This window comes from Leuresthes tenuis, unplaced genomic scaffold, assembly GCF_036924035.1.
Source record: "Leuresthes tenuis unplaced genomic scaffold, fLeuTen1.0.hap1 SCAF_2, whole genome shotgun sequence".
Taxonomy (NCBI): Eukaryota; Metazoa; Chordata; class Actinopteri; order Atheriniformes; family Atherinopsidae; genus Leuresthes; species Leuresthes tenuis.
Window position 1 is genome coordinate 24063145 of NW_027325356.1, and position 256532 is coordinate 24319676.

A 256532-nucleotide genomic window follows, 5' to 3' on the forward strand; every position below is an offset into this window, starting at 1 on the left:
TCAGATGTGCCATCTCTAAGAGATATGTTTATGAGCTGATGCCTCCATGCGCATTGCCAGATCCACACACTTTGTTTTATTCTGAATAAACATGATCAGCAGAAAGATCCAAAGTCTTTAAGATATCTGTGTTGAAAGTGAAGTGTCAATTGTGAATGGATCTTCACAACTTAAGAAAAAGTTGTCTTAACCTATCTGAACTGTTACTTTTTGCTTCTGTTTATTGTAGCAAACATTAGCTACTTAAAAATAATTAAACTAAAGACAAAAAGGGGAGGCCAGTCACCAAGGTCAACATAAGGCCTGGTGAAATGTGTTAGAATAAGAATACCTGGAGCCTGTACCGTGAGGTGAGTCCACAGCTTTATAGTGTTACAAAGAAGGATGATTTGAAACTGAAAAGCGTCACCATGGTAACATGCTTCAAACTTAACCTGCACCAAAGCAGATTATGTTCCAGATAAAAGATATACTTAAAAAAAAAACACCACCTACAGATCAATCAATTCTCTTGCAAAATAAAAAGTATAACCCTCTGAGTAGAGGACTCTTCACTCTACCACATCACCCTTTGGGTGCATCTATATGAGAGCTGTCTCAGCAGAAAGAAATAACGGCACTCTAATCTTGCTGATCATATGTGATTGGGAGCTAGGTTGAGATCTTTTGAAATTCTGTGCCAAACAACATTAACTGTGTGTTTTGAGTGTGTTATATGACAGAAAAACAGCGGTATGTAACACTAAACAACATGTGATGTTTAAAGAACATCTCCAAGTTTATAAAAATCATGGTTCATAAAAATTGTGAAAAATGAACAGTAATGTCTGCTCTGAGAACCTGGCACAGTGTGTTCGCTGATTGAAAGCTCTTAATCCAGCCCAACTGAAGAGTAGTAACTGGCCAAACTAAACTAATGAAATAATACAGCTAAAATCTGAAAACTGAAACATACTGACTTAAAGTCATACTAAAAAGAAAGAAATACATCATCTTTCAATTTTAAGATTTTAGGTATCAGGACGTAATGAAAATGAGATAAATACAATAACAGATAAAGAGGAACTTCTTTAAACTTCTTTAAATACACTATATATATATACACAGTGTATTTACTTATTTATCAAAAAAGTAAGCTAAAATGCAGAAGCAGCATGTGGAAAAATAATAACACCCAATGATTCAATAGCTTGAAGAACCCTCTTTAGCTGTAATAATTTGAAGTAACTGTTTCTATATGGGGGCTGCACGGTGGTGTGGTGGTTAGCACCGGCACCTCACAGCAAGAGGGTTCCAGGTTCAATCTTTCTGTGTGGAGTTTGCATGTTCTCCCCGTGTATGCATGGGTTCTCTTCAGGTACTCTGGCTTCCTCCCACCATCCAAAAACATGCATGTTAGGTTAATTGGTGACTCCAAATTGTCCGTAGGAGTGAGCGTGCATGGTTGTTTGTCTCGTTTGTCTCTATGTGGCCCTGTGATGGACTGGCGACCTGTTCAGGGTGTGCCCCGCCTTTCGCCCAATGACTGCTGGGATAGGCTCCAGCCCACCCGCTACCCGATTAACAGACTGTCGGTATAGAAAATGGATGGATGTTTCTATATGATGTTGTCAGTCTCTCATATCATTACTGAGGAACTTTGGCCCACTCTTCTTTACAACATTGCTTCAGTTTTGAAGTTTGCGGCTTTCATTTAGCTCTCCTAATGTCCCACCATAGCGTTTCAGTCAGGTTGAGGTCTGGAGTTCAGAAATTGACTAGGATACTTGAATTTATATGTAATGTTAGGGTGCTGTGATAAAATTAGAATCATTTATATGTTTGACATTTCCCTATTTCCAAGCAAAACATGTAGTTTCTTGACATATATTATTTGAAACAGTATGACAAGACTTGATCTGGACAGCACTAGGTCTGCTGTTGAAATGACTAGATTACATATTTATGTGTGATTTCATGCCGGAGATTTGGCTGAAGACTTAATAAGCCTGTCAAAGATTTTCTGATTTTAAAACATGTCTTCAGAACGTTCATCATGAATCATTTCAGTGTACCTTGAAAGTGATTTTAAGCTGCATGGTGACAGAGGTCCAGAAAAATGTTCTGGCAAACTGACGTTCTGGATTTATGTGACAACATTTAAATGTCAGATTATTTGAGGAAAGACTAAAATGAAAGACACCCAAAATTTTGTCTCATTCTATAGGTCCTGCTTTGGGAGGGTGCTGAGAGGATGAGCTATTATATAGTTCTGGGCTTAACTCCAGAGCTGTGCTTCAAAAATCAAATCCATTTAACCTGTTACGACCTTACTTCAAAAAGCCTTCGAAACCCTTAGCATTGCCCTGAAAACTGTAAAATGTCCACCAAAGTCTTTTGTTTTCTAGCCTCTAAAGAGACTTATAATATGGAATAAAAAGTTTTAAAAAAAAACTTTTAAGTGTAAATGTTCAGCTTTAATGGTAAACATTTACAGGCTGAAAGAGAAAACCTTCGGTATGTTGCAAAGGTTCTGGGTTAAAAAAAATGTCAGAAAAAACATCAAATTTAAATAGATGCTAATAAATGCATCCCTTTTAACCTCTTTGAGCTATTTTTTTATCAAGACTAATTTATTCACGATATATATTAGATATATTATGATATATTTTTCCTGAGTGTGATTTTGTGTTAAATTGTAAACTAATTCCTGATATATTTTCGACCTAAAGAGGAACTGTGTGAATAAGACTGTACATTTTGTTATATGATAGAAATCATATGATGCACCATCAATGTAGTTTTTCTTACTGGTATGGTGATGCAGTGGTTAGCTCTATTACCTTTCAGCAAGAAACTTCTGGCTTGGACCTCAGTTAAAACCTCTTTATGTGGAGTTTGAATGTTCTTCTTGTTCCTGTAGGATTTTCTCTTGGCGCTCCAGTTTCCTCACACAGTCCTGAAGCATCTATTTTTGGCTGATTGCTCATTCTAAATTGACTGTAGGTATTGTATGAGTGTAAAGATGTATGGTTGTTTGATGTCCTGTCAAGGGTGTACGCTATCACAGACAGTGGATTCAACAAACTGAATGAAACAAATCCTCAGTCCCCCCAAGATGCCCTAACACCACCAAAACATTAAGTGAAAGAAGAGGAGAAACAGGCTCTGTCAAACACAGTTGAGATTAATGTATCAACTTCTGATCATAACCTGCATGTCATTAGATTTGGCTCTGTGTCATGTTTTGTCAGGGGAGGCAAACAAAAAAGGAAACCGCATATTCAGTTCATTTTAGATGTCCCTAAAAACATTAATTTATTCATTTTCACATGTCAGTATCAACGAGGACAGCACGAAACAACCTCACATCTGAACCCAAATTATTTATCAAAATCTCACTTTCCCTCTGTACAATTATTTATGTGCTTCAATTATGGATAAAACCATGCGAAAGGGCCAAACTCCAGACGAAATACGAAAATTTCTAGTTTTCAAAGACAGAGCTGAATTTCTTGTGCAATCCACTTGTTTTCAGATTGCTCTTTTCAAAAACCCTATGACTGCAAAAATAAATAATTGTACATCACAATACTGCTGGAGAAATTTAGAATTAGAATATATATACATATATAAGAAGTAAATGGACATTTTCTTCTATTATTGAAACATTTTGTTCTTTTCTCTTTCTGTGCATTTGGACTATTTAAATAACTCACACAACTGGACAATTTTGGTTTTCATTCATTCTTTTTTAGTTAATATTATTTTTTTGTTGCTTCAACTAAATGGTACTAAATGTGTATGCAAATTTTGTTTTAATGGCAAACAGACATAGTTTGGTCAGTGGTGGCCAATTCTTTTGGACTTAAAGTACCATCAGGTAATTAATTATTTGAAGATACAATATGCTGTTTCATTGGCATTGTGTTGACATGATGTTTTTGTCACTTAAATTACGGACTAAATGACTATTATACTTGGAAGTATTCCTAAATGTTGACATTAATGTTCATTATGTTAAGTGCCTTCTGCTGGAGAAGCCCAGTTAGTACTTTGAAACCATATAAAACATCCATCCATTTTCTATAACCGCTTAATCCAATTCAGGGTCGCTCTGAGTGGGTCATCCAGTCACAGGGCCACGTGGAGACAAATGAGACAAACAACCACCCACGCTCACACTCACTCCTCGGGTCAATTTAAAGTCACCAATTAAAGTAAAATCTGTATTTTTTGACAGTGGAAGGAAGTCAGAGAACCCATAGAGAACCTATGCTTGTAAGGGGAGAATATACAAACTCCACACAGGGATTCGAACCAAGAATCCTCCTGCTGTGACATGACAATACTAACCACCATGCAGTCCCCAGAAATATATAATATCATTGGAATGAACTGTTAAACATCTTCTGCTGTTTTCTGTTTGCTTTAGTAAATGAAGCTATTAAAACTTTCTATCTGCATGATAAAAATGCTAAAGAAAAACCTGCTACTTCTCAAAAAAGAAAACATAACCTCACTGAAGTTCATTGAACTGGAAAAGGAGTAGCTAACAGTTTTAACAGAAGAAAAAGAAGACAGCATTACATGGCTGAAAGGGCTCGGTGGTACATTTACACACATGGCTGTTCTAGATAGAGATTTTATCCAGTAGTTTATAATAAGTATAAATAATTTTCAAAATGAATATCATATTTTCTCAACCTTTCCAGATAGGTATCTAAGAATCTTGATATTTAATTCAGTTTTAATCTTAACACCTATTTTGAGCTGCTGATTAATTCACTTTTACTCACTAGATGTTTAAGCAACTAAACATGACCAAATAGCTACCAAATAGCTTGTTTTTCCCCACATGTTGGCAGTGTTGGACAGCTTACTTTAAAAAAGTTATTATCATTAGTTACAGTTACAAACTACTTCTCCCAAAATGTAATTAAGTTGGTAACTCAGTTACCTCATTGTAAGAGTAACTAGTAAGAGTAACAGTTACTAGTTAAAGTAACTGACGTTATTTTTAATTTTCTATACGCTATTATGTTCTATAACATCTTTAACGTAAAATATGTTTATAGTATCTGATTGAAGAGTAAAACATTCTTTACAGTATTTTAGAACATTTTTCGTTTATTTGAACTCAATAGATTGCAGCCTTCCACTTAGCAGCAGCAGCTGCAACAAGTGTCATGCATGTGTTGATGTGAGGCGCTTCATAAGATTCGAGTAGCTTGAGGCAGACACGGATAAAGTCTTTTTTTCCTGGGCATAGCGTGCATGTTACGTAAACATTATTGCCTTTAATTAAAATGAGCAAGAAGTAGTGCCTGTACATCCAGTTTGAGGACGCTACCTTTGAGTTTCCCTGGCTCGTCGCCATTGTCGCTGTCTTGTTGTGTTTGGCAGTCAGAGGGTGCAGTGAGACAGCGTGAGCAGGGCATGATCTGCCCACCCAGTCATCATTGCATTTGCAATGGTGTCATCATCCCCACCCCTGTTCTCTCCAGGCAGCTGATGTGTGGCCAACACCTGACACTTTGTGCTTCTTTCAGCCAAATTGTAGTAACGCGTCACTTGACATTCTCAGTAACGCCAACAGCGTTGCAACGATGGGAAAAGTAATTAATTAGCTTACTCGTTACTGAAAAGAATAATGCCGTTAGTAACACTGTTACACTCTAACACCATTATTACCAACACTGCATGCTGGTCTATGTTCTTTGTCTTGCTCTAAAAAAACAGTGGTACTTAAATCAACAATTGCTGCAATTCATTTTCAAAATCCACACACTTCCCTTAGTGACAACACAGTCAGATCCTGCAGTTATTCTTAGATGTTTTTTCTTATGTGATATATTGAACTACACAAAGCTTCATGACAAGAGAAAGATTTCATAAAACATTTTTACATATAATATTGCCAAACTAAAATAGCTTTGATGATAAAAGAAAAAAAAATCGCTATGCTTTTACTTCTTTTACAATACAAAGTATCCTGTACTGGTGGGTCAGAGTGACTAGTGGTAGAATCAACTAACTTCCTCTTAACTACTCGGTTTGAGGAGCATGGAAAATTACTTATACAAACACATTGACCATAATTGAGTTTATATATACCTCCTTAAGAATAAAAACTGACAATATGTTTTTTCCTCTAATTTTGAAAGATCATTAATTGCACAACCACACGAATATTGTAGTAAAACATGTAATTCAACAAACAAACAAAAAATAATGCTTTTTCTTAATGTAAGATAAAGACACACAGCAGGAAAACTTACATTGTTTTATGTAATATAATATAACAGTGACAAAAACTTTCACAAATTAACAATTGCTTCAGATAGACTGCCTAACAACAGATCTGACAAGGAGACCAACGCCTTCTAATTGTCCTTCATATCTCATGAAGCTCACTGATGCCTCAGAAAGTAGGGTGGTGACTGTAAATATTAAGGTCTGAGGACATTGTTAATGGATTCTCTGATGACACATTTCATCTTGGCACGGATTGTAATTGCTTTTTACATGACAAGTAATAGTGTGAGGGCTTTAGAGACTGTTAAAAAAAAAATCCCTTGAAAATAGAAACCTATGAAATTAAACCTTGGTTTTCAATTTTCTTCTCCCACAAGGGTTAAGCAATTAAATTGATTTAACCCAGTACTGTATAATAAGACATAAATAATTTTCAAAATGAATATCATATTTTCTCAACCTTTTCAGATAGATAGATAGATAGATAGATAGATAGATAGATAGATAGATAGATAGATAGATAGATAGATAGATAGATAGATAGATAGATAGATAGATAGATAGATAGATAGATAGATAGATAGATAGATAGATAGATAGATAGATAGATAGATAGATAGATAGATAGATAGATTTACTGTCTTTTAAAAGATGAGGTTATGCCTTTAGTTCAGTCAAACTTCAGACTGTTGTAAAACCTTTTTTGTAGCTAATTGTAAATGTGACAAAAAATCGTTGACAGAAGGTATCTCCATCTAAATTCATATTATTTTAGAGGTTTCCTATTCTCTGCCTTTATCTGTGTCTCTCTGCCATCTTCCTCCCTCGGAATTTAGGATAAAGACTGGATTATACAGCAAAACAATCCTTGATAGCAAAGACAGAGATTACCCTCCCTGATCTTTTTACAGACAAGAAGTACTTCAGTGCAAACCCTCCCTGAGGGCTTTGCCACCCCCATACTGACAGCTTGTGCATTAGCATGCATCAGAGAAGTGGAAGAAAACGGTTTTATCCTCTTTGACCTATCACTTTACTCAAGAAACAGAGCAATCAAGAGAGCCAGTGCAGTGGATGTTAGGGTTGTCACTATGCAGGTTGATCTGTACTCTGAACAAAAGACAATACTCTGAAAAGAGAAAAGTTCCTGAATACTGTGAACAGTGCCATGCCAGAGGTATATGGCTACAGCGCCAACATTTTACAGCTTTTCCCCTTGCTTCAAATGGAAACAGAAAATCACAAGGGGGCTGCACAGTGGCAAGGTGGTTAGTGCTGTGCTTTTGATATTTTAACACATTTTGCTGTTTGTACTTTTTGTTGCAGCTTTTTTCCTGAAATAAGGAGTGTTTTCATATGAATATATTGCCAGTTTTACTTGTGGAAATATCCACAAAGCTTTCCACCACTACTCTTTTAGTTTTGAACTTTCAGTTGATCAGAGCAAAGTATTGTGAGGAATCAGTTACCATGGGCTCACAGAAACTGTAGTAAACATTTATTTCTTTTTTTTTAAGTACTAAATGATCCATCAGTGGATTCTGTTGCAGCTCTAACTAGAGTACACAAGAAAAAAAGCTAAGCTATTAGCTTAGTTAGTTTTGGCTCTTTGTCCCCTACAATTTAGCATTTTTTTATATGAGATTCAGTCTGTTTTATGAACACCCTGTGCTCATTTGTACCATTCCAAAAATTATCCGACTTGATTGGTGCCATAAATATCTCCTCTCCAACCACTGTCACAGCGCCATTTCTTATCATATTTGCTCTTGTATGCAGCAGCAAACTTGTGTTGAAAGTGCCACCCAAGACTAAATGTCACAAATGTGTAAGCCGCTGCTTCAATATCTAATTAAGAGGCATGAATTATACATTGGCTTATATCATAAATGGCTGCACATCTGCCCTGGATGCAGACAGAGGATATGTCAGACCTCAGTTGGGAGCTCACGTCAAGCAGGACACCCACCTTGCACAATTTAACTGGGGAAAATGGGGAATGGGGAAATCGCTGGGAATTGCTGGGTGTTGGGGGGTGGTGGTATTAGGTGATGTGCACAGCAAGGTAAAAACCTGGGTGAGAAGATATAAGCATGACTTATGTGATCTAAAATTTGAAATTTTGAAGGTTGGATTCTTCAGCAAATGGGTCAGTACCCATGGGGAGAGGTGGGGAAGGTTTTCGTTGTGACAGCCATGTTTATGTGAGCTGTGATATGTAGGTCAGTAAATAAAATAGAACTTGTCTACTAAAACATTATTGAACGTGATGGCAGCTATACCAAATGTTCTGCATGAATTTGAGAAAAAGCAAGTCCTGTATTGCTATCTGTGTTTTAATTGTGCAGTGCAAATTGGGATAACAAGAATTTAATATTTTCCTCACTCTCAAACCAGACAGCATTTACTGCAAAAGTAATTTCCATTTTTGAAGGATTATCTACAATATGCTCTCACTTCAAATTAGTGCTTAATTGTGTGCTGCATCCTTTGTAATTCTGCATTATTTTGCCAGACACCAACTGACCTTCCAAAATGAGACTTGTGGATAGCATGATGAAGATAAACTGATGTGTAAGGGGGACAGTACCCCTCACACATCAGTAAGGAAAATCTATTTCTAATGGTGTTATGTCACAATTCTGAATATTGATACAAGGGTATAAATAAAGATTTTTTTGTATCTGATCATAAATAACCATAGTCACGTGTTTCTGCATTGGTCACCTTTTCAAATCTTCTGCTGTTTCGCTTTAGTGAGCCTTTGACCGCATTAGTTTTCCTCTTTCTTTTTAACTTTCTTTTTTAGGTTGCTTGACACCTCAGCAGTACATCAAATGTCATTTACAAAAGTGTCAAACACCTGCATACCTATTTAAAGCTTATTTACGGTCACTTATCCTCACACCTGAACCTAGATCTCAGATAGCAGATAATACATCCATCACTCAAGTGAGTAGAATTCTGATTACAGGTTAAGCAAGCATGTACAGGGTGACTTGTTGCTGTTCATGTTACATTGAGATTAATTTAACTGATATACAATGCCTTGTATTATTAGCCTTTTATGTAGCAGCCTCACATTCATATCATAGTATTTATGTTATAATTTCCAAACTCACATAACTGTGAAAATAAGAGACTGAGAAAAATTGTTAAAATGGTAAAATGTGCTACAGTAAAGGTCTACACATGATGATGTGGGGATTAGCACAGCCGCCTCACAACAACAGGGTGAGGATGGATCACTGTTGGTTTCTCTCGTCTCTGTGTGGCCCTGTGATAGACTGGCGTCTTGTCCAGGGTGTTCCCTGCCACTCACCTAATTACAGCTGGGTTAGGCTCCAGATTAAGGGAGAGCTTCCAAATAATGAAGAGGAGAGAAGCAACAGAAGGGATGAGAGGATTTATTGTGGAACCTGTGCTCAAGTCCTCTCTGGTAATTTGAATGCATTGATAGGGAAGACAGTAGAAAACCTTTAATCAATGAGATGTTTACACCATTGTCAAAGGAAACAAGAAAGTGTGAAGTCACATGCTGTTGTCCCCAGGTGGTGGAAGTGATGTGTAGCTGTGTTTTAGCAAGCTTTAATCTCCCATGGATACCTAAAAACATGCATATGTAGAGTTTCAATGAGGGAGCAAGGTGACAAAAAATTATTTTTCTTAAGCAAAGTCATAAATGTATGCATGTTCCAACCCTTACTGTTGGGTCTGAGCAGTGGATGTTCACTAAAATAAATATGTCATCATCCATAACGTTTTTGTATTTTCACACGACCCATGTCCCACTGATATCAGCACCATGTTTCATGTTTCTTTATAACAGTAATTCTTTTTTATGTGCTCCCTTGCACACTGTAGAAAATGTGGAAGAAAATGTAGTCTTTCAAGTAGAAGTTGACACACATCTTCCTCGCAAAAACGTACAAAGAGCTTATGAGATGGTAATAGGTTTTAGATGTTATGCAATAGAACTATAGGTCTACAGCCTGGTATACGGCTTTGTGAGACTATAATTACTACTCAATAGTTTCAGAGCAACGAGGAAGCTATGGAAGCTATAGTATTCACATGGTAATGTTTAGCATGCTTCTTATTTTAGTGAGTTTACTTTAGTATTCAAACAGTTTATAGGCACCAAATGCAAAGTACAACCAATGAAAAAAGCTACTGCGAACTGTTGCCTTTTTTAAAATTGAGCAAGCAAACATTCCAATCTCCAGACAGAATAATATATATATATATATATATATATACATATACATATAAGTCAACACTGTTAGTGGCCACACATATTTAGAAGGTGTTAGTCTGTCAGCTTGAATGCTAAAGAACCCAGTATGAAACCCCTCTCACGTTTTCAACTGTCCGTTCACTTTTATACTCAGCTCCCACTATTTTTTTAGGAGGTAAGAACATGTGGTTAGAGTTACAAGTGATACACTTTACAGGTTTAGATAAACGTAAGTGCTACTTAAGGTTTGGAACCTTATTTAATATGAGTGGATACCCTGTGCTGGACACAGTGTATGAATTTTTTACTGGAAGCTTCAAGCAGAAAAGCACAGCATGTCGCAAAGCTAATATTATCACAGAAATGCTTCTTTTTTTTTTCATTTAATTGGACACTGCACTCATATGGCCTCAATCAACAGAAGACATTATGAGGATGCTGTTCACAATCTGCTGCATCTGTGGAATGATATCATGTCAATTATGAAACTAAATCTCTGAGGGATGATGACGGCACCATGTTGAATCGATGTCATGAGGAATTAAGGCATAGATCAAATAGAAATAATAAAACAAAAATGGGTTGAAATTTCCATTTAGACATTGTAAAAAAATGAATAAATAAATTACCAGGGCCATTTAAGATGTTCAATCCAACAATAATTCTTTTGTTGAAAAAACCCTCTAAAATTTTGCAATAATTCATCTCCTTCACTCATTCAAAGGCATGTCCTTTTTTGAAATTATTTTTAGAGTTAAGCTTCTAGAAACACCATCTTTATGGTAAAAAAAAAAAAAGCTTGGAGAATGAAACAGAGTGTTGTCTGCATCTGCACAGTGATGATTAAAGCCCCTGTCTAAGATGAGGCTAAACGTTAGCCATTGTCAAGGTCACAGTAATCATTTTTAGTGAAACAGAAACCTCAACGGGAATATGAAATTAATCTCTGTATACATTTAAGCAGTGCTCAGCATTATTCTTCTTAGAAGGTCTCAAGAGTCCTTCTTCTCTATGCATAGATAAAAGACTCCAAAGACAGCTCTTCAAAAGTATGAAGATAAAATTCTGAGGAAGTTTGAAGACACAAAAGTGTGTTAATAATTAGTCTCACTGTAGCTCACTGGAACTATTTCCGTAAAAGTAGCTAAAAAATATCTGTTTTCACCGCAGCTGAAATTCTGAATTTTGATCACCATTTATTTCTAAGTTTCTTTGTGGTAGGTGAACTGTCAATGGTTTTTTCAACACCCAATTACCAGTAATGAGAAATGCCAAAGGCATTGCTCCAAATAACACCTTCACTTTGAGGCCCTGTCACAGAATTAAGCATTAAATTACTTTGACTTTACTAATGCAGTAATTAATTAAACATATTTCATCACCATCCAAATATTATTCAGTGCTTTGAATAACCTTAAATTACGGTGGGCCGAATACTTACTTGAAATCACACAAATATGTGTTATTATAGAATAATAACATTATGTTGCTTTTGATTTTGAAAAAAAAATTAACAAGTTTGAACTGTGTTATTTATAAAGAATAAAGAAGGAAGCAACAATTATATAGTCATAGCCGACATGTTATTTGCATGTATTATGAAATGAACTCTTGTGTTGTTTTGATCTAACCCACTATTTGCAGAGCTCATCTCGATAAAACCTGATTTTACAACTCATCCAGCAAATTCAAGCCAACATATTATGATTTCTACATAATCTAAGTTGACTTTCATGGATCTTAGTAGCCCTAAATGTCACCTGAGATTGGTACAGTTTAACTTGTTCAAAAAGACAACTCAAACGTACCTCTTTTCTTGAAAAACTTAAAAGTTAACACAAAAACTATTTACTTTCTAGCCTCTAAAGACACAACAAACTTCACATATTAACCAAACAGGATAAACCTTTAGCTTTTATTGTTAAAGACTGACATGATATCTATTGGTATTTCTCTTATGAAAATAGTTGTTCATGTGTCACATCAGGAATGAAAGCTAAAAACATGCAAATGTTGCATTATGTGTGAATAAAAGAGAGCAGATCGTCACGTAGAGAGGTACATCAGGCATATGTTAGAAAAAGGATATATCTAGACATCTGCTTAAAGGTTGCATCCCATTTGAATCCAGCTAAGTGAGGAGCAATGGGGGCATGGATGAGCAGAGGGAAAATGTCCCAACTTGTACATTTTCAATCCCTCTTCTCATAACTTACTCCTCTCACTTGCGATATTGGTGCAGGACATAAAAAGATGCACAAGGAAAGATGAGTCAAGGTAAGATACATTAAAACAAAACAAAAAAAAGCATGAATTTATATATAGAGAGAGATAGTCGTGTACACAGTCACAACCGCATGATTTGTACATTATATCACAGTCCATCATTGTATTCTATGAAATTTTTCAGATAAGCATAGAAGGTGTTTCATGATTTATTTCAATTTACAAAGTCAGATTAATGTGCCATGCCCCCTATATACATCATGGATGTTGCAAACGTGTGCATCCTCATTCATTTCTCCTCCAGGTGCATTTTAGTAACTGAGACATCCCTCACAGTGTTTTGCTGAGACTAACTTTCTAGTCACAGACAGAAGGGTGTAGGAGAAAGGAGACAAGAAGCCTCAAAATAGAGAAATGAGACATGCCTCAATTTAATCAAAATTACATATAGTTTTAACAATATTCCCCTTTATTTCACAAAAGATTAGTATGAATCCTTTATCAGTTTCTTCACATCTCTTTTGAGGACTGTTAGAAATTGCAGGGTGAGTTCATAAGAGATTGTTTTTAACTTCAAAGAGAGGGCAAGCCAGAAAAGGTACTACTGGTCTACATTTAAGGACTTCAGGCATACCGCTGTCTTATTCACCAGTGACTGCACAACTTGTGGACATTGGCTGTAAATGGACTGCAAGGTCAGAGCTGAGCTGTTAATCAAGGAACACAATTTTCTCCTCAATCCTTGTTCCAACTCTTGCCTGTGGTCGTGACTGCTCACCAAAGCGTGAGATAACAGATTCAAGTGTCAACATGAGGCCAGAGCACTTGGAAAGGGAAGAACCATCAGATGATGTCGTTCAACCCCCACAACAATGGAAATAAAATCTTAAAAATTAATACAAGAGATGCTTTATGGGTCACCTTAAAAATGTAGAATAAATATGACGAGGAGCTGTTCCGTGACTGCAAAAGTATTAACATGTGATCTAACATCTATGGAATAATACATGAGGACAGAAATGTTAATCATTTACTGATTAATCATTCAAAGTTTTGTGTTATAGAGTCAAATATCCTACCTGAGCATTTGCACCATACTTCCCTACACCCTCTAGTGGACTTTCTCTTTCTGTACTTCCCTCTATGCCTGCACTCTATCTCTTCACTGTCACCCCCGTGACTTCTATGTAGCCAATTGTTAGCTTTGATGTTAGCTGTAATGTTACATCCTCATTTGTAAGTGAGGATAAGTACAACTGCTAAATGCATTAACATAAGCATAAGCAAATATGAGTAACAATAAAAGCTAAGGGACTCCAAGAAAAAGCAACAATTCTTCCCTCAGGAGACAAAAATCATGTCATGGCTACTAGTAAATGTGCCATCCTGGATTCATGTCCTAGCACAATTGGGGATGTTTGTGACTCTGACAGAAAAAGTCATGTGATGCTGTTGTACAGACAACAGCTTCAAGCTTTGGGGGAAAAAAACTACTCATATACTCATCAAAACAAAATTTGAGATGAGGGAATTAGAATCAGTTTCAAAGGAACAACAAAAGGAAAAAAAAGACACATGTTGAGCCTAAACAAGCTTAATTTTATTCAGAGCTTGAACCTAAAATTGTTCTCAATAACGGCAGAAAGTAATTAACACTGTGCACAGCTATAGTACTGTATGTAGAACAGGTCAAAGTTGAACCAGAAAGTTTGCTAGTAATGTGACTGACATCAGCTACGATCAGCTTAGTTTGACATGCAGGTTCCTGTTTGCCTTCACTTTCTCTCTCAAACAAGAGTTACTAACCTGGAGGTTTGTTAACAACTTGTCTGATTGTTTAACTAATGTGTTTCTGGCAGCGCAGTTGCTGCATACCGAGATCTCAGTAATCACCTCAGTGAGTGCATCACAGATTCAGCTGTAAAGCTGAGCCATAAAAATGAAAGGTAAATTGTTTTTAAAAAGAAGTTTTCCATTAAAAGACAAATGAGGGGAAAAAAAGAGCCAAATGTACCATAAAAAATACACAATTACTCTCCAAAGAGCATTTCAGAAAGCAAACATGTTTATGAAGAGGTTCTGGGACATTGAAGAGCTTGCCTCCCGGATGCAATATCACCAGGATCTGACCCATTTCTCTCTCTTCTGATAAAATTCCTACCATGTAGCAAAAGCAACTGCATAGGAAATCAGAATGAACTTATTCCCTTAAATACAGCAGAAGCATTGTACCCTGGGATCTAGATTTAGCCTCAGGGTATGTTTGTCACAGTGTCTGCTTTGTGTCATCTGAGAATTAACACTATTCTTAAGTGGAGAAGTTAACACTGTTGTTCAAAAAACAATAACTGTGATGGTGACAAAATCCGATCTGGTTTTCGGAAGAAATTGTCACTTGTCACTTGCTTGTTTAAGGTTTTTAACAAGTAAATATTGTCAGCTGATGATCTCACCTAAAAAAGGGAAATACACAAATTTAGTGTGGAAGCATGTACACTCAATCATATTCATTAACCTTGAGACTGTAGCTGAAAGTGCACCAGGGACCTCAAACAATCCTGACTGCAAATCATAGTAAGACCTGCTACACTAAAGGTGAAAATGACTGATGACAACAATTACAGTGCATGCTTTAAGTATGAGTGCGGATTAAGGCTTTTAAAAGATGATCAAAGAAAGTACCTTAAAAATTTTGTATCTTTAACTGAAGCATAAAAACAAGTTGTTGCTGAAAAATGAGATTTAGACTGAAGCTAAAGATGAAATTGTGCTTTGACCACATTAATATTAGCAGAATAATTAATGGTTGTACAAAATATTTACAATGTATCATTATAAATTAAGGTTGCATCTTCTTAGCTTTAATATTTACATTGTTACAGTTTATTACAGTTAAGATATAATGTGATATATATTTTTCTGTACAGTTGAACCCTCTATAGAAAACTACAAAGGAATGTTTCAGCTATAGCTGCACATTTAATATTTTACTTGTTTAGCTCTGTTGCATGTGATGCTTACACTACATTTGCTTATAAAGGTTTTGCAATTGAAGCACATCAAACAATAATTCATTGGTTCTACAAAGACAGATTCAAGTTATTCCAACTTTTTTCCCAACATTTTTCACTGATGCAGCCTTATGCTAAACTCATTTTGATTAATTGTCGCCTTCATTAATCTATATTTAATACAGCATACTGACAAAGCTGCAAAATTGTTTTAGAAATTTGAAAATCTATTAAAAAAAAGGAAAACTGAAATGTCACAATTACATAATTACATATTGATAACACATTATTCAGATTCATTATTCAGACTCTTTAATCAAAAGTTTGTTGAGGGCCCAGTGGCAGTGGTTACAGGCCTGAGTTGCACACCTAAATTAAGGGAATTTCTGTGGATCTCCTCAAGCTGCATCAGGCTGAATGGATACCACTGGTGGACATCCATTACGAGGTTTATCCTAAGCTTGATTGGGTTAAAGTCCTGTCTGGTCTGCTGAGGACATTCTTAGAGTTTTCTTTAACCCATTCAGATCTAATGCAACAAATAAAACCTTTTATTTCTCGAGTCTGATGCAACATGAGTGATGCATCATCTTCTCTAAGGCACATCAGTAATTATTTAATATTGCTGTAAAACATAAAGTCAAATAATTTATGATAAAAGGCCAAGTTTAACCTCTAAAAGGTCTTTTCTTTCACGTTTCTACACATTTTGACAAAGGCTAACAATTTAAAGTTTTCCAAAATCAAAGTCCTCAGTCTCAATAAGTTAATCAACTTTAATATTCCTCAGGCTGTTCGTAAAGGGTCATTGTCCTGTTAGAAGATTAATCTTTAGCCCAGTCTAAGAAGCTGTTTTTTTTTTCCAGCTCTGTTTAGCATTTTCTCAATTCTGACCAGTGTTCCCTGAGGCCAGAAAACACCCCACAGCATGATGATTCTACCACAAAACTTCAATATTAGGATGGTATTGGGCAGATGGAAGGTAGAGCGCAGTTGCAAGCTAACATGATGTTTACAATTGAGGCCAAACAATTAAATCACATCATTTATCTGAGAGAATCTTGTTTCCCACAGATTGAGAGTCCCTTTTGTGCTTTTTGGATCATTCGAAGCAGAACCTAAAGAGTCACAGAGGAGAGGCTTCCATCTGGCCACACTGCCTCGAAGCCCAGATGGGTAGAAAGCTGGAGTGATAGTTGTCCCTTTGAAAGTTCTCCCAATCTCCTCTCTGCCATAGACCTTTCTTGAAAATTTCTCCTTTTGGCCTAGGAGCCAAATCTAGGAAAAATCCTGGTTATTCCAAATGTCCTTCACTTCCATAACAAAGGCCAAAGTGCTGGTGGCTACCTTCATCGTATCAGCAATACTTTATGTCCCTACTTACTTAGATCTGTGCCTTGGCACAATTAAATTTTTTGAGCTGTGCAGAAAGTTCTTTTGACCTCATGGCCTATTGTTTTTACCCCCATTTAGCTGTAAGAACTAATCCTAATAACTTACTGTTAACTGATAAAAGCACCTTTTTTGGTTTAAATAGTTTTGTATTAGTTACTTAAGAGACTTTGTCTTTCTAATAGCCAGGTGTCGCAGGTGTGTGCCACCTCAAATACTGTCTAATAATCTGAGCAAATAAAGACTTCTGTCCATCTTATTTTTTTTTCTTGTCAACAGTGGGTTTTCACATAAACATTGAGGGGTCCTGAATATAGACTGATGAGAGAATTGGAACAACTTTTTATTACAGCATATATGAATCGTGAAAAATTGAAGGGGTTTAATTCACTCTATTTCCCTAGCATTTGAGACCAAAAAAACAATTTCAGTATAACTGAGTGCTTTGCTCACTCAGCCACTGACCGGACATACATGGTATATGTGAAACAAGTCATTTCACATTTATCTGCACAGAAACGTGTAAGCGACACACTAGCATTATGCAGTCTGGTAGCGGGTAGAAGCAATTGGATTCTTCCAGTGGCTCCTGGAGCTATAAGCCCCCATCCAGCCCTATGAAGGCGGAGAAAGACTGAGTTTGAAAGATGATAATAGACTCCTGAGGAAACTAATCTATTTCTAAAGAAAGGTATGAATTCTCTCACTTGACCCAAAACCCCAGTGTCCATCCCTCTCCTTTCAGCACTTCTTTCTAGAGTAGCATTACAGGTCGATTTTACCATTGAAATATAACATTTAAATAGATCTAAGACAGCAATACATCTCTTTCAAATGAAAATTTGCCCATTATCAGCTAAATGTATAACATCCAGTACATATCTATGTTTTTTTTTTTCAATGTACAGTCTCAATCACTTTTTTATAAATAAATGTCTGTGTCGGTTTATTCACAGAACAGATTCCTAGCAAACAATTGGCAAACAGCAGGCCTTTTTGGCAACTGCAAGAGTTGCTGCAGCCATTTTGAAGGATCACTATCTGTAGTGTAGTGTAGTGTGCTACATTGTTATTTACATATCAACAGATTATTCACTGAATGGGCAGAAATACAGTTGATTTAAAACCAAACTTTACACCATACAACCATAGATATTTTTGACATCACCTATTATAAATAAGGTCATTGTTAGTCTAAATAAAAGCCAGGTAACTGATTTAAAAAAAAAAGATGTTTGAAAAGCCAACATATGCCTTCTCACAAAATCCACAGTCATGCCCTTTTTAGACGATCGGGATCTCTTCTGTGTCCTTGCAATGTGTGGAAGAGGAAGTCCTCAATACTTTTGTAGTTTGTATCATCCACTGGCTCTTTCGTTTCTGGATAAATAATCTTGAAATCAAGTCTTAGAGTTTAATGCTGCAAAAAGGCAGCTGTTACAGGGCCAGGAGCATATGTAAACAAGGCAATACCAGGACCCAGATGTCTCCAATCAGTCTGAAGCTGCTCGAGCTGCCATCCATTTCTGAATCCTTGGCAGGTGGGTGATGATAATGATGATGCTTGTAATCACTGGTCACATCTGGACTCACTGTGAAGAGAGCAGAAACAAAGATGCTCCTTATCAGAATGACATCATTGGAGACTGTAGGAGAAGTATTGACATTTGATGTGTGAAAAGGACAAGAATAATTTATTTTACAGCTCATAGCTGTTACATGCGGTGTAACATTTTATGTAGTTTTAAGTAAATGGCATAATTATATGTAAAGAAAAAAAAGACTTGTGATTGAGTGCGTGAGCACAGGAAATAAAATAACTTCCTCAGTAACATATTTACTTCTTGGATGTTATCAAGTTTGAGTCTTGCGAAAGAAGAAACCATTAGAAGTGTAAGGGCATTTTCACACCTCAAAGTCTGAGGATCAAACCAAGGTTCATGCTTTTGTTACATTTGATCCATTTTATCCATTTAGGGTTGGCTTCACACTGCACTCTATGCAAGCCAGCAAACAGTTGACATGGCATACCTAAATCCTGTTGTTATCACCCCTGGGAAATGATTCCCCTTACACTTGACATCTATCGGTTTAGAGACAACCTGTGTTGTCATGCTGGCAGTAGCCTACTGCTGTTTAAATGAGTGGATAAAAATGAATGAACAGGTTTGTTCCGGGGCCACTGTAAAAACATCCTTCCAAACCAACTTCAAGCAAAGTACATGTGGGTAATTCAAATTAGCCAAATTCACTAAATGCAACAAGAAAATCTGTACAGTTGACAACAGACTTGTAGGTGAAGAGTGCAAGCAAGCAGGGCAACTTCTATTGTCTATTTGAATTTAGTCCATTTTTTCATTAATTTATTTTAGACCAATGTACAGTTGTTTGGTCCTGGGGATGTTTCACACCAGCAATCTTAGTATGGATAAAACAGAAAAGTCTGAAAGTCAGAATATGAGTTCAGTTCAAAAGAGCTAGATATCAAAGATACAAACTAAGTGACATTTACCATAAGTTATTTCTCAGTTCCCACATTTCATAAACATTTCTAACACACGCAAAATGTTTTTTCTATTCCTCCTACATACAACAAAAGCCATAATGCCTCATAAGTCTTTCACAGCAGCAAACATTTGTGCCCCTGCTAAACCATTAGGGGAGTCTGTTAATTTGCTACTATCCTATTAATAGTAAGCTGATGCAACCACAGGGCACCTTCACCCTCCATTTCATCCCCTGAGGTGCAGCAGAAAGCATCTTGGGTGCATCTTTGTGTCAACAGCCATCAGAGTGTTTATGCCAAGGTGTTAGAGCTGAGCCCATACAGAAGCATTACAGACTACTGCACAATAGCGCAGACAGATCAGATAGGAACATTTTTTTACTTTTCATTTCTGCATGGATTCCAGTTTGAAAATTCAGTGAGTTGACACCTGTTCTTTGTAAATCACATTCAGGAAACTGTGGCATTGAACAGTAAATATGTTTATCTCTGTAAAGTTATTCTAATAACTGAAATGACATGTCATAGGCTCTGCTCAGTCTTGCGGTGGTACTACAAGATACCACACAAACTCTTTATTTAACTCTTTATTTTCATTGTACAGGGGGATATTAAGAGAAAGCAAATTGATAACAATTTACTGACTTCTGGGTCTTAACCTCCTTCTCTTTCGGTGCTCCACATCACACCATTTGTGAATACATAACACAGACCCTTCCATGTAGATGATATTGTGCTTGATTTCCCTGTTACACCAACTTATTCTAACTAGTTTTGATAGTTCAGTTACTTTAGATTTAACTATAAAAGCAAAAAGAAGTCAAATGCCAGAAATAATCAATAATCACAAATATCACTTTATGTAATAGTATATTCTTCGTATATATTTGTTGTTATCGTCTTCCACTTGATGTATATCGTCAATGTCACTGCCATCATTACGACCACTCAGCTACTGGGATAGTTTTCCTACTGGAAGTGGACATGTGCTGCAAAAAATAAATGCGCTGTTCTTAAATAATGACTCTTTGATAACAATTGATCAATTATTTAAATGACAAACTGTTTGCTGCTTGAGCAGGACCTCTGGTTCTTCTTAAATGAGTTCATATTTTGCATAAAATAGTTCAAATCTCTTACTCTCAACATTTGATTTGTCTTCGATGTTGTACTCTAAATGAAAACAATGCAATATATGATATAAAAACCATTACATTTTGGTTTAAATGCATTTTACGAATTGCTCAACTTTAAAAAAAAAATAGGGTTGTACATAGAAAAGCTTAGCTTAAAAACAGCTTCCTCATCCAGCTTTTCCCCCTCTTACTTTCACAATGTATACGCCAAATCGCCTGGACACTAACTCAAACACCCCCATGTGTCTCCACCTTTAAAATGACACCTTAACAGATATCAGCACAGACAACTGCACCACACCAGGAGTCAACATCCATCTTGTTGTTTCCATGTCTTTGGAGGCCTGTAGTGTTGTGGGGGAGAAATTCTATGTCCCATGCCAAGTGAAATAGAGCATCCTTTTTAACCCTGCTGATGGAGCCTCAGACTCCATCCTGGTTCATCCCCACAGGGAAGGGCTGAGGTTGAACCCAAATAGATGACCAGCTGCTCCAGGACTTTTGAGTTTCTCACTTAGGCCCAAGGGTCATAAGTCTGTCACAGGAAGGATTAGTCTCACCTTCACCCTTTCAAAGTCTACAAAGGCTCTGCTATCAAAGTTTATCTTACTAGCAGAAAAATAAGACCAGCTGCAGAGGCCATTTGTGCTCTGTGGATTCAATTCCACTTTTTATGGTCCAGCAAAAATAGGCTATAATTCCTTTCCTCAGAGGAGGACCAAAACAATTGCTTGATTCTGTAAAGCCAATCTATAATTTCATAGCTCTAATTAAATGATCATTTAATAATAAAACATATGTTAACATAAGTTGTCTCTGCTGAAATTTTTATTTGTCATCATTTGAAAATACAGATTTCACTAGATTTCCATGTAGCATCTTTACATGTGTAATTGCTGATGACGCTTGTTCGACATAAAGAGACACATTTGTAAGCTATGGTAAAGCATATGATCATGCTGTACAGTTAACAGCTTATTGATTCCCTGCCACAGAGACCCCAGGCAAGCCATTTAAAGGTATACAACTCACAGACAGTCTTTGTACCCAGGAGCACTAGACTTCAGCACCTCAATCAATTCCTCTTACTGAAGCGTCAAGGTTTCTAATGCAGCAACAAGGTGGAGACAGAATGACAGAATGTCCCTGTGATGAATAAACGGTGCAACATACAAAGAGCACTCCTTTTTTTTAAACTGTGAAATACACTGTACAACTCATGTAAACATCGAGCAAAGTCACAGACTTGAGCTCTGACCGTAAGCAACATTCATAAAGTCATCAAAGTTCTCTATTAAACTATTCATTTTTTCAATAATTAAAGTGGTGCAGGGACAAAAAAATAAATAAATGTAAGCCAAATTCTTTTTTATTTGAAAAGGTACATTAGACTATAACCAACATATTCAATTTGTATAGCTGCTGAATGCAATTACCACAGATGCAAGTAAGTAAGCAAATAAATGCATTACAGAGTAGATCATTAAATAATACTAAAAGAAAGCTAAATTACAAATATTTTAAAAGAAGTTCCTTGGTTAATTCCAAAGTGATGGTAAAATACTCCAAATACTCAAATAATGTTTGAAACTTTGAGGTTTACTCTACATTTGAGTGGTTAAATTTCTCATAATTTCAGGAATGAGCTTGTATTATGCAACCTGTAAACATACCGGTAATCACAATCTGACAGCAGAATGCAGACAACCTCCCAAGAAAAAGAAGTTTCTCTTAATCACCATTACATAACTGCATGGGTATTGCTCACACTACAATGACAAGGACCTCTAATCATACCAAAGCAGTCATTCTAAGTGTTTTGTAAGGAACGCACAAATAATGTCATTCTGACAGTAGTGGCTCAGACCAGCTTTTCTTCAGCAATGAAGTCCACCTTAAAAAAGTCTAAAATAAAATAAAGTCCACTTGTGACAAGTAATTTATTACAAGTCACCCCAATTATATCCATGAGAGGGGTAAAACACAAACAAGTCTGGTACAATGCAACCACATCAGCAGGAATCATATAACTGAATTACCAAAAACAGTGTTGACAAAACCGAAGAATGTAAAGTTGATCAATATAAGACAATAACAATGCAAAGATCTTATTTTACAACATAAGACATGATAAGAGTTCAAGTGTGTCCAATAAGGCAATGGAGGGTTAAGATGGAAGAGTTAAAAATATCCCATGTGCTCTACATTCAATAATGAATTAAAAAACTATGTAAAAATAATTCGGCAATGTAGCAACCCAGCTGTGCATTAAAAATAATCTTCAAAACTTGAACTAAATCCTCAAAATAACATGTGAGTAATGGAAGCCTCCTCATTTGGCAGGCACATGCTTGATTACAAACAAATACATGTTATTTGATAGTTCACATACACATACTATATTGACTTTGACTGCACTGCAGCTATTAATACTCACAATCATCGCTGTTGAGACTTCTGGGAATAAGTGGGTTGTTTTGAAGAATAGTAATGAAGGTCCAGATGAAGGAGTATATTACCCCTCTAAAAGCACAATCCTCCTTATAACAACTTAACAGAGGATGCATATTTTCTGTGCCACTAAGGTGATTCAGACCATAGCTGTCTCCAACAGCTGAAGAAAGCCATTCCTTTTTGGGGGATTCAAGCACAGGTGATTTGGGATGTTTCCTTGGGCACTGCAGCTGTAATGGCCCGTTTTAGTAAACCCTCAGCAGAGGGGATATTAGAAGGTACTTGGGCTGAAAAAAGACGCAGGTCAGAAAGAGAGGCTTAAGACTGAAGTGAAATCAATACAAGTTGATTCCTGAGGACTCGGACCAACCATGATCAATAGCACACTAACTGGCCCAGGAAAAAAATATAGCTACATACTGTTGTGATGGAGAATGGTTTTTGCTTGATTATAAGAGCACGAGCATTCAGAATTTAATGTCCACATCCTCAGCTGGTCCGCTTAAGTAACAGGGTTATTACAAAGGTTTCAGTTTTGCCAAACTTCATTACAGCCTCCCTTCCTTTAGACTAGTAGCTTCATTACCAAGAGGAGTTATCCTACATGCAGGCTGTCAGCTCATAATTTATCACCAACTCCTCTATCACTTTCACTGACTGCAGCTTGGTGCTGAAAACAGTCTATTAAATCATAAGACTGATGACAAATCAAACTGCACAGGTGTTGACATGATTGTGAAAGTGTCATGTTTGGTGAGGGTATGAACTGCTGTTGCTTGAAATTTTAGAATCAAATTGAAAAACTACAGGTTTACTTTTAATTACAGTAATTAGAGGTTTTAGTGGTATTATATATCTATGCACTTTAAGCATCAAGCAAAAGCAGTCACTGCAAATCTTTAAATTACTTAAATATGTGGGCTATTTACTGTACTTGTGAACAATACTGCCATATAAAGTCCCAGTGGCTCTTCAAAGCAGACATTTGGAGCAGACAGGAGGAGGGGTGAACGTTTACAGGAGGGGCCCCGTGCTCTTTTCTGACGGCCTTTGTGTTTCCACTGTGATGCTGGATCTAGCAGAAATAAAAAAGTGATGTAATAATCTGAGAAAGCTTTGACCGGTGCATCAAAGGGTGTTGTGCCCAAATAACCAAAGTTATGAATGTAACTATATCTGTAAGACCAAAACAATAGAAACAATGGGGTTAACAGACAGCTGCTGTATTGCTTTTTGTGTTGTCAGAATATATGACAAATGTTGCACTGTAGATAACTTTTCTGCAGATAAAGTGGGCAACAGTCTTCTATTCTTCATCTTGCTTTTGAACTAAAAAATACATCACCCAACAACTAATGCAGTGTAAAGGCTTCCTCTTTCAAATGTAACCAGTTGGCATCATTTTTTTTTATCATCCCTTCAGACACATCACTTCAGACACATCACATTTTTTTTAAAGACAAAAATCTTGAGAAAGTTTCTACAGAGGCAATACCTGCAGTTGGAGCATGCACCACGGTGTGGGTCTCAGTAAAACTGTGGAAAACAGCCTAATAACACTAATTTGACAGATTTGTAATATAACTCGGCAAGATACTCATTTCAGAAAATTGATGATTTGTTATAAATTAGTATAAAGTATATCTATAGCTATAGATATAGCTATATCAGATGTGGCAGGAAAAATTGTTTTAGCAGGAATAATGTTTTTTACGAGCAGCAACAAAGATTTTCCAAAGAAAAAGGACCCCCTTAAATCCTTGTGGTATAGTAAAAGTAAAAGAGTAAAGGATTAGTATTACATATTAGGAATTCAGAATTACTTCCATTTCAGGAAGATATTACTATGAACTTTGTCGTTGCACAGAAATAGTAAAAAACTAACCTTACATGAATGATTTACAGGTTACTAGTAGCTAGTAAAATTGATATATTTCATGAGATACCAACAATACCAGCTTCTTGCTATTGAACAGACACGTCTGCTACTTCTGACATTAAGGATCTTACTCATCATTCATCTTCATAACAGAATTGAAATGATTGATTTTTGATACACGCTTTTGACAGACCGTGCAAATTTGTTTGGACAGGCTTCAACATGGGGAATTGCGGTTCTCAAAGCTAACCATTTCTTTTGTAAAAGAGGGAAGAACTTTCACCTTCACCGACACCAATTAGCCATTTCCAATTCACAAGAATCCAAGATACACACTACAGGGCATGACAGCTTTTGTTTGAAGCAGAAGTTCTGTTATAAATGGTGTAAAATAAGTCTAGAAAGCTAATCACATAGTTTCACAGTGTGTAACTGTATGGGTGTGTGATTTCAAATCCATGAGTTAGTGTGTGTTTTTAAAGGTAGAGTGAACTGTTTCTCTAATGCCTCTTTACAATTTCTCTTTAGCCTCTTAAGAATCATTTCCAAAGAAAATGTGCATTGTGAAGCATTTTGCAATTTTTTTTGCAGATGAGTCTCATTGTCAATGTGAAATTAGACAAAGGTGTAAATGCTACAGTTGTGTAATCTATCACCATCTGGAAATGGAGAGACTAAAGACAACCAGGTGAAAACAAGTGCAGATGTTTGATTTTTAGGCAACTGCTTAGGGTAATGACACAATGCTAATGGTGTTAACAGAACTGATGTAGCTTGAGTTTATACATATTGTGTCTAAATGCTTTAGATACGCTAAAAGAAGGCTCTTTGTTGTGAATAACAGTTGTGTATCTATAGTGCATATCAAAGCTGTCTTTGTTGATTATTGTCTGCATGGTCTGGAAAATGCCTGCACATAGAAACATAGAAAAGGATGAAGCTGTTTAAATTTGAACCAGAGCTCCTAACATTCAGCAGCCCATCAAGTAACTTTACTTTAGCAACGTACATTCAAAAGGTCCCCTGAATACTGGATAAAAACAGTGAGATTCCCAGTTGGAGGCACCAATTAGGTCAGTTTTTCACTATTTTTGTTGCTAGTGTATGTGGCCAAAGGGTGAGCTACAACTTGTGCCCACTGGAAGCATCTGAAGTACATAGCGTGTTATTCAGGAAGCACATTTCTCATGTAGTTGTTTGTACATTTGTACATTTGAACATTTGTTCAAGTTGTTTTTTAACCTTCATGTTAGGTTGGAAAAACCTTTACACCAGCAGTGGGTGGTGATTTCAAAAGACCATAACTGATGAGTTGTCTATTGCTTTCTCGTGCACAGCAACAATATCTTAATTAACTAGCAGCATGATCTGCCTGTTCAGAAATGATCACAAGTTGAATCCCAGCCTCCATGAAACAGATCTAACAAAGACTAAACAGTATTTCTAAACATTATTACCAGTTATTAGCATAATTTAGATGTATTGCATAGCAGGTAATGTCATAATAGGTATGTCGGGACGTTCAAACATACGTACATTGTTAAAACATAGTTGAAAAAGGAGGGACCTAATAAAATCCTGCTTTTTTTCTATATAAGTTTTGACAGAGGTCTGTACCTCTGACCTGAAAAGCATTAGTGTTTATTCTTGTCTGGCCTGATGTTCCGTTTATAACATCATGTAAATGAGGACCTCTGACAAACACTGTATTTAAAAACTTAAATAAGGTATGATGTTTGTTTCAAGACTGATTAGATGAAAGATGGCTTGTTTGGTATTAATGTTTTTCTTAATGTATTATGGTGGCTCCATTTCTGTCTATACAACTTCGTGCAACTGTATTTTTCACATGACATGCCTCATTTCTGTCCATCATGTTTGCTTTTAAACTGTCATGTCATGGCTCTTAGACTTACATAGACATTTAACGAGGATGTGATGCATGACATATCGCGTTTTCTTAAACTTACAGATGTCTTTTTGTAAAGAATTTACCTCCCACAACTCCACTCTGTTTCCTCCCTGTCTGATAACTCCATTAATCTTGTCAGTCCAGGCTCCTAAAAAGAGGAACCTATTTATGGAATCTGTCTCCGTTATTTGACACAGTGAAAAATGTATGTGTCAAACATTTTGTTTCTATCCACAATCCTGTCTATCATACCAGACAACATGATATGAATGTATGCCGCCATCATATTGCCATTGAAAATGTTCATATGTTGCTTTTCTGCTGGTTTTGGCACATTTCTACAAACCAAGAGCTACAAACCCCTCACTTTAGTCCCTGTGCGTGCTTAGAGAAGAGCTTAGTGTCACACTGTCAAATCCACATACAGACATACTCTTGCTTATGCATGGAGTGCATATGCATGCTTGTGATATGTGCAGTTAAGCTACTTAAAATCAATATCTAAGATCAGTGAAAAACTGAATACAAGCAGTATACGTAAACATGCACATTTCCCTGATGTTTTTCCTCAGAGTTGTTTGGTTTACATAAGAATAAGATGAACAGAGAGAAGCTAAATGAAGAGAAACCACCTGAGACCTCTTGGAGAGAAGGCTCAGTGCTTCCATGCTCAAACAGAACAATTCAATATAGCTCTGCGCCGGAGACAGCATCCCCTTTCAAATTAGATTCAGACACCAACAAAAAAACTGAATCTATTTAGTCTCGATCCACAAAAATAGCATGACTTTGCAAAATTCTATTAATTCATATTGTTTTTACAATTACAGTGTTGAATGAATAGCCAGTTTATGATAATTGATCCCCCACGACTGCTTCTCGCTTCCTTCTCTCATTCTCTTTCTGAATGCCGACACAGTAAAGATGTGTCACATCTAAATTTGTCAGTTGCCATATGTCTCATTGTATAAGCAGTATCACATTAGTGCACAGCACCTAAATTGGTGCCAGTAGGTTCATTAAACAGAATAAAATTCAAACCAGGGATCACATACATAAAAAAACCTTATTATTATTATAGCACCTACAAAATAGAATATTCAGTGCATTGATTTCCAGTCAAGGCTATGTACTAAAAACAATCACAGTCACGTAAAATGACCATCTATTTAACATAAGTTTACATTATATAGGTATGAGGATTCATTTTCTAAGAATGATGCCTTGATTTTTTTCTTACAATACCCTCTCTGTGACTCTATCAGTAAGTTTCTCACTTTAGTCCATGTTGAAATAATTTTACAACTATTTAGTTCATCGTTATGAAACTTTGGACAGACATTAATGCAGTATTTGGATGCTAAAGCTTTTTCAACTAGAATAGTCAAAATATTAGCATTTAGCTTTAAGCACTGCTGTGCAGTAAAGCCTCTAGACTGTATAAAAGCTGTATGTGTAGCATATATGATGCCAACCTTGTGGATTACCATTTTGAAGTGAAGACAAACTGATAGACCGATTCTGCAAATTCTGATTTAATTTGATTTCGAGGTCAGGAGTTTGCCATTGACTGGTTACCAAGTTGTTAGCTTGTTACAAACAAGGCGGCTGACAAGGTGATGAGATTCAAAAGTACAACTGTCAAAAACACATGTAATCTGAGTATTATACATTCTTGATGCTTTATAAATAAAACCCCCCACATTTAACAGGAAATTGTACATTTAATTTCACTACACACATGAAATGTATGTTATATAAAATGTACAAGAATTCTTCAGACAAATAAAAATAAGTTTTCAGTAGGGAGATTTAAGTCCCAAGTTACAGATTTTTGATTGTTTAGGCAACACATGTAGGTTTAGAGAGCATTAAACAAGCAATTTAGCCAAGTCCACATCTGATGCTTTTAGCTGTTGTGTGACCTCCACAAATATCAAGATCATCATCAGTCCCTCAACAACTAAATTACCATTTACGACAAAGTAGTGTTCACTCAGGTGGATCGAATCTCAAACATTTTGGTCTTGGGGCCAGAGGAGATGAGCAAATGGTGGTACTGACTGAGAATCTGTGAGCAAATTGCATGTGCACTGTAGTTTTTCTGTGTAACAAGCATACATTATGATCACAAACATACAGACAAACCAAGAAGTACAAGTATCACTTTAATCATCAGTACTACAAACACACTCAATTTCCAAAACAAATTAAATTTCTTTACCTGTGAACATATTCTTTAATAACCCTCTCTCAGATAGAACCCAGTCTGTTCACACAGTTTTTAGAGCATGAAACATCAAAGCCTCTGATTGACAGCTTTGGAAATTACAAAGTCTGTGAGGAGAAAAGAGATCACTGTCTCTTATGGCAAAAAACACAATTAACCACTTGTCCAGATGACCGACCACCTCAAGAAAAGGGAAAAATTGGCATCTGGACAATAAGGAAGCAGTCTTTGTCAAGGCACTTAATCAGTCAGGAGAAGTTGGTTGATGTTAACATGGCGCCAAACAAACTGAAGCGGTAGGTCTACTTTAAATAAAAAAGAATCTCCAAAGTGAGAAAAACATATTTTTCTAAAGAGCCGTATAACTTAACCAGGGGCAGCCAGACTGTTTGTTTTGTGAGAATGATGAATCGATGCAGGCAAGTCGCCTGCTGGCTGAGCTTATTGCTAAGCAGATGAAACTTCACACAACAGTGGAGAGCCTCATCCTCCCTGCTATACAGGAGTAATGCTAAGTTTGAATGTCATAAATGCACAAACAAAGGTGCTTTTATCTGACAATGTGATAGAAAAATAAAATAAAATCATCAACATGCCAGATGGCTTTGAAACAGTGCTGGATGGACATGTATCACAGGCTGCTACTTCGAATATAAAAACAGAGGTTTCAGATATATTTTTCGTGAGTGGCTGATATCGAGGACTATGACTGGATTTAAGATCCATTCAATCAGGAATTCTCAACAGAAAAGCTCACCTCAAGAGCAGAAATAGGAGTATACAAAGCTCCATGTTGGTAAGCAACTGTCTCAGGCCAGGAAAAACTGCCTCTTATCCCCTTTTGTTGACATGCTTTACTCTGATTTACATAAAGACCGATAGATTATACCTCTGTGTTGATTGGGAGTGGCTCTCTCTTCACTACAAACAGGGATTTAAAAGGTAAATGAATAACATGCACATGTCTCATTTGCATTGATTTTGACAAAGAGAAACAAAAAATATCAAATGCAGGCCGGCATATGAAACACATAAAAATCCTCAACTAACTATGACACGACTAGTTCAGGTTTGATGTGATTGTGCAATGTTTTCAATGAATTATTCTATTTTTATTATATTTAATATTTAATTAATTATAGTGGTTTGCAATATCTATACATCTAACATTAGTAAAAATGGCCACTGGAAGAAGTGCTGGTTAAGAAATCTTTGCTATTGGCTTGATTTTTTTTTAGTTAGAGGGCTAAATTGACCTTTCATACACAGCTTTACAAGGCTGCCTGTTTGTTGTCTTGTTTTTATTAACAAATACCTCCACTGTATCATGTAAATCTTTCAAAATGTCTATAAAAAAAAGCATGTAACACAAAAGATATTTATGATCGCCTGTAAAAGACGAATAATACACAGTTTTTATGTTTGTGTTAAGAAGAAACACGACCAATGGTAACAATGTCGATCTTTCACGTGTTTTAATGTTTTTGCACAACAAGGGAGCTCTAGAGCCCATAGGAAGAAATTACCAGAGGAATTTGCAACACAGGAAATAGCCTGCTTGTTGATAGGATCAATTCGTTCTCACTTTTGTTGGAAAGAGTGGAAACGCCAACAACCTTATCTTTTTAGTCTGTCACATGCTACTGTATGTTTATAAAAATATCTTATCAAGAAACTAACACAACAATGTTGTTCATGTCTGTTTCTATAGGGAAAGCTGGATTTTTTTAATAGTAAATTCATTGCATTTCTTTTAGCCTTAGAGAAACACAATCAGGGATTGGCCAAGTTGACAAATCAAACATACTGTGTTTACCAACCATGCGTCACATGGCTGTTTGGCTGTTTGGATTATAAATGCCTACTCATGCCCTCTGTGTCTGTCACCATAGCACAGTTACACATGCAATTCTGAAATACCCTGAAGTAATTTAATGTAAACATATCATTTGAATAATATTTGCATGTTAGTGTTCTCAATAACTTCAACAGAGACACAGGTTTGCTCCATAGATTTTAAAACAACCTCTTAATTGCTAAATCACCTTGAAACTAGTCCACATGGCATCAACCTGATTTAATTTACCCGCTGTACTTAAAGCTAAAGTATTTCAAATGCCTGGTTTGACCCCTAATAAAACCAACATCCATCCTGTTTGTGCAGTTATAGAGAAAAGCAGGATCAATGAGATCTAATTTAAAGCAGAAGCATTATTCTAAAACTCATGCATCACTGCATGGAGCCAACAAAATGATTAAGTGCCTTAGTTATATCCTGTATGGCTCTGCTGCACATGCCACAGAGAGAGTGTTCATGTCCAGGATCCCATCACCCCAGCCTCTATTACATCCTCAGAGCAGTCAATACTGGGTTCTGACCGCCAGTCAGTCACTCTCCCGTTGCACACAGGCAGAATACAAATCAGCTCAGAAAACTCAAAGCTCTGCATTCGTTCTGTGGCCGCACTTTTACTTGCTCACATGTTTTTTGACCCATCTTCTCACCACTTTTACTTAACAGACTGCTTTTTGGCAGGGCATGTTTCCACCACTTGTGTATCAGAAAGCAGCATCCAAAAAGAACCCAATCAGGGAAATGGCAGAAAATCATTGTACACATGCTGTAAGTATCATAAATGTGACAAATGTTGGGTTATACTTGACATTGACAAGTTCTTGTCACAATTTACTAAACTTCATTGTATTGCTGGAAAACAGCAATACCTGGCAACATAAAGTTTGATCGTAGTTTACATCTGATGAAATAGTTTAACTGGTAAAGGGACGAACAAACAGAAAAGAATCAAATAAAAAATATAATCCATGGCAACCCTGTTAATATTGTATCGGATGAAGTCAGAAAGTGTTAACAAGAGGAGGGAATGTGTTAAATTTTTCATGCACAGTTCCTTTTTTCCACAGAGGAAAACAAAACATACAGGCCTGATCAAACTGACATGCTGGTAAAGGTCTCTGCAAACTCGCCTCGCTCAATCTTCCCCCCTCTTTTTCTTTGCAAACATCAGCTCACATCCTCAGTTAATCCTCACCAAAGTCAGCTCCATGCAACATCAAACTAACCTTCTGTGCAGCCTATAAACAGCACAAGGTCATTCAGCTATTTTATCTCTTCTCAGAAATGTATCCAAATGAATGGGGACATTAAAGGCTCGGAAGAATTTTCTCGGTCACCGTCCTCACAGTGATGGGAGTTCCATCTAAATCCAAAACTTTTTTTAAACTATTCTGGCTTGGTAAAAAAACATTAATGATATAGATTAGCTAAAATGTTAATTGTTAAGACTGACACGTGGTTCAGAATCTTAAAAATACATTTGTGTGCCTCCATTTTCAGTTGTCTGGAGTTGTCATTTTACATTTCTGGAATTCAAAATTTCTACGTTACATGAGGTCTTTAACATTTTTTTCAAGCATGTGCACAGTACACACATACCTTATATGTACTTTTACTACAGTATAATTCCTTTCTTATTTTTTGAGATACACACACGAACAAATCTGAAGCCACCACAGACTAGCACACACTTGCACAACTAACAAACAGGACTATAAGAAGGTTGGTTGGGGTGGTGGATGGGTATAAAAGCACTTCTCACTGCTGATCTTTCACATCTTCAGATATTCTTTCGTTTAACTTATGCACCACAGCCACCAAGTTATGGTAATGACATAAAATACTGGGCAAATACCAGCCCAATTGCCAGGAAATTAGCCTCATTTATAAAACATAAAACATCTACATACAGTCTGTACACATTGCATGAAGTTGCAAGAAGTTTTCCAAAAGTGTAATATGGCAATATATTCTTCTGGAGACTGGAGCTGTATCTGCAATCATTCACTATCTACTATATTGTGGATTACATTGCGAGCTTGCTATTTTCTTATAAAAATCTAAATGTATCGTGATATGCCCCATGTAATGAACTCAAAGTATCCCATATTGCACTGTGGAAAACTGTGTAGAAGCAATGGTCACTAACTGAGTCAACGTATACTTTAATGAGGTGCACCAAACGGAAAAAGGCAGGCCCTTAAGTAGACCCTTAACAGCACAGATATCTGACATTCAACCATTTTCTATACCTGCTAAATCCAATTTAGGGTCATGGGGGAGCTGGAGCTTATCCAAGCTGTCATTGGGCGAGAGGTGGGGTACATCCTGGACAGGTCGCAAGTCCATCACAGGACCACACAGAGACAAATGACACACATGACCATGCATGCTCACACTCACTCCTAGAGACAATTTAGAGTCATGAAATCAACCTAAGATGCATGTTTTTTGACGGTAGGGAGGAAGCCGGAGCGCCCAAAGAGAGCCCTAGTATACACAGGGAGAACATGCAAACTCCACACAGAAAGGCCCCAGCTGGTGCAAGGTGACGGTGCTAACCACCACCCCACCGTGAAGCCCAACATCTGACACAATTGATACAAATCAATGTAAATTTCTGTTTATATTTTGAATATGTTTGAAGTTTTATTTTCCCAGATTCTTAGCAACATGAATCCTAAATTATTATTTCTTATATATTTATTATAGGAATCTGGTAGTAATTATTATAGCAGTTTGCTTCGCCTTTTAACTGGAGGCATTAGACAAATGCATACATATAAATAATGTGTAAAATCTAATATGATTAATATGAATGGAGCAGACAATCCCAGAACAAATGTTTTCTAAAGTATTCATTTAGCTGTGGAAAAAAGGTGACAAACACTTGGTAGGCTTTCATCTTGTGAATGTATGCCGGTATCAACTTAGTGCTTTAAGCTGAACAGCAGCAGTCATGCCATTTACAGTTCAGAGAAAGTTACCTATTAAGTGTCCAAAAACAGTCTTTCATTATGATTCCAACATATAGTTGTCAATATGGATTAGTGAGAGAGTGTATGGTTTTGGATCCAGCACTGACTGTATATAACATAATATATAAGAGTTTTCAGTGGAAGCTTGAATAAACTCAAGCATAATGTATTAAGAAAAAAAAAGTATTTTAAAAGTATCAATCAGATATCATGGGACTCATTTAATGAATATGGGAAAATTCTTTGCTATTGCATCTTCTCCCATGTGGCTCTATTTGTTGGGACTATTTGTTGACTACAAATGAGAATCACAGGGATGCACTGCACTCTGTTCCAGTCTCACCAGCATTATGTTCAGGTTAGATGCTGAGCTCAGCATGGTGTTAACCGCATCTGCAACCAATTGGAACACACTGACCTCAGTTTAGATGGTGTACATAATAAGACTAGTGCACTGAGTCAGAGTTTATCTAAAGAAAATACAGCAGAAGCCGGTGGCTCATTGTCAGCTGAATACATTTTAATGAAATACCTTAATCAAGATCTATTTTGCAATGTAACTATTTACACTACAACTGTACCTCAGAGGTGGCTCAGTTTAAACCAGAGTTGGGACAATGTGCTGATTAGCATACCCACAATACAAGCTCATATTTCTCTTTTTAGAAAACACAGTTTGCATAATAATGTTTTTGAATTTGCAATGCTCCCTCTCTTGTTAACCTTCCATTAACCTGTAGATAAACACAGACAGCTCTGAGCATTATTCCCAAGGATAACACCCCTAAAGCCTTGGCCGAAATTCATCAGACCAGCTGTGGACTTGCTCATGGGTGATTAAGCCACTGATAGCTGCTTGCCTCAGTGAAGATAGGTATGTAACAGAAACCGCTCAGAAGTGATGACAAGATGGAACAACTGGAGCTTTGTTTGAGTCTACAAGCCTTCTTCACACATGCAATTTGAGGTCATCATGATTGGCGGCAACTTTGAACTTTTCACCCTGCGTTGATGTGATAATATGTGAAGCCTCGGCCGCCTCGCTTGTGGGGCAAGACGGCAGGTATATTTGACAATTTGGTCTTATCCTTGTTTGTTAGTATACCGTTTAAGATGTAAAATCAAAAATACTTGCAAAGAAAGAAGTGACAGCTTTATCACCCTCCAACATGAGATGAGATCATTGTCTAACCTGCAGACTGAACTGTGACTAGGACATGCCTGTTATACTAAACAGTGGTCTCTTGTCACCAGCTCACATGTTTTTTGACCTGTCTATTCACCTAATTCTAAAACCTTAACTCCACGGTTGTAGCTAGTGGATCAGCTGGAAGGATGTTTGAATGACGAAGTTTTTAGGCGATTATAGAAATCCTTGTTATTATTATTATTTAGGATACCCGAGAGGAGCGAGTTGAAAAGACAAGCTCATTAGCCAAGTCTGCAACTGACCCAGTTTCGTGACATTTTTTTAATGCAGAGAGCATCATAATTTACCTGACAGCAGAACAACCACTGAAATAATAAAATTGGCTTTTTTTGACTGGTTATTGATTGATTGTTGAAGAAACAAAGAATCACGGCAGAATAGGGCGATTCAATCTAGCACCAACCGAGTTCCATTTGGGATTATTCATTAATCTGATATTAACTGTGTCGACTTCAGTAATGAACATTCTGGCCACCTCCACAGAAGTTGCAACAGGAATGTTGTAGGTCGGACTTAGTGACAATTACCTCTCACCTTCACCAGGCATCAGACTGAACTCCTTCAAGCAAACATAAACTGAAAGGCAGACAAATTATGAGTGGGTGTAATTTTGCATATTATCCACTTTTCAGAGGAATCTGACGGATCATGTCAAACAGCCAACAGCGCTGTAAAAACTGACATGCTACACTAAAATGATTTTTACAGCTCCTGAGCCAAATGAAATAGAAAAACAGCTTAATGTTACAAACCCAATTTCCAGTGTCTCCCATCACAGACAAGTGAAAGCAAAGTAGCAGCAGTGGTGAAACCAGTGAACCGAGGTCAAGTGAAAGCTAAGGTTTCTACATCTGGTGCATTTTGGCAGTTTTGAAAAAAGCATCTCTATGTTTCTAAAGGCACACCATCCAAAGCGTGCTTTTTAATGCTCACAGGGTGGATGTGACAAAGTGCTGCAGTGCTGACAACATCACGCTGACAGACAAGACACTGAAGAGTGTCTACAAATGCTGTAATTTTTCCTGTGTGAACGGTGCAAATGAGAAAATCTGAGAAAACAAGCAGAAAAGGGAAAAGAACAACTCCAAGTTGTTTGGTTCCAAAGCACACAAAACAATAAGTGAGAAGATAAATTAATGACTAAATTAATACAGACGGCAAAAAGACAGTATGCTGCAATCCCTGTCTGATGAAACATATGCACATTATTTTAAGTTATTAATATGCCAATTAAATGCAAATGATAAAGGTTTGAAAACAAACTGGCATTTACTTGCATTTTCTCATTTTAGAAAATTAGCACACGTAATTGACGAGACCACCACCATCAAACGCCTTCAGGTACTGGAGCCCCGAATTCAGAGACAATTTGCCTGCAGCACCTAACAACCCCCCACCCCAGGTTATCAATATAACTGTGTGGGTGCAGAGAGCATCGCTAACAATCTGTAGCTAATTAATACTCTGAAGTCGAACAATGTTGCAACAACGCGCTTGTATGCTTTTTATTCTAACTCATTTAATTCTTGCTTCCTTTTTTTATTTTTGTAATTTTGGGGTATGAGAAACATTAATATTAATATCATATTATCATTGAGATGGTGCCGTCTTCTGTGAAGTTGCATCTCGGAATACAGTAATGTGCCAGTTTATAAGGTATTCACCAGAATCTGATTAATTCTGTCTAAATCAGCGAAACCATCATAAAAATTGCTTTTAAGAGCGTCTGGAGGATGTAGCTCTGACAAGTATTTCTGATACATGGCACATATTACATCAGTTTTCCTGTTGTGTGTGTACCGTATGAACTAAAATAGTGTTTGCTCCTGTGGGTTTAAGAAAAGTGGTGTGTGTGCCTGGGCATGTGTGTGTGAGTGCATGTCCCAGAGGACTCCAGTCTAATGGTTCAACCTATTCCTCCAGTTCAGTCAGACTCTCCTGGCGGTTGATTAACTTTCTGATCTATTAAGTGACTTCATCCCCTCAGCAGGGGGAAAGTGCCCTCAACCCTCCCCTCAAAGGATTAGGGGAATCCCTAAGACATCATCAAAGGAGCTCCAAGGTGAAAAGTGCTGCAGACTTTCTATGAAATGTCTGTGAAGAGGGCAGCAACTTCGCTGAGTATACTTAAATCCAAGGCTATGTAATCTATAAGAAAAGCCACAATATATCGGTCACAGGGTATACTGTGATATTGATTTTCTTAACTGTGATATTGGAAAATAATACAAAGGATCTGACTTATGTGTGCACGTCATGCTCATCAATTCGTGCCACATTTCTATTAAAAATTACATTGTGTTTTGAATTTGAATTTTCGTTTTGCTTAGAATTTTTCACTCTTCCCAGAGTCTTTGTAACTGGTATTGCTGTATAATATCATAAACCAGGACAGTTTCTGAAGTTGCAGCCCTATACTCATCTTTAGTTTTAAAAGTGTAGCTAGCAAAACCACATGCAGTAAAAGGCCTAGGTAATTACAAAACAAATTTGAGAAGACAGAAATGTTCCAGTGTGGTACTCATGTGGAAGTTTAAATGATGCGTGATCAATTTCCAAAATTCCTTTTATAGGTTACTTCAAATAAAAATGAGAATCAATTAAGAGCCGGGACTCTTATAATGGCCAGGGTGGAGTTGACACGAACAAATTGAGGCTGGCCTTTAATACATGATTCACACAGAGGCAATGCTTTAATGGTTGACATTGCACAGGCTTGATGCCTGAAACTATATTAGCAATCAGACATGAGATCAGACACATGGTTAGTAGGGTGATTTGATTGGCTGGCTGCTGGTGATGGTTGAAAAAGTGCCCAAGATCATGCAGGGAGGGAGAGAGGAAAGAAAAACAGCTGCTTTAGACATATTTTACAGGATTACACATTTGCTAAAGTCACGTCTGTATTTTTTCATTTTCAACCACTTTGGATCAGTCTGGTAAGTTGTTGCATACTATATGGATGTTTGGATTAGATACAATCTATACAATTAAATTAAAAATATTTCTATTTGACATGGTGCAGGAAGTGTGCAGTCACAGTTTGCTATGGCAGTAATTCATTAGCCTGTTTGGTAGCTTGTTTAACCACCTCAAAATGACTTTGACATGGTGTTTTTGTTACGAATAACACTATAATGGTGTCTAATAAGCCAATAACTAGCTACAAAAAAGTATTACATGATCAGTTACAGTAGTGCCCTGGAACAGTCAAATGGTGTGTGATAGATGCCTTTCACTTTCAGTGTTAAGTATTCCTGAATGAGGAAAAAGGAGATTCTATTTTTTTTTTAATTCTAAAAAAAAAAGATCATTTCAAATATTTCAGTTCTTTAGGACAAAATCTAATTTATACATGCAACTCAGCTGTTCTGTAATGACTACACAGAAACAGATAGATGGTAACCGTGGAGGTCTCATCAACAATAATGTGAGGTTAGCACAGAGGAAAAAAAACAAAACACTGATTCCATGTGATGATGAGGACACTGCAATTAACTGCAGTTGTGTAAATATGTGCTTCATAATCTAGTTTTCTTTGTGATCAAGTTCATAATCGATGCACAGAGACTGTAGTGTTTTCACAGGAGACACTTCTCAGCATTAAATAAAATTTCACATCTTATATCAGACATTTTAAACTGCATCTTTTCTGCATCGTTTCTTTAACATAATGTTTCTCTCAAGTCTTTTACGTCATACTGTATATAATGCTTAGTGTCTCATTTTTACAGAATGAAGCTCTAAACAAGCAGTTAGCTGCAATAATTTCTTAAATAGTTTTTCTTGTTTTTGAGACTACAACATGCAAATCGAGCAAGGCTGTGAATTGTGTGAAGCTGCAAAGCCACAAATTTCATTTCAACTTTTCCTCAACAAGCCCAGACAAGGTGTGAATGTGGCATGAAATGAGGTACAGAAGGAGGGCCAATTGATATTTAATTAATGTAAGGCCTTACTGGAGGGCCCAGGCTCATCTGCTGCATGTCTCATCCAATATGCATGATTTACAAGCGGGCTTCTCGCCACAGCAAACTTTCCACACAATAATGAGCATCAATGTGAGGTGGTGCACACAAGCAGCATACAGAGGAAGCAAGTATTCTGTAGAAACACTCCCTAAATCTTGACAAATGGCAGTTGGAGTATACCACCAAGCAAGATATTTAAATTTAGACATAGGTGCATCTGAGAGCACATCATTCAAATTAATCTCAAGGGAACACAGAATCTTTTTGTGTGTGTACAATCATATCACGATGTAGATTACTGGAATAAGAAATTTGGAAAAATAATTTGAAATATTTATAAGCATTAACAGGGTGCACACCTTTGCTGTTTGGGGAAGCACCAAGTTGCAGAGGACAACCTTTTCTTTTTTTAACGCTCCTGATTTATTGATGAAAACCCTTCATGAAGAGGCATCTGGTGTTGTCTGAATTAAAATGAGATGTTACAAATTCCATGATTAAACTATCATAATTTCTATTATGAGGGGGGGGGCAGACTTTTTTTTCTGAACATTTCAGGACAGTATGGACCCGAGATATTTTAAATCTAATATAGTCAACGTAAGTCCATTGGATAAGATACGTCCATTCCTGCTGCATTTTAAGGCTGCAACACATTGCAAAAGTTGGGACAATTTAGGACAATAAACAAGGTTTTAAAAAAACATTAACAATGTTAATGCTATCTGGTGATGTCAAAAAAGATTGTCGTTATGATTGTCGTCATGCACCAAATATTCAAGGAACAAAGATGGGCAGGGGATCTCCAGTTAATCAAAAAGTTAAAAATTAAAATAATGTTTATCAAAGAAATGCTAGAAGAGGGATTCCCCTAATCATCCTGCACAGATCATAACCGGGGAAACCTGAAGGCATTTAAGTGCAAAAGGACAATGGGACAAGCCTAAGCCGGACACCGGTGATCTCCCCTCTTCTATTCTATCTGCATAATTCATCAATAGCTGACATGACCACAAGGAATATGGACAATGAACTACTGTAAAAAAAAAAAAAAAACTTTGTCAAGTACTGCAATACAGAGTTACATTTACAAATACCTCTGAAAACTTAACTGATGGCAAAATAGTTGAGATTTTAGAGCAGCAGACGATGCCTTCAAGACTACATCTTTTCCAGCAATGTCCATGTAAGTTCAACAAGACAATGCAAAATCCCATTTCACACCCATCACAAAGGCATGGATAAGGAAGGTGAGTGTATGGGTACTGGCTTGCCGTGACGTGTCCCCTAAAAAAAGAGTGGAGTGGAGAAGTTTGAAAGAAGAAAATATAATCACAGTGCTGCGCTGTTGCACATCTTCCACTGTGTTTGCAGGAGGAATGACACAAGATAAAAGATAAAATCGCTCTGTATCATTTACATCAGAATTTCTTTCAGGAATGGCAACATTACACTGTGGTAAACGCTTTATCACTTTTTCAACTTTTTTTTTTTTAATATGGCGCAGGTCATATATCAAAATGTTAATAAAAAAACTTTTAATATCTGAGGTTTATACTACCTGCAATAAAATAAAAGTCAGAGTAAATTTAAGAATGACTGTTTTTTCTTTTTTCTTTATACAGCCTTATTCAAGATTGTAACACAGCACTACAGACCGCGTCACTCTGGAAGCTGGACAGTTTTTTGACAATAATAAAAATTATCACGTCTTCAGTGTTCTTTGAAACAAAGCCAATCTATTTCCCGATTAGATTATCTGGACCATTAGTAGAGAGCAGAAAAATATCCGTAACTGTTCTTTTTCCCTGTGAGACTGTTTTTCAGTTGTGTCTCTGTATTAGAGTGTTCTCGTGTTTGTGTGCTGAATTCAACATGAAAAAAAATGACTTTATCTTATGGCAGAAACCCAGGATGAATCACCTGATGATCAATGTGCCGTATGGTGATGGTGTTTTTTTCTCTTTGTAGGAAGATGCATAATGCTATGAATCTGTTCAGCAGGTCTATGCTTTCCATACAAGTCTGCACATTTTCTTGGATTTTCTTGCCTGAAAGACAACTTGTTTTCTTGAAAACAACGAAGTTATTAAGATATCTTTCATAGAAAATATCACGAGTTCAGGCGAGCTGAGTTTAAAAGTGGTAATGCAGCACATTCACAAGTTATTAATAACCCTGACACACCATGTGTTCATTTGGCGGTGATTATTAGTCCACCCACCTCCATCTCTTCAGTCTCTCTCTCTCTCCACTTTCTAAACACACACACACTCACCAGGATGGCTGCAGGTCTCTCTCTCTAGGCAGCTGTCAGTAATTAGTACTATCAAACTACTGAGCAGCAAACTGAGATAGCTTTTAAAAGGATAATAAGATGGTGTGGTAGATCTACAAAATGTTGCAGTTATGTTAAAGGTACACCGCAACAAGTGTTGGGTTGGGTTAAATTGGTATTAATTAATGTTTTTATGGGTCAGGTGGTCAGATTGCCTCTCGTGATGGGGTGGGTGTGGATATTAAAAAAACCCTGATACAGAACATTAAAACGTGTTATGATTTAGAAATGGTAGGAAAAACCTTTTATTAATTTATTTCTTCCTACACAATATCTGTTACTGCCAACTAAGACACATCAATATTATATGATTACTTTTTTTTTTCATTACAACACATCATGAAACTTGTTGTTTGTTCACTTGATTTGTCACTCTTCATCAGACAGAGTGGTTGTAGTAACTCTATTCCATGCTGCAAATCTGCATGTCTCAAGTCCATCTGAAAAAGGTTGTTAGTGAAGCAAATTCTGGAGGAGGTAGAATATTAAGACAGTTGATTGAGATCATCTGAGGTTCAACACATGAGGACTTTGATTTAGTATTCTACCAGTATTAATGGAGGCTTCATTAATTCCTAATGCAATAATGTTTATCATATTTCCAAAAATACTCACCAAGTAATACAAAATTTACATTTACATTTTAATCTCTACAGAATGTCAAAGGCAGCACAGTCTTTCCCAGGCTGCTATCCAATGAATTATAATTTTTCCAGCCTGGGCCATCTGTCAGCCCACTAGCATTGCCCATGTTACATTAAATAAATGTCTGCCTTTTCTCAGGAGCCCACAGCAGCGTTATTAAACTGCCTACCTGTGTTACAATGATAGATCTCCTCCAAACTTTGGACCATAAGCAAGCCAGGTTACCCATAAATGCAGAACATAAAGAGATTGCATGTGCAGACAACCGGTAAAAGCAATGAAATAGGGCTGCACACAGCTGACTGGCTTTGTACTTTGACAGAGGGCAACTGGACGGATGTAAAGATAAGCAGACAGCAGTTCAAGGACTCTTAGTAAAATATTGGGAAAGGGATACAGTTTAACATAACGGCCAAGAACAATAATTCCACAACAATATGCAGTATGTAAATATATGTGACCTGAAGTTAAAAAATAGTAAAATAATTACTGTCCCCAAGAGTCAAATTAGAGCATGAGGGAGCAAATCTGTGAGTTTTACTCATATCCATGATAATCAAATTAGTTTAAAAGGGAGAATCAGCCACTGTAAGTGAATTACTAGGCAGAAATAATGGTCAAATGCCCTGAAGCCCCAGAACCCAAGGGCTCCCAAAAGCTGCATTTTAAATGCATGTTAAATGAAGCTGCAGAGTTGTAGTCCTGACGATTCTCATGAAATTTAACATCAGTAATGGATGCTTTTTTTTCTCTCTCTCAATAGCCATTCCATGTATTTCACAAACACACACACACCTACGCACACACACCCACACCCACATACACACTGGAAACAAGGGGAAATAACACAACATGCCAGTCACTGACTTTAAAACTTATATAGTTTTAAAGTTCACCATTCCGCAGCTGTAATTTGGCTAATAAACATGTCCTGTTGCCTCTGGTTCCCTAAAAGCACCCAACTGGTAAAGCAAATGCCAGTTTTCATTGTGAAGCAGTTATATAAATCAAAGTCTCTTTTGTGACATGCATTAACCATTTCAGGGCTTCAGGGTACAAATAGAACACATCTATTCAGCCTTCTGTTTGGTATAATGGACAAAGTCGGATAATTGACTATAGGCTCTAAAAGCAATGTGAGTTTGTTAAGTTGCACTGCACATGAATGAACGAGATGCTCTTCTGTTACATTCTGACATAATGTAGGATTTGGTTAAAAAAGGTTTGTGCCACAGAATTTTTATAGTATATTTTTCAACCAGTGACAAAGCAAGAGCTCTGAAATCTTTGTAAGGTTTACAAGTTTAGTTAAACTTCCAGTAATATGCATATAGGTAGTGTGATTCCAGTTCCAGCATGCAGGTCTTTGTGTAAGTAAAAAGCCCTTAAATATGGAGTGGGTGAGAGTTAATTGGGGCCCACCAAAAAGAATTGCCTGGAGGCCCCCCTCAGATATTAATCAACCCATGGCCAAAGAAGCCTAACCTCAGCTTGAAACATGTAAAAATGTGTGATATAGTTACACGTCAGTTCTCTTGCTATTTTGCAAAGTCATAAATTAAGAAGGAAAAAAATCCACAAGAGTGAAACATTACACTAGACTCAATCGAAATCCTCGAGTTTAATGCTATTATGAAATTCACATATTCTAAGCGACACAAAGCAAGAAAAGTTAACTTAGACACAAAACAACATTAGTATTAATTCTAAACTCCAGCAGTCTCATGCAGTATAAACTATAGCCAATTAATTATGCTATAGCCTGCTGACAGACACCATAGAGCCTAAATCTGCTTTTGCCTCACAGTCACAATCGTGTCTGCTTTCCAATTTCCCACCAGGCCTTAGTGACAGCCCTGTGGATGTCAAGCGTGATAATGGATGGTTCTAATGGTCAAGCCTGGACCGCACATTAGGAATCAGGTCGATTCTCAGTATTGCACACAGGGAGTCCTGCCAGCAATCAATGCTAGGCTAATGTGTGAAAAGGAGTATGTTGAATGTCAGTGTTACCAATCAATAACTATTCATTTTCAGTAACCGCATTTCCACAAATAGGACACTTAATATTGTGTGATTGGATAATTACCATGCCCAATTAAGGATGTGTGACACTAAGCAATAGATGGTAGATGGAAAACATCTGCCACAAGGTCCTAATGGAGACACCCGCCAGATTCAGATCGACAGTTGGGAGATGGATCTTGATGTCTGCAAACGGTGGGACGCCAGCTAAACCGGCAGGAGTCAGATAATCCTCTCTCTACCTCCACAGCACCAGAGATAATGGATGTCCATCCTCTCAGATTCTGCTCTAACAGGAATGTGCTGCTCCAAAGGGAAAAGGGCACTTCACAACCACTGCTGCCAGACATTTAAGATATTTTACCATTTTCTCTTATTGTTGGCTTTTTAAAAGATAAACAGTGAGAATCATCCACAAAAAAAGAGAGAAAAATGTCAAAGCCATTATATTTTTCATGACAGTAACAGATACCATTTTATCATTTCTCCTTATTTCAGCACCAGTTTTTTGGCAATAGAGTCACGGCTGACACAAACAAATATCACAATGCTGAAGTGACAGGAGGTCAGTACAGATTATCTCGTATAGGAGAACAGTCTGACATCTCAATCTCACTTCTTCCTATCCAGCTGAATCCATAAAGCATATTTGAAAGTTCACAGTAGTGCTAGGCTATCGTGGCAATCACGCCAGCCTAGTCAAGCCCTGAGAAAGATCTCAGTCGAGGACTGCATGTAATTAAGTCTTTTCTTTATGCTCTAATCCACATAAAACTGACTTGGATTCATTAAAAGGCAAAGATTTGTACTATCTTCAAAACTACTTTTGAAATACAAAACCAACTTGATCAGCAACCTTTCCGGGCTGAAAGAGTGCAAAATTTAATATGTGGGTTGGCAATGTTTTTTTAAAGCACAAATATGAACTGAGGTCTAACCCTTTCAAAGCAGTGCCATATTTACTTTAATCATTTCATCTCGCAATGTAATTTAAAACAATGTACAGATACAGAGGTAACAACAGGAAATTTGGCACACAGAGGAACCTGAGCCTGAGGAGGCCCATTACACATTTAAGATAAGAATAATTGCCATTATGATGTAATTTTAGCGATCTCTTCCTTTGTGTAGCCTAACTCCTGCTTGTTTACTCTAAACTTAGCTATCATAATTGGATTACATGATTGTGAGTGGTTTTGTGACTGTGAGACAGGAAGGTCTTGCCATCACAGCCTCAATTCCATTTGTTATTCACTTGTCATAGAATGAGAGTTAATTACAGTTCAGCTTGTAACAGATTTGTTAACTCTCTGACTGATAAAAATAAATAAATAAAGAATTCACAGAAATTAACAAAAATAGTTTGCCTGTATTTCCAGTGTTCAGCAGCTCGTCTAAAACTCTAAAAAGTAGCGCACTTGTCTTCATCACCAACTCTGGCTTTCTGAATCTATGTTATAGAGGCTTTTGATTGGACACTGCTGTCCGAAGAAGGAATAGCTCAGCCATGGTGTAGTTTCACTGATATGTCTTATAGCATATTAGAAACACCATATAAGCCTAGTTGCCTTTGCTGTTTTCTAAAATGTGCATTTAAAAGATAGAAATAAGAAAAGGTGAATGTAAGAAAGGCTAAATCTAAAAACTTCCACTAATTCCATAAAAATACTTTAAAATACTTAAAAAGACTTTTTAAAAAAAAAAAAAAAAATCAAGGTAAAGACATCTATATGTCTATAAAGACAGCTCTACCAAAGAAAATAAAAACTATTGTTTAAAGATGACGTCTTTATTGTTAGTTCACGCTCTCTTTTAAAATAGTTTTATAACTTAAATCAAGTATTGCAGAATACAAAGACATCCATCTAATAATTTGTAATCCAAAGGAATGAAATTAAACTTCAAATTAAATTATATACATTTATATACAGTGTATATACATACACACACATATATATATATATATATATATATATATACATATATATATATAAAGTATATTTCATTTGGTTAAACAATTAGCAGCGGGTAAGTGGTTAGCATTCCTTGGCAGCAAACAGGCTGAGGCAATTAAAACATTAGCAAAAGCTGAACTTCTTAGAGGTCAGGTTTTTTTTTAAACAATACTAAGAGACTTGGCTTCATTATTGTATATTTTCCCTCTTTTGATGTCGGTAGATTTATACACAGGCAAGCTAATGGATAAGGTGCCTCAAATGGAAACAGGAATTATAGCCCGAAATGGAAAATGTGTTCTTCCGCTCAGGAGAAAACATAAAAGCCACTTAGACTGTTTGCGATGATCAGGCTGCTACACTGCAGGGCTGCCCAGCTCCGGGCCCGTTTCCTCAGTGTGTTTTTATTATGGTGCAGGGGTCAATATGTTGTTCTATTAAAGCTGAAACCTACAATTTTCTTTCAATTATCTGTCATCAAAACTACCAACACACACACAACTCTGTCAGATTTTGTTTACTTGTTGCTTTCCATCAGGACATGACTCTACTTTTGATTTAATATGTCCATGTCCACTGGTAGTCAAATATTTGCCTCAATATCAACAATATTTAATAGCACAGTAACTTACAATGCTTTACAAAAATATACTGAAATTTCTGTTGACAAATTTCCGCTATTTCATCAGGTGGTAATTCTAACAGAGATTAGTTCCTCTTTGGCAAAAAGTGCCTTTTATTATTGTAATTTCTACAACCTCCATTAGAACACACGTGCATAATGTTTGCACACGTTAATTTCCTCAGAAATCTAATCAGAATGGAATAAAAGAGAATAACTGTAATAAATCAGGGTATCATTCGTTCTTTCCATTTTCAATTGCCAGAATCAAAAATCAATTAATGAAAAATTGACTGGTTATTTTGTTTTTTATTATAACAACAAAAACAAAAAAAATGCTTGTTTTTTCATATTTCACCCACACCCACATACACGGGCACCAGGACAGAATTTGATTTTAATGGTCAGCTTTATGTGACCCGGAAGTTTGGTATGGCTGCTTAGCCTGGGAGTGTAGGTTAAAAAATTATAATAGACACCTTGGAAAGACATTCTGGTCAAACTGTCTGAGGACAGATCTAAATTATCGGGCTGGCTCAAACGCTAGTTGGTAACCATGGCAACAGAGACTCAACGTTTATTTATCACAACGGCAAGACCGACAGAATCATGAGTGATATCATTTCTTTTAACTTATTTGGTGAATTTGATAACTTTGAAGTCTGGAAGTCTTCGTGGCGTCGGACGGTTTACACCTCCACGTCGTCCATTAATTTCTGATAATGGACACCTCGTCGGGCATGATCCCTTACATATAAAAATACATACATATACATATATACATATATAAAAGCATGCTCCGGGAGCAAAGATGAAAAGTATGATGAAAAGTATGAAAAGAAAAATGTGCACGCTCTTCTTGAGGATCTGAGGGAGGAAAAAAATCATAAATGAAGAGCCGAAAGACAGGCTTGAATGCTACTTGGGTAAAATGGAAATACTAATTTGAATATTTTATATAAGTTCTTTAAATAAAGATCTTTTCGTTTTATCTTTGTCTGTCTATCTGTCTGTCTATCTGTCTGACGTTTGACAAACAAACCCGTGAAAGTAGCTTTACAACCGAGTGATTTATGATCACTTTTATTGTGTAGAAACACCATTCCTCCATTGATGTAATGTAGGAGTGAGTGGCACTGTACCAAGATGATCGTCCTGTAGGCTCTAGTGAGCGGTAGCAGTCAATGCGGCGTCTACGTATATATGTCCAGAGTGGTATAAAAAGAGAGTGGCGACACTCCCATAGACTTCTATAGAAAGAAAGAAATGCAGAATAATAATAATCAGCTTGTAAGGCACTAATCTCTGCAGTCAGCCTTGAAGGCAGCTGACTGAATAATGACATGCAATATGAAATCATCATTATCCCAATAATTAGCCTGCAAGGCAGTAATTTCTCCAGTCACTCTTTAAAGTAGCTAAGAGAATACTAAAAAAATATGCCTTTTGTATCAACAAACTAGCTAAGCTAACATTAGCAGTAACTTGCAATTCAAATTTTCAAGCAGCTCAACTAACCAGTTTATTTACAAAAACACTGTCATACTAGTCATCGCGCTCGATGGGTGCCGGTGAGCTGATTGATTGTGCCGTAGCTCGCGATCTGATTGGTTGTTGGGTGCTTGTGCAGCCTCCCAGGCTAAGCAGCCTTATCAAACTTCCGAGTCACGTAAAGCTGACCAATTAAACATTAAAATCAAATTCTGTCCTGGTGATCATTTTTCCATTTCGTATTTTTGATCTGAGCCTAAAAGTGAAATATGAAAAAACAGGCATTTTTTTTAATTTTGGTGTTATAATGACAAACAAAAAAGAAAATAACCAGTCAATTTTTCATTATTTGATTTTTGATTGGCAATTGAAAATGGAAAGAACAAATGATACCCTGATTGTAATACATATAACTATACTTGTTTTTTTCTTTTCTTTTACTTTTAAACATTCATGTGCTGTATTTAAGAGTCAATTTTCTTCTTAACACAAGACACATCTAAGCTATTAGGCCACTAGAATTTCATGAAATCCACTAGCAGCTATTTTTTTTCAACCCAATTCCACCAGATGCAGTTTCACTGAAATAATACTGTCAAACCATTTGTCATGCTTGGCTGTGGTGTTGTTTTGGTTTCTGGGTCTTAGGCAAGGTTGAGCAGGTTTCCCAGGAAGCCGGGGGCGGAGTCTGGTTCAGCTCCTGCGCTCTCACCTGTTTCTCATCTGTGCTGTTTCTCATCGCCTTCTTAAGGATCTGCAGGACAATCTTCGCCAGATTGTCTCACTACTACAGTGGTAATTCCGCTGACTTCTGTGCAGCATTTTAAGAAGATCCTACGTGTATTTACTTTGTCCTCCAGTGTTCCCAGTGTCTGTTCCTCCATTGCTCGCCTCGCTCTGGATTTCCAAGCAAAAGGATTTAGCATTCTCCTGTGGATTCTGAGTCACCTGCCGCTCACTACCTACCTGCTCGCCCCACCGTTGACTCAGTTCCTTCTGCACCACAGCCAGCATCCTCCCCTCCACTCTGGAATTCTATCTGGACTCAGTAAGGAAAAACCCACACCCTTACCTGGATAAATTACTCTCTCCGATTCACACTAACCCTCTCCTCTCAGAGTCACCCGTTCCTCTGGATCCGCTCACCAGCTCATCGCAACACCTATCTTAATAAAAAAACTTGTCTTTCACTCAAATCTCCCAGTGTCAGCATTTGCTCTTGGGTCCTATTTGTGAGTCAGTCAGGCTTTAGCCGTAACAGTGTGTAGGCTAAAATTAATTCTGCCTTTCGTAGATGCAAATTTCCTCAATAAAGGTTTTCCACAATATTATCAAGAGTGAAAGAGAAAAGAGCAGGTAAAGGTCAACGAGATGTTTACTTCCAGTTTGAATGCTTCTTTTGCTGTATAAACATATGATTTATAGTGCATGGTTGTTTTTAGTTACAGCACACTGGATGTATGAAATTCACATAATTTTGCTGAGCATCAGCAGTGCTTTCACCAGCATCTTCAGCAAATACTTGAGCCCTATGATGTAATCTGGGTCAAATAAAAGTGGCATGATTTACCATAGTCTGTGTGCTGGAGATTAACGTCCTTTATGCAGTGATGGTTTCTGTGGTACGATATCACTCAGTTTATCTTGTAGCTTACAGTAGAAGAATAAACCACTTCCCATTTTGATTCTCTCAACATTCCGTTTTCAGAGCAATAACTGGAACAAGACACAGCTGTAATCTAGCTTTGCAAAGTATGACGAGAGTGAAAGTGAAGCCTTCATAAATCATTCATCCCTGGAGTTGAAAATAACATAAAATGATAGACGTGATAAGGTGTATCATCCGCAATATAAAGTATATTACTGCTGTTGTCGATCGTTCAAAGGAACCACGAGTTTGGATCAGATAGTCTTGATAAATCTTACACAACAAGTAAATATTGCAAATCTACTTAGAAATATCATTATAAATATTAAATTGTAAAAAACAAGTAGAGTATGGATCAAGCTTACATGATGTATGCGAACACAACTGACAGATATGCATTTGTTGGATTTAATTTTTTTTGCATATGAACACTAGATGTAAAACTTTTTCATAACTCTTGTTGGTGTTCTTAATATTTTTAGAATCCCCATTTTCTGTTTCTGCTTTGTCAAACTTTGTCAACAGGTGCAACAAAATGCTAAAACAGTTGTTTTTTCATATGACATGATATTCCTTCAGTTTTTTTTTTTCCATTTGAATCTGAAGAATGCAAACAAAAGTAACAAACATGTTCGTGAACTCCGAGGCAAAAATAACAAACCCGACACTAAAAGAATCTCACATATGGAAAACACCATCCATCCAACCCAGATGTGTCACAGCACCAAACATCACAGACACAAAACAGAGTGATTCATTGAGTCTTGTGCTGTGCCAATGTAAACACTGCGTATGTTCCTTAAATTCACACAGATGAGGTGTTTTGTTTGCTATTTCGAGCCTGTTATTATGGAGATTTTCCATCTCATAGCTACAAAAAAAACTTGTCTTAGTTTGTGTTTTTTTTGTTTGTATGTTTGTTTGTTTTCTTGTCAGCAACACAGACAGAAAGTCTGGGCTGATTATTGCCAATTATTTATTTGTGGGACTGAGTTGAGGTACTTAATGATCAAACTGTTCCATCAACCAAACCACATTATTTTCAACTATTGTTAAAAAATTAATTAGCATTACTAACCATATAGTCAACATTAGTAGCCACCTGCCCCTAAACTCGCTCTCACTTGTGACTGTGTCCCAGGAGTCATGATGTTGTGCATGAGCTGCTTTCATAGACTCAATAAAAAGATGTGTATATCCTCCATGTTCAAATATGAAGTCATGCGTCAAAATGGAACTCCACCTAATTTTTCAGCAATGGTTGAATATTGTGGCTGCTAAAAGTTGATTCTTTGTACAGAGGTCTAGGAAAGATTAATGTACTTTTCACTTGATTTGTGACCTCAGAAAACCTTCCGATAATAAGTTTTATATTAAGTTAATGGTGCATTACATAAAGCAAGTGTTCATTATGGAAAATACAGCCAAATTTAAATTACAAGAGACATTCAAATCGCTTGTGTCAGGGCGGGGCTGCATTATGAGTGAACAATTTTCATCAGATCTTCCAATCACTTGTAACATCTGGATTCAAAAGGCCAAGTCCACGTGTCACTAGGTGATGTCAGGATGGCTATATTATACAGTTTATGGCTGTACTAATCACGCTGAGATTCAAGTACACACCTGACTTTACTGAGAAATAAACAAACAAGCGTATGTGTTTGGATTGCATCTTCCGTGTCCCTTGTCACATCCAACACTGTGTGTGTGTGTTCTACTGTATGTGTTGCCAATTAACTGACTGTGATTTGAGAGAAGTGAGACTGTTCAGCCTCAGAGAGCTGCGCTCACTGTTGTGACATTCAATCACTCTGATGTGCAAAATGAGTAATTGTGGGTCTTGAGGAGACGAAGCCTTGAAAAAAATGCGGCTCCCGCAGGGGGATCACAGCTCACTGACACATATCTGCTCTCTGATATCTGACTGATAGAAGGGTTGTGCGGTTGCAATGCTGTTGACACTGGTACACTTTCTGTTCCAGATAGTTATTACTGGCCAGGCCTGATCTCAGCATTTGCAGCTTAAGAAACAGCATTTCGTTGTATGATAATAATATTTGGTTTATTTCACAGGCTTAAACTTTTTACTAATATAGGGGCAAAATGTGTTATTGCACACATAAACGGGGCCAAGAGGTCAGAAAACTGGAACAAGATGTGGTGTTAGTAGCTCATGTCTCTCACTAGACGTTTGCTCTCCAAAGTATCTACAGTTGAAATTAAGTTAAATTATTAAAGGTTATAGAAAGTCAGTGGCAATTTGTCGGCTGAAAATATCTGAAAACAGTGAGGTCAAAGGAAATTGGCATGCTTTGTTCAGGCAAACAGTAAAGTTGTGAGTTAATGAATAAAAGTGCTGTACATCAGGAAGGCACAGACACGCAGTCAGTGACACATCCTGTTGAACCTTGAAAATGTGCGAGTCGCAGCGCTAAGGACCTTACAAGGTTCCACCTCTGTCTGTTATTAGCAGGGGAAAAAGGCCACAAAGGACATATGTTCACCAAGTCAAGATGATGAGAAAACATTTGAGTGTTGCAAAATGTTGCTGTAGAATGAAAATCTGCTGTAAATAGCATCCATCCAGTTGGATGTCAACAGCAGGAAACATGAAATGGCGAGAAAAAACTCATTCTGTAACTCGTGCCTTTTGGCACACATTCGGCCACGTTGTGCCAACTGAGCTTCATTTAAATGCTACACCATCTTCAGCTGCTGACCAGGAGCGTCCCTTCAGACTGCAGTCTACCCTTTTTCAAAAGGATACTAATGACAGTGGCTTGAGTATACTCCAATGGGCTCGAGTTAGTGCGTGTGACACGTCTGACACGATCAACTGAAGAATAACTCCCTCAAAAATAATTTAAAAAATAACAATAACGAAGGCAGAAATAATCCGTCAATATGACTCATGATGCTGTGACATACAGTTTACTTAATTCTTTCTGTTCATATACTGTCAAAAGAAAGATTTATAGTGTCTACAGAACTGTGTAATTACTGTAGAAACATTCTCATTTGGGTGACGGGTATTATTGGAGCACTTAATTGTAATTGTGCATTAATTCTGAGCCATATCTTACAAGTGGCTGTAGCTCAGGAGGAAGAGCAGTCGCCCACCAATCAGAAGGTCGGTGGTTTGACTCTGGCTTCCCCAGAATACATGTCGAAGCGTCCTTGGGCAAGACACTGAACCCCACGTTGCCCCCCCAGTGTATCATTGGGGGTATGAATGTGTGTATGAATGATTAGAAAAGCACGTAGTTATGAATCTTAAGACGTGCTGTATGAGTGTGTGTGAGTGGGGTGAATGCGGCATGTAGTGAAGCGCTTTGAGTGGTCAGTTAGACTAGAAAAGCGCTATACAAGTACAAGTCCATTTACCATTTACCATCAGAGCACCCTCAGTTTGGAAAATTACTTTAAGTGGTTGAAAAAGTACAAGGACAAAGTAAAAAAAGTAAAAAACTATACAAATCCCCACTTGAAAAACAATAGAAAAATTAAAAAATAAAAATTACATGTATAATCTTTTAAATAAGTGTCAGAATGATGTCTCCTTACCGCTTATTTTGTTACAGCATAAAATATTAATTTAGTCGTAACATCTGAAAAATTAAAATCTGCCTCTAAAGTTGAACTGTACAGATCCTCTCCACAGCAGGCAAGGTTTTGAATTCAAACATTGGCAGTTTACTGCACGACTTTCATTCTCTCACTCCACACCGCAAACCTTTTTTTTTCAAAAAGATGCAGATTTGTCCTTCTAACCCAGGAAAGGTTTTTTAAATGATGACCACATAGCTCACGACAAAGCAATATCCATAAAAAAATAAAAGTTAATGGCCCTTGAATGCTGAGCTGTAATGTAATCTAGTCGCGTCTTTGGGATGCTCAGAATTTTAGAGAGAAACACATTTGCGTTAATTTGGCCAAATGCAGTTCATTGTTATAATGAACCAATTTTTTTTAGAAAAGTATGAAGTCACAACTAACCGTTCCTTTTTTATTCATGACTGTCTAACATCAACCTGCTGCTGCAATGTTTCCTCTCTTCATATCAGCCTTTTCCATTATTTCTAATCCATTATCACTGAAGGTCAACACAGAACAACAGTATGAGAAGATTCAGACACCTTGTTCATGTCGTGCGACTTAGATTTTCACCGGTTCACCTGACATGTTCCTGTGCACGACTGTGTATGTCAGAGCGTGTGTGGGAGTGTGTGTATGTGTCATTTTGTGCTGGTGTATAGTAATGGTTGTGAGTGTGCATACTGTTGAAAGAGAGGGTGAGCTGAGGGCTCTTGCAGCAGACAGAGTTGGCTTTTTTTCTGCCTGGCAGGGCAGTCAGACAGAGAGGAGGGATGATGGGAGAGTAGCGCGTGGGTCTGTCAGGGCTGCTGATGCCCAACTGAGGATGACCTTGGAGGTCCAAAGATGAAGGCTGAGTGAAATTTTAAGAGGACATGAAAAGGAAGGACACCCCCCCCCCTGTCATATGTCCCTGTGGAATGAGTCATGCGAGTCAATTCACATGTTCCTATAAGAGGCTATACACTGTTCTGAATGTGTGTATTTGAGGTGGGGGTGGGGGTGGTTACAGTGGTATCAAACTCCATATGCTTCTACACAAACATGTACTTTATATAAGAATTTTTTGGAACAATGAAATAAAAACTGATTCATTTTAATTTTGGTGAAGTGGGCAAGAAAACAGAATAATTTTCTCAAATATGAGCTGGTGCTGCATGGTAGTGGAATTTTGTCTTTCTCTGAGCTATATCCATAATCTACATTAAATAGATGGTTGTAGTTGATGTCGTGTCATCTTCTTGGTTGTGGACTCATGCTTCGATGGCTTGAGTTCAGCAACTTGGCCATCGGTATCTTGATCATTTGAAACAAGAAGTTACAAGTCAGCAATGAATCTGACTCAGAAGAACCAGAAACTGTGCTCTTATGTTTATGTTTATGCGTTTAGCAGACGCTTTTATCCAAGGCGACTTACACTGGTAGGGTAAGGGGGTAAGGGACCCTACAGGAGGTAGTACCTTTGAACCCAGGTCACCCACATGAAAGGTGGCAATCTTACCTCTACACTATCCAGTCCCAATAAGGTGCTCTTATTGTATAGTAAGTACAATGATTCATTAAAAAAAGCCAGATACTCAACTAAATAGTATTCAAAGTCAGTGATGAATGGATTGATTATTCATTGATTTGGAATTTCCCCCACTGGGGGATGAATAAAGTATTTTTCAATTCTATTAAGACCATGAAGTCTGAAATTTGGAAGTGAAGTAATTTCTCGATAGACTGCTGTGCAAACAGTCTTCATTTTGCAGCCACAGGTGTTGTCCTCTGCTATTCATCAAAGGAAATCAAAGTTTAAAAGGCCACTTCTGTACTGGCTCTATTTTTTTTCCATTTTTATTTCTTCATACAGTCTCTCCCTACATCAGAAGTTGTTTTGGGGGCCAGTTTAAATGTGACTCAGAAACTTTTATCTGACAAGTCAATACAGTTGTTTGGTTCAATAGATGGTAAAATAAATACAAAAACACTAGAATAACAACCCCGGCAGATGCATCCTGCTAACTTTGTTGATTCCTTGACATCTCCTTGAATGCCATCCTTTACATCTACACGTCTCGTCAAACAGACAGGCTCAAAACTTTAAGGAATTCATTGAATTTCAGAAGAGGCTAACAACTTTCCTTCACCTCAAGCCAAGCAAACATGCCCTAAACTTGTCTGCTCCCTTGGGGCATTACTACTCACTATGGGGAGTTATTGTCTCCACCTCCCTAAACCAATCTACTGATTGTAATTCATTTGGCAAAAGAAAGACAACAATAAACAAGACTGTCCTCCACTCCATGATAATACCTAAAATCACCTACTACAAAAATGTTTCAGCAATTGTTGTCAAGACATCAATCGAGTGTTTGTTGATATCGATCTTACATCATATAAAAGCCTGCAGTTGACAGCACAGTGCTAAATGTACCTATCTTTCCCAAACCAAAGAGAATTATGTCTGCTCTAATGTGCAAACACTCATATGAGTCCTATTTCCCCTCAACAACATGTAGGAGCGGTACTATAAAGGACACCATTATGAGTTGTATTGAGGGGTATGAATACATAACTTATATGATCGTTTCCGTTGGAAGACTTGTTGCAATAAATATAGTTAAAGATTAATTTGACTTTCTATTCATTTTGTGATTATATCATTATTTTGGATTCTTTTGACCATGACAATCATCTGGTAATCTGATGTTGTGACAGCCCTTCATCCATGTGCTATAGCGCTCTGTGCTGCAAGTAAAGACTTCTGGGGACAATGAGAAACAAACTACAAACTGGATTGAAGAAAAGCATATTTCCCTGCCGACATGTGATGTGTTTTCAATAAAAATGTTTTGAAAATAATATCCTAACGGTGGGTAGCATTTTGGAATTTATCACTGTTAGCGATGACTCTGACAACCCATAATTTCAAACATATAGTTATCTATGCCTGTGTTTGCTAATGCAGATGCAGCTGTTGAAAGAAAAGAGCTGGTCCTGCTCTTGATCTGTGGGAGATCTCTCTCTAAAATTAAGGTATGTTTAGTCAGTATTAATAAATAGGAAATATTCCATCAGTCTTCTTCAGTACAAGAGATAAAACCAATTACATCTGTGCTTAACAATTTTGTGTTTGTTGTTGTTGTGGGTTTTTAAATGGAAATATACGGAAATTTATATTGACATATACCACATCACAAATTTTGCCTGAGAGCCCACCAGGTTTCATTGCCTTTCCCTAGCAACGAGTAAACTGTACTGATACTCACAGTGAACTAAATGTTGTCATTATGGTCAGTCTAACAGTGCTTACACACTCAGACGAGCACCTATAAGTAGGGAAAAACACAGTCTGAGCCATAAGGTTGCATTTATCTTTAAACAGCGATGTGTCTAAATGGCGTTTTATCTTTCACTAAAAAGCTGTTGACTCTGACTGTCTTGTTTTTACATTAAAGGTTAAATCTCTTCTCAGCATGTTGAAAGGACAGCCTAATAAGAGATGAACTGATGAGATAAGAGGAGATGAGAAACTAAATGAAAACATGGAACGAAGCCCACCATGTAAAAAAAACAGCACAGTCAGCGATGATAGAAGTAAAATGAAAAAATGCAGCCATTTCAACAGTCAACATCAGAGAAAAGTTCACAGAGATATGGGATGATAGATCTATATTTCTATTTGATATCTTATCACTTTATGCTGTTAGCAAAAGCTTTTGAACAATTTTAAGGTCACATTTAAGCTTGCGACAAAGATATTGTGGCCTGACCATAAAGGCTTGAAAATACAGTATATACGGTACCTGGACAGCAAAGCAGAGCAAAAGAGACGAAGAGGAGAGACACACAAATAAAACGATCCGTGCTCATTGCTGAGCTATCACAGACCACATTGGCTAAATGAAACATTCAGCATCTTTGCTTATTGACAGAGCAGACTTTTGGTAGATGGTCTGTGCATCTGACACCAAGCTGATTATTAAACAGTTCACACAATGGTGTGTGCTTGCCCTTTTCATGGTTCATTAACACAATGAGATGTCCTTCCACATTCAAGCTGCAGCTCATTAAGCCAGCCATTAAATCATGCAAAGTATGAGAAAATGATTGAAAAACAGGAATGTGCCATTGTAGATAATGACAACTTACTGTGGTTAAAAAGCTGTGCTTCAAAAGACACAAACACCTGGAAGGGAAATGATAAAGGAAATGCAAGGTTTCTATTATCTTACAATAAAAATGTCATTATGTTTACTGTGGCAAATCAAAAAGCAATTGCACTTCATTTTCATCCAGCCATGTATGAGTGAGAGAAGGCACTGACGTCAAAAGCAAGCACGCTTTGAGTATATTTCATAGGAAATAGAACTCAATCTGAGCTGTGGCCATATGTTAATACATAGCAGATATTAATCTGAATGCTTTCATCTGCCTGCTTTGGAGCTTACTGGCGTGAAGCTTTTCTATTCTTTAACAAGCAGCAAAAACACATTTTTTTCCCAGTGTATTTGAAGAAGAACAAAAAACAAAGAAAAAGTAATGAAATAATTAGAAAGTTGAAGGTTCTCGGATTACACAGCTTGTGTGTGATTCACAATCTACATTAAGAGAGGAATAGATAACAAGTACATCTATAGATCTACACAGCTTAGAGCCCTAATGGCCTTTCTCTGATTTAGAAGATGTCTGCATTGTGGTGATACTTCAATATCACGGCACAATATGATTGCAGCACCCTACAATTTCATAAAACTGTGAAAAATAAAGTCTTATGTGTTTGAAAGGATCCACGCATAACTTCACAATCAGTGTTTCTTGCCTGTAACAACTACTTTGATAGCACACGTCTGTCATTTCCACCAGCTGAAAGCAGACCAAGTTGAAGAAAGGTGCACAATTATCCACATGAGTAAGATAAGCCCACAGAAAATGGAGGAGGCATTCACGATGAGTCACATGAGACACATTACATAAACTAATCCTGTGGTGAAGCTAAAACCTTGAACAATCTGTAGATGAGTAGGAGGCAGTGGGGTTAATATTTTGTTTGAGACAGTTTAGTTATCTAGGGCAGGTCAAAGCAACCTACATTTATCAGAAAAAGCAACATTAACACAAAACATGTGATAAGATGTTCAATGAGCTATAAGTCAACCAAGAAACTGACACCACAAAGACACGTAGCTCTGAAGAAAATACTAAGCTTTTTAACCTTCTGCTCACACAGACATCTGGCTCCACTTTTTTGGCGTACAATTGTTCATATACTTGCCAATGTACCATGCCTTTTACTTAATAACTCAACTTAAAAGCATTCCAGCAAATGAAACTGTACAGAACTTCAGGACGTGGAGCAAAAACTATGCTCGTATTAGGCTGGTGTCAAGATAACGGTTGAAAGAATAACAGTTACGGTATTACAGATGATATCTAAGAGCTTTTTAAACAAGGACGTTTCATATCTGGTCACATTTGCCCTGACAGTGCCCCTACCAGTCACCTCTTTATTGTATTTTGCATAAGCATAGTGCTACTTTCAGACAACATACACAATCGACGCTCCAAACAAACACAGGACACAGGATCATCAAAGTCTCAAAAAAAAAAAATAATGTAAAATAATCTGAAATAATAATGTATAAAATCAACTATGAATTAAGTGATAATGTTGCCAAATTGAGAGCATAAAATCTAATTGTTATTATTTCATGTTTCCGTATATATTGGACAGCTATAAGGGAACAAGGTATGTTTGTCGGGATGTGCTATTACAGAAGCTGCAGTTCAGTTTAGATTGGACTTCGGCTTAGACGGTTTAGACTTCACGACCACTAGTGGTGCTTTGAGAAATGGTGTGTTGGTCTGCCAAAAACTGCTGATCTTTGGGGTCTAGAATTCAATATTTTTTCCTCTAGTCTTTTAGCTTAAAGAAAAGTCCATTGGCTATTTATGACTACTATCAGAGTTTTGCAAACTCAGACAAACTAGCTGTGATGTAAGATTAAAACTGATTGCTGAAATTTAATTATTTAGTACCAGATTCCAAATCCTCCTTGTGGAGCAAGCTCACCTTCGGGCAAACAAGGACAAGGAAGGTATTTGAAAATGTCAGCTCGGCTTCCTACAGAAAATCAGTGTTGTTTCACAAAATACATGTACATGGTAACATTTGGTTCAGAAACACTGTATATACAGTAGGTTGTCTATTTAAGCCTAACAGGATTTTTCCAATACTGTAAGTTACAGGAATCAAGAATCATGTAGGACATTTCTAGTGTGCCCCTAAAGTTGGAAAAAGGTGGGTTTTGTTCCCCATCTAGTTTTAAGGTCAATTAAGGTATCCATATATACTCGCCTGTTTTGTAGAAAGCAGAGGGGGCTGAAGCCTTTCACAGCTGTCACTGGCAAAGATGCAGTGTACACCTTGGAGAGGAAGGTTGTCCATTACAGGGCTAATACAGAGAGAACCATGCATGGTCACACTCACAATCCGACCAATTACCCATTAAGCTAACATGCATGTCTTTGGACTGTGGGATGAAACCCACTCAGGCACAGGAGGAACATGCTCTAAACAGGATTGGTTGTAGCCAACCAGCAGGTTTATATCAAGAACCCTCTGGCTGTAATGAAATGGTGCTTATCAACTACACTTTCATGCAATAATAAACTCAATGACCAACATAATTAACTGACGGTTTGCCAATGGAAAAACATCAGTCACCTTTTTACCTGCACTTGTAAAAATATAATTGAAATAGTGTGTATGAGATAAGTCAACTTTTCAAAAGTGCTGAATTGAGAAAATATACTCCTGATCATATCATTTGCTGAATAAGCCTCCTGGATGGCAGATGGAGTCTTTCTCGAGCAATCACACAGCCACCTCATCCGTCTGCTGATGACAGGAGCCATTTTACTAATACACTCATGAGTACTTTGTGTGTCATACAGTGTCCTTGATGCTCACCTTAACTGTCTCCAGCTGCAGTAGAGTGTGATGAACACTGAGTGAAATTATCCATATAGTGTGAAGATTTTCTGTTTGTTAACATTTTATAAATATATATACACTGTATACATACAATACCAGCTGGATATGTCACAACATATGTTGTATAAGATTGACTCTGAAAGAACTCTCAGATTCTTGCAGCAGTCTCATCTCCACTCTGCCTTGTTACCTTTTCTTGTTATTCGCCTACCCTGTGCCATTTCTACAGATACTCTTGTCATTCTTGTTGATGACTTGCATCTGTAAAGTGACTGATGGGAGCGTGCTATCCTGGGAACCTGCATCTGCTCCTCATGGTGATTGAAGTGAATGGGATAAAGCTTCTGCAGAGCAGCATTTTGATATGGCACATTAGGCTGGCATGAGGCAGAAAATGCTGGTTACATACATGATCAACTGCATGAGCAGCTGGTTTTCTCTGCACTTTCCAAATAAGTCTCTTATTGCACTGTTGACCTTGGAAACAACAAGAGACTCCAAAGATTCACAAGACTGCTCTACACTGTGGCTGTTCATTCAGAGTGAAGGTGAGCACTATAATTGAAAGCAACATCACAACAAAAAGAACCCATTTGGAGGATTTGGGGTTTTTTTCTCACTGCTGTTGAAATAAAATATCATACAAAGATGTTCAAACAAATGAAAACGCAGCCAGTATATTAGTAATACAGCTGGACAACACTGCAAACTGTTCCAACTAATTGTTGAAACATCTTCTAAATCATCACACATCTACAGTGCCATGCTAAGATTTGGGCACAAAATTTTTATTAGAATATTTTTCCAAATGGTTACTTCGTACAAATGCTTTAGAGTTTTGTGTTCTTGAGCTATTTTGCAGGCACAGCTCTTTGGAGGCTGAGAAGAGACGGGTACCATGACACCAAGTGATGGCAAAATCTCCAGTTTGCACCACTTGATATGATCCATCGTATGATTTGAGGCATGTTTACAATGATTATCCTGGTGTAGATACTTCTTTTCATCTTCCAGCTTTCTTTGAATATTTTATTTCATATATTGCTCATATTCAGCTGAATTCTTTTCTACCCAGCAAAATATTCCCTGTGCCTCTGATATAACACACGCTCAAAGCATAATCAATCCATCTCTGTGCTGAACACCTGAAGAATAGTCCTTCTTGTAGGAATCTGAACACTTTGTTCTTCAAACATATTGTTGCTTATTGCAGCTTATTCATTTATCTATTTGATGCGCACAAAACCTAAGGAATCAGAATTTTGGTAAAACTTGGTATGAACTTGCATCACTTGGCCTTCTGTAATGCTGTATGTCCTAAGATACTATTTAAGGTCCAAGACCTGCTAAAATAGTACTCTAAAATTTCTAAATAAAAATGATAAACATGTTGTTTAAAATGTCAAAAGGCATGTTTTATTTTTAACCTTATCTATTCAAATTACAGGGTTTTTTTGTTCAAGAGTATTTTCACAGTGCAGTGTTGTAGGTTCTCAGTACTTAATCCAAAACGATCTAATCCAGCCTGAGTTCAGGTTCATCTGTTCCAGTGACAGCTCTGTCCCCAGCAGCTGGTGCCTTGGGCCTCTGGTGTTGTTTCCAATCCCCTGCTGAGCTTTGCTCATGTATTGACACACATGTCTCTTCAGTTTCAAGACTCTAATGTCTGACGGGAATTTCCATGCTGGACAGCAGTTGAATGGTGCGATTCCCTTGTCAAAATCTTTCATGATCTATTTCTATTGGCCTCCCTCGTGTTTGACAGTCTGGGTGGGAGTTGGATGTTACTCAACGGTTCATTTGTGCTGCATAGCTTTATTGCTGCTTTGCTCAGATCATACACCCAGAAGGTGTGGATCACTTAGGCATTCATTTGTTGTTGTAACAGCGACTGGTTTGCCACTCTGAAGGACTGGGATTGTCTTGCTATGATCCTCCAGATGGTCAATAAGCCTCATGGTTTTGGGGTAGCTTGATTTGAAGTTTTTCCAAATATTTATTCTAATATCTATGTAGGTCCAACTCCTAATTCTAAATTGTCTAACAACTCTTCAATATCAGTCACATTCACACAACCCGACAAACAATCTACTCATTTATACCCAAGACAACTGAGAGTGTGGTTCCATTAACTCTTAGCACAACGTGGGTAATACAGTGCAAAGCAATACTGCTTATACTTTACCGCTAAGTACACATTAGAAATTTCAGGTGGCCATAACACTATATTTGGACATATTATTAATTAGAACTGCTTTATTATTAATTAGTTCAGTACGCTAAGATAATCTAGTGATAAAAGTCAACTTAGTCAACTGAGAATGTGCAGGAAATGATTTTGATCCCATTATTACTTGTGCAAAAGAGGGCAGGAGTCACAACAGGTGACCCAATTTGATCTCACACTGTAATGAAGATAAAGATCTTTCTAATGGGCACAGCCAAGTGCTGTAGGGCACAGTAGGAAAGCTATTAACAGCTCCTAGTGACAGTCCTATTACTGTATACGTTCAACAAAATGACCATAATGGTAACACAAATCTCTCAGATCTTCCATTTTTAACTAGAACATATAAATTATTGTAAAATATTAGGAAAAACTGCATTCACTTAAAGTGTGTCCCTCCCTCATGGAAGGCTGTTATGGCTATAATGCCATTTAATTAGAGAGGACATTCATATGCAACAGCTGCATTCACTAATCATTTACTACTGGCCAGCACGGTAGAAGCTCAGCTAACATTTAAAAGTCTCCTGGTGAGACCTTATTAGTTAATAAGAGGCATGATAGAGGAGCCTCTCCCCTTGCTCTCATTGTGCTTACTTGCTAGAAATCGATTTGTTTCTCTTCTGCTGCCACTGTGTCTGACAGATGTCTTTTTGCCGTGCAGTACTCAGGGTGCAAGCAGTCACAGTGTCTGCAGCAAAACGATGCCAGGCCAGATAAGAGGCCTCAAGCTGCCTGTTAGCTTTGGAGCATGAAAAACCTCTAAGATGGTTTCAACTACAGCGGCTGTTGACAGGTCACACAAACCAAAGGTTAGAATTTGATAAGAAGCAGAGGAAAATCTTGATTCTTTTCCTCTTCTAGGCTGAACATGTTGAGATCACGCAACAAAAGACTGTTAAAAAAAAGTGCAAAATGCATAGTGACTGTGTCAGATAGCAGAGTTAGTAAGATGGTTCAACACTCTCGCTGAGACAAACTATTTATCTAAAATCTCTTTTCTACCATAGCTTCCCAGCTTTTGCTGTGCAAAAGAAGAAAGAAAGAAATATGAAAAAATAATTACATTGACTTTACACTGAAAATCAATTCATATCCAATATCTAAATGAAAGACCATAAAATCAACACATCAAATACATCATGCCTTTTGTTATGTCTCATACATATTTGTGAGCTGCAAAAAACAATTAATTAAGTTTTGGAGGCAAAATGTTTTTGGATTCTTTCTTGACGTTAGAATACAAATGTGAAAGAGTCAGAGGACATACTTTTTATTTCATATGGTTACAAATGTTTTCTGTAGATTACAGGTCAGGAGTATATGCAGGCCTATGAACTGAAAAACTTCCAAGGATTCACTTAATCTTTCCATTATGCTTCAATAGATCATGAAATCTGCATAATTCTTGCAATTCTTAGTTGAAACAATATCATTAAATGTTGAAGGGTTGGTTGAACTACTAGTTCAAATAATGATTTAACTCTTTGTCAACACTGTCTTCTATAGAGTGATGATCCAAATGCTCTCATTCTTTACTTCTGAGATGCCCTCTTTAAACCAAATTGTGTTGCAGACCTCCTGACAATTAACCTAATTATTAAGTTATTTTTTTCCTTTTAAAAAAAAATCTTATTACAACCCCTCCAGTTTTTTGTTGCCCCTGATCCATTTTTAAACATGTTGCTGGCATCAAACTCAAAATGAGTAAATATCTTTTTTAAAAAAGAAGAAAGAAATTCTCAGTTTCATAACATCATTTACTGCGTTTGTGCGACTTGACAATCAGATATGCTGTTAAAATTGTTTGCAAATCGCTGCTTTTTAAAAAGAGTACTTGCACCGCAAAGGTTAGTAAGTTTGTCATTATCCAGTGAAATCACTAAACATGTAGGGGTCTCCTTCTCCATTAAATTTTTTTACTTATCTATCTATGTGTTTTTGTTAGACAAAACATGCCACAGTGAGGGTCCATTTTTTTTAACTCCACTAATGTTGTGTAGGACCTTCCTCAGAGCAGGATGATATGAACAGAAAAGCCAAATAAGACCAAAACAGCAGCAGCGATGTTTAAAGTGGCACTGATCCTTATTCAAATGTCTCACTTGAAACCCTTCCAATGGCTAGATGTAAAAGCAGGTAATGACTGTGGTGGCTGAGCCATTATCCAGAGATATTTACCACAAGACCAAAACTCAGTGTGATGAGCCAGTGGTCGCCCAGCTGGCAGTTTTTCTTCAGTCAGTCCTGTGGAGATGAAAACTACATAAAATAATGTCCAGTTAAAATCTCACAATATTGCTGGAGCCTGACAGAGACAGAACACCTATGAACATTTGCCTAACAGTCCTGAAATTGTCTGCTTCACTTGAGTCTGCAAAAACAGCTTTTTTTCTGGGGTGACTGCCAACACAGTGGTGTGTGGACAAAGAACATGTTAGCAATAACCAAAAACTTGCTGTCTGTGTCCTCTTTGTTGTAAAAATGTACTCACTCACACACCCGAGATCAAAGAATGGGGGGAAATGGAGGGGTTAAATGTATTTCCAAAGGACACGTCAGTGCCTGGAGGGACATAGTATTGAATCATGAAACTGCTCTAAGCGCTAACCCACTGCTGCCCCAACAAACAGAATAAGCTGAGTGGCTCTTACCGACATTAATTATGTCAAATAATCTCTCAAAAGTCAAAGTCTTGGTGATTTGTAAGAATCTTGGTAATCCCATTAAATTTAGCACCAACATTTGCTTTGAATATGTTGTAAATATTTTGGTGATTCCTTTTTCTTCCACCCCCATCACAACATTAATACTTTGGAACAACACTTGGGCTCATAGCTAACTATTGATAAAAATTAGTGATATTTTCATCAGCCTTATTTTGAGTTTAATAAATAGCAAATGTAAACGAAGGTGACAACGAGAAGAATGTTTCCCACTAAACAGTACAGCTACACATAACTCCAAGTGTGGCTGTTTTATGCAGTGAGTTATAACTAAAAGGCCAAAATGCCAAAACTGGATCTATGAATTCAAAGCTGGTCTTGGCTGAGTTTTTATGTTATCTAACCAAGTGTATAACTATCTCATCAGCCTCAATTACTAAGAATGGGTGTAACAATGAATTGTCTCATCCCATTTACTTGAGACTGTTCACCTTATTCCAGGTTCAGGGATACACGACTGCAGAATGCAGCCAGCAGTAACCATATAATCAACAGACAAACAATAAGAAATATCAAATATCAATTAGAGAAGTCAAGTTCTCAATATTGAAGAAAAAAACGACTCCTCTTATTGTTATTCAGGGTTGTAAAGCTGTCGAAACACTGCAGTCTGAACTTAACACATGAGGAGAATTTTATAGCTGTTCAAAGCCACAGACCACACAGCTGCACGGAAACTGCTTATATTATAGATTTTGTGAATGAGAATTCCAATTATGTGTATCATAATTAGTAATTAAGATGCTAGTTATGATGTTTTACATGCTCTATAACTGGATGCAATACACACCACTGTCATTTCGTAATTGTTTCGACATTGAGGAACTCATCAGGGTGAAATGTTTTTTTCATTTAATTAAAGAGGAAAAGTCAGAGGAGTGCGTTTGTTGAGCCAACTGGCAGGTGTGTACCAACTGTAAAAGTAGGGATAGATGTGAGAAGAAAATGTATGAATAACCCTGGATCCTCTATCTTTTATGTCCTGGAATCATGAGTTTTCTGAGTCATTGCTTCCTATGTGTTGAGCCTGGTGATGTACATCAACCTTGTTTTCTTGCGTTTATGCAAAACAATATAATGCCGTCTAATTGCTGTTAACCACAAAAAGCCATCTGGAGTTTGGTGCAGTGCAAAGTCAAACAGTAAAAAAGAAATCGAAAAAATCCTTGACATTTCGAAAGCAAGCATGGCTCACATTGCTTCGTCTTGTCACATGCATAACATTTTCACACAGTAATTCAGCATAATAAGGATAATCCTTCAAATCAAGCTTCTATTGTCTGCATTGAGCTCATCCCGTTTGATTTCTTTATCATGCTGATCTAGCGTCAGCATGTTCTGCAGATAAATATCAAAGATACAAAGGAGAAGGATTATGAATAATTGCAGAGAAAGAAATCCAATTAAATTATACATGGTCTTTAGGCGCTTTATCTGATTAAGAGATTGTAAAATCACTGCAGTCAATCTACTTTGATTGACTGGCATGTTTGTATTATACACTCTTAAATCTTTTATAAAACTCTTAACTGTACTGTATGAGCATTGTTTAAAAAATAGAAAACAAACCACCTTATTAGATATTTTTCTCAATCTGTTTTGGGCACATTTCTCTCATTGTCCTTGACATTTAATTTACTTATGGATAATTACAATATGTTCTTTTTTTCGTGTGTGTGTGTGTTTGGTGGGATATTAATAACACACTGGTTTCGATCTCAACCGCATGCATTATTGTAACTGTTTGTACAGCTACACTATCTGGTTCGGGTATTTTAATATTGTATTTTTTTCCTCTTGTTTTGAAGTTTTTCCACAATGACTGAAAAAACTAACAGCGTTCATCAAAAATGCATTTACACCACAGTAGTTTAACCTCACGGTAGCCAGTTTATAAACTCTGTTGCGAAAGGATGCTGTGGGAACTTCACAGAAATCAAAACTGTGTTATAGGCAGCAAACTAAATTAAACATATCAGTGTATAAAATTAACGTGTGAAAAATTCAAACAATGATAAAAGGGGTCATTCTTACTGATGAATCTACTGAGAATTATCACCAGAATCTGCAGCTCTTTTCAATTCTGTTATTGTCACCTCTTATTTTACTTCTGTTTGTTGATTTATTTTTTTTTGTTCACGCCAACCAAGTTTACACTAACAGCTCAGCACCAAACAGCACAAACAGCATATGGACACAGTTAGAGAATAGGAGGCTGAAAAAGCCTCTCTTGCACTGCATAATATGGTTTGATTAAACTTAACTGAATTCTGATAGTTTTGTTTGCTTGTTTGTTCTTTCCCAGTAACATGTGTCTGGTCCTTTTTTTAAGTATCACCTCTCACAAGGTTTCAACAAGCAGAACTGATACTGAGACTGATCAAGAGTCTGAATAAGGGCAACTGGATTTACAAGCTAAGACATCTAGACAAAACAACACAAACAGGGAGGAAAAGAAAGGAAGAACAGGAGCAAATATATTGTCATTTCATATGTGGCAGGAGAGGCTGAAAAACTTATGAGGATCTTTTAAAAAAAACAACATTCTTGTGCATTTCAAACCAAACACCCTAGTTCACAGACTCAGAATCTCATTCGGCTGGACGGAGCATCCAGACACAAACCGACTGGTGTTGTGTGTGCAGGGAGTGCGCAGACCTCTGTGTAGAAGAAACTAAACGACCTCTAAACAAGCGCATGGCAGAACACAGGACCTTTTTGAGGACAGTAAAGTTCCCATTTTGGACGGAGAGGACAGACGCTTTGAGAGAGGAACCAAGGATGCAATCTATGTTAAACTGAGAAAGAAAAAAAAAACTTCTTTGAACAAAGGAGGTGGTCACAGATATCACCCTATCCAGCACCGACAATGCAACACTGGAACTCCTCCCCAATCAGTTTCACAACCATTAACACTTTGGATCCTATGACCAAAACATGTTTGGTCAGGCACGTAAACAACTCACAGCTGACAGGGATTTAAACGACCCGCACAGTGGTCAGGCGAGTCTGTGACATATGTGACCTTAGCCACACTCCCAGTGTGAACAGTCTTTAAATCACTGATGAGTCAAAACTGGTTAGTAATTAGAAATAAAGAAGCCTTTCAGAGCCTCCTTCAAAAATCAAGTAAAAGAAGTCCAGTTGTCGTTATTCAAGCTCTTAGCATTAGGATCAAAGTTACTCATGCTGCACCATCAACACCATCTAAGTAGGAGTGAAAACCCCCTGCGCAGAGATGCATTTCCTTGGCGTCTGAAAAAGGAAGTTGTTTGCAAAGTCTGCATGGATTGAAGATGAAATTTCTAAACAGAGTACAGGTTTCATACAGGGCTTTTTTCTCATCTGACCTTGTTGCTGTTGCCCACAGCTATGTTTAATGTGAAAAGATGTCCAACACTCGTAAACCTCCAAACTGCAAAGGCCCGTTCATACACACACACACAAACATCCACACACAGATGTTCTGTGCCTTGGTTCTCTATGAAGAGACAGGAAAATGAGAAATGGCCATCGTCTGACTCTCCCTACATTTAGCATTCTGTCAAGAATTTATCTTGTCAAGCCTTGTAATCCAATGACAGGGTGGCTTTAGTGGAGCATTTAGAAGCTTAAAAAAAAAACACAGGCAACAGAACTAAAAGAGAAAAATATTCTAGAAGACATTTGCCAGGAGGCCAGAAATTCAGTTTCAAATAATTATTAATTGTATATCTGCTACACGCATAAAGGAAACTTGGTTACATATACTCAAATAGTGACCATATTGTGTATTATAGTCACCTTTGTTCAATGAAAATAAAGACTAAAGTATGTCTTCTTATAGTGAAATTAAGAAAAAGCATACAACATTAACTTACATATTCTATTGATCTGATGTCTGAGCGCGTGTAAAAGGATTGCATACAGCATCATCTGAGTTACCTTTGCGTCCATGTTTGGGCAGTGGTTTGCAAGTATCTTCAAGTGTAAATACAGGTTGTGACATTAAGAATAGAATTACCCAGTCTCAGAAAACACATTTAAGTATATTACACTCTTAATTTTATCACTTGCAATTACCAACTTTTGCCACCACCAAAACTGAAAGACAATAATTCCTTGAACGCTTTCCTTATTCATCTTTAACCTTTATTCACTCCCACAAGTTAAAGAGATGCTTTGATTAAATCTTCTTTGATAAAGAAAACATCTGCCACACTTTTTACTCAAGAATGACCATTAAATTGATAATGGTTTATTTCTATAAAGGTGTGCAAAACTATTAGCAAAATATAACTGCCCGATTATGTTTTCTGTCATGTAATTTTTGTATTTTCATAGACTCTACTTGATACTGCAGAACCATACAACTGAAATGAAAAATACCTGAAACAAATATCTAACAAACTTTTGCAGCTATAACTTGCTGAATCCTGTGGGGACTGACCAGAGGTCCATCCCTGAAGGGAATCCTCAGTGTTTGTGTGAGGGTCAGGCACCAGGAGACAGATGTTTAAAAGAGGTCACAACAGACAGCAGGTCATAAATACCACAGACAGGCTGATCTGGCCTATGACAAGGAAAGGGCGGCTCAGCTGTAATGGCTGATAAATGTCAGAGCATCCCGACAGCCTGAGATGAGCGATTGTTAAGCAGCTGCTGAGCTGCTGAAGGCTCAAGTAAGACTGACAAGCAGCAGAGGAAACATTTTCGCAGATAGAATGGCGTGTTTGGATGACCCCGCTTCCTTGCAGTCGCCATAGGCAAAATGAGAGAGGTGATTAATCAGGTTGTTAGCATGTTTGATGGAGTAGAGAGAAGAGAGGAGGAATCCAAGTGCTAAGAGTGGGAAAGGTAACAAAGTAAAAAGGAGAGCTCTGCTGCTATGATTCATGGAGGGTTACTGAACCACGGAGGAGCAATAATTTTTCAAGTTACAGGCCTTGATTGCAATAATGTCCCCATAGCAACTATTATCTTTAATGACTATTATTATTGCTGTCATAAAACGTCTTATTAAGATATAGTCTTACGCAACTGCTATGTTGGTTGACTTCACTGATCAAAAACTAGATTTCCTTTTGAAATCATGCAACTTTAAATAGGTAAATGGATAAAAAGCAGAATTTTATATATATACACACACACATACATACATATGTATATATATATATATATATATATATATATATATATATATATATGAACAAATCATTTGTCTTGATAGGCCATGCAATACATGACTCTTTTGATCTGATATGCTTGGTAAATAATAATTCTATAATCTAATATATGTCTGTGTGTTGTGTTTGGAAACCTGTTAACATCACATTTATTCGTCTGGAACCATGTAAACCAATTAGCTGACAGATTAATACAATTAGAAATAATTCAGACTTACATTTAGAGACTCTGGGGTCTTTCCTTTTAACCTCGCCACCACCTGAACTTGTACAACCGTCCTCATCATCACATTCGCCGCTGTAACGCCCCTCTGCATCTCCACTTCCTGTTTCAATCTGATCCAGTGACCCCAGTTTAGGGATGGATTTTCCCTGTAACAGCTGGTTGTGGATAGAGAAAAACACATTTTAGGGGATGATTTCACATATTTTAGTTTAAGTAAATTGGTTTAAATTTATTTGTTTTGTGTTTATGTGCCCAAGATGGTAGGCTTATTATATATGAAATATATGCATCTCAGATTTGCTCAATATTCACAGCAGAACAGTGAAAAAGCATCTTTCATGACAGGGACAAGATAAAATATGTTTTCAAAACATAAAGAGAAAAAAAAGACAGGAAGACGCAAGAGAGCTGCTCATTATGTTGCCAATCAGCCGCTGTCGTCTTGTAATAAGTAATGAATCTGCACAATGACTGCCCTGGAACTGGCATTATTAAAAGAACATTTCAGCCCTGAAGTCTGCTGCATCTTTATTTAATTGGGGTTTCTAAAAGAGATTCTAAAAGCATACAAACAAATAGTTCAAATTGCTTTTTTATAATGAATAAGAAGAAGAAGAAAACATCCACTTATGAACCAACATCTGTATACCTTCACCTATAAGTGAATCCAGAGCATGGGTTACACAACGTACCTCCTTCACGGCCGCTGTGGCCTACAAGGCAGCTCAACTTTCTGCTGTACTGCTGTGCTGCAGAATCTCAATCAAAGACTCTGTGAACTCGACACCGGGGGAAATGCACGTGCTAATTGGCTCATTTAAATTCATGATACGCCATTGGAAACAAGAGAGAATGCTCTGTGTTGATCAGAAAGGTAGTGTCCATGGTAATTAGTAACTGCTGTGGCTCAGGGCATGAAGAGGAGAGACAGTGTCAGGGTTTGCTAGGACGTATCTGAGCCTACATACAGTCTCTGCTGCTGAAAGCTGACAGGTTAGATGATGGAGAGTTTGGGCACTTTCAGCTTTGCCTCTTTGTTTGTAATTAGCATGATTTTCCTTCCAATTATGGCAGAAATGTGAGCAAATGTTCCACGCATTATCGAGAATAATGGGTGACTGCTGTGCCCAAGTGTAGTCTGGTTCGGGGGTTTGACTGAATGTCTGTGTTGAGCATGTCTTGAGCGGTGCTCAAGAGCTCAGTATGTAGAGTTCAAAGGCTGTCAACTCTGAAGCCATCTTTAAAGGAAATAACATCTGGAAATAATTAGCTTGCACGTGGGAAACACTTTGAGCTGGTAGATTCAACTCTTTACCATTTGCATGAAGTTAAACAGTTGAGATGTACTGTACTTGTGTGTGAATAAGTGAGAGAAAAAAATTCTGTCGCATCATCACAGATTAACTCAATCATGGGCCTTTCAGTCAAATCTCAAGTCACAACTTTATTCTTGTGACGCACTAATGGGATATGAGTCATACTTGAGAGTTTACCCCAGTTCTGCTCATGTATAACATTTAATCAAAGACAATTTCCACATACTGACCAGACCGAATGCAGATTTTCTGTAAGCAGTTCACTCCTACAGATTGGTTTGTTGTGCAATCACTTAGGATCAGAAGCCTGACAATACACTGTGTTCACAACTATAAAGCTGAAACAGCAATCACAACATCCCAAATACTTTTGAAGAAGATGCTCTTCCCTTACTGTGCAGTACACCCCACGTTTTAGGAAGGTCCACAAGGTCTAAACAGCCACAGGATCATTACTCAGTCATCCTTTTGCTGGTTTCCAGGCAGTGAAATGGAGCATTGTCCTGCATATATCAGAGCCCTCTTGTATGCTGCATACTTCTTCATGTACCTCTGGTTTAAAGCAAGTATCTTACAAAAACTGGCTGCACATTCTGAAGTGAATTTTAAGTCTTTAAACTGAAACGTCCAACTAGCTCATTATTGATGACAGCAACTTAGACAGTCCCTCTCTTCTTCACTCTGCTTGTGCTTGACTTAAAGTGGTGCTCTGTGTCCATTAGTGATCCAGCAGAGGTCCATCCATCTGCTCCATTAAGAATCACCATCATTCCACATGCCACAAAACCTTTGAAAATCTATCTTCAGGTATTTCTTGCCCTAGTCTTGATGCTTTAAACTTGTGAATCTTCTTCAGAGGTGATAATGTTTTAGCCTTCTTTAACTAGATCATCTCTCTGAGCACATGCCATCTTTCACTTCAAACACTTGAGGAAGGTTGAATGTCAAAGAAAAAGGGTTCATGACACTGTGCTGTAACTTCTTTATTAATTTAGTCTTTTGCAGTTAATTTGCACCTTTTACTGTTTTTCACAACCTGCTCAAATGTTTGCCTGGTGGTCACACTTAAGCAACTTAGTGTTAGAAGAGTGTTGTATTTCTCAGAAAGGGCTTGTGGCAGTTTTTATCCATTTTAGTGGAAGTTACCTGTGAATCACTCAATGATCACACAAATACTTATCACCAAAATTTATTAATAACCAAAAGACATTCCAGCTTAGGTGGCATGCTGCAGCAGGAATAAATCACAATAAATGCACAACTGAAAACTGTGAGCAAAAAATGCCCCTTTTTTAACTTTCTTTTGAACAAAAGTCAATATTTATGACCTACGATTCTCTAGCTCTGAGAGCCACATGACGGGGAGAAAATCTGAAAGTACTGAGGGACAGAGCACCACAATGATTGTTCTGTTTTTTGTTTTTTTGTTTTTTTTATGGGCTCTGTTGACAATAAGAAAAACTGTATAACAACAGCCTTTATTTTTGTTAGACAAAGATTACCTAGAGAAGATGAAGAAATGATTTACTTGAATTAGTTCAAACTAACAGCATAAGAGAGGTATAATAAAAATAAAAAAAACATGAATTAATTTTGCTGTCAAACATATTTGCAAAGTTCAGCTGCAAATGATAAAGTACAAATGTCCAAAACCACAGAAAGGTGTGACCTTCACCTTTCTGTAGTTTTGCTTTGTGGTAATTAGCAGAAGACTTGATTTGCATCAAATAGAAGCAATTAATTAACCTAGTCTCATAAACTATAATTACATTTCACAGCCAACTCATTTGTTCTGAAGCTGTGGAACAATTCGTCATGTTTGACCGAACCTGTCACTCAGCAGGCTACTCCATTCTTCTGCTTGTCTGGGCCAGTGGAGTAGCTGCTCAGTGTTTGATTGTATTGAACAGTCACACTGCTCTTACTGACACACAATGAAGCATGCCTCAATTGCCTAACTGTGTTATTAGCCTCTCCTCTGTGAATGACATGGGGTTTTGTCTAGCACTGGCTAGAAGACTGGTGCTTTGATTTGTTCAGCCCCCCACCCACGTACAAGCCTTTGGCTGTTATTGTTGTTTGTGGAGAGTACATGATGACCAAATATTACCAATTACTCTTTTAACAAAGAAAACTGCAAATTTCACAATTTGTATGTATTTGACTTTCTTTCCTTTGTAAATTACAGCCCCAATTGAGAGCCAACTCTTTTAAAAATAACTATGAACATCCTTTTCTGCAATTATATTCACTGGTACATTGTCATAAACTGAAATAATTGACTGAAATGCTGACTGAAATAAAAAAATGGCGACCTTTGCAAAAGTTGCATCATTTTGCAAAAAGGCGTCTGAGTACTTATAACTATCTCATCTGGAAGATAGAACAGCTACAGTTATTTTTAAAAATAAATGCATATTCCTTCTCTTTATTAATAGAGACATAATGAAAAAAAAGTCTGGTCACGACGAAATAATAAAAATAAAAAAAACAGCTCTAGCGCTTTTAGGGGGAGCCAACTAGGTGTGAAAATATCTCATCATTCAGTGAGACGTTCAAAGTTGCAGTGGATTTCCACGTTATTGTCAACTCAGAGAACAAATATCCAGCTTGCTCATCTCTATCTCCTCCCAACTTCAAGTTCAACTAATGCTGCATTCACATTATCAGTGAAGTGGGTTAAAACTATTTTGTTACTGGTTTTTGCATTGTTATTAACAGCAAAGTCTTATCAGCAGTTATATATACACCATCAGCCATAACATTATGATTAACTGCCTAATATAGAGTGTGCTCTCCTCTTCCTACCAAAAAAAAGCTCTGACCAGTCAAGATGTGGTCACAGAACATCATGAAGGTGTCCTGGAGTGTATTGTACTGGGACCTAAGCAAAGGATGTGTATTGGGCTTGCTTCCCACGGATACTATCAGATCGCGTCAGATTGGTATCTGGAAAATCTAGAGGTCTGGGGAATACCTCAGGCTATATGACATGCTTTTCAGCTGGCTGTTTTTTGCTAGGCTCAATGCTGTCCCTCTGCGGAAAGCTGTTTGTTAGGAAAGTGGTTTTGCAATACTACAGTTCCAGGATGCAGGTTTTCCCAGCAGAACATTACATTTGATAAAGATGAGAAGTGTTGCTCACTTTAACTGTCAGTGGTCATAATGCTATGGCTGATCGGTGTAGTTATGTAAGATGTATAGGAAAGTTATGTAGGATATAAATAAGAGTTAAATAAAGAGAGAAAAAAAAGCTTAAAATGGTTCACCAATATTTTGTTTAATTATTTAATACCAGACTAGGAAATATTTTGTTTTAATTTTTGTTTTCATTTCTGTTTTAAAGCTCTCCCAGTTGGACATTGGAAATTCCAATTTCCAGTTTGAGATGGAGTGCACTCCTCTCCTCTCTGTTTCGAAAAACATACTAAACATACTAAAAAGGACCTGATATAAACGACCAAAATGCAAACAGAACACAAATGAAAGGAGTGAAAGTAAAGCAAAGATTTTATGGAGTCAATAAAAAATGGAGTAATTAAGATGGGATTTTTGACTGGAGTATCAACCTGCCAGCTTGCCAGCAGATTTCCCCTGACTTCCGCTCTGTGGTGCTGCACGTTTCCAAACTCGGCCAGTTCAATGCACGACTCACAACCAGATGGTGCCTAAAAGTGGGATCAGTACCTGTAGTCTTTGTAAGTATTGGAAATTTCAGTTTTAGAGAATAAACTTTTCAATTTGGTGTGTCAGCTCTCAGGCTTGGTATTGTATTATCTCTTGTATAGTAATAACATGCTTCATGATTTTCTGAGTTTAATTTTAACATGAAGAAAGAAGAATGTTAAGTTTAATTTATTCTACAGATTAAAAAAGATTGAGATCTTAAGATCACACCCTGAAGAAGAATCGGGGGCAGTAGAGTCGAGTGGGTCGCTACACGCTCCAAAAGTTGCTATCAAAAGAGCTGTTAATTCACGGCTTAAGTGATGTACTGCATTTCTGTGGTAATTTTGACCAAAGACCTCATGAAACTGAGTCAATTCATATATATATATATATATATATATATATATATATATATATATATATATATATATAGAGAGAGAGAGAGAGAGAGAGAGAGAGAGAGAGATACACTCACTGACTGACCATTTTGTTAGTTACATCTTGCTAGTAAAAGGTTGGACTTCAGAACTGCCTTAATTCTTCATGGCATACTTTCAACAAGGTGTTGGAAACATTCCTCAGAGATTTTTCTCCATACTGACATAATAGCATCACGCAGTTGCTGCAGGTTTGTCGGCTGCACATCTATGATGCAAATGTCCCTTTCCATCAAATCCCAAAGGTGCTCTATTAGATTGAGATGTGGTGACTGTGTAGGCCATTGCAGTACAGAGGATATGAGCTTTGTGACATGGTGTATTATCCTGTTGGAAGTAGCCATCAGAAGATGGGTACACTATAGTCATAAAGGGACGGACATGGTCAGCAACAATACTAGGCTGTGACATTTAAACAATGCTAAAATTGGTACTAAGGGGCCCAAAGTGTGCCAAGAAAATATCCCCCACACCATTACACCACCACCAGCAACCTGCACCGTTGACACAAGGCAGGATGGATCCATGCTTTCATGCTGTTTACGTCAAATTCTGACCCTACCATCTAAATGTCGTAGCTGAAATCGAAACTCATCCAACCAGGCAATATTTTTACAATCTTCTATTGTCCAGTTTTGGTGAGCCTGTGTGAATTGTAGCCTCAGTTTCCTGTTGTTAGCTGACAGGAGTAGCACCCGGTGTGGTCCTCTGCTGCTGTAGCCCATCTTCTTCAAGACTGGACGTGTTGTGCGTTCAGAGATGGTATTCTGCATTCCTTGGTAGTAACAAGTGCTTATTTGAGTTACTGTTGCCTTCCTATCATCTCGAACCAGTCTGCCCATTCTCCTCTGACCTCTCACATCAACAAGGCATTTTCGTCCACACAACTGCAGCTCACTGGATATTTTCTCTTTTTCGGACCATTCTCTGTAAACCCGAGAGATGGTTGCGCGTGAATATCCCAGTAGATCAGCAGTTTCTGAAATCGTCAGACCAGCCCATCTGTCACCAACAACCATGCCATGTTCAAGTCACTTAAATCCCCTTCCTACCCCATTCTGATGCTCGGTTTGAACTTCAACAAGTTGTCTTGACCACCTCTACACGCCTAAATGCATTGAGTTGCGGCCATGCGATTGGCTGATTAGCTATTTCTGTTAACAAGCAATTGAACAAGTGTACCTAATAAAGTGGCCGGTGTGTATATATACATATATATAAAATACACTTTTTAAACATGTTTATTAAATGTTAATTTGGAGTCCGACATTGACTGATTTACTGACCCATTAATTTTGATATCTAATTATGTGGATAAAGGTAAATAAATAATATGAAAAATGTTTTTTTTGTGAGATCATCAACCACAACTTTTCAAGCAATCTAGTAATGGTTTTCCAGGTTCATTATTAACAATGTATCTAGAACTGTATTATATTAGCTGTTTTTCCAAAAACACATAATCATGTCAACCATGTATTTTGGACACTATTCCCCTAGAATGAATAAAGAAGGCTGTTCATATATACATGTATATATATATACATACTGTATATACACAGACTAAAGCGCACACAAGACTGATCCCAGTGGGATTCCCAAACATGAAGTTGTATTTTAAAGCTTGTTATACAGATTAAAACATCTCTGTAAAATATTCCCCTTAAAAGTAACTTATAATTCAAGTTTTGAAATAAATGTGATTGTAGAGAGTACTGATCTACTGATTGTAAAACATTTGGTCAAAAACTCATTCTGTTTAGAGTAATAACTCTTTTTTTCCCCTTTAATGCAAGGGAAACACTGTGATATGCTTTTTTTTTTTTACATACTTAAAGTATTTCAGCCCTATCATGCAATTCTTCAATGAGCACAAATTATTTCATAGAAATGTATCAATGTATACCTTTGCATAAAAGAAAAATAACTTTTTCTAAAGACTTTGTAGTCTGTTTAACTATTAAAAAAATCAATGACTTTTCAGTACTTTAAATGGCTTAACAAAATATTTTTTGCAGCCAGCAAAATTTAATATAAATAAATAAAAAAATCAATACAAAACAACAGAAAACACCAGATAAATATAGGGCATTGCCTTCGGTTAATGTTATCCTGTTCACTAATACAACGATGGCAGTCAAAAAGCTGAATATCCATTGATACCAATGTTCAGCCAATATAATTGTGCTTCATTAGAAAGCGTAGTATTTTCTCTGAAACTCTGTACTGTTGTAGACTGAAGGATTGCAGAAGAATAAAATGGAGATGCTTAAGTAAAGTACAAGTACATAAAAATGTATTTAACTGCAGTCCTTGACTGAACATACTCAGTTATGCTAATATTAACATATTAAAGTTTTTTTTAGTCTTAAAGTAATATTGTGCTTAAGCGCATCCTCAGAGTTGTATGGGTGAATGTATACTCTGGAGGGCAAATAATGACCAACAGCTTCCCTGGGGCTTTTTTTAAAAGAAAGGAAAAGATTATTTCAGCTCTTGGTATTTTGCTTTTCCACTGAGGTCTATGGTCCAGAGCAGATTAGGCAAATTAAGTCAGCTGAAGTGTGCCGCTCCTCTTCGACACTTCAGGCTAAATTTTTGGAGCAGCCATGCTGGTCACACAGCAGTCAAACTAGGAACTGCGCTTCAGCTGTATTAGCATAAATATCAGCTAAAATTACACTTTGCAACATGTTGTGAATGTTTCTGTTTGTGCCTCAGATTGTAACCGCTGTGAAACAATCAGATATTATTGTCTTTCTTGTCATAATCGTAAATCTCTGTCAGTCATTGTGGACCTCACAGTGAAGCTTGCAGACTTCACTGTGTCTCCTCATCAGATTCAATCAGGCATGAATTGTCTGAGTCTGAATGTGTGTTTGCAAATAGTAATGACTATTGATGCGGCACAACTAAAAGTTGTTCAAATAAACCTGAGATGACTCAGACAGACAGGCAAGCCCCACCCCAAAGGTTCCAGGTAATTTCGAAAGTACCACCTTCCTAACATGTTTTTTTTTCGCTGACCTCCCAGGAAAATGTTCATGTGGCTGAACTCCAGCTTAAGTGATGTTTATACTCTATATTTGTGCCTTTCCTGTCTTTGGTAAGCTCCAGTCCAAACAGGCCTGGCCACATTCATTAACTTCTATAGTCACTGCTGTTCATATCAAACACTTCCACATAATACCAGCTGCTTCCACCACCAGTTTAGACATTCAGAACAAAGACTGCAGTTTGTTAGGCATCTCAAAAGCTTTGGCATGAGAACTGGAGCTTGGCTAAACATTCATCAGCTCAACATAAAGACTATACTCATCGCAGTATACAGATTCTGAATGCACAGAACTGGGAACAGCAGCAAAACACAGTAAAGCCTCCATCAAAAAATATACTGACCTACTGTGGCTGCATGATAACTTCATTATCTGCTGCATAAGGAAAGCCCAAAGCATAATCAAGGACACCAGTCATCTAGCCCACACACTTTTCTCATTCCTGCCATCTGGAAAACGCTACCGAAGCATTAAATCATGCACCACCCATTCCAGAGACAGCTTCTCCCCACAGGTAGCCCGAATAATGAATATTACCAGTAAATATACAGATCTATGCAGACGCACACACAAACATTAAAACAGTGCCTCTAAAGAAAACAGTTGTTGGTTTATTGTGTATTTTCTGAAGTATCCACTAATAATACAGTCTGTTGTCCTGTTGTTCTTTCAGACTCACAGTTGAGAGTGCCACAGTGCAACACTAAAACACATTAAAACAGCTTCAGCTGCTGGAGTTATAACAAATTGAAACAAGTACAACTAACTCAACGAGAGTACAGCAAATTAACTCCAACATTTACTTTTTGTCTGAAGATGCTTTTGTTTAACCACAACAGTCACTGAAAATACTACAACCTAATTCTGGCTCTCCATTTAGGATGTAAAAAAATAAAAACACAGAATGAAAAAAAAAAGAAGAAGAAAATTGAAAATGTCACTGTGCTGTCACCTAATACTTTAAAGGAACACTACTTATGATATATCCCAAAATTTAATAAATTTCATACTAACATAATACCAGCATTGATAGTCTAGTATTCATCTACGAAATATTGCATGTGCTTAAACAAAGGATATTAATATCTTGTCCTGTGTATTGGAAACTTTAAAACTTGAAAAGATTATCTGGATTTGTTTAGCTGACAACAAGGGAAAGTCCTTGTGATGGCATGGAGAGGCAGCTGGTAGGACAGAATAGACCCCAAGGGGAGATTCCTGGGTTAGCTTCCCATGACTGCAGTTCCTCATGCTTGCAGCATGCTCGAGATACCCAAGATAGCTATGAGAACATGACAAAAGAGAATACCCTTAGAGTCAGTGAGAGCAAGGGCGGAAGAAGACTCAACGACTGATAACATGGTAACAACTGGAACGGAAATGACTACGTGTAACGACAGCACAGTGCAAGAAAACACCACAGCATTTATTACAGATACCGCTGTAACAACAAGCCACAAACTGCAGGCATGTGCTTGTGGTTGGAGTAGAGTAACATCTTAACGTGGGTTGAGGATTCACCAGTGAAAGAAAAGGTGTTTGAGTGAGGAGAGACAGAGGTCTTGTATGGATTATCTTTTTCAAATAGAATCAAAACAGTCGAGTGAAGCACAGAAGCTGGATGCAAACCATAGCTTGCAGTGCTTCAGCACCTCTGTAACTGAGGAAGCAAGCTCAAGCACAGAAACAACAACTGGAGAAAATACATAATTTGTGGAACCCATTCAACCTCCTAGATCTGCAGTCGAAAGGAGACTTCCCGGGCACAAACCACAGGTGAGGTGGCCCGGTGCTACCGATAAAAAGCTGTGGTAAACAGTGAATACTGACCTGACCCTGGCCCTTGGCCAACTTCGAGGGACAGTTGAAAAAAAGATGGAAAGAATGGGAGATATAATTTACCAGTATGATTCGGAATGTTTTTGAATTCAAGATGGGAAGAATGCCAAAAAGGCTTCAATCCCACCTGTTTCCAGGAGGCAAAAGGAGATCAAGCTCCTTATTCAGGAGAGGAGGAAGCTTAGGAAGGGATGGAAGAAATCCTCTGGAGTGGAAAAGGAGGACATAAATGTCCTTCAAACTGATATAAAGACACGTCTGGCATCAACAGAAAATCTACAGAAACGCAGAAAGAAGAAAAAACAAACAAGAACAAGGTTCTCCAAAGAGCCCTTCAAGTTCCTGAAAACCCTGCTCACCAATGGAAAATCTGTTTTTCTAAACACAACAAGGAAAGACCATGAGGACCACTTGAAAGCAACACGTTCCGAACAAAGGCGACTTGAACATCTGGCCAAACCAGCAGACATCCCACCAATCAAGCCCCCAGAACATCAAATTGAGATTTGTGCTCCAACCTGGAAAGAGGTGGAGGAAACACCGTCAGAAAAGAACAGCATCAGCTCCAGGGCCAAATGGAGTCCCATATAAGGTCTATAAGAATGCACCAGATGTCCTGAGGTTTCTCTGGCATGGGAGAACAGCATGGGAGAGGAGGACCATACCCAAATCTTGGCGTAGGGCAGTTGGGGTCCTGATTCCAAAGATGCAGAAAACCTTTGGCTCAGAGCCCCATGGTCTCCTTTAGGCTACCCTCAGCTTTTTTCACATTCCAAACAAGATCACAACCATGGTCAAAGCCTACTTTCAAGACTTGCAGTTCTGCTTCTCTACCCCTGAGTTTACCACCTCTTGGCAGTGCTTGGAAGTAGGCATTATGGTGGGACGCACCATTTCTCCCCTGGTGTTCAGTATGACAATGGAGGTCATTATTCGAGCCCCAAAATGGCTCGTGGGCAGACAGCGGGTTGGCTCTTCACTGTGACTCTCCCCTCTGAGAGCATACATGGATGATATTACAACTCTGACCACCACCGTACTATGCACCAGGAGACTGCTCAGAAAACTAGAGGAGAACATCAGTTGGGCCCGCATGAAAATTAAACCATCTAAGTCACGCAGTATCTCAGTGGTGAAGGTAGTGCTCAACGATCTGAGATTCTACATCGGAGAAGATCCAATTCCCGCAGTATCTGAGGAGTCTGTCAAAAGTCTTGGAAGGTGGTATAATGCAAGTCTCAAGGATAAAGACCTCCATCTCAATAGTGAAGAAGCTGGAAAGAGGTGTCCAGAAGTGGCTTGGGGTGCCACAATGTCTCACCAACATAGCCCTCTATGGAAATAGCATCCTCAAGCTAACCCTCACAAGTCTCATGGAGGAGTTCAAGTGTGCAAAAACACGACTCCAGATGTCACTGTCAGAATCCAAAGACGTAGGCAACCGGGTGCAAATAGAAACCAGCCACAGCAGCGGAGGAGGCAACATTGTCTCTGAGACATGCTGACATTGTTGGGCATGTTTGGTAAGGAAGAGGGGGCCTGGGACTTTACCTAGACGCCCTGCTTAGAGTAAGGCCGCGGCTCCAGAACATAGGAAGATGGTGGTGGAGGCAGTGTACCATCAGGAGGAAGCTGCGAGGTGGGCAACTGCTTTTGTCCATGAAAGGGGCCAAAGTAACAAGGACTAGCGCCACACCATTGGAGAGAGGACAGCTCTGTCTGGCACGCGACTGGAAATTGCTGGTAGACATTGGCCGACAGCATGTGTTTCTGCCAGAGATCGCCACAACCTCCTTGAGACCTGACATGGTGCTCTGGTCCTCTTCTCTAAAGAAGGTTTACATCATGGAGGAGACATATGAGCAAAAAAAAAACTGCTATATGCTGAGCTATCTGCTGAAGTTTCTGGAGCACAGAAGTCTGCCTATTGGAGATTAGTTACAGAGGGTTTATGGCAACATCTACCACCAAACTGCTGAGAGACCTGGGAATCAGGGGCAAGAGCCAGCACTTGGCCATCAAAGCTACATCAGAGGCAGCAGAGAAAAGCAGCCAGTAGCTCTGGAGCGGGAGGTATGCGTTCAACTAGGGTTGACTCAGGGAATAGGATGCCCCTGCCATGCATAGTTCCTTGGGACATCTGTCACTTAACAACAAGACGGCTCTCGTGATTAATTGCGCATGGGATGCAAGCTCGGGGCTGATCACCCTGAAGCTGGCCTCATTTGGTGAGGGTGTATAGTGTGAATAGCTGAAACACCCCAGGAACCAAAGGAACACTAATGATGATGTATCCCAAAATTTAATGGATTTCATACTAAGCAAAACTCCAGCATTCATAGTCTAGTATTCATCTATGAACTCTTACATGTGCTTGCATAAGGATATTAACATATTTTCCTGTGTATTGGAAACAAAATAAGTTCTCTACAGTAGTAGAACAAGGTAACTGCCATGTTAGTGTGTCTTGTAAATGCAAGGGCAGTATCACTACATTTACCATTTGTTCAACAAACAAAGTAGATCTGGTCACAAAAGCACTGAAAATAATTCAAAGATTCAGACAAACTATCAGTGACAAGTTAATTTATATACACATTGCTGCTTATGAACAGGGGACAGTTCCTAAAGAGGTGCTGGGTATTGTGGCAAAATGAATCACACCTTCAGAGATCCAAGAGATGAATCATGCTCTGACTGGATTTTTTATGCTCATTAGTATTCTCTTTGAACACGTTCTGCTATCTCTAAATAGAGGGTGGAGGAGAGATTGTGCGATGATCATGTTTGCCACTCAGAAGAAGAAAAAGTGTCAAGATATGTGTCGGCTCCCAAGACATGCACTGTCACTTCCCATCTCCCAGCAGGAGCCCTGATAGTGTGTTTTCCAGACCAAGTGCAGAGGCAGCAGGTCAGTAAGTGAGAGGCACAAGTACAAATTAGAATTACATAATGATGTCAATTTTAGAGGAATGAGATCAACATTTGTAAAATTATATAAAGATAAATAAATGAATTCCACAGGCATCTTATCCAAAAGCAAAAAAGAACAAACCAAAAAACTGAAAAACTGGATCATCCCACTGGTTCAACAAGGCTGATGTATTGTAGTTTATAACTACAAACACACACCCTGAAGCACAACTTTGTACTTGGGTGTTCTTCATTACAGCAAACTTACATTGTCATCATGCTGTACAAATATTGGTTGAAAACAGGCCACAAAACATACTTAACTTATAAAATACTAAACTTTAAAAGACATCAATTTATTAAAATGATGGCAGTCAGTAAGTTAGACTATGATCATCTTTCTTTTATGTTTTTCACACTTCTTTTAGATGTGGCTATGAAAGTGAAGAAGAGTCTCAGTTTCCTTGCAACATTTTGTTGTAATTCCATAAAAATTCATATTTGTGAAACAAGCGGTTGTGTAAAACATAGCAGTGGTGAATGGAAACAGTTGAAAACATCAGTTTTCTACATACAGTATCTACGTTTATGGAACAGCCAGTGCTATACTCGTGATGATTTACTTGTTGTACAACATCAGCATAGTTCTTATCAATATGAGAAAATCGTGATCTTTTCCTTAACTTAAGGACACTCTCTTCCTCGACACTACGGTATGAGAAGCTGAACCAACTGACGAATCTCTTATAGTCGACACACAAACAAAGTTTTGCGATAACAACTTCTTGTTTTGCCATTAAAATTCACATCAAGCTAATGATGCAGTCTTGTGTTAAATGAAAAAAGGGTGGATGAAGGTATCTGGAAATATTGAAATACAGTCAGACAGAGAACAAACCCTTAGCTACAGCATCAACGCTTTTTGGGCAAAACGCTAAAAAAATGCTAACAAAAAGGTTCTGTTGCTCTCTGTGGCTCAGCTAATTATCATTGGTAAAATAATGAAGAGACGAGTTTGAATAGCATTGTTATTCATTCACTTAATCATAACAGATTATTAACAGATTACTGGAGGCTAAAATAACCAACCTCAACTCTGTGTGCCTTTCTGTTAATAAGACTGCAGAAGGTTCAACCTAGTCATTTTTTTTCAAAAATGAAAAAAAGGAAAAGCATCAAGGCAGTATCTCATACATGACAGGGACATGTCCACTTGCCATGGACATGTTCACTTGCCACCAGAATAATGGAAATCAGTGTATGTGTGAAAGGAGCTTACAGACAATCATTACCCCTTCAACATGAACCTGGCAACATTAGGGAAGGCAAACTTATTTTAAAGAGGACAAACTCTCCGTTTGAATACTGAGTGAACCAACAGTCGCTCAGCACCCTGGCTGACGAAAAACAAAAGAAACAGAGTGCTAAGGTATCTATGCTACAGAAAGTACTTTTAAAGTGGATACATTTTCCCACTTTGAAGGGTCATGGTGGTTCTGACCTGTATCAATTCAAGCTGATGAATTTAGCGGCAGTGATGCCTGAAGCTGGAGTTCTCTGGGCCAAAGCAGTGCTGGTGCAAAAGAAAATGGAGGCACTCCTCCAGTGGTAACATAATCAGTCAGTAGTGAAAGGATGCGGTCAAATGGTTCTAGTGAAGAACCACAAGTCTGGAGGATGGCATTACAACTGAAATACTCAGCAGTTAACAGAAATGGCAACAAAAAAAAAATTTGTTGAATGAATCTCTTGTGCACTTTGAAATGAGGGTGACAATTTTATTTTTTCATTACACAAATTTAAAGACATAAAAGTCCCCTAAGACCTGTTTTAATGTCAACATTGGTCTTACAATTTTTAGGTTTTAAAAGATTATAAGGTGTGTATTTCCAAAGCATGGAATACATTTTGTTATAAATTTGTTAAAATACCATGAGTAGCACCAACACTAATATGAGTCATGGCAGATCAGGATTACCATTTAGTATAAAGTATGCTGTAATACAAAAATACTAAACACTGAGCATTGTGCACACATTAAATGAGCAATTTTACCAGATACTTGCATGACTTTGCTTCTTTCAGGCAAAATAAAAAAGTTGTTGCAGCACGATAGAACTGGAATGCAGTAGTTTTTAGCCAATTACGCAAAGAGCTGATGATGCTGCTGGAAGCATTTGCAAACACTTCACATACAGTTATCTACAGGTATGCAGCTTAGCTGGATTTCACTGTCATTATTTTTATTTACTACCCATATCTCGTAGGTGTAATGACAGCTACTATTAGCAGAGGTTAAAAAAATTGCATTATATTGTGGTATTTAAATGCAGCCTTGGTGTGGTAGGTTTTTGGATTTGTCTCCCTTTCCAAGTCCAAACATTTTTCTCATTACAAACAGGAATCAATCTACTGAACTGCATTTGCAAATCACAATCAATTGTTTTCATCTCGAGACCTAGATGATGTTTGTTTTTGTTTTCCTTCTGGCCTTTTTAAAACTATTTTCAAATGTTACATTGAGGTATGCAAATGTATGAAATAAAATGTGAATACATTCTCAGTGTTAATCCATTGGACTAAAAGGAGAGGGGGATATGAATAATTCACAAGCAAAACTGCTGGTCAACCACCACATCAATGAGTGGTAAATAATTCAGCCGGCAGACTGGGTGAGGAGCTGCTTGCCCCTGATTTTGATTGAGAGACGCAGGGACAGGGTCTACTTATAGATTCTTGATGGGTTTTACCACATCAAGAGGAAAGGACAGCCAAAAAGAAGAGAAGCCAACAAATAATTCATAGGAAAGAGCTGCTGATGAGCAAGATGATGAAATCCCTAGTTTGTTCACTCAGATTGCATGATGGATTTGTCAATAGCTGCATTGCTGTTTTGTGTTTTCTTGCAGTCTCGCCAGTGGAATAGTAATGATGCATTTCCATTTGGTCCTGTGGAAACTGGGAGCAGTTTCAGTACTTAGTCAAGGTCAGGGGTAAACAAAAAGAAGCAGAAAAGGGCATTTCCGATAGGCAGATGACAAACATTAAAAATCAATATTTGCATGGACACATCATTCTTATCCTGATAAAAATGCTAATCAGGGGCATCTTTACAGAATCTCACCTTATGCCTTCATTCATATTTCAGAGTATGTTGACAAGTTTCTCTCAAGCCACTCACACAAGCAACTTGGCACATTTACATGCATTTCCAGGCACGTTTTATATCATTAATAAGTTGCACCAATGTTATAGTGACTTACCAGAGTTAATATACTGTGTAATGTACAAGATGTGCATACAGTCACTCATGTGTACAATGGAATCAGTGTGTGCACTGGTACATGTAATTGATGTTTATGCTGGTCATAAACGGAATTGCCATTAACCCATTTTCACACACAGACACAAAGCATCTCTTGCATTCAGTTTTTAATCTAAAATAGATAAATTCAGAAGACTTGAGATTTTAAACAGTCACTTCAGCACTGGCTGCATTTGAAATCATGGCGATGTCCTTCTCAGGCCTCACTGTCTACCTTGAACAGCCACATTGTCAACGAATTAGATGATCATCACTTCCAGCGACACACTGTGTTGTAAAAACATGGAATTTGCCGCATAAAATATACAATCAACAGCTTTTAAACAAGAGAGGAAGCAGCATAGAGTTGATGATGAATGACAATTCAGGTCAGACACGCAGGCTGACACTTGTGCTGCACTTCAGCAGGTAATGAGATGCCAATCAGAACTATTTGCAAATCAAATCCCAGTGAGATGATAATGTAATCTAGACTCAAGGACTGTGAACACACAAGCTGCCAGATGAATTGTGCCTAATGTATAATACAAAAGGTCTGCAAACCTTCGACACAACATAATTTGTAAGATTTTACCTTCCGCTATTGAAAACATGAGCAATTTTTAGACTTTTTCTGACTCTAAGGTAAAACCACAGACATTTTACTGCCATGTTTACAAATAAGCACTCTTACTACTTCAAAAAGGTCCTGGCTCCACAGTTGAAATGTAATACAGCAGAAACAGCAGGCTTTCTTCAACAGACCCCCAAACGGGCTGTCTTAGTGGAAACTGAAATATAGATGACTGTCCAAATTACAATAACTTTTCCCACAAAAAAAAAAAGAAAAAAAGGCTGCCATATATGATTAAATGCTGGTCACATAACTAATGCAAGTAAATGCAAATTAAGTATCAAGAGCGCTTTACTATCTTGATTTGTTATTACTGCCACTATTACTTTTCTAAACAACATTTCTGCACCCACACATGTCGAATACATGCACGAGCAGTCAATATTTGCATGGCATGGAAAAAAACATCAATTTGCTAAAGATGTGGATAAACTAAATAATATACACCAGTTATAAAATGCAGAGTGTATATTAAGCAGCTCAATCATATTTTTGACTGGCAGAAAAATGTGGCAATTTGGTGATTGCTGCTACTTGAATCTGTTCTGAAGGACAAATTCAGTTTTCTCAGATAAATGTTTCATTTCTCTACAAGGTCATGTTGTAGCTGTTTTGCCTTTAATGTTACTTTGCTGTTCTGCTCCACCAAATGATTTCCTCTCAAATAGATTTTACAGGGGAGCTTTTAACACAGCACCACTGACTGATTCTGCTTCATGTGATAAAATAATTGTCTTCTTTTAGTTCAGATCAGATGACACCGGTTGGCTAAATTTACATGACCATGTACACACTTTCTGTTAGCAACTGGATATCCTACTGCACTGACAATGCCTCTAATGGCTAAAGACAGAGTGCTTATTTTGCTGTATATTTCATACATTAGAACACTGACATGCTTGTATGCTCATAAAAAGTAAAAAAAACAAAAAAACAATTACACCTCTTCTTCAACGTCTAACAATTTGTTTTAGTCCTCTAAAAAGCTACTGACTGCTCTGAAAAAGGTTCAATTCCCATTGGTAATCTAAGTTTTGCAATGTTTTTGAAGGGTTTACTTCTCAGTGTCATGCAACGCATACAGCTTTTTGATTTTCTTCAAATAAGCTATGGCTGTTTGGAGCTTCTGCTGACAAACTGGCAAACAGCTCATGTAGACGGTAGCAGCATCAAACTGTGCGAACACTAACATTCTTCAAAGCAATACAGGACGTACACATGCTACCTTTTTGCCTAAAAATAGAACACCTAATATTCAGGACTCATTTTAAAATCTTTTTTGTAAATTTTAGAGATGTGATCAAGACATATTAAAGCTATAAACTCTTTCAATGTTGTTTATTACCAATCTGGGGCAGTAATATGAGGAAAACATACTCAGTGATGAATTATTTTGTAAGTCAGTGCATTATTAACTGATTCGAGGCGTACAGCTGGCACAGCAGAGCTCTTCCCTTTGAGAATGGGTTTGAACCAGCAATAGTGTGTAATTTGGCTTGAGTTTTGTGGAGATCGTAGTGCAATTAGTTTATTATGCAACTTGAATTTGTTTAAATAAAATCCAAACAAAATCTTGGAATAGCTTTCAGCAAGGAACAGCTCATTGAACACTGATATGTGAGGTTACCATCATGACTACATATTAAACAGGCAAGGGTCACTATTTACCCTACAGTATATTTATTCTTTTTTCGTCTGCATGCGCTGGAGGCAGTGTTGGCACATACCATAAAGATTTGGCAAACAGCAATTGTGCACAAGGGCAAATGTACTGTAGTTCAACAAGAGTAGGTTTTTACTACAAAAATAACACTTCTGAGGGGTCTCCGTTCCACAGAAAACTCTTTTTTTTAAAGGCTATTACATTCAACCATCCCATCTGGACACGTCTGCAAACTGATCAATTCTACAACCAACCTACAAGCAAAGTGAATGAGAGATACAGCAACAGGAGTGCAACATCCATTTACTGTGTTATCATAAGAGATTTCCATAAAAGAATCAGTTTATCAGTTATATCAAATATCAATCACTGGACAATACAAAGTTACAAACATTTTCTTTTTTCGTTTTCTAGTTTGTATTTTTTTCACTTCATGTATCCCATGTAACTTTATTCTTTATCCAAGTGATGGAGGCAGCAACTTTAAAAGCAATGAGAGCAATCATTGTTTCAAAGTCTTTTTTTTTTTTAAATTTTATCCTTAATTAGTTAGTTATTTTCACACTCAACACGTGCAGTTTTAGAAAGATTCCCACACATATAAAACTGTGTTTTATTCTTTTCAATTAACAGAAACAATGGTAACCTCTGACATTTTATTTGGACATTATTTGTATTCCCCGGGACTAATGAGCTCTTGGTTTGTTTTTCTGGTATTTTGTGGGGGATGTTTGTATTTCTTGCTTACAGCTGATATACTTGCATTACCTTTGTTGTGAGTGTCACAGTTGCTTAAGGGAGCTTAATTTGTTTTGTTAAGCTCTCAGACACGTCATAATGGTAAGAAAAATTCAGTACTTTTTCAAATTTTTTAATTGCTGCCTTATTCATTTACTAATTTACATTGCTAATTATGTTATTTTGAGCCTGAGTATAAACAAGTTGTCACTGTGTCCGCACAGCATCCGCACAGCACCATATATATATATATATATATATATATACACATATACATATACATATATTATACATATATAATAGAATATATAATTCGCGATCTATATTATATATATATATCATATAATAATATATATGTATATATACATGTATATATATATATCAGTGGTTTTCCTCTCCGATGAGAGACTAAACTGATAATGAGCTAAATGTTTAATGTTGCGCCCAAATGACACTTCAACACCATTTGCAATGCCACAAACAAGTTTTGAACTGATTGTCAGTTTTTTCAACTTGCAAGTGTGAAAGGGAAAGATTCTAATTAAACTTTGTATAAATATAAAAATAAGGAGAAAAAAAGCTTGAAAGGAACCAAGATTAGAGATGTTTGACCCAGTAAATTTAGCTAGAGTGAGAGTCAGAGCTAGAGTTTTTTATTTAGCAGGAAAAATGTGCCTATAAACAGTTTTGAGAAAGTGAAAAGTGAAATTGAAATTAGAAAGTGAGTAAGTAAGTAAGTAAAGGTTGGCAGACCTGAGAGACCTGCTAGGGACATGAGGGCAAAGAAGTTCAGACATGTAATCTGGTGCCTGACCACGAAGCGCTCTAAAAGTTCAAGTCAAGACTTTAAAATGAATCCTAAAACTAACCGGAAGCCAGTGCAGCGAGGCCAGGACAGGCGTTATATGGCAACTCCGCCGAGATTTAGTCCGCAGCCTGTCCGCAGCGTTCTGCACAACTGCAAATGGTTAATAGCTGCCTTGCTGAGATATGTGAATATGGAGTTGCAGTAGTCCAGCCGAGATGACACAAACGCATGAATTATCAATTCTAGCTCGGCCTGCGACACCATGGTTCTCAGTTTGGCAATGTTTCTGAGTTGGAAGAAACAAATGCGAGACAAAGAATAAATGTGTTTGTCAAAGCTCATATGCTGGTCAAAGATAATGCTCAAATTTCTCAGGGAGGAACATACATTGGTGCATATAGACCCAACGTAGTCCTTCACAGCAGAAATACAACTGTCTGGCCCAATAATGAGAACCTCAGTTTTTCTGGTATTTAACTGAAGGAAATTGTTGGACAGCCAGACCTTAATAGCTGACAAACAATCATGCAGCACATCAATTATCATCATCATCAAAGTATCAATTATGTTGTAACGCAACTGAAAAACCTGACAGCTGAACTTACATGAGCAAGGCTTGCACTCTATGTTTACCTTAATATTATCAATATTCCAGAATTATTTACAGAGTAGAGTATGTATACTAATAAGGCACTTGTATCTTGAGATGGATCCATGTGTAACTGTCACATAAAATTTACTCCTTCGGGAGTTGGGAGTTGGAAAAAAAGAGCCAAACTCCTCCTCTAGGCATTGATTAAAACACAACAAACAAATTTCTGTCCACTGATATACATTTAAAGTTTTTTTTTCTTCTTTGAAAAAAGTCCTTTTATGTCCTAAAAAGGTTCGGATGTGACCCTAAACCTTCGCCTCATTTATGCGCATGAATATGCAAACTGCCACTATCTCAAACACACCTTTAACTCTGCTCCAACACTGTAAAAGTACTCGGTGCTACACAATGGTGAGTTATAGCAGAAAAGGAACAAGAAGAAGAACAGATGGCACAAGGTTTCCAACAACATGATGTATCAGAATGACAATGCATTTCATGCATCTCTCTCCACATTTCAGAAACATAACAGTATTAGATTACATGACTGTGTTATCAAACAGCCAATGTATTGCTAATATTGGATAAACCTTCTGCTCGTCACCTGCTTTGACTCACCCACCGTGTGTGATACCTGCACATCTGATTCAGTACTCTTGAGACTGTCACTGAAAAAGCTCACTGTGGTGTTAATTGCTTATTTCAATTTGATATGTCTTCTATTGAAAATCTAATGAAAAAAAAAAGAAAAATGACAATCAAGGTTGTGTTTTGCTCTTTTGATTGATAACTTGCTTGTGATCCTGCATACTGCTCAGAGATCACCACCTGCAAATTATCTATTTTCATTGTTTGTCAGCTGACAAACAATGAAACTAACAATTTTAGGGAAACAAACTCCAGTCTAAAATAACTATTCATATCCTTGTGTATACTTTACGTCTCAATTTGTCAATAGTAGAAGAAGTATTCTGTGACTTGTTTTTCTAGGTAGGCACAAGTGCTGCCATCAGAGGGTTACACTTAAGTAAATGTGCGCAGGAGAGCATTCTTTTGAAGTACTACTTGAGGATGTAAACTATACCATTAAATTATGAATACAGTATTATAAAAGAGGTTACATTAGCTAATGTGACTGAGTGGGCCCAGCGATTACATATCAGACTGCAATTCATAATTTTCAATAGGCTTAATCAGCAGACGTTTTCCTTTCAATAATTTGATTTACTGTTTGATATTCTGAGAGCTCAAAGTGACAGTGGTGGTTTTGTCCAACCAACATCCCACCACATTATCAAAAGGATTGTAAGGAAAGACAGTAAATGAATTTGAAGCAAAAGGGTTCATTTATAGTATGAAATAAATAAAAAAATTAAATCTATAGTTCCATAATACATCCACAGTTTTGGACTTTAGTGCAATGTCTGAATACATCACTGCATCAAAAGAGAAAGTAATGACACATTTTTTACAAGGCATTCTGCGAGTGCATACCATCACCAAAGTTGGATAAAAAGAAATGCCATTTAAGCTACTACCACAACTTTTTGAGTAATTCAGCTAACAAGCAGGCCAAATCCAGAACATGTAGGAGGTTATAAACATATTTTTCACTGGGGTTGCATGCCCTCCAGCCATTTGAGCTTATCTCCAGCCACTTCTCATGGACATGGACGTGTTAACAAGGTTAAATGGTTAAAATGAGGGGGGGTTTGCTCTCAGGGGGATAGCTGTGTAAATAACAAAAACTTAAAAAGTGATAATATATCAGTACTGTTTTCATACCAAGCAACAAAAAAAAACATCTATTAAAGGTTCATGGAACTTAAACCTGCAATATGGGTAAAGTTAAATGTTCAAATATTTAATTGTTCAACACAGTTGTTCATCTCCATGTCAAGAAGCTGATGATGGTAGAGAAGTTTATTGTAACTGATAGAGCTCTTATATGATTCAGGGGTCAATGACTCACACTAAAATAAGAACAAGCAAGGGCACACGTATTTGAAATGAAAGCCATAAACTAAATAAACAGAAACACAGGTCTAAAGTAAGGTGAATGGGGGCAAAAGATATGGAGCGAAAAGAAAAACGCTGCATATAAACTTACATTTGCTAAAGTATTTGCCCTTAGCAGATTGTGGATGACTACATAATCTGGGCTGAGCTCATAATCATGATCTGTTTCATAGTACTTACAGTAAATCACATGCAGCAGATAAACAATTTCTGAGTATTCAAGATTATAAAACAATCTTTTTTCCAGTAACTAAAAATTCACAGAGCCAGAAGGGCAAATAAGGAAACACGTTTAAGACGCACACAGTAAAAAGACGCACACCAACAGGTACTATACGCAGTGAATGTCAACGTGGCAGATCAGAGGCTCTCAGACGGTTATGATATAGATTTATGTGCTCTGACATCCCACAGATGGTGAGAATTAGTGAAGAAGAGGGTGCCAGCTTGAGGTCAAGAGAGTTGACCTGGCCTTCAGCCTGCCACTCGGGAAACCAAATCAACAGACTTGTGAAGCTGCTGCTGCAGTGCAACAACCCAAAGGCTGCCGCAGCAGCTGTTGTCGAGGCTACAGAAAAGAAAGTGCACCCGTAAACTACCCTAATCTCATCATCCTGAAAGATAAACAGCACTGAGAGGGAACCACGGCAGCACAATCATGCATTAGAGCAGACTGGGAGATAGAAAAGCTACATTGATTTTGACAAAGAGCAGAAAAACACAAAGACAAAAAACAGATCAAATTGGTTTCTAAATGTGTAATGATAATAATAATTTTTTCATTATTATTCATTGCCTAGAAATTATTCTACATTTGAGATTATTTTCTAAAAGCTGATACTTACCGGTAAAATGAAACGTTATACAAATTAATATTTTGTTGAGAGTTAAAGGTCTTAGCTTTTTTAAGCAGCCTACAAGAGACATTACATGTTCTGTGCACTAACAAGGAAGCACAGGGAATTGGCAGATTACCTGAGGCAATATTTTCCGCATGTTTTGCAGAGTGAGAGGTGGAGATCAGAGTGAGATTGTAAAATGTGCACAGGATCAGAGGGTCTCACCTGATTGATGTGTTTCAGTTTGTCAATGATCTGGTTTATTACAGGGTCTGCTTCCTTTACTTTGACTTCAGGGTTGGCACTTTGGGCTCTGATTCCATTACCAACCACACGGAGTGTGTAGCTGTAAAGAAAGTACATAGAAGACAAAGGAATTGTTATGTTTATGCACATGTCCATCATTCCTGTTAAAGAGTAAAGTCATAAATACCAGTGGAAACTAAGTGCATTACCGGTGAATACTAATCATAATTTCAATGCCCATTTATAGTTTACAACTAATTTCTATGCAGCGTGAATGTTTGAGGATGGTTTCTGAAATGAGAACTTGGCAAATCTGAGAAAAGTAGGAACCGCTTGGGCACAATGAAAGGTCCTCTGTCTGCCCACTTTCCTATCTCTCTTCCACTGCTGAACTGCTAAATAACACTCAAACTGATTGAAATCAAATCTATGATCTGCTTTTCGCTTGGGGGAGCACTACAAAAAGATGATAAATATTCTGACCACATATAAAGGTGATAGATTGGTGCGCTTGATTGTGTGCATCTGCTGCAGTGCTCAGACTGCTATCTCATGTATGGTTCATGAAAGCTATACATCAGACTTGTATCATACCTCTCAGAAATGAAACTAATAAATGTTGAAGCGAGCACAGCATACGCTACACAACTGTTCATCGTTGTTATAGCTTGGTAATAGGCTTCAGTTGAGCTCAAGGACTCCTCACTCTTTAGCTCCTGTACCGTCTGTTAGAGGTAATGCCTGTGACCATGGAAGCAGGTGACTGAACACAACTCACTCACATCTCAATCTTCACCGTATAATTTAATCAAACGAGTGGATCAAGGTGAAGTCACTCATTGCTGGAATATCGGAGCTCTTTTTGCACAAACTGTGCATGTGTGTTCGCACCAGATCTAAGAAAGCACAGATGGAGAAAACCAACAAGGTGTTGGCCTTTCAACTTGAATGTCTGAATTTGAAAATTAAAAATAGAACACAGTCTGCAACGAAACATAAATGGTTAGTGGCTTCTAGTACAAATTGGCTGTGATTATCAAGCTGTACAAAGTCCGAAAGGAAAAATAAGCTTGAATAAATAAAATGTGTAAAGCAGGGTCACCTAATTTATTCAAAAGAAAAGGTGCCTGTCAGAATTCAAATGTGTTTGGGTTCTCTGAGTCCTTGAGATGTAATTTTGATGTTAATTTCCTGCAAACCAGAGCCCCAAAATGTGATTGGTTTTAGAAAATTACAGCTGTCATCAAGTGTCCTCTTTCATTCTTTAATCACAGGTTAGTCTGTTATCACCACTGCTTTTCTTAATATAGACTTTCTTTCTCTTTTGTTGCCGCTGTCCTCTCTGTCACTGCAGCGGTATAGGATGAAATTAAAAATTAAGAGCCCGAATTGCCAATATGTCGTCCGAGGTAGAAGTACTTTGGTAATTTAGATCCAGCTGGCCAATGTTACATTTACAAAAATGTGTTTTTGGCAGATTTTAATAAAAGACTCTACCAAAGTGAATTAAATACAAGTAAAAAAAAAAAAAAGCATTTCCTTTTTGTTTAGTGTTGGTTTAATTTGGTTTCAAATCTGGGTTTCAAATCACTGCAATGGTCATATTAACTGATGCAAAGTTGCACTGCAACGATCCTACATCAATGGAGAGATAAAGAAATGATATGCCTCTATAACAGGATAACTTGCTCCAAGTCACGTTACGTTTGCAGTGACTTAATTTCACGAAATCTAACTGCATCGAATGTCTTCCAACTCCTTTATTAATAAGGGGAAACAAATATAAGCATAAAGTACTCCCTTTCACACTGTAAAATAAGTTGATTTCATACACCATTTCAACGTGAAAAGCTCACACACAATGTAGTAAATACTACATGTTGTTCAGTACTGTACATACTACATACTACATACTGCATACGTTGTTTGTCAGTAGTAGAATTCAGTGAGCAGTTTCAAAAACAAGCTTATGCATAAGTAAGCTGTCAAGTAAACAGCTAAGTCTAATCAGAGGGCAAAAGGTGTTTTACATGAACGAGGCAGCAAACATTTATTGCATTTGATGAAAGGTGATTATTTTCAAATTGTCCCTACAGTGTGTTGGCAATTCTTATTTAAACAGGTCTGTTAATTTTTGCAACAAATGCTTCATATAATTTTCTGTAAAAATGATGGACATACTCTTGATTAAATTTGACTTTTCTGATGGTCCTGCAGTTTCCACTTTGTATGGGAAGTAAATTTGTCTACATCATCATATTCTCAAAAGGTTTATTTCCTATCATTTTGCAACAGAGTTATCTACAAGTAATGTGTTTTCATTTACCACTTTAGTATCACCTGCTTGTATTTCTGCAAGTGTCCCAATTAGTCAACAAGTTTTGCTCAGACTGTTTTTTTCTCTTTTTATGTTTTTGCACCCGGTCTGTAGGTTTTAAAGTCATTCCACTTTGACATTCCATCGTGTTATATTCTGTATCAAATGTTATTGTAATTGAGGCTGTGCAAAGTAATTTTGTCAAGCAATTGCATGAAAATTTTACAAAACCTTAAAAAATAATCTCTGCTTCTTTTTATTTTTCGCCCAAACCACAGTACTGAGACGGTGCTAATTAAGGTGGTAAATGACATTCGCCTAAACTCTGACACTGGTAATATTTCAGTTTTGGTTTTACTGGATCTAAGTGCTGCATTTGATACCGTCGACCATTCTATTCTATTAGAAAAACTAGAAAAATGAGTTGGACTGTCTGATATGGTCCTTTGATGGTTTAGATCATACCTACAAGACAGAGTTCTATTTTGTTTCCATTGGCAACTTTGTCTCTCAGAAGGTTGACATGAGGTGTGGAGCTCCTCAAGGATCAATCCTTGGCCCTCTCTTATTTAACCTTTACATGCTTCCCTTTGTAAAACTTTTGCGAGACAACAATGTCAACTACCATACCTATGCGGATTGTGACGGCCCCGCCCTCTATGTCAGGGTGTTTCCAGCTGGTTGTTGGCTGGTCTCTGCTGTGTCTTCCAGGTTCAGCGGAGGCAGGACTGTCATAAATGAATGTGCTACACCTGGGCCCGGTGGAGCGTATTTATTCTCAAGCTAGTTGACCACTGGTGGCTCCATGCACGCCACCTTAGGGGATGCCGCGCCGCGGCTTTGCTCTTTTTGTTTTGCACACTCACACACACACACAGGCGCATCCATACACTCCCACACTACTGACTACTGATACTGATCTTTTGCCTTTTTATTAATGAATTTGTTACTTTTGTTGCAACCTCGTCTCCCACCTCCTGTTCTTGGTTACAGTCCTTGATCCGGGCTGTAACAGGATGATACGCAAATTGACATTGCCCTCTCTCCTGATGACTATAGCCCAATTGTTTCCCTTTATCACTGTATCTCACTGATAAATGACTGGATGTCCCACAATTTCCTGCAGCTAAACAAGAACAAAACAGACGTTATTGTTTTTGGTCCTAACAAAAATGAGAGAATTAAGGTCAGTGCTTATCTGAAAACCCTATCACTACAGACTACAAACCATGCCATAAACTTGGATGTTATATTAGATGCTGACTAACACTTTGAAAACCAGATTAATTTACTAACCAAGTCGGCATTTTACCACCTAAAAAATATAGCAAGGTTTAGAGGCCTTCTATCTAAACCAGATCTGGAAAAACTTGTCCATGCTTTTATCTCGAGTAGACTAGACTACTGCAATGGGCTTTATACCGGCGTTCCAAAGAAAACCATCCAAAAACTGCAGCATGTTCAAAATGCAGCTGCACGGGTACTCAGAAAAAACAAAAAATACGACCACATCACTTCACGTCTTCCTCTGTGTGAGAGTTGAATTTAAAATGAATTTGCTGGTCTACAAATTCCTAAATGGTTTGAGCCCAAAATACCTGCTAAATCTTCTTATTCCCTATCAACCATAAAGAACCCTTAGGTCATCTGGAAAGGGACTGCTAACGGTTTATAGTCCTAAGACAAAACATGGTAAAGCATAATTGCTGCTTATGTGCCCAAATGTTGTTACTTTTAAATCAAGGCTCAAAACTTTCTTGTTTTGTCAGGCCTATGAAATGTGATGATGGGTGCCAGTTGTTAGAGTTACAGATACTCTTGAGTGTTTATTATCTCCTTTTTACTTGTCTTATCCTTTTTTTACCAAAGCATTTTATCAACTCTATCTTTCACTACTTCCGGTTCCGGCTGAGTAGATTTTACAGAAGGTTTTATTTTTTTGTTTTGTTTTATGTGTCTTTTCACATGTTTTTATCTTTTTATCCTTTCATCCTTTTATTCTGTTATTTATTTTCCTGCTATGTAAAGCACATTGAGTTGCACTTGTGTATGAAATGCGCTATACAAATAAAATTGCCTTGCCTTATCATTAATATTCTACAGGGTTGATCTCCCTTAAATAAAATATAGTAAAAACATTTCCCTTAAATTAAAGAAAAGCTCTGAGTTAAAGACAAAAGAGAGAAAGGCATCTTGTGAATTCATCAGCTGTGGGTTGGCCTTGAAGGGGATTATTTCAGTGCTTGACAACAAGTTTTCGGATTTTCCAACAAAACTTTTTTTTTTGCTTGTTTTTGGAATAACCTGGCATCCTGTGTGCACCTAACCTACAGATCGACTGAAAAATAAGTGTCAAAGTCAAGGTCTGGTTTGCTCGATGCCGCAGGCGCCTGTGGTTGGAGCTTGATGTGTTGGGACTAAGCTGCACCTGAACCGTGCATGCTGCAGCCATGATCCACCTGCCTCCAGCTTTGTTTAATCCCTGAACGCATCCACAGAGATTGAGATTGCGTGTGTGTGTAAGGACTGGAATAAAAGCCACAAGGTCTGGCACAGCAATAAATTGTCAAGGGTTCACCCAACGTAAAAAAGAAAATATGTCAATCAATACTAAAGAAAAAGGTCCATGTGCACTTGTAGTCTTTCATAATCTCATCAAATGCACCTCTTTACTGGGGTCTTTTAATTTTTTCAGTACAGCTTGAAAGACAGCGTACTGAAGAGATTACAGCAGAGACAGCTGTGCCAAGTTACACCAAATGAAAACATATATGACCACACATCTGTATAAAAAAACATGTACACTTTCAAACTGATTTACTTTGTAAAAACGAAGGCATATATTTTCAAGAATATTTAAAATACAATGTGCGCACATACACACACACGGACAACCTATCCTGCATTCAGTAATGACGCTTGGATCCATATCCTGAAACTCATACAATCTCCTGTAATATACTGCAGGCCAGCAATGCACCACAAAGACACTCAGCTGGTTACAGCACCAGAACATGAGGATGTGCTCTTTAAATGGTGTCAAAGATGAAAAACACTGATCACAGTCATCATATATTCTTCAAGGTGAGCAAAAAGCACATAGTGGCATCTAGCACCACCTACAAAGGGATATAAAGCAGTTGAGTGATTGCCTGGGTCTCTGTAGACCAGCAACAGGATCATATAATCCATACTATTCTCCCCAAAGGGATGCTTGGTTTGCATCTCATCCCCACTGTTCAGCCAGAGATTGAAAATTTCAATCATTATATCCTCGGGTCTTATCCCTATCTCACTCAGCCATACTATACTGTAAGTGCAAAACATTAATGGCTGGAACAAGAAATCTGAAGCCTTTTTGCCTTCTTCCTTGACATCAGGAAAGAGTAAAATTAGTAATGTAATTTACTCTGATTGCAGCACACGAGCATGACTTGTCTCCACACATCACCAGAACAGTGTGATATAATACTACGTCATGCTTAAAGCACAGACATAAGCTCCTGCAATTGATTTAATGTTTGCCATTGCTTAGTCTACGTCTAATATTTTGGTCTCATGTATCACTTTCATGTGGACGATAATGACGACGTTATGAGAATTTGGTTCATCTTTAATCTTTGTATTTTGAAGAAAATAGTGCATGGCTCTGCAAATAACATAAATCAAATTAAAAAATAAAACAACACCACCAACGTCACAACGCGTCCGCAGCGTAGCAAAACTTACTACTAGTTCGGAAAACTAAATTAAATGCTACAGAAGTTTCTCAGCATACTTAAGTAGTTAAATATAATTTGCAGAATTCAAAATAGCAAATGATACATTATATAGTCATTCATTTTAAGTTCTGCTTAATCTAAAACAAACAGCAGTGACAATGTGATCAATCTGCTTGGTGAAATTTCTGAAAGCAGTTTTATATTCGCTGACAAACACTTACAACATAATTGAAGCAGCAGGTCACAGAATGGCCACAAGCAGTACAGTTACATGCACAGTTGAGTTGAGCTACGATTAGAGTTCGACCTGGTCATTTAACTGGACTACTTTCCTGTGTCTCAGTATGCCTACAAAGGGGTGAAATCAAGTTAGTGACTTAGCTTAGCCTGACACCTCGACGCTGTGGACTGTAAAATCTGAATTTTATTAGAGCAGAGCGACAATCTGGAAATGCTTTAAGTGGCTGAAAGTTGACACATAATCTTAACAGGGTGATTTTCAGTCACAATATCTGACATGTTTAGCAATCTGACATCAGAGCAGCTTTAATGGGAATTTGGCTATCAGAAACAGAAAAAAGGAAACCATTTGTGCCTATACGAGCATGTACATATTAGAGGATTTTGTCCAGTTTTCTAACCATCCATGAATCCAGTTCTGGTCCAAGGGGGGGCTGTCAACATGAATTTTAAAAGTCCGGTTTAAGAGAAACTAACACAGCGGTTTGATATTTTTCCTCTGTTTTATAATCTCACCATCTGCCTTTGCACTGTGAGTTGCGCATGTATACGTGTGATAAAAAAAAAGATGACAAATGAGATGGTATCATCTTAAGCAGAATAAGCAAGTTTTTATTTTCAACCTTTTATACAAGGACGACAACTTAAAAACTGTTAAAAGTTTGGGTAAAACAACAAGCAACATTAAGCTTTTTGCCTCTATTCGAAAGGAACAGAACAGTAAAGCATATGAATTCCATGAAGGAAAGATCAGGCTGATCATAGATCAAACTGGGGTTGTTGATGGCATCAGCATCATGTTAAATGCTCCCCAACCAACTGATCATCAAGTCACACGAGCATCGAAATTTTAATGTTTAAATTTCAGTATGGAATAAGTTTTAGTATTACCCAGCTGATTTGAGCCTTTTTCACAATTTCAAGAACTAAAAAGGCGAAGCTGGCTGTCTAAAAAGTATTTCTTCTAAGAGCACTTTCATCAAAATGTTCTCGAGAGAAGAGTTCAGCAACTTGGGAGATGAAGGAGGTAGAGCATACACACTGGTCACGGATGGCTGAGTGAGAAACAAAGCAGGCCTGTGGTTTGGAGGCTAGAAGGAAATACTTGCCTTATAGTTGTCAGAAAGGAAACAAAGTTCCTTCTGGCTCACTCCAGAGCACAGAAAGGAGAATAGCAGAGCCAGACAACTCCAGGGAGCCTGTTCAATTAAGCTCAGAAGGACAGAAAATACCTCAGGCAAGACAATGAAACCTATGCAATTAATTCATGAAATCAATAGGAGAACCACACTTCAATAAAACCTCTGTTTGGTACAATAAACAGGAGTTCATATGCTGAAAAGATAGCAATACTCAATGTGTGGACATAAGAGTCTAATTAAAAAATATATCAATATCCCCACAGTTAGTAAAAAAAAAAAAAAAAACAGTTTATATTGGTTTATATGCCACCATATGTTTATTAATGACATATGACACAAAACTTTCACAGGCAGGTTCTAATAAAGTATTTTCATAAAGGATTATTATAATCAGGCTTACAAGGTTTGCTGGTATGTGCATCGAGAGCTGTGTGCCTACACTGAGAGCTGTGACAAAGAGGATAATATGACAGCAGTCAACTGTGCCTCTGGCAAATATTTTTGCTCCAAACATCACTACTGCCATGTTTGTTCCAATTACTTGCAGGCCCTGAGCCTTAAAGTTGTATTGATTTGTGCCAGTGAGACACATGAAATTACTCAGACAGAGCTGTTTGAGCAATGTGGCAGCTATAATTAATGTGGTGTGGCAGTGGGTTGGTGGGCAATGGACTCAGTATTAACCCTGGTGCTAAGATTTTGGAAACCGGCTCGTATGAAAAGACATATTAATAATAGATTCAGTCCACTCTAACGGCAGAAAAGCAAAAATCCTTGAGGTGGTAACATCAAAAACAAAGGTAATGTCTGTGGAAATATTTATTTTATCTTCTTGAGATTTTCTTCAGAGCTTTTTTTCTGTGAAATCTAATATTTAGAATACTTCTCTACGCTGGTTTAGACACTGTGCCGCTGAAATGTTCTCTGCGGGTAATTCTGGCACTTTTTAATTTCTGTTAAGATGTGTAAGCATGGCAACAGAAAGGTTTTAAGCAGTGCCTTGGGAGCAGCTGATTGAACTTTCCAAAACCCAAATAATGAAATAAGACCCCAAATCCAGACCAGTTGAAGAGGAAACATCTGGGATGCAGAGCAGGAGCAAAATGGAGAGAAAGAAGAAGGAATTTTCCAGAACTATTTGTTCTTTTGATCATCATGGCAAATAAAATCATTGAGCTTGAAGCCCTGACAAGGTGGGAGCAAGAATATTGACATTGTACCGACAGACAGAGACTGCAGACTGAGCAGTAACACTGAAGGAAGAGGTATTGCAGTGCTTGTTAGCAATAGATGGTGTAATCTTGGACATGTCATTGGTAGGAAGTGTCTCTGCACTCCAGATGTTGAACTGTTGAATGTGAGTTTCTGTCCATGTTGTCAACTGAAAGAGTTCACCTGTGATATATGCTGACACTGCATGTGACATCATCAGCTAAGTTGTTGCTAAGCAACAAAAAAACACCTAAATCCCTTCATGGTGATCTCTCAAGATTTCAATCACAACTCTTTCTGCTACATTTCAACTTACCAAAACTGTTTGGTTTTTTTTGTTTCAATTCTGTATGCAGCAACAATATAATTTCTATTTAAGGATACATAAACTGTAATTGAACTGATTTGAATCCAAATGAACTGAACTGAGTTAAGCTGAGAAGAATGTATTTTCTTTTCTTTTCTTCTTGGCCACAGAAATCTTTTAGTAGCTTAAACTTACCAACACAAGGAATGCTTGACCTCTCCAACATTAAAACTGTGCTGTTCATGAACCTCAGCCCAAGACTTCCCTGTGGTACAGAAAAATAAAGCTTATCTGTTTTCTAATGTCGTCTTTCTGGTACCCAGTTAGTACTCCACGTGCATGTCCACGGCCTTTCCCAGCTAGAACCTCAGAGATAAATGGCATTCAGCATTTATGCTGTTTGTTATACTAATTGTGAATAAAAAACACACAGAATCCAAAGTAAAGTTCCACATGAATATAAGTATGAACATGTTATGAAACTCCCTGCAGAAGGAAAAACACTGGTAGTGAGTATAATTCAGGTAGCAATACGCCCCATTCAAAATTCTAATAATTCAATATTCTAATATTTTGACTTTATTGCACCTACACATTGTGTAGGTGAATCAAATACCAGTTGAGTGGTTCATTTGATTACACTTCTACACCTTTAGGTACCCATTTGGTCTCTTAGGGAAGTTTAAAAGGGACACTAGGTGCATGCAAATGTCTTCATTTATGATTTTAATACACTCAGTGTTTGGGGAAATTGAGACACAAGCTCTTTGAATGGCAGAAAGACCCAAGATCCCTGCAAGAGAGGCGCACAGACAGCATGCCACAACTGCAGGGGTCAAGTCAATACCTGAATTTATTCCTTTATCAATTTTCTTACTAGAACCACCCCACCATGAGTCTACCTTGATGTTAATATACAGCAAAATCAAAGTCAATGAGGAAGGAAACTGCATTTTGAAAAGGTGGAAAAACAAAGCTGAAGGAGCGCCGATGGCGACATGTTTTACAGCACAACCTTATTGCTCACACTACGGTCGCTTAACACACGTCTCACCTACGTCATCGAATGGAAACTGCCTATAATCTAAAGCATACTATATTCAAACAGCATTCCTCTAGCAATTTAATTATATTTCTAGAAATAAGTGCCAGCATACGATGTGGCAAAATGACATCAATTTCATATTCAGAGAAATCCTTATTGCAGTTGTAAATAATGTGTTATATGGCACCAATAATATCCCTGTAAAGCAAAGTGGCTCTGAAATTACAAGAGCAACTGCATTATACACTCTGTTAATGCCAAATAGATTTAAAAAATCCTCAAATAGCAATGGAACTTTTATAACACCTCTTAAATATTTGATTTTTATAGAAGGTAATAAGGACAAATGGAAAACTTGGCTATCTGGGAGGCACAACAGCCTCATAAAAGCAGATGGTCACCAAAAGAGGGAAATTTTAAGGATGTTAATGCCCCATAAGGGCAGTAATATTCAGGATTTAACAGATGTCGTAAGAGCAGGGCAGACAATAAAAGACTCATCAGAGCTTTTATGACGTTAGCAATCAACATGCCTGCCCCCAGTATGATGCTCCGTGTATGACTTTTACAGTACATGAATACAGTATCTTTTCCATCAGTCTGAAAGTTTTGCTCTAGTGCAAAACACAAATATTCTACTGAACTTAATGTACTGATATTTTGATCTCAATCCAGTGGAGATTATCCAAATCACTACCCTGATGAAAAGATTTTTTGCTCTCTGGCACAAATTTTAAGAGGCTTAGTAATCTTTGCCATCTTCATCCACTGACCAAGCTTGTCCAGATTTCAACACCTGCCTCACAGAGATGCAGCAGAAAACAATAACAGGATGATTATGAATTTATGAAGAGGTTGGTAAACATGCAAAAACAAATCAACAAGCCTTGAGAAACACCCTTATTCCCAGGCTATCAAACAAACGAGACAGCGAGAATGTCAGGTTTAAAGTAAACACTCGAGCAGTGATTGGCGTTCCTCTCACTCAGGCACTATTTCATAATCCAGCTGAGTACTGGTGACTCTTGTGTCAAGATATTTAAGCAGGATATTAACATGTAATGTTTGATTGCTATGCACAGCAGTGATACAAGACTCGCCCTCTAGAAATGATCAGTCCTTTACTAAGGGCAGCAGCAAGCACACGCAATAGTTTCTGCAGCTACCTGAAATATTTAAATATAATTATTCTTTCATTTTCTTAGTTTCAAGATGTTCGTTTGTTTTGTAACCTTTTACTTGTCAACTCTTTAGGTATATACATATATACATACATACCTACACACACTATATTGTCAAAAGTATTCACTCACCCATCCAAATAGTTCAATTCAAGAGTTCTAATCACTTCCATGGCTACAGTTGTATAAATTCAAGCACCTAGGCATGCAGACTGCATCTACAAACATTTGTGAAGTAATGGGTCGTTGTTGTTTGTTTCTCTTTACGTTCCACCACAGCACGTCAATCAGGTGGAGGTCAGCCTTCGACTGGGTCATTGTAACGTCTTCATTCTTTTCTTTTTCAACTGTTTTGTTGAGGTTTGCTGCTGTATTTGGGATCATTGCTCCAACTGTCTGTCAGACAGAAGACCTTACATTTGACATGAGAATACTTTGGTATGTAAAGGAGTTTGTGGTCCACTCAATGACTGCAAGGTGTCCAGGTCCTGTGGCTGCAAAACAAGCCCAAATCCACCACTGTGGTTGACAGCTGGTATGAGGTGTTAGTGCTTAAGTGCTGTGATTGGTGTTAGCCAAGCATGGTGTTGTACGTTTTGACCAAACATCTCCACTTTGATCATATCTGTCCAAAGGACATTGTTACAGAAGTTTTGTGGTATGTCCAGATTCATCTTTGCAACCAAAGCTGTGCGGCTTTCTCCTTTAACCAAAACTTCTGCTTTCATAGAGGACCTCATACTTTCCGATGATCATTTAATCAAGTGCTTTTGATAAGCAGCACCTGGCTGATACCTGCCTCTATAATTACAATGGAAGTAGTAAGAGTTGACTTTACACATTGCTTCTGCATTTTGGCTTAGTTTGAGTCAAATACATGATGACACATCAAAATATATTATGTGTTATTGTTGTTCATCTGAGGTTGACTTTACCAAATTTCAAGACCTGGTTAGGACAAGATGAGTTTTTATTATGACTTGATATGTAAGCTCTGATAATTGCTTTTTAACATTATTAACATACTATGATGGTTTTGTGCGTATATAACACAACACTTCGCGCACGTTTTGCATGTCATTTCCATGGAATTACATGAACGCTGACACGGTTGGGGTTAGTGTAAGTGTTCAGAGCATATTGCTATTCCTTACAGGTAAAATTATAATATTGTTATGGCACTAATTAACCTCCTACAAGTATTTTCAGTATGTTACCTGATGCCTGTTCTGAAGATTTTACGACAATACACCATACCTGATATGCTAATCACTCTATCAACAACAGTTTCTATCAACAATCTTAATGTGCAAAGCAATTACTAACTGTTTAAAAGGAAGCAGAGTAAAAAGTACAGGATATTAAATTGATCAAATAAACTGTAAATAATCCGATGAACTGAAAATACTAACCATTATTAAACGGAGTGTTTCAAATGATGAACTGGGACTTTTTAGGTATGCATCAGAGCTACTGAGGCTACAAAGGCAGCGGGTGATTGGTCAATTTGATTACTGCTTGAGTTTTCTTCTTCAAGCTGCCAGTGATGGTAGATTTCTTGTTGTTAAGTATTAAACAGCAGCAGTTGAAGAAAACCTCAGAGGTCTTCTCCCCTTAAGTAACATACATCTCACTAAGCCATCACGCTTGGCAAACCTCTGCTCACTGTAACTAAAAACAAAAAAAACACACCCAGAGACTGACAAGGGGCAATGATTGCTCTGTCTACATTCCCTTACATCAAACTCTAAACCAGCTAGTCACGTAATCTTTAAACCGATTAGGAAACCTGTTAGCAAAAAAAAAAAAAAGCTAAAAAAAGTATAATCAGGCCTCAACAATAATTGCTGCCTCATTGCCAATGGCAACAAAACTCTCTGTTGCACAAGTGGAATATCACATGTAGGTGATTAGGCAAAGGAAAACAAATATGATAAATTTATCTATTTGTCCGTATTTAAAAAGATGTTGTTGTTAGCAGTCCTCTAGCTGTCCCTGGTGCTAAGTGTCGAGTGTTACCAATCACAGACTTTGTTCATGACTTCATGACCATATTTTCAACAAAACAGAAACAAACAAAATAGCAACACATCATAACAACAAAGTGAAATGACAAAAGACATTCTTAGTAAATTAACTAATTAGTGAGGAAAGCCGACATGCAAGTTTGAATGAATATCATTAACAGCTGATTTCAGCTGTTTATCTTTTAAACGATGATTCAAAGTTAACTTTATGATACCTGTAACCTTTGGCGATCCCAGACTTCAGTATAGCAAGTAAAATGATCAGCACTAACAAATTAGTTAATTAAAATTAATGTCACACAAAAAAAAATTCAAAGAAACAGGGGCGTCCATCATGCATTATTAACATTATTAGCATCGTGTTGATCTGTTATTTGTGTGGTAGCATCAACATCAGGTTACTCAAGCTGTTTTTATTATTGAATCTAAATAGCATAACTACAGTCTCTTTAATCTGTACATTTTCACCTGCTTTTGAACAATCAAAGTGGCTGATAGATGAAAGTAGAAAAAGACAAAAAACGCCTAAAAGAATTAGCCTTAATGTTTTTTTAAATTTAATCATACCATCATGCAATGCATTTGGTCACAAATATTTCTTCCTGTCATGAAGGGATTCATTACTATGACTACATGAAGAGAAAGGGGACAATATCTGAAATCCATGATGAATCAGAAATTACTTTCAAAGCTCATAAAAATTGCATTCGAAGCTTCAGCTTTTCTTAATGTAGCCGTAATTTATAGCAATATAACAAATGTGAAATTACCAACCAATTCCGCGGAAAATTTAAGTACTTTAACTCATCGCTCAGCGTGTTTGTGATGCACAATTCAAAGTTCGGCCCAATTTAAAACACCAGATTAAACTGCGTTTCTGGGCTTCTGTCCTCATATCTGATTGTTTTACCCACAGCTGGCAGGAACAAGTAGCTACATCTGCTGTCTCTCTGGTTCCAGACAGTGGGATTCCATAGTGTCACTACACCACTGAGAAAACACTGCACATCTGCAGCAGTAAAACAACACTCTGGCAAAAGGGACCAAAATACCAACAATTTAATCAACCCGGTGAAGCTATAAGTGGATATTTGCTCTCAGCCCCATTCCTTTTTTCCACTGGATGTAACAGTGGCTGAAAGGGCTGAAGGAAAAAGTGCTGCTGATGGTAAAACAGCTCCTAAGCCTTAAACAGCCTTAGGGAGCTCCAAGGAGAAAGACGGCTGCAAAATGCCATTCAGAATTATTTGAGTTGTGTTCAGGACTTCTTCAGATTAAATAGCGTGTATGTCAACAAATTTAAAAGAATGACAGTCATCCTTGGAAGGCAAAGACGTGCAGCTGCAGCAGACAAGATGGAAAGTGCAAGTGCAAAGAAATGCTTGATGTCATAAACAGGTAAATGTATGTAATGGCTGATAAGCTACCTCTTAAATTCTAATGCTGCATTCTTGTAGCTCTCAATGAATATTAATGGACATACTGTGTTGTACATCACTCCACTTAACATCTGTTAGTGCATTAAGACCTGGCATCACATCACAATTTAATTTGTAAATTCTCTGACTGCTCATTCTGTTCTCCTCTAGCAAAAATAGCAACAATAAATCTCCATGCCAACACCAAGACAGTTCTTTTCACATTTTAAGAGGATGCTTAAGTTGTGTGGCATCTGGCAATAATGACACATCTACAAAAAATAATCACATAAAAGGTGTCCGAGCTGCATCAAGATGCTTTGAATATTGTCCAAGACATAATCCTTACTGTAAAAAGAGAAGAAAAGATCAGAATGCACTAAATCTAAACTTGCTATTGGAAAAGGTTTCTAGTTTTAATACTCTGCTGCTTTTCCCACTAACAAGTCGGGGGCCAAATATTAGAACCAGTTTCACTTGAGTTCCACATCCAATTTTGACCAAAGCTTTGGAAATGTACATCCCTGTGCGTACCAATGTCAGCAGGTGCTGGCAATGCATACTGACTGCAAATCAACAGTGTCATACACATGCGTCTGCAGCTGCATATCCACCACAGGAACCTTTTCAGGAATCCCCCTTGTTTTCATTGTAGGAAGCAGGGGCCAAAATAAGTTCTGAGAAAAAAAAATTCAACCCCAAAAACGGCACTAGTGTGCAACTTTAACATCTAAAAGGTAGTTAAATCAGAGCAAAAAAACACTGATATCTGACTATTTCATAGCAGTAAGTGTGTAATATGGACAGATTTTGATTTAACACTCCGCAGCAGTAGTTGTGATAACAAAGTTTAGATTGAGAGCAAGAAAAAACTGCTCTCTAATTTCTTCTTAGCAGACATGCTCTAAAACACAAATAAAGACACTCAAACTTCCGTAAAAGTGTGTAACATGGACTGATGTTGTGTTAATGCAGCTAAAGCAAATTTTCGGGTTTTACTCTAAACTCAGCATGGCAGTGCGACACATTTCAGCTGCATTCATTTGTCTAATTTACCCTGAACCTTAGAGGTAAGCTCCAGGCCATTACGCTCCAGTTAATATTGGTCTAAATGCTCTCATGGACTTGCTTAAAAAAAAATGAGTCACTGCAGAGAGGAAGACGGAGTTCAAAATTAGCCACCGTTTACAAAGAAAAGCAATAGCAGCGCTAGTTCTAAAGTCTGCAAAATGATCATTTTACCAGTAATAAAAGACTTTAAAAATTCTTACCACTCAACATGAGATTCACCTCCAGGTGTGCTATCTTTGACGCTCTATGTATGCATAGCTCAAGTGCTACTGCTACTGTTTAATAATGGAAAAGATCATCTGTAATTGACTGTTAAGATCCTGTGTTTCAATAACATCAGCACCAAGCTCAGCAGTTTTCTTTGACAAAGAAATCAAAAGCAATATTTTCTCAATTTATCGACAGTCTTTTGCTACATCTAACATAAGCTCACAGGCAACTGACAGCTCAGGTTCACACTAGCTGCACAGGCAGTGAAAGTGATGATTGAGGAGAGGGTGAATATGTTGTGAAAGGATTGTACCCTTTTTTCAACAGCAGAAAATCCACATTTCCAAAAGATTAGGTGTTCTGCAGTGTTATAAAAAATGAAATGTTGATGGGGTGCTAAAATGTTTTACAATTGCAAAGTTGCATGTTGATTACTTATTTTAATCAGTTTAGAGTGTTATTCACTTTATCTGTAGGGAGTTGACAAAGAGACTAAAACCAAAGTTTGCTGTTTTGGTTTTCAGATGGTGAGTAGTTATGTTGATGCTGATAAAAATTTGCATAGTGCACCGTTTTCTCATAGAGAATTGGGTCAAGAATCAATAAGGGAATAGATGAGTAACCAGATCGATAAGTAACATTTATGATGTCAATAAAATCTCATCAGTTCCCATCCCTAATAATGAGGCTGCTGTGGACTCTTATTGGTTTTGTTAACTTTGCACTGTCCACCAGGTCACACATCACGCAAAATGCCTTGCAGCCAGGACACAATATCATAAATATTCGATCCTCTGAAAAGCATTGATTACAGATATGGATGATATACTTGAACAACACAGCACAAATATACACACACAACTATAAAGGACATGTGGATTGTTCAATCTATTCTTCAACAAAACAATACCAGCAGATGTAACTTTCTGTTGTGGAAAACAGCATTAACCCCTGAACACAGAATGCGAGGTTCCCTACTTTCCACGGTCAGAAAAGTTAATCAGATCTTGGTCTTACATGAAAGTAGTAATAAAAAGTAGAAATGCTCCCAAACATATTCATATCGAAATGCACTTTGAATACTAAAAGCAAAGGCACTCATGGTGTAGAATGGCATACTTAGGGAATAATTTCAATCATCTTAATGGATGACAATCCCTGACCCATTATTATGTTCATCACTTCAATGTTGATTTAACAACATCATACAGAGTTTTATTAAGTGTATGACTTGGCGGCTTGTTCATTTCTCCCAATAAGGTTTTGTTGTTCTAAAACATCATACGATCATTTCTTTGCTGACATTATTTCATACAGTTAGACTGAAACTACTAAATAACTTTTGACAAAACAAATGTGGGACAAAATTTGTAAAATTCCTCAATTAACTATCAATGTCATTTTTAGCCTCTGAGTTGTAGTTGAGGAATGAAGGCGCAGAAAATAGTAAAAACTAAAGTGCAAATGTCTCAAAATAATGCTTCGGTTTGGCACTTGATTTACTTGGTACTTTTTACTGCTTCCTCAGCAAAAATCTGTCTTGTGTTGCATAACTGACATCAGTTTGGTGAAATTTCCAACTCTTTTCCATGTAAAGTCTTTTCAGCACTAAGGCGTTTGGGAGTTTTCTTGCCAGTACGGCCCATTTCATGTCCCCTCAACACTTTTCAATGGGATTCAAATCTAGGCTGTTCCCTGGTAAACTGTAGCTTTGCCCTAATGTTCTCTGTAGACAACAAAGGCCTTTTTCTGTCACAAGCAGCAAACAGGCATTTAAAGTCTGCAACACAACAGTGTAACAATGTATTTCAAATCAACTGGAAATCTTTTTACCTTGCCAGGCACAAAAGCACCCACCAACTTCTTGTGTAGGCCTCATAGCAACATCGGTTAACAGTGCAAAAGATTGCAGATTTATAATTAAGACTAAAAAAAAGGGAAAGAATTTTGTTTTCCTTTACTCATTTCCTCTCTAAAGACGGACAGCCTCCGTGTTACTGTGTAACTATGTCACTGAATAATAACACACATTTAACTTTCTTGATTTCCTTGATCGTAAGAAGGAGGAGGGTTGGAGGATGGAATTTGTCCACTGAGTTACATGCAGGAGCCCACAAGATTGACACAAATCCAATGGTTCTTTCAGCCACCCATAATTAAAGTTGGCAGTTAGAGAGACATGGTTAGGGTCAAAGTTAAGATACAAGGTTACATTTTGATGTCCCAAATTACTTTACATGGTCTTAATTTTCAAGCATTGCGTGATCCCATGTGGACACTCGCCTATCTCTCATCTCTAATGAGAATCCATGATGAATCAGAACAGATGATTACATGTCAGAGGTTTCAATAGGAAAGGTGTCAGTTTATTTCAGTATTATCACCTACATCTAAATGCATCAATTGTTCGTTTGTCTAAACATTTAAAAAAAAAAAATCCAGTTTCCAAACATTTTAACATTAACTATATGTCAAATTCTTCAGTTGAGTGAAGACCGAAGACATCGTTTACACATCAGTCGAGTTTACTGCTACTACCCAAACAAAGAAATGTAATAGAGATTGCTTTTCAGATTCAGGCAGGAAGGTCCATTTCCATCAATCATGCTCCCTTTGGCTAAAATGTGTGGTGTGAGGCATAGCTTACCGAGTCTTTTCTTTACCACAACAGCCCTGATTTATAACCTTAATTAAAAAGGATTTATTGTTTCACACTGCATTAGGTGAGGTTGCATGTAACTAACAAACTGAAACTGATAGATCTGGTGTTTACCTGGCTATCAAGAAACAGTACAGAGCTGAGAATGAAATGAGATAACACATGGTTGCCTTTTGCTTTCATGTCACACAAGAAATCTCTGTTGGTTACAGCTGACTGAAAAATATACTATTCATCCTATATGGGGTTTATCAGTGTTTTTTCTATGCAGGTTCTCCTGACACTTGACTCTGTGTGTCCAATCACAGATGAATAATAAAGCTTCTACTACATCTTCCATCTAGTTAAGGTCTTAAAAGTAGCCCTTGGGTCCGTCACAATTACAACTATCTCATAGCCACGCTATGTTCGATGCTAAATCGGTCATTACGTTTCCACCTCAGGTAGGACTCAGAGCTTAGCTTGCTTTCTTAATTAAGAAAATGCTCAAGAAAACAGCTCACGGTGCTCACAGCTAAAGTGCTTTCATTGTTTAGAGAAACAGCTTAGTTTGTTGAGTTTAAAAGGAATGAGAAGTGATGAGCATGAACACAAAACAAGTGTAATTGCAGACAAATGCTCGTGAATGGGCCTTTGTAGTTGATTCAACTAAACATTTAAGCAGTTCGAGTAGTTCTGGATGAAGTGTTCACATAATTTTAGTCATCTAGTAGGTAAGATTAAAGTTGTACATTTATCTAATTGGAAAACACAAATTGAGCTGATCCCTATTAGCATAAGCAATGATATGTGTCTTTGTTGACTGTGATAAGCTGCCTTGAATTAATAGGCTACTGCGAACTCCCTGAGGACCATAATTTATCCCTCACCACAACTTTTCAGTTGAAACACAAGATACACTTAACAAGACTTCCTGTTTATGAACTAAAGACCTGCACTTCATGCCCTCTGCATGGACGGTTTGTTTGGTGGGTCAAATGATTTGATGTAAATTTTGTGATTATCCATCATGTTACCATGCTGGAACACTGCCGGGCACAGCAATTACACTCCAGACCTTTCTCAAAGACTAATTCATGGCTCTATTCAGCAAGGTTCTTTGGGCATTACTGCATACTGAGGGCGGTTTACATACCAAAACAAGGCCTTTACTAGGCTTTTAATTACTAGGCAATTCATTCTCATTTTACACAAGCCACACCCTGAGCATACATTTAATTTTTACCATTAGTTTAAGTAGTCGGTTAAAGTAAAGTAGAGAACCCACCTCACTCACCTCTCTTATATTAGATTAGATGACATTCAATTTCAAGAGAAGAAACTTGTTTGGCAACCTCTGGTCAATGCTAAATAAGATAGGAAATACCAATCATGAAGGTAAGAGAAGAAACATGAAAAACATAATGCCACAAAAGCACAAAACATGTTCAATAAGGACATTAAAGTCTCTCAGGAAGTCACCAGCAGCTTATCTAAAAATACATAAAACAGTCAGTAGTAAGTGAAAACTTAAAAAATGAGAGCGGAGATGCAAATGGAGCCGACTACAGAAACCATAAAACCTGAACTGAAAAATTAAACAACGGCTGCACAGCGCTCAAAAAAAAAAAAGAGAGAACTTAAAAGACTTAATTATTTCTATTACATGTCATCTTTTATCCAATGCTTTGACTTTTGACCACTTCTTCCTTGACTAACATAATATACTGGAACCTCTCGAGTCCTTTATTGTGAGAATTCAAACATAATTCATGTTCTTACAAGTTGTAAAGTGACATTTGAAGGTTTACAGTCTTTACGGTTGATGTTGTTCGATTTTTCAGACATAAATCCAAAGGGAATAGATACATGAAGTTTAGTGGAGTTCCATACCACAAATAATACTGTATAATTTAAAGTTCCTGGGGCAGAGAGATGTTACTATTGGTCTGGTCATGTCTGTAACAGATCGTAACCGGACAATGAAAATACTCATCTATACGTCGCATTTTGATTTATTGCTTCATAGAATAGCCACACTAAAATGCATTACTTTGTTATATAATAGCAGAACAAATGTATATTTTATGTATAAGTTTGAATTGACGTAGTTAAATCTAATGTGGTTTAATTCATTCAAACTGAGTGAGACAGAAAATCTGCATTAAATAGGATTATTTACAGATAAAATATTTCATAGACTTAGATGGAAAATCAGAAACCTGAAATGTTTAATTGAACCTTTTAGTCATTATTCCTTTTTGTTGTAAACATTTGTTGGCTCTATTAACAGGAACCCTGAAAATACAATCAGTCTTACAGTAAATATGACACTTTTGCCTCGACCGAGAGTAAATATCAGTCTCCAAACAAGAAGTCAGTGATGCTGGTGTTACTGAAAACATTTAACTGCATATCTGAATTTTGTCATTACAGAAATAATGTTAAACAAATGCTGCAGAATTTTTTGTCAAAGTAGTGCCATGGTCAGAAAATTGCAGTTAGCAGTGCCTTCATGACAAATGCAGCCAGAGCCAATACAAGCGAGTGCAAATAGGTCACAATTTCACTTTTGATTGCTGATTATTTTGTCTTTTAATTCATTTAACCTTTCTGAAAAGTAATCTAATCAAATTATTTTTGGGGGGATTCTTTTAATCACCACCAATAAAAAACCAGAAATACATTATATTATGGTCACTATCAAATATGACAAAGTTAGAAGTCTCCTTTGGTTCAGTAATCAGCTGGGTTAACTTAAAAAACTACCCATATCTCACGAAACTTTCTGAAACATTCAGAAGTTCTACAGCTGTCGTGTCAGAGGGCTTTCTACATCATTCTGCAGAAAATTTTCTGCATCTCATTCAACAAAATGAAAAAGCCTTCAGCAGAGGAAATAAAATCCTCAAGAGGAAAGCAGCAAACAATTCACATGGCTTGAGTTCAGGTGTTATGGATGTGTTGTAATGTTTTATAACACGCGCAAAAATGTTCCCCCCATGCGATTCTGTAAAAATGTCAAGAGTGACGAATGGAGCATGCAGCTTTTGGGTTTGCTCATTTCTGACTGAAGCAGGTTTCCAGGCTATGCAGCGAGAGCCAGCGCTAATCTTCACAACCTCTTCACACTTCTTCAGCTTGTGTCAACAGCACTGTGAGTCGGTTAGCCATTCATATGCTGCTACAGATGGTCCCATCCCTCTTCTTCAGCTCTGTGGCTGACATGATTCATGGGGCTCTGTGTCTTGATTTAGGGTCTCTTTCATATTTCTACTCGCCCTCAGCAGAGGAGCATTTCTCTAAGACACCCCTGAGGCAATGACCCTGGTCTGCCTGGCCTGTCTGCCTGAGAGAAAGGGAAGAAAAAAAGAGCTCAGTGGGGCAAAATTGGGCTTGATACAATGTTCTCCCACTCAAAAAATGCACACGGCTATATTGGAAATGCACATGTTAACTGGAGTCGACTTGCTTGGACAAAGACAAATAAGTATTTTTGTCTTTCTCCAGAAATGTGCTTTAAAGCCACCAACAAATATATAAGTTAGAGTTAAAAAGAAAACCAGGATTGTGCAAAGAAGCACTCAATTGTTTTAACAACCTTTGGCAACTCATTAACAAACCAGAAAATATACTGTTCTACCCTTTTCCTGCAGCAGCTATCGCTCTGTTATTTCCACTTCCAAAAACTACATTAATACGCACATCCCTAAAAAAATTAAAGCAGTAGTCACAGTCAAAGAATTTCTACAACAACAATAACCACGCATGTTTAAACTTCTATCTGCAACAAAGATTTTCCTCCAATTTAGTCTCTATGGAATTCAGATTGCCCTGTCAGAAATAACTATATTGAAAGACTGTGCAACACTTCCTTATCGCTGCCAGTAAATTACCTCAGGATCGGATACAGGCTGCCAACTCGTAGAAACTCCACTCAGCAGACACAGAAAAAAAAAGAAAGAATGAGACAGAAGAAAAGGAGAGACCGAGAACATGTCAAGACATGACAAGAGCAGCAGAGTGGCCCCACAGACACTGATTTCAGCTACTCTCAAAGACCATCTGATGTTATCTAAAGATCATCTACAGTCACGAACATTCGCCTTTTTTACACTCTGCTCAACAGCTGGAGTCAAGCACCTGTCAATCAAAACTTTCATAACCTGCAGGCACAACAAAGAGGCCTTCTCTTCCCCATGTAATCAATCTGAAAAACAATACTCACTCCAAAAAAAAAAAAGGACTGAGCTGAAGAATAAGGCGGGGGGGGGGGCTATCCGGAAGCCTATCCCAGCTGTCATCGGGCTGTCATAGAGGCAGGGTACACCCTGGACAGGTCGCCAGTCCATCACAGGGCGAATAGGGCAACTTAGCTAAAGACAAACAACCTAATAATAAAGAGTCCAAAACAACTAGTTATCACAACTGTCTTCCATAAAGAGCTGGGATGCTTTTGTATATAGTTGGAGAATATTTCAACAAGCAAAGGCAAACCTTTTAAATATCATAAACTGACTTAACTATTTATTACTAACATCATGTATTATGACAAAATATATAGAGGTTATATAATTTACATAAGTCTTAAAGAGGAAATACAAAACCAAACCTGGCTGATTAGCTGTTTTGTTGTTTGAATCAAGCATGTCTAATAACGGTAAATACTGCAGACACAATATTTCCCTGTTTCCATCTGCAATGACTCGTTAAGCAGTAAAATTAACAACTGCTCTCTGAAGATTTGCTCCTTTCAGGGTTTCATATCATCGTACCTTAAATGTGTTTTGATTTTGGACTCTGGGGTCTGTTTTACTTGTACATTTCTAAGACTTTACACCAGTACTGTTTAAAAAAAAAGAAGAAAGAAAATCATTTTCAAATGCAGCCTTACTGCATACTGAGGTACCCTTTATTTGAAAACTGTTTTTCTTCCTTGAAACAGACTCATATTTCATCAACATCTTACCATATAAATAATTGAAGTGTTTGGACTGCTGTTACTGCAACAACTTATTCCCCTGTGTGGATGAATCTAAACACATAAATACTTAAAAGCATCTTATGTATTTGACCAGAATCTGAAGATTAGTTTGTGGGGGACCATAAGTGTTTCCCTCTCTCTCATAACAAGGATTCCAAAATCCAAAGTCTGCTTCTACAATTAAAAAAGAAACAAAAAAGAAACTATTGAAAAAGACAATGTGCAAATACGACCAGCGAGGATTGTCGATGCGCCTCTTTTTAAATCAACATCAGCACATGTCAAGTAGTTAATGTTGATGACTGCTTAAAAGTCACAAACTGATTTTTTTATTTTTTTTAGACAAAATCCTATCGGTCAACCTGTCTTGATTGTACAGGTGATATAAAAAAAAAAAAAACCTCAGAGACTTGTCACTTGAGTGGCTTTGGGGTGTGAAGGTATGATTAAACTCACAGCGAGTCATCTGGATGCAGGCGGCGGTCTTTCACACGCGTCATGGGACACTCGCACCGTGCCACAGACGTGCCTTTACTCCTCTCTGCAGCATTGTGTGGAGCAACTCCAGCGTGGTGGAACCGAGCAGATGGCGAACGTATGCGGCACTCATGCATGTCATCATCACCTTCATTAGCTGAAGGTGACATATGACATCATCTAGCCCGTGTACATTATGGGGGCTGGAAAGAGTTGTTTGCGTCTTTTGCTTCTTTTTATTGCAGGTTCAAGGTTGTTTATGAGATACATTGTGAGTAATCACGCTACCTTTGTCCTCCCACGCACCCACACACCCTCCACCGGCTACTCCACCTCAAGCCTCTCCCAATCTCACCTCCTCCCAACATTAAGGTAAATAAGGGCTTCCTGCAGAGAGCCAATGAGCACGGGCCACTGAGCAGAGATGCATGTTTGTGTTGCCTTCCTCCCAGGACTTGGCTCGTTTATCTTGGCTGTCAGGTAAAGGGCAGACTCTGAGAAGGTGAAACTTTTTTTTTTCTTTTACTTTTTTTTTTCTAATAAGGCTGGCTTGGTTTCCATAGAAACTGCAGGACAACATTACAGGGACAATGATAAGAGAGCAAAGTGTGGTCTCAGGGCATCCCGCAGTGTGCCACAATGTTGTTGGAAACATTTGTGTCTACCTCAGAGAAATGAAAGAGCTATTTAGATTAATTTTCAGCGAGCCACCAGTCTCAGACCTTTTACTGTTGGAGGTGAGATTAATGAAAGCATAGTCACACCCAGTTTTCAGCTTAGGTCAGGAGCTAAAAGGGAGGTTTCACTTATAAAGAGGTGCTGAGTCTTCTGTGGGTACTCCCTGATAAAGGCAGACAGGACTGCCTCCAATAACTACCTCCAGTCATTGAACTGCCTCCAATGACTGCCTTGCTGTTTTTTTTCTTGATAAGGAAATCATACTGCCAAATACACTGTTGGAAGAAAGAATAAAAAGATAAAGAAAAGATTTAGTGGCTGCAACTTTTTTTGTAAAGGAATAAAATTAAATATTAAAGAGGAGAAAAGCAGCCTGCTCAAACTGTCAATATTCCAAATGAGAGCTACCTACGCATTCAGAAAATTCTCCAGGCTAAAAGTGCAGAAAGAGGCACAGAAAAAAATTGCACAGGTAATTAATACTTAATGACTACTACATTTTTCACTTTGTGGCAGTAAATGGGAAACATGTTTAGTTAACAAATGAGATGGGGGGGGGGGGGGAAGAAAAAAAATCAAATGAACACAAGGTACCACACTCGCTGTCAGAAGCCTGCAGCCGTGAGATAAACCAAGACAATGATACACAGATATGAGAGTCTTTGTTTCCAACCACAATCCTGCAAGAGAGAAATTAAGTCTCTTCTGGAGCAAAACTCAACATGGACACGAGCGACATGTAGTCATAAAGTCAATGTCAAAATTAAAGCACTATTGATAAGATAGCATATAGGTCTGATTCCTGTAGACATGATAATAGCTACTGTGGGTAAGAGCTGAATGCAACATTTGGATATTATTCTGCATTCAGCCAATCATTATGACTGCCTCAGTAACAGAGAAAACTGTGTAGCAAGGCCACTCTCTGCACACACACAAACAAAAAAAAGAAACAAGAAAAGAAATATCAGGCTCTGGACTGTAGAGGTCCATTGCTTAAACTGCTCTATTTGTCTACTGTTTACTGGGTTTTAGTGCTGACATTATTCTTGCAAAGAAATGTGAGAAACAGCTTTTTTGTCTTTGCAAAGAAATCCCAAGCCTGTACTTTTTTGTCCACTTCTTTTTTACTCTTTTCTGGTGAAACAAATAGATCTGTCTCATACGGAGGGTTCACTTACCGGAGGCGTGATACCTAATCTCCCTTTATGAGCCTTGCCTTCACATTTTTTTTTCCAACTCTTTGCTCCCCATTTTTCAGTGGCCTCTGATTTATGTCCGAGCTAAAGAGGAGGAGTGCTCGGAGGAGACCGAGCACGTGTGCTCAGGCTGGCATCACGCTCGTGGGTGAGGGTGTGTGCTCTGACAGCTCATCAGTGGACAATAAGGCCTTGGCTGTTAATGTCCTGCTACCTGGCAGTGTCACAATCTGCTCCAGATGCTGGAGGCAGACGTCCAACTCGAGGTGGGAGAGAGGGGGGAAATCAGTGCTCAAGAAGCAAAAGGGAGTGGACTCACTGAAAAATGAATGGGAGTAGACAGACGCACACACACACACATATAAATGCACCACCTGCCACCAGCTAGCTCTGAATTCACTGCCTCTTCCGCAGAGCGGTCTCACTGGCTGTTACTGTAGCAACATCAGGGATAATATCTGTGCACAAATAAATGAAATCTCTCTTTTGCAGTGAGCGAGATTGAAAATTTATCTGTTCAGAGCAATCATGCAAAATTTGAGAACGGGGGGTCTAAAGTAGATAGATGCACACACGCGTGCACACACTCACACATCCATACGCTGATACAAGAGGGACTTATGAACTCAATTTAGTCAGCCAGACAGAGTTCTTGATTCTGTCACTTGGGATAATCGTCAGGATGTGGCACTCTGACCAAACCCCTGCGTCTAAACCCAGGCAGGATATAAGGTCATGTTGGAGTGGAACTCTAGCCATGCAGCATCCAGACCTCAAGTGCTCCAGTGGTTTTGTGGTTATCTGCAGTAGCCAGCTGTCGCAATACTGAGCTTTTCAAGAACGTCCGCTCTCCTCTTCCTCAGCTTCTCATCTTTCTCCTTTCTCCCTCAATCAGAACTGTTCAATTAGCCCACCCATCTTTGTCCTTCTGTGTTTAGTCTACTTTCAGGATGGGTAAATCTGTGAAGTAACGCTTTGTATTTTGTATTCTATTGTTTGTAAAACACCTTCATTAACTGCAGTAGAGTTTCTATAACGGTTAATGTCATTATTTCTTTTAATTCGATAGGATTTTTCATGGGTTCTCTTACTTTCTTGTGTGTGACTGACTAAGACGACAGTAATGCATAATATATCTGACAGCGCATGTTTAAAGGGTTATTTCTTCTGTTCAAAATTGGGTCAGTTCATCACCACAAAGGAACAGGGGAAAGGGCTGTAAGATTTGATGTTCTGCAGTGTGTCTGTTTATCATTTAAATGTTGTTTTCTGTACGTCACTGTCAGGAACAACATGGATAAGAACCTCCACTGCACGGCATACATCATCAAAAGTGATGCAGAGGAGCAGCAGAGTAATCAGCAATCTGGCATGTTTTGACTCTGTGTGTGAGTGTGTGTGTGTATAACCAAAGTGCAGAGCTCCACCTACTGGTTAAACAGAGTTAAAACAACAAATAAGAAGGCCTATGACCCAAGCATTTGGATTTATCACTGTAATGACCACAGTTATTTAATTGAATGTGACACCACAGCTTCACCAGCAGGTTTATTAATGGATGAAGAGTGGGCATCATGTGTGCACTAAAACAAACATCACCAGCTGTGATGTTATGTTTATTTGAGGCTGTACATCTGGAGAGTTCTCTGCATGGACATCCATTCACTCATCCATCCATTTTCTATACCCGCTTAATCCAATTCAGGGTCCCGGGGGGCTGCCATTAGGTAAGAGGCGGGGTACACCCTGGATGTGTTCTGCATAGACATGTAGTACAATTTTAACATGAAGGAACTTTTTCAACTTTTGTTGAAATATTCCACAGAGCTGCAATATGTAGCAACCCTTTCCTTTTCTACAACATGAACTTACTGGATGAAGGAGGCAAATGCAGAAATTACATCAGAGAGGTCTAACTCTGCTCGACCTCTTTATCAATAAACTGTTCCAAAACTCCAACATAGGAAATAAAAAGAAAACGTGTTAGAAACTTGGTCGCGTAGCACATTTGATACTTTTTTACTTGGGGTCTCGGATACAAGTACGCGTGTCATTTTTTAGATGTTTTGTGATTGTTGTTTCCCAACAGACACACATGCCAGCTTCATGTAAGTGTGGTCAGATTCTCAATAAAGTACAGCAGTCTTTTTCCTAAAAGCTTATGAATTTCTATCCATCTATTTTCTATACTCGCTTTATTCATTTCAGGGTCATGAGGGGCTGGAGCCTCTCCCAGCTGCCGCTGGGGGAGACCAAAGGTACACCCTGGACAGTTTGTCAATCCATAACAGGGACAAACAAACAACTACCTGAATTAATTTCTTCTGCTTTATTGACTCAAAGTGGGAGCATCATTCCCAGAACAAACATCACACTGTTTTGAAGAACTTTTTGAAACTATTTGAGACCACAAAACGTTTACTGGGAGAAGTAGGCACTTTCAAAAAAGACTTTGAAGCAATCAAACCTCTTTAAGCGACCACGGGGATCACCCCCTGGTGGGAGTTTAATGAAGTGCAAGTTTAAGGCATGTCTGCACCAGCCACATTTATCAGACCCACATTCTATGTCCGTCTTTTACACACAGTCCACAGTAACAAACTGAAAGTTGGACAGTGGTTTTCTTATTTAAACATTCAATACATGCCCTTTGATGGAAATACCATCTTAATTTTTCAGTGAGCCTCGAACAATTATAAAATGAGAAAGTATGTGCCATGCACAGGTTAGGCCAACCTAAGCTCTTGATGCTTCTTCAGTGGATTCCTATTAACAGACCTTAAATACTGTCATTTCAGTTAAGTCGGAGCAAATCACCCGAGTTTTTCATCTGGAGGGGAAGATGTGAAAATGAGCCAAATGGCAGAATTTGGACAAATGGAAATAGAAACGGAACGAACGGAGCAGCACACTCGTCCATCTTCAGAATCAATTGGTTCCTCTGCTAAGTGACCGCACACTGTGAGGAGGCCTGCTCTACAACTCCAGGGCTCTGATTACCATGTGATTAACCTCCTTAAGATTAACCCGAGCAGCAAAGACAGAGGAGAGGTCGAAGGTCAGCACTCAGACAGCTCCTACAGCATAAAGGGTGGCCTATTAAACAAAAGGCCACGCTCAAATCTGCGCACCTGTCCTCAAGCATCTATTTGAAACGTATTGTGGGCATCCATCTCACAGAATTCATCATTATGTGCTAAATTCCAACAAAATACTAGGTCAGCTCCTTTTTAATCATGAAAATACAAAAAAATGTTGTACTCAATTAAAAAACAGCACTTTTAAAACATAAACATGCTGCAAACGCATAGTGTGTGTTTGCATGTGTGGAAGAATTAAAGTGAGACTCCTCCAGTGAGGGCAAACCATCACACTTTGGTTCTTGTTGAGGCTCTGGCTTTTTAATCACTGATTTTATAACACATGCCTGTTTACACCCACTGGTGGAAAGAATGTGAATAGAAGACGTTTTACAATAAAATACTTTCTACCTTGTTAAAGTTCACAAAATAAGTTTTAAAATGTGGTATTTGCCATTGTAAGTCAGCTTTAGACTAGTCTGATTATTTTCCCAAGGCTTAAATACCACTACAACTTCTGTGTGCATATCAGTGTTTGTGTGATTTTAATGGCGGGTAGCTCATGGCAACCTGCCATACTTTCGTGTCCATGACAAATGGAGGAAGTATGTGGGAATGCGTTAACCTTTCTGCCCCATTGACAGCGCCTCCAACCTAAGTGAGGGACGATCAACAGTTTTATTTATTAATTTCTTTTATCTCATGCTGTCCAGTTGCATAAATCAAAGAAAAAATTCCATATTTATACCACCTGTAGCTTTCTTACTGGAGATTAATACAAATATCCTATTTCTGCCACTGCACACTTCCAGAAGCTTTGAAAAAATGAAAAATCTGTTTTTACACATTATTGTTTTTCTTATTTATGGAAGCAATATTAGCATTTTTATATCAATAATAGATCACATCACTAATTCTGTGTAAATGAGGTCGCTCATGCTGATAACCCCACAGACATACCTATTGCTATTACATATTGCCACATTTTACTCTCAGTTCACTGACTTTTTATCAGCTCACTGTTAATTGGTTTCATGGCTTAGAGCTGTTTTGAGGACAAAAAGCTTTACATTTTCACCACACACCACCTGCCAAGCACTGAACAGCAGACCAGATGGATTTGGCAACAAGCTGATAAACATGGTGGAGTATCTATAGAGCCAGATTATTCCTTCAGGAGTTGGTAGGGCTCCAAAGGGGCCAGAGTTAACAGAGAAAGATGACTGGAGCTAAAACATAACCCCCAGTTTATGATAAATGTGTTCCACATATATCTGCACATTATCTGCAGGAGGGCTAAATAGACAACTTGTTTTTAGCATAAAGTTCCAGTGTAACAAATAACATTCTGCCTTACAGAGATGAAACCATGTGCAAATAAATACTGTTTTCACGATTGGAAAAGGAGGGTAATATGGGGCATATTCAGTCTGTTGCATCTTGCAGTTTTGCCACAAGATGTCACTAAATCCTACGAAATGGACCTTTAAAAGGTGATAAGTGATAATCTGTTTGTTTACATGCACAGTTAAGCTGAGCTCCAGACACAGCTCCACTTAACAGCTTCAGTGTTTGATGCTGAAAGGATGTGGACTGACTGAGAAAACATTCAAGACATTTTGTTGCTGTGGGACTTTCTCTGTGGGACATCATCATACTTTTAACTATAGCCAAATCACAGCACAGATGTTGTCTTTAAGTTACATGAATGGAGTTTTGACGTTGCAGTTATTAAATCAGGATTTTATTACAACCTGTAACCAACTTGTAACCAGCTTCCTCTTTTTCAGACTAAAGCATGAGTAGAACGCCAAGGCCAGTTTGAGTTTAGTTGAGCGTGTACATGCAAGATTAATTTGACTTTCAAGTGTATTATAAGGCTTTGAGAAGTTTGATTTTGCACAATTTTGGTCAGGCTAATATGGTTAAATGCACAATAATTCATTTCTTTTCTTGTGTCATGTAAATGCACTGAGTTGTTTGCATTTACCCCAAAGTTTTACAAATGTCAAAGTTCTCAAATCAATATTGTCTCGATGCAAGTAATGTACAAGAACTCTAAGGTATAAAAACGGAGTAAAATAGGTCAAATTCTGTTTAACCTGTGAATAATGAATGATGAGCAATGAATAACTAATTGTAAACAACACAACAAATCTCACCGGGGCATTCAGTAAACAGACCAATTGCTTGAAAATATTTTATATCCTAAAGCAAAGCAGACAAAATGCCTGAGACTGGCTCTGCATGAATTGCCATTATGTACTTATTGAGTTTTTTAGCATAATGTTGCATTTGCACTGTGATTACAGTAACACCTCTTCAACCTGCACATCGCCTCAGAGACTTAGATTAGAATGATTTCAGGGAAAGTTAATCCATGATGCGAATTACAATATTGCTTATTTGCTCCTGGTACAAGTGTGAAAGCAAGGGACAAACCAGGAGACGAAGGAAGAGCGCATTTACCGATTCTGCCCCAAAGCAAAACCCCATCTTCCACATTCACAGACACTGAGATGAAAGCCACCCGTGTTCTTCCTCTATGATCTTATCTGATTGTTCTTTATCTTTTTGTTTACCGGGGACCCAGATGAGGACATGCATTAAATCTCCCTTAAATCTGAGGCTCTTGTCATGTTTTTTTGTGCTTGCCCTTTTTTTTATTAAAAAAGACAAAGCTCTGCTGTTTCTCATTGCTTCTTTAAAACCATAAAACAATCTGTGCCAGCACACACAAAGCGCTGTTATAAAAGACGTAAGTGCACACTTCCATGTACAGTTTCTCACACACACACAACCACACATCAACTGAACCAATCGTTTAAGGTCTCCGAGGGCTCAGTAAGCTTCTGTAAATCAGCCACCATCCAACAGAGAGTTATATTCCCTCCCCTCTCAGTGGATGCTGGGTTATGACCCATAGGCAGGAGGTTATTTATTGCTTTTGTCTCAGCCTATGTTGCCTCCCAGCCACTTATCTATGGTTCTAGGCTAATCGAAAGCAGCACAGGGTTGCATATCTCCAGGATGCATGCTACGCTGCCGGCACATGGCTTGATAATTCCCTCTGAGTTTCTTAATGTCTCTTAATTTCTCTGAGCTCATCTTCTACTTTTTCTGTAATGATTGAATTGAAATAAAACTAAATGGATCTGAGGTGAAAAAGTCCTTACCAGTAAGTGTAAGTGTGTGTGTGGAAAAGAAAGAGGAGGCCGAAACAGCTGATAGATGCCCACAGACCATAAATATTTCCCAGAGGGAGCTGCCAGAGATGATAGACAGCCTGCAGCCTATTGGCGTGCCTCTTTCTCCAGCACCATAACAAACATCTCTGTTCTAAAAGATGGATGTTTCCTTTGTCATAAAAATGTAGACCTTGTAGAGGAAAATATCAACAGATAGTCTGTATCCATTTTTGATGAGCAAAACCATCCACATGTTCTTAAGAAATCTGAGAACCTTTTTTGATTGCTAAAAAGATGGTGAAAAACCTTCCTTTTGCTTTCCCTGCTCATCTTTCCAACCTTCACACACAGCTGTGAAACAACCTGATCATGGCTGTCATCCATTACCACAGGCCTTCTAACCCGAGCTGGCAACTCCAACCTCAACGGCCCACCTTCTGTTTCTGCTGTGCAGACAGCAGCTGACAGTTAAGAGGAACAACCGCAGATTGAGGATTTATGAGGGAGTCCTTGAGTGATGACAGCAGGTGTGAGATCGAGAGCTGTGATGTAATGGAGACAAGGCCGCTGACTGATACCATGAAAACGGCCGGAGTGTGTCTGCTCCAGTTCACAACCATCCATATCCAAGATCTATGTCTGTGGGCACTAACAGCTCATAGATGAACTCTGCATCAATGTCATCTTGTTTGGGGGGGGGGTCTGTATGTGTGTTAGTGGGTGCATTTATCAGGGTCAAATGGGACATAAGCAGTCAACCTGTGTCAGGGGGCACAGTGAGAAATTTCTGAAGAAAAAGCTAGGCCAGTGTACACATATAACATCACCTCTGCCATGATATTACCCTTGTTAGTGAAAGTAACTAGTTAACTGGGGAGGTTTTGAATTACGAGACAGATCAGTTAAGTCTGGACCCAAAAAAAAAACTTTTGATTCAACTGTAAACCAGAAATCAGATGCCTGACACAATAATCTTTTTATAGCAAGTGACAATAGGTTACTTCTTTGTTAGCTGCATATTTTGCATGTGAATCTATCAAATGAACTGCTGAAACAAAACAACGTTCATGGTCATTCTTCAACTTATATTAAACTACACTAAGAGTGAAGGTCTGTGTGCATCTGGATTTTGTAAGAAATAATGCTCTTCAATTAGTGTAGATCTCTGACAACATGCCCGTCTGTAAGGAGAATTATAGGAAATACTCGAAAGCAATAAAATCTGGATTTTTCCATACAAGACATGGGGGCTATATTTCAAAAGTTGGCTCAGGATCCCTCCTACTTAGTTTTAGAAAAAAAGCTTTGAAAAGAAGCTGTTGTGGCAGTGGCACCATGATGTTCTTTGTATTTGATTTGTAGTCCATCTTTGTCATTAATCCATTCTAACCTCTTAAACAATCGGGTTTAGATAATCAGAAGTTTATTATTGGCTTTCGAAATTTACTTCATACTGTCCTGAATAGCTCTCCATTTATTTTGGGTATGCCATGGACAGGTATTTTAAGATAATTTTACCAGACTGAAAGGGGATTTTAAACAAACCTTATTACGATGTTCGTTCCATTCCAGCAGAATGGATCATCACCTGCTGCAAGTTCACTCACACACAGCTGATCCGCCAGGCCACCATAGAATGTGCGGTGGAGGCGCAGACTATTCAGAAATTCCCTGAAGAAGAGACAGTCATATGCAGACACACATTTTTTGGGGATTTTGGATATTAATCGTAAACTAAAAACAAACCAAAAAAAGTTCTCTCTGCTTGACAATTCTCTCTGTGTGCACACATGTTTCTCTCTTACTAACCTTCTCCTGCTTGCCAGTGAGTCTCCTGACACTCTGATGGGAGCTTTAAGTGGGATGGATTCTCTGTTGCTGCTGTGCTGAATGCTGACAGACTGTGCAGGCTTACTGCTTGGCTGGCCACACACTTTGTGAACCTAAGATCCAATGAGACAGACACAAATTGAAGTCTAAACACTGAGGGAGGAACATGCATTTAAATATTTGCAAATCTCGTTCAGCTTTACTGGTGCCTGACAAATAGTCCTTGTTTTAGAAGGCTGAGTGACAGATGTTTATACTAAAGCCAACCAAGCCGTTCATTTCCAATTTCTGACTGTACTGCATGTGAAGTCTATCAAAAGGCAGCACTTCATTCGTCCACTAGATGGAGCTGTAGTGTTTCAATTAGTACAGCAAAGTTTTTGTAGCTGAGGAACAAACACCCTGAAGCATTCATATGTGAGAAAATCATTGTATGATTCCACCTTTATGCATGTGATGATAATTGGTCAACACCTATAAAAGATGAATAAGTTGAGTAGTAGTAGTTTGGTCTCTATAAAGTTCTGTGAGTAGGTTTAAAGATTTTTTGAATTCCTTGCAGCTGCTCACGTTGATGTATTTCAAGGCAATTTAGGCCCTGTCTGGGCTGACTAATCTATTTTGTGTAACATATGTACAATTTGAAGGAGTGCATCTTTAGTTCTAACACTACATGCCTCTCTGACATGGAGCAAACAGCTGTAATGACAGCATACTACAAAATAAAAAGATATGCTTTATCAGATTTTGCAGGTGACCCTGCTTTCATCTCCTACAGAGCCCCAGGATCATTTCTTTAAAATTTGCCATCTGAAGCAACATGTTAAATCTTTCCTGATAGTCTAAACCTGTGCTGTGAGGCGAGGTCCATTTTTTTTAGCATGTCCGACAGCATCATGAAGCAGCATGTGAACTCCCAGCAGCACTTGCTCCAAATCCTGAGCACCATGCATCCTTGCCGAAAGACCCTCCAGCGAGTGAACAAACTCTCTCCAGTGGGGGTCAATCTCTGCCATGCTCGCAAAACATCCCCGCATCACGTTGAGGCAGTAACCCATGCAGGGCATGGACTTGGTTAATCCCTGTGGAGAAAATTACCGTGGGATCAGTGCTGCCAGTAAAAATGTTTAATTAATTCAGATCAATACACTCACTCCGGAGAATGCATCCTTACCTGGCAATGAGGACAGTAGTGCATCTTGAGCAGGGCCCGTCTGCACTCACGGCTCAGCTGTAAGTGGTCTGTGGTATTGATGACCTCAATGCCGAGATGCAGTGCCTGAAGCAGAAGCTTCCCATAGACCCCAGAGCGAGCAATCTGATCAGCAAGTAGGCCCGGCGCCACACCAAATGGCCTGACATCACGGCTTAATGACCTCACACACTCAGCATAGCCTGATGATATGTCGCTGAGGTCTGGGTTTATAAAATGATTGTAGACCAGAGGGAAGAGAGAGTCAAAGAATCGCTGCACAAACTCATCAACGTTGAGTTCAGAGCCCAGCAGGAAGAGACCAATGTCAGTGAAGAGTTCCCCCACTGGGCCCACAGCCTGATCAGCCAAGTTCTGGTAAGACATCTGGAGGACAGCATTAGTGTGATTCTCCGCCTGTCTCATCAGAGCCTCAAAGGTCTCTATAGGATGCAAAACAGAAGAAAAATCAAGACATAGAGACAAAAGATTAGAGAGAGGCTGGAAGCAATTTAGACATATTATCATCTTCAGCATCAGGTTGGCTTAGCAGCCTGTTGAGAATCTGAGAAAAAGAAGAGAGCCTCCCTGCATCTTTCCAGGAAGAAGACAGACTACATGAGGAGAAGCAGTTGTTTTTTTAATCAAAAGTTGTGGTGACAAAGAAAATAACAATGAGGAGGCTACAATACATTAGAGTAGGGACAGCTGTGATAACATATGAACAGAACTATAGCGTGTGCAATGTGACTAAACCATTTAAATCACAGCTGAGCAATGGCAGTTGACTCAAAAGGCAGCGATTAAAAATATCAAATGATGGAGAATAAACAATAAAGAAGATGATGGCAATAAATAAAAGGATATATGAAAAAGTAATTTCTGTGAATAAATTAGAATAATGTTCAATTATTTGCATACAGAACAAATACTTGGACTTGGACTTGCTATCACTCAGGATGGGCGAGTTGGACCCTTTTAAGATGGGCTGTAGTGGTACAGGAAGAAATATCCAGCATTCAGAAAGATCGTTATGGATAAAAGTCAGTTGTTTTATTTTCTTGTGTTAGTCGCTTGTCACTCTGAAAAAGGTGAACATTTCAGTGTTTTTGACAATTGAGCATCACACAACACATCGGAACTCAGTTTCTGTCAACATGAGATGAGAAAACAAGTTTAGCCAGCTGGACTTGCTTTGTCAAACAGGGAGTAAAAATCTTAGCCTAATAAAAAATGTTTCACTGGCACAACAATGTCTCCCTCTATTCCTTAGTCTCTTTTTTCAGCTAATACCTGAGCCATGGCCATTCTCACATCATGTGCTTGTCATGAGTTGTGAGGAAACAGTCGGGGTGAACATTTGGAGCTGCCCAGGGGGGCTGAGAGTCTGAGAAGGGGCAGCCAATGTGATGAGGGCTTAGATAGTCCAATGCTGTATAATATGCACCCATGTGGAAAGATTGACCAAAAGCCCCCTAGTGAGGGTGACTGTGAGGGGGAACAGAGAGGGGTCTGGTATGCCTGCAGGCAGAATGTCTCAAGTGGGAGCATTAAACCCGGAGGTGCCAGGAACTGAATCTTATCTCAGGTCCTCTGTGATCTTGCGTGGATGTGTTAAGTCTAACAAGATCTTAGACTAAAAGAAGCATGTTTATGTGTGACTGAAGAACGAAAACTGCACCTCCCACTCAACAAGCTCTCTGGTCAGAAGGAGGAGTAAAGAGTGGCACAAACAAGAACAGCAGCTGTGGAAGTGCAGTGTGTCTGCTTGTGTGTCTCCATGAAAAAGAAATTCAAACACGCAGAGAATCAGAGGTAGAGATATGTGCTCATGGAGTACAGTTTAAGATTTTTACAACCCCCAGTTTAATGAAGCAGAACAGACAGAGTTAGAATGGGTCCCACAGGGATTATAGCACATGTTTCAGGGAAGGGACTTTTACCACAATAGATTGTGGATTTAATGAATCCCACCTATCAAACCTCCTATCTGTGCAGTAAACAAACCTCTCTCTGTTTAATCTCACACCACTTTCTTAATATGCTTCCAAAATCAACATCAATCTGAACATTAACTAACTTATTAACTGAGCAGGTAAATAAATAACCTAATTTCCAGAAAAGTACAGCATTCTAGCTGCTCAACAAACCTGGGTTCTCTTTGTTGTATTTTGCACTTCATGACGCAGTTGGACTGCAGGCAGCTCACTCCAGCACCTGGACTCTTCTACTATGAAGCCATGCTGTTGTAATAGATTCTGTATATGGTTTAGGATTTACTTGCTGAAATACGCAAAGCCTCTCCTGAAAAGGTCTGGAGGATGTGGTGTTTGTGATGTGCAACAAGAATCTGAAATCCATTCATCCATGTTACCATACACCATTTGAAATTAGCTTTGGCAAATAGATGTGGGCAGCGCTTCACGTTCAGATATGGCTTCTTCTTTGTCTGGTAAAGCTTTAACCTGCATTTGTGGATGGCACGGTGATCTGTGGGGGCCAGAAGATCTTTTTTTTTTCTTTAAAGTTTTTTTTGGGGCACTAATGACCTTTATACGAAAGTAGTTAGACAAGAAAGGGGGCAGAGAGAGTGTGGGTAGACATGCAGTAAAGGACTCCAGCTGCATCGAGGAACTACAGCCTCTGTGCATGGGGCACCAACTTAACCAGTTGTCCCAAATGATGGGGATCTAACATTGATTTCTAGTCATGCTTCTTGCATAAAGAGATGTCTCCTGATTCTCTGAATCTTTTGATAGTGTTTTGTATTGTAGATTATGCAATATTCAAAGCCTTTGGAAATCCATATTGAGGATAATTGTTCTGAAATTGCTGAAACCTCTGCCCATCTTTACTTCTGAGCCTCTCTAAGGTGCTCTTTTGATAGCCAATCATGTAACTGATCTGTTGCAAATTAACCTAATTAGTTTCAACATGTTTCTCCAGCTGTTTTCTAGCAGGGTCGCACCACTTACTTTTCCAGCCTTTTGTCTGCGCCATAACAACTTTTACAACATTTTGTGGCCACTGAATTCAAGTTAAGTCTCACTTTTACCATTTGATATATTTTCTATGTTCTACTGTAAACAAAATAGTTAATATACTTCGAAAAACATTTGTGATTCAGATCAATGCATCATTAGCAGGCTTGTGCAGAACGTAACAATGTTTTGAAGAGATCCATTTCACCTGAATCAGGTGGATTGAAGCAGGCAAACATTGAAAACCTGCAGGATAGCGGCCCTCAAGGACCGACTTTGGACATCCCTGATTGAGATGGTAAGTAATTTAGTGAATTAATTATGGTTAGTGTCTCCACACAAAAGTTGCTAATCATTCAAACATTAATTATCTTATTTTTCAGCAGAGTCAGTGGGAGGCAGAGTCTCATACTTGAAGACCTGCCCAGGGGCAAGGTTTCTGGTTAAGCCTGAGGACAGAATTACAATACGGAGAGAAAAAAAATATGGAAAAAAGATAATGAAGCAGATTTCGACTGTCACAGCTGTCCTTTTATTCAGGGAATAGTATATGGGCTCCTAGCTGAAAAACTAAAAAAAACCACAATCAAATGGTAGCTACACAATAACATTTCTAATTGTATATTCATTTGCATGGAACAACTCCGACATTTCTAAAAGCATCTGGACGTTAAAAGCCTGTTAAAAGCAGAGCTGATGAGGGTACGCAATAATGTGAGCCTGTTTAGCTTGTGTGAGTTTCGAGTGTCAATGACCCAGCAGATAAGAGCAGCAGCAGGCATGTTTGCATTTCTGGTGAGGGGAGGAACAGGGCGATTAGGCTGAGCCAGCGTGATCAAGCACTCTTTGAGCTGCTTCTTACTCTTCACTAAACAACTCAGTAAGGGGCCCATTTCATGCTCGTTTACAGGTAGAGGAAATTTATTTTGGGGTCAGGAAGGTTTGCTAGATGGGATGTTCACAATACATTTTTATGCAAGGTGCTTTTTTGGAAAAAAAACCCAGTAAACTCAATTAAAAGTTTATTTTTAGAAACATGTCGCTTAATATTAATGGTGTCACCCGTTTATTGATAAAAAGTGCTTATACACAGAAGTGAAGGGTTAAAAATATAATCAAACACCATGAGATGGAAGATTAGACACATCAACACAAAGGAAATTTTTGTTTATACTGAGGAAAATCACATCTTCTCATCATGGAGATTACACCCACCAAGCTCTTCCCTGACTCCACCCTAACTAGCTTTGTTTGAAGACTGCCAGACTAGCAGCTAGGAAGGAATTAAACAAAAAAAAAAAAACATGTTACGTGGTGATGTAAATAAGTCAAAAAAGAAAAACCTAGACAACAGAAGAGTGATTTCAAGCAGGTCAGAGGCTGTTGTGGGAGAGTGTAATTTCCTTTGGAATAACCACATCTTTACTGGATTTAAGGTAAAAATTAAAAAAACGTATGAAAATTGATGGGCAAAAATATCCGGTGTTATCAGGATATCGGGTGATGCAAGGTGAAGAGTACATGGCGTTATATGCATTGGTGTGTATGCATGTGTCGTTTCATGGAGACTTGGTGAGGTTTTCTAACTATGTAAAGAGTAAAATGGATGTGCTTAAAGGATTTGTGGATTTGAGATTTGGAATTGAAGCAAGCCATTAACAATGAACAGAGAAAAAAAAAACACAAAGTGACACAACTTCAGAGCAGAAAAAACAGCAGGGCAAAGGCAGCCAACACAATGAGGATAGAAGAGCCATAACACAGCACAAAGACAAGATACAGAGGGGGGAAAAGTAATAAGAAGAGTACTTATGTTGTACAGTTTTCAGATTTAATGTATTTCAGCATATTTCATTATAATCCTATTAGCAATTTTCTGGTTTGATCCGAGGCCTTTTCTGCTTAAAGCTGAAGACATTGTGGGACGAGAGTAACTTTAATTCCATCCTGTGTACCATAAGAAGCCATTACAGCATTCCACCCAACACACAGCATGCATTTCTCTCTTGTCTACTAGCATGCTAAATATATGAACATTTTATTGCTTGAAAGCTCAAGTATCCCAGGCTATCACCCAGATATATTGGCTATTATATACCAGTCATAAAGCCCCATCAGTCAAATTCCTTCATAGATGAACTTGTCTCCATGTCTAAAAGGCTTTTAAATTTGATCCTATTTTCTTCCTTTCTCCTATAATTGCAGCACTCCTCATTTTCTTTAATGTAGGATGATCTGGTTAACTGTGACAGGAGTAGTTAACTGAGTGATGAGTTACACTTAAAGTCAGGGTATCTGGCAGTTGGTAGAAAACTAGAAAAAAAAATCCTTTTATGTCTGAATCTGATTGGGGAAACAACTGGGATATATCAATACAAATTAAGAGGATGACCAATAAGAGGCAGATTTAAGATATTTCACCATCACGTATTACATGTAATGAAATAGAAGAATTAATGTTTGTTGAGCCAGTTTTAAGAGGGTGCTGTGTACTGCTTTTACCACAAGAGGGCAACACATGCTGGATAAGCAGAGTCGGTGAAACTGACTCTGACGATCTGAAGCAGAGTTAAAGATTTGAACAGATCCTATGCACTGGCATCACCTGTTCAGGTTGAAATGCTGAAGAGGACCACTCTCCCTCTTAGTGACCCTGATTTGTTGTGGATGTCACCTACAAATCCCAAAATGTGACCACAATCCATTCAAACAAATACAGTACTATTTTTACATCAAGGTCCAGACAGAGAGCTGTTTCTGTGCTGGCAGTGAGAATGATCTGTCCTGTGACTTTCTGTGTTTTCCAGGTCACGCTGGTTGTGCTGTAACTGCAGAACTTATAAGTGGTGCTACAAAAGGCTTAACAGGCATTTGTGCTGGCACTGCGTGTGAACATTTTTGTATTCATAGACTATCACTGAGGAAAAGAATCAGTCAGCAGGATGAGAAATAAGACGAGTTGTTGTAGCTGAAGATACTTCAAAAACAGACAAAAGGCCTCAAGCTTCTGCTCTCTCTCACTCACTTGCACTCAGGCAGGAATGACACAGTAAAAGAACTCCACTGAGATGCATCCCAAAAGGTGGACTATAATGCTTGAAAGGAACACATCAACATGAGCTACTTTGTTTGAAGCTTGCCAATGTTTTCAGGTTTGAAGCTCTCAAATGCCACCAGCTGACCTCAGCTGAGCTGCGGAGCAACGCAAAGATGGCTTTTATTAATGTGATTCATCCTCAATTCAATGGCTGTGACCACAACAGAGGAGCCCGGTGACATCTGATAGGCTGCAGAAAAGGCCATTCTCCATCTAGAGAGGATGAGTCAGTGGTGCTCTGGGTTCAGCTCATCCCAAAGCAAAGAACACACACAGCAAGTCAAAGACTTCCAGGGTGGCACAGTCAGTACAGTAAACAGAAAACTATGTGTTCTTTGTTGATTGTCAGAGGATGAAAACAAAGCACCCGCACTCTTTGTCATTCCAGGATGGAGTCTGGTGGCAAAGTTTCAGCAGAAATGTTTGTGGTGGCTGAAAAACAGTCAAGGTCAAACGCTGACTGTCGAGAGACTAAAAAATATCTAAATAGTTGGTTTTTTTTAACATCTATATCAATGCATCATACTGCGAATGAATTTAAAAGACAGGATATTTGGGAAGATAAAATTCATCAGAAAGAATAGCTCCAGTTAACCAGATTTCAAGTTAAAATATTATCTATCTACACACTAGACTACACTGTCAGCCACAACATTAAAACCACTGACAGGGGAAATGGGTAACATTGATTATCTCGTCACAATAGAAGCTGTGGATTGTGTTAGTAGCTAGTGAACTGTCATGGAGCAAGTAACGAGCAACATGGGAGAGTAGAAGGATCTGAGTGACTGAAAGTGGCTAAAATGGTATTCAGTGATTACTATCCAACAAGGATAACAGGATGAAGGACACTCAAGCGCACCGATGTGCGTGTGGAGGGCAAGCCGGCAGCGTCCGACCCAACCAACTGAGGAGCCACTGCTGCCCAAAATGCTGAAATCCTTTATACTAACTATAAGAAAAGATGGCAGAACACAAGGTATATTCCAGATATCTGTATTTTTGGATGCTTACCCACAGATCAGTAGGAGTACTCAATGCACATGTGAGCATCTAAACTGAACCATAACCATTTAAATCATGCTTTTAAATTAACCTTCTGTGGATGGGTGAGTGCGTGTGAATCATATATCTAGATAAGATGCACTTTATAAGAAGAGGGCAAGCCAGAAGATGCGGTTTGGTGATCTGGGTAATGTTCTGCTGGGAAACCTTGCGTTCTGACATTTGTGTGCATGTTAACTTTGACACACCCACCTCTCTAAACATTGTTACAGACCACAACCGCCACTTCATGGCAATGGTATTTGTGAACGTGGTGACTCTTCGGCAGGCACACTATAAAAACATGAAAAAAGAATTGTGTGCCGATCATAAATAACAATTCAAAGCGATGATCTTGCCTACAGAATATCCGCATTTCAAGCTCATTGAGCATCTGTGGGCTGTGAAAGTCCAAACCTCACAGTTTAAAGCACTTAAAGAATCAGCTGTGAATCAACATCTCAGCTGCCCAATACCACAGGACACCTCCAGAAGTCTGAGGAAGTCCAGGCCTCAACAGGTCAGAGCTGTTTGGGTGACTCAAAGGGGCCTTGAATAATATTAGGCAGCTGGTTTCTATGTTGTGGCTAAAGCATGCATTTTATTTGTGCATTAACCTCAAATTAAACAATACTGTTAGCCTGAAAATTAACCTTATGGACATTTTTAAAGTCTGAATATAGTCTGAGTTGGTATCACATGAGACTGCTCATTCTACGAAAAAAATAAAAAATCCTATTCTCTTAAAACAACAAAAAACAAAAGTGTTGCCAGATGTGCTTCTACCAGAGTATGTGTGACTTCCGTTTCTTTTCATGTTATCTGGCATGAATCAAGGATTTACTTTGCTTTTATATGACTCGCCATTTCCAAAAACATATGCAAACTTGCTTTAGGTTAAACTATTAACAAATTAGGTTGTTTTTACTGCATGAGCTGCCTTCCTCTCAGACTGTAGACTGGTTCATTCTGACTGGGTTACCGTTAAAAAAAAAAAAAATGAAAAGACTGCGTGTAATCTCTGCAAGAAGGATTTGCCAAAATGCAGGACAATCAGCGTTTTGTGAATTGTTTTCAATTTTGCTTTTCTGGCACAGTCATGACACATTTTCACACAGGCATGCTGGTCTGGGGTGAGTGGGAGGAATACAATTTAACATAGAGTTGTACAGGTTTGAGATGAGTGTTATGCCACATGTAGCAGAAAGCAAACAAATGTGTAACAGAAAGAGGAAGGATAAGAAAACAGATAAAGCAAATGATTCACACTCTGCATAACAAAAACACGTGCGTTGCCTAGAAGACAGCCCTGATTTTGCTGGAGACTCAGGTGAAGTACAAAGTGTTCTTCAGAGCTTGTGATATCTCAGCATACCTGCCTGCTCTGACTTATAAACAGACCACAGAGAAACAGCGGGCCTTTCATGCGACGCGTGTGTTTGCATGTGTTCGGACGTGCAAAAGCATGCATACGGAGGGGGGAAAGAGTTAGAGATGTCCAAATCTGATAACTCCCATCCAAATGTTTCTTTACAAAAGATTCAACGTTCTGAACACCAGCCCTGCCACTTTCTCAACTAGGCAACAGACAAACCACTTTTACCGATAAATGACAGAGAAAAATTTAAAAAGAATTAAAGTGTTTTCTTTTTCTTTCTGTCTTCAGTTTAAATAAAGGAGGCACTGTACAGCCGCCCGGTCAGAGGTGTTACAGAGGTTTGCTCTGGCTCAGGGCTTCTCAAATGAGAATTTTTTGGTGGTGGTGATGGGGGGGGGTTCCTGGGATTTATTTGCTTATAACTATGTATTAGAGGCAAGAGAAGGAAAAGGAAAGGAATTAATCCATTTCACTTGCATGAAGTCAGCTCACCATCAGGCCGTATCTCTCCATACTTCCTCTTCATATCAATAAACATGCCCCATGCCTTATATATTAGCATTTGACAAACACATGTTTAGCCAAAGCAAACTTGGCCTTCATTTCATGAATCTGACAACGCCTACCTGAGCTACAACAACAAAGATTTCTCTCTGTCTCTGTATGAGCCCTGTTCCTGCCAGTCTCCCTCTGCTCTCTCTTTCTCTACTCGCTCTTTCCTCCAGAAGGCTTAAAAGTCAATATTTGAGGATCTGTTGCAGCTTTTGAACACTTCAAAGAGCACGGAGCTTCGCTGTGAACATAGCCTTTAATATGCCGTTCAGGAAAAGAAGCAGAGAGGGTCAATAAAGTGGGGCACAAGTGCGTCTTGTAGGGAAGTGAGAGTGTATATGAATGCTCTTCTTACTCATTTTTTGAGGCCATGATCTGTTTACACAGTCACGTTGTGGGGACCTGGCATTCAGGTATGTCTCCTGAAAATGAATGTAAGACACTGTAATGTAATGGAAACAAGACTGTGTGTCTGTGTGTGCGGTATGTTGAGGTCAAACATGACTTCACACATGAAGGACATGTAGAAACATACGTCAGGTTTAGCACACATTGACTTGTAAAGATTTTGTTCAGAGTGCGCACACAGAAATCCATTCAAAAAGCAAGAGAAGGCGAGCTGCCATGGTTTAAAAAGCCAGTGAAAGAATAATATCATAATAAAGCTTTCATTAGCTTTCAAAGGTGGCTCTGTGTGAGGCTGTTGAGGGTTTCCTGTGGCTGGCCTCGGGGAGCTGTCAGATGCTCGTGAAGGAGCCAACAGGGCTGCCATAAGCCTGAAAAGAGTGCCTGCTGCACACAGCATGCCAGTAATTACTCTATTGAACTGAATAATTACATTAGATATATAAAGAAATGATCATTTTACCCCGTTGACTGGCCTACAAAAAAAGCCAGTTATGTCATTATGTCACTGATAAACTTCTCTTCAAACAGGCATGGCCTTACTGAAATTAGTAGTTAGCTAGTTTTCAGCAGTGACTGCTCTTAAAAATGTTCTTCAGCTAACATGATGTGGTTTACCTACACAGCGGTTAACCCCTTCTCATTCTGAAAAAATTTGCCTAACATGCCAAACCATGGCATGTTCAAGTAAATTGAGAGTTGTTCCAGAACAAAATAGAGTACAGGCTTGATTTTGGTCTCTTTTGGGACGTAACGCACATTTTTCTTTTTCCCTGAAACATGCATAATCTGTATTACAGAGACAGAGAGAAATATCTCCTCTGGCCTAAGAAATATGTTTTTTGTGAACAGATGCCTATACATGACTGCACTTGTGGCCTGTTAAAAACAAAAACAAAAACAATCATTTGTCATTCGTGTCAGGATACTAATGATAAGCAGTACAATTATGCCATTATATCTGCTATGTAGCAGAAGACAGGACGAGAGAAGGAGGGTGGGGGCAGACAGTAGGCTTGGTGTATTTCTGTGTTCAGCATTTCATTCCCCCGATGACTGCAGCCTAATCCCTTGAGGCTCCTTCCTTACTTAGGAAATACTTCCTTCCACCTGAATGACAGAAGTGATTTGTCTTCTCCAAGCAACTATGGTGAAACAGAGAAGAACAACACAAAGAGGACCATCCTAGAGAGCTGCAGATCAATAAAAACATCACAAACAAATGTGATATCATTAAAACTGCACTATTTTTGTATTGCAGTTTTAGTTTCTTGTCACCATCGGTGGTAGAAAGTATTCATTTTCCTAATTCGTGCCTGGTTTAGCCTTAAACTGGACATCTGAGTTACTGAAAGAATCCTGGTTTAACTGGAGGGCTACTTCCAGAAAAAGAATCAATTACTGCCAAAAACATTCACTTGACTTACCACTAAATTTAGGTACCATGGTTTGGGTGGAGAGTCTTTTTCTGCACACTGCCAACTTAAAGCATTTCTTAAGCTGTACAGTCAGCTCTCCTGCATAAACATCAAATCACCCTGCAAGTCTTTCCACTGTTCAACACTATGTAAAATCTATAAAAGGAAAAAAACATGGTTTAAATCTGTCATAAAGGCTTCCTGTTGAGCAGAGCACAGAATCATCTAATCTCGAAAATGGCCTTAGGACAACAGCCAGTAGCCATAAATCTCCATTTCAAACAGGCACACAGGAGACAATGTAAAGTGCTGACAAGAGGGTGTATTTTTAGGGCACATCTCTATGCAGCGAGTGGCTGCAGTGCAGTCTACAGTGAACATGTGTATGTTTAAATGGACAGAGACTAATTGTGAGGTAGAGAAAGACAAGCATGCACAACTACCGATGTCCACTTAAAGGACGTATCAAGGATTAGAAAAGGTGTGACAACTGAAAAGGATATCCTGAACAGATGTATGCTAAACACATACACACACATGCCAACAGTGAAGCAGAATCAGCAGTTCGTTTCAAACAAGCAGTTTAAAAAAAAAAAGCTATTTATGGAAAAAGACAGCAGTGAATGTACATACTTTTGGTTTTGTGATTCTAAATCAATGACACAAAGCAAAAGAGAAAAGAAGTTGACCACTGTTTCAATTCTGAAGTTTCATTTATCAGGACATAATAAAAAAAATCTGGTTTTTATCAGGTCTTAGAATGAGGTGGTACAGACAGATGAACAGCAACGCTGATATATTACACAGTCTTATTATTTATTTAATAAAAACTAAGTTTTGGCAGTTTGCCTGTCTGGAGCATTCATATGTGTGTTAACACAATATATTTGGTGAAAACCAAACACAGCGTATAAGAACAAACACCTCATAACAACTTTTAGACACTGTGGTGGAGGGTTGATGGTTTGGGCTTGTTTTGCAGCCACAGGACCTGGACATCTTACAGTCACTGAGTTGACCATGAATCCTCAGTTCGAGAGTCATATGTGAAGCCATCTGCCTTACGGCTAAAGCTCGGCTGAAATTGGGTCATGCAGTAGAACAATGATTCCACACACAGCAGCAAATCTACTATAGAATGGCTGAAAAAAAGAAAATTTCAATTAACTGAAGTAACTTTGTGAAGAGAAGAGCACAAAAATTTGCCCACATAATGTGAGAGACCGACAGCGTCATACAGCAAACGATTACGATTACTACTGCTAAAGATGGTTCTGCAACCTGTTGAATCGTGTGGGGCACTTAGTTTTTACACTCACTGCTTCTGCTTTGGTTTTTGTTAAATAATTTAATTAAACAATTAAATAATTGAAAGAGGATATACTTTTTTTTCACGAGTCTATATTTCATGGCAAATAATAACTTATTTAGAAGATTGAGACTGAGAATTGAAGTGAAGAAAGTTTACTGAAAAAATTAGCATTTAGCAGTCAAATTTTAGATATATAAAATACATGTATACAATGTATATTCATACTTTCAGAACATAAATAAACCCTGTTATGTTTCTATAGTAAAGCTAATCTTAGTTCAACAAAGCACCATCCTCTGGCTTTTGAAGTGTAACTGGGACACAGGGCGTGTTTGTATCAGAATGGTAATGTATTCACTTTCTTTTGCTTTAAACAATGTTAGAAATCCAAGGGCCAACTCTCAGCTCAAAAAACGCCTTCTCCATTTAGCTTATGCTGACCTCTCCTCATACCATTTCATTGTTTCCTCACAGCACAATTAACACTAAAGCTCCACCCAGCGAGAAATCAAGAGTGGTTTCTACAATATCGTATGTGGACCATACAGGGTGTTTAACCTTGCCTTTAGGAGAATGTAGGTGGTGCTCTGCAGATTCAACACAGAGGCAGCTGAATTAAAGCCAGAGAAGCACATTTCTAAGTTGTTTTTTTTAAATGAAAATCAATTGAAAAAGAACAGTTTACAGGTTACATGAACAGCCGAGTCATGCTACAGTTCCATCTGTCCTGTTAACTGGACCACCGTACAGACACAGGAGGGAGATCAATTCATTGACCAAAGTATGTCCAACACCACATGGTTGTATCAGAAAATGTTTAAGAGATTCTGTTGTTGCTAACATAAACATTGTTGCTAACATCATAAATTTAAGTATGGCCGATTTGACAGCATAGACGTCTTTATGTTACAAAGCTAATTTTTACTTTAAGTTAATTATTTCGATGCTGCAGTGATAAAATCAACAACAATCTGGAAATGCTTGAGGCAACTCCAAGTTGACGGGAAGATTTTCAGTCACAGTTTCTGACACTTTTAGCTATCTTACAAAAGATAGAAAAATTGCTTTAGCAAAGGAAAGGAGAGGAATGGAAATTTAGTTTTCACAGAGGTCATATTTCATGCATTTTTTTTTTGGCTTTGAACAGCCATCCCAGTCACCAGAAAGTGAAATATTCACACTAGTGAACGGATTAAACAAAGAACATGTTCATTATTGAGCATTACAGATTCTGATAGTCAGAATTAGTTCCCCTCCACAGACCCAGAGTTTTTCCAGGCCTTTGGACTCATCTGCATGTCGCTCCATATGTAACCGTCGGATATGAAAGTGGTTTCATTTTATCATTGTCTTTTCAGTTATCTCTTTTCCCTCATCAGGCTCTGTCAGAAGGTACACACGTGCATTCTCTGAAGTGTCCATCAATTTCTGGACATTAAAAGAAAGGTAACAGGATTAGAAAAGTGCCTCGTATGTCTGACACAGGAGCCGCTATAGATGACAGAGGGAAAAAACAGCCACAGCTAGTCTGACATTGTGTCTCTGCCGTGGCCCAACGCCTTGACTGTTGAAGGGTATTGACTCCGAATAATCCTGCTTTCCTCCAAATCCTCATCCTCTGACTTCAAACACTGCGCAAAGACTTTCAATAGAACCTGGCATCCTCCCAACTTTCTCTCCTTCGGTCGGTCATTATTCTTCTTCTGTGCATTCTTTTTCCCCCTCTGTCCTCCCCTGGATCAACTGTCCAGCCTGGAACCACAAAGCCGAGCTCAGATTCTGTGGGAAGAGAGAGGCCCTTGCAATGGCTAACATGCATACACACTCACATGTATACACACACGCACTAACACTCCTCTGGTAGGACTGACAGCAAAAAGGGGATGGCTGTAGACCTTGAGGACAAAGAGGCTGTTAAATGAAAGGAGCAGAGAGCAGGTTGGAATAGATTTAAAGGCCAGTTGTGAGGATTTGCAAAATAAATCTTTTTTTTTTTTTTTTTTAAGTTTTTAAGTTTTTAAAAATCCAACTCTGCAAGGTGAGTCACAACTGGAACCTGTTTTAGATACATTCATCGCTTTTTAATGTTTGACAAAAGGAACTAATGGTTTGCTACTGGACAAAGTACAGCTGATGCTTATAGTAAGCCATAAACCAGAGTAATGGGTGCATTGAAATTTCAACCTGAAAAGGAAAAAGCTAAAGAATAATGAAGGCTTTTTCATTTCATTCTGAGAGGAGCAAGAATTTGGGCACCACATCTCACAGCAGCTCATCTATTTGTCTGCAGAGACACTTCACTCATCACCACAAATGTAAACTTTGTGGGAGCACTAAATGAAACATAAGTACATTAAAAGAGTCGTGTCTGATCCAAGAGCCAAAAACATCTAAACAACTGGCCGCCAATTCATCAAGAAGGTATTGAAATATATTTTACAGGATAAGTTATAACTCAGCAGTCAGGTCATTAGGAGTAATTCAGAGGGAAATATGAACGCATGTACAACATTTCAGGGCAATTCATCTAATACGTTTTCCACCACTTGCCACCAGATTAAAATATCTCCACAAAAAGCTAACTGATGGGGAGACTTTGCCATCCTTCCAAAAATGTTGACACAACAAAAAGAAAAAAAGAAAGCTACAAAAAGATGCTGTGGTGGTATTTTGTGCACCAACCCCCTTTCATTGTGTAAAATCGGTATCTTTTTCATCATTACTGTAGCATTAAGTTTTCTTTCATAACACTTTTTATATGATACACCAAAAAGCCAGCCTGCTGTTTTATGAGAGTAACATGAGGGAAGCTCATTTCCAAGACAAAGGATCCTAAAATGCAGAGTCCTATAAAAAGCTGCATTTTTTCCCTGACTGAGGCGAGCAGCCAATTGGTGACAAACATAGAAATTTTACTGGAAGCTAACACTGTACTGCTGAAGCCAGTGATTCAGAGCTGCCCAGGGCTGGTAACAGCACAACATATGGCGAGAATGACTGTTTTGAACCTGTGATTCTTGGAGAAATGTGGACTGCAAAGGGATAGTAAGTTAAATAGAATATATTTGACACTGCTTTTATAATACTTTGTTGCACAATATTCCTTAAAGAGTGTCCTGGTAATCACACAAAATTAATAAAGTAAACAGGCCAGAACTTTCATTATGCGCATTTAACATAGAACCCTTTCAATGACAAAACAATACAACAGTTTGGGCTCATGGGTCCACAGCAAAATACTCAAAAAACACAGTGTAATGGATAGATATATCTTATTTACTTACTCACATTAGGAATGTAGTCTTAAATGGTTACTGGACAAAATGGTTAAATAAATGTGTAAAACAAGGATATAAAGAGTCACTACAATGAATTTCAGCCTTAAATGGCCCTCTAATAATAAAGATAAGTTTTTTTTAATAAACTCTCTGTTGAGGACAAAGAAAGAAAGCAGGACCTGTCTTCAGGCCCAAACAAACTCAATTAATATTGGGCTTGGAAGCCCTAGAAAGTTCCCCAGTTGGTAATCCAACAATGTCTCAAGGGACTATCCAGAAAGCTAGTAGACCTATTCTGCAAGAGAATTGTTCATACTCTAAATAGATCTGACAGTGATGTACATTTTCAGTGAAGATAAAAGAGGATGGAAAAGGAAGGTAGCATAATGTTTGAAGCAGATCCTCCTTGTTATAGTGACCTTATACTTGATAGAACTTAGTTAAAATAACAAGAGGCTTTCTGAATAAACATAAAAGCCACAGGATTGACAACACCCAGTCTGAGACGCAGACCTGTCTACAAGACTGTCTGCAGACATGTCAAGGAGGTTTGCCCATAAGATAATGACACAGCACATTTAGTGGTGCTTGTTAGTATGTGAATCCCATCAAACGTTCTGCATTTCTGCATGAACTGACCTAAAACATTAGCTTTGTGACAAAGCCATCCCAGTCATTCACTTCCCCATCAATATTGTAGCCAATTGGTGGACTTCAATGTAATAAGAAAGCATCGACTCTTATATCTCTTCATATTTTCTTCAAACATATGACACTTTTTAGCACAGTTACATTGCAGTTAAACACTTCACAAAACCAAATTGTCACAGCTTTTTCATAGTCTAAAAATGATTTCATCTCTATGTTGTAACAGCACTGGATGTACTTAGAAGCTAGCATAATGGAAGGACTAAGTTAAGTTGAACTCCCTGGCTGACAATATTCAATTTTGTCTGCTTCTTCAACCACATTATAAATACTTTTTCCATGGGGTTTAAACCCAGGATGTTGTGGTTTACAGGGGCGTGAGCCAACTGTGTTCTGACTTCACTTGACTTAAACAGAATTTCTCCACTGAAACACAAACTCTGCCACAGAAAATCATTTAAAAAATGTACATTATATGACTCATCAGCAGCAGTCAAAAAGACTTTGTACCCCCCTTGCTGTGCGCTAAACTGACAATTGACTGTGTTCCCCTCTCGCTCAAGCTGTGGGGCCACCCACATTATGTTCTTTTCTCAATTCGGTGAAAGATGGGCAGTGGATCCTTTAAATGCCGGTAAACAGAAGCACAATTAGCATTTATGGGGGTAAATCACAAATCCTGAAAAACAACAGGCTAGCTTTCCACTTGAGAGATTCCAGTAGTGAGCGCTGCCCGTTTAATCCTGCATTCAACTGCACCACTTGAGCTCCTGAAAAAGCAGAAGCTCGCAATTAGAAGCAATACCAATAAAAAAGGAAATGCTGACTGCCTCTGTCTGTTGGATTCCTGTGTTTCCCGATGACTTCAACTTTGTTTTTTCTTGCCAGACCCAAAACCTAAATGACACACTGACTGGAAGGAAGACCACAAGCCACAGAGTGTTAATGGTAGCAGCAGTTCATGCCACAGACGTTCAAGAAACAGGAGAAGGAGCATTAAACTTATAACAGCAAGTCTCAACTTGTTCATCAAGTGGTTGAGTCGAACCGGTGGAGACTTCGAGCTGAAAAATGGGAAACTGAGCCATGTCCATTTTTACATTTCAGCTTTGCACACAATTCTGACTTTGTTCTTGTTGAATACTTACTACTGCAACTGTACAATCGTGCAAAACGTGTTTTAAAAAAAACACTTTTGCTTTCATTCAAATATTAGTTATTTTTCCAGTTTTTAAAGAGACATCACTTGGACATGATATAGTTATGCAACTGCTCTGTGTGCATCACAAATCCTTGCTGGTCCTTTAGCTTTGCTCTGCAGTAGAAAAGACTGAAATCACAGTGTAAAAACGTCTGCTTTGTAATAGAATAGAAATAAGTGTTGAAATAAAACAATGAAGAATGTCCAGTGCAACTTCGGCTCAGGCTTCTTCGTCTTTATTATATTTTATCATTTTCGGTGCTTTGCCCTCTTTGTCATAAAAATCAAATTTTATCCCTTCACCCTCAAGATTAATTTCCAACAATTGGCATTCAACCTCTCCGAGCACCGTTGGACAGCATGCACGTCCATCAACATTGGTTAAATACCCCAAATCCTTCACTCTGCTTGGGGTAAGATCGATGCAGACTGATACCCATGTACTGCTATGAATGAGGTCTTAGATGTGGTCAAAACTACTCTAGTGTTTGTGCATGCATGGAGCCAGATCATCATCTCAGCTAAACTGACTCAAATCCACTTAAAAGGCACCAATTATCTCATATTATCTCAAGTGATAAATCCTTGGACATACAAATGCAAAAACCCTCAAGAGTTAGGCAGTCTCTGCTGAGATTTCAGGAAGACTCCAGGAAATAACAGCAGACATAAATACAGGCCCAGTGCATAGTTTCCCATTTGAGTATGGATTAATAAACAAGATTTGTGTGCTAATTAGTGTGCTTTACATCCATTTGAAGGAGGTTTTGAGCTTGAATAACAAAACTTTATATTGACATTGCAAGTAAATTTGTTTTATCCCTTCTGGATGTTTGTTTGTACTGAATCCTGCCACTGCAACAGCTATTACACATTCTTGATTATTTCATCTACAAACATTCAAGAATCCTCCCTACAGTAGGTGCCTTGCAAGACTCTCCCCGGAAAACAGTTCTTCAGATCGTCGCTTCTCCCAGTGGACGGCATTCCTTTGATCTCGTGTTCTCAGACAGTTGTGCTGCGATTTCAACAGCCGTCCTCAGACATTCTCTCAGGCATCTCAACAGCTGATTCATCGTGTGCTCTGTTTGACTTTTATACGACTTGTGTCCGACGGGGCGCTGGGATCGCACAGATTGGTTGCCATGGATGTGGGACAAACCTGCACAGTATTTTTTTAAAAACCTCCCCTGAAGCCCTGCTCAGCAGGCTGCATATTTGTGCGTTGTGTGGACAAAGTGCAGAAACCTCACGGACTCTAAATGAAAACATGCAGTCCTGAGAGGTTTACTGACACCTAGACCTGCAGGGAAAAAAGTGAAGTGCTGAAGAGCTCAAAGACCGTCTGCTGACGATAAGAGAGCATCTTCGTCTTTATTCTTTCTATTTTTTCCATCCCAGTTACTCTGTTATCTATTGGCCGTGAAATGACCTAAGAGACGGCAGTCAGGTTCATTTAAGGATGAGATATTGATGTACATTTCTCTGAAGGAAAGAGAAAAATGGAATTAACCTTTGCTGTGAGATGAGCTGCACTTTGAAGCGCTACTCAACAGTGCTTGCTTTCACAATCTGAGGTGCTCATTTTGTTAAAGTATTGAGCGTTTATCGTAAATAAAAGACCCCCTTGAAGATGTTAACGGGGGCCCCTTACAAGCACATAACCCTGAGCGTGCAAGTCTCCCAGGAAATAACATTTAAATAGCATTTTATGGGATTGTTTTATTTCTCACTGTCTCCTGAGAGTTTCAGACTGTTATGCAGCTACATTCCACTAATTTCTTCATCCCCTTCTCCCCTCAGCTGCATCATATAAAGAGGCCTAATTGAAGGCTTTGCACAAGACAAATGACCACATTAGCCGATACCCTTTTAACTCATCCTTCTTCCTGTCTGTGACTGCAACACATGATACACTCTTCTTGTTTTCTGTTGCATTCTTATATATGCAGTATATATAACATATTACAGTGTAGGCTGCCAATCATTACAAAACCTTCTATTGTACTTATACAATACACCCCATCCTTCCTGTAAAGAATGAACCTCGATTTTACTCCTGTACACCAGAAAAGTCTTGTGAACAGTCACGTGGAGCAATAATATTTCAAGTGTTTAGGATGCAAAATTGTTGTTTGTTTTTTTTGTTTTGTTTTTTTCCTATCTGTAAATTTCATAACCCTTTTTCTCTTCTATAAAAATCTCAAAACACTTCAAATAAAACCAGCATTGGCGCAAGATGAATAAGAAAACATTCCCTAATCAATTCTGCATCACTGAACACTCCCTAGATATGAACAATGGATTAAATGCTCAACTTGTGATTCTTTTGTCTGCACATGACCGACAAAAAAAAGGTTTCTTTTTCCACTCTATTGAGATCTAAGAACTTGCCAGACATTTCTGTCCCTCCGTGCTTCCCATACCTATTGTGCCACAGTGAGTCTTCTCCACGTGACAAAGAATCTTAAAGCATCTACTGCCAAACAGAACAATGCCACGTGGGTGGCATTGAGGGTGTGGGTGTGCATATGTGTGTGTCTGTGTGTGTGTGTGTGTGTGTGTGTGTGTGTGTGTGTGAGAGAAAGATGCAGATATTCGTTGCTGCGAGCCAAACAGTCTGAATCAACAAGTATCACCTTTTATCAGCACAAATTCATCCCATAGCAAGACAGTGTTCATCAGCTGGAGAGGAAACGTCTGGTTTGTGCAATTTGAATTAATTATTGTGTAAATATCTTTTCATATATGGTTAATACATTTCTATGCTTGATGCAGCCAGTCAAATCAAAGAGAGGCAATGTTGTCATGCAGCTGAAAGTATAACTTATTTAAAAGTCTTCTACAAAGTTTGAGACCTTGTAGAGTCGTGGTGAAATGCTTTTAGTGGGTCTCCATTTTGTTTGCATCACACGAGCAAACAAACGTGCAGGGATGGAGGGGGTGGAGGGCCACAGAGTGGGGAGGGATGTTGGAGCTTAGAAATCAAGACAAACAAACACACCAACAGGTGTGAGAAAATTGAAAATTGTCATCAAATTGATAAATAATGCAGATATTTGTTTATTGCAGTCCCAGTTTGGTCTAGAATTTGACAAATGAAATCAGCTAAGCAACAATGAATGGAATAGTCAGAGCTGTGATGCTGCAGCTGTAAATAACTAAAGGTCTAATGCCGCTTGTATCGCGCAGGACATATGTTGGAAATGGCAGCTGTGTTTGTTGACTGATGCTAGCTGATGTTAACAGGGAACTCTGTTTGGTTTGGCAAGAGAGAGCACTGGCTCCTATTCCACGGACGAAACCACGTGAGTGCCACTCATTCAGTGTGTATTTTCAAACAGTTACCAGCTCCCGCAGCCTTGCTTGACTTACTGCCATGTTTGATTAAAAACCTCAGCACCTCAACTGTTACAAGACCTGCAATAGGCAGAAAGAAAACACAACTTCAGGAATATAAATAGGAGTCTAAACTTGTGATATTCTACAGCTCTGTGCAAAAGTCTTGAGCTTCCAAGGAGCCAGACTTTCTTGTAATCTTTTAAAGTGGTCTTTAGCAACACTTCTCCGGCCTTTCTGAAGCGGTCTTCCCATTTTTTTCTTTGGACATTGGCTGCTTTTTCCCTCATCTGCAGTCCAGTCCTTGTACTTGACCATTTTCAGAGTAATGGGCTTCTTTTGTTTATTAAGCCACTTAACACTAGCCTATGAAACATTAAGGAATAATAAAAAAATAAAAAAATCAAGGGATGAATCAGTGGTGTATCTAGCAAAGAACCAAATTCAAAAATGTATCTTTAGGTACTTAGTTACAAGCAGTCTGATTAAAGACACATCATTTGTTCCATTCTTTTAAGTTTACGAAAAATGCCAAAAATAACTATAGTTTGCCAGACATAGAACGGTATTTTTGCTGCAACAAGGTGATCCCCAAAGAGCCATTAGCTGACAACAGGACATATCTCAGCGTAGTTGGCAGTGTGCTGTTTAAGAAAAGGAAAACTGAACAAGTGGAGGATAAAAGAAAAAGTGCCAGGCCTGAAATAAAATTCCTCAGCAGATTGGAAAGAATCTGATAAAGCCCTGAAGCAGGACCTGAGAGATGAATCTGGACCTTCAGCTGATCCATCTACTTCTCACTGAAGCCTCATCCGAAATGGTCTTTGCAGAAGGTTGGCTGTCAAGAAGCCATTTTTAAGGAAGGGAAACAAGGAGAAAAAGCTGAGGATTTACCAAATGACTCAAGAACTGAACTAAAAATCAGTGGAGACAGGTTTTATTGACTCATCCCCAGAGCTCAACATTACTGAAGCAGTGTGGCATCATCTTGACAGAGAACAGAACAAAAGGCAGCCAATGTCCAAAGAAGAGCTTTGGGATGTCCTTCAAGAAGCCTGGAGAACTATTCCTGAAGGCTGCTTAAATAAATTACAAGAAATCTTGTTTATGAGGGTTCAGGCTGTGTCTGTTTTTGCCATACATATTGTATTTCATTTTCAATAAATCACTGCACCCATTTCCCATTGTCCTGGAAATACACAAAGAAAAAAAAATTAAGGGTGGCTTCAGACATATATGTCAGTGAAATCAGACATATAAATATCAATATAAAGCAGCTTATTCCACCAGTTTGTTTTTAAATCCATTTCAGAGTCACCTTCTTGCTACTTAGATCACATAATGTGAATGAATCTATCAGAACAGTCCACAACAAAGGCAATTTAACTAATCTCTGAGTAGTAATTGCAGAAAATAAAGATACTGAGTTTAGTCAAATTAGATATTGTTGTGTTAAAAGATTTACATTTTGTGTATCAGCTGGTTTGGGGATAAGTGCTATAGGCTGGGTCAACCAGTTGACTTTTATGATGAAAGAAATGTTTTTAACTTAGTTTTAACAGCATTTTAGATGTGCCATGCATCATAAACTTAAAAAATGAAGCGACAGTAAGCATTTCATTACAAGTTCAAAGCACAAACAAGCAGATGAAGCGTCTGAAGACAAAAACAAGGCAATGCCCCTGCTCACCGCAGCTGAAACACTGTGATCATGCAAGACTCTCCTATAAATCATTCGACTTTCAGGGGAGGATAACAGCCTGCCCTTTAAACTGAGAGGCATCGTTAAAGTGAATTGGCTTAATGATACGTCTGAGGTCGTATGTTGAACTCATAAGTTCTGTATTTGTTGCCCACCCATTTCAGCCATCATACGACGGCTATCAGCTTGAGTGAGAGAAACAACCCACACTGGGCAGGTAGAGCACACAGACAGAGGCAAGTCGCAACCTGCAAGTCAATGCTGAGTGAAAGAATGGCGAGAAATGGTACATAACACAGGCATGGATGTCCACTTCAGCCCATCTAAAGAAGGGTCAATAATGGAGGAACTGTGATCTAGTTCCCTGAATACAAGAGTTGTATACATTCTAAGCTGCAGTGTAACAGGACACCTTCCCCAGGAAGAGAAGCTATTAGTAAAAAAAACATTTAATATCCCTGACAGACATTTATCCTACAGACACCCCCCCCCCCCCCCCCCCGCAAGCCTCTAACAGGAACAGTCAGCATATCTAATCTGAAGATCAGATGGTAGTGGGAGATCTAGAGGGAGGACAGACTATGTTTGCTCTGAAGTGGAGCCTCACACAAACACACACCCCGACTCATCCACCGTCTCAACAACACCCACACAAGCTCCAGCTCCTCGAAGTACACTCCATTACACACAAACATCTGCACATACACAATACATCTACAGGATAAGCATGTGCACGTTTTGTTTGTACACCTACAGAAGGGAAGAAAAGCAATTACCTTGGAAAGCAGCCACGTTGCGCGATATGAGAAACTTTAGGGGGGAGCTGTACATCTGCAGTAGGTTCTGGATGTCTCTCCGGGCCGCCACCTGGTACTTCTCCTCCATCTTTTTGGTGCAGCACGTCAGGTTCTTGGACGTGCACACCTGCAGATCGGAACCTGAAAATGGTAGATGAAATGATGGGATCTTAAGACATAAGCAGCTGCTAGCAAGAATAAAATCAGACTAAACTAAGTAGGAGGGTGACTAACTTTCAATATTTAGCTTTTTTTGTGTAGGTTCTACCAACCACATTTTGTCTCTTCTTTAACATTGTTGTCAGACACAGATAAGTAAAGAAAATACGCAGTGGTAGAAAACTACACAAATTGTATTTGCTTCTGGATTAAATCCATTTTGCTCTTACTTTTGTACCTGTACACCCAAAACAGGTAGATTTCCTCAACAAACACTTTCATCTAATGCCAAAACATGAAAGACAAAATCTTGGCATGAAAGGCATGTTGTCTTTGAGGTAAACACACCTGCTTTACACCTTTACAAGACAACCAAATCTGGTAGATTTGCCACCCTAAACTCACAGTTAAGTAAGGCTGAATATGAGGCTAAATAATACTGCTAAATTTGAAAGATTTTGGACAAATAAATCAGCTGATCCCATTAGCTGAAAGGTGATTACAGTTAATACTGTGAGGAACATGAACGTCTGAAACACACTGTGGCCCGATCAGTCTAATATTTGCTGAGGCATTCAAGTCATTAAGATCAACCTGCTGGTGAGCCAAGAAGAAAAGTCACTTAAATCAAGGGACTTTATTCTCTGGAAGCCATGGCGACAAATACTTCAAGTGATGTCGCCGTCTGGACCTTAAAGATGGGATAATCTACAGTTTATTGCCACATAGAGGCACAAAGAGAAGCAGGGGACAGCCACAACATAAAGAAATAACATGTAACTAACCAAAATTATCAAGAAATTGACAGTAATTCTGTTATTTCAAAGCCATGTTTCAGTGTGAACTTCATCAAACATCATGTAAAAGAATAAACAGTACTTGTATGTTTGTCTAAGGTCATTCTAAAAGAACATCTGAGCCAAGGAGTTATCGCCTGAATCAGGTGATGTCTTGAAATGTCCCCTACGAACAAATGTAAGCAATCTGCACACATATGGGCAATCAAAGCATCTTAAAGCGGACCTAAAACTCTGCAGAAGCCACTCAGACATGCCCAGGCAGAGTGAACAGTCTGCTTCTGGAGACGCTATCAACTCCCTGAAGGTTCAAGAGTGAGCAGAGAGCAGAGCAGGCGATGGCACACGTGATGGAATTCAAAGTCTTCCAGATAAGACAACATGAAAGCGCCCCGGGTCTTACATTTTTTAAACCTAAATTCATCCCAGACCTATTTCCATTTCCCACACTGCTGACGGGAGCACCTCTGGTTGAGGTGATACGTCCCTGTCTTGCTGCGTTTTGACCCCAACCGAAGGCTGTTGGCCACGTTTTAATCACACCATCTGCATCAAGTATGGAAACATCTCTCTCCGACACCTGGACTTTCTACAATTGAAAAACCTAGACTCAATCATAGATAACAGCTGGGATCACACTCAAGCTTCAACTATGCCTCTCATTACACATCTGATGAAGCAGATTAATCTGAATCTATCGAGGAAATGATAAATATTTTTCAACATCTAATGCATTTGGATGTGATAAACCTTTTGGCGGTTGGAGCTGCCAGAAAGATCATTAGTGGTGTAGTTTTAGAGAGAAGCAAGTTTATTTTTTAACTACCCGAGCCCCATTCTGCATGCAGTTTATGTCAGAGAATTTTTAGTTTGCAGTTATGAAACAGCTTTGAGCCTTAAATCAACACAGCCACACAGGCTCAATTAAATTGCAGGGGGAGCGATGGTGTTATAAGGGTCATTTAGAGGTTTAGGAGGTATTTGAGGGTTTTCTGTCAATGAAATCGGTTTCCCCACAGCAGCAGGGAAACAGGGTGACAAAGTTTATAGGCTGCAGTTTGTGGCAGGATGGCAGTCAACACCATTAAGCTTTACTTTTCCCAACAGGAGACGCAACAGCGAGCCACTCAGTCACTGACAGCCCCTATGAAATGTCCACACCCATAAGTCCCCACAAGATCTTACACAGAATTACCATGTGTGGTGCTTAGAAAGTTAAGTGAGGCCGAGTTTGCAGAACTTTACACAAAATAAGTCCTGTTTATCCCTGCAAGCCACTTATCTGCTGTAAACACCCAAAAGAGGGAGGAGAGTTTCTTTTTCTTCTCAACCAACAAGTAATCCCAGAAACTGTAATTCCATGTGTCATGGGGTTAAAAAGGCATGACTTGCACTAACTCAGGCACTGCAGCTAAATCAATTAAACAGACTGCTCAGCAAAAACAAACAAACACACACACATAAGTTTTTAGTGCTCAATATTTACTGTGCACCCAAACAAAAAGTTATTTCCCCCATTCCCTCAAAATGTCCTTTTTAGTTGCCTTGCCCCAGTCTTTATCATAGTTATTATAGCTACACACACCCCTGCAGTGTGTTTAAAAGGCGGGTTTTATAACTAGTACTTAAAGAGGCTGGAAAATGACAGTTTCAACGCTAAAAGCAGTTAATGAGCCATCCTGGAGGATTTTTGTTGAAGTTCTCCAAATCCATAGTTGCTGTTTAGATTATAGACTATGACAATTTTAACATGGAAAGGACAGCATAAATATCTGTATGCTTCTGTGCAAATTTGACTGTTCTACCTACCTTGTCTGGGACTTAAAGGCAATAAGTGATTTGATCCGATTTGCCGGAGTTGAAAAACTTTGCGCACTTCGTCGCATTTGTTTGGGCTGCTGAGTCCTGATCCGCAGCAACACGCGAGGAGGAAAACGCAGCACGTCCACGGCACGCACATTTTTAAATACAATCCTAGGTTAGTAATCCCAGGAAAATTAAACCTGTATCGAAGTTAGAATTCCTCCTTGACTTAAACTCCAGCAGGTATCAGGTGAGTCCACATTTCAGGTTTCAGAAACCGGCGTCGATCGCGTAGAGTTTGTGTTTCCCTCCGGAAAAACCTTTAAATCCTGAGACCGACACGAAGTTTGCAGACACAAAACTGTGCGACTTATCAGTTTGAAAGCTGCATGTTGTCTCGAATTTGCTGGACAAGCGGCAGAGGCGGTACCGTGATGTTACCTGCAGTCCACTGCTGCATCCTCTGCGGGAGCGCAGCCGGGTAGCGCCACCCAGCGGCCAGGCCACCACTTTATGATCCGTGTATGTCGTGTTGGCCACAATTACTCCACAACGGAAGATGTTCAACAAAACTGGACTAGTATGTATCGTCTTGTTTCTTACTTTTGTGAAAAGTTTCAAATGTAATTTTTCCAGAAATGTACTGATTTGATCATTAAATGTGACCAGTTTAAGTTTCTGTTTTCAGACGCTTTAATTTATTAGTATTGAAGAGGATGAACCCATCACTTTATTTCTGTCATTTTACTGCAGTTTCGATTTGTACAGATCTAAATAGGCTTTCATAGGTCAGTTATAAATATAATATAGATATAAAATAGTTTGCCCACCCCCCTCCATTAATTCATCTCATTTACACTTTGGGGCACCAGATTTCCTGTCCAGATATATTTCAACCAAACACTTAAAACTTCTGGCCCATCTTTTCAGATGTTTTGAAGAATTGGCAGGAAAATTTTGTTCTGCAAAATATCCCGTTCCCTCCCCTCTACAGCCTGCCACACAGAATAATTTCCCACTATACAACCTGAGGTAGTCGTGTAAACCATACATAAAGAGATCCAGATTTACATTGTTAATTTCACATGATGGCAAAAGATAAATGTGATATTGCTCAATATTTAACTGAACCACACAAATTGTATGTCTTGTTTGTTACTTTTAAATAACCAAAGTGAGATACATCAATTAATTTATTTCTAAAGTCATAATCAAAGTTCATGTGAAACCTCTATTCCATTGATTGAGAATACCTCAAGAAATCACAATGAAAGAGCATTAAATATATATATTTTTTAATATAGTTCAAGCAATCTTACAATCAAGCCAAAAAAATGCACAAAATAAGAAATGCCATCTCACACATGTCAAAGACACAATTGAGCGCAGCAGTTTCCTTGCAGCTACGAAGATGAGGGCTGCGGTCAGCTTCATCTCCCGCTCCTTTACAGGCCGGGACAAGTGCAATACCCCCAGGTATACAGCATTGCTACTAATCCCCACCTGCACAGGACAGGACATCTCCAAACACCCGCCACATGGTCAAAAAGCAGTTGGTCCAACGCAACTCATCAGCCGAGTCAGTTTTGCATGGATTTGCACAGCGAACACCTGTTAAAGCTGAATGCAAACCAGCAAAACTGACCAGGCGACGATTAACAGATTTGTTCTTGGTTAAGCATGTCGGGCTCCCGAAAAATTACAGTTAGAAGTACTTCAAGTGCTTACATTGCAGTAGATATGGTAAAACACTACCTGCACTATAAGCACTTTAGTACTGCTGTAACTGAGGTCACTTGATGAGAACTGGCCAACACTCCTGGTTTGTAAAAAGCAGTTTTTGTGGTGCATTACGCAATCAGGTTGTGTTTGATGTGACACCCCCAAAACCTAAACAGTTGGAGAGCAAGCAGGCCACCATCAGTTTTGCATAGATTTGCACAACTCATCTATTCTTGTAGTGCAACTATGCAAAACTAGCAGAGAACTGCGAGATGTTTGAGCCCAATTAGAAAGTAAGACTGGTCTGGTGGTGCATATCACAGCCCCTTATGCCAGAAGGAGCACTTAGGGCAGTAGGTGCTAGTCTATTTCACTATCTGCACTAGATGCACCTTAGCACAAAGACAGTACTTCAAACGACATGTTACATCAAAGCATCTGCAAATCAGTGTCAGGGTATTGCTGTAAGTGCCTCCACTGCAGTAGGTATTATATAGTACTACCTGCACTGTAAGCACTTTGGCAATACACAGACATCCCTGCCCTCCAGGGAATATGGTCACACTGCTCCATGATCTGGTCTTGTTTCCAGTGTTGTGGTCCCGCATCACGTGGTGGATCTAACAGAAAAAAAAGAAGAAAAAAAACAGCTCATTAATACAGTAAAAACACTTTCTGGCAACGCAACAAGTTATCCATGCAGGCTGGTGCGCGCACGTGTTACATATTTCTTTAAATTGTGTCTGAAACGTAGAATTAGCGTGTTTCCCCACCATCACAACTCCATTGCCGTCGCTGGCTGATCAACAATTAACCGAGCGTGTATCTGTTGCACGAGGTCATTGAAAACATGAATGAGCAGTACAACCTGCGGCCCGCGTTCGCTGCAACACGGCAGCGCCTGCGCACGAAAGACTGTTGTTCACCCCTCCCCCATCTCTTTTAACATGGCGCCCTAAGTGCGCCAACCTTTAGCATAAACGGCTTTAAACCAATCAAGTCAAACTCGAATGAAGTGAAACAAAGTAAAATATAAAGCTGAGTGTTGTTTGAGTACAGGGAGAACTCCAGGTCGCGGTTTCGGACGTCCTATAAATTATGGCTTACCACCCGTGTGGGAGCAGCAGAGGCTAGCAGCAAACGGCAGCCGTGCACTGCTGGTCGAGCAGGTAGCCTAGCTGCTGCTAGCTGATTTGATGAAAACATGGTAAACCATGTTACTACAGTTGCTAAATGCACTGTTGAAAATGATGTAGAGTGTTGACACATCGGTGAAAACAAATGGCTAATTCTAGCGTGTGCTTGTCAAACCAATAAAACAAATTGAGTTCGACACTGATTAGCTTTTAGCCAACAACTAGCTAGCATACGTTTAAAAATAAAACCAGAGCACATGTGTCCCACTGGATTGGGTGCTCTTTCATTTTCTATACACACCAACTCCGCATTTATAACGTAATGTTTGGGTTTATGCCTCCAACTACTCTAAAGTTTGTGCGGCTAAGCTAGCTAAGCTAAAGCGCGCGGCCTACAGCTGCCCCATGTGCTGCTGCTTTGTTCTGGGGGGCACTTTAACTCACACACCACTGCACTCAACACTGAACATCAAATTAGCCAGATTTACAGACTAACTTTGCAGATACCATAGTATCATGTTTAAACACACTCGGTGGCGATCAGGGGGGCAAATATTGCTGAACTACTTGCTGGAGCGTAGCGGAGAAAGCTCCATACAGCTTTTCAAATCTCCCTCATTCCCTCAATGGTGGAGCTGAGGGGACTGCCATGCGCCTCACGTTACACTGTTTTCATCGCCAACATATCATTTAAGTGTTGCTGTTTAGAGATCGCCACCAGCGTAAGACGCATAAAACCAGATGTAAGACGCACCACAAGACATTTCATTCACCGAAACGGAGATTAAAACAAAAGCCCAAACCCCGACTTCCTTGCCGATAAACATGCGCTCGGTAGACACTCACCAGCCGAAATCCACCATCTTCGCTCACTTGCTTGGGCTGCCGTGTAGTCTCACAGCGACAAAAAAAGACATAAATACGCAACTATCCCGAAAACTTTTGTACTGGCGAACAACAAACTAAGCATAAAGTGACATCCGAGCCGGCGGTGAGCCAATTTCCAGCCCAGAGAGGCTTCTTAAAAATGATTGCGGGGTTAAGAAAGTGGCGCGAAGGCGACCAGTTGGTAACCATGTGGGTGAATGAAGGGCGGCTCCCACTGAACGTAAATATCTAGCTACAACCCCCAACTCCCCTATTAGCATACATAAACTACGGTACTTCCAACCAAACAGCCTCCACCTCTCTGGAGGAGGGAGAGGAGCCAAACAGGGGACTGTCGTTTATAACGGCTTTTATTAGAAAATTACATGCTCACGCGACAGAAAGCAGACTGCACGTACACTTTCATGTCAGTCCAAATTGTATCGGAAAACTAAAAGATGAACAATCTGATTCCCCGAGACGAAGTTACACTGAATTAATCAAATGGTGAAACTAATAGGAGCGCATTTTATGCTTCATGTGCGAGTAAAAAAAAACAACTAAACAGCTAATTAACCTGTTGCACAACTAATTATGATGAGCCTACTTACTGACCTGTAGCTTTTAAATTAATTAAATTGACGTTTTATGTCCTTTTATCTTCTCATTCTGAAACCAAACGTGTTTTACGAGAATAAACATTTCTGTCCAGTTCACAGAAGAATCGATTAAAATTCTCTATTATAACCATTTTGTGTGATTTTTTATTTTTATTTTATTCAGTTTGCTCCAGAGTTAATGCCTGCAGTAAATAAACTGATTAAATAACACCTTAAAATCCAGACATTTATGCACTCAAACTGCAAAATAAAAGTAATATATATATGTTTTTACAGGCTTCGCAATAAAACAATTAATAAACTATTTAGATTGCACTTTACTTTTGGCAATAAGCTGTTCATTGTTAAACTCTTTATACCAACATTTTTTGTCACAAACAACCAGAGGCAGGTTTGCATCTAAACAGAAGCATTTCAGCAAAACTTCCACAAAAAAAAAATGCTTAAACAGTTTTATTTTTACAAAGAAAGCAACTTCAGCAGCTGGTTTAAATCAGCTGATATGAACAATCCATGTGATGGTAAATCAAGCAGAGTATAAATGAAGAATAGTTTTAAAAAAGGTACAGATAAGAAATATTGAAAACTTATAAAACAGTTTTTAACTCACTCAAGCAGCCATTAATACTGGCCTGTACAATTCTATATTTTATGGATCAAAGGATGTATCACCACATGAAAACTAAATACTTGCTTTGAGAGAGTACAGTATATTCATTCTTCGGTCTTTCTTTGTTCTCATATGTACGACAAACCGGCTGGACGTTTTAGAGAATGACCAACCAAACCACAACTCCTCAGCTTTTCTTCATCAGCAACAGGAAACATTTTAAACATTTTAATTTAACAGTAGAAATGGAAGAATTGTTTCAAATAATTCCTGCTTCTCTGCGTTTCAGAAATTGAAAGTCACTGTGACATTTACGTGAAATGTGTTGTCTATGAGCTTCTAAACCTTATTGGTTTTTTCTGTTTTCTCATATATTTATAATAGTGATGACACAAGGTTTAATTTAGCTCCTTCGGCAGATTAAGCCATTTTACCTGTTAAAGTAAATTCCAATTCATCTGAGATCAGCACAATGGGTAACTCAAGTATTACGCCTCACTTACATTTTTAAACATTTTGACCTTGAAACAATATAAAGCCACAAATGGCACAGAAAACGATGTAAAAGGATTCAAATAATGTACTTGCAAACTGGAGATATTTTCAGTATATACATTATTTTTGCTTGTTCTTGATCTGTGTTACAGAGGAGATTATTATGATGTTTTTGCTCTATAACTTCAACTGTAGTAGTTGGTAGTCACATTTCATGAATTAAAACGCATTAACTTTCTAAAACAAAATGCGTAATAATGACATTTCAGCAGTTCCACCAAAGGGATAGTTCCCCTTTAAACCTTCTAATATGGCTTCATTTAAACAATCATTTTTCCCATTACTTTTTTCTTTCTCTGTTCCACAATCACTTCGACAGAGTAGACCTAAAGAGAGGCCCTTCTTCTAAAACCAAACGCTTTCGGTGGGACTCATGTGTAGCTTTAAGAAAGAGAGAGAAAAAACTCTCTCCAATGATGTCTTTGTTCACAACAAAGATATGTAAAGACAGCTGGATAAATGACAATAGAATTGTTCTTCATGGACACCAAGCACACTGTAGTTTCATAACAAAGAAACTAGGGCTAATGCCTTCAACCTGCATCCAATTTCATTCAACGTTCCCCCTCATTAAACTGAATGACATGGTAGATAAGAATATAAGTGAGGTCTGGTGAACAACTCCATGTTGTTGCCGAAACGCAAAGTAAGTACAACAGCGCGTTGTTAATTTGTATCTCACTCAGATTTTGAATTGCTTTGGTGCAGAAATGCTGATGGTAGCACATCTATAGCGGAACACACCATCTGCAGCTCCAGGTTTTCTCTGGTGAAACATGTTGAATTATTCAAATTGTTCCAAACACATCTGAACATAACACAGTATATGAGCTGGCCAGCAGAGGGAACTATTAAACTAAATAATATAAAGGCATGATGGTTTTCAACTGTAATAGGAAACACTTACTTCCCTATCACTTGAGTTTCTGATGTTTGAAACTGGCTTGTGTTGCAAACCACAAAGCTTCAGAAGAAAAGAAGAGGTCGTGCCCAGCAGCCAACAGTGGGTTTAACACTTCAACTTATGTGGTATATGCTGATGTTTTGTACACTAAACTTGGTCAGACAGAAATATTCCACCCACTTTATCAAGCGGCGCTTGTTTTATCTCAGCTTTCATCCTCCTTCTTCTGACTAACCAATAACTGGACAACACTAGAATAGCCGCTCTTCTCTACTCCTCTGGGCACACTGTGGGAGTGGGAGCGCTCAGTCATGACCCCCAACCCCCCACACAAAGCCAGTAGTTCCTCTGCATATGGAAGTGAGGTGGGGGGTGGGTGGACACAGAGAGGTTGTGGACTTCACAACGTCCCATGGGGTCAGATAAAAGCTTACAGCTCTCCTTCTTTGACCTCCCCCTCTGCTTCAAGCTCCATGCTCTCTGCACAAGCAATGTAAAAGATTCAATCAGCAGAGCAGGTATCAAATGCAAGAGCATTATGGACACTATCCACACTTTATATCAGTCTGGAAACAGAGCCAAGGAAATAGTCACATATACAGGCGGTAACACATTTAGGCTTGAGACTGTTTTGATATTTCAGCACTACAACGCAACACTGAGACTTCCCTGATTAAAGGGAAAAGCACAACCACCACACAGGCAGTACTTGTCCTATTCAGACCTGTACTTGATATCCAGAACACCTCCGCAACACTACTTCTGCCCCTTTTTTCTAAAATGGCCCACCACATCTAAGCCCCTCCCACATCAGGGGCCATGAGCCTGGGGGTCTCTGTTTTGTTCTTCCTATAGAAGCATGGCTACCATTGTCTCAGCATGACCCCCAGGTCAACTGAACTCACCTCGCCAGGCCATGGCCCATTCAGATGTGAAGCTTCACATAGGACAAAAACATCTCACAGGAGCTCGGTTCACTTCCAGCGAGGGGGTGGGAAGACACACTCACATAAACACAGACAACGAACACACTCTGAAGGGTTTTAGAATCGGAAGTTAATTTGTGTTTTGATGTTGCTGAGCGGAAAGAAACCAAAAGAAGGAGTCCTTCAAAGCATGAGATCAAATATTTTTGATTGTATAGTCATAATAGAATAGAGTAATCCCCACTGAAAATAGTGTGCAGTTCAGACTGGTGGCAAATAGACAGGTCTAATAAAGAAGTCAATTACAGAAAGTAGTAATGAAGTCATATTTGATACATTTTCAATTATTTTTAATACATCTATCGCCAGAGGGGGAATTACATTTTGCTGCAGGATAAGAACGAGGCCGTCCACGCATCTCAGCTGCAGCTCTTTATTACAGCACATGTATCAGACCAAAAAGAAAAGAAGGGCAATGTGGAGAGTAAGACATGATCCACGTTCCAAGTTTTGTCAGAAAAAAAAACTCAAGACACTTCATTTTAAAAAAGTCAGTCAACCTTTGTTTTTGCACAGGGGCTGTTAGATCTTAGCTGAGTTCAGCGCACAGAGCACATGTCCTGAAGATCCTCTCATCTGGCATCTTGCTGTCAGAAGCAACAGTGTCCCTGGTGGAGAGGAAGCTCATGGAAGTTGACAGGTTGAAAATGTGCGGCATGATGTGGCTGAAAGAGCATGAAACACGTTCACCCATGAGTGCCTCGCAAGGCGCCACCGGAGAGACTGAGAGACAATTAAATGCTTAGTTTTCTCATCTTTTTTTTTGTTTTCATAACCAGGTTCTTCTTCACTTTTGCTGATCGTCGGAGAGCTTGTAGGTGGAACCGCCCAAATTTGTCGACCTGCAAGGAAAGCAGGCGACTCAACACAGCTCGAGGAAAATTTAGAGACTCGATTTCATGTTTTGCTCTTTTGCATAATAACATTTACATTTGTTTGATATTGTGCTCTTAACAGTGTGAATCATAACTGTAGAATTTGGAGACATAAAAAGATATACCACGCAACTCCTCACTTTTTTAAATAAACTAAATTAAACAGAGTTTAAAGCATCGACATCGTGGTGTGACAACAGCTATCCTTATAGCACTATTAGAAGTGCATTCTGCCCCCTCCCACCCCCCCCAAAAAAACATTCAGAGAACTTGTTCAGCTAACACATGCACCAAATATAACCATCTGAAAGCCCTTTTAAATATAAAGAAGTGGCTGTGACGACTGAGCAGGACCAATGTGGTCTTACAATAGATAAATACGTTGTGCTGCTACAATCTATCATTGCTTGAATTCATCATGGACTGGGCTGCTTAGTAATTTTGTAACCACGAGGAGCACTGAGGGAGCATCCTTTTATCTCTATTCTGATTCAAAGTTTAATTTCCAATTATCTTCAGTTCATTTTCTGTGTCTTTCACTTTTCTCCCTGTTACACATCTTAGTTTTGGAATGCAGACAGAGAACTGACCTGGATGTACACAGCCGCAGCAAATCAAAATAGTCGAAACACTGTTATACATATATCTTTAAAGTTGGAGCTTAATGGATCAGAAAGGCTGATTGTGGATCATGTGATACTGTTTCAGTTTAATAAAAACCACAGGTTCATGATTTTCATTTCACGTCACAGCGTTTTGGACAAAATTTATACCGTTTAGAGGTGAAAAATCTGTAATTGTAGTGCACTGGAGGGCAACATTAATCTTTTCTCACCTCATTTATAAATGAATTAAACAAATTGCTGTACATTTAAAGCTGTCACATGTGGCGACAGCAAGAAAACGGTGATTTTCCTATAAATAAATTTGTTGCACCCGCCCAAGCATGTCTCACAAAACAAACTGAGCACATCTACTGAGTGATTTGTTATGACACCAGATTCCGCTCAGATTGTCTCTTCACTCAAGAAACCAAAAGGCTTCAGGATTTTGTTCACTTGCTGCAGTGTGACTACACAATAATACAGGCATCTGTCTGTTAAAAGTATGAGGACAGGACAACACAGTTCTCACACAGGCTTCTCACATTTCTTCACACTTTACCTGAAATGTATGATTACCACTGCTGAGTATAGGACTGTCATTAAAGCAGCAAGCATTAGACTTTGTAGTAGATGTTGGTAGGGCTCTGGGGCATTATTTCCTGAACTATGTACACGGGGGGCCCATAGTCGCCGCTCACGCGCTCATAGTGACGGCAGATCATGCTGTCGGAGGCCCGCAGAGGGAAGACAACGTCGCTGCGGTCTGAGCCGTTGTTGTCGCTGCTGATGCTGTCCCGCTTTGGCACAGCCAAAGTGTTGAGGGACACAGAGGCAGACTGCTGCTGCCTGTCAGGGATGCAGCGACGCTGATGGTACCTCCACAGTACTACCAGCAGAATTATGATGACCAGGAGGAGGATCACACAGCCAGAGATGACCCACACAAAGATTCCTGGCGCAGAGCCGCTGCTGCTCGGGTTTGTTTGTCCAGTGTCCGAGGCCGAAACTGTAACGAGACGCGCAAGAAACGAGGGAGATAAACATGTAAACTGGGACACGTCAGACAGATTTAACAAATAGTTTGGCTTGTTATGACACAGTCAATATGTGCCACAGCAAGTTTCGTCATCACAAACACTTTCTTCAAGTGTTTGGGATGTTTTTCAATTTCTTCTTCATTCTTTTAATTCTGTTTGCAGATTCTTAAAATGTCAAAGAATGGGAGTCAGGTCCATAGACTTCCCAAAGTGAAGCCAAACGTTCACACACTTGAGCTGAAACTCAGATTTTTTTTCCTACTTAAAGGAATACGTTAGTCTATATAATACAGTATATTTTACTATACTTCTTAGCTTTGGCATATAATGTTTACAGCACCTTGAAATATATTTCAGTGTATCATTCTTTCTCTCCAGTGTAAGAAAACAGATGACAGAACAATCTCAACATGCGCCTACAGAATGGTTTGTCATCTATGCTCTTTTATGGTCTGAGATATGGAAACATTCTCAGTAAAGGAGACCTCTTGTGTCAAATACAAACATATTTTTTGTTTAAATGTGCACATTTGCAAATGAGTTTGACTATTTCATCGAGGGATAGTTTTTAAGATTTAAAGATAATAATGATCGAATGTAACATTTGTAATTTTCAGAAATGTTCAAGATTTCTCAGCTTGGTATTTTTTCAAACCTTGAAATATTAAAGGCTTTGCTCCTATTTAGCCCAAATTTAGTCATAAATGTGGCGGTCAACATAAACCAGTTCAGTTTTTGTTCAACAGAAAACCGCTCATTACTTTAAAGAAATAAGATTAACTACAGGGCTTTCTACGCTGATGACTGTATGTATGCAAGTAAACAGGCAACTGCTTAATTACTGTTTGCTTCACTTCTCCATACAATACATTTGTTTTGTCTTCGTGCCAGCTTTACTTTTTTTATCTTTTTCCGTCGTGGAGGCGTCCTTGGCCTTGGACTTTGGTGGTGTGGGTGGGAATCTGGTCGGAGACTCCTGAAGTGTTGAAAGTGGTTCTGAAGCATCTGGAATATAAAATACGACTTGTGGTTATTAGTAAAGGCACACCATTCCACAGCTTCACTGCAGAAGTAGAGGAGTGTAGGTGGGCTTATGTCATGTAATGAGTCAATAAACATCATTGAAACTATAATGAAGTTTATTGAGTCATCACTGTTTCACTCCAGCCACTCAGAATCAAATCAAAAGAAGCCTCCTTTTCCTTTTTTTTTTTCATCAATTTTTCACCAACAGTCATTCTGGTAAAAAATGCTTCAGAAAACATTTTCTAGCCTTATCAGGCCACAATTAGTTCTGTTTTCAGTCACAAGTGTGACTTTCAATTTTCTTGACTGGAAAAATGATCAGTAACATGTTCATTTTTTCCACCTTCTGCAGTTGCACATAACATTTGACTGCATGCAGCCTTTTGTGTTTTTTTCCCCCGGGGTATCTCCAAATGGAATTGCAGGACGAGCACAGCACCATTTCTTTTTTCTGTTGTAGCTCTGCGGGAGTGTCACCAACTCTAACAAAATGATAACAAATGAGAGCATTTAGTGTGTGATTCTTTGATTCTGAGCGGGACAGTGGAGGAAAGTAAGCAATGCTGGATCATAAAAAAGTACACTGAGGTACTTCTATGTTATACTACTAAATGATATATCGTAGGACATATAGTGAAATACAGTATTATGCAAAAGTCTTGTGCCATCATCTTTTCAAATTTTTTAAATGGTCTTAAGCAATGGTTATTCGGACTTTCTAAAAGTATTTCAAAGATTTTCTTTTTGACATTTTACTTCTTTCAGTCCAGTCGTTGTACCTGACCATTTTCAGAGGAATGTGTTTTTTTGTTGTTGTTTTTTTTGTTAAGCCACTCAACACTGACCTAGCAAACATTCAAGCTTAAAAAGCCCCCTAAAGAAAAGGATGGACCAGTGTTGTGTGTACATATTACGGACAATTAAGCAAGTAATCTAATTGGAATGACCCAGCAGCCTGTGACAAATACGCATAGTTTGTTCCCATTTTTAAGTTCCAAAAAGTGCAAAAGATAACACAGGTTGGCCGACATAAAACGGTATTTCTACACCAACAAGGTGATTCTCAAAGAGTTGTTAGCTGAGAAATCGGTATGTCTCAGAATGGCATGCAGTGTGTCCTGAGAAAATGTGAGGAAACTGGACAAGGAGAGGACAAAAGAGGATGCGTCAGGAGTAAAAAAAATAATCCACAGCAGACAAACAGCATCAGAAAGTGATGACCTTGAAGAAGAAATAAGAAATAATCCACAAATACCGGACACAGGACCTGAAAGGTGGATTTGGACACTTAGTTGATGCATCTATTGTGTACTGAATCCTCATCAGAAATGCTCTGCATGGAAGGGTGACTGTCAAGAAGCCTTTTTTAAGGGGGGGAAACAGGGTGAAAAGGCAGGTATGCCAAATGACTGCTACAGGAAAATACAAGAGAGCTTGTATAAGAGGGTTCAGACCATGTTGAAGAAAACAAAGGTGGTCATACGAAATCTATTTTTTACAGCTCATTGGAATTGCAAACTCTTTTTTTTTGCTGTATATATTGTATTTAAAACGCTGCACCTATTTTCTGTTTTCATGGAAATATTTAAAGAAATGAGCGGTGGCTCAAGAAATACTGTATAGTCACTTTATACTGTTGTTTTGCTCAAACTCCAAAAAGGGTGTATAGCAATGTGTTGTTTTCTTCTTCAGAAGACCGTATGTGGAACTGATTTCTGGTTAAACACTTTACAACTGCCTGAAAAAGCCAGACATTATCAAGTGTTAGTGGGCTTTTTGAACAGAGTGAAAAGGGCTTTAGGTTCTTGCGCAAACATGGATGAATACTCCTAACTTGTTCTGGTACTATAACAAAACTAGATTTGATAGTTTAATTAGATTTGTTTCAAATGCTTCCATTGAACGCATCATATCAGGGTTTAACTTGTGTTTCTTATTTATAGTATGTATACAACTGCTTATTTGTATTTTCAGCTTCAAAATAATGCTTTTTAAAGAGGAGCAAAAAGGATCGTTAGAGACAATTTGCAAGCTTCCATAAAAGACAACAAAAATCACAGCATAACATCACGCATAAAAATAGTGTGTACATCTGTCTGACCAGCTAAAAGCAAAAATCTATATCATGACCTTTGAATAAGGAGAAAATAAACTAAAATGAAATGCTCTCCTTTAATCTAATTTATAGATTTGTAAGGACAGCACACATTAATCATCATTTCTGCATGCCCCACTGTAAGCCATGCAACTAGCTCACTTAAAGCTGGAGTCTTTTAAGTTCGCTTCAGAACATGATCATTAATTCACCACTGGCCTTCATCTAAATTTCCTCAGCTCACATTTTGTATGAATGTACTGAATAACCACTGGACATGAGCACGTTTGCGTTTTAAACGCACAACCAGTTCATCCAAATCTGATGCAACAACAGCGACTTCCAAACTGATTGACATGATTTTCAATATATGTAGAGATTCAAACAAGATTACAACCAAATCTGAGTTATCCAAATGTTCTTTTCCTGTAGGAGGCTTGTTTATGCCTGAAATGTTTGTAAACACGGCAGGAAAACAGCTCTATGCTTTCAGTTATGATCAGCATGAGAAACATACAAAATGCGGATTTTTCATCTCTAATGCTGAATAAATTAATAATTTATATTAATAACATTTCAAAGTTCTGAGGTAAAAATATATATAGACTCTAGAAAAAAAATGCTTTGGTCCTTAGATAGAAAAACATACAGAAATGGTAAATAAATTCTGACATCTGATTACGTGTTGTTAATTGCACACTAATAAAACCACTTGAATAAAGGTGTTCTTCGTCACATATACGTTTCCTTATCTGGCAAATCTGGTTTGTGAATAATTCCTTCCACAGTGATTCATCCTCAAGACATTTACAGTAAAGAAGGAAATAATATGTATGCAAGTTTCATCAAAATTTAATATATGTATTAAGAGGATTAAATGATAAAACTGGACTTTTGGCTATTCTGATGATAGTATATGGATGTGTGTGCAGGTGGGGGGGGTATTGACTGCCATTTCAGATGATCGCTTGCAGGATAATACTGATGGCTTTAAGCTGCTGGTGGTTTGTATAAAGGGATTTCAGATACAGTTATTTATAACGGCAATCTCTCTTCAAGAGAATGACCGGATGATCAGATTATCTGACCACTTAATTCAAAAAGAGAAGATATTATTGCATTACGCGAATGACATTTTGAGCGAGACAACAGTTGTTTTTGCTCCTTCAGCAGCGTTTGTCACAAAGCTGTGTCCATGTGAGTCTCTTCATCCACCAGCTTTACAGGCAAATACAAACACACTGTGCTTACTCTGGCCGACTCTCAGCACCAGCCGCATGGATTTGGTCCTACATGCCCCTCCACTGGTATTATCCAGACCTTTCAGAGAGCCTGTGGACGTGGCTGATAGCCAGACAGAGGGGACAAATTAATTTATGTGCAATCAGCATTATACATGATTATTAGGCAACGTGTTGTATCATTAGGATTTCTTTGCAGTTTTTGTAGCGTTAAAAAGCATGAAGATAATCGCACATTTGAACAAATCTCAATGCTACAGGGCTGCCCTAAATAATTCTTCATTTGTGTTCCATCAAAATGTCCCAAATAAATCTCTAAAACAGTGTTAGCAAAAAGAAGATTTATTGCAAAGCTGTAGTGTTGGACTGCATTACTTTCAGCAAGGTGCACCTCATAAACTGGAAGCTCAGTGTAATCTTCTCATTGAATCGACTAACCAATGAACTGACTAATGATTTCAGCTCTACATGCAGCCTTGGCATAAAAAATTAAATGAATAAAAGATATTTCACATTTCAGCCTGTTTCTAAGACACAACTCTCATTGCAGAAACTAAACTTCCATTCAAAAACTCAGTTGCAAACACACACCCCAAGAACTCTGATTCACCCCTGTCACTCACACAAATATAGACTTGTTAGCAGCATTTAGGTCAGATAACATTTCACAGGCTACAAGCCACGTTGCAGTGAAAGCTCCCATCAAATCTGCCTGATGCTGTAAAAGCCTTGTGTGATTTGGGGCATGTAAGCCCTTGGAATCACACTGGCCTGCCAGAGCGAAGTGCGCTGTCAGACCGTGGAGAAGTGGGCGAGGCTACATGGTCAGACTTGCTCTCTATCTCATGCATCACTTGCCACTAAGATGCTGGTTTAACCGACAGCGGTCCAATAATGAGGACACGTCCTTTGATTCTCATGCAAACTGACAAACTGAGAGGGAGTTGAAGATGATGGCCTCCTCTCTACCCAGAGGAACGATAAAAGGAAACAGTTGCTCGCACTGATTCAAATGCCATTCCACCTGTAGGAATCAGCAGCTCGTGATTTTAGTGTCACATCGACTCATGTGCAAGGCATGCAGATGCTTTTGTGCAGGTAGGTCTTGCACAGACTAACTCACTGGTGATATAATAGTCCCTCCCCTTGAGGAACTCCAGACCCCAGAGGTTGGGGCTGAACTCCTGAAACTTGAATGTGAACTTTACATCCTGGTAAGGCTTGTCACAGTTCAGCAGGGGTGTGTCCGTTTTGTCCACAGCACAGCTCTCCATCTGACTCCGGGAGACCAGGTAGACTTTGTAGAACTCCTCCCTTCCTCCGGTGGAAGCGTCAGCCCGGGGACACACAATGTCCATTTTGTCCCCTATCTGAGGATAGAGCACCAAACCCTGACCAGGAGTAAATCTGTGTGTAGGAGGGTGAGAGAAGAGAGAACAAATTTGAGGAAAATTTACCTTTAAAATGCAGACTGAAGCATCAATATACAATTCTTTGCTTAAACTAATAAATGGTAGTGCATTTAACTTTTAACATCGACAGGAGAAGACCTTCTTGTTTAAAATTTCCATTTTTTTCCCCAAGAGTCAAGTCAGAAAATGAGGCAAAATGCCCTTCCCAAGATTAAAAAAGCAGAGAGGGTGATGTGTCAAATTGTGTGTTTATCTGACCAGCAGCCCAGAAATCAAAGAGTTTCAGCTTTAAGCAGAATTACTCTGCAACAAGTTTGGAGTGAGCTGAGCTTCATGTTAATTTAAGCAAAAATCTTGCTGCTCTAACAATGGAATCGCAGTATCAAATTGCCAGTTTATCGATGCCTCTGGGCCTCTTCATCACTTTATGATGACTGTTTTCCAACATTATATACATCATAATAATTTATTGATTAACTGAAAGTATAATAAGAAAGCTGTCAAGTTTTTCATAAAACGAAAAAGGCAGGAAATCCATACACTCGAGATACTGGAGCAAGAAAATGTGATATTGATGAAACCTTAATCCAAGTTGTCATTCATTAACATTTAGGGCTTTTGCTACAGCGGTGATATGAAGTACCTTTATGAAAACTTCAGCCCTTGTCTTGCAACATATCTTTATGAGTTAGGTGACAGTGCAGAGACAAAGCAGCAGAACAGTAAAAAAATGAGTTCCTATTATCACAAATTTTGCCTATCTACCTACTTTGCATTGAAGCTGCTCCAGTGGATGGACTCTAGTGTGGCAGCACGACACGAGCAAACGACGGCCAGCAGGAAGACGGCACCGCACCTCCGTGCGCTTATTTCCATCACAGGATTAAAATCGCAGGTACACTGCAGCTGCGTATCATAAAAGGGAGTGAAAACTGTGTGGAATCTGTTGCCTCTGCATGTCTCCGGTGGCTCCAGGTGTGCGCGGAGGATACATCCCGGAGTCAAATCCCACCAACTTGCGAGTCTCCTTCCTGCAGTTGGATGAAATTTTCCACATTGCGCGTAATTGGCAAGAAAATCATCCGTGTGACGAAATCCGCGCACCGAGGACAGAGACTGTGTGGAGTGTTTTAGTCATCAGCTGACTGACCGGTCCGCCTATATACAGGCTAGTGCGTGGGAGAGTGGGTGGGCACATGCATTCGGTCAATTTCTTGACATTAACATTCTCAGATCAAGTTTTTTTAAAAGCTTCATTGATCTATCTTGTCGAAAATGTGAGATTGGTTTTATTTTCTTAAAGACTACAACTTTCTTTTATCACATTTTACTAAAGGCTCAAAGTTTGAACAAAAAACTGCTTGTATAACGTGCACAAGTCGGTCGCTTTACCCATATGTTGTTTTTTAAAATAACAAATTAAAGGTCTAAAAATAAACAAACTGAAAATTTCACTGAAAGAAAATGGCTTTGATAGACAAAGTCATATTAATCTTTTGCATGTTGATTAAGTTGTTTTTGAAAGCTTTGAAAACTAATCTTCTATTCTATTAATGATTATTTCACATTATTATTCATTAGTACTGCAGTTCATTTTAATTATTCCTTTCTACTCTGCCTCTATATTTTGATATAAAGTCGGTCATCTATACAAAGAAATAGATCTTAAGTCAGTTATATCAGCTTCATTTTTTATTTTTTATTTTTTTACAGCGAGGTAAGCAAATTCAGAGCAAGAGAGGAGAGGAGAAATGATTGGTGCATTTAGTAGTTTAAGAAATAAATAAGCAAAGAAACACTTATTTAACCTACATATCAGAAAATGTATCCAACGAATCAAAAGGTAAATTATGCATAATTATTAGAGCTTCCAAGTGGGTTGTAGGTGGAGAGAGACATCAGGATGGCATGTCCTTACACCAATTAGGGCCTACATGGATGAAATAAAGTTGGTGACTACAACAGTGCCATGTATGAAGAGTATACTTAAGAGACTTGATAAAAATCTAAAGTGGGCTGGTATCAAACCTAGTAAGTCTATAAGTATCTTAATAAGTAGAGGGAAATTAAGTGATAGAAAGTTTGTAATAGATGAAGAAAAATTCCAATAATTAGGGAAAAGGCAGTAAAGAGTTTAAGTAGGTGGTATCAAGCAGACTTGAGTAACGGAGAGCAGGCAGTGCAGTTAATAGATAGATAAATAGATAGATAAATCAGGGCTTCCAGGAAAGTTGAAGCTGTGATGTTTGCAGTTTGGATTGTTTCCACAGTTGATGTGGCCACTGTGGTGTGTGTATGAGATTCCATTATCTGTTGCAGAAAAAATGGAAAGATTAGTTAGCTTTTACATTAGGAAGTGGCTAGGTGACGAGTGTGTAGAAAGCCCTCTATAAGCCCCCAAAAGCCGCCAATAACAACAGCATCGCATCTATGAACTAACAGAGCTATAGTACGCGTTCATTCATTCATTCGTCTTAAAGTATTGGTGAAATAAAGACAGATAATGCCTTATTTAGAGGCTGCATCGTCTATGCCCCGTTCGCTCCGTTATATGGATCTCGAGGAATCTAAATATCTTCCGAAGGACGCCGACTTTCACCAAACTGCTCTTGGTGAGTAGATGAACATATTTCAAGCCAGAAATAAGGTCAAGGTTTAAAAATACCAGAGTTCCCCTTTAAGTAGAGGTTGTGGCCCATGTGAGCCTTTTGAAACAAGGCGGCCATTTTAGGTGAGTTAGCCTGTATGGCCTTGTTTTTGCTGGCATTTTTAGTGATTGTAGGACTGTTCAGGTGAGTTTATCTGCTGAATCTGCTAGTGTGTCTTGTTGTGCCTCCACCTCTGGCACCCTCTATACTTTCATTACGCCCTACATGAACCAGGGTTTGTATCACCACCCCACTGGTGACTGGTGTGCAGTTGGTGAGAGGCTGGGGTAGCTTGTGGTTGTGGTGTGAGGAGCAGTGATGGCTGGCATTAGGGAGTGACTCTGGGACGCCAGTGATCACTGTATAGCCTTCTGGAGATGTCGCTGGCCCAACTAGACGAAACACTGATGAAAGGAGGTTCCCACCTGATGACCCCAATGATATGGTGGTCAGCACTGCTCACTGGTCTATATAAGGATTATAGGGAATTATTCACTTAGTCTGGTCCATTTTCTTTTGTAACACAAGTTTCTTGTGTTTACTCTGAATGCATTAACCAGGAAAAAGTCTCCCTATCAGTGTTTTGCAGTTAATTTGTGTCTTTTGATTAGAAATACCACTGACATAATGTTCGTTGCATTTTAGACTTTTAGGGTTGGGCTCATTTTAACTACTTTAAACTCCGTTGGGTAGATAAATCCACAGTTATGCATCATGTTCTCCAAGATCTTCACATTTGCTGTGTTGCTTTCAGCAAGAATCACCATCTGTCTACAAGTTCATAAGTTGTTTTTTTTTCACAATATACCTCGACAAGTAAGTTGAAGAATGTAAAAATACTACTTCATCTTTCATTTTATCAGAATCAAAATAAATAAAGATGAAGGTGCATGGTTATTACTAACCAAGATAAATAACCAACAACAGAAGCTGTCAAACAGGGTACAAGGCATGGTATTTTTCTCTGAGAGGCAGAGGAGTATAGGTTTAAAGCTAGATATATTGATAAAGTTCAAATAAAGTATAAGCATTTTGGCAATACCTAAGTAAAAGTACTTCTGTTACCCCCCACCACCAGTTATCATTGTGAATGCACCTACAGTAGTCCACTAAGAATTCACACACTTTCAGATCAGCTCATAAAATGACCACCCGCTCTTAAAAGACCTGCTCCTCTAAAGCTGACTGAGAAAAACTGAGCTTGAGGGTTTATTATTACTTCAATATGATCAATGCATGAAAGGTCTTTTATTGTATGAAAAGGTTGGAGCTGGTGGATTTTATTTAAAGTCCCATTTAGTCTCCATGTAAGTCGGCAAGGCTGTAATCCTCTCATTTTCTGAGTCTGAACTAATGACACAGTGGTTTATAAGATTACACAGGACTTCTGTCAGAAGACTAAAGCAGCACACATGGCAGCTGAACAGCACAGAAATGTCTGCGTTTCTGTCGTGGACGACTGGGTTTTCATGTGTTCAAAGTGGTAGCACTGTCACTCATATCTATAATTCATATAAACCTCGACATGCACGACACAGAAGACGCAGATGCAGAAATGTTTTCTGATGACTGGTTATTCTAAAACAAACTTCAGATACATACTGTAAGCTCCAGATGGGTTTGTCCTCATCATGCATTCTGTTGCCTTCAGATCCCAAACACAGCACATGTTCAGGTGCCACAGCAGTAAAACACTCTGAGTCCATCTTTTTTAAGCATTTCAAAGCTATTCATTTTAATAAAAGTTCAAATATACGTAAATATACAAAAAATAGATGAATAGAAAAACAAAACAAATCTCCTTACCTATGTTTTTGTTTGTTCCATGACAAACTGGTAAAATATAACGGGTAAGTAAGTAGTTTTCTTTAGTCTTTTTTGTGTCTAATTGCTTCTGTTAGTGACACAATTATCTCTACTTTAGCCAGTTTATACAATTCCCATCTGGCAAGTAGGAACAAACCTTTAATGTCGAGCTCTTCTTACATCTTCAGTTCACTGTAATGCATTGCTTGAAGAAGACGTGTTATAAAGATGCAGGGTCTGTCATTTGAAAAGTAGAAAATGGTGAAGCCGAATCAAACATCAACTTGATGGACTGGAATACATGTTATGTATCCGAGTGGCTTATGAGATTTTGTAAGGGTTGTGGGGATGTGGAAGATGGGGAACACTTGGAACGGCCATGCATGTCAAGAACAAGGAAGAATGTTTCAAAAAAGAAAAAAAAGAAAGAAAAAAAAAAAGATTAAACCAACATACTGTTTGAAATGAATGTTGACTCGACTTTGGGATGATAGTACAAACGGTCTCCATCCATCAAAAGATTGCTGAGCAAATCTTGTTCTGACTCTCATCAAAAAGAAAACCATTGGCCAATTCATGACGACATTTTGGAATGAAAAAACCAACCCAGATGGTTTGGGAAGTGAGATCACACTTGACAAAATTTGGATCTTCCAGTGCAAACCAGAAACAACCCCTTTGTTTCCAAGAAACAATAAATCTGGACAAACCAAGTCCAATTTTAAAGCCATGTTGGCTTTTTTCTTTTCTTTTTTGGGGGTGGGGCAACAAGGATGTAATTATGGAGAAGGATAGAATTGAACCAATACTGTTACAAACGGTCTCTACAAAAGGTCAGATGAAAGAGGCCACAGCTGCGGGAAAATGGTCTCATGCCCTCATCAAAACGACAAACTGTTCCAGAAGTGACAAAGAAATGGACTGGAGTCCTGAGAGAAATACCGAATCAAGACCATTTAAACTGTTTTTAAAGAGAGAAATATCAGAAAATAGTGGGGCGCAGATGAAAAATGGGAAATCAGCTGAACAGTGGGTTTCCCGTTTTAGAATTTGATTATAGCATTTGGCTCAGTATTTAACAGCCACACATCATATTCCTTAGCTGCACGATGTGTCCTGCTTGCCTGTGACTGTACTGCCAGTGCTCTTGGTCTCCAGTTCATCCTTATGTGAGGTCTCCCAAGGTAAAGCTAATGCTAACATGTTAGGTGTCAGATAATATACAACCCCTATCACGATTAGCATTAACCTCAACTTGAGAGTGGACTTGCAGGCTGTTCCAGCCTCATCACTGATGGTGTTAAGGGTGTCCTGCAGGGGGCGACAAATACACTCCTCAGTGGTTGGCTTGGAGAATATACATGTGTTTGAACTGTATCCATTCATTCATTTCAGAAGCAACAGAGCTGCACGCTGTTGAGACCTGGTGGAAATGAAGGTTTTAGCTAAGACAACAAAGATTTAAGAGAGTGGATAACAGGAGAAACAGTCCCTCATTTTCTCAAAAATTCATCACATTTTAAGTTTGGTAAGAAGTTAAATTTGTTCAATATTCATTTAGCAGGGAAGAGGCACGATACATATATTGCTTAAGATATACATTTTGGTTTAATCAAAATTGACACAAAAAACTTGGAAGGGGGAAAAATCTGTGCCGACAGTTCCGTCATTTCTCTTAGAGAAAACTGTGTGGAATCTGTTAGAAAACAAATTAAAAACAAATACGCATTTAGCAATTTCATTATGAAAATGATCTCACTCACATTTTCCTTTAAGAGCAGGTTGAAGATATCTTTTTTATGCCTACTTTTCAATATGACATTCTTTGTTATTCTGTTTGGTATATGTAGGCATCCTTTTCTGATGGTTTTAATTTCTGTCACCCTCAAAATTGTAACGAGATTGAGAATATAGTTAAATCAGTAACCTGGACAAGACTAAAAAGACTGAAAGAGACACGGTCTGGGCGAGCTGCAGCTTTTGTATCCCCCAGAGACATATTTAGCAACAACAGGATGTAACACGTGCTGTCATGTTGACTCTTGTTTATAGATTAAATATACTTATCCGATGGTTTAGGAAGGAAATCTGTGTGCGAGTATGTTTGTAGTAATGGTAGTTATGCAGCTACTCACCTGTTTCCACATCGATAACACTTCCTCTTTCAGGTGCTCACTTTGCTCGGCGCTTCGCTTTCTTCTGCCTTCTCTCCACCCTCTGCACTTCTCTGGCTTCCTCTCTCACTGAGCAGTAATCTAGCAAGTGGGCATTCATGTCTTTTATATAGTTGTATGAGTCATGTAAAATCCCCTTTTGAATGGAGTGACAGAAAATCACGCAATGAAATTTCATTGAGATGCCATTTATATTTTATGTAAATGCTGCCTACAGAAGAAAATACTTCACATGAGTTACTTACAGTTACTTCTGTTGCAATGACATCAATGATAGCAATAAATATGACATTTACATTTCTTTACATGTAACACTTCAAAAATCAGGGAAAAGTGATTAAAACCATGACTGATTTTATGTCCTTACTGAAAATTTTCAAATGAGGCTTGAGATCATTTCGGCGCAATGAATATGAACCACAAAGGAAAACATTGTAGTAACAAATATTTTAGACAGTGCTGATGGAAAGTATTCACTCCCCTTCAAGTCTTTATGCCATGTGTCAGATTCTATTTTCCTCATAAATATATAGAGCTCCACAAAAGCAAAGAAAAAATCATTTATGAGAAATAAAGGACTTAAAAAAGAAACTAAATTAATATTCTGATTTTACATGTTACAAAGTCTCTTTGTCAGCAATGACAGACACAAGTCTTCTTGGGAATGGCCCTCCAAGATAGAAAAAAAACCCTTGGAAGTTTTAAATTCTTCTGGGCAGAAACACTGAAGCTAAAGCAGGTAGGACAGAGAGCATCAGTGCATGACAATTTTTGGGTTTCTGTTGGTCCTTCACCCCAGCCTCTGACTACTCAGGAAAAGGTTTTTACTCAGGATTGCACCTCATTTTTCCTTTATGCAGCTATCATAACTGGTTTCCCAGCCCCATTTTCAGAAAAAGCATTGATGATTAGAAAACAGAATGATGTCGTCATCTCCGTGTTTGACTATAGGGCTTGGTTAGATGATGCCCAGTGCCTGGTTTTCTTCTACACACCGGTGGGGACTGTGGCTGGCTATAGAGTTTCATCTGACGAGGTCCCAGATGGTATGAAATAATCTGAGCAGGTAAAATCTAAAAAAGCAAATAAGTAAATAAATAAAGAAGACCTTGACCTCTGAGTATCTTATGATCTTGGGTTTGATGCGAATAAAACATGTATTGCTACAAAATGAGAACCATTTAAATCTAGATTTCCTCTTGATATAATCAACAGTTATACATTGAGAGCTATTGGTCAGTACAAACCCCCAAACAGCTATTCACATCAAACAGAAATAAGCTACGGTACCTGAATCTCAACAAGAAACTGAAATTGTGAGGGAATGTTAGCTGTTTTCTATGGTGCTGTTATCAGCGACCCAATGCTAGATATTCTACCCATTATTCTTTATGTAACATAAAAGAACACTGTGGTAGAGCACAGATAATGTCTTGGTTTGGTAATCTTGAGAAGTCTGCATCTGGATCAGAGTGCTTTGAAACACGTAAAACAAGTAAAACTGATGACTTGATCCTGGGTGAAACTAAAAAACCAAAATGAAAACAAAACCTGGGATTTCCATTTTCTAACTCTGCTCTATATGAGACTTTTTGAACTCAGAAGATGTTGCTTCTCATGAAAGACCTTGTGATCAGCTATCTTTTAGCAAATTCCCAGCAGGTCACCATGTTCCTTTTAGTCAAGGATGGCTTCCTTCAGGCCTGAGTGGTATAGAACTGCACTCGTGTTTGGCTCTTCTGCAAGATTCCCGCGTCTGCAAAAGAGCAGGATCTTAATCATAGTGATCACTGGCTTATTTGTAATTTATCAGATTATTCTGACAATTTCCCAACTTCAATCAAAAGTAAAAAGCAAAGAAAAGGGCACATTTTAGCCCTAACCATGAAGATTTTGTAACCTTACCCAAGTAGTTTTGATTTGAAAAAATTTTTCACCCCCAAAAACCGACCGGAAAGTGACTAAGTTTCATCATAGAACGTTGTGTTTACGTGTAACCGTGGCAACCAGACACTTTGTCATGACAGTAAAAAGGTGCCTGAGTAGTTAAATAAATTGGATTTTTCTGTCTTCTGTTAATTTTATACATACTTTAGTAAAACACTGTAAACATGCAGTTTTCCTTCCTCATGGAGAACTTCTGAGGGTCTGAAAACATTCCAAAAAAACACACAAAAAATACACTTTATATGACCGTTCATCAGTAGAACCCAACTATGTTTGCTTGAACTGAAAGCTTGTCAGCTGTTTCCATAAACCTAAACAGAGCAACAGTGTGATGACTCCTTTCTTTCCCTTCAGAAATATCACTGAAATTGAATATCCTACTACACACTAATTCTATACACACTGGTCGTAATCCCGTTTCAGAAGATGTCATAAAAAATTAAACTCTGCCTACTTCAATTACTTCAAAGTCCACCGAACAGCAACTTTGGACTGCTCAAATTCACATCTACAAATTATTTATTTTTTTCTCTCCAAATCTTTCTGTAACTGCTTTATCACCACCAGCGTTATCGTTTTTTCAGCAGTGAGCAGCTCATGTTTCCTTTATGCACTGCAATAAGAGAGACTCAAAACCAACCATTTAGTCTATGTAATTTGCTTAAACTATGTTCAGTCACTTCAGTTAAATCATACTGATTTATTGACAGCAAAATAAGATGGTGTAGTCAAGACAAGCTTTTTTGGTTTTGGTTTGGTTAGTTAATGTGTCAAAATTCATCATCCAAAGTCATTGGGAGATCTGGGACAAATTTTCCACCAAATTCAACTGTGGGAATAAAAACTGTTGGCAGCTTTTGGATTCATAATCTATGATTATGATTTATGTCACAAAAACAGAAAAAGAAACACTACCCTTATAGTGGTGCTACAGGGTAATGCTTGTTGTTGCCTGTATTAGATTTTGTTGAGGATTTGAAAAAAAAATGTGTAACATTTTAACAGATTTCTTCTGTGATCTTATCATAGAAGTTATATTTCATATTCATATTTAGAACTTTACTAAAACAGATATAAAGAATCAGTTTCTTGTCAAGCCACCTGAACCCTGAATGTTATGACTGTGCAGGGTCATGAAATGAACTGGATTTCTGTTTAACAGTTACGGGAGTGTCACCTGTGGGGATTTTGTAAGAGACTCTTTTCCACTAAATGACTAGAGAATACAAGCAATCCTCATAACAGCTCTTATTGCCACACATAAACTGGCTCAGAAATCTATCTGGCACACAGTGTTTGATCAACCAAGTCATAATGCTCTACTTCTGAGAAGCCGGGTGCCTCCCCGTCTTTTTTCACTATCTCCCACCCCACCAGTTAGTCTCAAACACTAACAGCGGCACTGTGAGTCTTGCACATTTCAGCTTCACGCAAAGCTGATTTCTTACATGTCTCATCTGGACTTCAAATTCATCAAATTCCTGTGAGTGTGTCAAAGAGGAAACACAATGATGTAAAAGTCGAAAGGGAAAAGGCTGAAAGTACATGAAGAGGTGGGGGAAGAAGCACAGCTGCGGCAAGGGACCCCCCCTTCACAGACTGGAAATTCACAGCGTTTCAAGCGCACTTATTGCTTCTCCTGTCTGTCTGTCTCCTCTTTGACATCAGAAATTTATGAAGGAAGCCTCTTTATAAGTTTCCCTTTTCATCTTAAAAAAAGGTTTTAAAAATATTGTCTGAGAATATATGTTTTTAGAGACAGAAAGTGAGCTTGTCACATCAAAGAGAAATCAACATCCTTTTAGGTGTTGCGGGGAAGGCAGATTCTTATCTTTTCTTGAGCTCCAGCAAAAGGGATAAAACAAGGAATTTTGTGAAGGTATTTATCACCTTCACTTATAACCTCACCTACTTTCAACACTTTTAGAAGCTACTCCCGAGGAAACCAGAAATGAAAGCTTGTCTGTATTTCTGTTTGTCAGAGCAAAAGAAATAAAAACTACTTTCTCTCTATTTCTGCTGTGCAGAGTTCTGTTTCCGCGTGGGCAACATGACGACCTGACTTCACTCTGCTTTCCTGTCATATGTGGGATATGCATGAGAGGCCCGACAGACGTACAGCTGATACGATCAGATAACATTTCCAGCTCTCGATGGCGTCATCCTGTCTTGATGTTTGTGTTCATAAAGTGAAGCACATGTTTCTTGGGAACAGTTAAGAGAAACCACACGGATTTAAGTTTTACACTGCTCAAAGCGCACGCATTTGACTGTCGTGTCATCATCGACATCAGCTTTAGACCAAAAGCAGTTATCATTTGGCAACAAAATTACACAAAATTCAACAAACGGCAACAGAGCACTGAGATCACTCTTTCTCTTTCTCAGCAACATAAATGGTTTGCCCCAATCAAAAGTCCTGGGTCTAAAATTAGCAGGGTTAAAGGAAGCGTGGGTGCATCTTTAGAGATGAAGAACTGAATCAATTCCACAAACTATTTTTGAACATGCACACTTTTTAACTCTCTATTCGATGGAACCACATCTGATTCCCTTAAAGTCATAATGTTACATCTAAAGCTGTCTGCCTCTAAAAAACATAGCTACACATTTATAGTTTTGTGAAGGGCTTATAGTGATTTCTCAAGGTACTTTTACATTTGGATGTTTAAAAACCATGTGATCAACTCACAGAATGACGAGAGAGATTATGGTGCCATAGTTCGCACTCTTGCCTGACGGCAAAGAGTTTTTCAGGCCATTCTGTGGGGAATTTGCATGTTCTCCCTGAGGCTACGTGTGTTTCTCTGAGTGCTAATGTTTTCATAATAGCTGGAATATGTTCCAGCCCGTCTGCAACCCTGAACAAGATTAAGCTGGTTCAAGAGATTAATAGAAATTTGGACCTTCAAAAAATCAGTGACATGAATAATAAAGTCAAATAAAATGAAAAATCATTCTGAATTGTTTCTTTTTTTTCTTTTTTGTTTGAAAATGGAGGTCCATAACAGCCAATGTTATCTGTATACTTTGACTAAATTTGTTTCTGGCACATCCGCTCTTCAGCTCATTCTTTTGGGTGCTAAAATAAATGTCTCAAAAATCATGTAGATCTCACTTTTCATTAGGCAAGTGATTTGTTACTCTGCTTTGACCTTTCTTTCGAGTCAATCTCAAGGCGACTAAATGGATCTCTGATTTGGAGTTAAGACTACTGTCTGCTTCTTTTGCTCACGTTTTTGTTTGTAGGATGAGTTCCTAACCAGTGAGTAAACAGCTCATAACTCCACCCCTTACTCCACCTCTCTCTTCACTTAAGAGTGATGGTTTCTTCTTACCAAGGCAACTGCTGAATGAAGCTGGGGAGAAAGAAATTTTGCCTAACAGAACACAGCTATCTCTGACAGAACCATGCAACTATATTAGTTTGAACCGGAGTCAGACTCTGAATGTGGAAGAGCTCCTGAAGAAGTTCAACCCTCAAGGGTTCAACAAAATATCAGTGAACAGTTAGTTTTTGTATGTTTGGCACACACTGTCATGCAGGCTGTTGTGTCCAACCCACAGCAAGTGACTCGAGTTGATATCATACAGCATGTTTTCATACGTTACCTGTAATCAAAGTCTAGGCCTCTGGTGTTCAGCTTAATTCAATAAACACAAACATAATGAAGCTATTCCTCCAACCACAACAATAACACTCGAGCTGTCTTGATATCTATATATAGATAAGGTTACTTTATCAATCCCATGAGGCAAACTGTTTAGCACCCTTGGGCGTATGTTATGGCCAGGACACATGCACAGCGTAACTTGTTGTAAAGCTTGTGAACCATTTATACGGTATATCAAAATCATCAACAATAAAGTACACATGCAACGATAACACACCTACAGCAGTACATGATGTTCAACGCAGCGGACGAACGTTGTGCAGTGCTGTTGCAATGACGAGATCCTTGTCACACACCTTATCCACACAGCTGCAGGTTGTCAGAATTACAGTCAAGGTAAACACAAAACTTGTGCTAAAAAAAGAAAAATGGACCAGACTAAGTGAATAATTCCCTATAATCCCAATACAGACCAGTGAGCAGTACTGACCAACATGTCATTGGGATCATCAGGTGGGGACCTTCTTTCATCAATGTTTCATCTAGTTGAGCCCACAACATCTCCAGAAGGCCAGACAGTGATCACTGGCGTCCCAGAGTCACTCCCCTAATGCCATAGTGCCATGATGTCAGAATGTAACTGTTTTAATAAAAAGTGCTAAATTAACAAAGTAACAGTAATCTTTCAAATGGGAACAGTAATAACTCCCTTTGTACGTGAACGTCATTATCTTAGCTGTCAGCATTTGGTGGTGAATATTTCTATCATCATTATTATACTTACATTTCCCTTGTTTGAGGTTTGGTCAAGCAGAGGTGCAAGTGATCATTCTTTAAGACACAGACTTGTCATGTCTCCAGCGTCGAACCGGCCCAAATTGGTAAAACAGTCAAGTTTGCTGCTCAAAATGTTGTTTTCTGGAACATGAACATGCCACTCTCAGGGCAGCCGACAGCAAAACCTTCCTGTGCCAAACTGGCTTCATCGTTCTAGAGAGCTTTGATGAGAGCAAGAAAACGAGGAAGTGTCTTAGAGGTAGAGGCCAAACCAAGGTCGGGTGAACAAGCGACGTAACTTTTAATCTGAACAGTTCACAGAATATTATATTTTTTTTAAAACCTGGGAATACTAAAAAAAAAGCCAGGTTTGTGTTTTTCTAGTGTCTCTAAGTTGTTAGTGACCCCCGGCACTGATACCTGTGCTTTGGAGAACAGAAAAAGTCTCCTTTAAAGCCCCTGAAAATCACATTCTTAACTTTATATCTATATTCACTTTTTCCAATAGTTACAAGACAAACGATGAGAAAAATCAACCGTCATTTCCGCTTTGAACGTACGGAGCACGACCTACTGTCTCAAAAACATGAGGTCAGAGGCTACTTAGTGTGTTTTGCACTTGTTATGAACTTAGCTGGCCTGGTATCTGTGTTTCAGAAGTGTTTCATGATGACATTGCAGTGTCCCATCGAAAAAAACATGACTATGAATGACTTAATTGATTTGCCATTTTTTAACAGATTTGACCCAAGAACAGCTTTTTTTTCCTTTCTTTTAACCACTGGTGGTTCACAGCCCCCTTCAGCCAAGAAACAGTACTTTTCTAAAAAATAGTTGAAGGTGACTGCAAATGAATACATGATGTTTTTTTTTTGTGGGAATAACAGCCGCAGTAGGACTTTAACCAATTTCTGAAGCACTAAAATTGTCCTATTTCTCTTTATGTGTTCTTAAATTTTTTTTTTTTGGGGGGGGGGGGGGGGGGTTACATTAATTCACATTTGTCCAACTGGAGCGAAGTGCTGCTTTTACATACATTTCAGAAGCATCCATAAACTTCCAATATTTTTGCCGTGCCCTGGGGAGCCGCAGATACCCTTCGACATGTGGATGCAGACAGTGGCGTGCACAGACTTTTTGAAGGGCAGGGGCAGAAAGAAAAAAAAAGAGCACACATAGCACATCCTCACCACTGTAGTGGGCACTTTAGCACGCGTTTTGGCTCAAAAGAAGGCACTTTAGCATGCAAAGAAATTATCTGCTGGTAATTAATGCAACGGGAAACACTTGGCCTGAATTTCGCAGGAGGGCTCCATTACACCATTGTCAACGGACTTTCTACTTGTTATCAGATACGGGCGACTCCTTTGACCTCTGCCATCGCTGCTCTAGAGAACCACTACACACTCAAAGTAATTGTTGTTGTGGAACGACATGCCTTCAGACAAGCACATACTGTTGAGATAGTGGGAAAAAAAACAGAAGAGATTCAAGATGGTGACTACTGAAGTGTAGGCTACAATACGATCTGCTGAACTAATGTTTTGTTGTACTGCTAGTCTGTTAAGTCAACAGTATTTTTGCTCTACACCTTGGCCTTGTTATTCGTGTGCCAACACAACAAAGTGCAACATTTTCTTTGTGCTCTTGTGATATTCTTATAGTCAGCAGAAGGAAAAAACTGAAGCAGTTCTAATGCTTTGATACTGAAGAATAAGTTAACATGGCAATATCTTAAATTTCCTTGTGTGTTTGTCCAAAACAAATAAAATCAGTTCAATTTGTGTGTTTTGGTTCAAAAATGTTTTGGTTCGGGACAATTGTGTCGTTCATTGTATGCAACAGAAACATTTTCTTTATTGTTGTGGAGGGCGGAGGTTGCCCATTAAGGTGTTCATACTGGATACATAAGCTTTGTTTTCTCTTTTGTTTTTTTTCTCATTTCAAGTGAGAAAAATAAATAAACTACAAAAACAAAGCTGAAGACAATGCAGCAACATTCCCTTCCTGTGAAATTCTGAGCGGTGGGACATAACAGCAGAATTCTGTTCAGGATTGTTTCTGTAACTGTGTTGTAAGCAGGTTAATTGTAGCTGTCTGACTCTGCTGTATTTTTCTAAGTTTTAAATTCTGTAAGGAGATCTCACATCTTAGTGGGACGCACCTGGATAAATGAACGATGACTCAGTATTATCAAAACATCCCGAAAATTCCTATCATTGACTTGAACTTGTTTGGTGTAGTACCCACAAAAAGAAAATTAACTCAATAATGAATTGTCAAAGCAATCCATTCTAAAATGTATTTCTACACTCATTACAAAAAAATACACTTTTAGGTGAGGAACGCAGTGGGGAGGATGTGAGTGTTCGATACCTTGCCTAAGGGTACTTGGACATGTAGACTGGTAAAGTTGAGGATCAAACTCGCTGAAATTTATTCCCAGACAAGCACTTTGCCTCCTGAGCTACAGCTGCCCAACTTGTTTGAAAAATTTTTTTTTCATAACATCTTTTAGAACTTCTTCTTTCAAGAAGTTGTTGTTGTTCATGTTAACAAAATAACTGTGATGTTTTTTTGTGTTAAATGGTTTCTTATTGAGGGTATACTGAGAGGTGTGTTGACCTGAATTACAGTACAACAGCTTACAATCATTTGGCTAGCCTGTTTCAATGCATGAGTACAAAATGAGGGAAACAAAGGGAAGAGAAAAATAAACCAACAACCAGAGGATGAAAGAGGAGAAAGTCCTTTGTGTTCTTCCTCTCTGGTGAACAAGTTCATCTTGTTAAAGGCAGGCGATGCTTCACTGTCAACAGGATGCCAGGTGGCAAAAGAACATCAGCATCCAGCACGAACCCCACAACAGAAAAAACAGCTACCATAGTGGTACAACTGATGGATTTACTCGTGACTGAGTTACGGGATTTTTATGTGAATAAGTGATGGCCTATAAGTCCTATTGCTTTTCCACAATGAAACTAATCCTTCCAAATCATGCACAATATTGTTGAAAGAGGTGGAGGTCAGTGGAAATCACCCCGGTTATCTGAACTTCTGAACTTGGTATGTCTTATTGTCCTAACAGAAATATGCATGTGATACAACTCAAGAGTCTGAGGTGTTGATATGCAGACTTTGTCTACCTTTAGTCACCCTGTTTGAATCTCAGCCAGGACCTTTCTGTGTGGAGTTTGCATGTGTATGCGTGGGTTCTCTCCAGGTATCCCAGCTTCCTCCCACTGTCCAAAAACATACATGTTAGGTTAATTGGTTTCTCTAAATTGACTCTAGGACTGAGTGGGAGCCTGCATGATTGTTTGTCTTATTTGTCTCTGTGTGGTCCTGTTCTCTCACCCAATGACAGCTGGGATATACCCCCCCCCCCCCCCCCCCCCCCCCCCCCCCCCCCCCCCCCACCTCTGACCCCGACCCTGAATTGGATTAAGCGGATACAGAAAATGGATGGGTGGAGTGGGGTGGAAAAAACTCATTAGAGTTCCCCTTTGTTTACTAATTGAACAGTGCTGCCATCTAGTGATAAAAGTCAACTATTGCTTCATTTTCTTTCAATGGAAGGCTTTGTACAGCAACAGCACAATTCTGACACAAAACCTTGTAGCTTATTATCACCTCACTGTTAAAGAGTTCCCCCATTGTCAACTAATCCCTTTTTTTCTACTAAGGAAACATGTAGGTCCCTTTAAGGTGAATTTAAGGCTTGTTTGAGGCTTGTTCAAGTAAATCAACCACCAGCTATAGTTCAGCAGCTTTAAATATGGCTATGTCTGGAGTTTCCAGCAGAACTGAACAAAATTACCACAGTGATATTGCAATTCTAAGCAAAAGATGGGCTTTCTCAGCATCAAATTGCATCTGGTCTAAAGATTTCTAAGGGAGCAGCACATGGTGTGATAAAAAAAAAAACTGGATCAAGCAGACTGAAAGTGAGCACAACATCAGAGGATGAATACATTAAACTTTGATCTCTGAGAAACAGAAAAATCATCTTCATCACAGACATGGAATGTAGATGCAAAAATAAAGAATGCAAGACTCCAATCAGCAAAAGTACTGTCAAAAGAAGGCTCTCATGTAGTCCCAGAGGGCAAGTAGCATCTCAGGAATGGAAATGAGAACAAATGCTTGGGGTGAGTGAGTGACTGGAAGAAAAGTCCTGCTAATGATGACCTGCAAAAAGAGGAGGGTGTCTGTTAGGAGACAAATAGTTGAGTATGATGGCGAGAATGTTAAAGTCTGGGGGTGTTTTGCTGGCTTTGGAGCTGGACACCTGGATAGCATCGACTCTACTCTGATCAATGGAAGCAGCACACTGTTTGAAAGTGTGCAGAGATGGAGTCATACTGCAGCAGGCTGATGACCCCTAACTCACTTCAAAGGGTTAGAAAAACTGCCTGAAGACTGATTTTCCTCCACAGTAACCTGATATCAACCCCACAGAACATTTAAGGGAGCACTTGAAAACCTAGAAAGCCAAGCACTCATCCAAACCTTGGGCTTGACTTGGATTAAAAAAGATCAGTGTGAAGAAAATTACATGATTTTTTCACACAACAACAAATATTGTTCTGGGATTTATACAACATTGCAGAAAGTTGTTTTGAATGTATCACACTCTGTTAACAGAACAGTGTTTTGGTGCTATGATAATCTGACTTAATCCACATGAAAGTTGGCTCAAGTTTTAGAATTAAAACCAGGGCCATTTACACTTAAATCAACAAAAAAAGCTGAGCTTCACATCTTCCTAATGAGTAAAAAGTCAAGTTTTATGATAGCTGACTGTTAAGAGAGATTTCATAAACTTGCTAGCAGCAGTTACTTTGTAGTTTCAGTGGTAGCGAATTATTTCAATAGGAATCTCCTTCATTGTCTGTACCATTAGTTTAAGATACAAGAAGCTTTGATGCTTACACCCTAGAATAGGAAACAAAAAAAAAATTTCCGGTGTTAGAAACCACATGATATTATCATCATGCACTTGCCCAACAAATGGTGCAAAACAATGACTTAACAATGAGATGATAATAGAGATATAAGAAGAAGATCTTTCCATAGTTTTTATGATTTAAAGTTGGAATTTAGCAAATGCAGTGTTTCTAGGAAAGCCAAAGCTAAAAGGATTTTTCATTCTTGTAATATACATTCACATTTCAGCTGCTCAACTCTTCACACCTTTTTAGATTTTTATTTTCATTCTGTGGAAAAGGCGTCACTTCACCCACCTCTTGCTACAGAGCCACGCTGTGTTCAGAATGCTGTTTTGGACTCATCTTTCTGTAATGAGCAAGGCCTCACTTGAAAAACACATCATCTGGATAACAACAGATGTTGTTCCAGTATTTGTCATTCAGAATTAAGGGTGCTTTAACATCTGTGCAACTCACCCAAACCACAAATGATTCCACTTACCAATGCAAACCGATTTCACCAGCTGGGTCACAGCTGCAGTGGTTGCAATTTGAAAAAATAAATAAAATCTGATCTATATAGACCTTAAAATCCTCACAAATAATTGCACCCTGGTTCACACTCCATGAAGCAACACCAGCAGTTTTTAAAACAGGGCAGTAGATGAAGCAGAAGTAGAAAATAAGAGAAAATCTACACACTGATGCTAACACAAAAACGAGGTCTACTGCTGCAGAAGAAATTATATGAAATTATAGAAATCTGAAGATGAAAAAAAAAGAATTTATAATTCTTGTAGTTTGGAGGTGGAAGAAGCTGAATGTATATATTTGTTCACTTTGCAATTTTATGACCCCAAGTGAGAAGTTTACTGAAAAAGCAGCTAAAGAGGGTGCTTGAACTCAGACCAAGCTGTTTTCTGATCAACATTAATAGGGATGTTTAAATGGGTGTTTGTGAAATCTGTGACCAGAATCAGTAGGACTGTGTGTTGCAATCACACACAAGGAAGGAAGAGAGAGAGAGAGAGAGATTAATGTTAAAACAGCAAGCAGGCACTACCCTTTCACTTGAGGTGCGGCTCAATTTCTTCCACACACAAGGCAGCTAAAGGAGGTAAGAAGCAAGCCTCGTGATTTCCATCTAAATAATCTGAAGATACTTTTAAACATGGACTGTAAGATGAGGGTTTTAATGATGTTTTCTTGACTTTTGCTGACCGTAGGTTGTGAAAAAAAACTTTGAACTTTGAAGCACAACTATCCTCGGTAACTTTAGCATATGCAGTATTTGCACTCTGTGAGGACCAAATGAGATGTGTTCACTAACGGGAATCTAAACATGCTGCTACACACAAGCAGGTCCGGGACAGATTCAGACAGGACGCTGAAGCTGCCTGAGAGCACGACCATCAGATTCCTTTCACGTTAATCATTACCGTTGATACTGGTACTGTGTGTTTGTGCATGCATGTATTAAAGGCTCATTAAAGGGACGAAAGCACCATGGTAATGTTGTTTAGAGGCAAAAGGCAGATCTTTGCATGGTCTACCAGTCAGTTTTTAAAGGATGAAATCTTATGCGTGTGCATGTAGGTTTTGGATTCACATGTTATACATGTATTATGGTTACAGTTACAGAGAGTCTGCAGCTAATTCATCTAAGATTAAACGTTTCTTGATGAAGAAGATGACAGTGCTAAAAGAAGTGAGGAAATACAAGACAGGAAGTCTTTGGTGTCATGTTAATTTGTGGTGTGGCTATCTGCTCTCCATATTAGGAAACTGACACATGTGCAACCCAAATGTAACCATAAATGTTTTTTACTTCTTTGTCTAGGACAACATTTTACCTGAGGAAAAAAAGAAATCACAGCTTCTGTTTATATATGACATGTCTGTTTCAGCTCATCTCCAGTGTGACATCCCCTCAGTGGCCGACATGAATGGTACACATACAGCAAACCTAAGTAGCTCCAGCAGCTTCTTGGCGAGTGAAGTCTCAAGGGGAATCCAAATTGCAGTCACCCTGATCATATTCCTGGTGAGAAATACAGTGCATGAAATACTGCACAGTTCAAGAGCATACAGGAGATACGGGTTGTATCATGGTATATGCTGTACTTCTTTAACGTCTGGGCTGTTATGTCTGTATTAGGTTTTATGGGCCAAATATATTTCTAAATGATATTCCAACGGGTCAGAAAATACGAAAAAAATTTTGATGAGGGTTTAGATGATTGATACCATGTAAAACAGATAGTTGTAACCAACAGCTGGTCAGTTTAGCTTAATTACTAAAACCACAGAGAAACCACCAAAGCATCTCTAATCAATATATCTTTATTTGACCCCTGCATCTACAGCTGTTTATATGTGAACATTTTTTTTTTGTTGTTGAAAGCACTGATTTTCTGTAGAGTAGAAAGAAAATTTGATAAAGCATGTTAGGCTTCACAGATTGATGCCATTATCTAAGTGATGAGTTTGGGTTATCAATGGTAACAGAGTGGTAAAAATTCTCTTCTCGAGCAAGAAGCTGGAACTCATCTGAGCTCTAAATTCTGTCACCTTGAATTGAAATGCTGGCTGCTTCTCTTCCAGGTGGGAGTGCCTCTGAACGGGCTGGTGGTCTGGTCCCTTGGAATGCGACGTAATCGTCACCTGGTACGCAGAGGCAGTAGTGGGGAGACGCGCTCTGCCAGTAGTTTCCGGATCTACGTGCTGAACTTGGCTCTGGCTGATCTGATCCTCCTCCTTCGGACACCTCTCATGTTGGGCTACATAATTCACGACTTCAGCTGGCCATTTGGCCTTGTCGTCTGCCGTTTGATAATGTTCCTCCGAGGCCTTGGGTTGTACGCCTCCGCTTTCCTTCTCTGTGCTGTGGCTCTGGAGCGCTGCTTGTGCCTGCTGAGGCCTGTGTGGGCTCAATTGCATCGGCCCTCCTGGGCTGTTCCTCTGGTCTGTGGCCTCTTGTGGCTGGTAGCCACCATTGTGTCTATCCCCTATCTCCACTTTGCTGTCCTTAGAGAATGGAAAAATAAATTCCACTGCAGGGAGAGTGGAACGTTAATCATGGGCTTGTTTGTTACAGAAACAATAGCAGGCTTCATTTTGCCCCTGTTGGTGTTCCTGGGAAGTAACCTGGCTGTTTTGTTCACCATTAAACATGTAGTGCCTCCAACACCCTCCTCGTCCAGCCCTTCCATGGCTCGCAAAATGTGCAGGATGTACCATGTGCTCTTTTTCACCATGCTCCTCTTCCTCACCTGCTGGGTGCCCTACTTTGTATGTCGGTTCCTGGAGGCCCTGGCACAAGAAAATACTGATCTGAATAAATCAGCAAATATTGGCAAATACATCTCTCTGTACCTGGTGTACATCAAAAGTGCTCTTAATCCTGTGCTGTATGTGTTTGCTGCCAGAGGCTTGGGCCATGCTATCAAAGCTTCACTTGTCTCCACCATAGGACGACTTTTCAATGATGAGTCCTTTGAATCCATAAGAAGGAAGTCAAGAAGTCAAACTCAAGAGCCCACGGGTGTATCAGAGAGATCACCAGTTTTTTAACATCACAGACTGTTCAAGTTTCCCATTTGTGCAAAGTGTTGTCATCCCACCCTCCACCTAACATTTTTTTTTTTTTGCATTTCCCCCACTGGGGGAGTATTTTTCTATTCTATTTCTATTCTATTCTAACAAGAACAATGGAAATGGGCTCAGTAACTGTAAAGCACTTTATGCCAATGTATTCTAAATGTGTGAGAAGTCAGAGAAATGTATAATTTTTTTAACATGTAGAAAATCTAATATCAGAAATGTGATCTCAAAGCATAAGATTGAATAAATAGAATTCAAACAAAACCTTTCTTTGTAATTCCTTGATTTCAAGAACAGGAAAAATAAGAAGAGAAATTAGGGAAGTAGTCATCAGGAACACTGCAATACATTTCCTCTCATCTCATATGTAATCTACTTTGCCCAGTTCCCAACAAGTATGTCTTTCATGTGTTCTTAAATTAAAGATAAGTCTCTCTATTACAAAGACATAAACCAAATGAATTCAACCATCAACACTGGGGTGTTTCTCTATTTCAGTCATTTCTTTGTTATGGACTTTATATTTGACTACATGTTACCAGTAGTATTGTGAAATTATTCTTACTTTTGTCTTCCTCAACTCAAGTTCCTCCAAATCAGTGACAGCTCAGTGGATGTTCAGTCTTTCAGTGTTTTGCATAGCTCATTAGGTGTAAATCAGGGGTAATAAGCAAACCAGTTTAAGAAGTGTTTCTGAACTTTGTTCCATCACTGAACATTTTTTAAACATTATCTCAAGCCAGGTGATTTCTCAGTTTGTCCAACCTGCATCACATCCACTATATGTACTCCTGAGATTTCATCCCAGCGGCTAATTTCACCATCACATACAATGGTCTTAACAGGATCTTAATTTCACTCTGTCCAACTTGCTCTCTGTTAATGGGCCAACCCTGGAACAAAGGTTTTATTCAATGCAATTTGTCAGGAGAACACACAATTCATTAAACAGCTCATCGGGCTGAGTTATTAGCTAAGAGCAAGAAGCGGCCTTTGTTTGGGCATGATGCAGGCAGGGTAATGGTCACAAATATTAATTCATGATGCGTCTTGTCTGTAGGCAGGACATACTAGGAAAGTATGAAGCGAACCATCATTTTGATGACAGTTGTCTGGCCCAAGGGTAATGTACTGTATGTGCTATGGAATCCAGCATGACAATGCATCATAGCCCGTATTGAAAACCGATTTATGTAGGCGTGTCCAACTACACCTGGGAACTATTCTCTGGAAAACCCAGTCAGACCACAGCACACACGAAAAAAAGAATATCGTCATGCTTTTTATTAAGTATTCAGTCATTAGAAACAGACAGAAACTTAGAAACTTCGCATTTCTACAAAATTTCAGCATGAATGCTATAGGCAACTCTAAATTGAATTTTCATCTCTTTCATTCATTTCACCTGCTGCCTGAAGCCGACATGCGACAGAGAGGGAGGACACTCGATCAAATTGTGCGGTCAGACAGTTGTCACAACAGTTTCTTTATGACTTGTATTTTTTGCCCCAACATTTAAACTCTGAAAGTCAATGCTCCGACAACATTAATTTATTTTGGAATCTTTAGTTTTAGTTGGCTCTGAGAACGACTTTACCTGCAATTATCAGCCAGGGTTTGCCATCTTACCAGGGACAGGGGATCTGGATCTTAAACTGGAGCTTTTAGAGCCAGAATCTGACATGCGTGTTAGAGTGTGGACATAAAGATTATCAATACCTCTGCTCAGCTGAAGTTACTGGTGGCTGGTGTTTGTTCCAGGCTAAAACAGGCTCATGGGTGCACGTTATGACAAGCTGAATCTACTTGACGCCAGTTGATTTCAAAGAATGATGAGCAGGAATTAAACAAGTCGCAGGATGTTCATCTCATAGTGAATAATCCTCCATGACAACAGTTTCTTCATTGCAAAGACAAAAATCTATCATCCGTTCAATAAAAACCTGTTTACTTCATGCTTTTAGATGATACATGTATGAGAGTTTACCCTTGTGCACAGGGTCAACTACCCATTGATCTTTATTTGCAAGAACAGTAGCGGTTTATTGAAATACGTTACTTTGGTGATAAGGCTGAAATGACAAAGAAAAAAAAAACTATTAAAGCTCACTAAAGCACAAACAGATCCAGTGGAATAGTTGATTCATATAAAAACTAAAACTGCTAAATATGCAACAGCACATGTGTGAATTCTAGTTAACTGCACAGTAGGCAAAAATTTACCACAAATAATACCAAGAAATACTGCCTCATCAATCTCTAAAGGATGTGAAAAACCCAGCAAATTGATAACATCTGTCATTTTGACAAATGAAACCCATTTCAGCCCAAGAGCAGATTTGACTTTACTCCCTCTGAACTCGATGCACCGGTTGGTTGAAGAGCTGATCAGCTAGTCTGTGTGCCTGCACAAGCAGCACCTGGGCACCCCGGATGGCCTGCGGTTGCTGCAGGATTTCTCCCAGTTTCCGGGCAGTGGACTCACAGTCGCTGTCCGGTATGATCCTTCTTAAACGAGACTGAAGAAAATAAATGAGCCATGAACATGGAATATTATAACATCCATCCATTTTCTATATCCATTTAATAAAGTTTAGCATCACAGGAGCTGGAGCCTATTCCAGCTGCTTTTGGGCAGGAGGCGGGGTACCAACAACTCACACCTAGGAACAATAAGAAATCCTCGCCAAGCCTCACATGCAGCTTTTATAGGGTTTTCTAAAAGTGTTCTTGTCATGGTGCATTTTGGAAAATAGGTTTCATGGATTTTTATAATTTTACAAAAGAAGATGCACAGAAGAGGAAAAAGTTGAAACTTTCTGTTGAAACTGGAGAGGAAGTGCACATTGAGACAGTTTCACATCTTATTCATAAAAAAGCAAAAAGAAGCTATGGTGCAATATGCTTTAGTTCAAGTGGATGTTAGATATTGTGAAACGGTGTCCTACTCAGCACTTACGCTCACCTGCAATGTTGGTTCAGCTTTCTGTGGAGGGAGAGAGGGAAGCTTGAGCTCAGCTTGATCGATCATTTGTAAAATCTGTACAAACACAGGAAATAAACGTTTGTGTTATTGTCAGATATTATCACACTTTCATATCTGACTTCTAGATTTCTGCTACGAATTGCATCACCTATTCACCAAAGTGACATTTCCTGTCGCTGCTGTTGAGACTCGTTTTTCGCAAGAACCCACGTTATCAAACCCTTCCTGAAAGCCACATTTCCGCATCCTAAGTCTGCAAGAAATGTCTAGACTAACTCATGTGAAACATCCCACTGGTGTGGGATTTGTGTGACAAATTGCGCCTCCGTTGACCACTTCTGTTTCTACGGTGATGAAATGCACAATTCATAGAAGTATAAAGTCAAAAAAAAAAAAAAGAAGCACCTTCAGATGAAACTTTATAGCAAGACAACTCGAGCAGTGTTTCCTTTTCTATGACAACAACCGTCTCTCCACCAAACTCATTGAAAAATGATGTCACAGCAGGTTTACTATGATATAAGCGTGTGAATGCGTAGCACCTGTTTTGCTTTCTCCTCCTCCTCCTCCAACTCGTCTCTCAGCATATTGCACGAGTGCTGTAAAGACGCAGTCTTCTCCTCAATCTGCTCCAGCGCGCTGACAACAGCCTTCAAGTCTTCCTGAGCCCCCAAAGCATAAAAACAAGCAACTCAAACACAGACACTGAATAGGTCACCTGGCTGTTTATTGCAGCAAGGCTGCAGCGAGTGATTAGTTTCATATCATCCACAAATCAATTCATGATTTTCATTATAACTAATTAACCATTTGTTTCTATAAAGACGTCACATTATGATAAATGCCCGGGGAAGAATGACATATTGCTGACAAATATATTATCGGCAGATAAAATTACTGCTCCAGTAACGGACGCTCTGCAGATAATTGCGTTCAATAATGCGGCGAGAGCAAGAAGGCGAGTGAGCTCATCAGCGCAGCCAAGGCATCCCACATCCCCGAGGCTGAAAGCGTAGCGGGTTCGGCCCATCACGAATATTTTTGAAAAAAGATGCGTCGACGTCGGGAAAACAACTCCCACGTTTATATTCCGAGTAAAAAAAAGATGCACACACGGTATTATCTGCTGTCGACATTGTTGTAGCTCCCAACTCTGTGGTCCAGTTTGCACACAATACGCATCTTTTCACTGCACAATGTTTGATTCAGGGCCCTGCATGTAGCTAGTTGGTGTTATTTATGAAGTAAAAGTGCCAGTTTTAATTCAAAATGCGTTCATCTGAGGTCTGTACAGTGCTGTAAGAAGTGCTCTTCCAGGAATTCTTTAATTCCACATCACAATCGGCATAGGGTCTATAACAGGGTCTCTGCAGGTTTCAACAAGTCAAATCTAAGACTTTTTAAGCCTTTTTTAAGACCCATTTCACAACCATACTGACAAAAAAGTACAAAAGGCATGAAGGAAAGTCGGAGGCCTGGAATTAGGATTTTTTTTTTTACTTTTTTACAGCTCTTCCACATTGGAATACAAAATGCTTAACCTAACTAAAAACACCAGAAGCCTCCCTATTGTGAACTAATATTGGTTCTACTTTGAACTTTGGAGATTGTGAATAGTCATATTAACGGAGACATGAAAATACAGTAATTACAGTGACATGATTTTACATGGTGTTCTAACATCATCACGTTAGGGTTTCTCATCAATTTCATGCGTGTGTCAGTGCACGGAACGTTAGACTGCTGTTTCCTGAGCGGAATCCAGAGGAAAATACACCTTTAACGGGACGTCGCTTATATGCAACAGCAGCTTGTCGCTATGACAGAGAATATATGTGGTCAGATCTGAGTTTACGTGTCGGTAACGGCGCACACGGACGAGAGACACCTGCCTGGGTGTGACCACATGCTGGGTGTGCCGTGCTGCCGGTGACCCCTCCGCTTCATCAAAACACCGCCAACACACGCACAACACACTAACCAGCTGTGCTCGATAAGTTCTGACCAGGCTGCACACGTACTTTAGTTCCGTTTTCTTCTTATGTTGTAGCGTCCTCACAAAATCGAATTAATTAAAAGCAAGACTGAAGTTTATGCATTTGTTTTAAATAAAAGTAACGTGAATACATTTTAAGACCTTTCAAAAACGTATTTAAGACATTTTATGAAATTTTAAGATCATTTTAGACATTTTAAGGCCTTAAATTCAAATTGTTGGATTTTAGACATATTAAGACTTTTGAATACCCTGCGGATACCCTGTGTAACAGCGGTGTGTGAAACAGTTCATCCTAACGCAGACTTTTGATTATTCAGTATCTGTGTTATAATAGAATTCTGACAACATCTGCTCAGTAAGAAAACTCAAATTCCTTATCTGTAACCTACAGCGTTCAGAACCAGAGATAAGGAAGAAGACTAAAGGAGGAAAATCCTCACGTTTGGGAATGTTAGGCATTTCGTTAACGTCTATCCAGCTACCCTTCTGAGACCGAAGAGTTTCTCACCTCCAGAGAGCTCAGAGTCTTCTTCCCAGCAGCTGACTTCTTGGTCTCCTCCTGGTGCCGCTGAGATGAAAGCACCACGTTCTTGTTCTGCACTGGAACTTTGAGCTGTGCACAGGCAGCTAAAAACCTGGGGAAAAAAACATCAGATTTCAACTTTGACATTTATTTAAACTCAATATCTTCTCTACTGACATTTACAATAGAGATGACTAAATCTTAGGAAGAAAGAAGAGTCAAAAAAGAATGAGCCCTGTGCAATAATATCACGTGTGATCGTCCGCATTCACGATCATTCATCACCGTAGTACATGAATAAATCCCACCATCTCAAAAACTGCAAGTATCGATACACCCAGCCATGCGCCCGTCTCCTGCACCACTGACCGGCGAGTTTTTGAAATGTGGTTCATTTCACAAAGTGTTGTTCCAACTTTGGCGAAATGCTCACCTCATTTTCATTACGTTCAGATGTTCCTGGCTCTCTTTCCTCTCCGTCTGCCTCAAAGCAAGAGTAGCTCTGTTAACACAGGGGGAAAAAAAAGGTTTCCAATCATGATCATTCAGAATATAATTAGCTCACCGTAAGATTAGCGTTTTATAGTTGTGTCAGCAGGAAACCTGTGCTTCATAGATCACGGCGCGATTAAAAAACAGGCGACGTTGTGGTCAGATTGAGTGTAAAGCAACACAAAAGCTGCAGCAAAAGCAAGGAGAGAAGATCATAAAAACAGAAAAAGAATACAGTGAAAGTGTAAAATCATTTGATCAACATCTCTGCTGCATTGTCAATGTAGATCTGATGATTTATGGCGGTGTATTCTATTCAATTAATGCGGTGAAAGTGTATTCTTGACGCATGTGAGAAAATTTCAGTCCAGTTGTGTCAGATGCAACAAATACTGTTATTGTTTGCCTTTGTACCGAATAAAGAACAAACAGAAAGGCAATATAAAAGCTAATTTCCTATCATCCAGGCTCTGAACCGATATAACAAAAAGGGGTTTGACTATCCACTGATTTAACGGGCATCTTTGGATGCCATTTTGGTAAGACTGACACGATGCGCGCCCACTTCAGTAGAAAACAGCAAGTAAATCATGAGTTTAATTCATAAAATCATGTTAGTTCCAAATCTTCAGAAGTCTAAATGTTTAAGAGTAATCCCTTTCTGTTTTAGGTCAAATATCCTCTTCTACTGACATGTTTCTCATGAAAAAGTTGAAGTGAGAGACAAAACAGAGTAGTGGCCCTTGGGTTCTTTCAGACAGATACTCTCCCACTGCCTTCTCAATTCTTTTTTTTTTCTCATTTTCATTTCAAAGAGAATTTACTGGTCGGAAAATTGAGCTTTACAAGTGTTGATCTCTTATTTTGGAACCTAACATACATCAGAGCAGGTTAGGTCCCCAGCATGAGTTACTGAAGTGAGACAATGTGGTAAGAAGTGAACCTGCTTCACGATACCAAAAATCTGGATCTGATTTTGAAGTCACCTCACCGAGCCACTAACTGATAGTACAGGTCCCAGGGGCAGAGACTCTCTGAGACTGAAAAAACACGATTGACTAAATCAACCCTGATTTTCAAAGTAATTACAGGTGCTTCAATGGGAATAGAAACAGTAAAGTTGAAAATGATCACTGTGGAACTCACAGTATTGATAAGTCCAGTATATTCTCCAGAGAAATGATGGAGGACCTCGGCATCTGAGTGCAGTTTTCTTGAACTTTCATCTTCTTGGAGAGTGGGGGTTTGCCTCCATCAGCTATCAGGAACAAGAGCAACACGAAGACAAAAAGACCAGTAAGGATAAATCGTGCAGTCTGTGGCGCATTAAACCATGTCAGCTCAAAAATAAAAAGCAGTCCTTGCCTTTCCTTCGCTGTGCGGTTTTTGGGTGGGTGACCTTGTCATGGCTGTTGTCATCATGTTCCTGGTCCTGATATAAGATTTGGAGACAGTTCAGGAGAAAGACCGAGCAATCTATTCAACGTCTTATGTATTTACCTCACTTTACCCATGTTTGTGTTTGTCCCAGTGGCTTGTCTTTCTTCTTTTTGCTGTTCAAGTTGGGTGCTTTTGATGGGGCTCGATTAGAGCCTCGTGCAGGCCTCATAACGGCTAAAAACACATCGAATGTATTCAAGCTAACGTCTGGCTAAGCTAACGCGAATAAGCCCAAACAAGAAAGCAACAGTAGAAGTTCTATGGACTTAATACACCAAAATAGAACACAGAAAGGTTGAAAAAACTTAAACTAATCACGAAGCTGGGATTTATCAACCTGCATTTTCGCGCTGTTGTTTTCGAACATTTCAAGAAGCGCATGCGCGAAAACGTCCATATGTGCCCTGATTGTAGTTTGTCAGGCTGCTGATTCTCAGCAACAATAACTGTAACAGACACAATAATAACTTTAGATGCATATATTGATTCTTTAAAGAAAACAAAAACACACATATCTGCTATGATACAAAATCAAAAGTCTAGCGTGATAATAATCTTAGGCAATAAGTAACCTATAAAAGGCTACCCAGGGAAAATCAACCAGGTCAATAAGGAAGCCATTTTAGCAAAAATCTTAGTTTCTTATGCAGTTTTAATTTGCCAGGACTAGTATTTTCAGGGTGAATATGCAAAAAAAGAATAAAATATATGGGAAAAAGTTAACAGAAAAAATGTAACACTGGATTTAGTCAGGTTCATAAAACCTTGATTCATAAATTACTATTCCAAAGCTGTTCAGAAGATGGTTTACATGGCAGTTTACTGTCCAAGGTATCAAATACATTTTCAGCCAATAAAGATTTGAACTGTAAATTTCCAACAATCTGTTGGACACAACCTTAAACAGGTATAAATCTTGATCAATAGTCGCTACTGTGAAACATCAACAAAGAATTTCTAAAGGTAATGCAATTTCTAAAATTATTCTAACTATCGCTCCAATCTATTTAAAGACTCAGTTGCGACATCATTCATATCCACAGATTTGAAAAAATGTCCAACAGAAAACCCAGATTTGTACTTGGATGCTCTGTGTAAAGACATCTGGGTTTCTCTGTTAAAGCTGCTGCCCCCGCGACCCGACTCTCGGATAAAAAGCAGATGATGGATGGATGCTCTGTGTAAAGATATGTTGTGGAAGAAAAAGAAAAGACCTAAATTTATACAAGTGCATAAAAAGAAAGTTTGTGCTTGTAGTTGTAGCTTGTCTTGCCGTAACAGAAGCCACTTAGAGTAGTTATGTATATGCCTGCCTTCCTGAAGTAACAAAGCGTGGTTCTGCATTTTCTGTAGTCGACACATCTGTCGTGGTTGGTGGAAGTTGGAACACACTTCATCATACCAATGTCATAATGGTTCGGTAATTGCTTCTGAAAAGTGCTCTAAAAACTGTGTTGATTATGACTGAAACAAAACATCGAGCACAGTGCGAGTGAATCACTATTTGGCTGCAGAAATGATTTATTCAAATATTTGTTCATTATATGTCCAAATAAAAAAAATTTAAAAAAAAAAAAAAAAAACATAATTGGAGTTTTGTTCTTTGTAGTTTTCTGTTCTTCTGTCTGTCAGCATGATATGACATTGACTAAATTCACCCGGATGTTAACAATCTGACAAATCAGCAGATAGACTTATATTAGTTAGGTTTAGTCTCACCAGAATTGTTCAAGTTTTCACTTACTACACATTTTATTTGCTGCTAATGAGACAAAAATAACGATGGCAATTCAACGCTTACTCAATAATAAAAGACAGTTTGGTTTATTAGGTTTTATGTGCAGAAAAATTAATAGAATATGACTTCAACGAGACATCTCTCCTAAAGAAATAAATGAGAAATGATACCAGACATAACAAGAAGTCAGATCGTTGTAAAATTCTGGTTGTGTCTTCAGTTCTGTTCTCTGAACGGTGTCACAGCACCGTATTAACAACTGTCTCTTGGAGCTGTCACACCCTCCCTGGGAAGTGATATTTGCCTGTAAAACGTCCGTGGTTGTGCAGGTCGAAGGGACTAATCACCTTCCTGATACCCATCATGTTTCCCTGTGCTATCCGCTTGAAGGTCCAGGGATTCTGGTTGTTCTGCTCCATCTCAGCCTGCATTTTGTGCAAGGCTTCCAGGCTGTCTCTGCTCACTACCTGAAACGCATGAATTGAACAGGTTTTTATTTATTTATTGTTCTGTATAAAAGCAGCAACTGGCGCAGAGCGCACCGTTTCTGTGACCTCACCTTGGCACGGAAAGGCAGCTTCTTGGCCACTTCAGTCAGGACATGCTCAACCTCTTCCAGCTCCACCTTTCCTCCCAGCTCCACGATCAGACGCCCGTAACGGACCGGTGTCACATAGTGGTCGATGGCTCCTTTGCCCCCACCCATGCGCTGACCCAGTCCTTTACGTGTGATGGGTTTATATGGGGCATTGATGCGCCAGCGGGCAAATGTTGTCCGGGGATCCATCTTGCGGTTAATAGTCAGACGCATCATTTCCAAATGACCCCAGTGGATGTAGCCTCCGCCCATGGCCTGTGCATCAATGAGGACAATCACTCTTAAATGTCACGCTGTCATTAATCACTTTGACTTTTTCACAGGGCAGTACAGAGTTAGAATATGTGCCTGAAGAACAAAGTGAGGCGGGAAGATAATTTTAATCGAACCAAGACCCATTATTCAATAATGTCCTTGTTATGTAGTATTTGAATGACAGATGTCAAAAAGAGTAAATAATCTTTTACTCTGCATATTGAAAGCATCTCCATGTAACAGGACATTTCTCAGCATTTTGAAATCATGTCCTGTGAAATATGTAACAGATGGCTTTACTGGCTCTGTTCTGCAATATTGAAAGAGGAAGCTTGCTATGAAAGAGAACTGACAAAAAATGTACACAATGTACAGAAATGTATTGGTCGTCAATGCTTCATACAGCTGTTAAGGTTATCCTTAAACAGCAGCGTCTGCAGATACAAATGCTCTCACCACAATAGCGTACTGTCCACTAGTAAAGGTATTTGCCCCCCTGGTAGGGCCTTGGATGTCCCGCAGCTTCTTTCTCTCTTTCTTAGCCTTTTTCATGTTAGGCACCTTGTTCAGAAACTTCAGTTTGGGTTTCTCTGGCAGCACCACACCTTCAGGGACGAAAACACGCATAATGAAATGAACAACATTAACGTACAGTAGCCAGCTGAGACACTGAACATGAGATGAAATTAATCCAAAAAGTAGAACAAACACAAAGTCAAACTAAGCTCTTTACGGGGTGTTTTTCTCCTTCTCTCCGTCTGCCTACAGTTGGTCTGAGGTGCAAAACACTGTGACAACACAGTTTTTCTAAAAGTGTTTTCTAAAATGATGTTTTCGGTTTTATTTTTGTCTTTTCTAACATCTATTTGTGTTTTCTAAACCTTTCGTATTATTTTTTTTTTGGGGGGGGGGTTGTCATTTATAACATTCAACAGTTATGTCATTATATTTAATTTTATCTAACATTGGGAATACTGTTTCCATGTTCAGTTTTCTTGTCTCGTGAAATGTTTTTATTACAATATTTGTGTTTGTTTTGTGTGTGTTTCAGAACTTTGAAGTGAAACACCCCCGCTTAACATATGCATGCATATCAAAATGTTATGTCTTAAAGATAAAGTGAAACGGTAACGAGATGATGATTAATTACCACTGTAGTCTGGGGGGATTTGATACGTCTTCAACCCTGCAGTGAGGATTTTCAGGTGGCTGTGCAAAGGACCTGAGGAGAAAACAGCAGGTGACCCGTCAAAGAAAATCCTAACCTTAGACTGAACTATCATGCATCAACTAAAACACAAAGCAAGGCCTCCTAGCTGCTTTTGGGTGCATTTTTTTCACACACATGACGATAGTCCTTAGAATTTAAGCTCGGGTTTGCTTGTCCCTGCCTGAAACTGATGTCCTTATATCCTCACAGCAGAATTTGATTACAGGTGTCCAGCTTCCTCTTCAATAAAAGTCAAGTTGATCTTGCTGCCAACTTGTTAAAACCCGTGTGTCTCTATGAACCCGGTTTCACAGCTGTGGCACAATTATTCCCATTTCCTCCATGTTGCTTGCTCTATGTTTTGGTTTCCATCCATTTAACTATAACAGTGAATTTATATGAGGGTTTGTTTAGTTCACCGGCCCACAGCTGTACAATGTAACTCATAGAGTTACTCTAATTCATCATGCTTTTTAGCGTAGCAACGTAACTCTGGTCCTAGGCTCAGAAGTTAGAATATGCTTGTGGTTAAACTCTCCTTCTCTCGTGTCAATGAACATTTAGCACGATATTACCTTGCTGCTGACTGTGAGCTCGACAGATTCCAGTCAGTCCGCCGACCGCAGCCTTAAAGAGGGAGAGCATCATGTGAGCACTACAAACACCTAACTCTGTGTATGTACTCTATATTTCCCACATTCGAGCGTTTCCAAAAGGCTAACAGGGTATTAATTCTTATGAACACCATGCTCTGAACAAGGTCGCAGCCATCGTTGTATAAATTTCCGCCCGAAGACGAAGCACTTCCGGTCGAAACGTTTTTTCACACTAAGAGCCTGTCCGAACTGTATTTCTACTGCTGGTTTATTTTATTTTTTTGAAGCAAATACTTTTTGTTTGTTTTCCTTCTTTTCGTTGTTCCACATTCATTCTGTAAATCTCACCGGGGCTTAAAACGAATCTGTCTTTTAGGTCATCGTTATAGCTGACATCATTATAAGTCATTAAAAGATGAGTATAAGTACCTGGGCGTCCACATCAATACACTGGTCTGGATAATAAACACAGATGCCATATTCAAGAACGGACAGAGTCGCCTGTATTTTCTCAGGAGACTCAGAAATCAATCATTGTTTCTTTGCAAACTACTCATTAGGTACTTATTTTTATACTTAATTTATTTGATGCTCTATTCTTGTTATCTGTATATTGTTACTGTAATGTGGGTAATTGGGGCTAACTAGCACAGTAATTTCCTTCGGTATTAATAAAGTTTTATCTTATTTTAGCTACAATAAGAGCGTAAACTACGAGTTTCGAGAGTCTGGGTGTTTGGGTGTCATAATCAAAATGGCATAAACGATAAGTTTACCCATCCCAACTGAGCAAAATGTAACTAACTCTCTAAAGTGTAGGTGTTTTCATATGTGGTTGCAACTTGCAACTCATTTAAAGTCAAAACTAACCATGTTTACAGTGCGCACAAGTCTATAATACTGATAATAATGGCTGTAACTGGTGGTGTTAAATACATCAATGCTCTGTTGCTATGTAATCAAGTCAAATTTCTATAATATTCTAGATATCAAGTGTGACTTCTGCACTCTGTATTAAAAGTTAAATAAAAGTTAGATTATTTTTTATACGAAACTCGCTCTTTATGTTTCCATTATAAAGTTGTTTTTTCAGAAACAAAGAGCAGTAACAGGAAGCAGAACTTCAATATGTCCATGGAGACAGTCTAACTCAGGCAGCTCACACTTGATATTAGTGAGTGTGTAGTGAAATTATTTTTCATACTAGATGATCTGGGTTTCTGACTGATCAGTTCTGTTGAGATCACTCTAAAAGCAATCCCTTCTCTTTTTTTCAAAGCCAGGACACAGTGCCGTTCAGCCCACAGAACACTATGCTCTGATATGTAAATGGATGTATGCCAGAATGGATGTAATGGCAGAATAAACAGAGTCTGCATAGAGAAGATGGAAAAAAGCTTTATGGTGAAAGTTTATTATAACAGCATCGCACATACATTTGATAAATAAGTTGAGTCTCTGCAGATCTGCAGCTGTTTTCCATGGGAAACATCAAAGAAAGTCTCTAAATGTAAGAAAGTCAAAGGTATTTTCTGTAAGTTCATCACAGTTCATGCCACTCCAAAGTCATTCCAGTTGCAAGTCCACAAAGTTGAAGGTGCTGATTCTAAATCCCATGGTAGAGGAGATCATATTTGGGAATATTCTGAGGGTCTATGGGACTCTGGACAATCATTTTCCCCCGCATGGCTCCTCTGTAAATCACCTCAATCAGATCCATGAAGTCTTGCTTGGTTTTGAAGCTGCCGACAAACTTTGTATGATCTGGGGAGCTGAAAGATTAACAAAACAACACTTATCAATTATCAGCAATATATGGTAACTTAGCAGTGCCTACACCACGCCTAAGACAATCCAAACTCTTTTCATGTGTCGTCCCACGATGGTGGAATGACCTACCGAGCCCTACCAGAACAGGGGCGTCCCTCTCGATCTTCAAGAAACTCTTGAAAACACAGCTCTTCAGAGAGCATCTCCTATCCTAGCACTTACCTACCCCCTCTATCTTTGCACTTTATCTTTCTCCACTTCCTTCTATGCCAGCACCCTATCTCTAGTCTGTCACCTCTGACAGAGTCAGACTAGTGGGTTCCTTCCATGTAGTTTATTGTTAGCTTTTTATATAGCTTATTATATCTTCATTTGTAAGTCACTTTGGATAAAAGCGTCTGCTAAATACATAAACATAACTTTGATTCTTTAGTGTGTCAATCTGCCTTATTTATAGACTGTGGTCTGTGAACAGTGGTCTGCTCACTTAAAGTGTGACATCAGCAAATATGCTGAAACCAGCAATAATAGATTTGCTGAGAAGCTTTGTGGTATGAACAGCTGCATGGGCTCTGGAGGACAGAGATGGACGCTCCATGGTGTTCTGTCATCTTATGAATGTTTTCATTAATCAGTAAATACAGAGGTGAAACATACTTGTCATTTTACAATGTCTTGAGTTTTCTTCTCAGTTTTTCTGTTTCACTAATTTCACTGTTCAACCACAATCTTATTAAATAATTGATGAAGAAAATCCTCACTTTTATCCATGTCTTTAAGCATTTTGACTGAGCAACCTTCCTCTCTCCACTTACCCATAATCCACTTTCATGTGCTGTCCGTTGAAAAAGAAAACAGTTGAGGGTATGTAACTGATGTCAAAGTATCTCGTGTAAATGGGAGCCTTGTCCACATCAACGATGTAGATGGACGCCATGTTACTCAAGTCGTGGGCAGTTTTTGACAACTGTAAGAAGACAAAGAGGAAAAGTTACCAAAATCAAGAGTACCAACACTCATCAAATTTCTGCTTATTTTCACGTTAACGTCCCACTCACAATCTCATCCAGCTGGAGACAAACTGAGTCTTCATCTCGCCCGAACCTTAGAACTACAACTTTTTCTGCTACAACTTTTATGACCTCATCTATATCTTTTTTGCACGCTAATTTGGGCAAAAACAAACTCATTTTCGAGGCTAACCAGTTAGCTTGTGTTGATCTGAGGAGGAAGTTACGTCACCTATTGCTGTGCAACACCGAAAAGTTCCCACACAAAAGTCACATAAAATGTAGATACATAATTATTATTTTAGCCTCCCAGAGGAGGGAAATTAAACCTAATATTTAATATTAATACCACCTGTCCTTAATATAAATTTGCTTTTCAATTTAGCTGTTTTCAATACGACATATTATGGTGTGACACTATATAACAACGTGACCTTCCCTCAATATTTGACAAGCGGGTACGTCGACACATGTGGACACAACTTGGCTAATATGTGGGACAAATAACAAGATGCCGATGTTACGTGTGATAATTTGATTTTAAAAAGAGAACCTGGACTATCACCTTTGTGGCAAGATTTGTTCCGTTTCCGTTGTGTTTTCCAGACATAGTCATTGTCTGTTTCATGGTTGTATCTTTAAGAGAGCAGCGATTTAAAGTAATTTATTTACTATGTTACGACTCGCTGCTACGAAATGTTTAAACGCATTATGGAAGAGCAATCACTTTGTGACAGCCAAGAGGCAAGTGAACCCTTTCTTACCGGCTAACAGTACCAGACTTCACCAAGCAATCCTGCCAGCTCGCCACTTCGGTACGGGGAGCTCTTTGAGGAAAGATACCCTGCAAATTAAAGAGGATAAATCCGAGGAAAAAGAAACATTAGATCTGGACAAATGGAAGTCTGTTATGAGAGCCCAAGCTACATTCCAGGATCAACAAGTCAATGATGAAGTGGAAGGAAGTGATGAAGATGAAAACCTGAAAGCAGCAGGGGGTGATGTAAAGGACAGTTCTTCACTTGAGGCAACTCGTGAACTAGTTTTAATGTGGCAGCAAGCAGGTAAGCTTGTACCACGAGAGATGACTGAGGAGGAAGTACGGACGTTGGCAGAGCTCACCACCAAGTCCTCAAGGAAGAAGTACCTGAAATATCTGGCTATCAAGGAGGGCCACAAACTGGCCCGCAAGGTGAAGCAGCAGCAGAAGAGGGCTGAAAGGGAGGCTTCGTCGGAGTCGAGCGGATTGGACAGCAATGCAGAGGATGGAGACGATCAGAAAGGACAAAAAATTAAAAACACACCATTTCTACAGTTTTGGGACCGTTCCCTTGACAAGTTGCTGGCTTGGAGAAGCGCCCAGGCCATGGTGTTTGGTCAACCACTTGTATTTGACATGAGCTATCACTCCCAGATGTCCAGACGAGAGATAGAGAACACAGTGTCTCAGCTGCTGGAAGTGGAAGGCTGCAACCGGCGTGCCGTTGAGCCCTTTCACCTCCACTTTTGCAACCTGCAGCCAGATGGCCCCTACGAGCAGGAGCTTCTCAAACGATATGGAGCAGAGACCTGGGAGCGCCTGTTTATCACCAGCACTGAGCGCCAGCATGTGGATGTTTTCCCCAGGGAACAGCTCGTATATCTCACTGCAGACTCCCCCAATGTCCTCCGCACCTTCGACCACTCCAAGGTCTACATCATTGGAGCTATGGTGGACCGGTCCATCCAGTCAGGCTTGTCTTTGGCCAATGCCAAGCGTCTAAAGCTTGCAACAGCCCGTTTACCACTGGATGAGTTTCTTCACTGGGACATGGGAGCCAAAAATCTGACTCTGGACCAGATGATCCGTATCATGCTCACTATTAAGGAAACTGGGAAATGGGAGGAGGCACTACAGTTTGTGCCTAAAAGGAAGCATGATGGCTTCCACCAACATTTGACACAAACAGGGAGCACAGATAACAGAGCCAAAGGTTTCATAAATCATGGAGGATCAAGGCAGAATGGCGACGGGGTGTCGAGGTCCGGAGAAAGAAACGGTGAATGGACATTTAAGAGCCAGAATCAGCAAAAGTCCACAAAAGAGTTTGGCTTGAGTGGCAGAGACAGAATGTCTGGACCCACCCGTACAAGAGAAAAAACGGCCACAAGCAATGTACGGACCTCATTTAAAAACAACATAGAAGCAAGAAAAAGTTCAGGCAAACACAAGATGTGGTGGAATGAGGAGTAAAGTGAGCAGACTAACCTTGGTTCATAAGGACAAGTGTGATGCAGGGTAAAGATGACAAGAGCAAACTGTGATAGGAAGGAAGTCGCTTCTTTGGTCTTTATTTTAGTCTCGGATGAATAACAAGAGATGTATGAACATTTTTAATAAACAATTTCTCTGTAAATGATTCAATCCCATTATTGCAAAGAGCAAACTTTTCCATACGGATGAAACAAAGACTGTTTGAAAACTCACAGAACAGCATATGCAGTATATTTCAAAATAACAGCATTTTAAATAAATCAAAGTAGAAAAAAAAAAAAAAGAAATCTAATATCGTCTAGGTTTACTCGGAGCAACAACACTGCACAATAATAATAATATTATAGTACCATCAGTCCTCTTCCAAAATACTGAATATATATTATAACAATACCTTTACAGCATTTAAAAAACAGTTTTTTTTTTTTTTTTAAAAACATCTCAATCAAATCTTTTCAAATTCTGAAGCACCGTTTTACAGCAAAAATGGACAATCTGAAGTACAAGAAGCATCCAGGCTACATTTAATATGCAGTCAGCTGTTTAAGTAGCAGATGTCAAGCCGCAGAATCACACTTCGCACTGCAGTGTCGTCGGCTGAATTAAATCAAGAATTTGGGAATTAAACTGAAATGACGCTGACCTGACGTTGCAGTTCAAATAAACAACTTTTTTGACGCGTGTCCACAGCGCATCACTAACTGTGACCTCAGGGATGAAAAATCATCTGCCATGATTCAAACAAGACTACAGCAGATCTGAAATGTATTATTTAACCATCATTATTTCATCGTGATCCCTGAACAAACAACTTGGTTATTTTCATAGGCCCCGCCCCCCTCTCAAGTTAAGGATAAAATCAAAAGCAGGTTGACATATTTTAAAACCTTTATCTTAAACGATGGAAATCATCAAGGTTTCGGAGCACTGAAACCAGCAGCTGCACGTTTGTGACCAACAGACTTCTGCCATTGACAAAAGGAGTCACTAACAGCGTGGATATCCTTTGAATCAACAGGCGGGGAATGTTTGGTCTCTCTTTCAGCACTACAGCACCAGGATGTCTCCAGAGCAGCGCTCGCAGCAGTTAAATGTAATGTTCTCATAGCGGGTGTAAGGGTGAAACCTGCCGATACTCTTCTTACTGCTGAGGAAGTTCGAGGGAGAGCAGTCACTGAGTGGAGTCTCTGCCTTGTTCTCTGAGCAGGAGATTGGATCTAAAATCTTCAGCACCTACGAGAGAAAACCCGTGAAAAGTTTGCAATTAAACAGACACAACAAATCATGAGGTAGTGTTAGGATTTGAACTGTGATACGGAGCAGGTACCTTCTCGGCCATCTTCTCAGCTGGCGTGCTGCAGAGCTGCTCAGCCGGTGCGCTGCTGCCGCTCCTCACCACGCTGCTGCTGCTGCCCAGCAGGTGGGAGTTGATGGCATCCGCCAGCTTGTGATTGGCTGCTGCCAGCTCTCCCGTGCTGAGGGGCTGTGCACTGGGGTAGTAAGTCTGCTGCCTGCCCCACTGCAGAGACACCAGGAGCTGCTCCAAAGATCTGGTCCCACAAAAGCAAGAAATGTCAGCACACAGACCCTTTCACAAGCCTCTCTTGTTCCCACATTTTCAGAGGACCTTTAGCTTCGGTCTTTCAGTTGTACCTTACCGGCAGTAACTTACATCCTGCTGTATTATGAAACGGAGCTTTGAAGTTGCTTAAATCGTCAGGCTGTTCATCGCTGTTTTATTTGTGCCTTCGTGTCAGCGGCTCGGCTTTAACCCACTGATCTCATGTGTTCAGGATTTTTTGTTATTTCTAGTTTAGCTTAGATGTAATGTTCATGGAGCCATTCTAAATGTTTAGCTGCTGCTCTCATTATTGTTATATCTTGTTCCTTTAAATAAACAGAGTCTGTGTATTATTCTGTTAGAAATTTCTTAACAAAGATTTATTTTTTTTTTTATTAAGGTGCCAAAATAAGGGTAATTATCCCAACTTTTGCAATTTTCCAGTCAGTGATAATTCAGCACAATGCATCATTTTCGTAACCTTTGACTTCACAAGAGGGTTTATCAAGGATTATTTTACCTGTGAGTGAGCATCATGTCTCTGGAGAACTCGTCTCTCTCCAACAGCAAGTCCTGAATTGCTCCTTGTGCTTCTCTGGTCTGTCTCTGCAGAGCTGCTCTGGCATTTGTCAGTTCCTCTGCCATGACTCTGAAGAGACAACATTGATGCAAATATTTGTCAGTATGACAAAGGTTATTTCATCACACCCTGAGAAGAATAGTGTTTCTATTGCATTTCCCTTCATTCAGCTGAGCCGAGATGTCCTTTTATAAAAACTGAGATGAGGGCTTCTTGTGGTGCCGTAACATCAAGCATCCCATTCCTTTCTATCCTTCCCAGACAATTACCTCCATTTATAATTGAGACAAAATAAGTTTGAGCATTTTTTTTAACCTGCTGGCCAGGAACTTGCTCCTCCAGACGTCGCACTGGATACTCATTCGCTCCAGCTGCTCAGCGGTGTGTGCCAGACTCCGGCCCAGAGCCTCGTTTTCCAAAATCAGCTGGTTTTTCTCTCGCGCCAGACGCTCAAAGTGGTACTGAAGGTCATCACCCACAGACGCCACCAGCAGTTTCTTTAGCTCACGGTTCACCTGGCACACATTATTAAGAAAAGTCAGTGCTCAGAGCACTCTGTCACTCAAAAGCTACGTAAAAGCAGCCCTCTAAATAACCAGCTGTTTACCCAACAGGTGGCAGGATACTGTTGTATTAATCAGGTCTGCACAGAAAATACATTCAAGCAGTTTTACAGTAAGATAATGTTACAGATTGCTGTACAGTTACATTATGTGAAAACTTTCTAAGTAATTTGATACATTCACACCTGTCTAATATGTCCATCCATCTCTGCCTTACCTCTGTCTGCACACGGAGCTGATTGGAAAGACCTTCCTTGTCCTGCAGCAGCCTCCGCTCAGAGTTCTGCAGCTTCTCCAGCTGTCCTCTCCAGTCCTCCACCAGAGGCAGTGGTGGAGAGCCCTGCTCCTCAGCCTGCTGCCCCGCCTCTCCTTTCCCTTCAGCAGGTCTCGTGCGGCTGCTTCGAGTGATAGCAGTTCGAGGCACAATGATCCTCACAGCCTCCACCTCTGTGCAGGACTCTCGACTCACTTTGCCCAGGTGAAGCACTCCAAGAGGCTGCGGGGCAGCAGAGGTAGTGACACGGGTAGATTTGGGGCTGTGCTTCGGACTAGTTAACTTGAGGAGGTGAACTTCAGATGGACCCGGCGGCAATGTGTCGGTGTTAACCTCCAGTATTGCTGGCGGTTTTTCAGTTTCCATGCCATCACCAGCACCTCGAATAGACACACTGGCAGAATCTGGAAGACATGACAAAAGCTGCATTTATACTTTGGAAAACTCAGCATAAGAGTACAAGTGCTAACAGCAGTGGGCACAAAAATTATTTGCTGCGCTCTAATCAGAACAAAAGTTAATTGATCCGTATCTTATTTAAAGCATCGGTCTTTTGTTTTCAAGTGTATCCAAATTTGTACTTGGTACTAAATGCTAATCTTTTTAATCTTGCGAAAGTGTTACATTTTTATCCACTTTTGACGTTTTCATTATTTTATGTGAAACACTTTTCAATCTCTAAAACGTTTAACAGCACTAAAGTTTACCACGGTCTCTGTTATCGGAACACTCTTATCATGCAGCGGGGTACAGCTGAACACAATTTAAGAGACATCTTGATTGGTTTACGGTGTGGTGTTTATCCTGATGACTCGGACCTGTCAAAGGCCAAAAGGTCTCAGTTATCAGCCAAAACATGCATGTCCCTGTGCAACGTCATTACAGAGGAGCAACAGTAAGCTCCACTGCATTTATCTGCAGTCGAGTGATGACAAGGCAGTAAACTTTCCCAGTTCCCAAAAAAAAATGTTGGATGGAAATTGCTCAAAATTGCAAGGGGATCAAAGCCCTTTACCAAAAGCAGAAGGAGATTGTATATCCAGGCCAGAAAAAGACAAGACTGAGGTCCCCTGTGTCATAAAACTCACCTCTGAAACTACACAGAGAACATGAATGTGTGCATAAGGATTTTCCTAGATGCAGATTTTTCTTCTTGGACTGCTTTGAAATTTTGCTATACTTGGTATGACGACAATAAAGGAAGCTGTAATCATATGCTGATCCTAACCACTATTCTTGGCTATGAGTGGTTTGAGGGGGTCTTGTACAGTAGGTGTTATTTCTGTTAAATGTGCCAAGTTCTAAATGAGAACTCGTCATCAACACCATTACACACCGAACCGGGTGAAACAAAACTTATGCTACCCACACACCAGAAGACTTTGAAAAGACTCTGAAAGACTATCAGCTCACATCTAAAGACTAGTGTTTAGAGTTTTTAGTCCCAGACTAGCCTAAGACTAAAGATTTGAATCTTGACAAAGGCTGTGAATCTTGTAGAGTCACTATTTACAAGACTACAACTAGATTTTTTTTTCCCATCATGCAATTTTTCCCCCATCACGCCCAGCAGAAGTTTCACAAAAATGGAGGAGAAGCAGCTTTTAGCTACAGCTGCTCTTGTCTGTGCAGTGGTTTGTAGTGAAAAACCCAACAAAAAGATGAAAAAACGCCACAGAATATGGGACAGAATTTTGGACAGTCCATTTTCGCCTGCTTGTCGCTCGTTCTTCTACGTCCGCCGACATGTTTGTTCTTGACTGTCTGCTTTCTTGTTTCCGATTTTGTCAGTGCTCATCTTTTGGTTGTTGATTGTGTTACATCAGTGCGACCAGCGATAATATTAAACACGTTTGACATGATCCCAAGCCCAAGAAATAATGGAATAACTGGTATGAAACGCGGTCGCAGACTGCAGATTACCACCTTAAACTTAACGATCGAGAAGACGGGAGCGAGAGGTAGACCGGACCGAGACTACCGTTAGACTTCTAAAGACTGGCCGTTTTTAGTCTGGGACTGTGAAAATCGTTTGGTGTAAGCCCAGCATTACTATCATGGTGCTGACCTGACCACATGAGGAGAGCAAAAAAAGCAACCGATGTCATTGTACAAAATAAGTTGAGATAATTTGGAAATATTGCCAATTTCCATTTTCTACAGGTCTATATCAAACTCTGTATATAATGTATATAAATTCTGTGTAACTTGTAAATATCACAGAAGGCATAGATAAAAAAAACAAACAGATGGGGGAATAAAAGCAGACTTTATATCAACGCCTAGTCGTCGCTGAAGCGATACAACGCAATACGTACCTCTCACGGCAGCCGTCATGGTGGAGGTGGCGGTAGAAGAGAACCAAGTTCGGATTAAACCCCGATGACTCTTCGTCCTGCAGTAGTAAACATTGGAGAAAGTACTCTGTTGTCAAGACCTGAAGCCTTCTGGTTTTATGACAGCGATCACAGAAAGCCGCTGGTCAGAAATCAGGATTCACAGCGGAGTACTGATAACATTACACGATAACGATTGCTAGCTGTTGAGCTAACGTTAGCCGTTAAGAGAAATGAGCAGCTAAAAGGACGTTTAACTACACAAGTTACACTAACATGAACACTACGATAATGATTTGACAAATGAAACTTCACTGTTCATTGTTGATCAATTTTAATTTCTGAAAATGAATTATTGGTTAACATACCGGGCAGGGATGAGTCTAACCTCCTCGGTTAATTCGCTGGAAGCAGCACTCTGTTTGTTTTGTTACCGGACACAGTTGGCTTCTCCGTTGCTATAATTTGCTCCGACGTAGGACTCACAGGAGAACTTCCGGTCAAAGCACCTACGATATGTTTGCTTCTTCACTCGCCAGGAATAATTAACCGAAACCCAACGCTGAATATTCCTAAAATTAATTGGAGATTTTGCAGATAAAGCTAAATGTACTGTAAGACAACCTGAAGACTGAGATGCCTTCCAACACTAATGCAGTTTCTCTACATTCCTGTACTGATTGCGGATAAGAAAATTAATGTTGAAGAAGCCGTTTGTGTTGCAGCTTAAAACGATGTGCGGAACCTTCGTGCGTTGTAAATATTTGCTCTACGGAAATAAATACTGTTGCAAACACACTTAAAGGTTCCCGTCTACTGTTTCTTTGTACTGCTCCAGCGGTTTCCGAACAGATGCCCAGTTTATCCCAGCACAGTGAGTTTGTGTCGTGTATTTCGTGTGAGTTTTGAACGGTTTTAGTTGAGATCATGGGAGTGCACGGACTGTGGAGGCTGCTGGAGAGCACAGGGAAGCCCATCAACCCCGAGACATTAGAAGGAAAGATCCTTGCTGTTGGTATCCTAATTTTGATGTATTGTATTTATAATAATGCCCCTCTGTTGATTTTTTTCCATCTATGAAATGCATTGATAATACTAACTGACGGACTGCTGTTAATAGTAACCTTAACCAGACACTCTCAGACATCAGTATATGGCTGAACCAGGCAGTGAAGGGGGTGAGGGACCGTGAAGGCAACAGTGTCCAGAACGCCCACCTCCTCACCCTCTTCAACCGCATCTGTAAGCTGCTCTTCTTTCGCATCAGGCCAGTTTTTGTGTTCGATGGAGATGCTCCACTGTTGAAGAAGCAGACCCTGGTAAGCCCAGTACAGATCGCAAGGCTGCGATTTCCCAAATATTCTGTAATGTCACTTTACTGGCTCTGGTCTGAAAGGCTCTGAGAAGGCAGAGGAAGGAGGAGCTGACGCGTGAGTCCAAGCAGACCAATGAGAAACTTCTTAAGACATTCCTCAAGAGACAAGCTATCAAAGCTGCCCTTGGAGATCACAGGTTAGTGACAGTGAATGTGACTTTGTGATAAAAGTGAAGCAAATTCTGCAACAGATTCCTCTTGTGTCTCTGCCCTGTCTCACTCTCTACACACTTCCCATACAAAACTCTACAAAAACTGAATTTTATGCTCGTCTAATTCCCATTAGAGCTATAGTGTCATTGTTCTTTGTAATGCGCACGTCTACCCTCTTGCAGTAAGGATCCTCTACCCAGCCTCTCCAATGTGCGGAGAAGTGAGGTGGATGACATGTATGTTCTGCCAGCCCTTCCACCTGCAGAGGAGAAAGAAAAAAGCAGGTCAGAGGCCAAAGAAGGCTACTGTCCACTAGTTATTTCAACTATTGTTTCCATGTGAAAACAATTGGCTTACTGTTCTTAAAATGAAAATGTTGAAACATTTAAACATGTTTATTTTCTCTGACTAATAACTGAATGACTATTAATCAGAGATTAGATTGTTTTAGACGCTGCACAGTATTTCTTTCTGGTTTTAATTTAGTTTCACCTTTAATACTGTAACTATAACCATTTGAGTTTGTTCTTTTTTTTCCAGCTCAGAGGAGGACGAGAAAGAGGAAGCAAGTGATAGTTTTCAAGCATATCAGGTAAAATAATTTCTTTCTTAAGAGTGTCAAATTATGTAGCATTACTGCTATTTAAATGGTTCGTGTTGAGGATTTACAACCCTGTTTCCCAGATGTTGGGGACCCTGTGTGAAGTGTAAACACCTGAATGAAATGACTTTCAAATGGCTTAAATCCTGCTTTAATTAAGAATAATGCAGAGATACAAATTGTCCTTTTAGAAAAAGACTTGTTTCGATTCTGTCTTTGATGTAAAGGGGAAAAAGTTGAGAGAAGAACGGGAAAGGTGGAAAAAAATGACCAGTGCACACTCCGTTAAGTAAGTGTCTTTATTTAGGCCCACGTAGTGAGGGTGGCCTTTTTAACAGTGTATGTAGGATATGTCTGCTGGAATGAAGACTTTCTAACTTAATGGAGTGCCTTGGTTCAGAGAGTTTTTCCCCGTTTTGATTTGACTTTTTTCCCCTGAACAGTAGCTTGATTGTTGTAAAATGCTTAAAGGAAGTCGCATCTAATCAAACATTGTTGCTAACAAACAGCAACGTGATCTGAGTCCATGTTTCAGTAGATTTTCTGTTTCTTTGTTTGAAACGCCGTTTTGCACTGGTTTCAGTTCGATATACTGTTTGAACGATCGGCAAACATTTTAATTCTGTCCTTTTTTTTTACATTTTGAACAAAATCACAACTTTAGAGGGATAGGATGTTATCAAGTGTCTGTGTGTGATTTATTGGTTTGGATCTGGTGAGGCTCTGGCTGTTACAAAATATTGTAATGCAGTTTTCTACAAAACTTTGACTGCTTTTGCAGCACAGTTTAAAAAAAAAGTTTTTCCTATTTATTTTCATTAAAACTAAACTGCATGTCTCGTCAAAAAAAAAGTTGTTATTTTCTCTTGTTTTTTTGGCGCCTGTCTTTGTATTAATGTCATCTTTGATAACTCACATTTAAAATCCATTTGCTCGTTATTTTTCAGGAAGAACTGTATGAAGACCCAAACTCGGTGGACATCAACTCAGAGGAGTTTGCCAACCTCCCTCCTGAGATGAAACATGAGATGCTCAAAGAAATGAAAGAGTTTTCCAAAAGACGGCGGACCATGCTTCACAAGCCTCCAGAGGTACAGATCAGTCTCATTTGCACTTTGCCTCATTTCCTCTTTTCAGCCCTGACGCCCCTTTGCCTTCTGTTAGCGTTCAGGAGACTTTTCCCAGTACCAGCTGGCTGGTCTGCTTCAGAGGAACCGGCTGAACCTGCGCCTGGAGGGAGTTGAGAAAGAGATGAGCCAACGCAGTGCCGGCAGCGCTCCAGAGCTCTGCCAGCAAGACGGAGATCAGCGGAGCCACAGCGTGGAATCAAGTCGACTGGTTTCAGAAGACCACTCGCACTATATTCTTATTAAAGGTGAGGCACATTAGATATTATGTTGATCAGCTTTCGGCTGTTTGATTTCCTTGAATTATTGAACAGTGTTTGATATGAAGCAAACCAATCCAGTGTCTCAATCATACTTACATCTCTTCAAGTATATTTGTGCCAGTGATGAAATCTGTACATTTCAAAGGCTGCTCGGAAGATTGAAAATAAATCTATAAAGTTTTGCATTGCTTTAAACTATAGTTTTTGTTAGTTTAATGATTTGGTCTGAAACCAAGTCTTTAAACCAGGTTTCATATTTCAAAATGCAGCCATCTCTTTGAACTCGTACATTAAACTCTCCTTGTTTTACCCACATAGGGTCCAAAAAGAAGGAGATCACCCCAGATAGCCAACCTGCAGCTGCACCCTGGTCTGGGAGCTCATTGTCAGGCTGCAAAAAAAGGACAGCGGACAAACCTGAGCCCCTGTGGCGACCTATCGGTGAGGAAGAAGAGGAGGTTCAGGCTGCCTCTTCAGAAGACATCAAACCCTCCGTGTCCAAACCGTCTCAGGGTGACGCAAATCCACCTTCACCACGGACACTCGATGCAATCCAGGCTGCTATGAACGATAGCTCAGATGAGGAGAAGGTAGACCAGGACAGGAAAGATGGTAGTGTGTCTCCACGTACACTGTTGGCAATCCAGCAAGCTCTAACTGAGGAGGAAGACGGAGCAAGCAGCTCCACCACCAAACTGCAGGGAAGTGTTCATCATCCAGTGGTCATCAGCAGCTCTGAGGAGGAGACGCAAGCTTCACCCAAAGAAAAACGCCATTTTAAGAGTAGTGTGACCGCCCGAAGCTTGCGTAACAAAGACCGTTTGTTTGATAGTAGTTCTGAAGATGAGCTGGAGGAGAGGATTGGGCAGAGAAATAAAACACTTCAAATCGCGGCACTGCAACAAATTTCCAAGACAGAGATGCAGTTAGAAGAGGAGCGTGTAAGACAAACGGAGAAGCAAGAAGAGCCGGAGGATGGAGAGTCAGCGCACAAACCACAGCCGACTCTGTCCAATCAGAGCACATCAGCCGTCGGTCTCTCTCCTCCGCCACGTGGAAAACCTGTCGGCACAGAAGCTGACGTTCATCCTGAACTCTTAGAGCAGAGGAGGGACAAGCCTCCTGAAGTTCTAAAGGAGACAAAAGAAAATAATGTGAAGTCGGAGAGCAGGGAGGGAAGCGAGTCAGAAGGTACAGCAATCAGTTTAAGATCAAACTGCTTTGAATATTTGGGAAATTAGCAATGTTATTTCTTTTATTTTCTTTTCTTTTCTTTAGAGAGCTTCATTGAGGTTTCAGAGGAAGAGTTCATAGGAGAGGATGCAGATGATTCAGTTGGAGAAGAAAGTCCTTCCAGCGATGTCCGTAGAGATGGAACAAAGGAGGCAGCAGAATCAGAGGGACGTTTGACAGAGACTCTAAGCCATCCTGCTACTGCTCTGCATTCAGAGGAAGAGGAGGAAGAAGAGAGTCCAAATGGAGAGAAGGAGATGAAGGCGGGAACCAACACAGAATCCAGACCAACACCAGCAGTCAGTGAATGGCAACACATCGACATGGTTAGTGTTTCCCTCCTAAAACTAAGACCTTACAAACATGTAATATTAAACCTTAGATGTAAACTGCTTTCTGAATTATCTCTTTGACAGTTTCAGACGACTGTCAAATTATCTGAAAATGAAAATAATTGAAAGTAACTATTCTATATAAGACTTCATAGTCTTTGATTTTCAAAGAGTCTGTTGCCAAGTGATTGTTTTAAGTGTAATCCAGGAAATGTCTTGTTTTTGTCTAAATATTCAACATTGTGAGCACCACAAACTGATCTTACTTCTCTTACAATGTTACAGTTTTAACCTTTAAACGAGAGATATGTATTTTTGTAGGGAAATTACCTGTGACTTTTCACTCTTAAAAACAGTGACACCACTTCATCATGCAAAGAAAACGCCTGTTTGTGTTTACATTTACCAGTTGAAAATTCCATTTAGACGAGCCGGTTACAGACGAGAGGCTCCAAAGAACCCTGGTATCAGTTAATGGATCATACTAACGGCACTGAGCTGTTGTTTTTGCACCTGTGTGATCTTCCTGCTAAGAAGAGGCAGAGACCGCAGTGAGACCTGAACAGGAAATTACAGATCCAAAAATAAGGCCTTTTCTCTTTTCAGCCTCCTGTGTTGTTGTACTCACAGATTACGATTTTCCTCGCCACATTACATTAACTCCCTTTGGGTGTAATTTCAACTTTTCGAAATGATCTCCAACATATCTTTTACAAAGAAAAAACACAATTTCACGGCTTTCTCAAAATTAAGAAAAGTATTGACCTCCAACTGGCGCTCTAGCTCCGTTCATCAAGTCTCGCTATAGAAGGCGTCTCTCAAGAAATAGACAAGACAAGGCCAAGAATCCACTTTCAACTTTTGATTACTACCAATTTAACATGGCAACAAACCTCCACACAAGAAATGGCAAGAAATTAGGAAATGGAGACATCTTTGAACAAAGTTTGAACCTGTCAGCTGCGTTTCAAAGGGAGCTGTTCATCAGTTTGACACAAATGTGACGTTTTTTTTACAATCCTGTGTGTGTGTTGTGCTGCAGGATGAACTGGAGGCTCTGGAGAGCTCTCTCCAGATGGAGCAGAGCAGTCTGAAGGAGCAGAAGCAGCAGCAGGAGAGAATGGCCAACACCGTCACCGGGCAGATGTGCCTGGAAAGCCAGGTGACCACTCCGACCTCACATGTAATCTTAAGGAAGAAAGTTGAGCTTACATCACAGGGAACTAAACAGAAAATCAGCATGTAAAGGACACATGTACCCACTCTGCTACTGGACTGAGGTCTGATGGTCCACAGCAGGTGTACGACCCACTGGGGGGTCCATTTCTTCGTTGGGGATCTGCCAAACATTCTCAGAGCGATGACGTGCGTTCGATATTACTTCACGGCCTGTGCTGTGACTCTGCACACGCTGGGTCTGCAGATTTGTGCAGGAGTCTTGTCAGATCGCTCGTGCCATTAAAAGTCTCAAGGTGTTTTGCATTTTCCCTCTCATCAGCCCTAACGTCAAACTGTCGAAGTGGCTGATCCTAAATAATCCCATCAGCTGTTTGGCTGACGATCTGCTAAGAGCAAGGAATTTCACTCGTAACTTTACAGACATTTCCCCAGAGGCTTTTAGGAAAACGGGAGAAATGATAACATTACATTTTAGAATATGTTTTAGCGGTTTTGAGGGTTTTTTTGTCGTTATTTTATGAGTAATGAGTGTTTGACGCCAGGAACTGCTGCGGCTGTTCGGCGTGCCGTTCCTGGTGGCTCCAATGGAGGCTGAGGCGCAGTGTGCAGCGCTCGACCGTGCCGACCAGACAAACGGCACCATCACAGACGACTCAGATGTGTGGCTCTTCGGAGGACGACACGTTTACAAGAACTTCTTCAGCCAGAACAAATACGTGGAGCACTACCAGTACAGTGACCTGCAGAACCAGCTGGGTCAGTGGCTGCAGCTGTGTCTCTGTGTGTGTGATATATCCATTTTGGTTGTAGTTCCGTCTTTAATGTTGCAAAAACACACTAAGCCACAGTTTGACGTGTGGGTCAGTGTTTAAAAGGTGTTTACATGGTACATATTTATCCAGATTTATTTCCACGCTATGGATGGTGGTGTTATTTAACAATTGTTTGTCTTGCTGAGTGAGTGAAAGGTTGAAAAAGTTTAGAATTTGTTCAGCTTATCAGAGAAAGGTGTTTGTTTTGGTGATCGTTGACACGCAAAAAGCAGTTAGCAAAAACAAAGTTGGTCAAGACCCTTTTTGCTTTCCTTGTCATTCCCTCTGTTTTTCTTCCTTTTAACACTCGGATAACCTGTAATGTAATTTTTTAGGTCTGGATAGGACTAAAATGATCAATCTGGCTTATCTGCTTGGAAGTGACTACACAGAGGGCGTCCCGGGAGTCGGATATGTAACTGGCATGGAGATACTGAATGAGTTTCCAGGGCCAGGGTTGGAGCCACTAACACTGCTGAGGTGTGTGGAGGTTTGTTGCAGACTTTGAGTTAATGTGTAAAGTTCAAATCATGTGTTTTTATGTGGGATAAATAGGAATTTCTTGCACTATCCTGGCTAAACTCTTTTTAGTACGGCATTATCTTGATTATTTTCCTCTTTAAAGCATATATAGTGCTTCAGTGGCTTAAACAATTACAATGTTTCAATTATGTCCTTAAGCATCCATTACATTACAATATCTCATGAAATATGTTTAGTGTAGATTTTGTGTGCTTATAAAGGCTTTGGTAACGGTGCCTGGTTAATGTTCCCTGCAGTAAATGGTGGTCAGAGGCTCAGGAGAAAAAGCGTCTGGTGGCTGATCCCCGCGATACAAAGGTGAAAAAGAAAGTCAGGGACTTGAAACTGCAGCCTGGCTTCCCAAACCCTTCTGTTGCTCAGGCTTACCTGCAGCCTGCTGTTGATCAGTCAGAGAGCTCCTTCAGCTGGGGACGCCCACAACTTGACATGATCAAAGAATATCCTTTCGTTGTTTGTGCGGATTCATTTGTGAGTGTGCGTTTCAGCGTGTGTGTTTCCTCAACCATTCCTTTACATTCTGCCTGAGTCGTTTTGGCTGGAGCAGCCGGAAGACAGAGGAGACTCTGCAGCCTGTGATTAAACAGCTTAACAGCCAGCAGGTAATTAAGAGACTCTTGTATGTATAGATGTTTTTTTTGGACAACAAAAGGTGGAACTTATTTAACAAGAAAGACGATCAAAAGCAAGGCTCATATCTTGAAACGGGTCCTTTTAAAGCACCCCATCATGATGGTGCTGCATTCAGAAGCAGACACGCCAAAGAGGGCAATCCTGAAAGGGAGAAAGATGCAAAGCAACAGAATGAATAAAGATGTAAAGACGTGTAACCACCACTATAAGAGGTTAAGAATAAGAATCTTTCACATCTTCTCTTGAATATTTCCAAGTTGATAGGGTGCTTTTCAAAAATCACCGTTGGACAGAATCACAACACTAATTATGCATTTCATCTCTCACTTTTTGCAATCAGACTCAGCTGCGGATAGACTCGTTCTTTCGCATGGAACAACAAGAAAAGCAAGCAATCCGCAGCCAGCGACTCCGTCGAGCAGTTACCTGCTTAAAGAGAAAGGAGAGAGAAGGAGGAGAGGATGAAGACAGCGAGGAGGAAATGCCTTCCCCATCCAAATCTAGCAAGGAAAGTCTGAAAAACAGTGAGGGACAGAAGGCAGAGGAGAGGTCGTTGGCAGGCGGAGGGTTTGTAGCTTCGGATGTAATTGTTGAATCTCCCCTAACATCTCTCACGGATGTCTGCAGCACTGTTCAGGAATCCCTCTCAGTAAAGGCTGTTCCTCAGCCTACTAAAACTCTCCCTCAGAGGGCCAGGCAGAACAGCAGCAGCAGCAGCTCAGGAGAGGACAGTGATGATGGCAGGGAGGTCGCTATGGTTACAGCCCGTTCTGTGTTTGAGGCTAACAGACGAGGCCGTGGAGCAAAAGGCACAAGAGGGAGAGGAAGCATGAGGGGGAAAGGGCGGGGGAAGAAGCTGTGAAAACCTCATACTTAATATAAACTTTAATAATGAATGTGAAACACCTCACAAACTCTCCTATATGTCTGTGATATTATATTTTGAACTGCGATTTCTCTCTCATATTGAGTATGAATTTTTTTACAGAAAACACATTTATTCCCTGTTTAAAGGTGTCTATGAGAGGAATAAAATTATTCTGCATTAAATCTGGGCAATTTTTAAATGTGTCACTTCTTATTTGCTGCGTCATCTGTGAGAACGAGACAGGTGCGAGTCTCGCATACAACTTATATATCAATCTATGAAAGTATCAAAATATCTCTGCATTATGAAATTAATATAGATGTTTTTGGTGGGCATATATTTTTACTCTGGTTCCAGTCCTTTAAAAGAACCCCCCCCCCTTTCCATCCTAGCAACAGTTTTGCAGCTGTTGTTGTCTGTCAGCTTTACTTCTTTAGACATGACTTACGGCATGCCCAGGGAGAGCTAGAAATACAGTCAGTACTTGAGGCATGGTATGGGATTGTTGGACAAGAAATTGAGGAACACCGTGCTTCTGTGTAACTTAAAACCATAGAGGATGACCGCTAACTGCTTGCCAGGTTATGGGATCACTGGATCCCCTGTGACCCAGATCTAATGGGCTTCATCTTGGACCACAAAAACAAAGTACTTCAGTTGTATCTTATACGGTAGATTTCCGCTCTTGTCCTCCTGCTTTGACTTCTTCAGACATGGAGGTCAAGCAGTCTAATATGCCCACGGAGGACTCCATGGCTAAACAAGAAGGTAAGAGGCAAGTTGGACTTGTGCACAAAATTAGGAAAAATACATTCTTGGTGCTTTAGAAATTCTGTAGTGTTGAGTAGAACTGGCAACAATAACGGGCAGTACGCTTATATAGGAAAATAAATCTAATTATTAAGCCGAGTAGGAAGCCAATGTCCATACAAGATGTGCTGCTGTGCTGACAGATTTATTTCCTGCAAACATCCTTGTTTGCTAGTGACAAATATTACAGGCATTTATAGACACAAAAGCTATAAACCAAGTGGGTAGGAACTGCTGGCCACAATCATCCTTTGCACTCAGTGGGCTTTCCTGACCTTTTCTCTAAACTGGCATTACATAACTGAATTGTGAATTGGATGCTCTCAGCAGCAGTCAATGCACATAACTGGAGTTACAAAAATAGCGGGCTCAGAGTGGCATTACAGGCCTAAATCTGGTTCTCAGAGCAACAATTAAATGTTTTTGAATGCTTTTGAAGGAATATTAAGTTCAATCTAAATCCATTTGAACAGGGTCAAATTCAATACAGTTCAGTTCGATAATCTGAAATACAGAGCAATGGCATTTGTAACTTCTCAGTCAAGCTAAGGAATGCATTATAATGCAATCTTCCATTTGATTCAGTCTGCCATCCTGAGAAGAGACAGTGGAAAAAACAGCTCTCTTTTAAAAAGGAAACAACATGATTACTCATCTTGATTTAAGGCTGGAATACTTCAGTGCCTATCTTAATGCCTGTAGCACTCTTAGATTAACACTTTAGTGTTAATGTAATGTGGCGAGGAACATCTTAATCTGTGAGTACAACAACACAGGAGGTTGAAAAGAGAAAAGGCCTTCTGATCAAGTTATTTTTGTATCTGTAATTTCCTGTTCAGGTCTCACTGCGGTCTCTGCCTCTTCTTAGCAGGAAGATCACACAGGTGCAAAAACAACAGCTCAGTGCCGTTTGTATGATCCATTAACTGATACCAGGGTTCTTTAGATCCTCTCGTCTGTAACTGGCTCGTTTCAATGGAACTTAGCCATTGTTAATGTGATTAATTACACATATATTTTTACATGGTATATTCTGCTGTTGGGTATTCTGGGTTCAGGATTTTCTTCTCTCACTGCAGCATCACAGTTTGTAAATAATTGTCTTAACACATTGCCTGTCTCTCCTGTAGATGCCAGAGCAGGTGTTGCTGTGGATGCACAGCTTGCCAAAAACATAATGTCTCGGCATTTCCAACCATCTCTCATTGGCCATGAGACCTGGGAGGGGTACATCTTTTCTGATCTGGAGATCCGAATCAAAGAGTCCACAGACGTTTATGGAGCTGTATTATGGCCCTCGGTGCATCTAAACATCTTAATCTTCAGATTAATCTATATTTTCTTAGTGTTTAACCTTTGACGTTCAAAGATTAACTTGGTTCTACCCTTACAGGCAATGGTGCTGTGTCATTTCTTAGAGACCAACCAAGACAAATACAACTTAGCAGACAAAAATGTGATTGAACTGGGAGCTGGGACTGGACTCGTCACCATTGTGTCCAGCCTGTTAGGTACTCCAATGAATTGTTTTGGTACAGTTTTATTTTTCTCTGCCCGAGCTACCGTTTGTATCTCATATAATTTAACACTCAGCTGCACTGGTTGTCCAGGTGGTAAGGTGACTTCCACTGATCTACCAGATGTGTTGGGGAACCTCTGTTACAATGTGATGCGTAACATTAAGGGCCGAAGCAAATACATCCCTCTGGTAGGTTTTAAACTTCATTCTTTGTGTTGTAAAGTCCAGCCACGGTCCTTGTTTTGACAATCATCAATAACCACATTTAAAATCAACATCTACTTCTTTATATATTGTTGGTTCGATACTGTTAAATCAACCCCAGTTCATCTCTATCTACAGGTCACTGAGCTCACCTGGGGTCAGGACCTGGATCAGCGCTTCCCTCGGACTACTCATCATTTCGACTACATACTGGCAGCAGATGTGGTGTACGCCCACCCTTACCTAGAAGAGCTGATGGACACCTTCGACTACCTGTGTCAGGAAAACACTCAAATACTTTGGGCCATGCGCTTTAGACTAGACCCAGAGAACAGCTTTGTGGAACGCTTCCAGCAGCGTTTCCATATGGAGGAGCTATATGACCTCCCCACTTTGAGTATTAAACTGTACAAAGCCTGGAGGAAGGACCAGAAGACCAAAGACCACAGAGAGGCTGCTGTCTGAACTAATGAGCACAGAATGTATTTGTGTTTGATTAAATTCTGACTAGATGTCATCCATCAACAGCAGCCGACATCATGTATCAGTCGATCGGTGTTAGAAGACACTCAGACTTGTTTACAACACTCCTTTCTGTCTGCAACACATGAAGCAGAGCATATCACAGCTGAGCAGACGGTGATATAACTATGAAATATGAGCTTATACATTGATAATACCTGCCAATATATCAGATTTATTTGATCTATTTGATTACATTCTTTCACTCCTTAAAAAACCTAAAATTTGGTTTCAGCATCAGTCCCACAAAACCCAGTATTAATCAACACTAGTCTAATCTTCTAGTTATCAAGGTGATTATGAATAATTGGTCTGCTGCACAGTGATGTAAGATCCATCCATTTTCCATACCCACTTTAACCAGTTCCGGGTCGCGAAGGGCTAGAGCCTATCCCAGCTATCAGGTGAGAGGTGGGGTTGTGACACAACATGTACAATAAGGTCCTGTTTTTCATTGTTAGAATGTCAGCATAATCAAGGGCTAAAAAGTACATACTGTAAAAATGAGTTATTATTGCTAATCAATAAGTTAAAGATACAGTAAATATATTCACCTCAAGGTTACAGGGTGTAATGTTCATGGCAAAATATTGGGAGAAATTAAATTAAGTACAATATTCACAACAATGGTTGTGCAGACTCCTAGTAAAACATAGAATCAAAATAAGTATTGTTGTGTTTTTATTACTCCTCCTCCTCACAGTCTGCCATGTTTATGTAGCACCGAACAGACAACGAAAGCACCAGGTTTGAGAAAGGGCTTTCATGTTTTTCATGGTCACCAGAGAGTTAGGTGCATGCTTGCAAAGGCAGGATGAGGGGTGGTGTTGTAAAAATGTACAAAACAGTCTGGTCTCAAAAAGACAACTCTGGGCTGCAATCGACAGTAGTTTAATTCCAAAAAAGGCCATTGGTAGGCAAACGATCAATCAAGCAAACAAAGGCTTTAAGTCATAAAGTGGAAGGCACACAGCAAAGCACCGGTGTTGATTAAACTCCAGAAAAGCATCTGTATTTATGCGTGGTCTCCGAATAAATGCGCTCAGAATTAGTTTAACAATGGTGATTTTGCTGTGCAGGGAAAAAAAAAGCTGGAATCACTTGTCATTGAGAGCAAAGATGAAGTGGCACAGCAAGAAGGGAGCACAGAACAGAAAACTGAAGAGAGATGCCGTTCTGTCAAATCGTCAAACAAATTACCTCCTGCCATCTTTTCCAAAACTTGACCTTCATTGAAAACTTCATGGGGTTAAAGCAAGGTGGAAAAAAAAGTATATGCAGATATGTTACAGTTATATTCTCTTGACTACAACCTGTAACTGTATCACTAGATTTCACAAAAGCCTCAAACCGGACCATTTTTCACTCTACCATAAAATTTTCTAAACTGCAACAATCCAACTCCATTCCATTTTTCAATCCGATGTTTTTTTTATGATGTTAATGTAAACGGCTGTTTCCTTATTTGAATAATAGCATATTATGGAAAGAAAGTCATTCCCAGTAATATGCATACCAATCTATCTCTTGATATATTTTTTTGAATAAATTCTAGACTGTTGGATAGGGATACTTTAGTGGACATGAAAAGAGGGAGTGTGTAGTGACTGAATGCAGCAAATGTTTTGGACTGGAACTGAACCTGTGCTCCTGCTGTCTCAGCCTTTTTATAAATGGGTTGTGTGCTCCATCCAGTGAGCTGTAGGGGCTCCCCAACAGTTTTAGTCCACTTTCTTCTTCCGTCTTCTGTCTGTAATTTATAGCCAAAAGAGTTCAGAATCCACTGCACTCTCCCTGTAAAGAACTCAGCAGCAGAAAATCTGTCACAGATTACGAGACAGAGCGGGAGGTTGAGGAGACTGCAGGAAATGCAGGACTTCCCGAGGGAGGAGACAAGGACAGGGAGAAACAACAGGGTTTATCAAATAAAAGGGTTTTATCAAAATAAACAAAAGGCGCTGCCAAGGCAGGATGTAAACCAAAGACATAAAGGAAAATAAGTACTACTATTAGATATACAATCCAAAAATATATATTTGCCTCTAGTAGAAGCAGTGATCATGAACAGAGAGGAAGTCAGCCTGGCAAAGAAAACCTACAAGAGGAAGGCAAAAGAAGAAAAAAAACACAGGAAGTCCCAAGCCCCATAAACACTAAGTCCTCATTTTTCATTATGTCATAGAAACACACAGTTCCGAGATCACGATGACACTGCATGTAGACCCTGCCTTTAAACACTTAACATCTTTGTGACATGGAATAAACAGTTTTGATGTTGAATTTATTTTCATATTTTTACACATTGATAGGAACCCCCCTGGATAACGCCAGCAAAATGTTTTAAGGAGGTCAAATAAAAGATCACACCCATACTAGGCAGCATGCGTGCTGCTTCAGTTCTATCAAAACTTATGTCATGCATTAACTTTTCATTTTTTGGAAACTCACCAGTTAGCTTTATTATCTTGGAAGAGTAAGTTGGAGTCACTTGCTATTAATATGGTCCATTAAATCCAATTCCAAATCCTATCATGCCATGTCTTTCTGCCCACTTGTTCTTTTGGCTGCAGAACAAAAGAAGTGGTGTTGAGCTGGATTAAAGTGGAAGAGGTTATCTAAGCAAGTGGCAGTGAATATCAATGCCACTGTCGAGACAAACAAATGCTCAACAGCTGAAAATTGCATGTGGTTTTGTCCACAAATCACTTGCCTTCATTGATCCTTTTCACCACTCACAGAGACAGCGCTGAAATGCTGCCTATCACCCAGCTGAAAAATTCCCATCTTTTGTCCAAATAGAGATGCTCCGATGGACAACAGCCTACCCACCATGTGCTTGATGACGTGCTTTCCGTTATCATGTCGAAACACACTGAGATCCTGGATGGATTCCAAATTTTGGGATGTGAAAGAGTTTTGTATGATGATACCTGACACTTGGAGGTGATATTTCATGTTTAAATGTAACTAAAGAAGGTCTAAATGAGGCTGATGTTACTGGAGCCAGGTTAATTTCTGGAGAGCTTGATACATGGAGGATGCATGCCAGCCTGATCCTGTTACCTCCCGTCTCTGCTTAAGTAATTGAGGCCATTGCAGGAAAAGCAAACAAGTCAGCACAACATGGACACTTGCCATATCACAGAATTTTTATCATCTTATGTTATCTTTGCATTAGAAGTATGTACCTACAGTGACTGAAATCAGGGCAAGTTTATCCCAAGTGTAATTTTTAAGTAGAGGAACACTTAATACAAGTGGTTCCTAAGCAGAGTGAAACTAAGTTGAAAGGATAAGCTTTATCCCGGGGGAGTAAGCAGGAGTGTGCTAATGCTAATGTACTAATCATTGTACTAATTATTTCACAAATATTTATGACCTGATAAGGATTTTTCAGTCACATGCATTTTCAGACTTTTAAAGTGGGCATGCCAGAAAACTTTAAGAATCTCTGATCTGATTAGAAGTTTAAAACACAAAACAAGGCTGTTAACTTCTCATCAACTTCTTATGTCATTAACTGCACTTTCATTCTACTCATTCGCTGTGAGCTGGCAGTTTATACACCAGCCTCTGTGCATGGGTGTCAAAATTAGTAACCATAATGAACAAAAACATACATCCTTCAACAGTTACATCATAGTGTCTTAAAACACCTTTTAAATATGATTTATTACAGATAAATAGGGGGGATCCTGGTAAAGTGTTATTAAAGTGATCCTATCAGGCTTGTATTTTGTCCATGATTTAGTAACAACATACACATTCCGCAGCTGTCAGCCAAGATACTATCATGCTAACACAAATCACGTTTCTGGGTGGGCTTATACCTTATGTGACCCTGAGACTATTTGTAGATTGCCAAGGTAAACTGATGCATTATCAGCACAACAAGCAGTATCTGGATGGACTTGAACCCACTGTCATTTTCAGCAAGACAATTTCAGTGGAGTGACTGTTGTACAAACGTCAGCTTTTACAAGTTTACCATTACTTTATGGAATATCCAGTATGAAATTACAGACCATATACCAGCGACAGAGAAGTCCTTAAGCCACCCTGGAAGCAAAGACCCATGAATGACGATATCATGGCATTCCCTTCCTTCTCGCTCCCTTTGGCTCCCTTCTTTGTGTGTGAATCTACGTGAGCCCTGCTCCTGTATCATGCTTGTGTTTATGTCTCATGGGCACAACTCTAAAAATACCCTCATGCCCTTGTGATGATGATGGGTGTGTCCTGCAGGATGCTAAGTCTCTATATCTTCAAATTTGGGGGTCTTTAGATGCAGCTGGACTGCTCTCAAGATCTTTCACTGGATAGTAAAACAGCAGCAGCTGGGTTAAAGATAACAGGTAAGATACCTGCACTGGAAGTTTTTAATATGCTTGCAGAAGCAGAGAGAGAAGAACTTATGAACTGATCATTTAAAAACAAACATGTCTCATTTGTACTCCAAATACAATAATTTTTTTAATCATTTTCAACAAAGTGTGGTGCGTTTACAGACAAAACAGTTTGAATTTTATCATATGAAATTAATGTATACCACAAAAACACTGTGGATAAAAAAGCCAACGTGTGAAAATATCTGTAAATCTATTTCTCTTGCTATTTATGTGTCAACATGAACAAATTGAACTGAAATCAAATTCAGCATTTTCTCTTTTTCTACACACGTAGCTCATATTATCTGTCTGTCCAACAGCATAGAAACATTTATATGGATCATTTGACCACATTCTTTGTGGAGAAAACAAACTATATGACAAGTGAGGTGGACAAAGAACTGAAGGAGGAAGGTGGGGATGAAGAAGACAAAGAGGATGAAAAAGGTAACAAGGACATGGTAGTCCACGTTGGATTCTTATAGAAAAAGGTTAAAGGAGAAGAAGAATAGTCATAGATCTTAAAGTGTGACTTTTATATCTTTCAGGTGACTCACAAACAAAAGAATCAGCTAACGGCAAGCAAGAAAAAACAGCAGCTTGGGCTCCACGTTTTTACTACAGAGCAGGTAAAGAGGTGTACAACTACGTCAACCAAGAGATCATCATCGAAGAAGCTCTGGACTCGTACGCAGGCATGATATGGCCCGCTGTAAGTGGGACTGTTTGAGGCATTCTAAACCTTTTATCCACTGTTCTCTCTATTTCCTAATGCAAACACAAATAATCAACACACTTCACATCATACAGCTTGCAACATTGAAATACATAGGATACTTTCACCCACTTATACCCACTTTTTCTTGGTACTGGGCAGGTCGGTCGTTCCAGTATCTTGGAGATTTTGCTGCAGTTCTTCTGCAAATCATTTCCAGCCAGAGTTCTCTGTAAAATACTGCAATCAGACTGAAACCATTATGCTCTGATCAAGAGCTCCGATGTGTCCATAATGAGTGATGAGGGCTTCTTGTTCTTCTTATTATAATGATTTTTAAAAAATAAGTTCCCAAAGTGCTTTAAAGTATAAAAAACACATTTTGTGAAACAAAAAACAGATAAAAAAATATCCCCGCAATAATTACCAGGAAGATAGAAGATTGCATTTCATTTCTGCTAAAAACATCTTGTAGAAATTATTTTCAATAGATATTTCAAAGATGACACAGAGGTAGCCTGTCTAATTCTGACTGGAAGATTATTCCAAAACTGTGAAGCAGTTACAGCATCTGATTGCAACTGAGCCCTGAGGTCAGTGAGCAACAGCTGGTCTGCAAATCTGAGAGCATGAACTGGGTGTAAGAGGTGAGAAGGTCAAGAGTGCAAGATGATGCATGGCCAGTCAACTTGAAAAAAATTTGCTATAAGAAATCTAGTTTATATCACCAGTACCCAGAGAACTGAGGCTTCAACAGAGGAAAGATGTTAATTTTTTCTATTTCTTGTTTGAACAGGACAATTAAGGATTTTTATGGCAGCCCAGCAAAAATAATAGGTTGCGGTGATATATATTATTTTATTATGGGTGTCAATGCCGGAGGCATTAAGGCATATCATTATTGTACATACTTATTCAGCTTCTTCTCATTATTCTTCCCTTCCGTCACAAATTTCCATTCAACTGGACCTCATCTTTTCTCAATGAAGGTAACTACTACACACATGCACGTTAGCGCGCACCACCTCACACACACACATTCACAACATCACAATCTATCTCCCTATGTCTACCTGAGAGATTCCTTGCCTACACATGGCATCAAGTCTCTCAAAGGGCAGTAACTATAGTGGCACCCATCAAAATTTCTTCAGAAATGTTCAATTAATTTTCAATTAGTTTCAATTAATCTTGCACTCTCTGGATGGCGCATCACAAACATATTTATAAGACCAGAAGAATACGAATAAATAAAAATAAAACATATTAAAATATACAGTAGTTCCATCTTAGTGGACTCTGCAAGTATAAAAAAAACAGCATAAAGAGTGAATTCTTATAATCCGTGCCACTTCTTACCAATCTAAATTATATCATCATCATACATTATTTTGAATTCAGTCATATTTGAACGTTCTTTTAAACTAAATATGTTGAAACAAGCAATAGTCCAGATTTGGATTAAAGTAATTTTGGAAATTTTACAGAAATGTTTTGAAAAGTTAGGTCAGACTCAAACGATATTTCCAAGAATGCATTGATAACCAAAGGATACAAGTGTTTGTATAATAGACTCCTTATGCTTCCTGGGTCCAAATATCATCATCTCAGATATCATTACAATTCCAAGATTTTATTTCATCAAGACTGGTTGTGAGTGGCCTAATCAAGGGGAGATTTCTTGGATTTACTGATAAATACATCAGTGTCATCTGCATAAAAAATTTTTTTATATGCCTATCACCTGACCAAGTGGAAGTATATGCATCGATAATGGTAGAGGGCCCAGAATGGAACCTTGAGAGATAACAATAAAAATAAGTTTGGGTGTCAGTACTGACTGTAACAGTACTGTTGTTGCTCTCAGGCTCTGGATCTCTGTCACTACCTTGAAAGTCACTGTGACCAATGGAGTCTTGTGGACAAAGCGGTCCTGGAGATTGGAGCAGGAACTGGCCTTGTGTCTGTTGTTGCAGCGCTCCTTGGTAAGTAGATTTGGACCTAATCTCACACAAAAAAACTAATGAGATTATTCATTGTTCTGTTTTTTCCCCCCTCTCTGTCTTCAGGTGCCTGGGTTACAGCCACAGACCTACCAGAGGTCCTGAGCAACCTGAGAGTCAACTTGTGCAGGAACACCAGGGGCCGTTGCAGGCACACACCCCAGGTGGCAGCTCTGTCCTGGGGCTACGACCTAGAGAGCACCTACCCTTTATCTGTCTATCGGTACGACTACGTGCTGGCATCTGATGTGGTCTACCATCACGACTTTCTGGACGAGCTCCTGGCAACCATGAAGCACTTCTGCAAACCAGGAACAACTTTGATCTGGGCCAACAAGGTCAGGTTTGAGACAGATTTGACTTTCACTGAGAACTTTAAAAAGGCTTTTCACACAAGTTTACTGGCTGAAAATGGAGTGATGAAGATCTTCATGGCAACTAGTAGAGATGGAGAAGAAGAAGAAGGTGGTGAGGATCTGGGAATCAAAGATCTGCCAAGAAAAGAGGTGGAAGAGGAGACAGAGGAGGATGAGAGCAAAGGAAAGCCCCTAAAATACAATGAATCTGAATCTAACTGTATAGATCAGGAACAGGAATCTGACATCTTAGAAGATGAAAGAGGAGATGAGGGGGAAGAAAACAATGAGCTAGACAGTGATGAGCAGGACGAGATAGAGGAGACGGAGGAGCTCACAGAGGACAGTTGTAAAGAGGACGACACAGATGAACCAAAGGAAACTGCTCCAAGAGATGAAGACATTTCTAGTAAGTCATCTGCCAGTGAACATGATCAATGGCATATAAGAAATGTGTCAAAACAGTTTGGTTCTTTCAACAATTGGACTTAATAGTCCAAATGCCAGTTGACATTTTCAAAAGTCCAAAAGACATTTTCTTTACTGGCACTGAAGCATCAACATATGAAGTGTACAATATTTGTTTCTATCACAGGGCCAATTAAAAAGTTTTTAATGAAAAGTAGTTACAGAAACAGGAAAATTGGAGTTTGGAGGATTTGTTGTTCTTTAGTTGTCAAAGTACCCCTCTGGTGAAAATCAAGATTTGAACCTTGCAAACATATAAGATGATTTTTTTATGTATCAAAAGGAATATCCTCAACAAAGTCAACTACCAATGCTACGACTTGAGATTTCTCCTTTCATCCTGCAGCCTCATAAAGCTGAGCTCAGGCAGCCCATATGGAAGAACCAACCCTGGGTGGGGCTTTACAGCTAATTTCCATCCACTGAAAGGAACTAATAAAATGAAAAGCCAGCACAAAACTCAAGGAGAAGTTAACACAAGCTTGGTGTAAAACATAGTGGAAGTAAGGAGGAGAAGCTCAATGATGTGTCCTCTGGTCTGCAGTGGTAATTTACTGGGCCGATGCTTTGCAAATGTCAAAGTGCCTTGAGATTTGTTGTGAATTGGTGCCATCTAATTAAACTGATTTGCATTTAAATCAAATTTAACCATGAAACAGCCTAGTTTTGCCATTAATTATACAGATAGACACTGCTTTAACCATTCATACAGGAAAAAACACAAGTAGAGCATATTTTTTTTCTCCCTGTCCTGCTGTTGTTTTCAGTTCAAGCAGTCAACTATATCTTCAGTTGATGGTGCCGCTGTTGTGTACTGAGAGACCTGGGGCCACTTGCCCTTGCTGCCAGTCAGACGAGGCCCCTGACAGTTGAGCTTTAGCTCCCCAGAAGCTGTCTCAGTGTTCTCTATCAGCAACCAGCCAGAAATGTTTCTAATATTGCTGAAAGCGAAAGACAGCGAATGCATTACCTTTTACTTTCACCTGCAAGCAACAAGATATAAAATATACAGCTTGCTCATCTTAAAAATCACTCTGTGGTTTAAACATGTAGAGTTGAATTACTACAATATTAGACTTGGCCATTGCTTGGCATTACAAACACAGGACATGTGAAACAAACAACTTGGTGACATTAATGAGGCACAAATTAAACTTGAGAAGCGAAACACATTAGGCCAAAAGACAGTGAAGCCAAAACTATTAAAAACTGTCCTCAGAGACGCTAAAGGGCTGATGTACTTCACTCATTGGTGTAGAGTGCCTGAACTTAAAAGGAAAAGGGACAGAGAGTCCATTTTCTCCATTGCAGGAAGGTTATTTAGTCCACTTACAAAGAAACATCATGTTTTGTAGATTAATCTTTTTATTATATGTATGAAGCTAAACTTGTCAAATAATGTGTGACAGCCATGAGTACATTGTGCACAATTAGTTCTTTTGCTTTGTTTGATTGAACTGAAGCTTATATCTTTTTCCACAGGAAAGGAGTTTGAGAAGCAGGCAGCTGTTCAGCATAAATGGGCGCCCACAGTCATTTGCAGTCTTTTGAAAGACGTCTACCATTACGTAGGACAAGACATTGTCATTTATGAATCCATAGACTCGTATGGAGCAATGATGTGGCCAGCTGTGAGAATCCCTGAGAACACCTAAGCAAAAAAAATAAGACACTAAACCTCATTTATCTTAATTTGATCCCACTCCTGCCTCATTTTCTCTGACTTGCAGGCGTTGGCTTTGTGCTCCTTCCTGGAGAACCATAGGGAAACGGTCGACCTGCAGGGGAAGGAGGTGCTGGAGCTGGGAGCAGGAACAGGACTGGTGACCATCGTGGCCAGCCTGCTGGGTGAGTAGTCACCACACCCATCACAGTGTGACATGCAACCTCTCACAAAAAGCACAAGAAAATGATCTCCAGGCACCTTGGAGAGTGCAGCACAATGTGATTTATTAATTCAACACTGCACTTTTCTGAGACCTAATAAGTTCTGCGTCTTTAGGAGCTTCAGTCACAGCCACAGATCTACCGGAGATGTTGAATAACCTCCGCGCAAACGTGATGAGGAACACCAGGGGCCGCTGCAGAGACACACCCCAGGTGGCAGCTCTGTCCTGGGGCTACGACCTAGAGAGCACCTACCCTTCATCTGTGTACCAGTACGACTACGTTCTGGCATCTGATGTGGTCTACCATCACGACTTTCTGGACGAGCTTCTGGCAACCATGAAGCACTTCTGCAAACCAGGAACAACTTTGATCTGGGCCAACAAGGTCAGGTTTGAGTCAGATTTGACTTTCACAGAGAACTTTAAAAAGGCTTTTCACACAAGTTTACTGGCTGAAGATGGAGTGATGAAGATCTTCATGGCAACTAGTAGAGGTGGTGAATGATGGGAGAGATGTGAAAACATTGAGCAGGCCCAACGGTTGCATGCTGAGGATCTAAAAAGGTTTCTAAGCAGTGAGATGTGTCTGTGGTGACTTTTTTCTTTCTAATGCTTTTATTTATATTTGGAACTCAAAGGGCTCTGTCAAAAGCAAAGAACACTCATGTGACAATGAGCCTACACAAAGAGGTTTAGTAGAGCTGTGTAAATGTGTCAGCAGAAAGACATTGTTTTTCAAATCTATGTTTTTTTGTCATGTAGACAGTGTCCCTCAGCTTCTGTATGAACAACAAGCATGCATTCACCCATCAGATGAGCTTTTAAATGACTTATTATTATTGTTACCATGTATGTCTTATCTGGCGACATGCCCAAGGTGCACCCTGCCTCTTGCCCGATGTGATAGGTTCCAATCCTCCTGCCTCCACGACCTTTAACTGGATTAAGGATATATAGAAAATGGATGGAATTACTTGCAATGATGATAAGGTTTACCTCTGGAAGTTCAGAAAGTCTAGTTTTAGGTCAAGCTGTTTGGCCTTAGACTTCTTTGTAACTTAATATTTTTTTATCACTTTAGCCAAGTGAGATCCACTTTATTGAAATATTTCAATCAGGCTCCACAGTGTGTGCCTTAATAATTTGGTTCCTGGGCACCTTATTTCCACTGTATGTTCAAATGTCGTGTAAATGATCTCAGTGTAGAACTGAAATATTTAAATGTATTAATCTTAGTTATTCAGAATACTTAAAAAAATATTTAATTCCCTTCACTTCTTTAAGACATTCAACACAAGTGTTTTTTTTTGTTGTACCTCGAATCTTAAAGGAAATTGGAAGATTTTCATTTAAATTCAAAGCACCTTTTGACTGGAACAATCTTCCATCCTCGATGCCTTCCATAACCTCTGTTTATGTGTTTAAAAATAGCCTTGCTCGTCATCTTCAAAATGTACGTAGTTGTTTCTGACTCCTTTCTATTATTTTTATAATGCTTGCTACAATATTGTGTTACTTTACAATTGAACATTTGTTTTTATCTTTAGAGAGCTCTGTGTGATTGTGTGAAAGGTCTGACTGGTGTGTGGGCATCTGTTTGATTGTTTTTAATTTATTTCTTTCTTTTTTTGTCTTGTTTTATATTTATATCTGTATGTATATACATATATTTTCAAACATATATGTTTTGCATGTACTGCTGCATCTGTCTTGTTCCTCCATTTAGCTTTTTATTTTTAATCTAGGATCCCCTCAAAAATGAGATGGTTCATCTCAAAGGGTTTATCCTATGAATAAATAAAATAAAAAATGCAGTGAATTACATCCAATTAAGCTGCTATTTTCACGTTGGTCTACTGAAGCTGATCATTTAACTCCAAGTGGACCTTATATTTTTCATACAACTTGTAAATCAACCTTCAAGTTGAAACTCTGAGGCTGCTTGGGACCTGAGGAAGATGCTCACGTTCATGTTGTGCCTTGGTTACCCCTCGACCGGGCATAACATGTGTCCATGTGCACTGTGTTTTTACACGTTCTCTGCCACACATTCCAAGTGACAACCAGTGACGACTTCCCTTCTTCCAAATAATTTTATTCAGTGTGATTTTTCTTGCTTGTGACTTAATTCCATGTGAGCTTAAAATAGCGTGACAGAAGCTCAGTTCTTTCCCCACATCATCCAGGAAGGATGGTTATAAAATAAATCTTAGAACATACCGTAACTTGCAACATTCTTTAAAATATTAGCATTTACTAGATTTTTATGGCTATAAATATATAAACACTCAACATCCACAATAAGCATTTCTGAAGTCTTTCCTGACACCGGCAGAGTGACAGTCTGTTTGGTGTCGAAGGTGGACGGTGAAGTCCTGTGGTGAAAATTAAGGCCATTTTCGGAGAAACTATCATTGGCAACATGTACTGTAGAAAGCTGTGCCCTGAACGCAATATCTGTCTGAACTAAGAACCAAAACCACAAAGGAGAAGAGAAGATGAACAAAGAGGAGAAAAAAAAAGAGGAAGATGTGCACAAAGTGTGTCATAAATGATTCCAGTAAACTGCAGCGCACATCAGGAGAAATGTGCTGAGGCCGCTGAAGAAAGCGACACCAGAGCTTAAAAACAGAATCGCAGGGACCTCTGACCTCCGATTAACCCCCAGAAAGCTTTTTTTGTTTTACTCCCCAGAGGAGTAGAGGCTCTAAAGCAGCAGCTTTTACATTCTCAGGCCTCCCACTCATGAGAGGGCTTTAAACAACATGGTGGCAAGATGAAACCAATCATTAGCCATCTCCACCAGTGGCTCATCATTTGAAAGAGTAAACCCACATCCTTCCTCTATTCACTGTTCTTCTGCCTTCATGATTCTGTTGACAATCAAACCAGCTTAACATGGGAAATAATTCTTTGGTTAAACTGATCCAAACAGCAGAAAGTAAATCACATCCTGGTTTTACAGATCTCAAACAAAGGTTGAGAACCACTAATACAAAAGGATAAAAACTGATTATGCCGTCCTTATCTGTTACACGTCAGGTGAGATATTTCAAAGGACCAAACCAGTGTTTGAAAGTTTTAAGACAAAAAGAAAAATTAGAAAACATATTCACATTTTGTTGCCGATGATTTTCAAAAGCATGCCGTATGATTTAGCGTATTTAGAGGCATTTCTTTTGCCATTCACTTGTGTATAATACTTTAAAACATGCTCCAGCTGGATCATCACCAATTCTACACATCAGAGCCTCTTTAAAAGGCATCTATAGACCGTTTCTGCAGTAGCTCTTACTATCTGCTCCACTGAAAAACCGCATCAAGTTTGAAATGATCTTTTTGGCTGACAAAAATCTGAGGGTGAGTAGCTAGAAACCTTCCTAGCTAATTTCAGCAAGTATATTTACTTGTAAAGACAAATGCAATCTCACAAATGAAAAAAAATCAGTTAAATGTAAATCTCGTCGATCAAATGAAATGAAACACTGGTGTGGACCTTTCAGACAAGTGAGATATAAAAACACCCCTCTAAATGGATAATGTCTCTATAAAGAAATGTTCATGTCCGTAAGATATGCTCATTACAAGTACACGTGAAGTCATTCACAAACACGCTATTGAAAACAAAAACTGTGGATACTGTCAGAACCATGTCTCAGGTTAAAAATCTTTCAAATTTCACATAAAACTAGTTTTCCTTACATCCTAGAAGACATGCATATATGCAAAATACATAGGTTAGAATAATATTTGTATTACATAACTATTGCATCTTAACATTTTGTATGTACATTATGACACTGTGTACAGGAAACTGTTTGAACACCGAGTGAACACCTCACGTGAGATCTGCTCTGAACATCCTACTGCCGCCCACGACTGCATCGTTACGTTACTGAGGTCTGGTTGGTGGTTGTCAAACGTGGCGCTCGGGTATCTGCAGCACGAAGCAGGCGGCCAACACCTCTGCGGGTAAGCTTCTGACGAGCTACTGGCGGCCTGCGTGCTGTGCCCGGACACATCGTCACGCTGATGGGCGCTTTTAAAGCCCACCTGACACCACAGGGGTTGCCGGGTGCTGATGAGTGCCACAAACTGTGCAGTTTCCTGCGGTCAAGACTCCCACACTGTTTTCATCACATCAGAAAAGGTAAGGTACGTGAAGAAAGGCACCTCATCACTGTTTTGTGGTCCGAAACAGACGGGACTAAACAAAGACTTTGTCGACTCAAACTGGCAGGAACAATAAAAAAAGAAAGAAAAGAAAAACAAATGGGTTAAGTTCTGTACAAGCCTCCCTTTTTTTTTTTTAAATGATAAATTAGGCAGGCTCTGGGCGCCATCCTATGTCTGATTGTTACGCAGGAGCAAAGAACAGATAATATAAGAACAGCCAGTTCAAGCTCTGTTTGGGGTCACAGTTACTCTTTAAAGACTTGGGATGCATCCCTGGAGTCCACACTGACCTTATTTACAGCATTTACACAAGAAAACGAGGTTAGTCATATAATATGGAGTCTGGACAGCTGAGTATGGGAGGATGTTCAAGCCTCAAAATCTGTAGATGACAACAAAATAAAGGACAACACTAAAAGACATTAATAAGCAACTGTATCATATACAAGATGCTTTCCACTTTGTTACATTTTCTAAATGAATACAAATGAACAGCGGAGGCAGTGAGCTATTCAAAAGGTAACCTTTAGTTCGACAGGCTTCATCGGAGGATGAACACAGTCCCTTGGCTCATAAGGTTTTGCCTGCCTAAAATCATCCACACTTGGTGTTATCCTTTATTTTAGCGATCCCCCACATTTGCTTTTACAAAACAAACATAAAATCCCAGGAGGCAGCTGGTTGGTCTGATGCACATACCATGTGACCCTGAGGGACAGGATGCCAAAGTTAAATGTGTGTTTGTGCCTAGAACGGTGCGTAGTCTGCAGGGTACATGACAGGGAGCCAGTTCTCACTGAAGGTGGCGCAGTGGGCCCATCCGAGGTGACGCATGAGCTGAAAAACAAGACCCGGGAGGTGATTTCAGCTGATAGCACGAACACAAGTTTGGAGAGAAACTTCTACAAAACATCTTATGGTGAGCAGATATCATCCATCTCCGCCCCCATACCTGGATGCAGTTCTTCATGTTCTCTTTGCTGGGCTTCTCCTCAACCATCTTAGAGGCATATTTTAAGGCTCGGCCATACATTTTGTTCACCAGAGCGTGTTTGTATGAAAACATCAAAACCTTAACAGTGGAAAGGCAAGAGGACAGAGTATGTTAGGCTAACTGGGGTGACAGAAGGCTCTATTGCAGAATACGGAACATCCACATTCACATTCCCAGGAAAGAAACCAGAGCATATGTTTTAGCTACAACATTCAGAGACTGCGGTCCTTCTGTCACAAACTCCTTCATTACCATGAACATGAGCAGTTTAGCCTCTCACCAGGAAATATCAGCATGCGTTAGGGGTGCAACGGATCAAAAAACTCACGGATCGGATCGGGAAAAAAAAAAGACAAACATAAGTTTGGTCTTTTTGTTTATTAACACTTTTAAATTATTAAAAATATATCATTTATAAATATATTCAATATATCTTAATGTGCACAAGGCATATTATCTTCTTTTTAACATAATTTATGAAAAACAACTTAAAGTGCAACCGAATTTGGCCTCATGTCTGCACCTATAAACACACCCATAGCGTCTGTGATGGCTTTAGCCCGTTCAGATTGTGCAACAAGGGGCTGCATAATTGCCGCGGTGATAAGCGGTTGTTGAGCAGCCTTCGTTTTCACTCCTGTCAGTGAAACACCGGGGTGATGTTGCCATGCTTGATGTGTTTTCACTGTCATTTGACTTTCTTGTGCCACAGTGCCTACACACCGTCACGGTTTGATCCACTAACCTCTTTTCCCCATAAAGGGGACTTAAATGACGCGGAGCGTTGAAGCTCCTCCGTTCCTCTGCTCGCCATGACCACACTGTGAGTGGACTGAACATTTTTTTTATAAATCAATCCGCGGATCACGTTCGTGCCGAACCGAAGATATTGATCCAAACGGATCACGGATCAATGATGATCCGTTGCACCAGTAGTATGCGTCAACCTCTGCCTATGCAGAGTGATGGATTTTGGGTATTGAATCAAAGTCTTCCAAAAACAGCATGTAGCCTACAGAGTTGATTCTATAAGTGGGCTGAATGCTGATTGTGTGAAAGTTAGCTCGAGCTAAGAGAAACCAGAAACAAAATTCATCATAAAGAGTAAAACTATGGATGAAGAACCAAGAAGTACAGGTGAAAAATCGTGTTACTCGTTTGCAAAGAATGTTTGTTTAAAACCTCCCCACTGGCCTTAAAAAAAAAACTTTAAAAAAAGCTGCATACTCCAACAGACATAACGGGATGTAAGCTGGAAAACTAAAGGAAAAACAAAAACATCCTCCCTTTATTCTAATTTCACACAGGAAATGTATTCCCCTCAGAACACTTGCTGTGACCTTCCTCACCTTGGAGTCCGTTAGCTCCGCCCACTTCTGCACCTCCCAAAAGCCATCTGCGAGGACCTTGGCCACATTCTGCAGGCTGTCATCAGAACTGCTGGCCACCAGCTCCACAGCTTCCTCTGATGCTACTTGTCCCGTAGCGACGGCGCCGTCCTGCGCCGCTGAGGGCACCAGAAGCTGGTCAGCCAGAGCGCATCCTTTCCTACACAGAGCATCCAGCAGAGACGACTTCTGCTTCTCCATGTCCCTGAAAAACAGAGGGTGTCTGGTTTTATAAAGGACTGCAGCCGAATCGATGATTCAGAGTCTGAGGGACATCCTATCCAAGTTTGATTCAGCGGTTCATGTTTCACTAAACGTGAAAGAATCCCTCATAAACAAGCCCGTTTCTACAATTCAAGCTTTTCTCGAGTGTTACTCACGTCTTGATAGATGCGGCATCCGGGCGAGGGTCTGTCTTCATGGTGAGGTAAACAGCCAAGGCTGTTTGATCGACTTGGGAGATGACGATGTCCGCTGCAGACACCACCTCCCTGAGACGTTTTACACGCTCCTTAACATGAGCGAGGAAAGACAAAGCTGTGAGTACAGATGGGTGAACAGACAGAGCCTCTTTGCTGGTGGTGTGCACCATTACCTTTTCTGAGTCCAGCTGATGCAGTCTTTGCACATGCAGAGGAAGGTAATCTGAGTAGTTTTCAATCAGCTCATCATAAATGGAACTGGAGTCCAACCTGAGCAGCCAAGACAATGGATGGTTTAGTGAGAAATTTGGCAAAAAGGCAAAACTAGCAACGTGCTACTGATCCAAACAAAGAAGAAACTGAGCTCACTTTGTCATCCACTGAATCTTCAAATCTCTCATGGCCTCCGCAAACTCATCCTTCACGTCTTTCTCTTTGTCTCCTTCCTTGTCCTTGTCCTTCCCGCCATTCTTTGATTTGTTGGGAGCAGGTATTAAGTGGTAAATGACCGCAACAATATCCTAAATGGACACATAAAAAAAAACAAAAAAACAAGCGGAGCTCAAAACAAACTCAGAATTCAGCATCCCAAACTCTTACTCTCCTCCTACAAATGTCATCTCCTAAGGCAAAAACATCCTGTTTGTTGCTCCTCCAATCAGAGGTGGAAAATGCTGTTTATTACCCAGTTATAAAAGTTTAAAGTAGCTATTGTTAACAATTGTACTGACCACCACACTTATTGTCATTATTTGACTCCACCGTTTCATATTTCAGTACAGACGTGTTGGCATGCCTTGACGTGATTAATGCAGATGTATCAAAGTAAATCATGAGCCACTTTCTGAGGGTAGGAGAGCAGTGGACGCTCTGTTGTTCAGTGTTTCTAGCTCATCCAGTACCTTTTTAAATTTTCTTTGCCGTTTTGCAGAGGCCTGCCCCTGGTGGTCAGAATAACACACAGTAAGGTAGAGACAACACAAACACCAAAAAAGGACTCTCTCTTCATTTCATCTTTCATCCTCATTCACAGACTCCAACCACTTACCTGCTATTTATTCAACACATACAGAGGGAAAAGAAAATGGATGTAGTTGTTACTTCTTTGTTACATATAACAAATCTGAACCGTTTTACAGATATACTTTTAGTATAGAAAACACACTGGATTCATTGTGGATATTTGAAGCGAAAACATTCGCAAGTCTTCAGTCAAGTGTCGATTACTTAAAACGTATCGATCTGAAAACAATTTCAGCCTTTTACATTGGAGCCACCGAGTAAAGCCACAGGCACAGTAGGAACAAAACAGAGATGCGAATGATGATATGAAAACAGAAAATACAGGAGAAAAACTCTTTGTGGGATATTAACTGATGTATTGCTCGTTTAAGCCAAGGAGACGTTCATTTGGTCCCAAAAGAAACAGCAAATGTTTAAACTTTTAAGTTATTTGCAGCAGGTCTCGGCTCGTCAGAGAGAACGCAGTATTTCAAACGTCTAAGCTTACACGTTTGTTTCATTCTTCTCAATAAATACATCCCCGGATTCTGAGCCCAAAAGCCAACAGTGAAAAGAAGGGGATTGTTCCAACATGATCGTGTTAGCAAACAAATACCTGTTCACACCGGCCATTAACATGCACCTCCGGCTTTCTTGGCCCTTATAAATCAAACGTCAGCAGCGTTTACTGAACATCTGAGTGTGTTCAGGCTGATTGGCTGTTTAGCGTAGTGGATGAACTTTACATGCCTGTGCATTCCACGCTGCATGAAGCTTAAATAATACATTTGTAGAACTACAAAAACAATCCGTGTTATGTTAGTTTAGATTGAAACACGTGTTTTTGAGTCTAAACACACCAAACCAAACCTAACTGAGCTAGAAACATACCGGATGCTAAAAAAACAACAACAAAAACAATGCAGCTCTGCTTTAAACTTCTCTACAATGAGTAAAATGGACCTCTGTGGAGTCCAACATGGAACCAGAGCTGCACTCACAGATGTTTCTCCTCACTCAGTGCCGTTACAGTTCGATTCATCTGGACCACTGTCCTAGTAACTTTAACTGTTTACGCGCATGAAATCATTATTGATCAAGAATGTCGACACTGTGTGAGTAAAGATATTCTGCTGCTTCTAACTCCCTCTGTGGGAGATTATCAAATATTAAAGTGGAGCTGAATTCACTGTACAGACATTGTCCTCAAATGACTCGAAGAACGATTTTGTCAAATGATGCAGCAGCAGTAAAATCTGAATTTTAGCAAAGCAACAGCCTGGAAATGCTTTAGGGGATTGTGTGTTGACACAGGACTTAACATGGGTGTCCTGGTCTGCTTTTGAGAACCTTTATTTCTTACGATTTCAGTCCATTTAAGATGGTGGCATGCATTTTAAAAGTCTGTTTTTGGTCAGACCAGCAATAATTTCATTTTCAGTTACATGTAAATGTGCTAACTGTAATGAGTCCATGTCAGTACTGCACTGTACTTAAACCACCCACTAATCGGATCGACAAAGATGCATGTAAACCTCAGGTGTAAACGGAACTTTATCTGACCCCAATAAACAACACGATTGGAAGAGTGAAAAACTCGCAATCACAACGTGAAGCCGTTTTTTCTTTTAGACTGAAACAGAGGCATGGACAAAGGAAAAGAGTAAGAAAGAAAAATATGACATGTAATAACCAAAAGAAAACAACCAGATCCCCTTTGGTTTGAAGGACACATCAAATAGCAGCCAAGTTCTTGTCTGTTCTAATCCTGAGGACCCCTGGTACTTCTGGCATCACATTCTTAATGAGTCACTTCAACGTTATTAAAGTGGTCAGGCAGGTTGAACGTAGTAACCTTATCCTGTGGTTTGCTTTCCATTCTCTTGGCAATGTCTTAAACTCCCTGATTATTCCAAAAAAGTGAAAACCAGCATGACTTTGGGGTCTTGAGGAACAGGACTGACCACAGCTTCCAGCTATAAAGATTAACGGACGGATCCACTCACAGCTTTCTTGCCATACTCGCTCTTGGGTACGACAAGGGAGCCTGAAAGATAGCAGCCTGGACTTGTGCCCTTAGGGATCCTAAAGCAGTGAAAGAAGAAAGACAGCGACACAGAATAAAGAGAAAGATGTAACAAACTTGATATTGTTAATGTTAATACTGAGCTTCACTGGAATGTTTGGTGTTCAAGTCACAACAGGGTGTACCAAGGAAGTAAACATCACTCATTCCCAGTCCGAATTTGGCTTTACCTTAAATAAGATCAGTAATCTAATGTTCTCCTGTTTAATGTGCACCCAACTGTTGTCTCAAAAGTAAATTTCATATATCTCCTGAAGATGATTAGTGTCTGAGTGGATCTAAAGAATATGCTGCAGTCCACATTAAACACACTTCTTCAAACAAGGCAGCTCTGTACTAGAGGGCTGCATTGGGATTGGGTCCCGCGGGACCCAACTTAAATCTCGCAGGAGCGGGCGGTATGAACTTTGCTGCGGGCGGCTAAAAAAAACAAAAACAAAAAAAACACTGCGGGATCGGGATGCAGTGTTGCCAGGTCACGTGTATGATAATTATTGTATTTGTATGATCATTTTGCCCTGTGTACGATGTACGATCAATAATCCCAAAAAAGGCCAGATATATGATCATTTGACCATTCTGTGAATGTGTGGTTGTAATCGGTTGTAATCAGCCTGTCGCAACTGTCTGTCGGATTTTTTTGTGAACCCTGAAGGCATTTCCATGTGACAAGTTTCAAGCCAATCGTGCTTTTCTATGCGAGCTACGAGTGACGTGCATGCGTTTGCCTCAGAAGTTCCTAACAGTAGGTGGCCTCCAGGCCTCATGATTTGGCTCATTAGTTCCCACTCGTCATTATTTACTGGGGACATTTATCCTAACGCAACTGTGGGGCTGCCGATGTAAAGCCGTGAGTGCCTGTTAGACGCTATTCAACACTAGAGTGACTATAGCGCATCAACAGACTTGTTATTTTGGTTATGACGGGTGTATGATAATTTCCCTCAAAATACGATCATTTTACGTCTCTGGTACAATAATACTACATTTCCCACCTGACAACACTGTTGGGATGTATCCTAGCAACAGGATGTCAATAAATGATGTGGAAAGGAAGCTCAAAGAAGGTCTTTACAGCACAAAGACAAAGCAAGGCAAGTCTGACATTTGGAGAAGTTTCTCAATTGTCCGTGAATCTCTTTATTAATAGCCTATAAAATTATGTGTTTTCTCCTGCGGGACGGGAGAAGACACAAAATCAATGCATTTCTATTATTGTGCGGGCATAAATTCTCAAAGTTTTGCGGGAGTGTAACACACACGATGCGGGTGCAGGCGGTAATGGTCAGAAATTTAGCGGGAGCGGGATGAAGAAAACAGTCCTGCACAGGGCTCTACTCTGTACTGTATAATTGTCCATAACAAAAGAAAAGCCTCTCGGCAGTTTGACTCACTTGTCGTCTGGCAGGCCGGTGATGTAAAAAGGCTGCGTGGCACCGGGGCACAAGGTGACAGAGTTTGCCTTCTTCTTGACCATGAGGGCGGCGCGGTGTGTCTCGTAGACATCCAGACTGAGGGTGGTGGACAGACGATGGGAAACAACAAATGGCAGATCCTTTAGACGCTCCAGCTCACTGGACTGCTCATGGCGGACCTGCAGACGCAAAGTGTAATCCCCCTTCTCCAGCTTCAGAGAATACTGGAGAAGCAAAACAGGCCGAGAGACGTGTCAGCTGAAAACATGAACACTGGCAACATTTCTTACGCTCGTTAGTAACCATCAGGGCAGCTTTCTCATGTGACTAAGCGCACCTGGTGTGGGTAGGCGTCCCCTGAGCCCAGCGGCCTCTTATTCTGATCAAACAGCATCCACAGCTGACTGTCAAACTCAGACTCATACAGCAGTTCGCACAGCATCGGGCAGCTGGGTGTAACCTCTCCACTCTTAGGCTGAGGACAGAGCAAATGTTTTACACAAAGAAAAAAACTCAAATAAATCCTGTAAATCCTGTTCTGATGTGCATGGGTTTTTTTTTTTTTTGGTATTACCTGGTGAAAGCTGTAGGTGAGGACAATCTCATAGAGTTGCCTGTTATTAGGCAGAACATCCCGCGCTCCCAAGGCTTTTATCTTTGAACTCAAGGGTCTACGAGAGAAAACACAAGATGAATCAAGCAAGGAACTGCACTCCAGTTGAAGAACAATGCGAGTGCGTGTAAGTCTGCGCTCACCTTAGAGGCTGAACCCATGACTTGAGGGTGATAGTAGGAGACACCTCTTCATAGCGTAGAGGCGATGACACATCAAAACTCGTCACTCCCTCTGATGCGTGCTGTGCCGAGACAAATTAAAGTCAGACGCGACAGAAAGGGGAGCATCTTGCTTTTTGATATTAATGAACTGCGTCTGCTCTGTTCTTACAATGTGCAGAGGAGAGGGAGAGACGCTCAGTCCATGGAACGAGATGCTGTAGTCCACCGTGACATCACCGAGGCTTGCCCACCAGCGTGCTATGCAAAACTCTACGACTCTACCCGACTGGAGAAGAGAAAAAAAAACAAAACATTTTTGCTGACTCTGGTATATTTTCGGGACAACACAGGAGCAGTCAATCAAGTCAACTTCATTCACATAATAAATTTACCAGAACAGGGAAAGCCTCGGTTAGTGAGCCTTTTTCTAATAGCGAGGAGAACTTGTAGAATTCGTTAGCTCTGTAGGCTTTCTGTTTGACCAGGTGCACCGCATGAAGAACAAACTTTGACGACACGTCTCCTGAATGAGAAGTCAGCGTGATCTCTGTCGAACAGGGACAAGGGGGGGAAAAAATGTATGTAAATGATGGTGATAAAGCAAGAGGTGAAACCATAAAGCGTAGGAGGGAAAGGAAAAAGTCAAAGATGCAAATGCTTTGAATTTTTATAAAGTATCTATTCATCCATCCTCCCCAAGATATGCAAAGTTTTTGCCAATTCCAAAGACTCTCAGGCACTGAGGCCAGAGGAATATTCTGCACTCGCTGATAAACTTGCTCTGTATTACATACAGAGGTTTGTGTATGTGGAAAATATTTTTTCTTCACACATCAATTCTGAATGACACCAACGATGAATGTTCATGAATAGAAATCATGAAGAAAAATCGCAGTCACACCCCAAAGCGCTGCCCTCATCACACAGACACACTAACCTGCCCAGGAAGCTCCCTGAGGAACCGTGATGAAATGGCGTCGGATCTGTCCCGGTCTGAAGTGAACGTCTGGGAAACGCACCTCCTGATTACGACTGTCTGTCACTCTGTGGAAGAGGAAAGAAAGAACCGTCAGACACACAAACAACCCTCTTTGAGGAGGGGGAGCTCATACCGCGTGGACACTTACTTGACTGGGATAATAACTGTTATTGGAACTCTGAACAGGGGGCCGCAGGTGGGTGCTGCTGTATCATAACCGCACACCTGAAAGACAGTCGCAGGACATGAATCCACACAGAAATATGATCGCCATCTTCACCCTCCTCATCCTCTCTCCGCCTTGCCCCCACCTCTGTGTAGTGCACACCCTCTCTCAGTCCCACAGGATCGATGCGGACGTTGACGTGACGACACTGGTTCATGAGCTCCAGGTGGGAAGGGCACTGGACCCACGGGGCGGCACATGTGAGCGCCAAGTGCAGCTGCAAGGAGATTCGCTCAGAGTTGTCTGTGACAAATGAAGGAGAAAGTGGATATTTAAAAAAGAAAAGAAAAAAGACGAAAATACTAATGAATTGTATGGTTATACTTCCGGGCACCTGTGTTCTCTGGGAAGATTGGTTCAATTCCTACTCCGTGATCCGAAGGTGCAAGAACCTGGGCTGGGTTCCTGAGGTAGATGCCTCTCTGTGATCCCACACTTACTGAGAAGCCCAGGTGACTTGTGGGTAAAGAGGCGTGCTGAGTGAGGTAGTCTAATGCCTTGTCTACCTGAGAGTAAGAAGATGGAATATTACTAATTCTGATATTAGACATAGAAAAGGAAATCAATCCCCGACAGCAGTAGAGTCAGGATACCTGGATTATTCCATGTCCCTGTGCAAACACCTCAATGTCATCAACCTTCATAGCCGTGTTTTCCAGCGCTCTCCTCACGGCGGGAACAGAAGTACAGATCCCGTTCTGCTTTAGTCCTTTTTCACACAAAAGACACACATATTCAATACATTCCATAGTCCCTGAGCAAGTAACGGTCCCTGCTGGAGCACATACCTGAGAGGACGAGCGCGATGCCTCCACAGGCATTAGGGGATGACATGGATGTGCCGTTCATCAGCTGGGTACCACGAAGGGTCCAGTTGGGCACAGATGCAATGGCACCACCAGGGGCACTGATACTAACCCCCAGGGCCCCGTCAATGCTGGGGCCCCTGGAGGACCAGGTGTACTGGTTGGGAGGCAACTTCTCTCTTAAGGAATACTCAGCAACCATCATGTCTGGAGTCACATATGCTCCGACACCTACGGAGAGAAGGAAACAGAAATTAAGGCTTCACATAAACACGGTAATATTCGCTCACCCTTCCTGATCCCAGTGTGTTTATGACGAAACAAAAAACAGATTTTTGTACCAATGACACTGCTGGTGGTTCCTCCAGGGCAGCCAACAGTAGAAAGGCAGGGGCCGTTGTTTCCTGCGCTTGACACAAAAATCACGTTGTGCTTCTGCACGGCTTCTGTGATCACCTCACAAATCCTCCTGAAAGTCAAATTGTCAACTACAATCAGTACAAGTTTTCAAAAAGGAATAACAGAGCCAGTATAATCAGACACACCCCGTACAATACTTACCCTGAATTAGGCCAGTGGGTTGCTTCCCCATAGCTATAGTTAACCAGGTCACACTTGTAGTTGATTACTTCAATCATCTTCCAGTGAGAGAGAGATACAAAGAATAAACTGGTGCAAAAAAACCCAGACAGTTAATATACGTTAGATGGAGTCTTTAAGGGGTATACCGCACGGATGAGTCCGGTGCCCGTTTCCATGGTGCTGAGGCGAGTGTCTCCAATCTTAAGAGCTAGAATTTGGGCTCCGGGGGCCACACCGTTACGTTCTGGTTCCTCTGGGAAGTAACCTGCTGCAATGCTTGCCACATGTGTCCCATGAGCCCCTTTAGTAGCACACAAGGACGTTAGATGGGAGATTACACTTTGGACTTTAAAACATTACGCAGACTAAACTGCCAAATTTGCTGTGGATTTTACGCTTTGCAATTGTTTGTGTTAACAGACTGAAAGATCTGAAGGCTTCTCATTTCCTGCTTTAGGATAACTTACCTCCACTGGTAACAACGCAGAGTGTGTTGCCCTCGTCATATATATTAACAGAGTAGTTAAGCATTTCAGCATTTCCTAATGTGGCATACTCTTGTTTTTCTTTGTATGAGCTCAGCACAGTGCATTCGGACAGTTCTCCACACTCGGATGTGTCCACTACAGCCCTGACAAGAGCAAACAGGCAGAGAAAAAAGGAATCATACATAGGGTAATGGCTAATAGTCGGAGACGATAAAGAGGAGAGGGCAAAAAAAAAGAAAGAAAAAAGAAAGAAATATTGCTTACTTCCATGTGACGCCATCATGCCAGAGAACACAGTCATACACAGGACCAGGATCGCTGTACTTCTTTTCCAGTGATGTCAGCAACTCCGACTGACTCTGCAGCTCTTCTTTCTGCAACTTCTCAATCTGGACAGAGGAAGTAAGATGAAGGATGCGTGTGAAGCACAGACTGATGATTCCACTAAGAAGTCAGGTCTGTAGGTCTGACCTGCGAGGGTGTTGGATGAGTGAGGTCAAACTCTTCGGTCTTGCGACTAACTTCAGCAAGTGCTGCTCTGTGTGGTGGATCCCACATCTTCTCCTTTCGCTCTTTCTAGGAGACAAAAGTGCAAAAGCATTTTAAAGAAATCAAAAGAAGACGGTAAGCCCAAAGTTTTTCTATTCCCGTCATTTTATCTTCAGAATTCTGGAAAAAACTAGTACAGAACTAGTACAGTAATAATGTCCCATCTTCCTACCTGTATTCTTTCTTTAAGAGCCTTAGGGAAGAACTCGTAGCCATTTTTAACTCCAATGCGATACTTCCCTGATGGATTGACCCAGGCAGGAGGGATCTGGAAGACATAAAAAGACAAGGCAAGAGACACAGGATCACCATCAAATGACTTCAGATGTAGGACGGTACACAAAATGAAGAATTGCCATGGTGACAGCTGTTATACGTTTATTTTCAACAAATGTTGATACAAGAAGGCGTGCCAACCTTAAGTGTTCTACCAGAGAGGCCGATGATTGTCCCGTCTTTAGGTTCAACCACTGTGGTCATGTTCACGTCACCGCTGCCTGTTGTATCGATGATGTCAACGATCTTTGGCTTCCCCTCTGTTGTGACCTAAGGAAACAGCACAAATAGCTATTAATCAGGGCATTTAGATGGGAAGTTGGTGTCTGAGTGACATGCAGACCAACTGAAAGAACAAACAAGCTTCTAGTGTCTTGCAGGATCTATGTCCCCCTTCGTTTGGATTTGTTTACTCACAATGATGGAATGAAGGAATCAGATTCTCTTTCCTTTAAAGCATGACTTAAGCTAGGTGACAGGATTATAAATAAATGGCTGGTCCTAATTTAGAATGAAAGGATGCCAACTAAACCATGTACACAGAAAGGGTAGGCTCTTATTAAACTATTTAGGGCAGCATGGCTCCCTAAATGACTTTATTCAACAGCTGCCCTTTCTGCTTATTGTGAGCAGCTTGGGGCTTGTTTATCTGTAAGTTCACCTTCTTTTTAGGAATGCTCGCCATTTCCCAACAATGCGAACAACTGACTAAAGAGAGGGGGAAAAAAATTAAAATTGGTTATCAGTCTTGGTTATTTCAAGGGTATGTATATTTTAAATACCTGCACATCACCTATTTTGTTAGACAGTAGAGCTATCACGATTTTAAATCAGAGACCGACACCTTGATTTTACTCACTATGTTTTAACTGGAATGTCTTTTTTTTTTAAAACTAGTTTTGGTCTTTTTGATTATTTCAATGATTTCATCCATTTTCCTCTGCTGCGTTTTAATTGAATGTTAATTTCCTGCTCTTGGTTTAATTTCACTGTCCAGCACTTTGGGTAAACTCGTCGTACATAAATAAAATAGACATTAAAATGTCCTTCGGAAGCCAGAAGAGACTAATAGATTCTCACTAACTGAGTGGAAACTCAATAAAGTGACTTATTTCTCATTATTGTAAGACTTTGGAGAATTTGACAAAATTGGTTTATTTCAACGTGATTTAGCAGCTAACATGTGTTTAAGGTTCAATTACCTTGAAGTTAATTCGTAATAGGTTATCTTTTTTATGCTACTTGTACTCGCAACCATGAAACCGTATTTAACTCTCACTAACACGACTCACTGAACACGCTGAAGGAAAGCTCAACGGACAAATTAAGCCATTAGCTTCCTTGCTAGCATGAATGACAACTTATAAATGTTAGTTTACTGTCCGCATGTGTAACATTGAAACGCAATTTGACAAAATATTTGCTATTAACGGCTTCGTATTGGTTGGGTTGTCATAAACGCTATGGTGCTTACTGCCACAGTTACAGTGTTATCTACCGCAGCTGACGGGCTGGATATGTGCTCCTATGGGTGACTGTGTTCAAATTAAGTGGGCCTTTAGCTTCTCCTAGCTTCCACTAGCTAGGTGGCAGCTAACACGAGGCAGCCGGTCTGATGTACCTGCATGCCGGGGGCCCCGGGATCCACGCCGGTGTCGAGGACAGCAATGAGCACTCCTCGCCCGTCATACTCGGGGAACCTGGTGAGGTAAGAGGCGGCCCCGGTTTCTTTCTTTGGGAGCAGCCCGTGGAAGGGGAACGGTTCTTCGGTAGAATGAGCAGCCATGATCAAAGGAGGGTAAATGAAAACAAAGCAGCGAAATGGGGAAGACAGAGAGCAACACGGTATGAGGGACGGGGAGGAGAGCTGATTAAAGGCACAGTGCCTGCTGTTCTCTGATCAGCCACATCTCGTGTGACCTCAAGACACCAAAACGACTTTAAATACTGTCATACTTATACTGTCACATCAGTTGTGTTTTATCTTTGCACGAGTCATTTCTGGAAGAATATTCAAATTTGACTGAATTGAATATGGGATATCATCTCAGCAACAGACCATTGGGTGAATAAAGCTACTGATTTTGGGCCAGGGAGAATGTGAAGGTTTAACTACCAATTTGCATGGTGTACTACTAATTACTCCTGTGCCCTTAGTGCTGTCTCTGAACAGCAAAAACTAATTATCAGCCTGGAAAATCATTCCAGAATGCAATTAGTAGTGGTTGAGATCAGGAAGCCCACCCTGCATTTCACATAATCAAAGCCACAGTCATCATTTCACCTGCTTGAATGACTGTAAGATTTCCAGTATGCAAATAGTCAACTTCCTCACTCTATTTACGTTTGAGGAGAGGAACAATTACACTTTTTGTCATTTTTGTTTTAAACAGGGTTATTTTATTCTTTGCATACTCAGGTAAGTTAGTGTACAGATACACAGGGCCTGTAAATCTTGGGTTTGGTGCACTGTTATAGATAGATTTGGAAATATTTGGCTCTAGGTGAGCTTACACATGGGGAGAGTGAGGGTAGATTAAGCACAAGCATCTTATCTGAGTGTCTTAGTCGAATTTGGAGAAGCTCAGTTTTGCATGATTTGGGGTCGGACTGACGTGTTTTCATGCAGTTCTAAAAGTCTGGTTTTGAACAGACTAACACAATAAATTGTCATGTCATGTTTTCTACAGCCATATAAACGTGCTTATTGATATGTTAGGGATGTGCAAATCGACAGTTTGGTGCATTCTGAGAGCAAAAAGAATGCACCGAATACTTTGCCAAGATTAAAATGTCCGAACGACCCAGGAAAGCAATACTGGCAGATTCCTTTTAATGTAGTGGAGAAAAACTCCCTCACAACATCCAGCGAAAGGCGCTCTTCAGAATGAACATCTTTAACAAGACTAATAAGACCATCAAATGAATTTATGTACGTGTTAAACCAATATTAGAATGAACCAGAATGATGTAA

At 39.2% G+C, this 256532-nt stretch overlaps 12 protein-coding genes across 14 annotated transcripts; 5 read left to right on the top strand and 7 right to left on the bottom strand.

The window, feature by feature from the left end:
- Positions 1–14274: 14274 nt before the first annotated feature.
- Positions 14275–156449, bottom strand: gpc5a (glypican 5a). The gene is made up of 9 exons (XM_072380757.1): positions 156033–156449; positions 153247–153408; positions 130098–130558; positions 129772–130005; positions 128903–129036; positions 128639–128764; positions 94937–95057; positions 70874–71036; positions 14275–18695 (listed from the first exon to the last, which is right to left on the bottom strand). Exons 1-9 carry the CDS (start codon positions 156181–156183, stop codon positions 18541–18543), a joined length of 1707 nt encoding a protein of 568 aa, XP_072236858.1. The 5' UTR covers positions 156184–156449; the 3' UTR covers positions 14275–18540.
- An 8541-nt stretch (positions 156450–164990) lies between these two features.
- LOC140302441 (ephrin-B2a-like) lies at positions 164991–172830 on the bottom strand. The gene is made up of 5 exons (XM_072381265.1): positions 172487–172830; positions 171429–171712; positions 170316–170408; positions 166841–166948; positions 164991–165912 (listed from the first exon to the last, which is right to left on the bottom strand). Exons 1-5 carry the CDS (start codon positions 172591–172593, stop codon positions 165521–165523), a joined length of 984 nt encoding a protein of 327 aa, XP_072237366.1. The 5' UTR covers positions 172594–172830; the 3' UTR covers positions 164991–165520.
- Positions 172831–190647: 17817 nt separating this feature from the next.
- On the top strand, positions 190648–193240 carry LOC140302442 (C3a anaphylatoxin chemotactic receptor). The gene is made up of 3 exons (XM_072381266.1): positions 190648–190731; positions 191522–191658; positions 192219–193240. Exons 2-3 carry the CDS (start codon positions 191557–191559, stop codon positions 193185–193187), a joined length of 1071 nt encoding a protein of 356 aa, XP_072237367.1. The 5' UTR covers positions 190648–190731; positions 191522–191556; the 3' UTR covers positions 193188–193240.
- Positions 193241–195236: 1996 nt separating this feature from the next.
- cenpq (centromere protein Q) lies at positions 195237–201025 on the bottom strand. Its single transcript, XM_072380779.1, has 8 exons — positions 200728–201025; positions 200583–200649; positions 200364–200475; positions 199159–199227; positions 198711–198837; positions 196746–196865; positions 196183–196257; positions 195237–195736 (listed from the first exon to the last, which is right to left on the bottom strand). Exons 1-8 carry the CDS (start codon positions 200824–200826, stop codon positions 195563–195565), a joined length of 843 nt encoding a protein of 280 aa, XP_072236880.1. The 5' UTR covers positions 200827–201025; the 3' UTR covers positions 195237–195562.
- Positions 201026–202270: 1245 nt separating this feature from the next.
- mrpl16 (mitochondrial ribosomal protein L16) lies at positions 202271–205249 on the bottom strand. Its single transcript, XM_072380758.1, has 5 exons — positions 205034–205249; positions 204399–204470; positions 203705–203853; positions 202955–203248; positions 202271–202862 (listed from the first exon to the last, which is right to left on the bottom strand). The coding sequence occupies exons 1-5, from the start codon at positions 205104–205106 to the stop codon at positions 202671–202673; spliced, it is 780 nt and encodes a 259-aa protein (XP_072236859.1). The 5' UTR covers positions 205107–205249; the 3' UTR covers positions 202271–202670.
- A 1183-nt stretch (positions 205250–206432) lies between these two features.
- Positions 206433–208060, bottom strand: txnl4b (thioredoxin-like 4B). Its single transcript, XM_072381267.1, has 3 exons — positions 207883–208060; positions 207640–207791; positions 206433–206826 (listed from the first exon to the last, which is right to left on the bottom strand). The coding sequence occupies exons 1-3, from the start codon at positions 208012–208014 to the stop codon at positions 206661–206663; spliced, it is 450 nt and encodes a 149-aa protein (XP_072237368.1). The 5' UTR covers positions 208015–208060; the 3' UTR covers positions 206433–206660.
- Positions 208061–208264: 204 nt separating this feature from the next.
- trmt10c (tRNA methyltransferase 10C, mitochondrial RNase P subunit) lies at positions 208265–211038 on the top strand. Its single transcript, XM_072380759.1, has one exon. The coding sequence runs from the start codon at positions 208508–208510 to the stop codon at positions 210065–210067; it is 1560 nt and encodes a 519-aa protein (XP_072236860.1). The 5' UTR covers positions 208265–208507; the 3' UTR covers positions 210068–211038.
- Positions 210139–215874, bottom strand: blzf1 (basic leucine zipper nuclear factor 1). Its single transcript, XM_072380760.1, has 7 exons — positions 215771–215874; positions 215385–215461; positions 213010–213470; positions 212545–212744; positions 212170–212298; positions 211416–211638; positions 210139–211321 (listed from the first exon to the last, which is right to left on the bottom strand). Exons 2-7 carry the CDS (start codon positions 215401–215403, stop codon positions 211136–211138), a joined length of 1218 nt encoding a protein of 405 aa, XP_072236861.1. The 5' UTR covers positions 215404–215461; positions 215771–215874; the 3' UTR covers positions 210139–211135.
- Positions 215875–216215: 341 nt separating this feature from the next.
- Positions 216216–224659, top strand: ercc5 (excision repair cross-complementation group 5). Of its 2 annotated transcripts, XM_072380761.1 has the most exons (15): positions 216216–216417; positions 216546–216721; positions 216799–216914; positions 217113–217214; positions 217471–217522; positions 218479–218622; positions 218696–218906; positions 219240–220112; positions 220200–220480; positions 221529–221648; positions 222208–222421; positions 222813–222957; positions 223257–223457; positions 223535–223619; positions 223991–224659. In XM_072380761.1, exons 1-15 carry the CDS (start codon positions 216330–216332, stop codon positions 224510–224512), a joined length of 3330 nt encoding a protein of 1109 aa, XP_072236862.1. In that variant the 5' UTR covers positions 216216–216329; the 3' UTR covers positions 224513–224659. The 2 variants fall into 2 exon arrangements, with proteins under 2 accessions (XP_072236862.1, XP_072236863.1); XM_072380762.1 differs by lacking the exons at positions 223535–223619; positions 223991–224659 and having other exon boundaries at positions 222813–222967; positions 223257–223345.
- A 462-nt stretch (positions 224660–225121) lies between these two features.
- On the top strand, positions 225122–227576 carry mettl21e (methyltransferase like 21e). Its single transcript, XM_072381268.1, has 5 exons — positions 225122–225286; positions 226459–226628; positions 226722–226839; positions 226939–227036; positions 227190–227576. Exons 1-5 carry the CDS (start codon positions 225232–225234, stop codon positions 227514–227516), a joined length of 768 nt encoding a protein of 255 aa, XP_072237369.1. The 5' UTR covers positions 225122–225231; the 3' UTR covers positions 227517–227576.
- A 4281-nt stretch (positions 227577–231857) lies between these two features.
- Positions 231858–238111, top strand: LOC140302446 (uncharacterized). Its single transcript, XM_072381269.1, has 8 exons — positions 231858–231928; positions 232282–232408; positions 232510–232673; positions 234544–234661; positions 234746–235444; positions 236986–237134; positions 237234–237351; positions 237506–238111. The coding sequence occupies exons 2-8, from the start codon at positions 232297–232299 to the stop codon at positions 237895–237897; spliced, it is 1752 nt and encodes a 583-aa protein (XP_072237370.1). The 5' UTR covers positions 231858–231928; positions 232282–232296; the 3' UTR covers positions 237898–238111.
- A 1359-nt stretch (positions 238112–239470) lies between these two features.
- tpp2 (tripeptidyl peptidase 2) lies at positions 239471–255415 on the bottom strand. Of its 2 annotated transcripts, XM_072380763.1 has the most exons (29): positions 255180–255415; positions 253700–253828; positions 253455–253550; positions 253205–253309; positions 252998–253122; positions 252713–252876; positions 252392–252546; positions 252225–252301; positions 252005–252132; positions 251646–251894; positions 251451–251566; positions 251192–251363; positions 250943–251100; positions 250780–250856; positions 250590–250696; positions 250045–250199; positions 249822–249938; positions 249632–249732; positions 249450–249546; positions 249213–249350; positions 248855–249099; positions 247381–247459; positions 245275–245313; positions 244742–244893; positions 244546–244642; positions 244331–244461; positions 243912–244155; positions 242521–242640; positions 239471–242405 (listed from the first exon to the last, which is right to left on the bottom strand). In XM_072380763.1, the coding sequence occupies exons 1-29, from the start codon at positions 255342–255344 to the stop codon at positions 242316–242318; spliced, it is 3828 nt and encodes a 1275-aa protein (XP_072236864.1). In that variant the 5' UTR covers positions 255345–255415; the 3' UTR covers positions 239471–242315. The 2 variants fall into 2 exon arrangements, with proteins under 2 accessions (XP_072236864.1, XP_072236865.1); XM_072380764.1 differs by lacking the exon at positions 245275–245313.
- Positions 255416–256532: the final 1117 nt, after the last annotated feature.

What these genes read in the sequence shown, in the direction of transcription:
- ercc5 (XM_072380761.1), top strand. Translation starts at nt 216,330, where the DNA reads ATGGGAGTGCACGGACTGTGGAGGCTGCTGGAGAGCACAGGGAAGCCC. An exon ending in GCACTATATTCTTATTAAAG is followed by an intron (nt 218,907 to 219,239) that starts GTGAGGCACATT and finishes TTACCCACATAG; the next exon opens with GGTCCAAAAAGAAGGAGATC. An exon ending in GAGCCACTAACACTGCTGAG is followed by an intron (nt 222,958 to 223,256) that starts GTGTGTGGAGGT and finishes TGTTCCCTGCAG; the next exon opens with TAAATGGTGGTCAGAGGCTC.
- mettl21e (XM_072381268.1), top strand. Translation starts at nt 225,232, where the DNA reads ATGGAGGTCAAGCAGTCTAATATGCCCACGGAGGACTCCATGGCTAAA. An exon ending in CTCCATGGCTAAACAAGAAG is followed by an intron (nt 225,287 to 226,458) that starts GTAAGAGGCAAG and finishes TCTCTCCTGTAG; the next exon opens with ATGCCAGAGCAGGTGTTGCT. An exon ending in GAAGCAAATACATCCCTCTG is followed by an intron (nt 227,037 to 227,189) that starts GTAGGTTTTAAA and finishes CTCTATCTACAG; the next exon opens with GTCACTGAGCTCACCTGGGG.
- LOC140302442 (XM_072381266.1), top strand. Translation starts at nt 191,557, where the DNA reads ATGAATGGTACACATACAGCAAACCTAAGTAGCTCCAGCAGCTTCTTG. An exon ending in TCACCCTGATCATATTCCTG is followed by an intron (nt 191,659 to 192,218) that starts GTGAGAAATACA and finishes CTTCTCTTCCAG; the next exon opens with GTGGGAGTGCCTCTGAACGG.
- trmt10c (XM_072380759.1), top strand. Translation starts at nt 208,508, where the DNA reads ATGTTACGACTCGCTGCTACGAAATGTTTAAACGCATTATGGAAGAGC.
- txnl4b (XM_072381267.1), bottom strand. Translation starts at nt 208,014, where the DNA reads ATGAGTTTGTTTTTGCCCAAATTAGCGTGCAAAAAAGATATAGATGAG. An exon ending in GTCTCCAGCTGGATGAGATT is followed by an intron (nt 207,792 to 207,882) that starts GTGAGTGGGACG and finishes GTCTTCTTACAG; the next exon opens with TTGTCAAAAACTGCCCACGA. An exon ending in CACATGAAAGTGGATTATGG is followed by an intron (nt 206,827 to 207,639) that starts GTAAGTGGAGAG and finishes TTAATCTTTCAG; the next exon opens with CTCCCCAGATCATACAAAGT.
- gpc5a (XM_072380757.1), bottom strand. Translation starts at nt 156,183, where the DNA reads ATGTGCGTGCCGTGGACGTGCTGCGTTTTCCTCCTCGCGTGTTGCTGC. An exon ending in CAACGTGGCTGCTTTCCAAG is followed by an intron (nt 130,559 to 153,246) that starts GTAATTGCTTTT and finishes TGCATCCTATAG; the next exon opens with AGACCTTTGAGGCTCTGATG. An exon ending in AACTGAAACACATCAATCAG is followed by an intron (nt 71,037 to 94,936) that starts GTGAGACCCTCT and finishes ATCCACAACCAG; the next exon opens with CTGTTACAGGGAAAATCCAT.
- cenpq (XM_072380779.1), bottom strand. Translation starts at nt 200,826, where the DNA reads ATGAGGCCTGCACGAGGCTCTAATCGAGCCCCATCAAAAGCACCCAAC. An exon ending in TGGGACAAACACAAACATGG is followed by an intron (nt 200,650 to 200,727) that starts GTAAAGTGAGGT and finishes ATCTTATATCAG; the next exon opens with GACCAGGAACATGATGACAA. An exon ending in AACCGCACAGCGAAGGAAAG is followed by an intron (nt 200,476 to 200,582) that starts GCAAGGACTGCT and finishes TGTTCCTGATAG; the next exon opens with CTGATGGAGGCAAACCCCCA.
- mrpl16 (XM_072380758.1), bottom strand. Translation starts at nt 205,106, where the DNA reads ATGATGCTCTCCCTCTTTAAGGCTGCGGTCGGCGGACTGACTGGAATC. An exon ending in AGCTCACAGTCAGCAGCAAG is followed by an intron (nt 204,471 to 205,033) that starts GTAATATCGTGC and finishes TTTTCTCCTCAG; the next exon opens with GTCCTTTGCACAGCCACCTG. An exon ending in GTGGACAGTACGCTATTGTG is followed by an intron (nt 203,249 to 203,704) that starts GTGAGAGCATTT and finishes ATTGATGCACAG; the next exon opens with GCCATGGGCGGAGGCTACAT.
- LOC140302441 (XM_072381265.1), bottom strand. Translation starts at nt 172,593, where the DNA reads ATGGAAATAAGCGCACGGAGGTGCGGTGCCGTCTTCCTGCTGGCCGTC. An exon ending in TGGAGCAGCTTCAATGCAAA is followed by an intron (nt 171,713 to 172,486) that starts GTAGGTAGATAG and finishes TCCTACACACAG; the next exon opens with ATTTACTCCTGGTCAGGGTT. An exon ending in GACGGAAAAAGATAAAAAAA is followed by an intron (nt 165,913 to 166,840) that starts GTAAAGCTGGCA and finishes GTCTCGTTACAG; the next exon opens with TTTCGGCCTCGGACACTGGA.
- blzf1 (XM_072380760.1), bottom strand. An exon ending in AGCAAGTTCCTGGCCAGCAG is followed by an intron (nt 212,299 to 212,544) that starts GTTAAAAAAAAT and finishes TTGTCTCTTCAG; the next exon opens with AGTCATGGCAGAGGAACTGA. An exon ending in CTGAGAAGATGGCCGAGAAG is followed by an intron (nt 211,322 to 211,415) that starts GTACCTGCTCCG and finishes TTTCTCTCGTAG; the next exon opens with GTGCTGAAGATTTTAGATCC.
- tpp2 (XM_072380763.1), bottom strand. Translation starts at nt 255,344, where the DNA reads ATGGCTGCTCATTCTACCGAAGAACCGTTCCCCTTCCACGGGCTGCTC. An exon ending in CTCTTAAAGAAAGAATACAG is followed by an intron (nt 253,310 to 253,454) that starts GTAGGAAGATGG and finishes TTTGTCTCCTAG; the next exon opens with AAAGAGCGAAAGGAGAAGAT. An exon ending in GGCAAAGAAAATTTAAAAAG is followed by an intron (nt 244,894 to 245,274) that starts GTACTGGATGAG and finishes GTGTCCATTTAG; the next exon opens with GATATTGTTGCGGTCATTTA.
- LOC140302446 (XM_072381269.1), top strand. Translation starts at nt 232,297, where the DNA reads ATGGATCATTTGACCACATTCTTTGTGGAGAAAACAAACTATATGACA. An exon ending in TGTTGTTGCAGCGCTCCTTG is followed by an intron (nt 234,662 to 234,745) that starts GTAAGTAGATTT and finishes CTCTGTCTTCAG; the next exon opens with GTGCCTGGGTTACAGCCACA. An exon ending in AAGAGATGAAGACATTTCTA is followed by an intron (nt 235,445 to 236,985) that starts GTAAGTCATCTG and finishes CTTTTTCCACAG; the next exon opens with GAAAGGAGTTTGAGAAGCAG.